Genomic DNA, 277,531 nt, shown 5'->3' with positions numbered 1-277,531 from the left:
CTCCAAGCAGCTCCAGTCTGTTCCTGTGATCCACTTCAATCTTACCTCTATGCAGCTCCAGTCTGTACCTGTGATCCAGTTCACTTTTACCTCTGATCAGCTCCAGTCTGTTCCTGTGATCCAGTTCACTCTTACCTCTATGCAGCTCGTCTGTTCCTGTGATCCAGTTCACTCTTACCTCCAAGCAGCTCCAGTCTGTTCCTGTTATCCAGTTGACTCTTACCTCCAAGCAGCTCCCGTCTGTTCCTAAGTTCCAGTTCACTCTTACCTCCAAGCAGCTCATCTGTTCCTGAGTTCCAGTTCACACTTACCTTCAAGCAGCTCGTCTGTTCCTATGTTCCAGTTCACTCTTACCTCCATGCAGCTCCATTCTGTTCCTGTGATCCAGTTCACTCTTACCTCCATGCAGCTCGTCTGTACCTGAGTTCCAGTTCACTCTTACTTCCAAGCAGCTCCAGTCTGTTCCTGTATTCTACTTCAATCTTACCTCCAAGCAGCTCGTCTGTTCCTGTGATCCAGTTGACTCTTACCTCAAAGCAGCTCCAGTCTGTTCCTGTGATCCAGTTCACTCTTAGCTCCAAGCAGCTCCACTCTGTTCCTGTGTTCCAGTTCACTCTTACCTCCAAGCAGCTCCAGTCTGTCCCTGTGATCCAGTTCACACTTACCTCCTTGCAGCTCCAGCCTGTTCCTGTGATCCAGTTGACCCTTACCTCCATGTAGCTCCATTCTGTTCCTGTGTTCCAGTGCACTCTTACCTCCAAGCAGCTCCAGTCCATTCCTGTGATGCAGTAGACTCTTTCCTCCAAGCAGCTCCAGTCTGTTCCTGTGTTCTACTTCACGCTTACCTCCAAGCAGCTCCAGTCTATTCCTGTGTTCTAGTTCACATTTACCTCCAAGCAGCTCCAGTCCGTTCCTGTGATCCAGTTGACTCTTACCTCCATGCAGCTCCAGTCTGTTCCTGTGATCCAGTTGACCCTTACCTCCATGCAGCTCCTTTCTGTTCCTGTGTTCTAGTTCACCATTACCTCCAAGCAGCTCCAGTCTGTTCCTGTGATCCAGTTCACACTTACCTCCAAGCAGCTCATCTGTTCCTGAGTTCCACTTCAGTCTTACCTCCAAGCAGCTCCAGCCTGTTCCTCTGTTCTACTTCACTCTTACCTCCAAGCAGCTCCTGTCTGTTCCTATGTTCCAGTTCATTCTTACCTCCAAGCAGCTCGTCTGTTCCTGTGATCCAGTTCACTCTTACCTCCATGCAGCTCCAGTCTGTTCCTGTGATCCAGCTGACCCTTACCTCCATGCAGCTCCATTCTGTTCCTCTGTTCTACTTCACTCTTACCTCCAAGCAGCTCCAGTCTGTTCCTGTGATCCAGTTCACTCTTACCTCCAAGCAGCTCCAGTCTGTTCCTGTGATTCAGTTCACTCTTACCTCCATGCAGCTCCAGTCTGTTCCTGTGATCCAGTTGACCCTTACCTCCTTGCAGCTCCAGTCTGTTCCTGTGATCCAGTTCACACTTACCTCTAATCAGCTCCAGTCTGTTCCTGTGTTCCAGTTGACTCTTACCTCCATGCAGCTCCCGTCTGTTCCTGTGATCCAGTTGACACTTACCTCCATGCAGCTCCATTCTGTTCCTGTGTTCTAGTGCACACTTACCTCCAAGCAGCTCGAGTCTGTTCCTGTGATCCAGTTCACACTTACCTCCAAGCAGCTCCAGTCCGTTCCTGTGATGCAGTAGACTCTTACCTCCAAGCAGCTCCAATCTGTTCCTGTGTTCTAGTTCATACTTACCTCCAAGCAGCTTCAGTCTGTTCCTGTGATCCAGTTCACACTTACCTCCAAGCAGCTCCAGTCTGTTCCTGTGTTCCAGTTCACGTACCTCCAAGCAGCTCCAGTCTGTTCCTGTGTTCCAGTTCACTTACCTCCAAGCAGCTCATCTGTTCCTGTGTTCCAGTTCACTTACCTCCAAGCAGCTCCAGTCTGTACCTGTGATCCACTTCACACTTATCTCCAAGCAGCTCGTCCGTTCCTGTGATGCAGTAGACTCTTACCTCCAAGCAGCTTCAATCTGTTCCTGTGTTCTAGTTCATACTTACCTCCAAGCAGCTTCAGTCTGTTCCTGTGATCCAGTTCACACTTACCTCCAAGCAGCTCCAGTCTGTTCCTGTCTTCCAGTTCACTTACCTCCAAGCAGCTCCAGTCTGTTCCTGTGTTCCAGTTCACTTACCTCCAAGCAGCTCGTCTGTTCCTATGTTCCAGTTGACTCTTACCTCCAAGCAGCTCCAGTCTGTTCCTGTGTTCTAGTGCACACTTACCTCCAAGCAGCTCCAGTCTGTTCCTGTGAACCAGTTCACACTTACCTCTAATCAGCTCCAGTCTGTTCCTGTGTTCCAGTTGACTCTTACCTCCATGCAGCTCCCGTCTGTTCCTGTGATCCAGTTGACACTTACCTCCATGCAGCTCCATTCTGTTCCTGTGTTCTAGTGCACACTTACCTCCAAGCAGCTCCAGTCTGTTCCTGTGATCCAGTTCACACTTACCTCCATGCAGCTCCCGTCTGTTCCTGTGATCCAGTTGACACTTACCTCCATGCAGCTCCATTCTGTTCCTGTGTTCTAGTGCACACTTACCTCCAAGCAGCTCCAGTCTGTTCCTGTGATCCAGTTGACACTTACCTCCAAGCAGCTCCAATCTGTTCCTGTGTTCTAGTTCATACTTACCTCCAAGCAGCTTCAGTCTGTTCCTGTGATCCAGTTCACACTTACCTCCAAGCAGCTCCAGTCTGTTCCTGTGTTCCAGTTCACGTACCTCCAAGCAGCTCCAGTCTGTTGCTGTGTTCCAGTTCACTTACCTCCAAGCAGCTCATCTGTTCCTGTGTTCCAGTTCACTTACCTCCAAGCAGCTCCAGTCTGTACCTGTGATCCACTTCACACTTATCTCCAAGCAGCTGCAGTCCGTTCCTGTGATGCAGTAGACTCTTACCTCCAAGCAGCTTCAATCTGTTCCTGTGTTCTAGTTCATACTTACCTCCAAGTAGCTTCAGTCTGTTCCTGTGATCCAGTTCACACTTACCTCCAAGCAGCTCCAGTCTGTTCCTGTCTTCCAGTTCACTTACCTCCAAGCAGCTCCAGTCTGCTCCTGTGTTCCAGTTCACTTACCTCCAAGCAGCTCGTCTGTTCCTATGTTCCAGTTGACTCTTACCTCCAAGCAGCTCCAGTCTGTTCCTGTGTTCTACTTCACTCTTACCTCCAAGCAGCTCCAGTCTGTTCCTGTGTTCTACTTCACTCTTACCTCCATGCAGCTCCAGTCTGTTCCTGTGATCCAGTTGACCCTTACCTCCATGCAGCTCCATTCTGTTCCTGTGTTCCAGTTCACTCTTACCTCCAAGCAGCTCCAGTCTGTTCCTGTGATCCAGTTCACTCTTACCTCCAAGAAGCTGCAGTCTGTTCCTGTGTTCTACTTCACTCTTACCTCCAAGCAGCTCCAGTCTGTTCCTGTGATCCAGTTCACACTTACCTCCAAGCAGCTCCAGTCCGTTCCTGTGATGCAGTAGACTCTTACCTCCAAGCAGCTCCAATCTGTTCCTGTGTTCTAGTTCATACTTACCTCCAAGCAGCTTCAGTCTGTTCCTGTGATCCAGTTCACACTTACCTCCAAGCAGCTCCAGTCTGTTCCTGTGTTCCAGTTCACTTACCTCCAAACAGCTCCTCTGTTCCTGTGTTCCAGTTCACTTACCTCCAAGCAGCTCCAGTCTGTACCTGTGATCCACTTCACACTTACCTCCAAGCAGCTCCAGTCCGTTCCTCTGATGCAGTAGACTCTTACCTCCAAGCAGCTCCAGTCTGTTCCTGTGATCCAGTTGACCCTTACCTCCTTGCAGCTTCAGTCTGTTCCTGTGTTCTAGTTCACACTTACCTCCAAGCAGCTCGTCTGTTCCTGTGTTCCAGTTCACTTACCTCCAAGCAGCTCATCTGTTCCTGAGTTCCAGTTCACTCTTACCTCCAAGCAGCTCCAGTCTGTTCCTGTGATCCAGTTGACTCTTACCTCCAAGCAGCTCCAGTCTGTTTTTGTGTTCTACTTCACTCTTACCTCCAAGCAGCTCCAGTCTGTTCCTGTGTTCTACTTCACTCTTACCTCCAAGCAGCTCCAGTCTGTTCCTGTGATTCAGTTGACTCTTACCTCCATGCAGCTCCAGTCTGTTCCTGTGATCCAGTTGACCCTTACCTCCATGCAGCTCCATTCTGTTCCTGTGTTCTAGTGCACACTTACCTCCAAGCAGGTCCAGTCTGTTCCTGTAATCCAGTTCACACTTACCTCCAAGCAGCTCATCTGTTCCTGAGTTCCACTTCACTCTTACCTCCATGCAGCTCCCGTCTGTTCCTGTGATCCAGTTGACCCTTACCTCCATGCAGCTCCATTCTGTTCCGGTGTTCTAGTTCACACTTTCCTCCAAGCAGCTCCAGTCTGTTCCTCTGATCCAATTCACACTTACCTCCAAGCAGCTCATCTGTTCCTGAGTTCCAGTTCATTCTTACCTCCAAGCAGCTCCAGTCTGTTCCTGTGTTCCAGTTCACTTACCTCCAAGCAGCTCATCTGTTCCTGAGTTATAGTTCACTCTTACCTCCAAGCAGCTCCCGTCTGTTCCTATGTTCCAGTTCACTCTTACCTCCAAGCAGCTCGTCTGTACCTATGTTCCAGTTGACTCTTACCTCCATGCAGCTCCAGTCTGTTCCTGTGATCCAGTTGACCCTTACCTCCATGCAGCTTCAGTCTGTTCCTGTGTTCTAGTTCATACTTACCTCCAAGCAGCTTCAGTCTGTTCCTGTAATCCAGTTCACACCACCAAGCAGCTCCAGTCTGTTCCTGTGATTCAGTTCACTCTTACCTCCATGCAGCTCCAGTCTGTTCCTGTGATCCAGTTGACCCTTACCTCCATGCAGCTCCATTCTGTTCCTGTGTTCCAGTTCACCCTTACCTCCAAGCAGCTCCAGTCTGTTCCTGTGATCCAGTTGACCCTTACCTCCATGCAGCTCCAGTCTGTTCCTGTGATCCAGTTGACCCTTACCTCCATGCAGCTTCAGTCTGTTCCTGTGTTCTAGTTCATACTTACCTCCAAGCAGCTTCAGTCTGTTCCTGTAATCCAGTTCACACCACCAAGCAGCTCCAGTCTGTTCCTGTGATTCAGTTCACTCTTACCTCCATGCAGCTCCAGTCTGTTCCTGTGATTCTACGTTGACCTCTTACCTCCAATGCAGCTCCATTCTGTTCCTGTGTTCCAGTTCACACTTACCTCCAAGCAGCTCCAGTCTGTTCCTGTGATTCAGTTCACTCTTACCTCCATGCAGCTCCAGTCTGTTCCTGTGTTCTACTTCACTCTTACCTCCAAGCAGCTCCAGTCTGTTCCTGTGATCCAGTTCACACTTACCTCCATGCAGCTCATCTGTTCCTGTGATCTAGTTGAGTCTTACCTACACGATGCTCCAGTCTGTTCCTGAGTTCCACTTCACTCTTACCTCCACGTAGCTCGTCTGTTCCTGGCTCCAGTTGACCCTTACCTCTATGCAGCTCCCGTCTGTTCCTATGTTCCAGTTCACTCTTACCTCCAAGCAGCTCCATTCTGTTCCTGTGATCCAGTTGACTCTTACCTCCACGCAGCTCCAGTCCGTTCCTGTGATCCAGTTCACACTTACCTCCAAGCAGCTCCAGTCTGTTCCTGTGATCCAGTTCACTTTACCACCAAGCAGCTCCAGTCTGTTCCCTTGTTCTACTTCACTGTAACCTCCAAGCAGCTCCAGTCTGTTCCTGTGATCAAGTTCACTCTTACCTCCATGCAGCTCATCTGTTCCTGTGATCTAGTTGAGTCTTACCTGCACGATGCTCCAGTCTGTTCCTGAGTTCCACTTCACTCTTACCTCCATGTAGCTCGTCTGTTCCTGGCTTCCAGTTGACCCTTACCTCTATGCAGCTCCCGTCTGTTCCTATGTTCCAGTTCACTCTTACCTCCAAGCAGCTCCAGTCTGTTCCTGAGATCCAGTTCACTCTTACCTCCATGCAGCTCTATTCTGTTCCTGTGATCCAGTTGACTCTTAACTCCACGCAGCTCCAGTCCGTTCCTGTGATCCCCTTCATACTTACCTCCAAGCAGCTCCAGTCCGTTCCTGTGTTCCAGTTCACACTTACCTCCAAGCAGCTCCAGTCAGTTCCTGGGATCCAGTTCACTCTTATCTCCAAGCAGCTCTTCTGCTCCTGAGGTCCGATCCTCCCTTACCTCTATGCAGCTCCTGTCCGTTCCTGGGTTCCAGTTCACTCTTACCTCCATGCAGCTCCAGTCCGTTCCTGTGATCCACTTCACACTTACCTCCCGACAGCTCCAGTCCGTTTCTGTGTTCCACTTCACTCTTACCTCCAGGTAGCTTGTCTGTTCCTGAGTTCCAGTTCACTCTTCCCTCTATGCAGCTCCAATCTGTTCCTGTGATCCAGTTCACTCTTACCTCCAAGCAGCTCCAGTCTGTTCCAGTGATCCAGTTCACTCTTACCTCCAAGCAGCTCCAGTCTGTTCCTGTGATCCAGTTCACTCTTACCTCCAAGCAGCTCCTGTCTGTTCCTATGTTCCAGTTCACTCTTACTTCCAAGCAGCTCCAGTCTGTTCCTGTGTTCCACTTCACTCTTACTTCTATGCAGCTCCAGTCTGTTCCTGTGTTCCACTTCAGTCTTACCTTTGATCAGCTCCAGTCTGTTCCTGTGATCCACTTCACTCTTACCTCTATGCAGCTCCAGTCTGTTCCTGTGATCCAGTTCACTTTTACCTCTGATCACCTCCAGTCTGTTCCTGTGATCCAGTTCACTCTTACCTCTCTGCAGCTCTTCTGTTCCTGTGATCCAGTTCACTCTTACCTCCAAGCAGCTCCAGTCTGTTCCTGTGATCCAGTTCACTCTTACCTCCAAGCAGCTCCCGTCTGTTCCTAAGTTCCAGTTCACTCTTACCTCCAAGCAGCTCATCTGTTCCTGAGTTCCAGTTCACACTTACCTCCAAGCAGCTCCAGTCTGTTCCTATGTTCCAGTTCACTCTTACCTCCATGCAGCTCCATTCTGTTCCTGTGATCCAGTTCACTCTTACCTCCATGCAGCTCCAGTCCGTTCCTGTGATGCAGTTGACTCTTACCTCCAAGCAGCTCCATTCTGTTCCTGTGTTCTAGTGCACACTTACCTCCAAGCAGTTCCATTCTGTTCCTGTGATCCAGTTCACTCTTACCTCCAAGCAGCTCCAGTCTGTTCCTGTGATCCAGTTTACTCTTACCTCCAAGCAGCTCGTCTGTTCCTGTGATCCAGTTGACTCTTACCTCCATGCAGCTCCAGTCCGTTCGAGTTCCAGTTCACTCTTACTTCCAAGCAGCTCCAGTCTGTTCCTGTATACTACTTCACTCTTACCTCCAAGCAGCTCGTCTGTTCCAGTGATCCAGTTGACTCTTACCTCAAAGCAGCTCCAGTCTGTTCCTGTGATCCAGTTCACTCTTACCTCCAAGCAGCTCCAGTCTGTTCCTGTGTTCCAGTTCACTCTTACCTCCAAACAGCTCGTCTGTCCCTGTGATCCAGTTCACACTTACCTCCTTGCAGCTCCAGTCTGTTCCTGTGATCCAGTTGACCCTTACCTCCATGTAGCTCCATTCTGATCCTGTGTTCTACTTCACGCTTACCTCCAAGCAGCTCCAGTCTATTCCTGTGTTCTAGTTCACACTTACCTGCAAGCAGCTCCAGTCCGTTCCTGTGATCCAATTGACTCTTACCTCCATCCAACTCCAGTCTGTTCCTGTGATCCAGTTGACCCTTACCTCCATGCAGCTCCTTTCTGTTCCTGTGTTCTAGTTCACACTTACCTCCAAGCAGCTCATCTGTTCCTGAGTTCCACTTCACTCTTACCTCCAAGCAGCTCCTGTCTGTTCCTATGTTCCAGTTCACTCTTACCTCCAAGCAGCTCCAGTCTGTTCCTGTAATTCAGTTCACTCTTACCTCCATGCAGCTCCAGTCTGTTCCTGTGATCCAGTTCACACTTACCTCTAATCAGCTCCAGTCTGTTCCTGTGTTCCAGTTGACTCTTACCTCCATGCAGCTCCATTCTGTTCCTGTGTTCCAGTTCACTCTTACCTCCAAGCAGCTCCAGTCTGTACCTGTGATCCACTTCACACTTACCTCCAAGCAGCTCCGGTCCGTTCCTGTGATGCAGTAGACTCTTACCTCCAAGCAGCTCCAGTCTGTTCCTGTGATCCAGTTGACTCTTACCTTCAAGCAGCTCCCGTCTGTCCTATGTTCCAGTTCACTCTTACCTCCAAGCAGCTCCAGTCTGTTCCTGTGTTCTACTTCACTCTTACGTCCAAGCAGCTCCAATCTGTTCCTGTGTTCTAGTTCATACTTACCTCCAAGCAGCTTCAGTCTGTTCCTGTGATCCAGTTCACACTTACCTCGAAGCAGCTCCAGTCTGTTCCTGTGTTCTAGTTCACACTTACCTCCAAGCAGCTCCAGTCTGTTCCTGTGTTCCAGTTCACTTACCTCCAAGCAGCTCATCTGTTCCTGAGTTATAGTTCACTCTTACCTCCAAGCAGCTCCAGTCTGTTCCTGTGATCCAGTTGACCCTTACCTCCATGCAGCTTCAGTCTGTTCCTGTGTTCTAGTTCACACTTACCTCCAAGCAGCTTCAGTCTGTTCCTGTGTTCCAGTTCACACTTACCTCCAAGCAGCTCCAGTCTGTTCCTGTGTTCCAGTTCACTTACCTCCAAGCAGCTCATCTGTTCCTGAGTTCCAGTTCACTCTTACCTCCAAGCAGCTCCAGTCTGTTCCTGTGATCCAGTTGACCCTTACCTCCATGCAGCTCCATTCTGTTCCTGTGATCCAGTTCACTCTTACCTCCAAGAAGCTCCAGTCTGTACCTGTGATTCACTTCACACTTACCTCCAAGCAGCTCCAGTCCGTTCCTGTGATGCAGTAGACTCTTACCTCCAAGCAGCTCCAGTCTGTTCCTGTAATCCAGTTGACTCTTACCTTCAAGCAGCTCCCGTCTGTCCTATGTTCCAGTTCGCTCTTACCTCCAAGCAGCTCCAGTCCGTTCCTGTGATCCAATTGACTCTTACCTCCATGCAGCTCCAGTCTGTTCCTGTGATCCAGTTGACCCTTACCTCCATGCAGCTCCATTCTGTTCCTGTGTTCTAGTGCACACTTACCTCCAAGCAGCTCCAGTCTGTTCCTGTGATCCAGTTCACACTTACCTCCAAGCAGCTCCAGTCTGTTCCTGTGTTCCAGTTCACTTACCTCCAAGCAGCTCATCTGTTCCTGAGTTCCACTTCACACTTACCTCCAAGCAGCTCCAGTCTGTTCCTGTGTTCTACTTCACTCTTACCTCCAAGCAGCTCCTGTCTGTTCCTATGTTCCAGTTGACTCTTACCTCCAAGCAGCTCTTGTCTGTTCCTGTGTTCCAGTTGACTCTTACCTCCAAGCAGCTCCAGTCTGTTCCTGTGTTCTAGTTCACACTTACCTCCAAGCAGCTCCAGTCTGTTCCTCTGATCCAGTTCACACTTACCTCCAAGCAGCTCATCTGTTCCTGTGTTCCAGTTCACTTACCTCCAAGCAACTCCAGTCTGTTCCTGTGTTCCAGTTCACTTACCTCCAAGCAGCTCATCTGTTCCTGAGTTATAGTTCACTCTTACCTCCAAGCAGCTCCCGTCTGTTCCTCTGTTCCAGTTCACTTACCTCCAAGCAGCTCGTCTGTTCCTATGTTCCAGTTGACTCTTACCTCCATGCAGCTCCAGTCTGATCCTGTGAACCAGTTGACCCTTACCTCCATGCAGCTTCAGTCTGTTCCTGTTCTAGTTCATACTTACCTCCAAGCAGCTTCAGTCTGTTCCTGTGATCCAGTTCACACTTACCTCCAAGCAGCTCCAGTCTGTTCCTGTGTTCTACTTCACTCTTACCTCCAAGCAGCTCCAGTCTGTTCCTGTGATCCAGTTCACTCTTACCTCCATGCAGCTCCAGTCTGTTCCTGTGATTCAGTTCACTCTTACCTCCATGCAGCTCCAGTCTGTTCCTGTGATCCAGTTGACCCTTACCTCCATGCAGCTCCATTCTGTTCCTGTGTTCCAGTTCACTCTTACCTCCAAGCAGCTCCAGTCTGTTCCTGTGATCCAGTTCACACTTACCTCCAAGCAGCTCCAGTCCGTTCCCGTGATGCAGTAGACTCTTACCTCCAAGCAGCTCCAGTCTGTTCCTGTGATCCAGTTCACACTTACCTCCAAGCAGCTCCAGTCTGTTCCTGTGACTCAGTTCACTCTTACCTCCATGCAGTTCCAGTCTGTTCCTGTGATTCAGTTCACTCTTACCTCCATGCAGCTCCAGTCTGTTCCTGTGATCCAGTTGACCCTTACCTCCATGCAGCTCCAGTCCGTTCCTGTGATGCAGTAGACTCTTACCTCCAAGCAGCTCCAGTCTGTTCCTGTGATCCAGTTCACACTTACCTCCAAGCAGCTCGTCGTGATGCAGTAGACTCTTACCTCCAAGCAGCTCCAGTCTGTTCCTGTGATCCAGTTCACACTTACCTCCAAGCAGCTCCAGTCCGTTCCTGTGATGCAGTAGACTCTTACCTCCAAGCAGCTCCAGTCTGTTCCTGTGATCCAGTTCACACTTACCTCCAAGCAGCTCCAGTCCGTTCCTGTGATGCAGTAGACTCTTACCTCCAAGCAGCTCCAGTCTGTTCCTGTGATCCAGTTCACACTTACCTCCAAGCAGCTCCAGTCCGTTCCTGTGATGCAGTAGACTCTTACCTCCAAGCAGCTCCAGTCTGTTCCTGTGATCCAGTTCACACTTAGCTCCAAGCAGCTCCTGTCCATTCCTGTGATGCAGTAGACTCTTACCTCCAAGCAGCTCCAGTCTGTTCCTGTGTCCCAGTTCACTCTTACCTCCAAGCAGCTCCAGTCTGTTCCTGTGATTCAGTTCACTCTTACCTCCATGCAACTCCCGTCTGTTCCTGTGATCCAGTTGACCCTGGTACATTCCAGAACGCAAACCTAAGAGAATAATACACAATTGAACTCAAATATTATCAAGACAACACATTTCAAGAGGAATTTCCAGGGATAGTGAGTCCAATTATAACAACACCCCGTGGACTTTTGTGGTCCTCCTGACCAGGAGAAACAGCGTAAACTCCAAACATAACCCACCACCCAGTCACACCACAAACATCCACTAACATTCCACACATTACACATACCACCCTGCCCCCTCCCACCCTTTTTTACCCTGAGAGACACCCCCCCATAACTAGCACTATCCAACAGTGGTAAAAAGAAACGTTTACATGCCCTTGCAGAATTCAGTCATCCTTGTAATGTACAATGATCTCAAAGCAAGTCATTTCCAAGAGGGATGATAACCAGCAGTGGTTAAAGTAGATTGAAGGTCTGACGGCAGTTGGTCATAACAAACTGACCAACAAGACTGGTATAGCATATCGTTTTTGAGTTCCAGTTCACTCTTTCCTCTATGCAGCTCCAGTCTGTTCCCGAGTTCCGGTCCACCCTTACCTCTATGAAGCTCCAGTCCGTTCCTGAGTTCCAGTTCAAGCAGCTCCAGTCTGTTCTTGACTTCCAGTTCACTCTTACCTCCACGAAGCTCCAGTCTGTTCCTGGGTTCCAGTTCACTTTTACGTCCACGCAGCTCCAGTCTGTTCCTGAGTTCCAGTTCTCGCTTACCTCCACGCAGCTCCATTCTGTTCCTGAGTTCCAGTTCACCATTACCTCCACGCAGATCCAGTTTGTTCCTGGGTTCCAGATCACTCTTACCTCCAAGCAGCTCCAGTCTATTCCTCGGTTCCACTCTTAACTCCACACAGCTCCAGTCCATTCCTGTGATCCACTTCACACTTACCTCCAGACAGCCCCTTTCCGTTCCTGAGTTTCAGTTCACTCTTACCTCCACGCAGCTCCAGTCTGTTCCTGAGTTCCAGTTCTCGCTTACCTCCAAGCAGCTACAGTCTTCACTCTTACCTCCATGTAGCTCTTCTGTTCCTGGCTTCCAGTTGACTCTTACCTCTATGCAGCTCCCGTCTGTTCCTATGTTCCAGTTCACTCTTACCTCCAAGCAGCTCCAGTCCATTCCTGAGTTCCAGTTCACTCTTACCTCCAAGCAACTCCAGTCCGTTCCTGAGTTCCTGTTCACTTGTACCTCCAAGCAGCTCCAGTCTGTTCCTGTGTTCCAGTTTACTCTTACCTCCAAGCAGCTCCAGTCTGTTTCTGTGTTCCACTCTTACCTCCATACAATTCCAGTCTGTTCTTGAGTTCCAGATCACTCTTACCTCCACGCAGCTCCAGTCTATTCTTGTCTTCCTCTTCACTCTTACCTCCAAGCAGCTCCAGTCTGTTCTTGTGTTCTGGTTCACTCTTACCTCCATGCAGCTCCAGTTTGTTCCTGAGTTCTAGTTCACTCTTATCTCCAAGCAGCTCGTCCATTCCTGACTTCCAGTTCACTCTTACCTCCAAGCAGCTCCAGTTTGTTCTTGTGGTCCTGTTCACTCTTATCTCCACGCAGCTCCAGTCTGTTACAGAGTTCCAGTTTTAAGCCACAGCTGCAGCCACTCCATTCCAGTCGAAGCCTTACTCCAGGTTCTTCATACCATCCTGCACCACTCTGGCAGTGGTGTCCACCATGCTCCAGCTGCAAAAGAGCCCTCACGGTTGTAAGGGGAAGCACCCTAGATCCATTGTTTGGAGAGTTTCTGTGGTTGTAGAGTGTGTTAGAGAACTGGAGGTTAAAATTGCATAGAAAGTCCTTGGGATGTTTTGTTATTGCATATTTGTATATTCAACAGAAGAAATTGCCATGCTGGGTGAGAGCAAGAGTCTAATTAAGCCCAGCATCCTGTTTCCAACAGAGGCCAAACCAGGCCACAAGAACCTGGTAAGTACCGAAACACCAAGAAGATCCCATGCTACTGATGCAATTAATAGCAGTGGCTATTCCCTAATTAAACTTGATTAATGGCAGTTAATGGACTTCTCCAAGAACTTATCCAAACCTTTTTTGAACCCAGCTACACTAACTACACTAACCACATCCTTTAGCAACAAACTCCAGAGCTTAATTGTGTGTTGAGTGAAAAAGAATTTTCTCCGATTAGTCTTAAATGTGTTACTTGCTAACTTCATGGAATGCCCCCTAGTCCTTCTATTATTTGAAAGTGTAAATAACCGAGTCACATCTACTCGTTCAAGACCTCTCATGATCTTAAACACCTCTATCATATCCCCCCTCAGCCGTCTCTTCTCCAAGCTGAAAAGTCCTAACCTCTTCAGCCTTTCCTCATAGGGGAGCTCTTCCATTCCCCTTATCATTTTGGTTGCCCTTCTCTGTGCCTTCTCCATCGCAACTATATCTTTTTTGAGATGCGGCGACCAGAATTGTACACAGTATTCAAGGTGCGGTCTCACCGTGGAGCGATATAGAGGCATTATGACATTTTCCGTTGTATTAACCATTCCCTTCCTAATAATAGTCAATTTGAAAGCAGGGTGCTGTGCTGTTGAGGCAGGTGTGATGTGTCTGTAAATGTGACTTTGGTTGTGCATGAGAAGGTGAGTGTGTGTGAATGTATATGAGAGAGGGGGTGAGGGGGTGTGTATGTATGGGTGGATGGGTAAGGGGGTATGAGCAGGTGATGTGTGTATATATGAGAGGGTAGCGGTGAGAGGTGTACATATGAGAGAGTGGGTGAGCGTGTGTGTATGTATGGGTGGATGGGTGAGGGGGTATGAGTGGGTGGTGTCTGTGTGTATGGAGGGTGGTAGGGGTGATGTGTGTATCTATGAAGGTGGGGTGAGGGTGTATATATGAGAGAGTGGGTGAGGGTGTGTGTATGTATGGGTGGATGGGTGAGGGGGGTATGAGTGGGTGGTGTGTGTGTGGGTATATATGATAGGGTGGTAGGGGTGTGTGTATATATGAGAGAGTGGGGGTGTGTGTATGTATGGGTGGATGGGGTATGAGAGGGTGATGTGTCTGTATGAGACGGTGGTATGTGTATCTATGAGCGGGTGAGGTGGGGGTGTATATATGAGAGTGTGGGAAAGGGTGTGTGTATGTATGGTTGGATGGGTGAGGGGGTATGAGTGGGTGGTGTGTATGTGTATGAGAGGTGGTAGGGGTGATGTGTGTATCTATGAGAGGGTGGGGGTGGGGTGTATATATGAGGGTGTGTGTATGTATGGGTGGATGGGTGAGGGGGTATGAGTGGGTGGTGTGTGTGTGTATCAGGGGGTGGTCGGGGTGGTGTGTTTTGTTTTTTTTTGCAAAATAATTTTTCTTGAGTCAAGGGTTATAAACAACTCGAACAACAAACATCGTTCCACCACAAATCAGCATTTGCTCAGAAGAAAGAAAAACAGTGGTAACAGTGCAAAATCCCCATTTTCTGAATTTGAAATCCAGAATGCCTGTATATATGAGTGGGTGAGGGTGTGTGTATGTATGGGTAGATGGGTGGGGCGGTATGAGTGGGTGGTGTGTGTATGAGAGGGGGTAGGGGTGATGTGTTTATATATGAGAATGTGTTTATATATGAGAATCATGGGCGTATGCATGTATGGGTGTGTGTAGAAAGGGGAGAGTGGGGCAGGGTGAGGTGGGAGATGGGAGACAGCTAGAGATTATAGCTGGGAGAGGGGAGACAGCTAGAGACATGGTTGGGAGAGGGGAGATATTAGAACTAGAGCCTCAAGAGGGTAATAGACAGCTAGAGTAAGCAATACAGAGCATCTGTGTTTGGTTTTTGCTTTTATGTTACACCGCCATAATCTATAGCGGTGTCCCATCTCCCAGCCATAGTCTGTAGCTGTCTCCCCTCTCCCAGCCATAGTCTGTAGCATGGGTGGCTCAAGGCATTTGATGGCAAACATAGAAATACTGTAAATAAATACATATAGGGCTAGGAGAAGGGAAACAGATAGAGTACAGAGGTGATACAGCTAGAGGTGAGGACTAAGAGGATGAGAGAAATTCAGATAGTACAGCCTGGAGTGTGTGAGAGATATTTAGAGACATAGGACTAGCAGGCCAAGAGGTAGCGAGTGAGAGGCTAATCACAAATTTGAAAAAAAATACATTTTTTTTGACTGGAAAATATTGCATTTTCATTTTTCAATACATTTTATATTCAAAGTGTATTAACTGACACAGAAAGTATTGCAGTGCTTTACTTATGGTTACACAATATTTTGCAGTAATTCTATTCCCCAAGACTGAAGCTCAGCTACTTTTCAGATACATGTGTCCTGCTCCCCTGGCCCCCTTCTCCCCCTCCGTCCTGGGGTAATCACATTTAAACTGGAAACCTACATGCACTATTCGCCTAGCCAAAGGGGCGGAGGGATGGCGCATCAATTTACTTAGCCAAATGGCTTTGGCAATTGCCCTCCACAAGCCTAGGGCTATTTCTATAGAGGCGAACAGGCAAACTCTTACCTTCGTCTACTGCTTCATGGTCTTGCTGCCATCATTTCTTGTCCACGTCCTCTCCAAGTCTCGGATGGTTCCAGCCCACTTCTGGCGGGGCTCTGCATGGGAGCGACTGCTCGGGAGCTGGCTGGCCACTGGTCCCCCACTCTGCCCATCTCAGGATGGTTGGCTGTAATTTATTGACTTTCTAGTCACCGAGTAACAACTGTGCATGAAGGGCAGAGACACGCCCTCCACTGTGACATCACCCCACCTGTGCACCATAGCAACATGCATTATGACATCCTGTCTGCCTCATCTACTTCCTGGAGCAAGGTCACTTGATGTCCAGGCAGGGGGAGGAAAGCTTTAGCTCAGAACCCCTTGCCATGCATTTAGGAGGAGTGGGGGGCATTGTCTGTTATGGGCAATAGCAGTAGTACTGAAGGAGAACCTACTGAGCCCTGAACCTGTACATTTACAGTAAAGAGAGTGGGAAGTGCGGGAAGAGGAACACAGCATAGAGGGTGATTCCCCCCCCCCCCCAAGACGTACAATCCAATGAGCTATCCCCGTACAAACCTAGTAGGTTTGCCCAATGCCCGAAGAGAAAAGAGGGCCAAATTAGGAACGGTGCACATGCAAGAGAGCATTCCACAAACTTCCCGCTGGCCCTTAAGCAAGCACTAATTAGATAGCATCCCGCAGTTGCCCTGATTACATGGGTGACAGGTTTGTTCGAGGCCTGCATTTCAGTCCCTACGGCCATTCAAAACGTCTTCCCCCCCAGTCTCTGTTAAGAACATAAGAACATAAGAAATTGCCATGCTGGGTGAGAGGAAGAGTCTAATTAAGCCCAGCATCCTGTTTCCAACAGAGGTCAAACCAGGCCACAAGAACCTGGCAATTACCCAAAAACTAAGAAGAACCCATGCTACTGATGCAATTAATAGCAGTGGCTATTCCATAATTGATTAATAGCCATTAATGGACTTCTCTAAGAACCTATCCAAATCTTTTTTGAACCCAGCTACACTAACTGCACTAACCACATCCTCTGGCAACAAATTCCAGAGCTTTATTGTGCGTTGAGTGAAAAAGAATTTTCTCCAATTAGTCTTAAATGTGCTACTTGCTAACTTCATGGAATGCCCCCTAGTCCTTCTATTATTCGAAAGTGTAAATAACCGAGTCACATCTACTCGTTCAAGACCTCTCATGATCTTAAAGACCTCTATCATATCCCCCCTCAGCCGTCTCTTCTCCAAGCTAAACAGGTTGCCCTTCTCTGTACTTTCTCCATCGCAACTATATCTTTTTTGAGATGTGGCGACCAGAATTGTACACAGTATTCAAGGTGCGGTCTCACCCATGGAGCGATACAGAGGCATTATGACATTTTCCGTTGAAGCTACTATTATGGATACCGATTTGTGCTGTCGGTCTACCCACTCGTTGCTATGTCTGTAGCTAATTGTGTAATGCACACACTTTTTTACCTCATGTTTTAATTTGCTACGTATAGATTACTGCTACGTTAGTGCAGTTAGTGTAGCTGTGTTTAAAAAAGGATTGGATAAGTTCTTGGAAGAGAAGTCCATTACCTGCTAATAAGTTCACTTAGAGAATAGCCACTGCCATTAGCAATGGTTACATGGAATAGACTTAGTTTTTGGGTACTTGCCAGGTTCTTGTGGCCTGGATTGGCCTCTGTTGGAGACAGGATGCTGGGCTTGATGGACCCTTGGTCTGACCCAGTGGAATAGTGCTGATATTTGTCAGCCTTTGGTTCTTCGCTGTGGGTTTTAGGAAGGGCATGCTGGTGCTGCAGCAGAACCTTTCTTGCCAGGAGATGCCCTAGCAGAAGGCCTCAGTATGGAAGGTGAGCTCTTAGCAGTACAATGCTTAGGAGAGGCAGAGAATTAGGCAGGGAGTTCTTCACAAAGTAAATAATATGCTTCTGCCACAGTTATGAAACTATGCAAAATTGTCACAGAATTGCTGTGAAATCTTGAAAAATCTTCCAGATGAAGCCTGGTGACTGACTATACTCGGGGGAATATCATTTTATCTTTATAGCCCAGTTAACCAGCATTCCTGGCTTGTTACAGAATTAATTCCTTGTGTTTAAAATTCAGAACTTTTAAGTGGGAGAGTGGACAGCCTGCTTGCCTTGGATGAGGTGGGGTATGGGGCCTGACCTCTGAGAGTACAGAGAGCAAAATGAGGGGGATAACGGAGTCGCCTGAGAGCTCTCTCTAAGGAGCTTTTCACTCCACACCAGCCTCCAAGCTCCCACAAAGTGCAAATGACTTCTGAAACAGTTCAAGCCAGCTTCTTCGGAAGGTTCTCAGGCCTTCTGTACCTCTCTTAGGGTAACCTGATCAACTTCTCTAACTAAGATTTGGTTTTCAGCTTTTTGTACCCTGCTGTACCTTGAGTTCTGACCTGACCGATCTGAGATCAGTTTGCATTTTGCTTAATTATTCACTCATAGAAGTTCCAAATTTAATTTCGGCCAAGAGTGCTTCTATACTTCCATTCTGGGTGCTTGAGGCACTGCCAATAAGGCACAGTGTGGGGAGCTATAGCAGCTTGGCTTGTTCTGTTTTCCTAACTGGAGGTGTATTAGTGTTTAGGGCCTGGTTTAATATTTGTAGTGTTGTCATTTCATAGGTTGGATTGTTACTGAGTGCATGCCATAATGCAGGTGTAACTTTGTGCGGATTAGTTTATGTACATTATTGCAGATCCTGGGAGGGTGTTAGGTGCTATAGCTCTGTTTCCATTTCTCCAGTTTTGGGGTTTCCATTCCAGTTTCTGTCTCCATATTTCTAATTTGTGATCTTTCTGTACTTAGTGAAGGTCTATTCTATGTGTGTGACCAAGGTGAGGTATTTTACTAGCATGTAGGCATTTGTATCGATCTTATTTCTTGTGTTTTCTAAATAAGACATACATTGATGGTAAATTATTGTCTTTTCATAAGGAGGACACTACTGTGCCTGGTAGAAGAGGGCGTTAGTTTTTACTGAGATGTCACCAGAACCGGAATATCTTTATTGTATGGCGAGTTGTATGGAGCATGTCCTAGTTCTGCTCTGCACCCATTATTGGGGGTCAAGGGGATTCCTGTGGATGCAGATTGTATGTTTACGTTTAGCCTTGTGATGCTCACATGTTCATGCATGTGAGAGCCATCTGTCAGGTGTGTCCTGACCGAAAAAAGGTTGAGAACCACTGTTCTATAGTTTCCAAAAAATGGTTATGTTTGGATGTCTTATTATTTGGGCACTGAATTACAGAGAAAAGGTGGATGCTAGGTTGCACTGAGGCCATCTGTTACTCCAATGTTATTCAAACTGGTGCCATGGAGCATTCCTGCTGCCCCCAAGCTAATTGGATATCTCTAATGGACATCAATGAGACAGATTTGCATACATTGAAGGCAGTACATGCAAATTTCTCATTCACATTCATTAGGGATAGCCTGAAAACCAGTTAGCTTGGGGTGGAGGGACTGAGCCAAGCACCGCTTGGAGCACCATTGTGTTACCCCCTGCCCTTCCTTCTATGATATCAACGTCTCAACGATAAAGCAACCTGCCACAAGTGATAATTTCTGAAATTAGCCAGAACTAGGGATTTAGTGACGGATAACAATTTTTTCTTCTGTCCTGCTATGCTACCCATAATCCCTCTTGAACAGGAGCAGTGTTACAGAAAAACACTATTCTACACATTTGTTCCAGATACAGAGGAATTATTGCTAAAATGTGCTGACAGCTGCAGAAATTTTGCATCTAAAGTCCTTATAGTCTTGAAAAAAAAAAGCATTATCATTTGCCTGGGTACAGAAAAAGAAATGTTTATTGGGGTGCAAGCATATTTTTGTACAAAAACAATAATGCCCTGTGGCCATGTGTGGAAAATTATTTTACGGAGGAAGTTAGCGTGTGGAAGAGTATCGTGCCACGATAGACAGGAATGAAGCAGAGAAAATCACTGGTATTATTAGTGTAATTATTTAATATAAGGCCTATAAAGTCTGAGAATACATATACCATTTTTCTTAGCCTGTCTTTAACCAAAAACTGTAACAAAACAAGTCCTGAGATCAGATATATTGGAGAGCTGCTTCTCAGAAAGGCTAACTGCAGATATCTGAGCCTCCTGGCCACACCTCACTGTTTGTTGCTGATGCAATAATGGAGAGCTGGGGCCTCAGCGAGCACATGGGGAGTGGTCGAGAGAAAGAAACTAGGACCAAGAAAAAATTAACTTAAAGAGCAAGATGAGACTAACTTTGAAATCAGAGAACCAACAGCTCAGAGGAAAAGCTTTTTGGACATTACCAGTGTTAATACAGTGACCCATGAAGCAGGGAAAAGCATTTTGGACATTATCAGTGGTTAATGAAGTGACCAATGAATTGATGCTGATTTTCCAATGCGTTGTCCCGGATTTCCAAAATACGTCACATTGGGAATTGTGAGGAAAGTATTTTGTGTACATATTCTTTAATGCAAACTGTGTTTTGATTGCTTATTCTCAGACTTATAAGTAAGTAAAGCTTCTATACTTGTAATTAAGTGTGATGTGTATTCTGTGACATATAACCTACCACTCACACCCCCCCCCCGCCCCCTACCCCCCCCCCCCCCCCCCCCCCCACACACACATTTTACACCATGGGAGCTGTAAACACTTTGGCAGTGGAAAGGATCATATTAAATCACAAGGGTCCAGTAGTTTCTCATAATCACATTTTTTACCACTTCTCTGAAAAATAACTTTGCTGCCTACAGATTTACCTTTCAGGCACTCCTAGACACCTAGTAGGTTTGCCCACTGCCCAAAGAGAAAAGAGTTGTACACAAGACAGCCAAATCAGGAATGGTGCGCACGCAAGAGAGCATTCCACAAACTGCCCGCTGGCCAAGGAATTTCTCCCCCATGCTTGTAGGCACTGTACAGAAGTCTTCCGCCCTTAAGCAAGCACTTAGAAAATGTCCTCATCCTAATTAGATAGTGTCCTGCAGTTGCCCTGGTTACACGGGTGACAGGTTTGTTCGAGGCCTGCATTTCAGTCCCTACGGCCATTCAAAACGTCTTCCCCCCCAGTCTCTGTTGAAGCTACTATTATGCTGTCGGTGTCCCCGCTTGTTGCTATGTCTGTAGCTAATTGTGTAATGCACACACTTTTTTACCTCGTGTTTTAATTTGCTACGTATAGATTTCTGGCTTGTAATTATCCGTTAAATAGGCACACCCCACTATTTTAAAATGAGTATATATTTTTGCAAATAGCAAGGCCAGTGGAATAGTGCTGATATTTGTCAGCCTTTGGTTCTTCGCTGTGGGTTTTAGGAAGGGCATGCTGGTGCTGCAGTCGAACCTTTCTTGCCAGGAGATGCCCTAGCAGAAAGCCTCAGTATGGAAGGTGAGCTCTTAGCAGTACAATGTTTAGGAGAGGCAGAGAATTAGGCAGGGAGTTCTTCACAAAGTAAATAATATGCTTCTGCCACAGTTATGAAACTATGCAAAATTGTCACAGAATTGCTGTGAAATCTTGAAAAATCTTCCAGATGAAGCCTGGTGACTGACTATACTCGGGGGAATATCATTTTATCTTTATAGCCCAGTTAACCAGCATTCCTGGCTTGTTACAGAATTAATTCCTTGTGTTTAAAATTCAGAACTTTTAAGTGGGAGAGTGGACAGCCTGCTTGCCTTGGATGAGGTGGGGTATGGGGCCTGACCTCTGAGAGTACAGAGAGCAAAATGAGGGGGATAACGGAGTCGCCTGAGAGCTCTCTCTAAGGAGCTTTTCACTCCACTCCAGCCTCCAAGCTCCCACAAAGTGCAAATGACTTCTGAAACAGTTCAAGCCAGCTTCTTCGGAAGGTTCTCAGGCCTTCTGTACCTCTCTTAGGGTAACCTGATCAACTTCTCTACCTAAGATTTGGTTTTCAGCTTTTTGTACCCTGCTGTACTTTGAGTTCTGACCTGACCGATCTGAGATCAGTTTGCATTTTGCTTAATTATTCACTCATAGAAGTTCCAAATTTAATTTCGGCCAAGAGTGCTTCTATACTTCCATGCTGGGTGCTTGAGGCACTGCCAATAAGGCACAGTGTGGGGAGCTATAGCAGCTTGGCTTGTTCTGTTTTCCTAACTGGAGGTGTATTAGTGTTTAGGGCCTGGTTTAATATTTGTAGTGTTGTCATTTCATAGGTTGGATTGTTACTGTCTGAGTGCATGCCATAATGCAGGTGTAACTTTGTGCGGATTAGTTTGTGTACATTATTGCAGATCCTGGGAGGGTGTTAGGTGCTATAGCTCTGTTTCCATTTCTCCAGTTTTGGGGTTTCCATTCCAGTTTCTGTCTCCATATTTCTAATTTGTGATCTTTCTGTACTTAGTGAAGGTCTATTCTATGTGTGTGACCAAGGTGAGGTATTTTACTAGCATGTAGGCATTTGTATCGATCTTATTTCTTGTGTTTTCTAAATAAGACATACATTGATGGTAAATTATTGTCTTTTCATAAGGAGGACACTACTGTGCCTGGTAGAAGAGGGCGTTAGTTTTTACTGAGATGTCACCAGAACCGGAATATCTTTATTGTATGGCGAGTTGTATGGAGCATGTCCTAGTTCTGCTCTGCACCCATTATTGGGGGTCAAGGGGATTCCTGTGGATGCAGATTGTATGTTTACGTTTAGCCTTGTGATGCTCACATGTTCATGCATGTGAGAGCCATCTGTCAGGTGTGTCCTGACCGAAAAAAGGTTGAGAACCACTGTTCTATAGTTTCCAAAAAATGGTTATGTTTGGATGTCTTATTATTTGGGCACTGAATTACAGAGAAAAGGTGGATGCTAGGTTGCACTGAGGCCATCTGTTACTCCAATGTTATTCAAACTGGTGCCATGGAGCATTCCTGCTGCCCCCAAGCTAATTGGATATCTCTAATGGACATCAATGAGCCAGATTTGCATACATTGAAGGCAGTACATGCAAATTTCTCATTCACATTCATTAGGGATAGCCTGAAAACCAGTTAGCTTGGGGTGGAGGAACTGAGCCAAGCACCGCTTGGAGCACCATTGTGTTACCCCCTGCCCTTCCTTCTATGATACCAACGTCTCAACGATAAAGCAACCTGCCACAAGTGATAATTTCTGAAATTAGCCAGAACTAGGGATTTAGTGACGGATAACAATTTTTTCTTCTGCACTGCTATGCTACCCATAATCCCTCTTGAACAGGAGCAGTGTTACAGAAAAACACTATTCTACACATTTGTTCCAGATTCAGAGGAATTATTGCTGAAATGTGCTGACAGCTGCAGAAAGTTTGCATCTAAAGTCCTTATAGTCTTGAAAAAAAAAAGCATTATCATTTGCCTGGGTACAGAAAAAGAAATGTTTATTGGGGTGCAAGCATCTTTTTGTACAAAAAACAATAATGCCCTGTGGCCATGTGTGGGAAATTATTTTACGGAGGAAGTTAGCATGTGGAAGAGTATCGTGCCAAGATAGACAGGAATGAAGCAGAGAAAATCACTGGTATTATTAGTGTAATTATTTAATATAAGGCCTATAAAGTCTGAGAATACATATACCATTTTTCTTAGCCTGTCTTTAACCAAAAACTGTAACAAAACAAGTCCTGAGATCAGATATATTGGAGAGCTGCTTCTCAGAAAGGCTAACTGCAGATATCTGAGCCTCCTGGCCACACCTGTTTGTTGCTGATGCAATAATGGATAGCTGGGACCTCAGCGAGCACATGGGGAGTGGTCGAGAGAAAGAAACTAGGACCAAGAAAAAATTAACTTAAAGAGCAAGATGAGACTAACTTTGAAATCAGAGAACCAACAGCTCGGAGGAAAAGCTTTTTGTACATTACCAGTGGTTAATGAAGTGACCAATGAGTTGTTGCTGATTTTCCAATGTGTTGTCCTGGATTTCCAAAATACATCACATTGGGAATTGTGAGAAAAGTATTTTGTGTACATATTCTTTAATGCAAACTCTGTGTTTTGATTGCTTATCCTCAGACTTATCAGTAAGTAAAGCTTCTATACTTGTAATTAAGTGTGTTATGTATTCTTTGACATATAACCTACCACCAGGGCCGGAGGAAGCAGTAGGCGAGCTAGGCCTGTGCCTAGGGCGCTGTGATTTAGGGGGTGCTGCGGCAGGCGGCAAAATTTTGAAAGGGCAAAAAGTGCCTTTTCAAAATTCTGCCAGCCCCCGCCTCACCGTGCCACCCTCCCAATGCCCCCCTTGTAGTCCAGCGGAGGGTCCGGGAGCGATCTGCCGCTCCCGGGGCCTCGGCTTCCACTAAGCAAAATGGCGCCGGTGGCCTTTAGCCCCTACCATGTGACAGGGGGCGGCAGATCACTCCCAGGCCCTCACCTGGACCACCAGGTATTTTGTAATTTTTCTTTTGGGGGGGGGGGGGGAAGAGTCAGGGCTGTGGCTGGGGGCGGCGTAAGGCTGAAGGCCCTGCCTACCACATACCCTCCCCCTGCACACACACACACATTTTACACCATGGGAGCTGTAAACACTTTGGCAATGGAAAGGATCATATTAAATCACAAGGGACCAGGAGTTTCTCATAATCACATTTTTTACCACTTCTCTGAAAAGTAACTTTGCTGCCTACAGATTTACCTTTCAGGCACTCCTAGGCAAGAGGGAGGGAGTATCTGCCTCCTCCATGCTAGTGGCAATCGTTCTCAAGCACCATCTCAACCTGAGGAGATGGAGCCCTCATCAGGCTTGCCCCTTTAAAGGTGCAGGACCAGGCTGGCACCAATTTGTTTATAATGCTTGTTGTTTCCATCTTACCGAGTTTAGAATTTTATGCATGTTTTTATTGTATCCTGGCCTAAAATGTGGAAGGCACAGACTAGAATTTTATTTTATTTTTTTTAATAACAGTATTCTGAATGCCACCGGCTGTGAGCTCCTACACCTTTAAGGGATGGGGAGGGGAGCAGGTTTCTGATGGGGCACAGCCACTTAAACTCAGCCGTGCTTGTGAGAAAGCACTATCTGGGCCTGCGCCCACCCCGTACAAAAGTTCTGACAGGACATGCTGTGAATGTGCGCACTGTGCCGCGGGAACGCTGTTGGGGGGGGGGGGAGGGGCAGGTTGAGGATGCACAGGATGCTGTGAGAGCAGCGGTACCGTAAACCACTCAGAGCCTTACTGGCTTCGGGGGTGAACCAGTACTCTGTTCTTGGAAGGAACAGCTCTGAATAACTGACGGCTTTAGTACTACTACTAATTTTATTTAGCCTTTCTAGTGGAAACACACAGCAGTAGTACTGCTGGCCTTGCCTTGGGAAGGTGAAGCCTGTTTTCCTCGGTGAGCCCTCCTTACAATAAGCAGGTGCATACGGGAACTCAATAAGATTTGTGTGTGTGTGTGGGGGGGATTTTTAATTAAAAGGGGTCTGTGAGCCTCCATGTTTGGAGCTATGCCCATGAGTTTGGAAAGCAGACTAATAATGATAGTGGAATTTTGAAGGGGGGAAATACGTTTTTGAAGCGCAGTTATAGCAGATTGCTGAGAGCATCGACGGACAGCTGCTAAATAGTGAGCTGTTTGGGCACTTGGGCACTTTTGTCTTAGAAGAGCTCAGATGAGCACTTACAGCACAATATGGGAGTTTAGGTCAAACCTATTATGCATGTCTTACCTCAGCTCAAGGTTTCCAGAGCTTTTTAAATACATAGGTTTCACTTAAACTGTGATTGCTGTATTGGGCCGCTGGAATATGTCATAATAAGGGTGAACAAGCAAGTGGTAAATGATGCCTTTCTGTTGGACTAACTTGAAGCTAATCACAGATTGAACAGGTTAGGCCAATAAAAAGGTATCGCCTGCTGGTTTGGTCCTTATTTCTACTTTGAGCTGCACAGGATGTCTCTCTACACTATACCTTGCAGCTCTGAGGCAGGCTACTTACACGTGCTATGTGATCAGCATAAAATTTGTTTGAATTGCAATGGGAAGTCTTGCTAAGGCTTCATAAAAATGATGCGCTGTAGTGAAGTGAAATTTTGCCCTCTAAAAAGAAGAATAAGAATTCAGGTAACACTTTAATGTGCATGATAATATGGGCACCAGGCTTGGCTCCCCTGCCCCCCAAATGGACGAATGGATTACCTTGGGGCTATTAGGGCCTTTGGGCTGGGGGGGGGGGGGAGGGGGGCACCTTGCTGCACTGGGTCTTTAAATCATGCAGGGGCTGCTCGAGTCCCGATTGGTTGTACCCCAGTGCATCAAGGGAGAAGGGGATGGTCCTGAGGGGCTGGTTAAGGGCGCCCTCCAGCATGGGTGGTGCTTCCCTCCTTCCCGCCCTTTATTAGATTGGTGTGGGTTGTCGCGGCGGGGGTGCGGAATTACCCGAGCCATTGTTGGGGATGTGGGTATTGTTGAAGGATCAGACGACACCACCTACTCCGAGTACTTACATGTGATTGGGTTCGGTCACGTGGTGAGGGTCCCAACCAGTGGCGGTTGCTGCGGGGGGAGGGGGGGTGGTACATCTTGCTGTGGGGAGGCAGATGTACATCGGGGTTGATTGTAATCAAGAGTTTGAGGCTCGGGTGAATTAGTGTGATGATAATAAAGCCACGGCCTTTGATAATTCCAAGCTGTTGCATGGCGTGTTCATTTCATCTGTTGTATTTGTAAAAGGGGCCGGGGTAGGGGAGGCCTAGAATCTCGGTTGCCCATATTATTTGAGTTTGCTTGCTTGAAGTGCTTCTTGGAATTATTTAAGGAACTGCGTCTAGAAATTTAAACAATTCCCAATAGCACTTCAAGCAAGCAAATGTGAATTAAGGTTTTACCTGAATTATTATTGTTAGAGGGCAAAATCTCATTTCACTTCTGTGAAACGATGGGGCTATGGCAGATTTTGTGTTATTTGCAGACAGGCTTCAGGCAGGAGCTGCACTCCGTGCAGTTTAAGTACATACGAGCACCAGCCAAGCTGGAAGCGAGGCCTTTGGATTGGACTATCTTGAAGCTAGTGACAGAGGTAGCAAGTTAGTCAAATACAAAAGGTACAACTTGCTTAATCCTTATTTCTACATATTCCAGTGGACTAATACAGAAATCATAAGGAAAATTTGCTATATTCCTACTTCCAAGAAAACTTTGGAGAGAGATCGGTTATCTGAGAAACCAGAGGACATTTCTTCCAGAGCGACTTTGCTTGTGTCTTTTGTTTGTGCCCTTAGATCGGATCCAGCTTTTTCCTCTCTGCTATAGTATTTAAAGGACAGAAAAACTCTGGCTATTTCCAGCTTTTGCTAAGGTCCCGCCCAGGTGAAGGAGAAAGTTTTTGGACAATGAGGGTGGAAGTGCTGTCTTTGGGGGCCACCTGTGTAATAAGACCCCCTTGAAAGGGTGCTGCAACTTTCAATACCCACACGTTGCTATTTTAGGATCCTGTACAATTGCAACAGTTCATAGATTCCAGCTGATGTATTCCTCCTTTACACTGCTCCAGGCTGATGCAAATTGCTTGTTTTGGACAGTGAATTCTACTTCTAGCAATATTAAAGAGAGGCAAATACTTCTATTGGACTTATGGTCCTACAATCTTCTCTATTTGCTCATAATAGTTGTAATCTAAAGGCGTTAACAAAAGTACATATATTGCATTAACTGGATTCCTCTATTTTAAATATATGCTTGCATGTTACCTATTTTTCTTTTCAAATATGTTTGCATTTTGAATTTGTTTAATTTCAATAAAAACATTAAAAGAAATCATAATTCTGTACAAGGTAGGTGAAATCTTTGTACTTAAAAACTCTGGAAACCATGATCTGAACTAAGTGACATTCTGTTGTAAGTGTTGATCTGACTTTGCCTACCTCAAAACAGCCCACATGATAGAGCAATTCACTATTTAGCAACTGCAGCGCTTTCAAATTACTCAGTTCCCGGAGAGACACCTTTGGCGTTGTAGTACCCGATGCCACCCATTGGAATCAGCACTGCAGGGCCCATAATGCACTAGGATGGGGTGGTCAGAAATCCAGGACTGGCCTCAAATCTTCCTCTTTGTACTTGGTCCCTTGGCAGCGCTGCAGCTGGCAGTCGATGTTCCCAATAATCAACCCTTTCAACAACTTGGATTTTTGTTTCCTTCAAAACTCCACTACCATCATGCACATGCATTTGGAAGGTAGAATAATATTTCCATGCATAGAGGGCTACAGACCTTTTTAAGTCCAAAAACACTAATGTATTATTAGGTTCCAGCATGCACCTGCTTATTTTAAGGAGGGTTCAGCAAGTAAATCCAGCTTCACTGACAGCACCTTTTTTTTTTTTTTTTTTTTTTTTTAAATCAACCCCTCTTCCCTGGCACTGGGCTCTCAGAGCCACAATCGCATGCTCAGCCTTCACAGTCCCACAGCAACTAGAGGCCAGAAGCCCACCAGTTACACGGATATGTGCATTCTGGTATCACCGGCACAAGAACTGAGCACCGGTTCACTTCCAACCCCCGTGCTCAGAGCAGCTTCCAGTCACGTGGGCCCCAGCCCACCTCCAGCGCCTTGGCCCATCTCCAACCTGCATCGGTCAGCTGCCCCAGCCCACTCATTCCCTCCCTCACAGCATGCCAGCAGCTCCGGCTGCGAATTCAGTGTATAGTCCTGAAATAAAAAAGTTTTACCACCTTCACTGTGTTTAATAGTATCACCCTCCAATTATTTTATTTATGCAGACTGTCATTTGAAAACGCAAATCTTGCTTGCTGTCTCTAGCCAGCACCTGTAGCGATACACCATGCCTCAGATAGGAGCAGCCAGCAGGGAGCATGTGCAGCATTAGTGATGGCTGCAGCAGGCTCTCGCCTGCAGGGAGCCTAGGTCTCAGTGTTGGTGCACAGCCATGAGGGGTGCTGTGGGTAGGAGGAAGTTGAAGGATGGGGTAAGGAAGAGGGGTGGACTTTGTGTCTTGGCAGCAGCAACGTGGTGAAAAAGCTCACTGCAGATAAGAAAAACTGCCTATAAATTAAAAAAAAAAAAGTCCCAGTTTGGCCTGAAAACCCACATCTTGCCAACACTGTTTTCTGGGGTCTAGTCCTCCATGATGACGCTTCCCTTTTACCTTCATGGCACGCACTTGTGAGCCATTTTGCAAACAAAATTAATTTTAATGCTGCAAAAGCAAGTCGCCCATATACCAATCAGCCTCATCACTGCACTGACTCCCTGCTCATGGATGTGGCCTCCTTAACTCACCCCTACAGTGCTTCCTCTTATAGACTAGAGGCCCCACTTCTTAGAGCTAGCCTCACTGTTTTAAACACAAAGACCCTACCTGTCTGATTTAGATTGTAAGCTTTAAGGAGTAGGGACTGTCTAGTATATGTCTTTTAATTGCTGCATATAGCTGGTAGCACGATACAAATAACTTTGATTTGTTAACACAGAAATGTCAGATATTAGCAAAGTGCAGTTTGCAGACTTGTCCACCAGGGTGCAGCAGAGGCATCATGGTAACCCTTGCACCCAGATTGCGTAGAACCAGGCTCGCTGCAGCATTTCAAAATTGGGAGTTTTTCCACTTCAGATCTTGGGACAGAGCGAGAAGTCATCTGAAACTGACTCAACAGATAACCATCCCTAATTTCTGACACATGTGGAAATGGTGCCAGATACACTGCTGCAGTTGCTAAAAGAGAAAAAAAGTACAGCAACAAACCCTCAGCACTGAAATGTGCAATTCTACGCTCTGTGATTTTTAAAAATCTTTTCAGCTTCAGTCAAGCATAAAACTTTGAAAACAGTTTTCAGTAGGAATACCTGACAGAGAAACACACAAAAAAAAGGCTGATTAATTAATCATTTGCTTTCTGAAACAGTAATGGGCTCACTGAGGACTAATCTCTTGCAATATGTAGAAAATTAGGACAAAGCCTTCCCTCCTCAGCCAGTCTCTGTCCATTCTCTCTCTGTGCTCTAATACCATAGCCCAGGGCTTCCCAAACCTGTCCCAGGGACCCCCACAGCCAGTTGGGGGTTGTAGGATATCCACAATGAATAGGCAGGAGCTAAAAGGTGCTTTATCACTGTATGCTAATTTATCTCATGTATATTCATTGTGGATATTCTGAAACCCACCTGACTGTAGGGTCCCTTGGACAGGTTTGGGGAGCCCTATCAGACAACACCTGATCTTCAGCTTTAACCTTTGCTCCCTGTTCATTAAATAAAAAGTTCCCAAAAAAAATAAAACCCAAACTAGGACATTTTCCTCTACTGCATTCACCTGGATGAGGTGAGTGGTAGAACTAAGCTGTAGCCTTGTCTGTCTTAAGTTACAAAAAGCACATACTCTCTTCTTCCCTCCCTTACAGTTTGAGCAGCAAGATCTAATGATTCTCCATTCAGTATTTCTTTCTCCAAACACCGACTCTGCTCAGCTCCTGCAGTGGCACTGTCCAGGTCTCCAGACTCCCGGTGATGCTGAGAGATAGAGGGAGCCCGTGGTGCACACGCCCTGCAGGGTGCTGCCTTCTTAATAAACAGGAAACAGGAGGAGGATGCAGAGGAACTGGGAAGAGATAAAGGGATAGAAATAGCTCCCGTATCATCCACACAGGAACTGTACTACTGGTCCTCTCTCACTGTATCAGAGGGGCCTTAGATATCCCTTCCAAGGCTGAGGTTCACCAATTTCAGCCAAAAGCATTCCCAGAGCCCCTCGCCCTCTGCCAAAAAGCACACAGGTGGTTCCTGAACACACAGACTTTCTCTCCACCTTTGGGAAGAGGAGCATATTCTGAGCAGGATCATAACACACATGGTTAAAGCCCAACCGTCAAGGCACAGGGGGAGGCTAGCTTGGTCTTTTTCAAGCCTCACTAAGCTTGGTGGCTGTGGGGAGAAACTACCACCTTAGGAGAGGAATAGGTTAGCAGAGAAGCCAGGGTTCACCTCCTTTTGATCTTGGGCAAATTACTTCAACCGCCACTGGCACAGGTGCACACTTAGGGCCTCCTTCGCAGAATAGGAGACAAGCCTCAGTAAAGCAGGACAGGGAAATAGCTCCAGTGTTTGAGTGTAATCAGCTGTGATGGGGCTAACCAGACAGGAAAAGCATTATACGAATAGAAAGAGAGCCTGCGGGTTGATGTAGGTCTCATAAGAATCACAGTTAAAAATGGAGAAATCTGATAAAGGACCCTCATCTTCTGCACCAGTTGTGTACTTTTTGTAGTATTTATGGCATTGAAGGATTTGGTCACAACTTGAACTTTATTTTAGATTTTTTTTTTTTTTTTATAATGAAATGGCCATCATAGACAGATATGGAGAACAAGACAGGAACAGGGTAAGATGCTACATAAGACATGGGGAGGGGAGAGCAGTGTTGGGTTGCAGATGGGAGTTTAAGGCAGCAGCTACCAAAAGTTGTCAAAGCTTCTAGGAAGACTGAAGAGGCCCTTCTGCTCTTTAGTTGCCATCTTTTACAAGCTGGGGCAGTGGAAGGCCCTCTGAATCTCTACCCTTAAAAGGCTACAGGAGTTTGCAGACTTGGATGGGATCTGGCTTACAACTGCTCCTGTTGATATAAGCAGCACCAAGGGCCACAGGATGAGCAGGCCTCACGCTACCACAGCATGCATGAACAGCAGAGCAAGAGGCTCAGTGGCCAACCATGGGCCAGGAACCACAGACCCAGCAGTAAGGCAAGGATAAGATGGAGGGGGGTGAGAAAGAGGCCCCTCCCTGCACTCAGTTTTTGCCACAATCCATCTTGGTTTCCTAGACTATCTGAAGAGGAAGGAAGGGCTGATTCATTACAGCACCTAAATGGATAATGAGAACGTCTGGGATACAAGTTCTACACCCTAGCTCTGTCACTGCCTGTGTAACCTTGGGCTGAGGTGCTTATCCTTCCTACACCTCACTTCTATTTGTCAGATTGTGTCAATGACTCTGTACATGAGTGCAAGGTGAGTCACTTTATCACCCTGTGCCTCAGTTCTACCCCAAAGCTGGGTACCTCAGGGTGAGATTCTCTGTATCCACACGCACTGTTATGTAAGTGGGTGATAAACAACTTTTCCTACATGGAAGCTGTCAGAGTACAGACCATCCACCTCAGAGCAGCTACTTACTAGAATCTGAAATAAGATGATGCCCTGTTAAGATCCTGTCTGAACCAGAGGCACAGGTATCTCTCTCACCTTGCAGGCAGTCTACAGCCGATTACCAGAATGCAATCTGTCCCTAGCTATCCTATGAGCTTAGGGAGTCATTTCCAAAGCCACATTAGGTCATTTATCAGATAACACAAGGTATCTGAAATACCTTGCATTATTCTGCCTCTGTACATATTATAATGAGCTGATTAGTATGCCAGAGTTGTAGCTAACTTGCCCCTGAGCACATCAGGATGTTAATATGTTCTGCTGATTGCAGGGCTGACCTTGTAAACCCTCCCCACCACTGTCCCAGGGCCACCATCGCTCAATATTGTTGGGTCTTAGGGAAAATACTGTGGCTTCATGAAGTGGCAATGGCAAGTACTGCTAGTTTTGTAAGGCCCACAGTCTCTCCCCTCTGGGAAAGATACTGCAGCTAAATAAATGAAGCCCTAAGTTCCTTCCTAAATGATTTATTAGTAACCTTTACTGATACAAGACAAGGCAGGTAACTAGAGATAAAAGCTTTTTTTTTTTTCTTTCTATTATAGAGAAGTGTAAACAAAACCAACACAGTACAACAACTTTGCCTCTGCTTCCTGAGCACAGAGAAGGCAGCTGCTTTCTTAGTAGAAGCAATGCCTTGTACTCTACCTGTTTACATTTCTATTTTTCTTTTAGGGCACTCCCAGCACCAACAATGTCACCAGCAGGATGAGACCAGAAGCAGGGGGAAAAGGAGAGTAACAGTATGGTGCTAGGTGGCCCCTGCTCTTCCAGCTTTAGTCTGTGCACAGCTCCACTACCAAATGGAAGCAGCTGGTTAAGGCCAGACTGGCACTTTGTGAAGTTAGGGTGCAAGAGTACGCCCTCCACTGGCAAGAGGCAAGCATTGCAGCTAAGGGAAGATACTGCTTGCAGGGAGCTCTCGCGTATCCAGGCAGTACGGCTGCTGGTTCTGCTGCTCTGGGGGAGAAATCCATGCACAGGTTTTAACACTGTGATTCCTGAAGATTGTAAGAGGGGGGGGGGGGGGGGGGAGGACCACTGCAAACCAAAGGCTCCAAGATCTACCCCACCTCCTTTCCCCAATAAAATATAGCAAAAAGGACTCTGCTTCAGCAAAGCCTTGCTGCAGAGTTAAAAACAGCTCACATAGTTCCAGTCTTCTCCAGGGCCTGGCTACCTGACTGCAGATTAACATCCTACAGTTAAGAACACGCAGTGTTAACAGCTATAGGCTGCAGCAGGAGGCCAGGAGCATTTTCTTTAAAAAGTTGTCTATCGCCAGTCTGAAAAGGCTTTATATATTTTAAAAAAAAAAAAAAAAGTGAAAAAAGTTTCCTTCCTTACAACCCCCACAATTTAGCTCTCATTGAAAGAAAATGTCAGATCTGTAAAATGGAGCTCCAAGAGGCTCTCTTATTCCAAGAAAGTCTCCCTCGTCTGATATGGACAATACTACCAAAAAGCAGAGAGGAAAAAAAAAAAGTATAGAGCAGAATTGTATTAACATCTCCCCCCATTAGGCAGCACAACTCTGCATGCTGTTCACCCCTGCCAAAACCTAGTCACAATACAGAGTACCAAACTAGGATATATCTCTCTACCCGACCATTTACAAAACATGTCATACCATTAAAGTTATTGGAATCTTCTGGAAAGGAGTAGCAGACAAGTCAAAGGATGTCACCCAAGCAAGTCCTGTTTTAAACAAAAAAAACAAAAAAAAAACATTCTCCCTGCATAAAGGGACAGTCTATGGTTTGTGGGCTAATCAGACTACAATTCCCTGTATGCTTTGGGATAAGACCAGAACCCGCTCAACTCTCTCCAAAGACCCAAAAAACAAACCTCTCTCTCATCTCAGTCTATTCCTCATTTTCACAACTCCTCTACCAACTTTCCTGGAACCACTGATAACCCAAACCTAATAGCACTTAAGGAGGTCTGGTTGACCAGCTCTTATCCTCCTCAGATTGGGCTGTCAAACCTGTGGCATCCCCTTTTGTAAGCGTGTGCCACATTTTCAACAAGTCAATCCAATCCAGCCTTCTGGAATAGGACATGAAAGAGGCCGGACAGATGTCACACAGATAAGTTTTAAAGTAGGCAAAAGGAAGCCATAGGTAGATTCCACATTGCTGGTTCTATCCAGAGTTCCAGTCATGCTTTAGAAATACAGACACAGAGCGAGGTAACAGAAGAAACAAGAAGATTCTATGAGCTGGGTGTAATAGTGTTAACCTGAAGAGGATCATTTAATGAAAAATGAGGGTATCCAATGCTATCACTATTGACCATCAGAGAAACCTCAATGAAAACAAGTCAGTCATTGTTGCACTGGGATGCGTCGTCATTTCTTCAGCTGCTATACAACTGCATCCAGAAGGAAGGGCAGGAATGTCTGAAGACATGCCATTCCCTTATCACTGAATCCTAAGATTCCTTTGTGCTGGGGAGAGGATGCAGAGGAACTGCAAGGCGTGATCCAGAAATTATCTTAAATACAAGATACACCCAGACACATACACACAATTCCCATGAGACTACCTAAGCATTTTCTATAAACAGCAAGCTTAAATGTACAAAATATCCAGTAGAGATGAAGGTCAAAAGAAAAAAAAAAAAAAAAAGTCAGAATGTGAGATGCACAGGGGAACAATGTGTTCCCTGCCACATCAGTACGGAGCTCATCCTGGGCCAGGCTACCAGCTGAAGATGACACTGGAGCATTGAGATAAATCCATAAAAAGATGAACTCCAGGAGCCCAAGAGAGATGTTGCTGATCTATGGTTAAGAGGACCAGATCACACCGGGTCACAGACAGGAAAACCAGAGCCATAAGTCCAAAGACGCAATGGGAGGAAAGCCAGGATTGGCTGAGCCTGTGCGAGATGGAGCTCTCTGGTCACTTTATAAGCATCAATCCCCAGTAGAAGAGGGAATGTGTTCGATATTTTGTCAGAGACAAACTTCTTGAACCTTTAAAGATGAAATATGGGGGGGGGGGGGGGGGGGGGGGGGGGGGGGGGGGGGGGGGGGGAGTAGGATTTAAGAGTTAATGGAAGTTTTCAAACTCTAGTCTCTTCCAAAATAGGATTCTCCAATTGACCTTGAGGTGTTTAGACTTAAAGGGACTGTCAGTCAGCTAGGAAAGCCCCCCCTGCCCCCCCCCCCCAAAAAAAAAGACAAGCTTATACTGCAGAGAATGAAATATTCCTCAAATAGTGATAAAAGTTCAAAGTGTTGCTCTCCAAATGTCTTTGTGGAGCACATCAAGACTTGTATCTGTCCATAATCTGCAGCACATCATCCAGAATTGAAGGGCCCAAGTCTAGGTCCAATCCAAGCAGAGAGCCCGGTGGGGCAGAGGCAGACTCTACGGGTGGTATACTGCCATCCTGCCTTAGCAGGCCTGGGATTTGGCTCCCCGAGAGAGATCTTTCTAAGGAAGCCGTGGAGGCAGCAGAGAAGGACACACAGGAGGCCACAGGTTCACGGTGCAAGCTGGCAGAGAGTGAGACATCCTCTTGGCTATGGAAGCTAACGCACACAGCCCCCTGAATGGGGGCGTCCTCCAGGTGGAGCCGGGGAGGCTTGGGAGGAGCCTGGTCCGGGCTGAGGGTGCCGCTGAAGACGGGGAGCGACACGGCACTCTTCAGTAAGCTGCAGTAGCCCTCCGGGCTGAGGGTTTCGTTCAGGCTCCCATCAGCACTTTGGAAGGCCAGGCTGCGGGAGAAGCCTGGGAGGAGATCGTACTTCCCCTGCAAGAACGAGAGCTCCCCAAACATATCCCCTTCCCCATCCAGGCCAATGTGGGCGCTGTGACGGAAGTCCCCCAGGGGTGGGCTGATCATGGCCCCCGACAGCACATCCCGCAGCTTGACTTTTTTGCCCCTTTTGGGGGTGGAAGTTTTTAAATAGATGGGGGTTTTTGCCGGCATGTTGAGTCAAGACGAGTCCTTTACTCCAAATCCTTCCCGTGGCCCCTTCAAGCACAACTGTAAAGTCCGGAAAAGCTCTCAAAGGCCTTAAAGGGCTTGGTCTTTCAGCAGGAGCCTGAACCGGTTACCAGGACCGATGGTGAAACGAAAGCTTAAATCTGATGCTGCGTGGTAGTCGCCTCCCCGCGTGCTCATCCTTGAGAAGAGGTAACTCTCTCACCCAGTACTTCAGTTTATAAAATCCTCAGTAGATAAAGAGGGACAGGTATTGCTCTCCACAGACCACGACTTGAATTTAAAGCCTTTTTCCCCAGAACGCTTCTGAAATGAGAGGAAAGGATCCAAGGTTAAGCACATGGCACAGGAAGAGCTCTGACCAAGTCACACTCCCAAAGGAGTTTTGGAGCAGCTTTGTCAATCTTAACTGCATGTTATCCCGAGATTCTGATTCCCAGCTCCTACCTCTCCCCAGGGCTGGAGGAACTGCTAGGCCTGTGCCTAGGGCGCTGAGTGGAAGGGGGCAGAATTTTGAAAGGGCACTTTTTTTTTTTTTTTGACTACCACAGCACCCTGCCTCCCCCCCCCCCCCGCTTGGCACCCTCCCCGACACCCCCCTGGTGGGCCAGCGGAGGGATCTGCTGCTCCTGGGCCCTCGGCTGCCACTAACCAAAATGGCACCGGTGCCTTTTAGCCCCTACCATGTGACAGGGGCCAACCAATGGCACCGGTAGCCCCTGTCACATGGTAAGGGCTGAAGATCACTAGCGCCATTTTGATTAGTGGCAGCAGTGGCCCCGGGAGCGGCAGATCATTCCCAGGCCCCCACTGGACTACCAGGTGAGTTTTCTTTTAGGGGGGCAGCGCAAAACTGAAATTGCCTAGGGTGCCAAATCCCCTTGCACCGGCCCTGCCTCTCCCCATCTAATTCCTATTTTTCATAGGAAATGCAAAAATACCCAGAGAGACGTTTGAATAACCCAGAGTCGAGCAGAAATCTCAGGGCGACATGCAGTTAGGTTGGTAATCAAGTCATCAAAAAGCACAAGAAAGGATTAACAACAGTTCTCACTTATTAAAAAGAAACATGAGATGTTTTATCAGTTCATTTGACTTCCAAAATCACGGTAAAACAGCCATGGATTTGCCTGCAAGGAATGTGTCAGCTTCTAGAAAAGATTTGATTGCCACAGAAAATCATTTAGAATCCATTCAGCACCACCCAACGATTCAGTGACAGATGAAGCACAGGTTTCCTGCCTTCCCCAAAATAAAATGTACCAAAAGTCTAGGATACTATAGATGCACAGAAGCTGTTTGCAGATCAGGACCTCCTGGGTCACTGCAGACTGCACTCTCCAGTTGTCACCCAGGCAGGCTGCTCTCATCTCTGCTGGAGGCAATGCTAGGTAACATTTCCTCTGAGCCTCCCTCCATGCAAGGTATCACAACCCTTTGTCCTGGAGTTTTTTTTCTAAAGAGAATGCCGCATCCACCTTGCAATTTAAAGTTGTTTGCTAGATATTCCCCCCTTCCCCAGCATCGTGCAGAAGCTTTGAGGCGCCTCTGGCTTACATAGAGAAAAGTTACCAGAGTTAGGGCTGAGCTATAGTTTGTTAAAAAGAACAGTCCAGGGATTGCTCCATCTCCACCAGCACAAAGGCCTCCAAAGAGAAAGAGGCAGGGCCGGTTTTCAGGGTGCGCAACCCATGCAGCTGCACAAGGCGCCCTCCCGTGGAAACATTCCCTCTCCTGTGCAGCAGTGCTCTCTGGCCTCAAGTTTAGAGATAACAGCAGTCAATCCCGTAAGGTGGGAGAAGCCACACAGATGCAGAGCAAGGCACCTGTTGAAGAAAGCAGGGAAGGGGTCTTATGGAGCTACACATTGCTGTCAGGGCTCCCCCTCTGTTGAAGCAGCCAGCCCTGGGAGGGAGTGTGTAAGAGTACAGAGATATGCAGGACTAGGTGGGGAGCCGTTGTCGAGGCAGCCTGTAGGTAGGAGCTGAGTCCAGCAGAGACTGGGGAAGCTGCTTCCTGCTGAGCCATTCCAAGTCCTACTTAAATCTGAATTTCAATTAGGCAAGGGGGGCACGGGGACACAAACTACACTCCCCCCACAAGCAAAAATTGGCATAGTAAATAAGTCAAGTCAGCCCTGGATTAACCATAATAATCATATGCAGAGGGCACCACAGATTGTTGAAAGTTTGCATTTTTTCTGTTGCCCCCTAGCTATAAGTAAAAACATTTGCTTACTGCTATTTAGTGTTACAAACTTTCTTTCCTAAAGTAATATAGTTCTGGAGTCTGGCCTGGAAGAAAATGTTTAATCTATTTCACCTTCAGCACTTATGGGAGCTGATGTAATAAGACCCACTGCAAAGGCCACGCTCGTTTTGAGCATGGGTTTTGATCACTGTACACGGCTAAAACTGGTGCCTCCACGGGATGTGTAAAAGAAAAAAAAATTATGCAAATGATTTGTACGCACAAATCTGCAGACACATGATCGCACGTGTGTACACAAGTGCCCGCATCGCTGCCAAAAAGCAAGCGAGCGAAGTCTCCCTTTTCAGCGAAAGTATGACCCTGGAATATATTTCTAATATTTCAAATAACTGTGCTGCAGAAGACGTGGCAAATATTCACACCGCATGCCATGACCTCTGTCACCCTTTGGTGAAGCATCAGCATCAGGAATAGCTGGACACCATCAGAAAGCGTACCACTACCAGAGCTGCACGGACACAACCACATCACACCTATGCAAGCAATGGAAGAAAATGGCACCATAGCCGGCACTGTCACTTAACTCGTGCCCTGACCTTGGAGGTAAAAAAAACCTGTACTAGCATTTCTGTCTTCTAGTGCAGCTCCCTCCCATTGACCATTAGGGAGGAGGAATAGCCTAGTGGTTAGAGCTATGAACCAAGAGACCAGGGTTCGAGTCCTGCTGTCGCTCCTTTTGCCCAAGGTCATGTCACTTTACCCTCCATTGCCTCAGGTACAAGATCGTAAGCCCTCTGGGGTTAGAGAAATACCTATAGTACCTGAATGTAAGCTGATGTGATATCTCAGATCGAATGTCTGTATATAAAAAATAAATTAAATAAATGAGATATTGCCTCCTTTGCATGCAGAAAAACTGCGGGTCTAAGTGCTTTTTTTCCCCCCCATGCACAAAGCCATTACATCCGTGTATAGGGCTTTGCGTGGGAAAACATGTACAAACCCACGGCAGCTTCCACACACACCTTATTACATTGGCCCCATTGAATCTTAATGTCGTCAGTTAAGCAATGGAAGGGCAGAGGCGACGCCATTGTTGGGCTGTGCCTAGGGCATCAGTTGGCTTTAATCTGGCTGAATGAAGTACTGAACCAGCATAAACTCTAAAATGAATCAAGCATCATCATACATAGAAACATAGAAACATAGAAATGACGGCAGAAGAAGACCAAACGGCCCATCCAGTCTGCCCAGCAAGCTTCACATTTTTTTCTCATACTTATCTGTTTCTCTTAGCTCTTTGGTTCTATTTCCCTTCCACCCCCACCATTAATGTAGAGAGCAGTGATGGAGCTGCAACCAAGTGAAATATCAAGCTTGATTAGTTATGGGTAGTAGGGGAAGTAACCGCCGCAATAAGCAAGCTACACACATGCTTATTTGAAAGCAAGCAAGATGGAGGACAGAGTTGTTCACAGAAAGATATTGAACATAAAGGGAAGTGGCACATTGTTTTGGAAAGTCAGGTGCCAGTGATCAAGGTTTTAATACAAATCGCAGACCCAGAGGCACTGTGGCAGGGCCTGACGTGGACATAGTTGCTATCTCAGAGTCTTGTATAATGGAAATCGGGACAGAGACACTATCCAGCCTAAGATCTCTTCAGAAGAGAAAAGCAGCTCTTCATGGACCTGATGTATTAAAGGTTTTCCAACTTTTGCCTATGGGAAATTAGTACATCTGTCCCTATTAGGAACACAATAGCAGCCACTGAAACAGAGGGAGAGGCTAAGTCACCATCCTCATGGTAAAGGGAAAAAAAAATGCTGGAGCGTGTGATCACAGGCTTGTATGGCTATTGAACCAATTTACACATAAAACCACATCTTATCGTCAGGTTAGCATACTGGGACCAGGTTGAAGGCATAAACTAGCCCACAAATGCATATTTGTTTGACAATAGTTTTCTGTACAAGGGCAGTCTGTACCCAGCCAAAGGGGATAAAATCTCAGATGACACGAAGGAAAAAAAAAAAAAAGTGAAATAAGATCCGAGAGGAAAGGCCCTTCCCAGAACTCGTGACATCTGCAGCCCCATGAGATTATGTCAGTGGTGAAGGAGAGATTAGCTGTCCTGAACAAAACAGATCCACTTCCTGCCTCTGGAAAAAAAAAAAAACTCCTGCAGAGCGAGTTTACCCAAAAGAATGCAAAAAACTTTTCCCTCATGGAATCTGAAGCCTAGCACAAGAGAGATAGGGGCTCTCTCCCCATATCACAGCCGTGAGATCCTTCTTCCCCATTCTCTCACGGTCAAAGACTTCAGTGTGAAAATAGGAGGGACCGCAACAAACTGGATAAGAAAAGCAGAGGCAGAGAATGGATCATTAAATCAAAAGCAAGCGTCATTCCTTTAATAAATCGCAATGATTTCTATTTATAGCATAATCAGCCTAGCAAGCTGCACTCCTACATGCCACAGGTTGCCTCCCTCAGCCTGCAAGGCCACGCTACTGAGAAATAATTTGGCATGCGTGTGTAGCACTAGATTACAGTGCTGTAATCCCTCAGAGGTACCACAAACGTTGCAATCTGTGGTACGGATCAGGCCGTGTTCATCTCCAGGCAGATTTGCCCCTATGGCCATGTGAAAGTACGCACTCTCACCCTGTACACATGAGCTGGGAGAGACAAAGAGTGGAGAAAGGTTTTAAGAAAGTTGTGTTTTCAATAATGCCAAGGAGACAAGTATGGCCCTGGACCCTAGTCTCTGTGTGAGGGTTATCATTAACTTCTATCAGAGCTGACCTTTAAACTCAACCAAACTTGATTAGTAATCTCTACCTTAAGTGGGGGGGTGTGAGCCTTTAAGCAATAATTAGTTTTATTAAATTATGGATTTTTTATTTATTTATTTTTTTTAACTACACTAAGTTCTATATCTTAATAGCATTCAGGCCAATTCAGAAAAACGCGCGGGAGAGCTGGTGAGCGCCCGCTCTCCAGGCGCGCGCACGCACAGGCCACTCTCCTGGGCACGCGATTCAGGAGGGTGGCCTATGTGAATTAGGGCCTGCGGTAAGAGGCGGTTATAGGGACACTAGCGCGTCCCTAGCGCCTCCTTTTTGGCAGGAGCGGCAGCTGTCAGCGGGTTTGGAAAATGGACGCCAGCATAATTGAGCATCTGTCTTCCAACCCGATTTTTTTTTTTTTTTTTTTTTACTTTTGGGGCCTCAGACTTGATATTAAGTCGGAGGGTGCACAGAAAAGCAGTTTTTACTGCTTTTCTGTGTACTTCCCTGGCGCCGGCAGAAATTAACGCCAGCCTTTGGGTAGGCGCTAATTTCTGAAAGTAAAATGTGCGGCTTGGCTGCACATTTTACTTTCTGTATCTCGCGGGAATGACTAATAGGGCCATCAACATGCATTTGCATGCTGCGGGCGCTATTAGTTTCGGGGGGGGGGGGGGGGGGGGGGTTGGGACGTGCTATTACCCCTTACTGAATAAGGGGTAAAGCTAGTGCGTCGAAAACGCGAGTCCAAATGCGGGTTACAGTGCGCTCCGCCGGAGCGCACTGTACTGTATCGGCCTGAAAGTAATTTTTCTCTACCACCAGGAACCCCAAAAACCTGCCAACACACGCAGAACCTGCCCTACCACAACATCACTAACACCCAGGACTCACACAGCATCAACCTTAATACAGGGCGTACGGCTCCTGTTGGTTAAAGCCCTTTGCACAATGAGCTCCTCTCCCCACACCCCTGGCTGACCCACCACCCACGTCATCTTTTTCGATTTCTCCAGTTTCCCAGAAGCCCAACATATCTCGTCAGCTGTAGGCTTCTCCTTCACAGCTGATTAGATTTTCAGCACAATTTTTTTTTTTTTTTTAATGAACAGGATCAGCAGCACTTACCTTACTTCAGAGGATACTGCCTGGCCCGGTTAGGATGTGAGGGCACGGCATTTGGATGTAGTTTGAAACCGAAAAACCCTCCCTCCAATCTCTTTCCCCACCCAGTCACCTCTCTGCACATACCAGGCTTGGGAACCTTTGAGTTGTGGTCACCCAGAAAGGAGTCCAAACAGGGCACACATTTTTTTCAACCCGTGCACCCAATGCAATAGTGAATGAGCTGCCGTGCTAAAAAGGAGGCGCTAGGGATGAATTGTGTGTCCCTAGCACGTCCATGGCATCAGGCACCCAGGAGATGTGGCTGTGCGCCAGTTAGGAAAAACGGATGCTCAATTAACGAGCGTCCATTTTCCTAACCCACGCACAGCCACGGGTTAGGAAAACAGAAATTCTTAAATTGAGTTTCCATTTTCTCTAACCTGACCGCTGTCAAGATTTTTGTTTTTCATGCTTCCTATGGTTCTTAGGGGGAACCACAGAAAAAGTAGGATTTTTGGCTTTTTGTGGTAGCTTGGAAGGAACACTTAACACCAGCTTCAGGGCTGGCTTTAAGTTTTGCATGTTAAAAAAAAATGTGCAGTGTGATTTTTTTTTGCATCAGGCATAATTGCTAATAGCCTCATCTACATGTCATTTATATCTGATGAGGGCTATTAGCTATGCTGGTTTGGACACCCTAATCCCATTATTGCATCAGGAGTTTTTCTAGCATGTCCAACCAATCAGAGTCTGAAAGATATAGAAGGGGCTGAGTGAGGCAGAGGCTGAAGCAGACAGAGCAGAGAACAAAAGAGCCACTCTACTCCCTAATCCAGCTCCTCCCTTGGTTTTCCCCCTCTGGTCGGTAGGAGCAGGGAGCTCTTCTAGCAGTGGTGCCTATGGCCCAGGACATACTGGCTGTAGGCCAACTACAGCTGTTCTCCCCAGTTGAGGTCCTGCCTCCCAGAAGCTTCTCTCTAATGCAGAATGAGGTACTTTTTACAACCTGATTTTAGCCATATTAATGGACATCAGGAATGCTCTACAGCAGAATCAATGAGATTTGAGACCTCTGGTAAGACCACGAAACCCAGAGATCAAGCATCTTAATTTTGTTGGAAAATGAAATGAATTTTGCATTTGTCCATTAAAGCCAGAGGCACATGAACACATGAAGGGAAATATGCATTTACCTGACAGGCAAAAGCAATAAGGCTCTGGCACTGGGAGGTACCATAACAGCTACCCAGCAACCCATCATCTCCACCTGCACTCGTCTGCCTGCCACAGCAAGCTGGAGAAAGCCAGAATGAAAGCATTTCCAAGCTTGTGGCCAAGTCAGTTTACCAGCTGTGGCTTCTTTATCAGCACCTGGAGGGGTTCATAGGCTGGCTGCCTTCTGAAAAGGGGGTGGGGAAAGCGGGTCAGATTTCTCAACACCTTTTAAAAAAAAAAAAAAAATTATTTAAAGGGGGACAGAGCCCGAGAATCAGAGCTGATTTACCATGCCTAGGGGCACCTCCTCCATGGGAGGCAGAAAGAGAAAGAAGAAAAGTTAGGTCTTTGGGCAATAACCCCAGCCTTTCCCAGAATGGGTCTGAACTGCAAGGATTCCCTGCCCTCTGGGGTACAGTTTGAAAAGACCCCTGGAGACAGCAGTGGCAGGATAGCCCAGTGTGCACCCAGAGTGGAGCTGCTGCCAGGCCTGTATCTCACAGGAGGGGCTGGGGGTCCCTGCAGGACCTGAGAGTAAAGTTAGGCTCATTCACTGTCCCGCAATTGCTCTCCCAACTGCTGACAGGGGGGGGGGGAGGAAGACAGTCCCTCCCGCCTCCCCTACTGGGGTACTTCCCAGTAAAGAACTGAAAATACCACAGGAGACTCCAGCAAAACAGTATGTAGGGGCTAAAAATGCCAGAGGCTTTTAGGGTGGGCAGCAGACAAGAATAAATAAAGTCACTCGTGCTTGCTGCTGATATAACCAGCAGCATCAGGGTCTTCACAAGTAGTCAGAGCAGAAAGAAATATGCAATTTAAAGATCCCCAAAATAATTCACAGCCCCTGATGGAGGGGAGTCAAGGTCACTGTGCAGTGGCAGACACCAGGTGGCTGGATCTAAGGCCCATGAGTGGCGGGAGCTCCGGTGCGGCCCCCAGGCTAAGGGCTGCCACTGCAGTGAGGGGACCGTCTCCAGAGAGAGTTACCAAGGAAGGCGCACATGGCACCACATCACAGATCCAGCCAAACCCTGGTTCCGGAGCTGGAAGTACAGAGTGAGCAGGGGGAGACTGCCGGCCCCAAAAGACATAAGGTTACAAAAATCAGAGCGTGAGAGAGGCTGGATCAGGTTTTTATATAGACAGCAGGAAGGCGTCCAGTTAATACAAAAGCAAAATCCTAGAATGTCAGAGTTTCAGCCACAAAGGAATTGTTAAAAATGGGTACTTATGAGGGGGGGGGGGGAATGGGGGTGCCCTACAGTCAACATTCAAAAGCTAAGCTTGGGAGAGAGGGTCTGGAGGAGGAAGCGTGAACTCTCCCCACCCTAAGCAGCATTCACAAACAAACAAACAAACAAAAAAAAGTCAGGCAACTCCAGTCTGCCAATCAGACTTATAGGGACAGGGCCGCACCCAGCCCCTCTGCCTTGGCACAGAGTCAGGGAACATTCTTGGGCCATGCGTTTCCCCACATGGGGTTCTGTCTTTTTCTTCTTTTTGCCAAATCTCGTTAAAAAATTAAGAATCAGCATTTAGTAACAGAAACGTTTCAAACATCCCCAACCCCCCCTAAGAAAGTGTGATTTAGAGCACAAAGAGCCACCAGCAAATCTCAGCTACAACTGAACAAGCCCAACAAATAAGCAGCAGCCCAGGGAAAGATCTTATATATCTGGAGTGGCCTTTAAGGTATCCATTAGGACACGAAACTTCCAAACGGAACAGCCATTTTTCTTGGGGCCCTGAACTTTTGAGGTACAACACACCCTTCACCCCTCGAGTCAAGGATGTGCTGTGATCGAGTGTACAAGGAACTCATTTGCTCCCATAATTTGAATTTTATATTCAGTGAATGCTTGGCTCTCTGGTTTCCTGCCAGAACATTTCAACAACTGGAACGGATCTGTTCCAAAACATTTTAGTGGTGGGAGTCCATTACTTGGGGCTTAGCCACTTTTGGGGTGGCCCAGATATGAGGGGGGGGGGGGGGGGGAGAAGAGAAGATAACGAGCTTGAGGCTCATCCAGTCTCTGTTGCAATACAGCATAGCCTATCCGGTCCTCAGCGTTTCTTCTGTTTTTAGCCCATGAATCCTCTTACTGTTTATTCCTAACCCACCCTCTCCCTAAAGAGAAAGTTTTCTGACGTCATTTCTCACTCAAGCCTTACCCAGCCTCAGATCACGACCCCTCGCTCTAGAATTTGAAGTGTCTCCCTCGAGGATCAGAACCTCCACCCTTCTCTAGGGCACACGGTTGGATGAAAACCTAACTTTTAAGGACGTTATAAATCTGCTTCATATCCGGCTATAAATGCAGAAAGAGCATGGCTTACCTCCGAATCCGGAGTGACAGAAGAAGAAATGATAATTCAGAAAACACTTTTTCCCCACGCTGTACCTACGGGCAAGGGGGAAACGTTTTCGTGGAAGATCCCAAATTCAGCAGACACGCGAGCACTAGTTCTATAGCTTCTGACGGGGGCTCTGTATCCAGGGGAATTCCTGAAAATGCAATCGTTTACTTTTGAGTAAAAGAAACCAAAAAAAAAAAATTCCTGATTAGGAGCTCGTTCAAAGAGGCTTTTTTTTTTAATCCCGTGCCTCCAGAGAATAGATTTGGTATTTACGTCGAAGAGTTTGGATTAGTGACAGGTCACTTACCTTGTCCTGGGACCCCCCTCACGTGCGGAGCTGGCTGTACAGATGGGAGCACGCGAGCCCCGCTCGGGCTGAGAGAGAGTAGTGCCCGAATGGGCGTGGCAGGGGAGGAAGAGCATGGAAATCTCCCAGCTCGGAGGGGCGGGCTCTTTCCTTAAGGCAGCAGTACTAGGAAAAAAAAAAAAGGTTTTGTTTGTAGCTCATTATGTTGACAGATACAACTCACAAAAATAATGAAAATATTTTCCACTTCTCATAATCTGATTTGTATTTTCTTTCCATGGAGAGATTAGTGGGGCAGGGTCCGGTTTCTTACAGCTTTACCTAATTATATTAAGTTGTCGCTATCTTTTTTTTTTTTTAATTACTCAATTTGTGTTTTCAAGGATTAGGGTAATTGTCAATTTATCTGACTAGAAATCTGGCGTCTCTCCACTTTTATTGCAGTTGCTTTAGAGCTGTAGCAGGAGAGGACTGGCTTTGTGACTACACCTATTAAAGTGCCCAAATGAACGTTTGTTCACTCAGATGGCTTGCTGGTGTACTATTGGTTTGATTAACACGCCCAATTACGCTGTTTGTTAATTGGTAAGCAGTGTTTACAGAAGGTTAGACGCTTTCTAGAGAGCTTGATTAGCTTTTTGTTTTAGAGAGAGCTGTTAGGCAATCAGAGGAATTTGGGATTGAATGGCGCTCTGAGGGGCAGGTTACTGGCAGGGACAAGAGACCTCAATTGTAATTTGCATCTTCTGACCTTATCACTTTCGTTAAAGTAGTAAAAAATTAAACTTTAATTACTGTATCTTACCAGTGAAGAGATTTCTTTATTCCCTTATCTTCCCTTGCCATGTTTTTCTATCAATCAACTTGCCAGCCTCTACAGAAATACAAGCGCTTAGCAAGAAGAATTCTCATATCAGTCCAATAAACTCTTATCACAGAGAACTTAGTTTTCTCCAGGACGAGTACTAGATTTTTGTAGGACTTCCAAGTGGCCCATGTATAGCTGGCTTGGCTGGTTTTCATGGAAGCCAGTGGCCGGCAAGACCTTGCGGTAATTCTGCCGGTTGTTCTTCTCTCCACAATATAGTCTTGCCCCTGAGCTCTTCTTATCCTCTCCTCCGTTCCCCTGCAAACCTTTCCTGATGGGTTAGAAAAGCAGCGACGAGCCGTGTTTAGGGACTGAGCCAGCACGTGCTCCGCTCCCGGGCCCCGCCTCCGGTAGAGAAATCGTGAGGGGGAGGAGCCACGACAAGGCCTGGGGGCGGAGCACGTGCTGGGTTAGTCTCCTGCCCTCGTGCCGAGCCTCTAGTCCTTAAGAGTAGGCAGCGGGTCTTGTAGAGACGCAAAGCTTTGCAGGGAGGGAATTTGGAGGCGGGAGAGGCAAAGGCTGTCTGGTCAGTCATTTTGTGCATATGTCTTTTCAATGGTGGCAATCGTACCGGTACTACAGCCCCTAAGCTGGCTGTTATGTTGAAGGCATGTTGTAAATTCACATTGAAACGCATGGAAGTGCTGTCAAGAAAATTCAGAACAGTTCCGGCTGGAGTCTTCCACCAGTGGCAACTGCTTGCTTATTTATTTATTTAAAATCATGCCAAAGCAGAGTGTAAAAACAAAAAAAGAAAGTCAAAATTTGGTTCACCATTCCAGTTTCAGCCCAAAAAAGTGAACAGAGGATATTTAAATATTCAGTCACAGAAAGGCCGGAAGCCATTAATCACAGTCCTGCCGAGGGAAACTAGTATCACGGCGCCGTTCAGCTCTATCAGGTCAAAACAGGTTTTTGAGGATTGTTTCCTAACAAACCTGGTCGTTGCTTCAAAATTAACCGTGCAAAAAAACACTGCAATTATTGAAAAAAAAAAAATTTACAAAGCCAAGTTCTGCTGCGGTTCAGTTTTCGTTTAATTTGTATCTGCTTCCCAAAAGTCCCTCTCCGCCATAAACGTGGACCTTCCGCCCCATGAGCCCGTTCTTGTGGGGGGGGGATCCGATTTCGCTAGAGCCATTCACCAGCTGCTCTCCTCATCCACGCTACAGCCCCTAAAGTGAAGGCTGAGTCTTAATTGCACATGGAAACCACATAAGGAAATCCACAGACCGCGTACCAGAAAATCAATTCAGAGTAGCAGCCCGGCCGGAGACTCCAAGAGTAACAATACAGAAAGGGAGGCGCTGACACACAACACAGGATTTCTAACGCTTTCCTTTTCATCGCTATATAGAGATCCGGTTTATGGTTGGGTGGGCCAGGATCCGTTTGGTTTTCAGGAAGGGATTTTTTCCGCCGAGGTTTCCCACAGAGAAACCCACGTCAGATCCGCAGAAGGAGGCCCGGGAGTCAGCAGCCTGCTGTCTCCTGCCTTCTGCGGTAGAGTGGACCCCTTTATTGCTGCTATTTATTGGGTGGCTTAAGTCAGCACCTGAAAAAGTTATAGCAGGTGCACACAAGAAATAAGATGGGCTTACGAACCCTGTATTGTGCTACGCCTTTCTTGTACCCCCGAGACCCTGGGCTCCTCCTCACATCGCCTAAATAATTGCTCGTGATCCCTTCGCTTGCCTTCTTCAGGTCAAGATTGTCCCAGTCTCTGTGCTCAGTCTGAGCCCCTTCTCCCACCTGACATATCTTTCTACCTTGTTTCTCCTCTTTTGCCACCCCTCCTTCTCCAGTTGGCTTTATGAAACATCACTAGTGGGAATACAGCAGAATTTGCTCCTGTCCTGATTTATCTATCATTTGCTGCAATTTCCACTTTTTTTTCACTTTTTGAGCTGCAGCTTTCTTTGTTTAGCAAAAATGTATATTTCAGCAGGCTCCAGTCTGTCTGGCCCCCACAAACTAAGGAGTCTGGAGACTGTCTGTCAGTGGAGAGGAGGGCCGGGATAAGAAAGGGAGGAGAGGAGAGCAGGAGCTGGCGGTGTAGAGCCTACCAGGGATGAAAGATAAAAGCAAATCACTAGCCCCTCCACCTCTGCAGGATTCAAGTTTCTTTCTGCTTATTTTAAGAGTTATTAGGGGTTTAACATTCAGCCCTTAGCTGGATGAACTTATCTGCCTGTCTTGGTCAGGATATTCAGCAGTGCAGGTGCCCCACCTGGCTATATCAATGTTAGCCAGATACGTTTATCTGGCTAATTTTAGGGCTGCTTTCAGGCACTGAGAACATCTCTCCTATGATGAGAGGCTATGTTCTTCAGCTTGGAAAAGAGAGCTGAGAGGGGACATGATATAAGTTTATAAAACGAGTGGGGTGGAACAGGTAAATAAAGGACAGTTATTTACCCTTTCAAATAATGCTAAAATAAGGGGACACTCAAAACAGATCATAGAAAGAACTTTTTCACTCAGCAGACAATCAAGTTGTGGAATCTGTTGCCAGAGGACACGATCAAGTTGATTAGCACAGTGGGTTTTAAAAGAAGTTTGGATAAGTCCATAACATATTAGCTAAGTAGACTAAAGAAAGCTATTGCTATCCCTGGAAGTGAGTAACATGAATTGGATCTTCCTTATGGGATCTGCCAGGTACTTGTGACCTTGATAGACCTTAGTTTGACCCAGCATGGCAATTCTTATGTAAAATTTAAAAAAACGGGGTTTTCCCTAAGTCTCAGCTTAGGAGGAGAAAGTCATTTGAATAAGGACCGCTTAGTTTAGTTTACTTTTAATAGACTTAGTTACAGAAACAAAACATTTCATTATTCAGTCGAAGGTCAGCTATATTGAAATCTCCTCTCAGGGCTGCCTTAAGTGCTCCAGATCCTGGAGGAAGACTTCTGGCCAGATTCTCCCTCCCCCTCACCTTATAGTGACTCAGCCTGAGGTCACATACAGAGCCTGGCATTAGAAGTGAGATACAGGAAGATGTAGTGACTTCGTCTGAGGCCATATTTATTATTTATTTATTTATTTATTTAAGGTTTTTATATACCGGCATTCGAGATCGCAGTCCCATCATGCTGGTTCACATAAACAAGGGTGCATCGTGAAACATAAACTAGAACAGTGGTGCGGAAAATGCAGTTATACACAAGGAGGCCAGTGTAATTAGCTGAGCATTAAAATTGTGCACTGAAATTCAGCCCACAGTTCCCTAACACCATGCTAATGTTTGTAAACTCCCAGTGCAGTAAGCTAATTATGTGCTAATGCCTCGGGAATTAAAAATTGCATGCAAGATGGAAAATGCATGCAGAAAAAAGTATTGGCAAGCAGAAAAGCATGATTTATAAACAAATAAAATGTTTTCTGCACAGAATATACCAATTATAGACCCCTGCACAGGAACACCAGCTTCCTCCCATAAACTAACCTTAGATCTGGAAACTTTACTCCACCTTGGTCTAGGAGTTAAGCTACCAGTGCACCCCTCCACGGGGAGGGGGGGGGGGTGTTAGTAATAGTTAATGCCATCATTAGCATGGATATCTAATCAAGGGCATAACTTCAAACACATTTTCTGTGCGCAATAGTCCATGCTGCATCAGCACTAAAATCAATGTACAAAAAACGTGTGCATGACTGTGGGAGCATCTTATTACCCTGACCTCAGCAGGGCCAGAATTCACATTTCTGGAGATTTGCTTTTCAGCTCCTCCCGATCTCCGCACCTTCTTCCTCAAGCCATATAGAACAGACCAGGAAGCAGGCCGTTTCTCCACCCCTTGCAACTCTTTTCCACTGAAATAGTCACTTTTCCTACTGGTCCAGCCTGCCCTTTGGCATCCCATGATTCTGGCTGTGTTTGGGGAAAGCGCGTCTTGCCGAGTCCTGACTCACACTCCCTGACTCCAGGGAAATCCTCCAGCTCTGTGATGTAAGTTTATGGGAAAGGAAAGCAATAGTAATTTCCTGTCAGTGAGCGAGAAGAGGGAAGAGACAACAGAGGCTGGGTTCAACCATAAAGCAGTAGCCAGCACAAAAAACATAACTTGCCTCTTTCTTCTTATCATTTGTATAGGGCATACCAAGTCATGCAATGAACAGTCCCTACTCCTTGGAGCTTACAGTCTAGGCAAGGTGGAAAGACAAGCCACCCAGCAAAGCAAGTGAAGAGGCTTCGAGCTAAGGCAGCAAGGCCATGGCTGAGAACAATTAAGGTAGATTAAACTAAGGATATTAATGATCATCAACATGGCTATTCAAACAAGCCTTCCCAGACTCAGATTAAACCCATTATTCTCCGACAAACAACCTCCAAGCAACCAACTTACTTTTTACAACCAATTTTCAACCAACCCTAAGCATTACCAATATCCAGAAAACCATTATTTCTGATCTCTACCATCATGTTAAAAACTGCATCTATGCGAACTGAACAATTCATTGTAAATCACTCAGTTCCCTGCTTTGTACCTTACCATTTTGCTGGTTAATATACTATGTTAAAGTTACTATCTTCTCTTCTTCTTGCTCCTAGTTGTACGCCTCCTTGTTTTATTGTAACTGCAACTATTGTATGTTTAGTACATATTATCTCGTTCACTGTTCTGGTTATCACCCCACTGTTTATTGTAAACCGGCATGATGTGATATTCTCACGAATGCCGGTATAGAAAAATCTAAAATAAATAAATAAATAAATCAAATAGGGGAAATGGGTAGGCTATAGGAGGTCTGCAGAATTGTTCCACCCCAGGATCTTATCCTTCAGGCTGGCTTTGTAACCACTTGTGTTACGTATTATTATCTTTCAACAAAAAATGTTGGTTTTATATTTCAATAATGAGGTTTCCCCCCTTCCCCAGCACACATGCTCTTAGGGTCTGACCCACTCACATTTTTTCCCATTCTGTGTCTATGGGGAATAAGAGCTTAGTAAATCAAGCTCTAAATCTTGGGTTTGGGGTTTTTTTTTCTGCAGGATTTATTAAAAGCAAGGAGAAGGATCACTTCCAGAGTACACATGATCTGATGACTTTCAAGGAATAATCTTTTGGATTAATATATGGTTTATGCTTTTACTCTCCTGGAAAATAGATGTGGGGGGGGGGGAGGGGGGCATATCTCCCGACAAAATGTCTTAGCAGCACAAACCTTATTGGTTTGTGAAACAGATGGGATGGATCCTGCCCCCTAAAATGGTCAGGAGGCTGAAGGACTGTCCAAATCCCTCCTCTTAAGTTCCGGCCCCCTCCCTGATTGTCCTCTGACTTCTGTGTCTGTTGCCAATGGATTTCACTGAAAACCTTGGCTGAGGTTTTCCAGTCTAACCCTTCCTCCCCCCCCCCCCTCCTTCCATTCTTAAATATTTTCAAAAACATTTACAGAGAAAATATATTTCCATGGGAAACAAAAATGCATTCTGGAGAAGTCTGAAGCCTTTGCTCCCCAGGGCAACACTGAATTTAGTTGTCAGAGATGGTAAATACAGAATGAAAGATCCCTTGTACTGTGCTGGGAGGCTGTCTGCGATTTGTAAACTTACATTTATACAATGCACCCTGGGATGTCATCGGAATACTGCAGAATAAGCACGCAGGACCAAATTCCGCAGGAACACTCGGCCCTTCCGCACAGTCCCTGCCGTCTCAGGGCAGGATGCATTACAGGAGCACTCGGCCCTTCCGCACAGTCCCTGCCGTCTCAGGGCAGGATGCATTACAGGAGCACTCGGCCCTTCCGCACAGTCCCTGCCGTCTCAGGGCAGGAGGCATTACAGGAGCACTCGGCCCTTCCGCACAGTCCCTGCCGTCTCAGGGCAGGAAGCATTACAGGAGCACTCGGCCCTTCCGCACAGTCCCTGCCGTCTCAGGGCAGGAGGCATTACAGGAGCACTCGGCCCTTCCGCACAGTCCCTGCCGTCTCAGGGCAGGATGCATTACAGGAGCACTCGGCCCTTCCGCACAGTCCCTGCCGTCTCAGGGCAGGAGGCATTACAGGAGCACTCGGCCCTTCCGCACAGTCCCTGCCATCTCAGGGCAGGATGCATTACAGGAGCACTCGGCCCTTCCGCACAGTCCCTGCCGTCTCAGGGCAGGATGCATTACAGGAGCACTCGGTCCTGCATAGTTGCTGCAATTTCACGACGGGCCTGGAAGACAGCAACAGAGAATACGGCCACAAATAAGGACCACAGTCTGCTTTAGGTGCATGCAACCTGCGCAGTCGCACAGGGCGCTGTCACTCAAGGGATGCTGCCGACTGCAGCACTCCAGGGGAGGACTTGGCCTGGCAGGAAAAAAAAGTGTTGATATGGTGAGGCGCCTGCTGCACCAAAATCCCTACGAGACTTAAGAACCTAAATGCCTCTCTCTATGCAGCCCAGCATCCCTCTGCTCTAGCCATGGCTTCGTTGCACTGTCTTGCTATCTTCTGCACATGCCCTGCTGTTTCGGGGCAGGCTGTGTTACCAAAACACTCAGCCCCCCTACAAAGTCCCTGCTGTTTCATAGCAGAAGGACTCTGAATTTCTTTCTCTTCGAGGAACTGAAGATCTCTGATGCTCCCTGATCGCTAAGAGTTTTGAACAATGTGTACTGTGTACGGCCAGCTGGTGGACAGTGGGACTAGATCCTTTACAAATATGAACTTCTTGATACAATACCATGGAGTCTAGCAGCTACAATGTTTTGCTAAAAAAAAATGCTGTCACAGTAAACATAGGAAATGTCAGCAGAAATCCACATCAAGTTTTGTTTTAGGTAGCAACTGCCGCTCCATGCAGGTTACCCCAGTTAACCTAGGTTACCCCTTTTGTTCATTTCCATCCTTTAACCACAAGGGATCCTCTGTGTGTTTGTCCCATTTTTCTGTTCTTATCTTCACCGCCTCTTCTGGGAGAGCATTCCATGCATCCACCACACTATTTCCTGACGCTGCTCATTCATTTGGCTGCAAGAACCCTAGGGAGAGGTATAGTATAGGGGGGCAAGAAACAAGAGCAAGCTGTGCGGGTGATTGTATCTAATGATCTTCAGGTTGTCAGACAGGGGGATTAGGTGAAAATGCTTGGATGCACTGGGAGAGGGAATGGTCAGCAGAAAAAGGGAGGTGCTGTTGCCCCTGTACAGGTCCCTGGTGAGACCTCACTCTTGCCCCGCCCTCCATTTGTCCAGCTAGAAGCTTAAGCCAGCTAAGTGGCAACCGCTGATCCCCGGCAGATATTCAGCCGCTGCCGCTTAAGCCAGATAAGTCGCGCTGCAATATTGCCCTCTGTAAGGAGTGGTCTGTCTCAGCCAGAGAACACAGGCGAACTGTAAGGAGTTCTGAAGAGGAGCGGATTGTTATCCATTCCTGGATGAAGGAGTGAAGGGGAGATGAGTTGCCTGGACCTAGTAGTAGGCTCACTATCATCTCAAGGATTTCCAAGAAGAAGAGGCGCATAAAAGGTGCCCATCAAGTACCGTGAGAGAAGAGAAGGAAGGAGAAGCTTCAGGAGAGGTAGGAGTGACTGGGAATCTTCTGTATGGACTTTGACTAAATTAATCAAAAAGGAGCTATCTCCCATCCATAGGAAGGACGCTTACAAACTGCCCCGATTGATTGGACGGGAGAGACTTTCAATTTATTCATTGGCATGTGAAGTGATTTATTACTGGCAACTGGACTGGAAAGAGAGAAGGTCACAAATCTAAAGACTTTAATTCGTACCATCATATATTGACATGGAACTGGGAAACTGCCGTGCGGCCGCACCCATGCCTACCTTAGAAGGAATGTTGCCGGAGAACCATGCGGATAAAGCATCTGTCACCGTCTGCTGTGAAGGAGTTCGGTCCCCTGCCACTGGGATACTGCAGAAAGGGCCCTGAACCAGTGGCTACCGAGGGACTTCCTGTGTTTATTTCCAGTGACAGAGCCCGACACTGCTGTGGATCTTGTACCCATTGATGCCTATGGGGTTATTAGTAAGCCTTATAGATGGTAATGCTTGGACTATGAAAATGGGGGAGGTAGCGGCTGTTTCATGAAACTGAAGAATGGACAGTGTGATGACCTGGGGGAACAGAGCTCTGGACTGCTGATTCACTCAAGCAGCTCAAGCTCCTGCTGCTTTTCATTCACTGCCCCATCTGCCCAACACAGCCTCCAGTGGCAGAAGGCACTCGGCAGCCTCCCCAGGCCCAGCTCACTCTTTTTAGTGGTAGGTGGAGCCTCCTCAGGGTCCCTGCAATGTCTTTCTTTGCTTCTGCTGACTGCCCCTTTTAAGCTCAGGCCACAGCAGCAACAGAAAAAACCAAAACAAAACATAACAAAACAACAAAAAAACAAACAAAACCAGAAGGCTGAATTGAGCAGGAACAGCTCAGCTCCTGCTTTAACTCTCCTGCTGCCTCGTGCTTGGGCTGTTGGTCCTTTCTGCTTTTGGCCCTCCTTCTAGCTATTGGGCTGTGGCAGCCGCCTCTCTCAATCCTGCCACCTGTGCCAGCTCAGCCCTGGGTATGAGCACCTCAAGGGCATCACCAGGCACCTCTGACCCAGGTAATCCATGGATCAGTTTCTTGTAACTGTTAACACAAAAATTGACCCCTTACCCGCCCCCCCCCCCCCCCCCCCTCACTACCACCACCACCACAAAAAAATCTTACCCTATCCATGAGTACAAAATGTCCAAATGGAGGAGGAAGTGAGAGGGGATAGGCAGTAGCAGCAAAATGTTGCATCCTGCCACCAGGCCAAAAACATTACCTGAGCCAGGACAATACAGAATAGCAACACAACCTGATAATTGTCCTCGTTGTTGTCCTTTTCTATAAATTGAGGATGCCGATTTCCGTTTTTGCGTCCATCGGTTAGCCTAGAGCTGGCCCATCGGGTAATTCCCTTATGGTAAAACAATGGACAATGTGATGACTTAGTGGAACAGACTGATTCACTCAGGGAGTCTGCAAGTGGATAATCCACTTAAACAACTTAATTAACTTTATTATAAGAGCTGGAAGGTTCTACCACCCCCGGGTGAAGTCAGTCTGTCTGCTTGTGTCATCCAAAGAATAACGCTGGATTTGCCCTGTAAAGAGCTCTCTTGGACTGTGCTGCCATGCTGGATTTCCCTGTATATCTGCAAGAAGGATGCGTAATTGGTTGATGTTACTGTTGGTTTCATGTGTAGCTGTTAGTAATGAAAGTGAATAAGAATAACTCATTTTGTGATGAGTGTGTTGTTGGCTAGCAACTTTAAAGGCCAGTGACAGACCCACTATTCCCTCACAATGTAACATCATGCCTCCGGCTAGGCCTGAACCTCCACCCAGGCTTGTCACACCTGATCTTGAAGTCTTTGCCCATGGGTATGTGTGTGTTGGGGGATTGCTCTTTTCTATTTGCCCTTCGATAACAAATTTTGTTTCTTTTTCAGTGATATCTGCTTATAAGCTTGTTCTTGTCATGTTGGAATCTGTACTTGTAGGGCCCTTGGCTCTGGTGGAAATTGCCACTAACCAATGTGCCTCTTTGTGGAGGATTTCAAAGGATGTTATGCAAGGCTAGTTCTTTGGGGTAGTCCTAAAAAAAAGCATTGCACTTTGAAACAACTACCGTAAGACTTTGACCCAGAGACATTTGGGTGATGGGCTCAGCCCAGAGCTGGTGTTAAGTTTTGAGGCATAAGAACATAAGATATGCCATACTGGGTCAGACCAAGGGTCTATCAAGCCCAATATCCTGTTTCCAGCAGTGGCCAATCCAAGTCACAAGTACCTGGCAGGTACCCAAACATTAGATAAATCACAAGCTACTACTGCTTATTAATTACAGTAATATCCAAATCTTTTTTAAACCCAGTTATTTATTTAAAAGCTCTTCTATACCGTCGTTAAATTAGGTAACACTAACTGCTGCAACCACATCCTCTGGCAGTTAATTTCAGAGCTTAACTATGCGCTGAGTGAAAAGAATTTTATTTGATTTGCATTAAATGAGCTACTTGCTAACTTCATGGAGTGCCCCCTGTTTCTTCTATTATCTGAGAGAGTAAATAACCAATTTACATTAACTTGTTCAAGTCCTTTCATGATTTTGTAGGCTTCTATCATATCCCTCTTCAGCCGTCTCTTCTCCAAACTGAACAGCCCTAACGTTTTTAGCCTTTCCTCATAGGGCATCAGTTCCATGCCCTTATCATTCTGGTCACCCTTCTCTGCACTTTCCCCAGTGCAGCTATATCCTCTTTGAGATGCAGGGACCAGAACTGCACACAGTATTCAAGGTGCGGTCTCACCATGGAGTGATAGAGGGGCATTATGACATCCTCTGTTTTAGTTTCCATTCCCTTCCTAATAATTCCTAACATTCTGTTTGCTTTTCTGTCCTCCACAGCACCCTGTATTATCCACTATGCTGCCTAGATCTCTTTCCTTACTTTCCCAAGCCATGCTCAGAAGAGCAAAAAATACAATTTTGTTGTGGTTCCTCCTACTTAATATTGTTACAGTACCAAGCTGCAACAAAAAAACAAAAACCCCCAAAAACACACAACAAAAAAAAAAACTTGACAGCGGTCAGGTTAGGAAAAGGGAAGCTCAATTTATCAGCATCTGCTTTCCTAACCTGTGGCTGTACACGGGTTAGGAAAATGGACGCTCAGAAAATTGAGCGTCCGTTTTCCTCACCTGCGCACAGCCACTTCTCCTGGGTGTTCGATGGCATGGACGTGCTAGGGGCGCACAGATTATCCATTGCGCGGCCCTTATAGCGCGCCAGCTCAGAATATTAGATCGAGGGGATGTGCACGCGTTGAAAAAACGTGCGTCCTTTGCGCGCATGATATTGCGACGGCCCCTGGGTGTGTGACCGCTTCATGCTGAGAGAAATCTAATCAGCCTCCTATTTGCTTATTTGTTGTTGTTGTTTGTTTGTTTGTTTTTTTAATTCTTTGTCCAGACACAGCAAATACAAGAAAACAGTACAGAAGAGGCGTGGGGGTGGGGGGATAGATAGATAGATACATTTTGTTCTCAGCTTGCCAGTCACAGACATATATCTCAGGTTTCGTGGCGTGATCCAGAATGAAAACAGAAGAAACCAGAGATAAATCATCTTCGATGCTGCTTGAACTCTTCTGCCAGATGTTTGTTCGTTTCCACCAGAGCAGTTGCCAGTTTGGCATCGTATTTCCCCAGTTCCCCCTCTGCATGACACTGCGATATTTTCAGGGGTTGCAATATTAATAATTGAGGCTTCCAGGAGTTAAATTGTCGACCTAGCTAGAGGGATCATCTGAAATGTCACCTTTTTAGTGTTGGCAGGAATCAAGGCTCCTCCCTCCCAGGCTAAGCTGGATCTCATATGAAATCATAGCCTGAGGTCCTGTTAACAGATTGAACTCCGGCTTCTACTACGGTAGATTCCAGAAATATTGAATATATATCCAAGGTGGGCTGTTGGGGTGTGCCAGTCATGTGGCCACACAAGGTGCCGTGCTGGCAGGGCGCCCCCGTCCCTGCCCCCTGCTTCTCTTCCCTTTGATGTCTGCAAGCAGAAAGTTCAGGAGCCCTGCGCAGGAGAAAGAAGGCTGCTCTGTCCGTGGTGGCATCTGAAGGAAGGTGAGAAAACGAGGCCGGGCAGGAAAGGGGAAGAGAGCGAGATGCTGGGCACTGTGAGGAAGGAGGGGAGAGATGGGGGTACTCTGTTAGCTCCGCACCCTTTTACCCGCCGGACCTTGCGCCTGTTCTGAAAGTGAGGACACAGGCAGACACTTTCCGTTTGAAACTTGTCACAGGTATGAGGCAAGTTCACTCGCACCTGCTGTTTCTCCAGGTGGAATTTGGGGGGGGGGGGGGGGGAGAATACACGGAAGGTTCTGGAAAATGCCATCTACTTATGCACTTTTCCTTCTCTCAACCTAAACACCCCCCCCCCCCCCCCCCAGGGACGTCTTCTTCTCCCTACACAGCTCGAAGGGAGATTCCTCCGTCATGGGGCCATGCAGCAGGGGACCTGCTGGAGCCCTGAAATCATGAGTCCTAAATTCTGCCACTATGTGATACCATTGCATAATGACTGGGGCTCCCTTTCCACCTAGGGGCTGTGAGCACGGCTTCTGCAGCATCACTTCCCTTGACCAGCCTAGGAAGTCCAAGACCTGACCTAGGAATCAAATCCAGGACCCTCTGCACTGCACCACTCTTCTTGCCATCACTTTTCACATGCCATGTGCAGGAAGTGACATCTTTTTTCTCTTTCTTTCTTATTTTTGACAAATGACTTCATGTCCCTGAATAATGGCCCCTATGAATACCCAAAATAAAAGGGTGATTAAAAAGGGAAGGGGAGATCACGTGTTGCCGTGCTAGGAGCAGGACGTATTTCAGTTCTGCTCTCGGGGCCCGTTCACTATCCATCCCCGTTCACCAGCATCACTTTTGTGCTCTGCTTTTCAGCTTTCTGGCTGCCTTTGGCATCTATTGCGGCACCGTTTTCGCCGGCTGGAGTGCAGTGATGACCACCAAAACCACATGGAAAGACAAGGACAAGCTGAAGCCCGGCGATTCCAAGATGGCGGAGAGAGAAGAGGACTGGCAGCCGCGGGAAATGTTTGTCTTCGTCAGACCTGGTCAAGGCAGCGACTGCAGCCGTGTGGAAGACCCCCGGCCATGAAATTTCATCAAGTTTTCAAAATCTTTGATGATTTTGCAGCCTCCATGGAAGCTGTGTCGTGATGGGTGAGTGGGGGCGGAACAACGTATATTGGACGTGGAGGACGGCGCACGTGGGATGGAAGCTACCCTGCGGGATTTTGCGCCACAAAGGTAGCGAGACTGGATGTTCGGGTAGAGGACCTGGAAAATCGATCCCGCCTTAAAAACCAGAGTCGGTCCTTGATGTGGAGCTTCAAGGCCTTCTTGTGGCCTGGCTAGACTTCTCCTTGGGACCGCTTATTATTGAGAGGGCACATTGCCTGGGCTCGCGCTTGGACACGCAGGAGAGGCCATGAATTGTGATAGCCCGAAATTTGAATTTTCAACACAAAGTGACTATCCCGCAGGCTATCTGTAAGGGTTTGCAGCCAAAGGTGGGAGATCGCAAGGTCCTAATTTTCCAGGACTATTCTGTGAAGTTACTGGGCTTACGCCGGGCCTCTTCTCCCATCTGCTCTCTCTTATTTGCCCGAAAGATTTGCTTTGCTTTATTGTACCCTGCAAAGCTGAGAGTGCATTAGAATGGGCAGACCTTGTTTTTTTCAACGCCCGGCGAAGCCCAGGGTTTTCATGGGGGGAGGGGGGGAGTGTATATGGGACGTGGTTCTGTGGAGCACTGTGTTATACCTAATGGGATTTTCATGGGCACTGGTCGGTTGTGGTTCCCGCGGGGATCTGTTGGTTTAGAGGGGGAGTTCCTATTAGGCTGGAGGGAGGGGTTCCTATTGTGCAGTGAGCTCTGTTTTCTTTGGTACTTTCTGGACATGACTAAGGACGGTTGCCAAGTAGTTTCCTGGAATGTGGGGAGGGGCAAAAGATGTTGCGAGCCTTGGCAAAACTCATGCTCTAGGAAACCCACCTGAGTGGGTTGTGCACAGTAGGTTAGCCAGATGGTGGGTGGGAGATGCCTACTGGGTCTCCTCTGACTCTGAGAAAGCTGATGTGGCTGTCTTGATCCATAAAACACTAACCTTTACCATTCAGGTTCAGATCAAAGACCCTGGGGGCAGGTTTTAAAACTTAGGAGCTCCCTGCAAGGGCAGCCTTTGCTATTATACAATATCTATGACCCTAATGTGTATGATCACGTTTTTTCCAGGGTCTCCTTCGTAACTTACAGTAGGGGGGTATACTTTGGTGGGGGTGATATGAATACCGTCTTTGACCCTGCTCTTGATAAATCGCTCTGCCCAGCTAGAGAGAGAATGGCGAAACATAAAGGGATCCCTTGGCTCTGTGACCGCCTAGATCTCTTGGATGCTTGGAGAACTTTGCATCCTACTGAACGGGACTATATGCATGTCTCTCGAGCTCATGCCATACAATCTAGGATTGATTATCTTTTGGCCTCCCTAGCCCTGTTTTTCTTAGATCACTCAGGCGGTAATTGTCCCCTTGAAAATCTCTGATCATGCTCTCATTTGGGTTGACGTTTACTGGGGAGAGCTGAATAGTAGGGATAGGACAGGGCGCCTTCCTGTACATCTGTATAGAGATCCTGGGTTTAGGGCTTTTCTGCAGAACAAGTGAAAAGACTTTCATGAGAACAAAAAGGAACATGCATCCAACGCTGCTCTTTATTGGGAGACGGCAAAGGTTGTTTTGAAGGGTGAGAACATAGCCTACTTGAGTTGGCATTGGAAAATATTGGATAAACGGCTTTTGCTGTTGGAGAAACAGATGAGGTGGGGCAAACTGCTGTTTGCCGCTTCCCCTACACCGGCCAGTTGGTTGCCTTTTTTTGTCTTCCCAGGTGGCTTTGAATTCTCTGATACATCAGAGGGCCCGAAAGTCTATGTTTTATTATAAATATCAATTGTTTAAATATGGAGATAAATCTGGTAAGCTGCTGGCCTCCTTGGTCAAGCATCGGGAGGGCATTTGTCGCATTGCTGCCCTAAGAAACCCTAAGGGTAGGGTGGTCAGTTCTGCGGCTGATATTTGCACGATATTCCGGGACTTTTCTCAGACTTTGTATGCTGGTGGGCAAAGTGATCTGGAGGCTAGGGGACTTTTTTTTTTTTTTTTGCAATCTTCCCTTGCCTAGATTAACACCCTCTCAACTTGAGGTCTTGAATGTGTTTATAACTCCTATGGCAGTCCAGGTGCAGATTGAGCAGGCCGCTTTATGTTAGGCACCGGGCACTGATGGGTATGGGGGTGAATTTTACAAATTGTTGAAGGAGCACATTGCTTCTGCTTTACAGGCTCTGTTTACTCAATTGATAGCAGTAAAGTAGTTTCCCTATGATATTAATAGGGCCCTGATTGCGGTCCTTCCCAAAAAAAGGAAAGGATTTCGTACTGCCAGAATCTTACAGGCCAATTTCTTTGCTTAACTTTGATCACAAATTTTTAGCAAAAATATTTGCTGACCGTCTTGCTGTACATTTACCTACCCTTATAGCGGCCGTTAAGCGGAGTTTGTGTGAGGGAGACATGCGGCCTTTAATATTCTTAAAGTAATGATTTCTATTTCCCAGAGTTTATGTGCACATATTCCTTCTCTACTCGTTAGTTTTGATGCTGACAGGGGTGTCCCCTCTTGCCTTTGTTATTCCTCCTGGCTCTGGAGTCTTTATTGCGGGCTGTGCAAGTGGAAGATAGGATACATGGGGTCAGGTTTTTAAGATTGTGGCTTTTGCTGATGACCTGTTAGCCCATCTTTCCAGCCTTTAGAAGCGCTGCTAGGAGTAACGTCCACCTATGGCTCCTTTTTGAGCTTCAAACTTAATATGGCAAAGTTGGAGGCTTTGGCATCTGACCCTCAGGTACAATCATTGTGGGGTAACGCATTTCCATTGAAGTGGGCTAATGGTTCTTTTGTTTATTTAGGGATCGTGCTTACTCTGAACTTATCTCACATTTATGATTTGAATGTTATACCATTGTTGAAAGGTATGAAAGATGGGTTTTTATGCTGGAATTCACTGCCACTGTTGAGCTCTGGATGCCTCAGCCATTTCAAAATGATGGTGAGGCCTCGATGTCTTTCTGTTTTACAAGCGAGACATACCATTGATTTCTGTGATGATCTCTAGATTCCTGTGGTGGGGCAAGCAGGTTTGTATTCTTTTTCAACGTTTGTTGGGTGGGTGGAGTGAAGGGGGCATGGGAGTTCCTAATATTGAGCTGTATAATATAGCTTGTGTTCTTCGCCATCTTGGGGACTGGTTGTTTGATATCTCTTTCTATTCTCCCTGGACCTGGGAAACTGGGTGGGTGGCTCCATTGGCATTATGTTTTGTATTGCATACAGAAACCTCTGCCATACCGGCGGCTCTGTGGGCTCATTGGGTTGGGGGGTGGGGGGGGTTGGAGGTTTCTTTGTACTGGATTTCGCCATAATTTCGGAGAATCTATTTTCTTACCTTTGCGTGGTGATGGAGATTTCTCACCGGGGGTCCATAATAAATCCTATTCAGATTGGGAACGTCAGGGGATGGGTCATGTGGCCCAGATAGTGCACTTGAATGGGCGCATTATTTTGTCTCAGGATATAGAATTTCATTTTGGTATGTCGATGGGACAGCGGTTTGCTTATCATCAGTTAAAGCATTATTGGCGGACCCTCTCCAGTGATAATCTCCGGGAGGAATTTAAGGTAGAAATTGAAGACTTTTTTGAAATTGGTGAAAGACCAAAAATGAGTATATTTTGGTTTTATAAAGCTCTTTTGACTTTGTGTGCTTTGCCTGTTCTTGAACCTCTGATAGATCAATGGAGGGCTAAAATTCCTTTGCGGGTGACAGAGAAGCAGATGCCATCTGCTTTTAGTGGTATCCCTACCCTGATAGGGAATGCACAGTTGAGGGAGTTGCAATATAAATTTCTAAGGTGGGCATATCTTCCTCCTACCTGGTTGTTTAAGGCAGCGTTGCTCCCGTCTGATTTATGTCTTAAATGTGCCAATGGTAGGGGAACACTGGGACATTGCTTTTGGTCTTGCCCGGTTGGGCAAGCTTTTTGGGGGAAACTACAGAGGTACTTACAGTGGATATTGCACTCTTCTCTTCCCTTTCTCCTGAAGCCGTGTTATTTGATTGCATAGAGGTTAAACCGGGGGTGGGGAAAGGGGATCACTTTTTTCTTCGCAAGGCGTGGTTGCTGGGGAAAAAGCTATGCCCTCTGCCTGGTGCACTTCGGAAGTTCCGGTGTACTGGGCATGGAGAAATAGTTTACATGTGCTAATGCAAATGGAAAATTTGGACACTACTCGATCCTGTTTTTTGTAAACCAACATGATGTCCACAACTAATGCCGGTATATAAAAATGTTTAAATAAATAAATAAATAAATCTTTCAAGAGAAAACTGAGATTTGTATCAGTATGGGATAAGTATATTCAATCTTTGTCCACAAAGGCTAGGAGTATGGGGCTAAATTATCCCTGAAGGGTGTGGACTGGTTGGGATATATATGTGTAGGGGGGGGTTGTCTCCTTTCTTGTCCAGTTTGCTCCACTGTTACCTATAATTTTGTCTGCTGGAGGGGGTGGGGAGACTGTTTTGGGGGGAGGGGGATATATGAAAAATGTAAGCTGTGATTTCTTCTTTGTTTCTTTATCCTGGTGCGCATAAATGTCACGTGCATCAGATTTGTATTTGTTGTGGCCTGCTTACTATAAAAACTTATAATAAAAAAAACCAAGGGAGGAGGGGGATCAACCTCATATGCACTGGTCCATAAACCTATCCTCATCCTGGACGCTCTGCACTTCTCTAGGCTGAACAAGTCTATTTCATGTGACCAAGCTTGCGTTCTTCCTCTGCCAAGTTAATGATCCACTCTCAGAAAGTGTGACATCCTAAAGAAACCAGCTTGCCTGAGCATTAGCAAAGCCCACTGTGTTATTAAGAAGGCGGGGAGCGAGAGCAAGGCCAGGGCTGGCATTCCAGGGCCCAGAGAGATGAGACCAGAGCTCTAATCAAAAGCACTGTTTACTTCCGGCATTCTTGACATTTTTTGGCCCTTGGAATTTTGCCTATCCACAACTGTTACGATCCGAGGCCTTTGTGTGCCTTTGCATCAGCCTGAGGGAAACTTTCTCCCAGAAGGAAGTTTCCGAGAAGTCAGTGGTGGAATGGATCTTTCTGTTTTTAATCTTTTCTAGGTGCATTTCTCTTGCATGCACACTGCACTTCCAAAATAATGTGCACACATTTGATATTGCGCCCATTTCCTCTCTGCCTCCTGAAAAATGTGTGTGAGACATGTAGTTCTGTGCTTAACATTTTCAGTTTTAGTGCTGGATCAGTGGCAAGCTTCGTGCGCTGCCAGGCAAAGGGCCTGAGATAGGGGGGAGATAGTTTCGGTATTGTTTAACAGCGACACCTAGTGGCCAGACTTAGGGTTCACATAAGCGCTGTTCTGGAGGCCTCCTACCTAATAAATGCTGCTGCTCAAAATCCCCAGTAGTTGCAAATGGAGGCTCATCCTGCAGGATCCCAGCTCTGGTCCCTGACTGAACTGATAGCATAAGGGAGCAGGAGGAAACTGCCAGACCAAAGCAAAAAAAAAAAAAACAAAACAATTTCGAGTTTTGGATTTAACATCTTATCCCAAGCAAGCAAGATACATTTACTTCCAGTTCAGAATGGCCTGAGGCAAGGAAGGAGACATGACGATTATACTGTAAGATCTTTCTTGACTATATAGCTCCTATGAGCTTACATACATCATCTTATTGCATACTTTCATCGTTTCATTTAAAAATGTTTTCTTGTTTTCACAATGTATGACAGGAAACTGTAGAAATACGAGAGAAAAAAATGAACAATGACAAAAGGGGTTTTATGGGGAAACCTGATGCAGATCTTGAAAGGGAGTGGAGGTTAGAGCAGTGAGCTGTGAACGCTACCACTCAGATCCTGCTGACACTCCTTGTGACCTTTGGCAAGACGTCCATACTCCTCTGCCTCAGGGAGTTATTTATTAAGCTGCATTAGGCATTTACAATGCATAATGGGGCCAATGTAATAAGACCGCTCTGAAATCCATGCTGATGTTTCTGCATGGATTTATTTGGGGTGTGTGGAAAAAAACCAGTGGCAGCGCGGGATGTAGTAACAGCCGCATATGCTAATTAGATACATGTAAAAAAATCCGCATACACTATACGCGCCATAACGCGCACAGTAACACATGCTCATGGCCCTATGTAGTAAATCATGAAGACATCCACGCAGAAACCCACGTGGATACCCATCGGCATATGAACACCCGCGATTGATTCTCTGGGCGAAATCCTTTCTTTTTAAAAAATGAATACGTTAGTGGTCCGGAAGTTGATCTGAAGGTGGGTAGAGCAATATTTAACCCCTTCCTGATCAGACTCCGACGGCCGGCGAGAGCGTGAAATGCAGATCGGCAATTCTGCCTCATTGAAAAGCTGCCTTCTCTCTACCCGTTCCGTCCGCTGCTTGGCTGACCCGCAAAAGCATAAAAAAACCTGTCTCATCACCGGTGCTTTCACTTACCTCCTGCCCTGACCCAGGCGCTAAAAACCCGCATTAAAAAAACCCACACTAACCCAATCTCCCTGTTAGCGCAGCTCCCTGCATTGATCATGATTAGACGATCGCTTCCTTTGCATGCCATTAGCATGTACTGGTGCAGAACCTGCCACGGGTTTTTTAACGTGTTTAGGCGTGCGTTTTTCCCAAGCTGATTACGTTATCACATACCTGCATGAGACTAGGGCGAGAAAACCCGCGGCAGCTTTAGCGCTTTATTACATCGACCCCAATGCATGGTATTTTAAATACCGTACATTTATTTAACCCTGAATAACATTGTTGCACTCCTTAGCGTGTGTGACAAGTGCAGGCACCACCTCTGGCATTGGGTCCGGTTATTTCAAGAGGTGTCTGAGCATCATCAATGTTGGGAGGTGGGGGCAGAGCTAGTAACGCAGAGGGGTAGGAAAGCGAACTTCAGTGGGAAAAGAGTACATTTGGAGTAGGGGGGAACATTTATTGGAAGGGGGAGTTGAGTAGGGGAGGGGCATCGCCTCTAGAGGAGGTGGGGTCTTTCACACATTGTGGGGGGGGGGGGGGTGCCCTTTTGTGCTGTGATGTCCCTTTAATAACACGAAAGTCCCAAGTTTAGGGGCTGTTATCATACACTTTTTGGTGTTTTTTACCAGGCAGTAATTTTCCCTGCAGAATTTTACCACAGGGGAAAAAACTGCACAGTTTCCAAAGCTGTGGTACAGAGTATCACAGCTTCGAAAGCCCCCATGCTATTTTACCACGTTAGGGAAAAATACCACGGCTTGGTAAATGTGCCCCTTAGATTGTAAGCACTCTGGGGATAGGGAACCTGAATGTAATCCACTTTGAAGTGTCGTGAAAGATGGAATATAAATAATTTAAACCACCACCTATGGAAGGGACCACATAAGTACTTCCATCTCTCAGCTGTGTGATTTAGAATAGGCATGTGGAGCAGATTCTCCCAGGGGTGGCGAGGAGAGGCTTAAGCAAAAAGTAAGAACAGCATAAAATATATTATTTGCAATAGTAATATTGTAAGAAAATCAGTGCATGCGCATTTACATAACACACTTAGATTCTCATGCTTTATAGGAAACAGAAGCACGTGGCATTATAGAAAACGAAATCTTTTAGCATTGGAAAATTAAGAAAATTAGCTTTTTGTAAGTTATAATAGAAGATCACTACCCTGCCCTGGCCTATATCTCAGTTCAGTTCAAGAAAAATTTCAAAACTCCCATCTAAATTCTGGCCAGAATATTAACATAAATTCTCTGTTTAATCCCATGTGATGGTTGAATTTTTTAGATGGTCTTCTCTGCAATCCAGGTGGGTGATGAAGCAGTTGCAGATATTTGGGGTCCAGTGCTCTACACAGATACAGGATCAACTTGCTTTATGGAGATAAATGTCCAAAATCTCACATAGAAATAATATTCCCTCTCTATTCTAAATAAAATCACAGCAAATCTTCTGAAACTTCATTTTCACTAAAGTTAGATTACTACTAATAGTGTAATCTATTTAGCTAGCTTGAAATAAAACACAAATCAGGAAATATCTAAAAGAACATCAGCTTCTTTTCTCTCACTTCAAAATAACAGAGAACTATCTGTTTTGGTACTAATGGATAAATGCTTTTCTTCAAATAATGACTACAAGAAAACTTCCAGCTACTTAAAACTGCTTTTTTTTTTTTTTATAAACCAAGCAGCCAGCTGGTAGATGCATATAACACCTAACCTCATGGCTCCATCTCTCTATCTCAGTATTTCCCAACTAGTGTGTCTTTACACCTAATCAGGTGTGCTATAGAAAATTCACCACCGTCTTACACTCAGATCCAGACCAGCACCTAGACTCTGCTCTTAGCACCTCACAGCAACAAAAGTCACCAGCGGTGGCTTTTAAGCATGTAGGAACTCCTTTCTGAGGACATGTAGTCATGCATTGCACGCCTCTTTTTCTTAGCTACAGTATGAGTCCTGGGGTGTGGTCATTTATGGGCAGCATGCAGCGCATGGATATCTGGGCCCCTCTTTGTACAACACATACCGTCACACAGCATCCTCCTCCTTTTAATCCTTCCAGCTTCTGTCATATCCCCAAGCAGTGTGAGATGAAAAGAACATGCACTGAGCACCGGATATGACTCACTGAGTGTTGGAAGCAGCAGCAGTGGAGAAGCTCTGGCAAATATCTGTGGCAGCCAAGGTAACAGCCAGCTGCCCGCACCACACAGACTTCTCCCTTCTCCTGCGCTTATTTGTAGAGGAACTAGTCCTTTCTCTCCCTTTGTTTTAAAATCCAACTAACAGACAGAACAGCTAAATCAGACTCTCGAGCAGTATCTCTGCTACTTCTGTAATTTTCACCAGATGAACAGGGCACAGTTACTCCCTGTAGCAAGATTTGCGTAAAATAATTCTTAAGCACCAGCAACTAAAGCCTCCCCATTCTTCGCAAGCTATGGTATCCATCCTCACTTCCACTCAAGGGAGGCTTGGCAGGCCAAGGACCCTGCAACAGCACAGGGGATAAATGCCCCAGCAGAAGCACACGTGCGAGGCCAACATGAATTAGAACAGGCTAAAAAGTTGCAGAAGAAATTTGTGGATAGGCAACTCCAGGAAGCCCCACAGTTAAAGTAGAGGATAAGATCTGGGTCTTTACAAAGCACATAAGGAGCAAGAGACCCTCAAGGAAGCTTGAGCAGAAGTTTATGGGTCCATTTCTGATCCAAGAACCAATAAATCTAGTGGCATTCAGGTTTCAGCTTCCAGCTAACATATGGGTTCTGGTTTTTCATGTGGCCCTTCTGAAGCCCTATAGACCTTCCCAGCAAGATGGCCCTCCTCCTCCATCACATTAAAAAGGCACCACTGTCTGTCACAAAGAAACCTGCACGAAGACTCCTGCCTCTCCTGTCTAGCTGCCAGCCCTCTAGCATCTGTCTTATAGCAGACTTATCCATCACTTGGATATGCAGCACAGCCCACCTGCACTCGGATGCTCAGTTCCTGCTAGAGCTGCTTCCTGCCCCTGTCTCAGCCAGGTCCCACCAGTGAGCCATCAGGGGGAAGTAAGCATGGATAACATTCATGCTGCTCCAGATATCACTGGTGAAATGCATGCTACTCCTGTCTGCCTTGGCCACCTGTGCCTGTATGCAACTAAAGCACTGGTTGTACAGGGTGCAGATAACTTGCCTACTAAATGTAGTCCTGGATGGAGGACCAACAGGTGCAGCCGGCACTTTAAACCCTCATTTTCCACTACCTGCAGGGATTGGTCATCCATTTCCCCAATACACCTCACTGACTGCCTTAAATCAGGTAACATTAAAAGATACTCTACCGTAATCTTGGCTAAAAGTTTAACATCAAAATTAATTAAGGATATAGGCCTATAAGAGTCAGGCTTCAGTGGATCCTTACCAGGTTTAGGAAGGATCATGATAAGGGCTTTGTTAGCACCAGAAGTCCTTAAAAAGGCAGCCCAGGGGAGGACTTATCTGGTCTAGCAACAATTTATAAAATTCGCTAGAGAACTCATCGGGTCCCAAGGCTTGAGAGACTACGTTCCAAATGTCTTCAGGTTTAATATGTGCATTTAAAACAAGAAGTTATTACACAGATACTTTCAGAAGGTTCAAGGAAGAAAGATAATCTCATCATTTCAATATCACAGGGGCCTTCCTTAGATAATTTCATGTAGTATGTATAAAAATATCTGCTAAATCCATATTAGAATTGACTATTACCTGATCTAGCTATGCACTTAGGTAGTTACCAGGAAACTCGCAGGATATTTTAGGGCTGGTATTTTAGTTCAACCATTGTTGAAGACTTGGAGATGATTTTGCAAGCCTCTCTGCTCCCTGTTGCATAATTTACCTTTTTGGGGGTAATTGGGATTTTCCCAAGCAGTGTTTAGGGAATGACATTGCTGTATTTCAATTTTTGGACCCTCAGAGAAAGTTTTTTTTTTTCCAGGAACTGCAAAATAATTTTGAACTGGACCAGAGGGACTTTTATGGTTACTTACACGCTAGACACGTACATTCAGGCGTTAGATGCTTCTGCCCTGAGTTTGCAAAAGTGGCCTGCGCTTCTCCCGATTTTTTATTTATTGGAACCTGACCGTCCTTCCCTCTCTGCTCGTCATAAATTCTTGAGAGAGACAGATTCTTTGATAGATTTTGGGTCATTGTTAAATAAATGGAAACTAGATTTTCATTTGCCTTTAACAGTTAAGCAGTTTTCTCACTGTTTTCCAGTCATTAATGCCATCTCCACTAATATTCTGTTGTGTGAGATGTATTATACATTTTTGGTTTGATTTTATATTTTTCAACCTAGGATCTTTTTTTTTCTTTTTTTTTTATCAATTTGATGCATTTTAAACTTTGTATAAAATGTCAAATCTCAAGTGGGGACTTTGGGGCATTTTTTGGGGCTTGCTCTGTGGTATAAAATACTTTCCTACATGCAGCGGATTTTATGTTTTGATATTCCTTGTAATGCTGCTATCATTTTGTTTTGAGAGTTGTCTTGTTTCTCTCAAATTCAGTAGATTATGGATACAAAAAAATGTTTTTATTTTGCTTGGGAAAAAGACTATTACTGCACTATGGAACTGAATGAAGCATATGGGGGGGGGAGGGTTGAGGGTTAGTGTTAAGATTGTTGTTCCGTATTTTGGGCATGGACATGATGTGTAAAGAACCAAACGTCATTGTGTCTCATACTTTGCTTATTGCTTTAGAAAACCAATAAAATAGATTAAACAAACAAAGAATTTCAAGAAATGGTTTTGCTTCAGCTATGTGGCTGAGGGTGTGAGTGTTTGGGATGGTGTTTTGTTTCTGTGCACAGCGTGCCACCTGGTGGTATAAAATCCAAATAGCATTACAGAAATCTGATTACAGAGCATTTTAAACAAAAGTGTTGCATCTCTATAAAATATAAAAGCAAGTAGGGAAGGCATGCAGAAATATGGTTTCAGGAAAGCTTTCCAACATCAGTTTGTAGAAGGGGTGTGTGTGGTTGTGGGATACGTATGTTTGTTTGTGTGTTGTGTGTGTGGAGGGCAGGGGCGTGGTGGTGGTGTGTTTGGGGGAATAGAGAGTGTGAGTGTATTTGTGAGTTTTATATATGGTTAATGTGTGTGTATGCATGGGTGTAAGGGAAGGAGGATGTGCATGGTGGAGGGTTGTGTGTATTTGGGAGTTTGGGAATATATTGGAGGTAAGGGGTCTGCGTACATGTGTGTGGGCTATAGGCCTATGTGTAGTGTGTGTATTTGGGGAATGGATGGTGTATTTTTGGGTGGGCAGGGGTTATGTGGGTGGAAAGTTTGTTGAGGATGGGGGTTGTGGGTGTTTTTGAGAGTATGTCTGGATGTAGGAAATAGATACGGTTGTCAAAGTGTGTGTGTGTGTGTGTGTGTGAGTGCATGGAGGTGTCTGTCTGGAGGTATGGTGTGTATATGTGTGTGTGTGTGTGTGTGAGTGCATGGAGGTGTCTGTCTGGAGATATGGTGTGCATGTGTGAGTGTGTGTGTGTGTATTTGGGGATCTAAATGTTATTGTGACAGAAACGAGTGGCCTAGCCTCAGGTGTGTTAAATCCAGGCAGCTGAGAGTGGAAAGCCTTCTGCCTATGCTAGTCACCTTCCCTTCTGGTGAAGTCCTCATGTGCGGGTGGCCTGCGAGACAAAGCCACAGTTGTCTGCTTCTTGTTTGACCACGTGATAGCTGCACCTTTGTGAAAGGAAACAGCTCTTCTTGTTCATTTTCTAACTGTTTCCTCCCCACTCTCCCCCCAGCCAGCCAGGTCTGAATGCTCAGTGGCTGGTAACTTCAGTTTTAAGTTCATTGTCCCTTTCAGGTATCTTCCCAGCTTTTTTACTGCTGTCCAGCCCTCCTGAGTTGGATTCGTCGCTCTTCTGCTAAGTAGACTCACAGCATTGGCTGTGCAGGGTCTGGATATTCTTGCAATATAAAGAAGTTTTCCAATTGCTGTCCTGTAATGATTATTACTGGTAAGCCTTTGTGACTTGCACCTCCCTTTTGGAAGCCTGTTTCCATGGATGTGCTAGCTTCAGCAGACTCAGAAAATCCACAAGATCTTTGATCTTTTTTCTTTGGTTCAACAGGTACTGTCCATCTTTGTCCTTTTGTATCTCGATCCCTAGATAGTAACATATTTCCTAGCAGTTTTATTTCCACTTCTTTGTTTAAACAGACCACATCCTGCAATAGCATTGAGGTCATGCATGATGACCTAGTAGGCGGCTGCGGCCTCAAGGGTACACACCTTGATGTCATAGAGGGCTGCCACAGCATTGAGGGCCTGCCACCGCTTCAACCTCAATAGCCATGAGGGTGGCCACGCATGCATCTTGATGGGATCAAGGGTGTCGATAGCACCATGGGTGTCGAGAGCACTGCATCGAGTGCACCAAAGGCACTGTGGTTTCAATGGTGCTGCAGCACCGAGGGTACTGTTGCACTGAGGGCACCGCAGTGTCTATGACAGTGCAGCCTCGATCAATGCATCGGTTTGCGCTGCTACTCCACCACCTCGATGCCAAAGCTGGAGCAACGAGACTCCAGTTCCACCAATGGCACAGAATGCCTCTAGGGCATTGTGGGCAGTCACGCATCTTGATGGCATTGAGGGCATCTCTGCACTTCGACAACATCAAGGGTGACCTCGGTGCACAAAGGTGGGCCTGGTCCCTGACACGGTCCTGACATCTATGCGTCACGAATGGTGCGCTGGTCATAGCTGTGCACAAGCAACTATTATTGGGCTTGGCACCAAGGTGTGGCAGCAAGTTGCTAGCCCAGGCTCCTGCTCACCCTCTCTCTCAAGGAGACTGCACTGCCAAGACTGGCACGCAGGAGGCTTCCAGGGCTCCCGCAGATGGAGACTAGTTCCTTGGGATGCGGGGAGGATTAGCTCTCCTCCCCACAGGAACGGCATGGTACTCAATTTCTGCACTGTCCGAATTTATCAATGCTGATACTTCTGTAAAATGTCATGGAACTCCAGCCCATGTAGTACTCAGGCGAGTCCCCAGGTTCAGCGGCCTACATGGATCAATCAATGGGCTGCATAAATAAGTCTGTTAGCACCGGGGAAAGGGAGAAAAAGGAGACAAAGCAAGGAGAGGACACAGATAACAAAACTGCAGAAGTAGTTTTTCTTTTCTTTTTTTTTTTTTTTTAAATAGTAACAGACTCTGTCAGGCTGCACTGGGGAAAGCCCACCATGCAGCCAGCAGACAGTTGGAAAGAAAAGGAAGAATAAAACTACCTTAAGGAAAGAAAATAGCTGCAGCTTAAAAAAAAAATCACTTACAAGAACTGTGAGAAGAGAGCAAAACTGAATACTGTGAACACACAGCTTGCGCAAGCACCCGGCTTCACAGAAAAAAAGAGACTTGAGGGACTTTGCCTGGGGGGCAGGGTGATGACTACAGCTGCACATGTTCAGTAGGGCATGTTCGAGAGTTCTGGAATCTTTGAGATCAAAGTTCTGTGCCAGGCTCCATCTGATGATGTCATCCTGCTTGTCCTAAGAGAACAGAGGCTTCAAATAGTCAGCAGGGAAAGAAGTGTCAGATAAAGAGGTCTAGGAGAAGGAAATGGGAGTTCCTCCTTGATGGGCTAAAAGAGTCTTCCAAGACAGGATTGAGGCTGGAGGGAACTTCTGAGGAGCCCCTATAATCTGGAGAGGTAGGGGCATTTCTTTGGTTCCTTATGTTTAAAGCCCAGGAATATTCTGACAGAATAATATAAGTAGACACCTTCAATCTACCAATAATGGAACAGTGAGATGCTCAAAAAACATAGTAAAGACCAAATTGGTCCATTCTCTCTGCCCAGTTGATTATTTCATTTTGGGCAGTTGATCACATGTATGCCATCCAACACCAATGTCCTGCCCCACATCTTGAGGCCGATGTAATAAGACCTGTGCTGAAATCTGTGCTTTTTCTGTGACTTTTTTGGCATGTTCTGCAAAAACCAGCAGCAGCGCGGGATGTAATAACAGCCACATATGCTAATTAGATACATGTAAAAAATCCACATACACCATATGTGCCATAACATGCACAGTAACACATGCTCATGGCCCTATGAAGTAAATCGTGAAGACATCCACGCAGAAACTCACATGGATGTTCATTGGCATATGAACACCCGCAATTGATTCTCTGGGCAAAAGTCTTTCTTTTTAAAAAATGAATGTTGGTGGTCCAGAAGTTGATTTGAAGGTGGATAGAGTAATATTTAATCCCTTTAGTCTTTCCTCATAGGGGAACAGCTCCCCTATGAAGAAAGACTAAAGAGGTTAGGACTTTTCAGCTTGGAGAAGAGACAGCTGAGGGGGGATATGATAGAGGTGTTTAAAATCATGAGAGGTCTAGAACGGGTAGATGTGAATCAGTTATTTACTCTTTCGGATAATAGAAAGACTAGGGGGCACTCCATGAAGTTAGCATGTGGCACATTTAAAACTAATTGGAGAAAGTTCTTTTTTACTCAACGCACAAATAAACTCTGGAATTTGTTGCCAGAGGATGTGGTTAGTGCAGTTAGTATAGCTGTGTTTAAAAAAGGATTGGATAAGTTCTTGGAGAAGTCCATTACCTGCTATTAATTAAGTTGACTTAGAAAATAGCCACTGCTATTACTAGCAACGGTAACATGGAATAGATTTAGTTTTTGGGTACTTGCCAGGTTCTTATGGCCTGGATTGGCCACGGAAACAGGATGCAGGGCTTGATGGACCCTTGGTCTGACCCAGTATGGCATGTTCTTATGTTCATGATTGGACTCTCACTGCCGGTGAGAGCGTGAAATTCAGATCGGCAATTCTGCCTCACTGATAAACTGCCTTCTCTGCCCATTCTGTCCGCTGCTTGGCTGACCCACAAAAGTATCAAAAAAACAGGTCTCCTCACCGGCGCTTTCATTTACCTCCTGCCCCGACCCAGGTGCTAAAAACCCACATTAAAAAATTCACACTAAACTGCTAAAGTGGCTCCCTGCATTGCCCATAAATAATCAACTCACTTGCATGCCATTGGCATGCACTCGTGCAGAAAAATCATATGTCTATAAGTGTGTTTGTACGTGCTTTTTTCCCCGTGCACAAAACATTACATACTGGTATAGGGCTTTGCACAGGAAAACGCACGTACAAACCGCAGCAGCTTCAGCGCATCTTATTACATTGGCCCCTTTGTCTTTTATCTGACTTCTGTCCCAACGACATCCAAAATCTGTTAAAAGTGCTGGCCTTCATCATCTCCATGGGTAGGCCTCATCACATTCAATTTTTTATTATTACAAGAACATTACTTAATCCAACACTCAGTTCACCGTCTATGTTTTATTACCAAGTTTTGTAATGCCCCATGGACACTGGTAAGGCTGTTGTCTTAAAAAAAAGAAAAAGAAAAAAATAGCCTCTCCATGATCATTGAGGTTTGGCCTTTACCCATAATTGAAGCCCAATACAGTCATATCAGATGTTTAGGTTGTAATTCCTGCTATGAGCAGGTTACTCCAATGCTTACTTGAAGCCCAGTGCAGACTGCTGTTCTGGGTTGCATGTAATCTCTGCTCTGTGCAGATTACTCCAATGTTTTTTACCATCCTTTTTTTAGGGCTTACAGGCCATATTTTGTATCCTGGTGTTCCAGGGAGTGACTTCAACACTCCCACTGCATAATAGTTTGAGTGGCCCAACTAAGTAACAGGCCCTTAGCTGTGTACCTGGGCAGGCAAAAAACTCCACTATGCTTCATTAAGATCACAATAAAATCCAAAATGGCTCAAACCATCAAGAATTATGAATCTTAAACTGATTCCACTGCAGTGATGTAATAAACAGTCCAGAAACCATTAAAAACAAACAGCACTTTTTTTTAATACAATTGTACACTGTTTTACACAATTACAGAAAAATAACAGGGCTTGACAGAACAATATGTCTGGAAGACGAATAGTGTCATACAAAAAGAAAAATAAAATAAAATTTCATAAAACAATAAAGGCATGCAACATAAGAGGGCTGTAAAAAATACTAGTACAACATATACACATTTGCACCTGGAGCTTCAATATACTTTAGGTATTTATATTTACAACTTTTTTTTTTTAATTTCTTTATTTTTAAATAAAGAATTTTTGTTATTTTTAAGTCTGGCTTGATGAAGAAAAAAATGGTAATGAGCTGTAGATTCCTCCTCACCCCAAAGAAAGCAGGAGGGGATTCTTTCACCTTCAACTCCATACCTTTCTCATACTGAATTGGATTTGATTATACAGATGCACTTCAGGATCCCAGTACTGTTTATTCAGGGCCCCCAACCGGTGGCTTGTCCAGCTTGTAATGCCATCCCTATGACCAAGGTTTGAATTGGGTCCTTGATTATTTTTGCTTTTTTAAAATTTTTATTATAAAATCCATTTTATTTTACAAAATACCACTTAATATACACCACAATAAAAGCAAAAGCCTCATTTAAAGGCTCTTTGTTTTTGTTTAAGTTAAACCAGCTAACTCATCGCATACACCAAAAGATAAATTCATAGCACACTTGAAAGCCTCCAAACAAATACAGCGGGAGATAACATAGCATCAAGTGCATTGATTGCATCAGTGCTGTTGCACTAATGTGAAGAATCAACTGGTGCTATAAATTATTAAGAAGAGAAATCAAAGAGGTTAAAGGTGAACAGATGGCTCTGCTTCATCAGGGACCTACTGAAGCAGTCCTAGTTTTGCTCCAAGGTATACATGGACTTGTAATTCGAATTTCCCTGAGACTAGTAAGAACTACAAATCCATGCATGCAGTATGGGGTAAAATCAGGACTGGCTCAGCCTGTCCTGAAAAAATATGCCCAGTTGGCAACCCTATCAGCCTGTCCCTCATGACATTTGTCACTTTACAACAAATCTTTTATTGTAGGAAACCATTTCCCTCCATCCCTTATAACTTGATTAAGAGATGGTAAAGATTTTCCTACTTTTCTCTGCTGTCTCCCTCTCCGGCATGCAGGTAGCATTGAATAAAAAAACCTTTCAGACTGGAACGGGATCTCCATTTACATTGGCTATTCACAGTGAACTATAGCCATGGCAGAGAAAAGTAGTTATTATGCTATTTGGATTACAGCAATGCGGCGAGTAGGTGAAGTGGGGTCCATAACTTGTCTGACCCCCATGCAGCATATGCACACCCAACTTATGCTGGATCATTCTGTGCTTCATACTGCCATGATCATATTGGCCAGTGACATAAGGCACAGAATGAATACAGCCTTGGCAAGAGCAGCTGTTTTCTCATTGCATTAATCAAGCACATGAAAGGGTGTATCTGAACCAAGTAAACTGAGCTAGGAGTCATGGGGAAGCCTCACTAGCACATTACCCAAAGGCCTAATATTTACATAGCGGCATAAGACATGGCACAGGGGGGTAACTTGTAGAGTAGCAGCTACTACCCTAAAAAAATAGCTTGCTGGGCAGACTGGATGGACCACTAGAGTCTTTCCCTGCTGCCATTTACTGTTACTAAATAGACAATCTCTTATCAAAAACCACAATTTGTGATGGAAGGATAGGACCACGTTAAATCTAGACCTTGCCACTGGTCCACATGTAATGCATCTTCCTTATGGTTTGACTCAGTTCAGTGCTTTTTCGCAAGCAGTTCATAAGTTTAGTTGTCCATTACTAGGGCAGAAGGTAAACAATTTCACCTCCACCATGGCAGGATGGAAGCTAGGCAGATCAACTGGGTTTTCTTCCCTCCAACAACGCTGCTGTGGTTCAGTAGGATGGGTTGACTAGCTGCAGGAAGGATGGAAGGGATTTCAATTTGTAATTGAATCAACCATGAATGGTGCCAAAAACCAGGAGAACACTTATAACTAGAACATTCACTTCCTGGTGCTCAGGCACTACAGAAAAGAATGATATCACAGTTCCACATGGGGCCAGATGTAACTTCAGCATTATTTTACAGGGGGAGGGAACAGAAATTTTATCCTTAATGTAAACTTGGTGGTGGGGGTTTTGCCGATAACTCCAGGTCTCTTAGGATGGGCTGAGACAGTCATGGTTTTGCATGCCCTCCCCCCAGCCTACACATGCATAGAGATACAATTCTGATTTCCCTATGAAAAGCCAAGACTGCAAGTCTATACATGCAATGAGGCTAAAGCCAAGACAGAATCAGATCATTTTAAGCAACATGGTCATAGTGGGGAAAATAATCAAAACTGGGTATCTTGGTGCAAACTTCTTGGGTACTTTTACCCACAGGGTTTGCACCAATATCAAAGCAAAACTACACCAGTAGTTTTATTTTGTTTCTTGCCCAAGGAAAAATTACCTGCAAAGATTTGTTTCTGCTTTCTCAGACAGTAATTTTCACCACAAAACTGCATGCTTAGTTCAATTATCTGCCCTCAGGACTGCTTCTACAGTCCATAGGTAAAAGTGTTGTTTAAAAATGTGTATACTTTTACCTGCAGACAGAGTGGATAATAATCAAAGAGTCCATTTCCATGGGTAAAATTGTTTTTTCTCATTTCCATTTATTTTCTGCCTTTCAGACACTTCAAAGCAGATTACATTTAGGTAGTAAAGGTACCCACAGAAATTCCTTTGATTATTGCACTCCCTGTCTGTCTCAAAAGACTATGCATTACATGAGCCTATTTACATAGGTGCAAGGCGCTAATTTTTTTTTTTTTTTTAATAAATCACCTGTGATTTTTTTTCTGTAAGACAAAGTGTGGACTGTGGCTTGTGTCACTGCTGAGGCTGGTGGGGAGATGTGCTGGTTTTCAGAAGCTGAACCCCCTTGCCATCCCTTCCATGGATTTTCCCTCTTCCGCTTGCCTCCATTAATGTTGCAGCATGCTAACTCAGAAAAGGCTATCACACCACTGGAAATGTCAAGCGGCATCGTTAGAGGAAGGGAGCGAAAGGAAGAGAAAGCCACCACTTCAAGCCAGGCTCTCAAAGGAATCCAATTTCTTTTTCCAGCCAATCCTGGTTTTGTCCCACTCTATGAAGGAACTTGTTAGTTCCTGCTTTTCTTAAAGGAAATCAAAGTTACAAGTCCATGCATGCAATGAGGTAAAACCAAGACTGGATCAGTTTTCCCTGACAAACTGGAGCTAGTTAGCAACCCTAGTGCAGGTGTATCTGTTACACCTCAAAGAAATTTAGAATTGGGAAAAGTCATCTGACCAACAGTTTCAATAAACTATAAATATACACATATATATTTTTCTAACTTGCCTTATTAGTGGCTCTTCAAACTGTTCTGCATATGCTATATCCTACAACCATATGTGTGTGTGTGTGTGTGTGTATGTGTGTATATATATATATATATATATATATATATATATATATAATTATTTTTTTTTAACTTTAGCACTTTAAAATTTCAATCATCTGACTTTTGTCCTCACAATGAATGCAATTGTATTATACAATTTATGCTTTAAAAAGACGACTGACAGGATGGATTTGGCAGGACTGCCTCCACATTCATATAAACTCAGAGATGTAAAAAATAAAAAAAAAGTATTTTTTGCCCACCCACTCCACCCTTATAGCGTGTGCAGTGCAGTGCAATGCGGAAATCTTTCTGCTTAGCTGTGAATAAATCACAGGATGTGGTCCATCTTTTTCTTCCTGGTGGCATTGCTGTATTACCACAAGATATCCAAACAACACAGCCCTGGTCCTTGATGAGATCAGTGCATACTGATAACAGATCACTTAATGTACCAGCTACATAGAGAACATATCCTGACCCTGATATTCTCTTTGCTATGAGCAGCAGTGAATTAAAAAAATAAAATAATGAGGGGAGAGATTAGAAATTTAACCCATGTTGAAACAGAGAACTCCTAAGGTTCTTGTTGCCCTTTGCTCACTCAATAGTCCAGACTCACTTTCACACCTGTGGCCCAGCTGGGATTCTAGGTTTAGAATTTTACATGACTTTTATTCTCTGATCCCATATATTGGGGGAAATTGTGATTGTGGTTTAAGGTTGCGCTTTGCTACCACTGTTTCTACAGAGGGCAAGCGCCCATGAAATATGAAGCAAGCCTCCCCATTCCCGACTCTCAAGTCATGATCTTCAACTAAACCCAATTTAACAAGCCAACATTCAGAAGCTGCAGCTAAGACCCTGGAGACTTCAGGAAATTTGGACAGAGCATACCTGGGTTAAGAGGATTCATTCTGAATGTCTTCCCTTTCTACCATAAATTACATAACCCCCCCCCCCCCCCCACTTGGGCCCCTGTATAAAAACACTGCCACCATACACAGTTGTTTCTCTATGGTAGTTCTATCCATCATTCTAGCAATTTGGCTGGTTTAAAATAGCTCTTCAAATACATAGTGAATCACAACACTAGTTTATTCCCCACCAAATTGTCCACAAAATAAGGACAAAAGCTGGTGAGAGGAAATATTTATAAATATGTCTTCACCCCATCAGTGTTTGTCCTTTATTTATATACAGATACAGCATCCCAATTCAGGGAGAATATCGCAACACAACAGATGTTTGCAGGATTATTCACAAACTTGGAAATAGTCTGTGCAAGCAGGTAACACAAGCTAGAATTTAAGCACAATTGGGCTTTCAAACACACAAATTAAAATAAAACTCTTTTAGGGGGCACAGTAACTTTAAAACTGGGCAAAAAACCCAGGAAATATTCTGTGTGGGCAATCACTGTACACAGACTAATTCTCAAAAAAAAGGGGGGGATGCTCTTGGTGCTAAAAAGTCATTGCAGTGGTCAGCTTTGCAATATTTGATAAACACTGTATCGTCTGCCAAGCTCCAGCAATCCCTACAGAAAGGAGGGGACCAGGACTTTTCTATTTTCCTGCTTGTATTCACATTTTAGAAAACATTTCTGAGAACTAAGAGAAAACCAGCTCTATATAAATAAGCAAATTTCCCAGGAATTTATGGGTCAAATAATCAGTAAATAGTTTTCTATTTTGCTGATCCCTACAAATGCTTTATTTTCAAAATATGATTGTACCCACCTCCCACCTCATTCAGCTTTTCGTCTCCTCTCATGACACTCTTAAGTGACAGATATGCATTTCTGCGCCATTCAATAAATTACTTATTACCTTGTTCTGAGATGGAAAAGCTTTGAATAATGCCAAAATTAGGAAAACCAAAAACTGAGGCACACCAAAGTTCATGGAGGCAGAAAATTACAACATATTTTTTGGGTACAGATGGAAATTCAGCATTAGTTTGCAACAAGCATTACCTGCAGTCAATGAAACTAGAATTGTGCTTCACCATTGCTGTGTGACATTTTAACAGTAGCTTTTCTAGATTAGAAATATACCATGTCACACTGCAAAGCTGAAATAATGTTTTTTTTTGTTTGTTTGTTTTTACCAATAAGACAAGTGGGGTCTCAAACTCCATTCTCTTAAGGCCCATAGACAAGCCTGGCTTTCAGGAAAGCCATAATGAATATATATGACTTATTTGCATACAGTGGCTCTGGTTTATGGTCAAATTTACATATTCTGCCTAGCCTGAAAACCAGAGCCATTTACAATCCTGGAGGAGTGGAGTTCACCACACCGAACCTAACAGAAACTGGCAAGAGCGATTCTGCTATCAAGAACGCAAATCACAATCCAAGATTTTTTTCTTTTTAGTATTTTTTTCTGCTCAGATCAATAGGACTGTGTCCTTTTTTTCTTTTTCTTTTTTTTTTTACAAATTGTATGTACAACACAAAAAGAGAGGTTAGCGGCGGGAAGCTCTGAAAAATAACCTACCCAAATCAAAATTATAAAAAATATTACAAAACGGAAAAAAAGGGTTTGGTTTATCAAGACTGATTTCAGTTCTGTTTGATGTATACATGCTAAAAAGAAGTGCTGGGTAGTCAAAAGTGTCCCCCCCACCTAGAACAAAACAAAAAAAATCCATGAGTTGTTACCACACAAGGACTCTCTGATTATTTTCATTAAAAACAGCTCTTGTCAGATTATAGGTGGGTATAGCACAGACATGGAATTGTGGCTTTATGTACAAGTTATAGGGTTATATAACATGAGCACTAATGGAAGAAGAATTTTTAAAAAAATGTAAGTTTCCAACACTGTATGATTGCTGTTAAATACAACGGGTGCTTTGCAGTTCTTCACTGTCACTGGCAGAATGGAGAGGCCGTGGGATCAAAGCCCTTAAAGACGTCTTTTAAGGAGCCTGCATCCTCTTGGCTGTCCTGGGCAGGGCTGTTGCCCGTGAAAGGGCTGCTGGCTCCAGACTTTGCAGTGCTTTGCTTTACTAGGCCATAGACTGAGGGGACAGGAAGGCTGTGTACTCCTGCCTGTGGTTGCTGCTGCGGTCCAGGCTCCTGGGATGGTGTTGCTGTAGGTGCTGCTGTGGCTGCTGCAGTTGTTTTGGCACGAGGGCGGTTGTAGCTGTTATATCTGTCCGTGGCTGGCTCGGCCTCTGCTTGCTCCAGGGCAGATCTGCGTACAAACAGTGGCTCCTTAGCTTTGCTGCCTTTGGTGCTATCTGTACCCTTAGGCTGAATGTTGCCCCCTTCACCGCAGGGCTCCCGGGGGTCATACAGGCTGATACCACTCAGGACACTGCTCGGGCTGCCGCTTGCTTTGCTGAGTCCACCAGCCGCCAGCAGCCTGGGGTCATAGGGAGCAATTGTGGTGGGAGTGCTCTCAGAGGCAGCTCGGGGGGTCACTGTGTCTGCAGCCCTCTGTAGTCTGGGATCAGCTGGCGCTTTGCGCACTCGAGGGTCACTGGGCTTGTCACTTGGAGTTGGAGTTGCAGCCACAGCTGGTACAGCAGCTGCATTTACAGTCTGTAATATCCGTGACAGCAGTTCCAAATCTGGGATACTAGCACCTCCGGGGGGCTCTGGCTGTTGCACTGTGCCACGCTGCCTCAGTTCAGAAGGTCCACTGGTGGCTGGCTGGTTCAAGCGTGGGTCCAGCAGAGGCAGCGATTGGAGAGCAGCTGGGATTGGGACAGACTCCTGTTTGGGGAGAGGCAGGGGGATGAGATCCTCTGGGCTCCATAGCACCATCCGGGCAAAGCTGGTCTTTTGCAGGATCACATCCTTTTTTATATGGCTGAACTGCTGAAGCTGTGAGCGTGGGTCTCTTAGTAGGACACCTGGCATGGGATCCAGAGGGATGCTGACTGCTTTATCTCGCAGTGCCCGCTCACCCTCCTCCTCCTCGGGAGCTAGCCCAGCTTTCTGACTAGAATGAAGAGTCTCTACCTTGGGTGTGGGAACCTGGCGAGTTAGTCTAGGGTTGTTGGTCCCAGTGTCACCCACGGTGGTGACCATAGAGGCAGTATTGGCTACATCCTGGTTCCGAGCAAGCCGGGGATCTCGTGAGAGGCGTGGGTCCGTGGGCCGACTCCCTGACTTCTGCAGTCGAGGGTCACCGACCCCCTGTGCTCCGGTGGCTATGTTGCTGTTTTGCTCCACTGGATGAGGCTGTGGCTGAGGCCGGCTGACCGTCTGCTGCCTCAGGGTTTTTAGGATAGAGGTCACACTGCTTCCACCCTCATCATCGTCACTTGAATACCAGTTTCCTGTGTCACCTAACAGGGACAATATTTACAGAAAATAAATTGTAAATCCACACCAACATGAGTAAATAAAGCAAGCTCAGTGCATTCTTTTTCACCCAGAACTACTGTATATTAATTGAATTATGTGAGGTATTCTTACAATGGATCAGAGAAGATTCCTCTGTGTGTTTTTAGATACAAGACTCATGAAATCATAACAAGATGTTTTCCTCAACAGATGGGAGCAAATTGTATTGCTAGTTCTCTCCTGTCTATCCCAGCAATGGCAGAGCTCCTCTGCTGTGAGGCATGGACCAATGCTCCTCTTCACAACCCAACACAAACACACCCTGGATTCAGCCAACAGGTGCCTTCCAATCCTTTAACTATTTTCAGGCATATACAGGTGAATCTTAATTTACAAATATTTAATTCCCTAACACTTATTATTTGACACCAGCTTCTTCCAAGACCCAGATGCAATAAGTATGTTACCTGCCCAAATATGGATAATTAAAGTAACAGTACAGGCTCTAACTATTTCCCTGCTGATTATAAGTAAGGTTAGACAGCCACTTGCCTTCCTCATTCTCCTTCTCGTGCTTGCTGTTCTCAGCCAGTTTGCGGGCCCTCTCCTCCTCTTCCTGCTGTTTCTGTTGAATCCTCAGGAAGAGCGCTCGCTGGGCAGAGGGTAAGAAGTCTGGGATGTTGGCTACAGTGGTCTGCATATCCGGGGTACACTCCTCCAACATTGTTTCATCCTCTAAGGGAAGTTCTGGGAACAGCTGAGCTCCAGGAACTTCTTCCATCTCCTCATATTCTCCATAGTCCTCTGCAGTAGGAAATGAAAAAGTCACAAGTCTCCTGAGTTTGTGCAGCTACATGGAGGTGTGGGAATTTAAAATTTGTAACTGGCTATGAGCAATTACTAGATATTATCACAAGACTGGTTCTTTACCAAAGGGCTGTGAATGCTAACTCAGAAGTCTTCTCCACTTTCATCAATCCAAGAATCGGAGCCCAAGCCAAGAATGAAGCCTAGCCTGCCTGCTTGCTTGGCAAATAGAAGGGGGGAGGTTTTCTAAGGATGCACCATTTTTTTCACCCACCTAAAACATTTCCTAAGACCCATCAGCAACATAGAAGCACTACGTGTTTTCCTAAAAATATCACATTCATAGTAATGTAGTAGCATTATGAATGATGGTAAAGACCAAATGGCCCATCTAGTCTGCCCAGCTTCCTTGGCACTCTCATTTCCTCTAAAATTTTTTTTAAAACAGAAAAACATTTCTTAACTCATTTTGTGGGTTCTTTTCTAGTTAAACCATGGATTTCTCCTCAATTTTATTACATCTCTTTCCACCTGCCTGCACATTTGTCACTTGTTTACATTTTGAATGCATTGGTAGCATAAGACCAAAATGTTCAATGACAAACTTTTGCTATATAGGTAAATTCAGCAGTGCAGCCTTACCGCAGAATATCCATTTCAGGTTATTCACATAGGCATATATGCATAAAGCAAGTCTGCTTACCATAAACGGTGTTTTCAGTAGATAGCAGGATGAATTCATCATTACATGTGGGGTGACTTCATTCAGTGGCAATGAATGGACCTCTCTCTTAGCTAGTAGAGCTTTTAGCTCTACTGAGCATGTGTGGGAATTCATGTGCGGGTGTTGCCTCTTGAGCCTCCTTCAGTGGACAACAGAGCTCAGAGGAGCATTTACTGAGTAAGCAACTCAGACTTCACCATGGAGAGCACTGTGAGAACAGGTTACTCAAATCTGCTTATCCTATTTACTGTCAATTCTCAAGAGAATGTCCAGACAGTAGTGGGACATAAAAGTGTGTACTGAACCACGCTTTGCGGATGACCTTGAGCAGTGGTTTTGGAGATAGGTGACAGGCATATCTCAAATCCGATAAGCATGACAGTCTGCAATATGTAGGCTTTCTAGCATGCAGTAGTGCGGAATGTAGTCCTCTATCCTGTTAGACAATGATTACTGGTATGCCAAGTCTATTAGTATTTTAAGATCTAAAAAGCTGTAAAAGTGGCAATGCTGCTGAGTTCTCTTCATAAAGGAGGCTAAGATTCCTTTGCAATCGAAAGAATGAAGGATTATTATTTTTTTTTTTATACATGGGCTGATTATGAATGCTGATTGAAAATGAAAGCTGGTAGAACTTTCTGGAGAAACTTCAGGTGAGTATGAAGCACCGCCCTAAAGTGGAAGAAAGGAAAATTGGTTCTTACCTGCTAATTTTCGTTCCTGTAGTACCACAGATCAGTCCAGACTGCTGGGTTTTCCCTCCCTTCCAGCAGATGGAGACAGAGAAAAACTTTGAGAGCATCCCCTCTTAACCAGGTGCATCACTTATCTCTCCTCAGTATTAGAAATCTCAAAGCAGAAAAACAATGTAGTGCAACCATTCAGCAAGAACAAGCAAGGACAAGAAGGAAAAGAGCAAACCAACTATGTACAAGAAACATTTCTGCGATCAGGATAAGGGGAATGGACCCTGTAGAGCATCTGAAAAAGAATGTTATCAAGACAGTTCGAGCAGACTCCCACAAGAATTGTGTCCACACCCAACGGGCGGGCGTCTGGACTAATCTGTGGTACTACAGGAACGAAAATTAGCAGGTAAGAACCAATTTTCGTTTCCCTGTATGTACCCGGATCAGTCCAGACTGCTGGGATGTACCAAAGCTTCCCTATCTGGGGTGGGACCTCGAGAGTCCCGCTCGAATGACACTGCTTCCGAAACTGTCAACGTTCGGAGCCTGGACATCCAAACGGTAGTGTTTGGCAAAAGTGTGCAGAGACTTCCATGTCACCGCCCTGCAAATTTCTTGCGGCAAAACCAATTGGCACTCTGCCCAGGAAGCAGCCTGCAACTGTATGGAATGCGCTTTCAAACCTGCAGGGACAGAACGCCCCAAGCAAATATAGGCTGAAGTGGTTTAAGTGGTTTAAGTGGTTAAACTACCACTTAAGGGAGAAAGGAAGGAACTGTCCTAAGGAAGATTCCAGAGATCCTTAAAAAAGGTTCCCTGCACAAAAGGGCTTGAAGCTCCGATATCTGCTGAGCTGAGCATATTGCCACCAAAAACACCGTCTTCAGAGTTAAATCCTTTAAGGTGGCTTTCTTTAAGGGCTCAAAAGGAGCTTTGCATAAAACTCTGAGCACCAAGTTAATGCTCCAAGATGGACATACCGGGGGATTCAAGTGTTTCACCCCTCGAAGGAAATGTACCACATCCAGATGTGCTGCGAGCAGAGCTCCATGAATCCTGCCTCTCAGGTATCCCAAAGCCACAATCTGAACCCAGAGGGAATTAAAGGACAATCCTTTGCTGAGACCTTTCTGCAAAAAACCCAGAATCTGCGCCACCGAAGACTGTTGGGGTAGGACTCCCTGCTCGCGATACCAAGATTCAAAAATCTTCCAGACTCGGACGTAAATTAAAGAGGTAGAAGTCTTCCAGGCCCGAAGCAGGGTAGCAATAACATCATCCGGATAGCCCTTCTTTCTTAACTGCTTCCTTTCAAAAACCAGGCCGCTAGACAAAAGCGATCTGCCTGGTTGAAAAATGTAGGGCCCAGATGCAGCAGGTTTGGAAGATGACTCAAATGTAGGGGCCCGTCCACTGCGAGGTTGACTAGGTCAGCGAACCAGGGCCTCCGGGGTCACAAGAATTACCTTCCCTGAACTTCTATCCGCTGGAGGAGCTTGCCTGTCAGAGGCCACAGAGGGAACACATACAGCAGAATGTTGCAAAGCCATGGGAGAACTAGGTCATCGACCCCTTTCGCTCCATGTTCTCATCTGCGACTGAAGAAACTCTGTGGCTTGGCATTTGTTCAAGTTGCCATCAAATCCAGATGTGGAGTGCCCCATCTGTGCGAGATGAGGGTCAACGCTCTCCACGACAGCTCCCACTCTCCTGGGTCTAACCTTTGGTGGCTCAGTAAATCCACTTGCACATTGTCAGTCCCCACTATGTGGGACGCCGCAAGTAAGTCTAGATGCCGCTCCGCCCAGGACATCAGTTGCTCCGCTTCTTGAGCCACCTAACGGCTCTTGGTTCCCCCTTGGCGGTTGATGTAGGCCACCGCCGTTGCATTGTCCGACAGGAACCATACTGCCTGGTTGCACAAGAGTGGAAGAAACTGCCACAACGCCAGTCAAACCTCTCTGGTCTCTAAGCAATCGATGGACCACTGTGCCTCTTCCTCCAACCATAATCCCTGAGCTGACTGGGACTGACACACCGCTCCCCCAACTGGAGAGGCTGGCATCCGTGGTTACCATCACCCATTGAGGCACCTCGAAATCCACACCACGCCAAGTGTTTGTGAATGAGCTACCAACCAAGTCTGGACCTGGTGGATGCTGTGAGCGGTAAGGCCAAATGGAACTTCTCCGACATCAGGTCCCAATGGGATAGCAACACTCTCTGCAAAGGCCTCATATGAGCAAATGCCCACAGAACCAGCTCCAGAGTGGACGCCATGGAGCCCAGGACCTGCAAATAATCCCAGACTGGGCATCAAAGCTGCCAACAGATGTTGAACTTGAGACTGCAACTTCAAGACTCGGTCCTCTGCTAGAAAGCCCTTGCCCATTCGAGTATCGAATCTTGCTCCTAAGAAGTCCAGAACCTGAGAAGAATGAAGATGACTCTTGGCCTGGTTGACAACCCAACCAAGGGACTTCAGACGGAACAACACCTTGTCCACCACAAGCTAGCAGACCACCTCTGAATTTGCACGAATGAGCCAGTTATCTAGGTATGGGTGAATCAACACCCCCTCTCGTCTCAGGGCTGCCGCCACCACAACCATCACCTTGCTGAATGTGTGTGGAGCTATAGCCAGACCGAAAGGGAGAGCGTAAAACTGGAAGTGCTATCCAAGGATCATAAAACAGAGAAACCTCTGATGATCTCTGCGAATCCTTATGTGCAGGTATGCCTCCGTCAGATCTAAAGAAGCCAAAAACTCTCTCCGATGCAGGGCTGCTATGTCCGAGCGCAGGGTCTCCATGCGAAAACGTGGGACTTTGAGGGTCTTGTTCACCTGCTTCAGGTCCAGAATGGGACAGAAGGAGCTTTCCTTCTTCAGTACCACAAAGTAAATGGAATAGTGGCCAGTCCCCAACTCTTCCTGGAGGACAGGAACAATGGCTCCCAGACTGAGTAAGCGCTGGATTGTCTGTTGAACGACCTCTCTCTTGGATGGACAGTCCATAAAGAGGTCCTGCAGAGGCCGAGCAAACTCTAAAGCGTAGCCGTATTCTATGACCCTTAGAACCCACTGGTCCGACGTTATTTTGACCCATTCCTCATGAAAAAGTGCCAGCCAGCTGCCTATCACTGGGATAGAGGAACGGGTTGGCTGTATCTCATTGAGAGGACTTGGATCCGAGGGACCCATGGCTGGCCCCATTTCGGCTTTTACTACATCCACGAAAGGATTGAGACCGGGGTTGGGGCCTTCCCAAGGATTGTCGCTGGCTTACCCCGGAGTCCTGCTCTGGCAGAAACGCCTTTGCCCCCAAAAACAAGAGCGGGAGGGGAGAAAACTTCGAACCCCCTTAGGCTTGTCCTCTAGGAGTTTGTGTACCTTGTTTTTGCCCAGAAATTTGATCAACTGCTCCAAGTTTTCACCAAAAAGAAACTTGCCCTTAAAAGTCATCTCGCTGAGCTGAGCTTTGGAAGACACATCTGCCAACCAGTTGCGAAGCCAGAGAAGTTGCCTTGCCGAGACTGCCGACACCATTGTTCGCGAGGAGGTACGAAGGAGATCATACAGGGTATGCTTCATAGGCCACTGCCACTTCTAAGCGATCGGTCTGTGCTGCCTCCTGAGGAGGAAGATCCCTGGTGCTCAACAGCTGCTGCACCCATCGGAGACTGGCATGAAGCATGAAACTGCTACAGACCGCAGTGCAAATGTTGAGAGCAGACACCTCAAAAATCCTATTGAGATGCACCTCGGGCGGTCCTGACTAGTGAGATAGGCTTTGTGCATTAAGAGCACAAAGTCGGCAGTAAACCCCATTGGGCCCTTAGAACTCCCCCCAAGGGATTGGGCTCCTCCTCTGAAACATCAAGGAACGTGTCCTGAAGCCCCTCAGGACTCAAGTCCGCAGGAGAAAGGTCGGGCAGGAGATTTCCCTTCCCTGCTGCCTTCCGCTCAGCTGCACTAAGGATTCCAAAATAGCCACTGTTCCCGCGCTGAGCATAAACAGATTGGCCTCGAGGTCCATAGCTACAGGCCATTTACCCGCACCGTGAGTCTTGCCTGCCTTCGCCCCAGAGGAACCCTCCCCTCCGGGGAGGGGACGCACACAAAGCCCAGTGCGGGACAATCGCACGCAGGCCTCTCCACAGGCAGAGCATCGGGACCCAGGTGGCATGGTGGCAGGAGCGCGGGGGGGGGGGGGACCGCCACAAAGCAGGAGTGAAAAACAAGGAGCCTGGAACCCGAAATGCAGGCAACCGTTTGTTTGGAGCCCAGCTGTGAAGCGCAATCCATGCCGGGAGACAAAGAGTCTTCTGACGGCGTTCTTCTTTGTTTTAAGAACATAAGAAACTGCCATGTTGGGTCAAGACCAAGGGTCCATCAATCTCGGCATCCTGTTTCCAACAGAGGCTAAACCAGGCCACAAGAACCTGGCAAGTACCCAAACACCAAGAAGATCCCATGCTACTGATGCCAGTAATAGCAGAGGCTATTTTCTTTCTTTTTTTTTTTTGTACCTAACAGTCAAGCACTCCAGACCCACAAAGAGGGGGGTGGGGGAATAGGGGGGAGGGTCAGGACCACCCCTGGTGCCACCAAAAGAAGGGGAGCTAGTTAGGGCCACCGACCCTTGCTCCTGAAAGCCTGCAACCAGGGGGGATGGTCCCTCCAGGATCTGCCAACCCTCTGGGAGGAACCACAGATCATTCTTGTTCTGCTTGAGAACGTTGAAGCTGCTGAGGTTGCTTTTGTAATCTGAGAGATTCTTTTTTTTTTTTTTGGAGGAAAAACTAATTATGGTCAGAGCCACAGGATTTGCACCACCTCCATCTGCTGGAGAAATACTGAGGAGAGATAGGTGATGCACTCAGTTAAGAGGTGATGCACTCAGTTAAGAGTACGCATATAAAGGACTACTTCAAGTTCCCCCAGCCAAAACCACCAAACACATTACGTTAAGAGACCGGGCCCTCTCTACTGCTGGACCAACCTTATGGAACTCCATCCCCCCAGATCTCAGAATGGAACCCAGCCTCTCAACCTTCAAGAAAAGACTCAAGACTTGGCTGTTCAATCAGGCATTTCCTAACACCAACATGATTTAACCCTTAACAATCAAAACCCATCATCTTCAATTTCACTGTTATTTATGTTCTTTTCTTTTTCCTTTGCCAAGTTCTATTATCCCTGTTATATGTAACTGCTTTTCTGCACCATGGTTTAAGTTTTAGTTTAATTGCACTCCTGTTCTATGTGAACCAGCACGATGGGACTATCAGTCTTGAATGCCGGTATATAAAAAACCTAAATAAATAAAATAAATAAATAAATAAATAAGAGGGGATGCTCTCGAAGTTTTTCTCTGTCTCCATCTGCTGGAAGGGAGGCAAAACCCAGCAATCTGGACTGATCCAGGTACATACAGGGAATCATATGTATGGTGAATAGTGAACATATGTTTGCAGTGTACAAACTGTTGAGTTCATGCTAATGGTTTGAAGATGCAGGCAGTGACTCAGGGAACATGGGCCCTCGAGGAGTGAGTACCGGTTTCCTGATAGCACCTGGTAGGGGATCTAGGCATACAATTGATAGGACCTGGTAGGGGATCTAGGCATACAATTGGATGAGAACCTCACGATGAAGAAACACAATAAGCTAATCACATCTGGCTACAGCAAGTTAAGGATTCTACAGCGTCTGAAGCCTTTACTAACTGTTGCGACCGTCAGTCTATGACGGCTTCGCCCCGCCTACCTTTCACTACTTGCGGCTCCTCCCGCTCACCTCGGACGGACTACTGGCTGCCGCGGCGTTTGTCTGCTGTCCTCTCCGGCATCCCCGGACCGGCTTTGGTGCTGCCTCCAAGGTACCTTAGGGCGCGTGCGCTGCCCTCATCTTTATTTCCACGTTGGCGCAAACCTCAGGGGCGTCCCTCTGATATGACGTCACGCTGCCCGGATATTTAAGCCTACAATATTTGCTAGCTCATCGAGTTAGCACCGGAAACTCTACGGATGGGATTCGCTCTCCATACCAAAGCTGCTCTGCCACTCCAGCGCTATCTGGAACTCTTACACCTTTCAGGGTTGCTAACGGGGTACCTGCTCCTCGGGGGCCCCTTTTGCTTCTTTCAGGTGCTATCAGGAAACCGGTACTCACTCCTCGAGGGCCCATGTTCCCTGAGTCACTGCCTGCATCTTCAAACCTTTCTATTTGGAAGACTTCACTAACAGTTTCCATCTGTGAGTACAACTACCATCTATTCCACAGTACTGCTTCACTGGAACCAGGTACTCGCTCCTCCAGGGCCTGCCCTCTGTTCCGGTGCTAGACCTCTCGTCTAGTGCAATTTCAGTTACTGCTACATGAGTACAATACAACGGAGTCTCTCTCCTCTAAGGGATCAGGTACTCGCTCTTCGAGGGCCTGCTCTCCCTGTCTCAGAGCTTCTCCTAATTCTACCTGGGACTCTGAATGCTTCTCATTGTGTACTCATAAAGAAAAATTAGTTTCTTACCTGATAATTTTCATTCCTGTAGTACCTAGGAGGTTATGCCTCCTGTCCAGCAGATAGAGTCAGAGAAAAGCTGAAAAGCACCCCCTAGATATACTGGTGTTCCACCTGCGATCCTTCAGTATAAAGAATATCAAAGCAGAATGAATCATAGAAACATCCACTCCTGCTGAATAGTAAACTCCTTTAACTCAACCAATGACTAGATCAAATAGGCCTAAGGCTCTGAAAACACAAACTTGTCTCCCTATATGAAAATAGAAAACCCTGTATAATTTGCCTGAAACTACGCATCAACACGTATTCCGATACTCTGCAGCTGCAGGAACTGTAAGGAGACAAAGGAACAGAAAGAAATACGAGCGGACTCTCCAGTAGTAAACAGACTTGGGCGGGCTGATCCTAGGTACTACAGGAACGAAAATTATCAGGTAAGAAACTAATTTTCCTTTCCCTGTACGTACCAGGATCAGTCCAGACTGCTGGGATGTACCCGAGCTGCCTTAAATGGGGTGGGACCCAGAGAGTCCCGCTCGAATCACAGTGCTACCAAAAGAATCCGCCGACGGATCACGGATATCCAACCGATAATGTCGAGCGAATGTGTGCAAGGACTTCCAAGTGGCCGCCCTGCAAATCTCTTGAGGAGACACGAACTGACTTTCAGCCCATGATGCCGCCTGAGAACGAAGAGAGTGAGCCTTAAGCCCATCCAGTACAGAACGTCCGCACCCGATGTATGCGGAAGCAATCGTGCTTTTCAACCAGCGGGCAACAGTAGTCTTGGAAGCCTGAAGACCCTTTTTGGGGCCATTCCACAAAACAAATAGATGATCCGACCGTCGAAAATCATTAGTCACCGCCAGGTACCTCAGAAGTGCCTGCCAGACATCCAAACGCGTCAGATCCCGACCTTGAGAAGAGCGAATATCCTCCTCAGAAAAGGCAGGTAATTCCACCGCCTGATTGACATGGAAGGCCAAAACCACCTTAGGCAAGAAAGAAGGCACCGTGCGTAGGGATACCCCGGACTCAGAAAAAGCAAAAAACGGCTCCCTGCACGACAATGCCTGAAGTTCCGAAACGCGAAGCGCTGAAGAAATAGCCACTAGAAATACTGTCTTGAGAGTTAAATCCTTCAAAGTGGCTCTCTTGATAGGTTCAAATGGAGAAGCGCAGAGACCACGGAGAACCAAATTCAAGCTCCAGGATGGACATGGAGCCCTAACAGGGGGACACAAATTCCTAACCCCGCGTAAAAAACGAGCAACGTCCGGGTGGCAGGCAAGAGAAGAACCATCAATCCTGCCCCTCAGACAGCCCAGGGCTGCTACCTGCACGCGAAGTGAACTGTAAGCTAAGCCCTTTTTCAAACCGTCCTGCAAAACGCGAGAATATCCCCCAAAGAGGCCCTCCGTGGTGACAGCTTTAACCTACTGCACCAGGAGTCAAAGACTTCCAAACTCTAGCATAAGCGAGAGACGCTGAGGACTTGCGTGCCCTGAGAAGAGTAGAAATCACCGCTTCCGGGTAACCCTTCTTTCTCAGTTGTCTCCGCTCATAAGTCAAACCGCTAGACAAAAGCGATCCGCCAGATGGAAAGATACTGGGCCTTGACTCAGAAGATTCGGGAGATGACCGAGACGTAATGGACCGTCCACCGCCAGATTAACCAGATCCGCGAACCACGGCCTTCTTGGCCACTCCGGGGCCACTAGAATTACCAGACCCTGGTGAGATTCGATGCGTCTTAACACCTTTCCCACTAGGGGCCATGGGGGAAACACATAAAGGAGGATGCGTGGAGGCCATGGAAGTTCCAGCGCATCCACCCCTTCCGATCCGTGTTCCCTCCTTCGACTGAAGAAACGAGCCGCTTTGGCGTTTCGCAGAGTCGCCATTAAATCCAAGCGCGGGGTTCCCCAACGTCGAGTTATGAGTTGCATCGCCTCGGCCGACAGTTCCCACTCTCCTGGATCCAGGTGTTGTCGACTGAGAAAATCTGCCTGAACATTGTCCACGCCTGCGATGTGTGAGGCCGCAATGCGGGTCAGATTGCGTTCTGCCCAGGCCATTAACAAAGTCGCTTCGGCAGCCACCGAGCGACTTCTTGTGCCTCCTTGCCTGTTTATATACGCCATGGTGGTGGCGTTGTCTGATAGAATTCGCACTGCCAGACGGTGCACCATCAGGAGGAGTTGACGCAAGGCCAGATGAACCGCCCGGGTCTCCAAGCAATTGATGGCCTGCCGGGGGGGACCATCGTCCCTGCACTGCTCGGACTGACAGACCGCCCCCCACCCGGATAGACTGGCATCCGTCGAAACAATGACCCAAGGTGGAGATTCCAAGTACACCCCCTGAAGGAGATGGTCCGGTATTAACCACCAACTGAGATTGGACCATGCCGGCTCCGGCAAGGGCAACAGCATGTTATAGTCCTCCAACTTGGGATCCCAGCGGGAAAGCAGTTCCCCCTGCAAAGGGCACATATGAGCAAAGGCCCAAGGGACCATTTCCAGAGTAGAAGCCATATGCCCAAGTACCTGTAAATAATCCCAGGCCGTAGGCAATGGCAGTTCCAACAGGTTCCACACCTGAGCCATTAAATTGACCATCCGTTGTCGTGGAAGAAACAGTTTGCCCACCGAGGTATCGAATCAGGCTCCCAGAAACTCTAGGTGCTGAGTTGGGGTTAGATGGCTCTTCGTGAAGTTGATCACCCAACCTAGCGCCTGTAGCTGCTCCACCACTGACTGAACCGCTAGCTTGCACAGAGCTTCCAACTTGGCCCTTATGAGCCAATCGTCCAGATAGGGATGCACTAGTATCCCTTGGCGGCGAAGAGAAGCCACGACCACCACCAATACTTTGGTGAAAATTCTGGGGGCTGTCGCCAAACCGAACGGCAGGGCACAAAACTGATAATGGTCCCCCAGAACCATGAACCTCAGAAATCTCTGATGGTGCTCCTGGATTCCAATGTGGCGATACGCGGAGGGGGAGGGGGCCTGAGTGCTAGATGCTGTTCTGCCCAGCTGATTAGATCACGAGCTTCATGAGCCAATGCCCAACTCTTGGTGCCATCTTGTTGGTTGATGTAAGCCTGCCACCAACAGGACTTACTGTATGCTTTTTTTTTTTTTTTTTTTATAAAAGCACTGTCCGACAATACTGTCACCAGCTTCTCCCTTACCAAGGGCAGAAAAGCCTTTAGAGCCAAATGAACAGCTCTCGTCTCTAAGTGACTGATGGAAAATAAGGCTTCCTCCACTGACCACTGGCTCTGTAAGGACTGGTCCTGACACACTGCTCTCCAGCCGGAGAGACTGGCATTGGGTCACTGAGGTCCACTCCTCGTCTCAACTTGTTCGGAAGGAGCCACCATGAGAGACTGGACCTGGCAAACTCCGTAAGCCGAAGTGGAAGCTGAAACTGCTCTGACAACGGATTCCCAGTGCGATAGTAAGGCTGACTGTAGGGGCCTCATATGAGAAAATGCCCATGGAACCAACTCCAAAGTGGAGGACAAAGACCTGAGAACTTGCAAGTAATCCCAGACCTTGGGAATCCACTTCCTTAACAACTCACAAACTTGAACTTACAATTTGGAAATTTGCTCTTTAGTGAGGAATACCTTCCCACCTTGGTATCGAAACGCGCCCCCAGGAATTCCAAAACCTGGAAAGGGAAAAGATGATTCTTGGATAGATTAAATTATCCATCCTAATGACCTCAAGCGCCAGAGGACCAAGTCCACTGCCTCCCAGCAATGAGCTTCTTACTTCACTCGAATCAATCAATCGACCAGATAGGGGTAAACCAAGATGCCGTCCCTCTGGAGGGCAGCAGCCACCACGATCATCACCTTGATGAAGGTCCTGGGTGCCATTGCCAGACCTAAGGGAAGAGCGCAAAACTGAAAATGTTCCCCCAGAACCATGAATCTCAGGTATCTTTGATAATCGTGCCATATTCCTATGTGTAAGTACACTTTGGTCAAATCCAGAGACGCCAAGTACTCGCCCTTGTGTACCGAGGCAATCACCGATCACAGAGTCTCTCTTCGAAAGCGAGGAACCTTTAGAGCCATGTTCACCTTTTTTAAATCAAGGATCGGGCAGAACATGCCCTCCTTCTTGGGAACTATGAAATAAATAGAATAGCGGCCTGTCCCCTGCTCCTCCAGGGGGACATGAACAATGGCTCCCAGCATGCAAAGGCGACAAACTGTCCCGTACTGCCAATTTCTTTTCTTTTAAGTACATGGGGAGACCAAGAACAAATCTCTTATTGGGCGAGCAAATTCTAAAGTGTAACCTTGTACTATCACTGGCCCACTCCTTGTAGAACAGAGCCAACCAGCCCCCCCTATGACTGGCACCGAGGAGTGGACCAGCGTGGCATTATGAGGTGGACTTGGCTCCACCACCACTCTGGGAGGAGCCATCTCTTCCCGGCCTTCGCCCTTGAAAGGACTGGTTCCAGAACGGCTGCCTTCCCAAGGACTGTCAATGGTTGCTACCTGACGCTCTGGTAGACCGAAAATGCCTATTTTCTCTGAAACAGGAACATGAAGGAAAGGACCCTTTTCCCCTTCGGCTTATCTTCAGGCAGTTTATGAACCTTGTTCTCCCCGAGAAGCTTGATCATCTCCTCCAAGTGGCGAATGAAAGGTAATTTCCCCTTGAAAGGCAAGGCTCCCAACTGAGACCTGGATGAGACATCGGCCGCCCAATTCCTCAACTAGAGTCGTCTGTGGACTGAAACCTTCGACATCATTGTCCTAGAAGAGGTCCTAACGAGATCCTATAGCACATCAGTGCCATAGGCCACCACAGCTTCCAGCTGCTCCGCTACTGCATTTCAGATTCAGACAAGGAGCTGTCTGATTGTAACTGTTGAACCCAGCTGCTCGAATGCCAAAAGCAAATACCTCAAATATCTTTTTGAGGTGTATGTCCAACTTCCTATCCTGAAGGTCTTTCAGGGCTGTAGCACCGGCAACTGGAACAGTTGTCTTCTTAGTAACTGCCGAAACTGATGCATCCACCTTTGGGACCTTCAGAAGCTCAGGTGTATCCCTCTGGCAAAGGATACAACTTATCCATGGCTTTGCTGACCTTCAGGCCTGCCACTCCCATAGAAACAACGGCAGAAGAAGACCAAACGGCCCATCCAGTCTGCCCAGCAAGCTTTCACACTTATTTTTCTCATACTTATTTATTTACTTATCTGTTACTCTTGGCCCTTATTAGTAACTTTTTGGTTCTAATTACCTTCCACCCCTGCCATTGATGTAGAGAGCAGTGCTGGAGCTGCATCAAAGTGAAGAATGAAGCTTAATTGGTTAGGGGTAGTAACCGCCGTAATAAGAAAGCTACTCCCATGCTTATTTGTATACCCAGCCTGTGCAATTCAGTTCTTGTTGGTTGTTGTCTGAATATAAATCCTCTTATCTTCTTTCCCCCCTGCCGTTGAAGCAGTGAGCTGGATAAAGTGAAATATCAGGCTTAATTGATTTGGGGTAGTAACCCTGAACACCAACGTGCTGACCGACTGGTAAAAAGGAAAAGACCTTGTTGGACCCCGGTAGCCAGTCATGACAGGGTCCACGTCTTCCAGCCCCGATTCCTCTCGTGGGATCCAGAACCGTGGGAATCAGGGGATCCAGCTCCTCCTTGTGGAACAGCCGTACCACCTTGGGATCATCCCCTTCCACCGCCGGGCTTTTAGTCCATGCCTGATCCAGATTCTGGTCCACCAAACCCATATCTGACCCTGCACCCGCAGATCCTCCTGTTCTTTAGCCTCAGAGGAGGAGTCTGTGGTGGTAGTCAGTGCTGAGGCCCCTGGGACCCTCAGCCCGGTTGGGACTAGGCCTCTTCGCTGGTCTTGAGCGCGCTTAAGCTGCCTGTACTGTTTTAAACCGACCCACGGCTTTCCTAGCTTTATGAGCTTTGTGCAATAGGAGAACAAAGTCAGATGAAAAAGTAGAAGAAGCATCTGAGTCAATCTGGGAAACTTCCTCGCCTCCTGCTTGATTCTCACCAGCCTCTGGACCTCCCCCGGAGGCCCTAACCACTGGAGACAATGAAAGAGGGAAATCCCCCTCCCCCTCCGCGGCTTTCGAGGCAGCTGAAAATGTGGACAAAATGGCCGCCATTCCCGCACTCAGCGGGAGGGGGTCATCCAGACTGCCTCACTGGAGAGAGCCTCCCAGGCTTGCGGCATCCAGCAGAAGTAGCTGTCACCCTCCCCAAGGTGTCCTCTCCCCTGGAGAGCTAAAAGCGGTGCCGTCAAAATGTCATCCACATGAAATGGCTAAGTCAGCATGCTTATCGATGGAAAATTACCTACAGCTGAATATGGACCTCTGTGTTTTACATATTATATTTAAAGCAACAGCATTATCGGGTTCTTTTGTTATTGTTATGGATTTTATTAAAGGTTTTTCAAAGCCTCTACTCCTTTCCATTAAAGATATAAGCAATTGGCGGGGATAAGAGGTCAAAAAGAGCTGGTGATATGCTATTATTCATATAAGTTTATCCAAATAACTTTAGGACCTTTCTATGGCACCAGACCTTCCTAGATAACTTAAAAGGGGTGGACTAGAAATGTTTTAAATAAATAATAGTGATTATTGGTACTATCTGGCTAAGTCAAGTCTGCCCGCAGACCATCTCCAACTTATTCAGCTAAGTTTTTATCCAGATAATGACTTAGCTGGACAAACTATCTGAAAATGGACTTCACTGTGTACAGACTGTGTTTTTGGAGAAGAAGAGAACCAAGAAATAAAGCAGGAAAATGCACCTGGGTTGCCCATCATCTCTGAGTCCATTTCTAGGCCTGGATCTTGGTAGAAATCATCATAGAAGTTCTGTTCTGGGGGACCTGGTGGCATCATTCCTGAGTTCTCTGGATCATCTGGATCGTACGGCATCATTGGGGGGCCTGAGCCCATGGGAGGCCCTTGATTCATTCCAGGGCCCATAGGCATCTCATGAGGCATAGATCCTGGTGGCCCTGGAGATTCGCCAGGGCCAGGGAATCTGGGAGGCGGAGCACCCGGTGGTCTAGGAGGAAGCATACATAAATGAATGAGATTTCAAATAACAAACAGGATCCTGATGCTAACTTTTCCATGATACACATGCTGCCTTTCAAGAAATCCTTGAGTTTATTGTCCAGCATTTTATTGTACAAGTACACTTTCAATCAACAAGGTGGCATCACCATATGTCCTCTGCCAACTATAGGCACAGGAGCAACCCCTACTTTATACCCTCCCACCCTCAAAAGCAGGATGATGCCAATGTAGGAACTTTCCAAAGCTTTTAAATACTTATTTTACCTTGAGAATGAGCCAAAAGAAATTTCAGAAAGTAGCAGTGAAGGACTTTGGTTTTATCTGCTAGCTGACACATACTTTATTGGCAATATTATATCCATGTGTTTAACATTCTCCCAACCATAAAAAAACATGTTTTAAAAGCATATTTATAAGGGAGTTTAGGGTCTTTAGACAACCAATTAATGGAGCTGCATCCATCTTATGAGCTTTCAAAGGTGGTGATTTATATTTCATGGCTTGTGTAAGGATTTGTGCCTATGAGCAAGTGTTAGCCCTACGTCACTTGACCAGCAACATTCCTACACTGGGCTTTATACTGATGATGACTGCCTCATCTACCAGCATCCTTCTCCCTAGCTGTTACTATAAAGGGAAAACTGCTTTCTATATACCTGACGCCCAGCTTGTGTGCCAGATGTGCAGTGGGGCGGACCACGATTTCAAACAGAGACGGGATTTTCTTCTGACATAACTGGTCTTGTAGGTCCTGCTGCTGCTGTGGTGGCAGTGGTACTGGCGTTGGCTGTTGCGGAGGCGGCATGGGTCCAGATGGGGGAGGCAGTGGAAAAGGAGGTGGTGGCGGTGGGAGACCCCCAGGTATTGGGCCACCAGGAACTGGCCCTCCACCAGGAATTGGACAAGCAGGAATTGGACCACCTACAGGAATTGGACCTCCAGGACCAGGACCTGGTCCTGGACCCCCAGGAATTGGACCTCCAGGACCAGGACCCCCATGGATTGGACCACCTGGACCAGGACCCCCAGGACTTGGACCTCCAGGACCAGGACCACCAGGAATCGGACCTCCGGGACCGGGTCCCCCAGGAATTGGACCTCCGGGACCAGGACCCCCAGGAATTGGACCCAGACCCCCAGGAATTGGACCTCCAGGGCCTGGTCTACCATTAGGTGATGTTGGAGCCGGTGGTGGTCCTGGCGGCACAGGGGGCCCCTGTGGTCCTGGGGGCCCAGGAGGATGAGGAGGTGTAGGCAAGAGACCAACTCCAGGAGGTGGTTTGGGTAAAGGATTGATGCCCTGCTTTTTCAGCTCTTCCACGTCTTTTTCATCCTCTGCTCCTGCTTCAGCATCCTCAGCTAACATCTAGTGAAAAGAGAAAAATGTGAAAAATGTGTGACCACTTCAGTTTTATAAACAAGAAATAAATAGTCATTCTCAGTAGACAAGGTAGTTTGCAGTTATACTAGCCTCATGACAACTAGAGTCTCTGGACATGGACAGAACATCCCCTATAATTTTTTTTTATGCACTCACGTATGGATTCTCAAAGCCTTGCCACGTGCGTAACATTACCCACTGTCAACTGCTACTAACTGCTGAGGGATTCAGCTCTATGTCTGCAGCTGATCACAAGAATCTCTGGCTCAGAAAGGCTGACTTAAGGGCTTCTGTATGGAAAAATGTAGCCATAACAGTTCACATCCGAATGAATACAAAGCAAAGTTTCTCACCTGTAAAGGAAAATTGGTTCTTACCTGCTAATTTTCGTTCCTGTAGTACTCCGGATCAGTCCAGATTGCTGGGTTTTGCCTCCCTTCCAGCAGATGGAAACAGAGAGTACCCCCTCTTAAATTGGTGTGTTACCTGCAGCTCCTTAGTATAAATAGAATCCAAGCAAATAATAAACTTTATGGAACAAACGCATATCAAGGGAAGGACCAAGAAGAATTATTAACTCCAACTATATACACTAGAACTATGACACTGGAGTTTTCTGTGTAGGATGATCATAAAAATAAACTCCACACGAGCAGACTTCCTAGAAATTGAAGACTCCCAATGGGCGGGCGTCTGGACTGATCCGTGGTACTACAGGAATGAAAATTAGCAGGTAAGAACCAATTTTCCTTTCCCTGTACATACTTGGATCAGTCTAGACTGCTGGGATGTACCCAAGCTGCCCTACCTGGGGTGGGAATTGGAAAGTCCGGCTCTGGACACTGCCTCCAAAATTAACTACGTCTGCAGCCTGGACGTCCAGACAGTAGTGTCCTGAAAAAGTATGTAGAGATTTCCAGGTCGCCGTCCTACAAATTTCCTGCAGAGAAATCAACTGATTCTCCACCCAGGAAGCTGCCTGTGACCGAGTGGAATGTGCCTTCAAACCTTCCGGAACCACATGTCTACGGCAAATATAAGCGGAAGCAATGGCCTCTTTCAGCCAGCGGCAATAGACGTTTTAGACGCCTTCTGGCTCTTCTTAGGGCCACTCCACAAGAAAAATAAATGATCCAAAAGCCAAAAAGAGCTTGTGACCTCCAAGTACCGCAAAAGGACCCTTCTGACATCCAAGCACCTCAATTCCCAAGTGTGAGTTGGCTCTGTTTCAGCATTAGGAAAGGCTGGTAATTCAACAGATTGATTCAAATGAAAAGCTGAAACCACCTTCGGAAGAAAAGAAGGAACAGTCCTGATAGATTCCCGAATCCGAAATCCGCAAGAAGGGCTCCCAGCAAGAGAGAGCCTGTAACTCTAACACTCTCCTAGTGGAACAGATCGCCACCAAAAACACTGCTTTCAGGGTCAAGTCCTTTTATGACACCTTCCTAAGCGGTTCAAAAGGAGCTTCGTACAAGACTTTAAGGACTAACTTAAGACTCCAGGAAGGACACACTTTACGAACTGGAGGATTTACATGTTTCACTCCGCGAAGGAAACGTACCACGTCGGGATGAGCCGCCAGGGTCGCTCTCTGAACTTTGCCTCTGAGAACTTTGCCACCACCTGAACTCTAATGGAATTAAACGACAAGCCCTTAGTGAAGCCCTTCTGTAAAAAGGCCAGGATTTGTGCCACAGAGGCCTGACGAGGGAGAACTCTCCGCTCCTCACACCAGGATTCGAAATCTTTCCAAACCCAGACATAAGTTAAGGACGTAGATGTCTTGCGAGCCCCAGAGTAGAGATGACGTCCTCCTGGTAACCTTTACTTCTTAGCCGACTCCTTTCAAAAGCCAGGCTGCTAGACAGAAGCGATCCACCTGGTTGAAAAATATAGGATCTTGCTGCAGCACATTCGGAAGATGAACCAGGTGCAGGGGATCGTCCATTGCCAGATTGACCAGGTGTGCAAACCAAGGTCTCCGGGACCACTCTGGAGCTACCAAAATTACCGGACCAGAATGAATCTCTATTCTCCGAAGAATCTTTCCTATGAGAGGCCATAGAGGAAACACATAAAGCAGGACTGTTTTCAGCCACGGGAGGACCAGGGCATCGACCCCTTCCATGCCGTGCTCCCTCCGGCAGCTGAAAAAACGTGGGGCCATCAGGTTCAGAGAGAAATGAGCTGCATGGCCTCGTCTGAGAGCTCCCACTCTCCGGGGTCTAGCCTCTGACTTAGAAAATCCTCCAGCACATCGTCGATTCCCGCTATGTGCAATGCGGCCAGAATGGATAGATTCTACTCCGCCCAGTCCATCAGCTGAGCTGCCTCCGTGGCCACTGGGCAACTCTTGGTCCCGCCACTGCTTTGTCCGATAGGACTCGCACCACCCAGTTGCGCAAAAGTGGGAGGAAACTCTGTAGTGCCAAGCACACTGCTCTCGTCTCGAGACAACTGATCGACCACGCTGCCTCCTCTGGAGACCATTGACCTTGAATCGAATGAGACTGACACACAGCCCCCCATCTGGCGAGCCTGGCATCTGTTGTCACAATCACCCACTGAAGCACCTCGAGATCCACTCCGCGTGCTAAGTGATCTTGCACCAGCCACCAGCTGAGACTGGACCTGGCGGACTCTGTGAGTGGTAAAGGAACTTGAAACTCCTCTGACATAGGGTCCCACCGGGACAACAATGCCCTCTGCAAGGGTCTCACGTGAGCAAATGCACATGGTACCAATTCCAGAGTGGACGCCATAGACCTCAGAACCTGTAAGTAATCCCAGACTCTGAGATTCAGTGTCCCCAGAAGGTGCTGCACTTGAGATCGCAGCTTGGTGGCTCTTTCATCTGGAAGGAAGACCTTGCCGAGCCGGGTATCGAACCGGGCCCCTAAGAAGTCCAGGATCTGAGATGGCTGCAGATGACTCTTGGCCTGGTTGACCACCCATCCCAGGAACTGTAAGCGATGCACTACCGCGGCTACTGCCTGCTTGTAGAGCATGTCTGATTTCGCCTGAATGAGCCAATCATCCAAGTATGGGTGGACTAGAATCCCTTCCTTGCGAAGGGTCACTGCTACCACTACCATTACACTTTGGTGAAAGTACATGGAGCCATCGCCAGGCTGAAAGGAAGAGCACAGAACTGGAAATGCAGTCCCAAGGTCATGAAGCGAAGAAATTTCTGAAGGTCCCAACATATACCTATGTGCACATATGCTTCCATCAGATCCAGAAAAGTGCACCGCTGCGATAACAGAGTGTAATGTTTCCATACCGAAGTGTGGGACCTTGAGGGCACTGTTCCCCTTCTTCAGATCCAGAATGGGACGGAACGACCCTTCCTTCTTCTTCGGCACCACAAAGTAAATGAAGTAATGTCCCGTCCCCCTGGAGGAATGGGAACAATAGACCCCAGGGAGTCCAACCGGTGAATGGTCTGACAGACTATCTGTCATTTCGCTGGAGAACTGCACAGAGAGACCAGAAAGAGGTCTTGGAAAGGGTGAGCAAATTTTAAAGCGTAGCAGTGAGCGATGACACGGAGTACCCACTGGCCTGATGTTATCTTGGCCCATTCCTCGAAGAAAAGGAAGAGTCGTCCCCCGATGATCGGCACTGAGAAACGGGCCGGTCGCCACTCATTGCGAAGATTTAATAGCGAGGGCTCCTTGGCCGGGGCTATCTCGGCCGGTCCTGCGCCCACGAAAAGGACTGCAACCAGGACTGAAATCTCCCCGAGGTCTGTCGCTGGCTTGTGCCCACTGATCTATTCTGGCGAAAATGCCTCTGGCCCCTAAAACAAGAGCGGGCTGGGGGAAAATCCTTAGACCCCCTCGGCCTATCCTCTGGCAACTTGTACACCTTAATCTCACCCCGAGATCTGATTATTTGCTCCAAGTCCTCACCAAAAAGGAACTTCCCCTTGAAAGGGAGCGCACTAAACTGCGCTTTTGAGGAAACGTCCACCGACCAATTGCGCAACCATAAGAGCCTCCTGGCTGATATAGCCAACACCATAGTTCTGGAGGAGGTCTGAAGGAGATCATATAAGGCATCCGCCCCGTAGGCCACTTCCTTTTGAGCCGACTCCTAAGGAGGAAGGTCTCTGGCACTCAAGATCTGTTAAATCCATCTCAGGCCTGCTCTAAGCGCAAGGCTGCTGCAGACAGCTGCTCAGATCCCCAGAGCCAAGACCTCAAATATGCGTTTGAGTTGAACCTCTAGTTTCCTGTCCTGTAGGTCCTTGAGGGCTGTTGCCCTGGCCACCGGAATGGTGGTCCTTTTGGTGACCGCCAAGACCGAAGCATCCACCTTCGGGAGACCTTTGAGTCCTCAGGAGCTCCAAGGTCTCCTCTGGCAAGGGGTACAGTTTATCCATAGCTCTACCCACTCACAGACTCACTTCCGGAGTATTCCACTCCCAGGTCATGAGCTGTTTTATCAACTGAGGAAATAGAAAGGTCTTAGCTGGGCCACGTAATCCCGCCAGGACTGGGTCCACCGAATCCAGACTGGAATCCTCTGAAGGTGCCGCAATTCCCAGCTCTGCCAGGACATGCGGAATAAGAGGACCAAGTTCCTCCCTCTGAAAGAGATGAACGACCCTATGATTGTCGCCATCCAGGGGCGCCTCCTTTTCTGGCTCCTCTCCCATGTCCTCCTCCACTGGAGGCACGGAAGCACCCTTCGTCCATGTCCAAGTCCTGCCCTGTAGGCACCCTGAACAGAGGCCTCCGCGGGAAAAACGTGTGACAGACTCTCCACATGCTTTACAGGCGCTGGAATGGGCATCATCGCTGAAGAAAAAAAATTGCAAAAAAAGTGAAAACAGCTGAGCTATGCAGGGCTGAAGTCGGTCAGCGGAGGCAGCGACTGAACTCTGCATGCTGCCGGAGCTGACCACAGTTCTTAAAAAGTAACAAATACAAGTAACAAATTCAGCCCTGCTTGTACCCTTTTTTTTTTTTTTTAAACTGCTCAGCTAAGCCAGGGGAAAAACACTCCCTGAGAGGGTACTGTTTTACAGTGGACAGCTAGATAATGGGGGAGGGAATGGACCACCAGTATCACCCCAGTTGGTCACCGGGAAAAAGGGGCCTAGGATGGGCAAGCCCCCCCCAGGCTCCCAGCAGAGCAGAGAGACCGAATTGTCTCTGTGAGGGAAAAAAAGGGAGAAAACTTTCAAAGTTCTCTTTTTTTTTTTTTTTTAACAAGAATTTAATACTTGCTTGATCCAGATCAAAAGTAAAGAAAATCCCCTCAGGAAAACTAAGGGAAGAAGAAGGGGAACCGAAGGTTCAGCTGCCTACACCTGCTGGAGACAGATGAATACTGAAGGGGTGTAGGGTAGGCTCTGTCCTGATATAGGATACCCTCACAGTTTTGGTCTGTCTCCACCTGCTGGACAGGAGGCTCAACCCATGGTCTGGACTGATCCGGGTACGTACAGGGAACAGCAGGTTTTGCACCTCCTCCATCTGCTGGAGACAGAGAAATACCGAGGAACTGCAGGTGGCACACCGGGTTAAGAGGTGAAGTTTGCGAAACTTTCTCTGTCTCCATCTGCTGGAAGGGAGGCAAAACCCAGGAGTCTGGACTAATCTGGGTACGTACAGAGAACTCCAAATTTGTAAAGGCCGGAAGCTCCACTGACTGATTTAAGTGGAACACTGAAACTACCTTTGGCAGAAAAGATGGAACCGTCCTCAGAGAGACCTCGGAATCCGAAATCAGCAAAAAGGGTTCTCTACATGCCAGGACTTGAAGCTTAGACACCCTTCTGGCTGAACAAATCGCCACCAAAAAAAACCACCTTCGAAGTCAGATCTTTTATGGTGGCCCTCTTTAGAGGCTCAAATATCACCTCACATATGCCCCTGAGGACCAAATTAAGGCTTCAAGAGAGGCACACCTGACAAACAGGGGGCGCAGATGCTTCGCCCCTCGGAGGAAATGTACCACATCCAGATGCTCAGCTAGGGATGTTCTATGAAACTTGCCTCACAAGCAGCCCAGGGCCGACACCTGCACTCTCAGGGAACTAAAGGACAAACCTTTCAACAGACCTCTCTGCATAAAGGCCATAATCTGTGCCACTGAAGCTCGCTGATGATCAACCCCCTGCTCTGTACACCAAGCCTCAAAACTCTCCAAACCCTGACATATGCCAAGGAAGTAGAAGTCTTATGAGCATGCAACAGAGTAGAAATAGCATCCTCAGGATATTCTTTCCTTAATTGCTTCCTTTCAAAAGCCAAGCCGCTAGACAAAAGTGATCCGCTTGATCTGAAAATACAGGGCCCTGTCGTAGAAGCTTTGTCAGATAACCCAGTCTCAAGGTGCCGTCCACTGCTAGGATTGACCAAATCTGCAAACCAAGGCCTTCGTGGCCACTCCGGAGCCACAAGAATCACTTCTTATATTTTTTTTCAGGTACAGAATTGCAGGTTTTGCACCTCCTCCATCTGCTGGAGACAGAGAAATTCTGAGGAGCTACAGGAGGCACACCGGGTTAAGAGGTGGTGTCTGTGAAACTTTCTCTGTCTCCATCTGCTGGAAGGGAGGCAAAACCCAGGAGTCTGGACTGATCTGGGTACGTACAGGGAACTTCCATCATCAGCTTTAGAGACAGAGAAAGTGTGCAAAAAATGTCTTTTCATTCTAGAAAAAGAAAAATGACAGAAAAATATTTTGGGAATGTCCATGCATGCTCAGAAAGATTCTCTCTAACTTTCTGAGCTCTCTGAGACAGCTTTTCCATCTGAGTCCTTGGATGACATCGCCTACTTGTGTGGCTGACACTTGTCCTAGTTGTCAACAGAGAAACACTTTTTTTCTTTTGTTGATAACTAATTTGAAACACAGAACAGCAATAACTATCCCAAGTAGTGGATATGGCCCAATCAAGAACCACATTAAAAGTCTTGGAGTTATATTAGATGATACACTGTCCTGTCGTCTCCAGATAAAACAAATCATATCTCAAGGTTTTTATAGGCTTCGCTTACTGTCTGACCTTAAAAGTCTGCTTCATGAAGCAGATTTTCTCATTGTACTCCAAGCTTCTATCCTCCCAATCATCGATTACTGAAGTAGTCTATTCTTTGGCCTCCCATACTTTTCCTTGCATCCTCTACAGTTGCTACTAAATTCTGCAGCGTGGTTACTCTCAGGATTAAAAAGAACGGAACACATTACATCTACATTGATTGAGCTTCATAGGCTCTCAATACAGGAGAGAATAAAGTATAAGGTTGCTTTGTTAATTTTCAAACTGTTAAACGATCAGACATGTCATTGGGCAAACTCAATCTTAAAATTTTATCATCCAACAAGAACCCTTCATCACAACGCGACCTACTTGAGATTCCCTCTCCAAAAGTGGTCTGTTTACATACGACCCGTGAATGTGCTTTCTCCGTGGCAGGGCCTACTTTTTGGAATTCGTTACCGATGGATTTGAGACAATTAGATTCAGTTAAGCAATTCAGGAAAGAAGTAAAAACCTTTTTATTTAATTTAGCCTATTTTTAATTTACGATTTTTTAAGCTCATTGCCTTAATTATTATTGCTTTATTTTTACTGATGTATATTTACTTTTATGATTATGATACTTTTATTATAATTGTTATCTGTTGTTCAGTTCTGTTATTGTTTTATCATTATGTATGTTTTTCTTGTTCATCGCCCAGGCCTTATTGTGTTGGACAATTCATAAATTTTAATAAAAGTAAATCTAAATCTGTAATAATGTCAAGCACTGTGCTGATGCCTAATGGATAGTAGCACCCTGTCTCTTTGGCAGTCTGAAAGAAAAAGGATGTAGCCATCTTACATAAACTCAGGTAGCTATCTATTCAGATAAAGTGTCTATTTTTGTTTGCATTTTTCCTACTATGATCCCCACCTTGTCCAGAAGCTCCTTGGTTTCATCCGAGAGAGGCTCATGGGAAAACATGCAGTCATCACCATTGACGCAGTTCCCGGTTGTGTGGAATAGCTTACAGGGAAATTCACGTAAAGAGTGGAGGTTAAAGAGAACAGACTTGTATGGATCAAGAAATGTTATGTAAGCACAAATGTAGTTTTTCTTCTTACAGCTGAGTAGAACAGTACCTCAACCCAAAGAAATGTCACAATCCCACCATTGCCACTGACTGCATCATTCAGCTAACCTGTGCTTTACCCCATCCCTCTCCTTTGTCTAGGCTTATCTTATTCTCTTTAATCCTTTTCAGAGTGTGCACCTAATGACCTCTGAAGTTGGTAAACAATTTTAGGATAGAAAGCCACACAGAGCCAACTTCCTGTCCTAGAAATAGATCATTTAACACCACATACCTACTTTGCTAAGGATCTAGAAAAAATAATTTCCGCTTTTAAGCATTGAAATTTTGCTCTTCTAGAGGTACCCTGGCTTACTGGCCCTTGCTCTTAAATGAACTACAATCCTTATCCTGTACCATGCATGTACAAAAGGTTCTCCCTGCTGCCTACCTTAAAATTGGCTAATACCCTCCCCCCCCTAACATGATAACACTCTCAGCATCTAAAAATAAAATGAATTACTCTGCACTATGATTCTGTTGGCATTATTTCTGCAATAGCCACCCTCTTCCCTTTCCACTCTGCTATGGACATTCAGAATGTCATTGATGCAGCAGCTCCCCATGCACCAGTAGCTGAAATCACAAAAAAAAGGATATCATGCATATATGGGCAGTTCTCAGCTCTGGCACAAAACCCAGTCACATAAAATTTGCAGAGTCCTCTCCTCCGTGGGACTTCAATATCATGGCTGAAATTACAATGATCTCCCTGAAGCAGAAAGGAAACAAAAAGCCAGGTTCCAGCAGGTTTCTGTCAGTATTTTTATGTTCTTGCACACCAACATTCTTATGCATACATACAACCTTGCTTTAGATGAAGTCTGTGAAGAAAAGGGCTTTTGATTTCAAAACTTGTTTTTCTTTTAAGAGATTTAGTGGGGCTTCCAGGGGAAGCACATTGCAATTGTTCAGAGAAATGCCACCTTTCTGCAACAACCATTGATGCCAATGCCCATACATTTTTAACTGAACTACCTTCCACTAATTGCAGCCAATATACTAATATCACTAGTTTTCAAAGATCACAGGTCCACTCTGAAGAAAGTTAAGGACCAGTTGAGGACTATCAAGACTACAAATTCACCAAAAGCAAATTAAAGTTATAAGTATGAAAGAGAAGACCTCTTATGGTCACAAGAGAACATCATCTTGCTCAATTTTCAGAGGCAAGACATATGAAGTAGGAGAGATACAATAAGGTGGTATTGTCGTCTCCTGTAATCCCCTTCTAACTAGTTTATAAAGATGTTTGTCAAGAGGCTGGTATGGAAGAATGTACTGTTCTATCCCTACAAAAAAAAGAAAAACAAAACAATGCTCAATGAGAGCTCTAAAATTCAATTGCAGGGATCTGCAAGAGCTTAAATCACATTCTAAAACTCTCCAAGGTTTGATTTAATTTAAAATAAAATAATTATAAAATAAAACAGGTATATGGAATGCAATATATACTATTGCTAAACAGAAAGTTTCCATGCTTTAAAGAATTATGCTGGGAAACTAGTGTGTTTTGGGTCCCCATCATCAGACTGGCTGAACATTTCCTTACCCAGGTGCACCGGCCTTCCACGAAGTACTTGCAAATCACCTTCCCTTTCTTATCAGAGCGGTGGTGATGTGATCTGTCATGGTCATTCCTTCTGTACATCCCTCCCCCTCCACCATCCTAATGGGAATGGGAAAAGAAAGGAAAAAAAATGAAATTCAGAGGGGGCATGAGTAAGTCAGAGAAGAATAAAATAAACTTTCTCCTAGATAGATAACCTCACTAGTCCTTATCATCCCACCAGTCCGGTACATGCGCATGGGTTTTGTCTCCCTACCAGCAGATGAAGGTAGAGAATAATGGATTTGCTGATGTCACCCCTTATAGGGCAGTGTGCCACCTGCAGCTCCTCGGTATTTCTCTGTCTCCGGCAGATGATAGAAGTGCAATCCTGCAGCTGGAAATCAAGTTTGGACAAATTGCTCCTAGGAAGATGTTTGGTCTTCAACCATTCCTCCCCTGGTAGCAAAGGAATACGCTAGGAAGTGTGAGTGTGTGTGTCGGGTACCTTTTTTTAGCTTGCTTCCCTCCCTCATGTGAGATGGGACTGAAAGCCAGTAGTCTGGTTCATTCTTCTAGGCCCATTTTGGTCAGGTCTCCCAGAGGACCTCTTAGTAGAGATCAGAGCCCTGAGGTTCAAGCTCTGGTAGCCAGATGTTGGATCCTTGCTAAGGGAAATATTCTTAATTTTCTTTCTTTCTTTCTCCTTCTTGGATGATTAAAATTTAAAAAAATTAAAAAAAAAGAAAAAAAGGATAAAGGATAAAGATTGGAGGATGTGAGCAGGGATTTGTTTAATCCAGGGCTATCATGTTCTTTTGGGAAGCTTTGTGTATTAAGAGGTAAGAGAGAAGCTTTGCTCTTTGTGCAGCATGGCTGCTTCCACTGAATGCAGAAAATACTGCAACATGTGTGGCAGCCAGCATGGGACTGTTGGCCTCGAGTGGGTGCCGTGACTACTCAAGAGGAAAGGAGGTTTATTCAAGGGAGCCCTCCTCCAAAGAAATTGGGTACCATGAGTAGCTGAGGTGGCCATTTTGGATTCCAGTGCAAGCAGCAGCATTTGGAAAAGAAAAGCCTCCTGTGAACCATTGGTGTTATCCACCAAGGTGGCGGATCGGCGTCTTCACAAGAGTTAAGGCATGTGGAGCTTCTGTCTGGGGACATGTCTGTCTTCAGCAGCCTCTTTTTCTCCGGTATCTGTGGTGTTTATGCACCAAACATTTTTAAATAAACCAAGCTCCACTCCTTTTCAATCCAGACTGGGTTCTTTCCCCTCAAAAGTCCCTGTACTACCTTCCCAGCCAGAGGGCCAGGTGGGATTCTGAGCCCAAGAGAGAGGTAACCTCTCTACATTCAGATGCAGGTTCTCTTAGGGATCTGGCTGGGGATTTCAGCGAGTCGGAAGGGGATCTTCTAGAAGAGAGGGTGATCCCTTTTGCAGAAGGAGAAAATCCATGTATGGTTTGGCTATTTAAAAGAGAGGAGTTGCTGGCTATGATTACTCAGGCAGTAGCAGAAATTGGTATTAAGTACGACTGGATGGAATCCTCCAATTAAGGAGAAAATATTTTATAGGGTCTTCGAGGTCCTGCCAAAATCTTTCCCTTTCATAGGATGACGACGGCTTTGGTTTCTGTGGTTCTGGTTAAATTTATTTGTATGCCAACCATATATATCCAGGGCAGCACACAACAAACAAACTGTGGAGTGAAAGACTCCAGATGCAGGACTGAAAGTGCGCAGAGCGATGAAAGGAAAATTAGTTCTTACCTGATAATTTTCGTTCTTGTAGTACCACGGATCAGTCCAGACTCCTGAGTTTTGCCTCCCCTCCAGCAGATGGAGACAGAGAAGTTTTGTCAGACTCTGTCCTAAACCCTGAGATGCCACCTACAGTCCATCAGTATTTTAATGTATACAAGCAGAATGATTCAAAACTCTACTTAACTATCTGCTATAACTGGGGTTCAAACCCATAGAAACCAGGCTAACTAACCCAAATGGTAGCAGAGCCCATAACAAGATTGAAAAACATTAATAAAAAAGTTCAAATAATGTAATCACTTATCTGCAGGCAAAGTAACCAAGAACTGAACGAGCAGACTCTCTGTTATCCCTACGCTGAAAAGTGCGGGACTCTGGACTAATCCGTGGTACTACAGGAAAGAAAATTATCAGGTAAGAACTAATTTTCCTTTCCCTGTACGTACCCGGATCAGTCCAGACTCCTGGGATGTACCAGAGCTCTTCTACTCAGGGTGGGACCTTGAGAGTCCCGCTCGGATCACACCTTCACCAAAACTCCCAGAATCTGGAGCTCGCACATCCATCCGGCAATGACGAGTAAAGGTGTGCAGCGATTTCCAAGTGGCTGCTCTACAAATCTCCTGCAGCAAAATCTGTTAGCACTCAGCCCACGAGGCTGCCTGGGAACATGTAGAATGCGTGCGGAGACCCTCCAGGAGAGGACGACCCTGGAGGAGGTAAGCCGATCCAATGGCCTCTTTTAACCAACGGGCTATAGTAGCCCTCGACACCTCAAGACCTCTCCTAGGGCCACTGCAGAGGACAAATAAATGGTCAGACATGCGAAAACTATTTGTAACCTCCAAATAACGCAGCAAGGCTCGTCGGATGTCTAATCTTCGTAACTCAGTGGAATGGGGATCAGAAGGATCCAAACCAGAGAAGGATGGCAGTTCCATAGACTGATTCAAGTGGAAAGAAGAGACCACTTTCGGAAGAAAAGAAGGAACTGTCCGCAAGGAAACTCCCGAATCCTTAATTCTCAAAAAGGGCTCCCTGCAAGACAAAGCTTGAAGTTCCGACACCCTACGAGCCGAAGAAATAGCCACGAGAAATGACACCTTAAAGTAAGATCCTTCAAAGTAGTCCTTTTTATGGGCTCGAATGGCACGTTACACAAAGCTTTAAGAACCAGGTTCAAATTCCACGACAGACAAGGCCTTTTAAGCGGAGGACGCAGATGATTCACCCCTTTAAGAAAATGCGTCATGTCAGGATGTGCGGCCAAAGAAATTCCTCGTAACTTTCCATGGAAACATCCAAGAGCCGCTACCTGCACATGTAGCGAGCTGCAGGACAATCCTTTAGCAAGGCCGGCCTGCAAGAAGGAGAGAATATCCGCCACTACCGCTCGAGTGGGATCTATGCTGTGTTGAATGCACCAGGCCTCAAATATCCCCCACACTAACATAAGCTAGTGATGTAGAAGTCTTTCGCAACCATAAGAGAGTATCACCGCATCTGAGTATCCTTTGCTCTTCAAATGTTGCCTCTCAAAAGCCATGCCGCGAGACAGAAGCGATCTGCCTCATCCAAACAGATGGGCCCCTGATGCAGGAGATTCGGCAACTCTCTGAACCGCAGTGGACCGTCTACCACTAGGTTGACTAGATCCGCAAACCAGGGACACCTCGGTGACTCTGGTGCAATTAGTACCACTTCCCCCGGATGAGTCTCTATTCTTCGAAGCACTCTTCCGATTAAAGGCCAGGGAAGAACCAGGGTATCCACTCTTTCCGCCCCCGTCTCCCGGCGCCAACTGAAGAAATGAGGAGCCTTGGCATTTCAGAACGTGGCCATGAGATCCATGCTTGGCTTGGACCACCCGTCATATATCATCTGGAAAGCTTCTGTGGAGAGTTCCCACTCTCCGGGATCGAGTCGGTGGCAATTGAGAAAGTCGGCTTGAAAGTTGTTTACCCTGGCAATGTGAGAGGCTGCGATACTGACGAGATGATGCTCTGCCCAATGAATCAGGAGCTGAGCTTTCAGTGCCACCGGTTGGCTCTTGATTCCTCCTTGGCGATTGATATAAGCCACCGTTGTTGCATTGTCCAACCGATTTCCTCTGTAGAAGCGGCAGAAAGGCTTGCAACACCAACTTCGCTGCTCTGGTCTCCAGACGGTTGATTGACCAACTGGATTCTTCCAGCAACCAGAGGCCCTGTACCGATTTGTCTTGACAGACTGCTCCCCAACCGGAGAGGCTGGCATCCATGGTCACTACCGTCCAGAGAGGCATTTCCAGGGGCATACCCTGGTTCAAGTGGTCTGAGAGGAGCCACCAGTCGAGATTGGACCGAGCAGAATCCGTAAGGGGAAGGAAAAGGTGGAACTGTTCGGAAACGGGATTCCAACGGGAAAGCAATGCTGACTGTAGAGGTCTCATATGAGCAAAGGCCCATGGCACCAACTCCAGGGTGGAGGTCATGGAACCACAGACCCGCAAGTAATCCCATACTCTTGGAGGATTCTTGGACAACAAGTCTCGAATCTGTCCTTGCAGCTTGACAATGCGGTCCTCAGTGAGAAAGACTCTGCCATGCCGTGTATCGAACAAAGCTCCCAGGAATTCCAAAGACTGTGGAGTCAGGTGGCTTTTGGCGGGGTTGACTACCCAACCAAGAGACTGTAGTAGGTGAAGCACTCTGCTTACCACCGAATGACAGAGCTCCTCCAACTTCGCCCGAAATAGCCAGTCATCCAGATAGGGATGTACAAACAAACCACCTTTTCTCAGGTGTGTCGCCACTACGATCATGATTTTGGTAAAAGTCCTGGGTGCTGTAGCCAGACCGAAGGGAACAGTGCAAAATTGAAAATGATCGCCCAGCACGGAGAACCGCAGGAACGTCTGATGGTCTGGACGGATGCCGATGTGTAAATTCGCTTTGGTGAGATTGAGAGACGCTAGGAACTCGCCTTGTGAACCGAAGCTATGACTGATCACAGAATCTCTATGCGAAATTGTGGAACCCGAAGGCATCTGTTGACTCGCTTCAGGTCCAGTATGGGCCAGTAGGTGCCATCCTTTTTTGGAACTACGAAGTAAATGGCCTTTTCGCCATCCCTTGGCGGGAACTGGAACTATTGCCCCTAGATTGATCAGGCGCCTTACAGTGTCCCTGACCGCCTGACATTTTTCTTCGTAGGAGCAAGGGGAGATTAGAAAGCGATCCCGAAGGTGCCAAGCAAAATCTAAAGCGTAGCCTTGTCTTATTACCATGAGGACCCATTGATCTGATGTTAACTTGGTCCATTCCTCGTAAAACTGAGACAGTCTGCCTCCCACCAGCGGAACGGACCAGCTGCATTTCATTGAGAGGATTTGCCTCCTCCTTCGGACTGAGAGGCCCCGGATCTTCTGAATCTACGGCCACGAAAGGACTGAAACCATGATTGTTGCCTGCCTGCAGGCTGCCTGGAGGAGGACCCCGACAAACAAGAAGCTCGGAATCTGCAATTCCCACGGAAACGAGACCGGGAAGGGAAGGAACCCCTCGATCTAGGCTTATCCTCCGGTAAGCAATGGACCTTGTTTTCTTCAAAGGATTGTATCATATCTTCCAGTTCCTTTCCAAACAGCAATTTGCCCTTAAATGGCAAAGAACCCAACTGAGCCTTAGAGGAGACGTTGGTTGACCAGTTCCTTAACCAACCAACTCGTCGGGCCGAGACAGCTGCCACCATGTAGCGGGCTGATGTCCGAAGCAGGTCATACAAGGTATCAGTGCTGTATGCCACCGCGGCATCCAGGTGTCCTGCCTTAACGGCTTGCTCCTGAGAAAGAGAGGTAATATTCTGCATATATGTTGGACCCAACGAAGCCCTGCACACAAGGAAAAACTGCTGCACATTGCAGCCCGGACTCCCAGCGCAGAAACTTAAAAAATGCGCTTAAGCTGCACCTCAAGCTTATGGTCCTGCAGATCTCGAAGTGCTGTTGCTCCTGTCACCGGGATGGTGGTCTTCTTGGTTACAGCAGACACTGCTGCATCCACCTTAGGCACTTTTAACAGGTCCAATGCCTCCTCGGGCAGGGGATACAGTCTATCCATTGCCTTGCTGACCTTCAGCCCCCAAGTCCAGAGTGTCCCATTCCCAGAACAGCAAATCGGTGACGGACAAATGAAAGGGAAAAGATTTTGTCGGACCCCGAAGACCCACCATGACTGGGTCAATGTTTCCCCAAACGGGAATCTTCCTTAGGTACCTCAATACCTAATTCTTCCAAAACAGCCGGAATGAGCGGGTCCAACTCATCTCTCCTAAAGAGATGGACCACTTTAGGGTCTGGGTTGTTTTTTTTTTTGGGGGGGGGGGGGGGGGGTTATATAAGTAATTAAGACCAGACTGTAGGTTTTGCACCTCCACCATCTGCTGGAGACAGAGAAATACTGACGAACTGTAGGTGCACCTCAGGGTTTAGGACAGAGTCCGCCAAAACTTCTGGCTCCATCTGCTGGAGGGGAGGCAAAATCCAGGAGTCTGGACTGATCCGGGTACGTACAGGGAACAAGCTATACCCTCTTCTTGATGAGGCTATGGAGCAGTTGAAATTTCCTAAGGTGGATGCCTTGGTTTCTGTGTGAGGTGGAAAGACTGGAGGCTTGTCTTGCTTTTATAGCAGATTTTCCTTTATTGTTTAGTTTGAACCTCGGCCGGACAGATGGCGTCTTCTGCCATCAGCCAGGTATTTCCTATGGCTGCATAACTGGTCAGCGGATATATATTCCATGGAAAGGTTAATTAAGTTGCCTTTATGAGGAGACTTCTTTGGGAAAAACTTAGAGAAGTGGTGTAAGACTGTGGGGGAGTCCAAGGCACATAAGCTGCTGGAGAATAAGCCCAAGGGGTCTTCCAGATTTAAGAACGTGAGGTGTTACCAACTGAGTAAAGTACATCCTCTCAGAATGGGCATGCCAGAAACAGAACTCAGGCCTTTCGGACAGACAGAAGGAACTCAAAAGATGGTGGTGTAGGCGGCAGAGAAAGATTCAAGAGTTCACAATGAGATACAGAGAGTTCCTTCCCCAGTTCTTCAAACTGAAGGTCAGCTGACTCAATTTTATGGGAAGTGGACCTGAAATAACTATAGATCCGTGGGTCCTGCCGGTTGTAAGACATGGTTACGCCATAGAGGTTTCACAGCATGTTGGTTGCCCATAAAGGAGGCAGCAAAAGGGTCACTCTGGATTGTCTTCTTCAGTTGGTGGTGGTGGTTCCTATTCCATGGCAGGAGTGGAGACAAGGAAAGTATTCCATTTATTTAGTGATTCCCAAGAAAGCAGGCACATACACACCCATTCTGGACTTGAAGCAGGTGAAAGAAAAATTACTGAGTAATGATCCCTCTAATTTTTTATGGGCTGCATGCACAAAAAAGTTTTCATGTGCAACATAATGTACAAAATTTGTGCACTGTGTTCTTTGAAACACTATTTGTTTTTCTTGTGCATGCTGTTTTCCTGTATGTGCATGCACATATGTGCTCAGCTTACAGGGAACATTTCTACCAAGGTCTCTAGCTGATTGTTAAGTCCTTCTCCATTGTCTAGGAACAAACAAATGGGAGCAGTTACTTACGCCCATGTCCTCATCACAGAAGTCATCTTCATCATTCCCGCCTTTATTTCTATGGCCACCTCGTCCCCTGCCTCTTCCCATTCCCTTGAACCCTCTTCCTCGGGGGCCACGGCCCCGGCCTCGGCCATAACCTTCAGTGAAAGAAAAAAGCAATAGAAAAAAAAATGTGCATTCCTGTTCCTCAAGGGTAACTCGTCAAAATGATCATAAAACATGGACTGGCAACTGCCACATGTATCAACACTATCTGCATCACTCCGCTGCCTGAGTTTTGGCCTCTCGGCTGTACAGCTAAAGCTTGGCAGAGAGAGCTGAGAAAAAAATTGTCCCTTTTATTCATAGTAATTCAGTATTTCTGAATCCAGTCTCAGGGACAAATCTACTTTCTTGAAAGTAGTCCAAACACCCAAATTATCTCTAATCAGCATTGCACTTCAGTGTAACCAGACTAGAAGATTTGGTTATTAGTTTGTTTCATTTTTAACTATCCAGGGCAGAAGATTTTAGCAGTTTTCTATTTCCTAGAGTGCTGTAACTGTAGATTTTCTGTGAGACATCCCTCCAAAGTGGTTGAAAAAACACAGGAGACATCCCTCTGAATCAACTGCCCAGCCTGTAGGAATGTACAACTTGAAAATGAGCTTGCATTTTATCCCACAAATGCAGCCGCCCTAATGTGATATTCTTCTGACATCCCTCACCTCGCCCTCTGCCCTCCTTCGACCTCCTATACTGGTTCAGCTCCTTGGAATAATCGTCATACTCCTCCTCTCCCAGCGGTTCTTCATTTTCCCAGTACTGTGATTAAAACGTGCAGAAGTGATTAATGAGTTGAAGTGAAAGGGCAGAACTTGATTCTTAACACTACCTCTCCCCTACAATGACACAGTTTATTATTAGATTTCCTTATTGCCATTTAAAAGAAACCCACAAGGCTCACAGCCTCTCAAAATATTTTCTACCTATTCAGTGGAGATTTTTCTTCATTTAAATATGGTAATTACACGATAACCTTCAACATATAGCTCACTTAAAGGTAATTAGCAAGCCTGAGCTCAAAGGAGCATTGATGACGGCATGTGTGTATCACCTTTTGGTAATCAGTCTCTAGATTGATATTATATTGGCACACTAAGTGTAGGCTACCAAATGTAGGTGAAGGTAGGTCAAACAGCGAATAACTTACCTCCATCTCTTCATCATATATATCATCTTCCTCATCATGATGTTCTCCTCCCATGGAGCCTCGCCCTCTCCCTCCTCTCCCTCTGCCTCTTCCTCTCACTGGTCCTCTGTTTCCGTGGCCACGATAGTTTTTTCCATGGCCTCGGGAACCTGCTGAATCAAATTTACAATTAACAGACTTCTCACTTTTCCATGAAAAGTATCTTTCTGTACAAAGGAGATATAGGAAAATTGGTTCTTACCTGCTAATTTTCGTTCCTGACAGCTCAGTCCAGACTCATGATTTTTGCCTCCCTTTCAGCAAATGGAGATAGAGAAAGTTTCACTGACACTGCCACATAACATAATGTGCCACCTGCAGGCCTTCAGTATTGATAAGTACCCAAGCCTAGATACCAACGAACACAACCACAAATAATGTGCTCATATCCGCCTGAACGAGCAGTAGGAAGTGGAAACTTATAATGGATAAATCTTTCCAACCTTAAAAACGTGAGGAACTAATCAAAACCTGTGCCATTCTTTAGGCTAATTACAATAACAGATTGAGCGGACTCTCCAATTCTCCCACATCAACTGGGTGGGACTCTGGAATGATCTTTGGTACTATGGAATGAAAATTAGCAGGTAAGAACTGATTTTCTTTTCCCTGTACGTACACAGATCAGTCCAGACTCCTGGGCTGTACCCAAGCTTCCCTAAACAGGATGGGACTGCGAAAGTCCTGCTCAAAGTACACTCGTTTCCAAAGCCCATGGCCTCTGGGGCCTGGATATCCAAACAAAAACGCCTGGCGAAAGAAAGCATGCAATGATTTCCACCGACAACTCTCTTGTGGCGATATCTGTTGACATTCTGCCCAGGACGCCGCCTGAGAACAAGTGAGCCCTTAACCCTACAGGGATAGGACAGATAATCACCAAATCTATAGTTTCCTTCAATCACCACGCTATGGTGGATTTTAAAGCTTTATGACCCTTTTTTGCACCACTCCATAGCACAAAAAGATGGTCAGACAACTGGAAGCTATTAGTGACCTTAAGATACTGCAACAATGACCGCTTTACATCCAAGAGTCGCAACTCTCTCATGTGATGTGCTGTAGCATCCAAATTTGGAAAGGCCGGAAGCTCTACCAATTGACTTAAGTGGAACGACGACACCACCATCAGAAGGAAGGAAGGAAGGAACTGCCTGCAATAAAACTCCAGAATCCATAATTCTCAAAAAAGGATCCCTACATGACAAAGCCTGAAGCTCCGAAATCCTTCTAGCGGAACAAATTGCCACCAAGATAACCCCTTTAAGGTGAGATCTTTCATAGTAGCCCTTTTAAGAGGCTTGAATGGAGCCGCACACATATCCTTAAGGGAGCCTCAAGTTAAGGCTCCAAGAGGGACACAACTTCCATCCACATCCAGATGTGATGGCCTTGAAGACAGCCCAAAGCCACCATCTGAACGCTGTGGGAGTTAAAGGCCAAACCCTTCACCAACCCTCTTTGCAAGAAGGTCAAAATATGCACTACGGATGCCAGAGTAGATTCAACCCCCTGCTCCGCACATCAAGCCTCTAAAGGTCTCCAGACCCTCACATACGCCAAGGTGGTAGAAGTCTTTCTAGCTTGCAACCGAGTGGAAATGATATCCTCAGAATATCCTTTCTCCCTTAAGCGTTTCCTCTCAAAAGCCTAGCTGCGAGACAGAAATGAGTCGCCTCATCTGAAAATATGGGACTCTGGTGCAGAAGCTTTGGTAAGTGAGCGAGCCTCAATGGCCCGTCCACCACTAGATTCATCGGATCTGCAAACCATGGCCACTGAGGCCACTCCGGTGCCTCTAGAATCACGTCTCCTAGATGAATCTCAACACACCACTACATTTTGCTCACCAGCGGCCATGGCGGAAACACGTACAGGAGGATACCCCGTGGCCAAGAAAGAACCAAGGCATCAACCTCTTCTGATCCACATTCCCTTCTGCAATTGAAAAAGCGTGGAGCCTTGGCATTTCGCTGAGTTGCCATTAAGTCCATGTGGGGTCTGCCCCATCTGCAACTGATGAGACGCATTGCTTCCTCCGACAATTCCCATTCTACGGGATCCAGCTGTTGTTGACTGCGAAAATCTGCTTGCACATTGTCTATCCCGGCTATGTGAGAAGCCGCTAGTAATACCAGTTGCTACTCTGCCCAGCGAATTAACTCCTGGGCTTCCTGAGCCACTGTTTGACTTTTTGTACCACCCTTGTGGTTGATGTAAGCCACAGTCATCACACTGTCTTACAAGATCCTTACTGGCCGCCTGCGCAAGAAAGGCATACAGTGCGAACTGCACCATTCTCGTCTCTAAGAGATTGATAGGCCACAATGCTTCCTCAGCTGATCACTGGCCCTGCACCAACTGAGCTTGGCATACAGGTCCCCATCTGGAGAGACTGGCATCGGTGGTAACAACTATCCACTCCGGAACTTCCAAGTCTACTCTGCGACACAATTGATCCTGACCACGTCACCATGAGAGACTGGATCTGGCTAGCTCCATAAGAGGTAGTGAAAGATGAAACTGTTCTGACAACGGGTTCCACTGGGAGAGCAACACCGACTGCAGAAGTCTCATACCATTAAATGCCCAAGGAATCAGTTCCAAAGTGGAAGCCATGGAACCGAGAACCTGCAAGTAACCCCAGGCCCTGGGCACCACTTTCTCTAACAAACTGTGAACTTGCGCCTGCAATTTGCAAATGCATTCCTTAGTGAGAAACACCTTCCCCCAACTTGTATTGAAACATGCCCCCAGGAACTTCAACACCTGAGAAGGGGAAAGATGCCTCTTTGACAGATTTTCTACCCAACCCTGGGATCTCAACTGCTGCAGCATCAACTCCACTGCCTGCCTGCAAAGGACCTCTGACTTTGTTCGAATAAGTCAATTGTCCAGATATGGGTGACCTAGGATGCATTCCTTCCTGAAAGCCACCACCATCACAACTAACACTTTGGTGAAGGTCCTCAGAGCCATCGCCAAACCGAATGGAAGGGCACAAGATTGAAAATGCATCCCTAGGATCAAGAACTGGAGGAATCTCTGATGGTCCGGTCTGATTGCTATGTGCAAGTATGCCTCAGTCAAATCCAGGGAAGCCAAGAACTCTCCCTTATGCACCGCTGCAATGACTGAACGCATAGTCTCCTGTAACGCTTACTCTGATCGGTGGCCTCCAAACTCAGCCTCTCCAGGGTTCAGTCTTGGAGGAGCTTTCCTGGCCACTTGAAAACTCAATTAGAAGTCATGTACAATTTCTCTCTACAAGTCCCCAGGCGGAGTTTGAACTGTCCCAGGCCTAGTTGGAAGGCAGACGCCCTCCCCACTGAGCCAGTGGCCCAACTAGCAAAGGCTGGCTTCAAAAGTTAACCTTAAGTCTCTAGCCTTGTTTTTCAGTCCTCTGTGACATCCACCAGAAAACAAAACTAATCTCAAAACGTTCTCCAAAAGTCAAAGTCTGGCCCAATGGGCCTAACTGCCACCTCCGACCATACCTCTGGGATATCAAACTTGTCCCAAGAGATACAACCACCTGCTTGGCAGTTCTCCTGGTAAAGTATCCTTAAAGTAAGTAAATCCACACAAATAGGAGCTTTTTGTAGGCACAAGCTCACCTTCTTTGTGATCACTGTTGCTGTCCTTCTTCACATGGTAGCGGGAACATCCAGAGTCAAAGTCTCCCAGAGTAACAAGGTAGCAAGGTCCTTCCTCCTCAGTCCCTGGTCCCACCCTCCAGTTGGCCATCCCCCTGTAGCCAGGGATTGGCCTTCTGGAGCTCCACCCTTTATTTCCCACACCTGCGGTTTTTTTCTCGCTATGGTTACAGGGGGAAGGAACCAGTGTGTATCCTTGACTCTGTGTCACCGGGTATTTCTTCCCCCTCTTTCTAGAATCTTTGGTTCCTGAGGCTTTGGCTTACCTTCCCGGGTTGGAACATAGACCCCGTCACATCTCCATCCGAAAACTATGAACTTTGAGAGCTATGTTTACTTTCTTTAAGCCTAAAATGGGGTGAAAATCTCTCTCCTTTAGAACCACGAAATAAATGGAACACCGTCCTGTCCCTTGTTCCTCTAGGGCAGGGGTGGGCAATTCCGGTCCTCGAGGGCTGCAAACCAGTCGGGTTTTCAGGATATCCTTAATGAATATGCATGAGAGAGACCTGCATACACACTGCCTCAGTTGTATGCAAATCTATTTCATGCATATTCATTAGGGGTATCCTGAAAACCCGACTGGTTTGCAGCCCTCGAGGAAAGGACTTGCCCACCCCTGCTCTAGGGGGACGGGAAAAATGGCCCCCAGCATCTGTAGGCGGCTGATGGTTTCCTGCACCACCCGCCTTTTTGCCATGGAAGCGCAAGGGGAGACCATGAATCAGTCCCTTAATGGACAAGCAAATTCTAAAGTGTAACTTTGCCTTATCACACTTAAGACCCACTGATCCAATGTGATCTTCACCCACTCCTCGTAAAAAGGATTCAGTCGACCCCCTATGACTGGAACTCAGGAATGGGCCGGCCTCGCTTCATTGGGTGGACTTGGCTCCACCACCACCCTGGCCAGGGCCATATCTGTTCAGCTTTCGACCTTGAAAGGACTGGTTCCAGGACTGCTGCCTCCCCAAGATCTGCCTCTGGGCTCCTTCTGAAGCCCTATTCTGCCAAAACCTCCTATTCCCTCTGAACTAAGAATGCAGAGGAAAAGATGCTTTTCCCCCTTTTGGCTTATCCTCAGCCAATGTATGTCCTTTATTCTCTCACAGATGTTTTATCAGCTCCTCCAAGTCTTCTCCAAAAAGCAGCTTTCCTTTGAAAGGTAACACTCCTAACTGAGACTTGGATGAAACATCCGCTGCCCAGTTTCTCAACCAAAGAAGTCGCCTGACCAAAACCACCAACATCGTTCTATAAAAAGTCCTAATGAGGTCATATAATGCATCTGCTCCATAGGCCACCACAGCCTCCAGCCGCTCTGCCTCTGATGCAGACATCGATTTATCCGCCTGCAACTGCTGCACCCATCGCAGCCCAGCCCGAAGCATAAAGCTGCTGCACACCACAGTATATATGCTAAGGGTAGACACCTCAAAAATCTTCTTGAGATGGACTTCCAGCTTCCTATCCTGAAGATCCTACAGCACTGCAGAACCAGCCACCAGAATGGTTGTCTTTTTAGTAACCGCTGACACTGAAGCATCCTTTGGAACCCTCAACAGCTCAAGCATGTCTTCAGGCAAGGAATATAATTTATCCATTGCTCTACTAACCTTCAAGCCAGTCTCTGGGTATCCCACTCCCTGACCACTAACTTAACTGACTTATGGAAAGGAAAATCCTTCGCAGGATTTCTTAAGCCGTCCATGACTGGATTCACCTCTTCCTGATCGGATTTCTCTTGCTGAACCTTTATTCCTAACTCCTTAAGGACATAGGAGATCAGGGGTCCCAACTCTTCCCTGTGGAAAAGACGAACCACCTTTGGATCGTCCCACTCAATAGCCAGGGCTTTCCCAGCCCCTCTTCTGGATCCTGTCCTACTGAAGAAAGATCCGCCTCAGGAGGATGTTCTACAGGCAGATCCCCGTCCTCTGAATCCTCAGAGAGTTTGTCCGCAGCGTTCGACTGTGTGGGCATACCAAGGACTCGCCGAACCCTTGTAACCCCAGTAGCCCGTGAAACCCTGGTCCTCTTCCTGGGCTGTAGACCTACTGACCCACCCACCCCCACTCTGCTTAGAACCATGCCTTCCCACGGCTTTCCTGGCCATATAAGCCTTGTGCAACAACAGGACGAAATCTGTTGAGAAGGTTGTGGAACCATTGAATCCTCCCCCAGGAAGTCTTTGTCCTCACCCGACTGAACTCCCCAGGCTCCCCGGTCCCCATGGGGCTCAGATCAGCCAAGGACAGTGGCGGAGGGAGATCCCCTTCAGTCTCTGAAGCAGTCACAAGAGAAGATAAAATAGCTGCCATTCCCGCTCTAATCAGGAAGGGGCCCCGTTGCTTCCCCCCATGCAACCAAGAGCCTCCCAGACTCATGCTGCTTTTCTGATGCCGCCACGATCGTCCCTGAGCTGCCCTCTCCCCCAGAGGGGCAGCGGGAACAAAAGCCAGCCCAAGAGGGCCGCATGTGGTACACTTGCTGCCTCACGGCATGCTCTCAGTCCACCCCTGTCAGGCTTCAGCACCGCTTTCACTCCAAGATAGGGAAAACAAATAATACGAATTCCCCCCCCCACACACATACTTTTTTTTTTTTTTTAATAAACTTTCAGAAAAGACAAAAACTACTTCCCTTTAACTGAAGAGTGGCAGCAGGCTCTGCAAGGCCTCCTGGGGAAGAGGAAACTGGCCCCACCAGATTTTTACCCCCAGCAGATGAAGGACCGAACAATATAAGGGTCCCCAACCCCCTGCTCGTCCATCTCAGAACCAGGAGGGATGGCCACACCAGGACCTGCCAACCTCCTGGGAGGAAATATCCAAGAAATTATCTGTTCCCTTTTTTTTTTTTTTTAAACTAGTTTCCAGACTGCAGGCTTTGTATCTCTACCATCTTCTGGAGACAGAGAAATACTGTGGGACTGCAGATGGCAAACCAGGTTATGTGGCAGTGAAGCAAAACTGTCTCTTGTCTCCATCTGCTGGAAGGGAGCAAACCCCAGGAGTCTGGACTGATTTGGGTACGTACAGGGAACTGTGAACGGCTACTCTGAGTGGCCCTGTTTAATACTTTTAAAACTAAACATTGAAAAGAATGATAGAAGAAAACCAAAAGGAACACAGAGACACAGCTAAAGGAATTCCTTCACAAAATTCAAATATAATCATCAGAATAACTACACCACAAGTCAGCAACTCTGGTCCTAATGAAAATTTTTCATTAACCATGGCAAATGCTGTTCATGCTATTCAGAGAGGACTTTACATGCAAATAGATCTCTAATTCTAGAGATGGTGGAACTCTGCAGTGCTCGCAGGCTAGAACCGACACCCACTATGGGCAAGGCAGGGCAGGAATAATCTGCTTGCTCCTAGAGGTTTGAAAAACAGGACCAGAATTGCAAAATAATCAACATACACAGCTCCATGTTTCAATCTAAGTCTGTATCCAAATCTGTCTCCTGTGCATTCCTTTGTGAGGTAATCTCACCCTCTGGAAAAAGGATATTACCTCTCCCTCTGTTCGTGCCCTCCTTGGCTCTTCTATACTGGTTCAGCTCTTTTGTAAAGTCATCATAGTCTTCTTTCCCCATTTCCTCCTCCTCCTCGCACTCATACTCGCCATACTGGTCCCCCTCATACTCATCATACATGCCATAGCCCTTGTTCTCCATAGATGTGTACCCCTTCTTTGTTAATGAGGTGCTGTGGGGGGGAGGAGGAGGAGGAGGGTATTGCTGGTGGGACTTTGAAAAGAAAGAAACAAATGCTTAAGGTCAGAGTTTTCTATTATATATTAAAAGGAGCAAAAGAGAAGCAAATAAGATGAAAATTAAGCTCACATGACAAGTTGGTTTTCAGTTGACAGGTACACAATTATAAAATGTTTTAACTGAATGGCAGGGTCTGTGGTACTGCAGCAGGAAGGGAAAATGGGCAGCGAGTAGATGGGTCTTGCCATTATATCTATTGTTATATTCTATCAGGCTGATGCAATATAGTGCGCTCAGTTGAGCACACTGCTTAACACGCATTTGGACACGTTTCCAAAACCCCTTATGCAGTGGATTAGCGCGTCCAAAACCTATGTCCTAACCAGCTCGTAGCTAATAGAGCTCGTCACATGTAAATTCATGTTGATGAGGCTATTAGCTATTACCCCCAATGCAAAAAAAATGTATGCTCAACACGCATATTTTTACTCTTGAAAATTAATATCTGCTTTTCTGTTCCTTTTTTCGGTTCCTCTGACTTAATATCGTGGCGATATTAAGTCAGAGGAACAAAAAAAGAAGTAAGGAAAAACAAAATTAAAAACAAAAAAGTCACCAGTGGTCAGGTTAGGAAAACATACATTCAATTAACAAGTATCCATTTTCCTAACCTGCACCGACAGCCACCTCTCCTGGGTGCCCGCTGCCAAGGAGGCACTAGGGGCGCACAATATCCCCTAGTACTTCCTTTTTACCGTGGTAGCCCATTTAAATATTACATTGGGTGCCCCGGAGAGGTGGATCGGCGCACATTAGGAGAGCGGGCACTCAATCACGAGCGTCCGTTTTCCGCATGCCAATATTGCATTGGCCTGTATGTCAGAGACTTCCTCACCTACTGCATGCATCTCAGTGACTGACAATTAATCATTTATTATAAAACAGCAGGAAGAATTTCTGCTCTGCGACTGGATTCTGAGGGTTCTGACCACTATAAATATCCTACAGCATAATGCTAAACACTGTGGGCCGGATTTTAAAAGCCCTGCGCGCGTATTTTGCATAGGCCGCCGGCGCGCGCGTAAGTCCCAGGGCTTCGTAAAAGGGGCGGGAGGGGGCGTGTCCGGGGGGGGTGTCAGTTTGGGGTGGGTCCAGGGGCGTGGCACCAGCCCGGGGGCGTGGTCGAGGCCTCCGGACCAGCCCCCAGGTCGGGTGATGGCGCGCGCAGATTTACACCTGCTTTCGGCAGGCGTAAATCTGCCAACAAAGGTAGGGGGCGGTTTAGATAGGGCCGGAGGGGTGGGTTAGGTAGGGGAAGGGAGGGGAAGGTGAGGGGAGGTGGAAAGAAAGTTCCCTCCGAGGCCGCTCCGATTTTGGAGCGGCCTTGGAGGGAACAGGCAGCGCGCGCCGGGCTCGGTGCGCGCAGGTTGCACAAATGTGCACCCCCTTGCGTGCGCTGACCCCGGATTTTATAAGATATGCGCGGCTATGCGCAAATCTTATAAAATCCAGCGTACTTTTGTTCGCGCCTGGTGCACGAACAAAAGTACGCGCGCGTAAATTTATAAAATCTACCCCTGTATTTTTCGCTCCATAAGATGCACTTTTATGGAGCGAATATAAAAAAATAATAATAATTAACTACAACCCTCCTGACCCCCCAAGACATGGGAGGATGACAGGGGACGACCAACGGCACTGGTAGCACCTGTGACATAGTAAGGGCAAAGGGCCACCGAAGCCATTTTGATTACTGGCAGCCGACGGCCCAAGAGCAGGAGATAGCTCCCAGACCCCCGCTGAACCACCAGGGCCTTTTGGCAAGTCTTGGGGGAGGGGGGGTCAGGAGGGTGGGGGGGTTGTAGTTAATTAAATTTAAAGGGTTGGGGTGGGGTTTTGTTTGTTTTTGTTTTTTCCAGACAAAGAGAACGATAAAAGTTTTCTGATCCGAGGAGTGGACCGAAATGGCCCACCCCAGACCCGAAAACGAAATGGGGACCAAAACAATTGTATGCCCACACCTAATTTGCTCCATAAGACGCACAGACGCCCAGGAACAGAGCTGTTTTAGCCACCCTTTTTTTTTTTTTAATTTTCCCGTCTTATGGAGCAAAAAAATACAGTATTTAATTTTTTTTTTTAATATATAAATTACTGTAGGTTATACAGTGGCTTGCCAATATTTTTGAAGACCAATCACCCTGCTGTACCTTATTGTTTAACTGCACAACTCTGCATACAAGTTTAGTACACCATAAAAACAGAGGAAACAGAGATTTTAAAAATAAGGTGTGCATTTGTCCCAAAAAGACTAATGTGCTTGGGGGAAGAACGTGAAGGTTTAATAAATGCATATTGCACTACAGTTATGTTAATTCATTTTCATTTTTAAAGCCTAGTGCTGATTTAAGTCAATGAAAACGAAATTAGTCCAGGTCCTGTTTAATTAGGATATTGAAAACCATATTAAACTCTGGAATGACTTTTCTACTAAGAGGGTAATTTTAAAAGCCATTTCTGCAAGTAAAACAGTGTTTTAACCACTATAATGGGCTTTTAGAAAGCTGGCCTCCCTGTATGCGAAGAAACTTAGATGCATAGGGGGTCAGTACATGTTTAACTTTTCCCACAGTGAGAAGAGACATTCCGGTGGAGGGAGGCTTACATTTATATGCATACTTTTGAATTTTCAAAAGTGTGTGTATGTGCGTGTACTTTTCCTGGGATAGTTTTCAAAGTGAAAGCACGTGCATACTTTCATTTTTAAAATTGGTTCAAAGTCCATAGGTAAAAGGTGCCCTAGACTCTGCACCAATGCAGGCCATTAGGATATTACCCCCTAAATGCTCTCAGATGGCTCCACCACCACCGCTGGTAAGCCATTCCATGCATTCTCAACTTCCTTTTACCACTGCCCTCTATGTCCATCCCAGGCATGTAAAAATTCTGTCCTGGATTCCATTACCTCTGCTAGTGGCTATTCCAGGCATCCACCACCTTCTTTATAAAGGGTTTTCTCATATTTCCTCTTTCTACACCTTTCACCCTGCAATTTCATATTATCACCCTTTGTCTTTAACATTCCTTTTCTATGGTAATGACCACCTTCCTGTATTAATCACTGCCCACCTTGTTTTACAATACAATTCCAGTATGCACAGTGGAAAAATTCTAATTTAGGTGTAAGCAATAAAGGAAACTGCCAAATTTGGGAAGGTGGCTAAAAGCCCAGGCTAAAGAGCAGTCTGCTCTCACTTGCTTTAGGACTGTGCTCTCCAAAAATCTTAAATCCAGTCATGAATGCGACTCATAATGTAAGGAACAGCCTCCAGGAGTAGTATCAGAATTAAAGAAAGCTTGGGAAGAGCATAGAAGGTCCTTCGCATTGAAGTGAGGGTAATGCCGGAGATCAACTGGGATCTGCAGTACTGCAGGATATAATTTACTGGGCCTGACACTGTATCTGCCATCCATTTCTCTCTTTCTATACAGAATGTGTTTTTTCATCATAGACCAAGCTATTAAGTAAATGCTGGTGTTTTCTGCTACACCATGGTAGGGCAGTTACTCACCGGGGGATAAGGGGGAGGGCTATATTCCCTGTATTTCCGGTGTCCCTTCTCACCAGGGCTGAAGTCAGACTCGTCACTATAATCCGAAAACTCTTCGCTCGAAGATGCGTGACGCTGAAATTAATGATAAGGGCACAGTCAGACACTTTGCTTCAACCGTATGAATACTTTTAACTAATTATTTTGAAGCACAGATGATTGGTAATCTGTAACTAGTTACTGTCAAAGATATATCATAAGACTTTCCAAAGTCCTGTCCACAACCCACTTTCGGCATGAATGACAGACTTAAAGCCACTGCAATTATTCTTAATAGCCAAACTTTCTTTTCTGGCAGATTTAGCTGAGTAAGAACTTGTCTAATCGGGACACTGTGTAGGAAGGGCAAGAAGGCTGGCCCAGCAATAAATTCGGCATTTGTTTTAACCTCTTTGTTAAGGATATCATTAACCATGGATAAAATATCAGCGGGAAAATTCCACTGTGGTTGCAAAAGTTCATAAAGTACAAATGAGAACTGCTAGGACACTATTAAAATATATCTTATAATGCTATAGAAAGACATCAAACACCCAGTCCCACACAATTAGCAAGTGGGAAATAAGGGAAGACATTAAAGGTTATAAAAAATCTAATCTAGATCATGCTTACTTTGTGCTTGGATTTCCGTTTCTTCTTGGCCCTCCTCTTCTCCTTTTCTCTTTCTTTCCTCCGCTTACGCTTCATCCTGCGGTGGGCTTTCTCATCATCCGAATCACTGTGGTGCTTCTCACTTTTCTCCTTCTGGCTCTTTTCTTGTGGTTCTGATGCATCCTGCGGGGCCTCCTCTCCCCCATCATCTTCCAGCTCTCCTTCTTCTAGCTCACCATCCTCCCTGGAGACCAAGATGACCAAGCACATTTTTAATCTTGTAAAATAAAGGCCTTAAGGGAAACACTATGCTCACTACACTGAAGAAAGGGTATGAGGTAGCCCCATTGTGAGAGTTGTTGGCTGACAAAATGACTCTCTAACATAAAAAGTTATTCAAGCCGTTTTGGTGGGATATTTGGAGATTCTGTGAAGATTTCCTTCTGAGCATGATTTTTTGCACTCTTTCCCAATTTCACAGAATTTAGGCCTGTATAAGGGGAGAATGATTAACTGCTATCTGAAAACACTAACTAATATATCAGTTTCTAAGGGTCCAGCATAGCCAACTGTGGAACACAAATCATAGTACTGAGAAGCAAAGATAATTTGTTATTATAAAAATGCTGTTCAAAATTAAATATTCACTAGTGGCTCAGTAACAGTGCTGTGCATTGCCATATGAAGCTCTTGGATTTGATTCTCAGGTCAGACCTTCTGTTCCTTGGACCAGTCAGGGCTGAGGATGTTGCAGTGGCAGGATGCAGTCATAGTCACTGCACAACAGCAACATTTAGTGGCTGGATGTAAGGCCCTTGTTTGCAGAATTCCAGAAGGAGCCCTGATGCATAGCCCCCTGCCAAGGACTGTTGCTGTAATGACTGGGCTAGATGAGTTGGAAAACAATAAGAAAACAAATTTCCTGGGTAGTTATGAATGCTTATGGTGCCAGATCTCAGTCCTCATTCCAACTGAACAGAAACTTGTCTTCCCCCTACCCTCTCCCCCCCCCCCCCCCCCCACACACAAAGTACTCTTAATAATAAAAAATAAATATATAAAGGGCTTTAGCGCTATACCGCAGTGACACATTACTGATCCTGGGAAAGACTAAGCCACCAGTTTTCACATCCGAAAAAGAAAATAAAGCAGAGCTCAGCAAACATGCCTATAGCTCCAATTTATAAGAAAACAAATTGTTTTATATCTAAACTTTGGTATAAACGAAGTCTTATCTTTCATATACATATCTTTGCATTCCAATAATTTAAAAACAGATGTAAAATTCTTCTTGGGTCAAGCTTGAGGCATGTAGACAGATGGCTTTAAAACGATTACTATGAATCTGTATAAATAAGTTTTGGTTGAAGCAGAGTATTTGCAAGAAGGTATGAAGATCTCTGTCTAATAAACCTCCATACAACTCACTAATGCTCTGATATCCAGCCAATGTTGACTAGGGTAGTAGGCTGGAATTTACTGGCATACAAGATACTAGGCCTTACTGCACTAAATACATGCTTAAAACTAAAAACATGCTCCTACAAAAAAAATCATCCTTCCTGTTTGACTGCATTGCTTCACTATTTAATTTTAAAACATGGTTCTGATACTAAGGGCTCCTGCTTCTTTCAGAAAAATGGGAAGGCAGCCGCTACAAGACACAATAAAAACTTCACTTGTTTAATATTTAGATGGCAATTTTCATCGGCACATGTACTAAAGTCTGATACTCCTTTTTACTACAAATTTTAAAAGCAGGTTCAGACCAATAACAAAGTGTGATCAAGAAGCTTCTGGAAGTCAACAAGTCTTTCAATGTCAGAGTGATAGGATCCCTATAGCTCAGGCCAAACATAATATAAACAGCATTATTGTGAATAACTTAGCATTTAAATATATTTGGTCTGATATTCAAAGCACGTTCTGCATTATTTAATCAGGTGAGCAGGACTTATGTAGCTAAGTAGTGGCTACTGAATATGCACCTATGTTCAGTGGCCACTGCGTAGCCTTATAAGTCCAAGTTCAGGAGATGTCTTGAAAGTCAGCAATCTTGCCACCCAAAGGCCTCCAAGAAAGGTCTTTTGCAACTGTAGCACAGAATCTGGCGCTCAGGAGACAGATCTGGGGGACTGGGCACCGAAGGAAGCAGAGGCTGAGGTAGATGGTGCCAGGCTGTCCCTCTTTTGTTTTTGCTGTGTAATTAAAATGGCATTATCTCCAGCCAAAAATTCAACCAGGTCCTCCTCCTGCTGCAGCAGGACAAGCCCTGACCCCTTGTGCTCCCAACACTGAGAAAACTTGCCATATAAGCAGCCCTGTGCCATATAAGCAGCCCTGTGCTTATATAAGCCCTGTGCCATATAAGCAGCCCTGTGCCTCTCTTGGATTCTATAAGAACATAAGAAAATGCCATACTGGCTCAGACCAAGGGTCCATCAAGCCCAGCATCCTGTGGCCAATCCAGGCTATAAGTACCTGGCAAGTACCCAAAAACTAAGTCTCTCCCATGCTACTGATGCTAGTAATAGCAGTGGCTATTTTCTAACTTGATTAATAGCAGGTAATGGACTTCTCCAAGAACTTATCCAAACCTTTTTTTAAACCCAGCTACACTAACCACATCCCCTTGGCAACAAATTCCAGAGTTTAATTGTGCGTTGAGTGAAAAAGAACTTTCTCCGATTAGTTTTAAATGTGCCACATGCTAACTTCATGGAATGCCCCCTAGTCTTTCTATTATCCGAGAGAGTAAATAACTGATTCACATTTACCTGTTCTAGACCTCTCATGATTTTAAACACCTCTATCATATCCCCCCTCAGCCGTCTCTTCTCCAAGCTGAAAAGTCCTAACCTCTTTAGTCTTTCCTCATAGGGGAGCTGTTCCATCCCCTTTATCATTTTGAGATGCGGCGACCAGAATTGTAAACAGTATTCAAGGTGCAGTCTCACCATGGAGCGATACAGAGGCATTATGACATTTTCCATTTTATTCACATTCCCTTTCTAATAATTCCCAACATTCTGTTTGGTTTTTTGACTGCTGCAGCACACTTGAGCCAATGATTTCAATGTATTATCCACTATGACGCCTAGATCTCTTTCTTGGGTGGTAGCTCCTAATATGAAACCTAACATTGTGTAAACTATAGCATGGGTTATTTTCCCTATATGCATCACCTTGCACTTATCCACATTAAAATTTCATCTGCCATTTGGATGCCCAATTTTCCAGTCTCACAAGGTCCTCCTCCTGCAATTTATCCCAATCCGCTTGTGATTTAATTACTCTGAATAATTTTGCATCATCTGCAAATTTGATTACCTCACTCGTCAAATTCCTTTTCAGATCATTTATAAATATAATGAAAAGCACTGGTCCCAGTATAGATCCCTGAGGCACTCCACTGCCCACTCCCCTCCACTGAGAAAATTGTCCATTTAATCCTACTCTCTGTTTCCTGGTTTTTAATCAGTTTGTAATCCAGGAAAGGACATCGCCACCTATCCCTTGACTTTTTACTTTTCCTAGAAGTCTCTCATGAGGAACTTTGTCAAATGCCTTCTGAAAATCCAAGTACACTACATCTACCGATTCACCTTTATCTACATGTTTACTAACCCCTTCAAAAAAGTGAAGCAGATTTGTGAGGCAAGACTTGCCTTGGGTAAAGCTGGGCTGAGTTTGTTCCATTAAACTATGTCTTTCTATATGTTATGTGATTTTGATCTTTAGAACACTTTCCACTATTTTTCAGGGCACTGAAGTCAGGCTAACTGGTCTGTAGTTTCCCAGATTGCCCCTGGAGCCCTTTTTAAATATTGGGGTTACATAAGCCACCTTCCAGTCTTCAGGTACAATGGATGATTTTAATGATAAGTTACACATTTTTACTAATAGATCTGAAATTTCATTTTTAAGATCCTTCAGAACCCTGGGGTGATTCTGATGGCTACTGCAGCTGTTTTGGGAGAGCCCTTACATATGGAGGGGAACAGGACCAAAATCCATACCGGAAGAGGCCGATGTGGAAGATGGGGAAAAGAGGAGAAAAGAAATCAATAGGCCACAGTCCTGGGAGAAGAATTTCAACCTTCAAGGAGGTTGGAACCTCTTATAATCTCAAAAGCTCTGAGGCTACCCGAGTTTATTTCCTCATCCCTTGGACTCTACTGGGATTTTCTAAAGGCTGGTCAGTCAGAAACTCTCTAGATGATGCACCAGTCATGTTTGTATCTACTAGAGACAAAAAAAATACTCACAAGTTTTAGTACTGCATCAGCTCATGTACTGTAAGTAATATCACAGAAAACTTGTAGTTCTCTGTCTCCTCCTGCTGGCAGGAAGGAATCACCCACTTGTCTGAACTGGTATAGCAGGATAAGAATTAGTATTTAACCAGGTAAATGGCTTTGAAAATTGTCCTCATACAGAATAACAATATTCCTTAGCTGCCATCTGCGGGATTAATTGGAAGGATAACAAGAGGGACAGAAGATGCCTCCGATGTGCCAGGGGATGCAGGAAATTACTCCAGTCATGCCAGAGCACACCCTAAAAAGGAAACATGTGGACAAGAAAAAAGCAGGAATGCTAAACAAATATTTTTGTTGAGCATTTACTGAAAGTGGTGTTGGAGAAGGACCACAGAGAGGTGAAGGGGTATTTATGATAGTGATGTAGATGCCACATCATTTACTGAAAGCAAAGCTAAAAGTGGACAAAGCTATGGGATACATCCTAGAATATTAAGGGAGCTCAAAGAAGTTCTGGTGGATTCACTGATGAATCTACCCAATTATCTTGGGAGATGGGAGTCATTCCATAGAACTGAAGAAGAGCAAATATTGTCCCTAAGCCTGAGTGGTAATAGAGAGAAGGTGAGAAATTAGATTGGTTAGTCTTAACACGGTGAGTAAATTAATGGAGACTCTATTAAAGGAAAGATTAGTAAAGTAATTCATTTAATCTCATATATTTAAATGTATAGACCGCTTTTTAGATTATGACATCTAAGCCAAAGCTGGATGCAAGATCCAAGACAGCATAGTTTTACCAAAGGGAGATTGTGTCAGATAAATCTGATTAATTTATTTTATAGGATAACTAGAGAACTAAATCAAGGGATGCACTGGATGTGATCTACTTTGACTGCAGGAAATATTTTTGTCAAGAAATGTATTAAGTTCATCAAATAAAAAAATGTTATCAACCTGTATATTTTTTTTTATTGTCCATTATTTTTCTGTACTGAAGTGAATTAACATGGTAGCCACACTACTTTAACCAGGAAAACTTTTGATTCTCTCCCACATATGAGGTTCATAAATAAATAGAGCAGCTTGGGGATGGGCCCCAAGGTGGTGAACTGGTTAAAAAACTGGTAGAACAGAGAATGACAGTAAATGGAATTCACTCTGAGAAATGATGATCATTGGAATGTCTTAAGGATTTCTCCTGCAGCCGGTTTTGTTTAATAGCTTTGCGAGTGATAAAGCAATGGGATCAGAAGGAAATGTTTGTCACTATGATCTGTAACTATTGTAAGTGGACACCTGAGGGAATAGACAGCATAAGACGTGATCTAAGAAAGTTCAAGGAAAGGTAGAGTGCTTGACAGTTAAGATTCAATATATAAAAAAACATGCAGATTTGGGTTGCAAAAACCCAAAGAAGCTGTACTTGATTGGGGGAAAGGAAATGAGATACTGATATGTACTATCCAGGAGAGAGAGCTTGGGGTGACTGTCTGATAACTTCAAGACAGAGAAACAGTTTGATATGATGGTGGCTAGAGCCAGGGAATTTAAGGGTAACCAAGATAAATAGAAACAAGGACGTGACAGTGTTTTTGTACAATTTATTGGTGATATCTCACCCTGAACACTGTGTCCGGTTCTGGTGAACGTACTGCTAGATAGGAGGTGATCCAGAGAAAGGATGCCAAAAATGGTGCATGGTCTACACCGGGATTGTCCAACTTTTTCACATGAGAAGCCACATTGTTATTTTTCTCTCTCACTGGGTATGGTGAGCAATTTCCAGAAAGATATTAATTAAAATATTTAAAATGCAAAAATATGTACATTTAGTTATATTTTGTTATAAAATATTGTCATTTTCCATAGGGACAAATATGAAAACTGGGCACCCAAAGGCACCTGAAAATACTGGAAGAGTATTGACAGGGGAGGGAGTGGAGGGTCACTCATCCCCTCCACCCGCAAAAAAAATCATTAGACTGTGGAAATCACCCCTGCCCGGAACCCTCCCCTCACCTCAAATGATCTTCATTGGGTGCAGGCATTAACAGCAACAACTTGAAGACAGCACATGACCTGTGAACCAGCAGGCTCACAGGCCCTATGATGGCTCCTCTCTCTTCTCCCACATGGTCTTCGTATCATAAAATCATCTGTGAGGGATGGGGTTACCATAAGAAAATTGGTTCTTACCTGCTAATTTTCATTCCTGTAGTACCACAGATCAGTCCGGACTCCTGGGTTTTGCCTCCCCTGCAGCAGATGGAGACAGAGAAAGTTTTACCGATACTGCCACTTAAGTCAAGGTGCCACTTGCAGTCCCTCAGTATTATTAATCTGTACCCAAGCCAGAAAAGGAGAGTTAAGTAAACCAGGCATACTCCTCCAAAACGAGCAGGGGGAAGAGGATAACTCTAAGAACATTCAATAACAAAACTCCCTTACTCCAAAACATGTGTAGGATCAACAAATCCTGTGCCCTTCAGAGAACATACAGCAAAAAACAGATCGAGTGGACTCTCCCACTACCCTTTGCTAATCAAGGGCAGGACTCTGGACTGACCTGTGGTACTACAGGAACGAAAATTAGCAGGTAAGAACCAATTTTCCTTTCCCTATAGGTACCCAGATCAGTCCAGACACCTGGGATGTACCACCAAAGCTTCCTTAAGTAGGGTGGGACTGGGAGAGTCCTGCTCGCAGCACACTCACACCAAAATTTCCAGCCCCCAGGGCCTGGACATCCAAACAATATTGTGTGGTAAAAGTGTGCAACGACTTCCAAGTAGCCACTCTACAGATCTCCTGAGGAGAGACCAACTGACACTCGGCCCAAGAGGCTGCCTGAGAACGAGTAGAATACGCCCATAGCCCTGCCGGAATCGGGCAACCCCAACAAATATATGCTGAATTAATAGCCTCTTTCAACTACCTCGAAATAGTCGCTTTTGACGCTTTATGCCCTTTCTTGGCACTGCTCCACAACACAAAAAGATGGTCTGACAGGAATGTAGACAGCTGGGTGGCTGGTGGGCATGAGGATCGCCTGGTAACATGTCTACCTGGTGCGAAGGTGGCAGACCTCACACGTCAACTAGATAGGATTTTAGACAGTGCTGGGGAGGAGCCGGCTGTAGTGGTACATGTGGGCACCAACGACATAGGAAAATGTGGGAGGGAAGTTCTGGAAGCCAAATTTAGGCTCTTAGGTAGAAAGCTTAAATCCAGAACCTCCAGGGTAGCATTCTCTGAAATGCTCCCTGTTCCACACGCAGGTCATTAGAGGCAGGTAGAGCTCCAGAGTCACAATGCGTGGATGAGACGATGGTGCAAGGAAGAGGGATTCAGTTTTGTTAGGAACTGGGGAACCTTTTGGGGAAGGGGGAGTCTCTTCCAAAGGGTGAAACCAGACTGCTGGCGCTAACCTTTAAAAAGGAGATAGAGCAGCTTTTAAACTAGAACAAAGGGGAAAGCAGACAGTCAGCTCAGCAGCGCATGGTTCGGAGAGAGGTATCTTCAAAGGATACTAATGATGCATTAGAATTAGGGCATCCCGACAGTGAGGTTCCAATAATAAGAAAAGTAGTCCAAATGCCTGAAACTAAAAACTCACTTGAGCTAAAATATTCTAACTTATCCCTATCAATTAAAAAGCAGAATGAAAATACAAACAAAAAACAAACTTTGAAATGTTTGTATGCTAATGCCAGAAGTCTAAGAAGTAAGATAGGAGAATTAGAATGTATAGCAGTGAATGATGACATAGACTTAATTGGCATCTCAGAGACATGGTGGAAGGAGGGCAACCAATGGGACAGTGCTATACCGGGGTACAAATGATATCGCAATGACAGAGAGGAGCACCCGGGAGGCAGTATGGCTGGTGCTTTATGTCCGGAAAGGCATAGAGTCCAACAGGATAAACATCCTGCATGAGGCTAAATGCACAATTGAATCTTTATTTATTTATTTATTTATTTAACATTTCTTCTATACCGATGGCCGTTTACACATCGCATCGGTTTACAGTGAACACAAAACCATTGGGCAAGGCCCTTACATAGAACAGATAATATATTGAACTAGATTACAAATAATTAAACTGTGGGAGGAAATGGGTAGAAATCCCTTGTGTGTCGGGGAAGAAGGGATTTCTACCTTTATGGGTAGAAATCCCTTGTGTGTCGGGGAAGACTATAGTGATAGGAGTATACTACCGTCCACCTGGTCAAGATGGTGAGACTGACAGTGAAATGCTAAGAGAAATTAGGGAAGCTAACCAAATTGGTAGTGCGGTAATAATGGGAGACTTCAATTACCCCAATATTGACTGGGTAAATGTATCATCGGTACATGCTAGAGATATAAAGTTCCTGGATGGAATAAATGACATTTTTATGGAGCAATTGGTTCAGGAACCAACAAGGGAGGGAGCAATTTTAGATCTAATTCTCAGTGGAGCACAGGATTTGGTAAGAGAGAGGTAACGGTGGTGGGGCCGCTTGGCAATAGTGATCATAATATGATCAAATTTGAATTAATGCGTGGAAGGAGGACAGTAAGCAAATCCACAGCTCTCATGCTAAACTTTCAAAAGTGAAATTTTGATAAAATGAGAAAAAATGTTAGAAAAAAACTGAAAGGAGTAGCTACAAAAGGTACAAAGTGTGCAAGAGGCGTGGTCATTGTTAAAAAATACCATCCTAGAAGCACAGTCCAGATGTATTCCACAGATTAAGAAAGGTGGAAAGAAGGCAAAACGATCACCAGTATGGTTAAAAAGGGAGGTGAAAGAAGCTATTTTAGCCAAAAGATCTTCATTCAAAAATTGGAAGAAGGATCCAACAGAAGAAAATAGGATAATGCATAAGCGTTGGCAAGTTAAATGTAAGATATTGATAAGACAGGCTAAGAGAGAATTTGAAAAGAAGTTGGCCATAGAGGCAAAAACTCACAGTAAAAACTTTTAAAAATATATCCGAAGCAGAAAGCCTGTGAGGGACTCAGTTGGACTGTTAGATGATCGAGGGGTTAAAGGGACACTTAGAGAAGATAAGGCCATCGCGTAAAGATTAAATGATTTCTTTGCTTCGGTGTTTACTGAAGAGGATGCTGGCGAGGTACCCGTACTGGAGAAGGTTTTCATGGGTAATGATTCAGATGGACGGAACCAAATCACGGGTAACCTAGAAGATGTGGTAGACCTGATTGACAAACTGAAGAGTATTAAATCACCTGGACAGGATAGTATACACCCCAGAGTTCTGAAGTAAAAATTTGTAACCTATCATTAAAATCATCCATTGTACCTGAAGACTGGAGGATAGCTAATGTAACCCCAATATTTAAAAAGGGCTCCAGGGGCGATCCGGGAAACTACAGACCGGTTAGCCTGACTTCAGAGCCAGGAAACATAGTGGAAAGTGTTCTAAACATCAAAATCACAGAATATATAGAAAGACATGGTTTAATGGAAAAAAGTCAGCATGGCTTTACCCAAGGCAAGTCTAGTCTCACAAATCTGCTTCACTTTTTTGAAGGAGTTAATAAACATATGGATAAAGGTGAACCGGTAGATTTATTTATAGCTTTTTATACCGGTATTAGTAGTTACATCATACCGGTTTACATCATAACTGCAGGTTGAAATTACATTAAACAGGTGCAGGGTATGGGACTAGAAGGAACAAGAGCAATAGATGTAGTGTGCTTGGATTTTCAGAAGGCATTTGACAAAGTTCCTCATGAGAGGCTTCTAGGAAAAGTAAAAAGTCATGGGATAGGTGGCAATGTCCTTTCATGGATTACAAACTGGTTAAAAAACAGGAAACAGAGAGTAGGATTAAATAGACAATTTTCTCAGTGGAAGGGAGTGGGCAGTGGAGTACCTCAGGAATCTGTATTGGGACCCTTACTTTTCAATATATTTATAAGTGATCTGGAAAGAAATACGATGAGTGAGGTAATCAAATTTGCAGATGATACAAAATTGTTCAGAGTAGTTAAATCACAAGCGGATTGTGATAAATTGCAGGAAGACCTTGTGAGACTGGAAAATTGGGCATCGAAATGGCAGATGAAATTTAATGTGGATAAGTGCAAGGTGATGCATATAGAGAAAAATAACCCATGCTATAGTTACACAATGTTAGGTTCCATATTAGGTGCCACCACCCAAGAAAGAGATCTAGGCGTCATAGTGGATAACACATTGAAATCATCGGTTCAGTGTGCTTTGGCAGTCAAAAAAGCAAACAGAATGTTGGGGAATTATTAGAAAGGGAATGGTGAATAAAACGGAAAATGTCATAATGCCTCTGTATTGCTCCATGGTGAGACCGCACCTTGAATATTGTGTTCAATTCTGGTCGTCGCATTTCAAAAAAGATATAATTGCGATGGAGAAGGTACAGAGAAGGGCAACCAAAATGATAAGGGGAATGGAACAGCTCCCCTATGAGGAAAGACTAAAGAGGTTAGGACTTTTCAGCTTGGAGAAGAGAATGCTGAGGGGGGATATGATAGAGGTGTTTTAAAATCATGAGAGGTCTAGAACGGGTAGATGTGAATCGGTTATTTTCTCTTTCAGATAATAGAAAGACTAGGGGGCACTTCATGAAGTTAGCAAGTAGCACATTTAAGACTAATCAGAGAAAATTCTTTTTCACTCAACGCACAATAAAGCTCTGGAATTTGTTGCCAGAGGATGTGGTTAGTGCAGTTAATGTAGCTGGGTTCAAAAAAGGTTTGGATAAGTTCTTGGAGGAGAAGTCCATTAATGGCTATTAATCAATTATACTTAGGGAATAGCCACTGCTATTAATTGCATCAGTAGCATGGGTTCTTCTTAGTGTTTGGGTAATTGCCAGGTTCTTGTGGCCTGGTTTTGGCCTCTGTTGGAAACAGGATGCTGGACTTGATGGACCCTTGGTCTGACCCAGCATGGCAATTTCTTATGTTCTTATGTCGCATTTTCCGACAAGACCCTCATAGGCCAGCTCCTCACCAAGGGGAGAAACACTAGTAGGGCCAGAAGCACTGCCCCTGTCTCTAGATGACTGATGGACCAGTAAGCTTCCTCCGGAGGCCAGTAGCCTTCCACCGACTGACACTGGCATACCACACCCCAGCCGAAAAGATTGGTATCGGTAGTAACAACCGTCCAGATCAAGATATTGAGATCCACTCTCCGGCTCAACATGTCCCAGCAGAGCCACCACAAGAGACTGGCTCGTACAGACTCTGGTAGAGGGAGAGATAGCTGATAATGCTCCGACAACGGGTCCCAGCGAGACGGTAAGGCCGACTGCAGTGGCCTCGTGAGCAAAGGCCCATGGAATCAACTCCAAGGTAGGAGCCATCAACCCGAGCACTTGTAAATAATCCCAGACCTTGGGAACTCGCTTGTCTAACCATCCTTGAACTTGAGCCTGAAGCTTGGTAATCTGCTCCTCGGTAAGGAACACTTTCCCCGTCTTCGTGTCGAACAGCACCCCCAGGAATTCCAGACCCTGGGAAGGAACCAGATGAGGCTTTGCCAAGTGGACGATCCACTCAAGCAACTGGAGATGCTTGACCACCAAATCCACTGCCCTCTGGCAAAGGGATTCTGACTTCCCTCGAATCAACCAATCGTCCAAATAGGGATAAACCAGAACACCCTCCCTTCAGAGAGCTGCAGCCACTACAACCATCACCTTGGTGAAAATCCTGGGCGCCATAGCCAGGTCAAAGGGGAGAGCACAAAACTGAAAGTGTTCGACCAGAATCATGAACCTCAGGTATCTTTGGTGATCCGATCTGATTCCGATGTTCAGGTAAGCCTTGGTCAAATCCAGAAAGGCCAGATACTCCTCTTTGTGTACCGCCACAATCACAGACCGCAGTGTCTCCATCCAGAACCAAGGAACTTTCAGAACCATGTTTACTATTTTCAAGTCCAGGATTGGGCGGAATATGCCCTCCTTTTTGGGACAATGAAATAGATGAAGTAGCAGCTGGATCTTTGTTCGCCTGGGAGGATGGGGAAAATGGCTCCCAACTGAGACTTTGGCCCTTACTGCACCTTCTCCCAGTATGAGCATGGGGACATCAGAAATTGGTCTCTTAGTGGATGAGCAAACTCTAAAGTGTAACCATGTCTTATCACATTTAGGATCCACTGGTCCAACATGATCTTGGTCCTCCTATCCGTGGGACCGAGGAGTGGACCAGCCTCATTTCATTGGAAAGACTTGGCGCCACTTCCTCCCTGGGAAGAGCCATCTCTGCAGGGTTGACAGCCTCGAAAGGACTGAGACTAGGACTGTTGGCGACTGGAGACTTGTCTCGGAGGCGGACTCGAGGGTCTGGGTCCCCAGAATCTCTAATTCCCTTTGAAGCAAATACGAGAAGACAGGAAGCTCTTGCCCTTTGGCCTGACCTCAGGCAACAAAAGAACTTTATTCTCCCTAGCGACTTGATCGTTTCCTCAAGATCTTTGCCAAAGAGCAATTTTTCCTTAAAAGGCAAAGATTCCAACTGCGCCTTGGAGGAGATATCAGCCGACTAATTCCTTAACCAGAGGAGGCGCTTGGCCAAAACCGCCAACATAATCTTCTGAGAAGAGGTCCTGAAGTGGTCATATAGGGGCGGATTTTAAAAGGATTTACGCGCATAGGCCCGGCGACGTGTGCAAGCCCCGGGACGCGCGTATGTCCTGGGGCTTTGTGAAAGGGGCGGGCTGGGGTGGGACCGAGGCCTCCAGCACAGCGGCCGTGCTGGGGGAATGTGTGTGGCAGCCGGCCGGCAGGCGTAAATAACAAAATAAAGGTGGGAGGGGGGATTTAGGTAGGGCTGAGGGGCAGGTTATTTATTTATTTAAGGGTTTTTATATACTGAGGCACGTTTGGATCATCACCACGGTTTACAATAAAACATAATGCAGCAACGGGCGTTACAAAAAAACATGTGAAAACTAATAAAAAGCAACAGGCTTTACACAGAAATTCATGAATTAACAGGAACTGCATAGAAAAACTTAATAATAATAATTGGTTAGACAGGGGAAGGGAGGGGAAGGTGGGGGGGGGAGAGTGGAAGGAAAGTTCTCTCTGAGGCCGCTCCGATTTCGGAGCGGCCTCGGAGGGAACGGGGAAAGCCATCAGGGCTCCCCTAGGGCTCGGCGCGTGCAAGGTGGACTAGTGTGCAACCCCTTGCGCATGCCGACCCTGTGGCTGTGCGCGCATGTTATAAAATCAGGCGTACATTTGTGCGCACCGGGTAGCGCGCACAAATGTACCCCATGCATGCAGGTTTTAAAATCCGGCCCATAGTGCATCAGCACTGTACGCTACGATGGCCTCCAGCCGTTCCGCCTGGAGAGCTTCAGACTCCGACAAAGACTTGTCACACTGTAGCTGCTGAACCCAGCGAAGACCAGCTCGCAGCATGAAACTGTTTCACATAGTGGCCCGAATACCAAGAGCCAACACCTCAAAAATCTTCTTGAGGTGTACCTCCAGTTTCTTTTCCTGAAGATCCCTTAAGGCTGCTGTGCTGGTGACAGGAATGGTTGTCTTCTTGGTGACGGCAGAAACTGCAGCATCCACTGAGCGCCTCCTCAGACAGTGGATACAATCTGTCCATTGCTCTGGTGATCTTCAAACCGGTGTCCAGAGTATCCCACTCCCGGAATAGGAGAGCACTTATGGAACGGGAAGGTCTTTGCTGGACCCCGGAGTCCAACCATAACCGGGTCCACCGCTCTCAGCTCGGAATCCTGCTGTGGAACCTCAATGCCTAACTCCTTCAACACCACTGGAATAAGTGGCTCAGCTCCTCTTTATGGAATAAACGCACCCCCTTAGGGTCATCACCCTCGAGGGACACGCCCTGCATGAGGGTCTGCTCTGGATTCAGGGCTGAGGCTCCTGGTCCCAACTCCTGGGAATCTGCTCCCTGGGCCCCTTCCTTGTCCGAGGTGGCCGAGGAAGAATCCGTGTCAGCCGAGGGAGCCGAAGTCCTCAGAAACCTCTTGGCGGGCCACCCCGGGGCTTCTCTAACAGGACCTCGGCTTGCAGCCTTCCTGGCCTTATAGGCCTTGTGAAGCAAAAGCACGAAATCGGAGGAAAAAGAAGAGGACGTATCCGATTGAGCCCCGGGGTCCTCATCAGGGCCCCCAGCATCCAGACGATCTCTCCTGAGGCCGGGGGAGGAAAGTCCCTACTCTCAAACGCAGCCTGCATGGCCGAACAAAAATGTGATAACATGGCCACAGTTCCCATGCTGAGTGGGAACGGGTCCTCAGCAGCCTTCCGCGCTGATAGAAGCTTCCCTGACACATGGCGAGCACTGCCTGTGCTGCCCGCATTGCTCCCCAACGATCCCTCCCCTGGGAGGCATCGGGAGCAAAGGCCAGCGTAGAAAAGACGTGTACGTGTGTCCCCACAGATCGAACAGGCCGCACCACGTGGCATCACAAGGGGAGCCCGGGCTGTCCTTGGTGCAAGGGAGAGAGGCAGCAAGGAGCATGAGAAAGGAGGAAACCAACCTTCTATGAGCTGTCCGCCAAAATAAGGGGCAAAGGAAAGAAAGTCGCGCTGCCCCTGTGCCTTTCCGATGGCTCCTACGGTGCCCCAAAGAAAAAAAATAAAACCTCTTTTACTCTTTTTTTTAATTGAATAAAACTTTAAACAAATAGAGAAAGAGGCACGTTCCTGAAATAATTCAGCAGGCTCTGTGAAGAAGCAACAAACTCCGGTGATCCCTCAGGCGAGTGATCCAGAACCCCCGGGTATCAGCCCTGTCCGGCCAAGGATACAAGCAAAACAGGGTCCCCGAGCACCTGCTCGAGAGCCTCAAGCACCAGAAGGGATGGCCCCACCAGGGCCCAACTACCTTCTGGTAGGTGAAGACAGAAAACCTATTTGCCTTTTTTTTTGTTTGTTTTGTTTTAGTCAGAATGCAGGCTTTGCACCTCCACCATCTTCTGGAGACAGAGAAATTCTGAGGGACAGCAGGTGGCACCTCGTCTTAAGTGGCAGCGTCAGTAAAACTTTCTCTGTCTCCATCTGCTGGAGGGGAGGCAAAACCCACAAGTTTGGACTGATCTAGATACGTACAGGGAATGGGCATCCATGCTTTGTGCTGTCTTTTCTTGAAATTGTTACTGCTGCAGGCACTAGGAGGCCTGGACAAAGGTAGAGAGGCATTGTTGTGCCTAAGAAAACTAATGCTGGAGGCAGTTGCCTATATTGCCTATGCCCAAATCCGAGCCTTGCTTGTGTATCTGTATAATTTATTTTCGGGTTTTCTGGATGAAAAAAAATATCAACAAGGAAGGGGATCTCAGAGATGAAGAAGAAAGGAAGAGAGGACCAGGCATGGAAAAGAAAATGGAGAGGGACTGAAGTAACAGGATCATGAGAGGATGTGGAAAAGGAGAAGTGTTTCAGGATCTAGTGGACAGAATTTGAGATAAAGTAAGAGGAATGTGAATTGGAGTGAGAGAGGTGTCCATTCCCTGATGCTCTTTCCCCCTAGATCCCCACTTCCTCTCACACACATATACACACCTCCAGCCATTCCCCTATCTCAACAGGCTATTTGCCACTCTGCCATCTCCACCCCCCAGCATGCTAGCAAATCCCTCTCTCTCCTCCCACACAAGTTTCTTGTTATCATAAAATCGTCTGTGAGGGATGGGGGTTACCATTGGGCATCCATGCTCTGTGCTGTCTTTTCTTGAAGTTGTTACTACTGCAGGCACTAGGAAGCCTGGACAAAGGCCCAGAGGCACTGTTGTGCCTAAGAAAACTAATGCTGGAGGCAGTTGCCTAAACTGCCTATGCCCAAATCCGAGCCTTGCTTGTGTACCTGTATAATTTATTTTTGGGTTTTCTGGATGAAAAAAAATATCAAGAGTGAGAGGATCTCAGAGATGAAAAAGAACGGAAGAGAGAGCCAGGCATGGAAAAGAGAATGGAGAGGGACAGAAGTTAGTCCCTCTCATCTTGCTTGCTACTATTGCTGTCACTGAAGTTCTCAGAAAGCGTAAAGCTGCACAATGCTTGAACTCCCACGTTATATGTCTTGCCGTCTCGCAAGAATTTAGGAGTTTGAGCCCTGCATGGCTCACACTCTGCAAGAGATCCACAATGAAAAGAAACTATCAGCTGTTCAGAGGCCAACAAGAGTCAGTTTTTAGCTTCAATTCCTCTTTGGCAGTGTGACGGGTGGGTCACAAACGAATCATAAACAGGCTGGATTCTAGCCCATGGGCCATATTATGTTGGACAACCCTGGTCTACACCAAAAGACATAGTAGATAAAATTTAAGGAGCTAAATATGTATATCCTAGAGGAGAGGCATTGGAATATAATAAAGACATTTAAATATCTCACAGGTATAAATGATGCAGAAGTAAACTTTTTTCAGTGGCAAAAAAATTCTAGAACAAGAGGTCATGGTATGGTATAACTCTCCAAAAAGGATAAACTCGAAAGAAACAACAAAAAATATTTATTTATGGGAAGGGTGGTGGCTGAATGATACCACCTCCTAGTAGATATGGTGGAGATAAAACAGTAAAAAAAGGAAGGTGAAATCCCGACCATCCATGAATATTCAATGAATGCAATCAAGGCAGGGTAAAAAAAAATGTTTAGAATGTCCACCGATATTTAAATCACATAGCAAAGTTAAATAAATGCTGCTATGATGTGTCAAGAGGACAATCCAATTTTCATCTGAGTAAATGGTCCCCCGACACAGACCGTATTTCGTAAACAAACTGCATTGGGAGGGACCTTATATCAAAACTTTTAAACAGTTCATCAAAGCTTCTGATGTGTCATTCTCACTGGGCAAGCTGTCAGAAAGCTGATTTAAGAGATATTATGCAGTTTTCCTTTGATGAACTTTTAAAAGTTTTGATGTAAGGTCACTCCCTACACATTTTGTTTACAAAACCCGGCCCATGTCGAGGGACTGTTTACCCTCATGAAAATTGGATTGTCCTCTTGTTACATCATAGCGAAGTTAAATAAACGCTGCTATATGATTTAAATACTGGTGGACATTCTAAAAAAATGTTATCCTGCTTTGATTACATTGTTGGAGATAAAATAGCAACAGAATTCAAGAAAGCCTGGTATAAGCACAGTTGTGAAGACACAAATGGAAAGCCAGAAATCAACTGGGCTCTAGTCACTGCATCAGACTAGATGGACCTTATGGTTCTTATCCCTTCTCATAATGTATGTGCCTTATCCTTCTAGGGCCTGCTGCTGGGAGCCAGACACAGCTAATTAAAAATCTTTTTGAATTGCTTCTTTCCTTTGAAGGGGAAAAGGCATCAGGTAACCTACCTTCAATATAAAGTCTCTTTGTGTCATATTTTGCTTTAATTTTTTTAAAATTTAAGCTCTATTATGGCAACACCTTGTTTCAAAAAATCTCCTTCTTCCAAGTACATACTTCAGCAGTCCATGCTATATTGCTGCTTTGCAAGCATCAATGTACCATATGTATTGGAAAGTGGGGTAGAGACAGCATTGTTCTGAAGACAATCAGCACGGCAGCACCCTCCAGATTTCCTTTGTTTCATAATAGTGGGAGTGGATAAGAGGATTTTTAATTTTTATTTTTTTTTTAAGATTAACATCTTTCAAAAAATGAAATCAAAATCTGAATAAAAATACAGAGGGAAGAGGAGGGATACTAATTATGTTTATGGGAATTTAATGCTATCTGAACTTTCTTGAATAAAAAGAAATCCATGTCTTTGTTGGCACTTCTGCTTTAATTGCAGATTGTTCCACTCCCCTGATAGAGCATGCCAGCTGGGCATTACATCGCCACTGTTAATTTGTGTGACTTTAATAGAGCAGCGCTCCCATCTGGTATAAAAAGATCAGGCAAACACCTTGATCTCAAAGTCTCATCAGTAATAAAACAGTAATTAGATAGTTCAGGAAGGCGCTGTGGTGTTCACCATTGCTAAACGGACTACATTACTTTTAAAGCTTATTTCCTTGGTTACGGTAATGTGACCTGATCCACAGGTTCCCAGGTCGAGCTCATATTTTAAATTGTTTTTTATTTACTACAACTTGAATGAAACAATTTAAAAGTGTGTTGCTTAACTGACTGCCAATATCTTAATGATTTTTTTTCCTGCACTATTTATTTATTTATTTATAGTTTTTTTATATACTGCGGCACGTGATGCACATCAACAAGTCACTATAAACAAGTCTGGGTTATGCATGCCCGCCAAATCTCCTACACATTCAGCTCCTAAATGTACTTTCAATATACCTGAGTACAGAACTCAAAAAGATCTTGGACAGCATGTTGTATATTTCAAACACTGGCACCCTTGCTGAGTTCAAAAAACATTTGTTTTAACTATTCAAAACAAACACACTCGGTCCAGTTTTAAAACATTTCGCATTTTGGCTTGGGAGATACCGGTAGTTGATTTGCAGATCTACATAGCCTAACAGCAGCTAAAACCCAAGAATGTGCCCTGAAAAGCAGCATTTCAACCATTAAAATATAAAACCCACTGTAAGGTGGACAAAATCCTGCAACCAAAATTTTAAAATCTGTTGCATATCTGCAGTACAATATATAGCCATATATTTCCATTTAAATAGTGAAAAGTTGCCTTGCTTAGCTATCTCTGCAAATATAATCAAAATTTCATTATAGTGCCTTTAAATGTTACTCCCAGTTTTAGCAGTAGCCCGAAAAGCGTGTTTAACATACTATTTAAAATGTAAATCCATAATAGCATGCTGTATTAACCTGTTCAGATTTTTTCAGTGTATCCATGTTGAATAAACACATTAAACAATGCACCGTTCTGCTTTCTCTCCACCATTTCCACTGCCTGAACTATCTAATTACTCTTTTATTACTGATGAGACTTTGAGATCAAGGTGTTCTGTTCAGAGCTTCCCTAAGCAAATAATAGCTTTTCATCGGTAAGATGAACATGGCTGGTCTGCTTGCACCAGGTGTTTGTACCTGGAGGAGGCATATATATGCAGGAGGGGTTCTCCAATAATACAAAGTCCTTTTTTCAATGGAAACCTTTTAATGACAACATACTTGGTCATTTTGCTTTTTCACTCTATTAATGCAAAAAGATATTCTGAAGCAGCAAGTTGATATCGAAGTAGCAAGAAATTTCTTCATGTACAGAAAACTAGAGATCTTGTAGACAAACCAAGCGTATACAGAGCAACCCATGCCCCCAAAGAGAAGGTTATGAAACAATTTAAAATAAAGTTTTACCCAAATAGCTTCAGAAATTGATTTAAAAATAGATAAACAGTTTCAGTACAGGCTAAATATTAACAAAGAACAATTTCAGACTGACCAAAAAAAAAAAATCCACTACGGTATGCTGTACAGTGCCATGATGATCTAGCGTTGAATTCTTGCCAGGACTTTCCCTTCTCTGTTGGCCAAGTACGATGCAGAAGAAACATTCACAGACTCACTCCCCTCACCACCCTCCTCCCAAATCAAGGAAGAGAGCCTAAATGATACCACCTAGTGGACAGACTCCGATGTTGTTTCATTAGAGGACGCTGTTATTTGTGGCTCCAGCTGAGGACTGCCACTACAATGGCCGAGCTGGTTAGCTTAGAAGGGGTAATAAAAATAGAGAAAAAAAAATCTATAGGTAGTTGTGAATGAAGTTTCAGGATACCATAGCCCAACAGAGGCTGGTTCTGACTGAGCTGCAAGTCCAAAGCAGCAGGTAGAAACTGCCAGGTCAAAAAACAAAACAATACAGATGGTGGAAAAATAAAAGAAATTGACTATGATTTGCCTGAAAATGTTTAAATGGTGAGGCAGTGACAACATAAAATCTGTTGGGAATGAAGCTCAGAAAGTTAATTTCAACAAGATAGGGCCCCAAATTTATCTGGACAAACTTGGCTGCTGTAGGGTATTAAGAAGGCTATAGGGCATCCATGTGATATTTAAAGTCACCATCTCCTTTAGCCTACCTGGCTTATTTTGCATTAATTTGATGAGGGGTGTGGATACTACTGCTGATTGTTTCTATAATGCTACTCTTAAATTAATACATTTGTCACCAGCTTTCAAATCTAATAAAATGATATCACCTATAGCTTATTTGTTGGCTTTATATGCATGTATCCAAGTGGACTAACATGGCAACCGCACCATTTTATTCAAACCTGACTGCCTAACACTAGATACAAAATACAGCATTTGCAGTAAAACCCTCTGTACTTTATTTAACTTGGTTAAGAGTTTCTCATGCTTAAGACTAAAGCTCCAATTATTTGGGTCTCAGGCAAAAAAGTGAGGACAATAGATCCGTCATACTATATTCAATCTTCTTAGCATATAATTTATCAAGTTTTCTAACGAGGCTATATTATTTACCATAGCAAACATACCATAGCAGCTCCAACACAATTTTCACTATCAGATGGGGAACCAAAATGGGACTGAGTTATTTCTGAGCTCAAGTAGCTTGCTTTAAAGAAAGAAGGAACTTGTGAGATTATTGCCCCCAAGCACATGCTGGGACACTGGCTCAGAAGGAAGTGTGATCTCTAATACCATGCTGGGACACTGGGACAGTACTATCCCTGAACACTATGCTGGGTCATCGGGTTGGTACTGGCTTATTATTGAGTACTGTATATGTATTATATTTTGGAGGTCTTCTATCCAAGTCCTGGCTTGCCTGCTTAACTTCTGAAATTTCATAGAATCAGAATCCTGCTAAAAGCTAGTATATGATTGCCCATACAATAAAATTGAATATTCAATAAAACTGAATAAAATATTCAGAACCATCAGCTAAATTATTGGCTCACTGTACAATCTAACTTATATTTCTCATCTAGCCAGTAGGGCATATACAAATTGTACAGCATAGTCACTGCTGTCAAAAGTGAGGGATAAGTGAAATGATCACGGACACTACACTGCACCGAATGAATGAATGAATGAATGAATGAATAAATAAATAAATAAATTAATTAATTAATTAAAGCAAAGAACAGAAAGAGCTTCCAGACACTGGGACAATGGATGCAGTTAAATATAAAATATCATTGGATCCAAAACCTCAGGTTATATTACACATAAAGAAACTGGAAAAGAATTACTTTTGTAAAACTCCTCTGGTGGCTTCCTGACACAAATGCACAGCAAATAAAACTACCACAGATCACTTATGCAACAGGCATGTTTCTGCAATGACAAACCCCTAAGATGGTAGCTCCTAAAATTTGGGATTAAACTCATTAATGAATTGTAAAAGTTTTATAGCTAGGTTGTACGATACTTGACCCAGAAGTTTGTGTGTGTGTATGTGTGAGACGAGGGGGCAAGGGGAGGAGGGTAAGGACAACTGGAACCAAGGCGAGGTGAACTTTGCAAATTATTTTACATTTTCAGTGCTTAAAGCTGTGGAAAAGCTCACTCTGATCTCTATTTGAAGGTATAACATAGTAACATAGTAATGATGGCAAATAAAGACCAGATGGTCCATCCAGTCTGCCCAGCAATTTGCTTATAGTAGAAACTGCCACTCCATGAAGGTCACCCCCATGCATTCTGTTAATAGTAGTAACTGCCATTCCATGCAGGTTACCCCCATACATTGAGTTAAGGGTAGTAACTGCCACTCCGTGCAGGTTACCCCCATGCTTTCTGCTAAGGGTAGTAACTTCCACTACGTGCGGGTCACCCCCATACTGTTAAGGGAAGTAACTGCCGCTCTGTGCAGGTTACCCCCATGCTTTCTGCTAAGGGTAGTAACTGCCACTCCATGCTGGGTATTCCATGCGTTCTGTTAAGGGTAGTAACTGCCACTCCATGCTGGTTACCTCCATGCATTCTGTTAAGGGTAGTAACTGCCACTCCATGCTGGGTACCTCTATGCGTTCTGTTAAGGGTAGTAACTGCCATTCCGTGCAGGTCACCTCCATACTTTCTGTTAAGGGTAGTAACTGCCACTCCGTGCTGGTTACCTCCATGCATTCTGTTAAGGGTAGTAACTGCCACTCCATGCTGGGTATTCCATGCATTCTGTTAAGGGTAGTAACTGCCACTCCATGCTGGTTACCTCCATGCTTTCTGTTAAGGGTAGTAACTGCCACTCCATGCTGGGTACCGCCATGTGTTCTGTTAAGGGTAGTAACTGCCACTCAGTGCAGGTCACCTCCATGCTTTTTGTTAAGGGTAGTAACTGCCACTCCATGCTGGGTACCTCCATGCGTTCTGTTAATGGTAGTAACCGCTGTTACGTGCAGGTTACCTCCATGAAGAAATGTTACACCATCCCTTTTCTTTATGCTTTTAGGGATCAACCGTGTTTGTCCCACATCCTTTTAAATTCATTAACTGTTCTCAGCTTCACCACCTCTTCTGGGAGAGCATTCTAGGCATTGCCCACCCTCTCCATGAAAAGTATTTCCTGATACTGGTTCTGAGTCTTCCCCCCTGGAGTTTCATACCATGACCCTAGTTCTGTTTCCTTTTCAGCAGAAAGGGTTTGAAGTTTATGCATCATTAATACCTATCAGGTATCTGAAGGTCTGTAGCATATCTCACCTTGCACCTCCAGGGTATATGTATTTAGATCCTTCAGCTTCTCGTCGTAGGTCTTCTGAAATAGACCCCCCACAATTTTGGTCATCTTCCCCTGGACTGTTTCCATCGTGTCTCTATCCTTTTTGAGATACAGTCTCCAGAACTGAATACAGTACTCCAGGCAAGGCCTCAACAAAGTTCTGTACAAAGGCATTAAGCACTTCCCTTTTCCTGCTGGTTATTTCTTTCTCTATGCATCCCAACATTTTTCTGGCTTTAGCTACCACCTTGTCACATTTCTTTGCCATCTTCAGATCACCAGACAGAATCACCCCAAGGTCCCTCTCCTGCTCCATGCACAATAGTCTTTTTCTGCACTTCTTGGCAGTGAATCGCAGCTGCTAAATCTTCGACCACTCTACCAAGTTTTCTTAAATCACTTTTCATTCTCTCCAATCCTTCAAGTGTGTCCACTCTGTTACAGATCTTAGTACTTTCCGCAAAAAGGCAAACTTTTCCTTATAACCCCTTCACAATATCACTCACGAAGATATTGAACAGAAGCGGTCCCAACCCCGATCCTAGAGGTACTCCACACCTAGCACCGTTCTCTCAGCATGGATTCCATTTACCATTACACAGTTTCCTGTCAGTCAACCAGTTAGTAATCCACTCCACCAATTTGGCACCCACTCCCAAGCTTCTCATTTTATTCACGAGCCTCCTATGCAGGACAGTATCAAAAGATTTGCTGAAATCCAAGTCAATCACACTGAGCGCACTTCCTTGATCCAGTTCTCTAGTCACCCAACCAAAAACGTCAATCAGATTTGTGTGGGAGGACCATCCCCTGGTGAATCCATGCTGCCTTGGGTCCAGCAACCCACTGGATTGTAAATAGTTCACTATCCTTCCTTGAGCAGAGTCTCCATTAATTTTCCCACCACAGAAGTGACGCCTATAGTTTCCAGCCTCCTCCCTACCACTCTTGTGAAGCGGGATTACAGCTGCTCTTCTCCAATCACTCGACACCACTCCCTTTTCCAGGGATCTATTGAACCGGTCTATCAGCTGTCCCGCCAGCACATTTCTGAGCTACCTCTGTATCCTAGGATGTACCTCATCCGGTACCTTGGCCTTGTCCACTTTCAGATTTCCTAGCTCTTCCCATACATTCTCTTCTATAAACGGGGTTGCATCTACTGCACTCTAAGCCACAGTCTTGTTAACAATGGCCCTTCTCCATGACCTTCTTCTTTAGTGAACACCGAACTGAAGCATTTAATATTTCTGCTATTTCTTCGACTTTCTCCAAACATTGCTCCCCATCACCTTTCAATTTCACTATACCAATACTGGCCTCCCTTCTTTCTTTGATATATCTGAAAAAAATTTTCTATGTTTGTTCTGCAATAGTTCCCCAATTCTTTTGAGGATGAAAATGGTTTGGGAATCGCTGCTGTAAAACCTGTTCCATGTTGTCAACTGAAGTGAGTTACGCTCTGTACTTTGGAGACAAACATATGCTTTATTGTAAGCTACAAGTACAAGAACCAGCATAAAGGAAGTCTGAGCAAATGGTGTGACCAATTCTCCATGTAAGCTCTGACTTATATATCTCTATCCTCTCGCTGATTCTGCACAGATCATGCCTCTTCCTATAAGGCCACTGAATGAATCACCTAGAGAAAAGCATTTAAACTATAGGGGTAATTTTCAAACAGCTGGCTTAGATGCAAAATCTGTGGGCATTGTGTATCCACAAACAACGTACCTAATTTTCAAAAGGAAACTACACATGTAGTTTCCTTTTGAAAAGTTGTCCACAGGTACAAAGGATCCGTGAATGTTGCATCTGCTTTTTCTGCAATCAGATTTTGACTGGAAAATCATGCATGTACATTTGAAAATCCAATCCATATATATTTTTCCCCAACCTCATCTTAAAAAAGACCTCATAAATGACTCCCCTCAATCCAAATAAAAGGACATGTGCCATGGAACCGGTGTGTACTACATTCAAACTGAGTGAAGGCAATTTTCAGAGAGCCAACTTATCTGGGTTAATGGCTCTGAAAATTGACCTCTGCACATTCTGAAAAGCAACATGCACTTCTCATAACACAACTAGTCTCCATCAATACAAGAGAAGAACCATAGAAACTCCTTAACTTCTCCACCTCTTGCATAGAATAAAATGATATGCACCTAACAAAGAACTCATTCTGACTGGCAGTGGGGAGTTACTGCTCTATAAGTCCTGGAGAAAAGCAGAAATCTTTGGTTTTGAGAACTTTACATTGGACCAACAAAAAAGATGTTGGTCCAATAAAATGTACCTCAGCCAAACATAGATTTCAGGCCAAACAAGAACCAAATTTACCCAACTGAAGTGCTTGCATGAGCACTCACAGATCTGAAACTCCTATTTCTAAATAAGGGGTCCAGCCCAACAACCATGGAAGTGTAGCGGAAATGCCTGGTCATGCTATGGACCGCTCCCATAACTGAGAAAATGCATGATAAAAGAGCATGTCTTAAGAGTACACCTTTAACTAAATAAGCCCTGCTGCTTCAAAACGTTCAAAAATTTTGTATGAGTTTCACAGTAGTGGGAAAATGCTTCCTAACTGTGGAGAGCCAATTAGCTCAATTTCCTCCTAAATATGAACGAACTATTATCATGAGAGGATTCAACAACTGGCCTCATAGTTCTACTTCAAGAATTATTTTAACATAGCTAATCCAACTTAAAATGCCTTTGTGTGGATGTTTAGAGCTATATGATACCTCAAATTATTTTTCTCTGTCCTTTAGGAGTTCATGAAGAGCCCAAATGCTTTTTTCCCCTGCACCTAGCTCTCCACATCAAGCTGTATTCCCAATTAGGGTCCTGGTGAAAGCCATGAACCTTTGACCAGGTCATATGCTGGTACACAACCAGCTTTTGGACAATTGAGATGAAATACCTTCCTTTTCCTCTGCTTTTGCTGTTTATGCTGAATTTGTGCTTGCGTTGTATGGTTGACAGTTTCTGATGTTAAACCTTGATCTGTCTGAGCTCTTTAATGGTGGGGCCATAGCAGAAAAAAAGCAGAAAAACAAAACACAAAACTGGACTTGGAAGCAAAACCATGAATATGGTCTACTGCAGGAGTAAGCAATTCTGGTCCCTGAGTGCCACAACAGGTCTGGTTTTAAGGATATCCATAAGGAATATGCATGAAATATATTTGCATTATTATGGAGACAGTGAATGCAATATATATCTTATGCATTGTCATTGTGGATATCCTAAAAATTAGATCTTGGGGCAGCATATAAGGATCAGAATTGCCTACACTTGTTTTAGTGTTTTGGTCTAAATAGATCAAGAAAGAACAAGGACTATATAGCGATTAAGTATTAAAACTTGGAGATGGGATTTCCTGAGCACAAATGAAAATATAGATATCGACAAACCCACACTAAAGGCTGAGAGCAACTGGAAACAGCTCCCCAACAACTTGTAAGCCTATAAGTTCTTGCTCATGTTAAGTATACATGACTAATACTGGTATGGAAGCTACAAGATCATTCATTTCCAGTTTGAAGAAAGCTATTTGTGACCTAGAAATCCAGGCCCCAGACCTTGACAATGTAATGTTCTAATTCTGAATTGCACAGCCCCTTGACCTACTGAGAAACTGACTAGTTTTTATCAATAAATTGAAATATCCAAATAAAATCCAAGGTCAACAACCTATCCCATTAGCCAATACCAACAGCATTACTCAATCCACATTCTAGAAGTCACACTACATGGGGGATTCTAACAAAGAAAGAAAAAGTAGATCTTACAAAAATGTTCATATTTTCTTGAAAGGAGGGATGATGATTTTATCATGTTTCACTCCAGACAACTAACATTGTGAACCAGAGAGGTCAGAGTGTGAGAGCTGAAAACAAAACCTCACTTTTCATGACAAAGTCTATAGACAAAGAAAGCAAACTGGGCCTACTAATTTTCAAGTAATTAAAAAATTAGATGAGCTACAAAGGTAGATAGCATATATAATTTACTTATTCAATTTAAGAAACAAAAATGCCACACTTTGACATCTATATATGCTGCATCTCTGCAACGTCTATAAAATGCTGTGTCGATACTATATTGATCATCCAAGTGCATACATACATCCTTAAAAATGATCCAATTACTGATGAATCCTTAAAATTAAAAAAAAAAAAAAAAAGATTTGCCACAGACAGGTTTCACATTCATACCCTTTTTTCATGACAAATGAAGAAACGCAGATTTCTTTTTTTTTCCTGAACAGAACAGCCACTAGAAAGCATTTAATGCACAGCCTAGAAACTATACAAATGGGACACTAATTACATGCTGCTGTTTAACATGAATTAAGTAAAATGAGGAGTCTCTGAAGCAAACAAAGTAACCAAACTCTCAAGATAATATGCACCAATTATTGGAATGTGTGTTTACTCTGTACAATATGGTGGAGTTTTGTTCACCCAACCATGTGGGAGATCATGTTAAGCGTGGCACAGGAGGCTAACAAATGATCAAGATGTTACCTGGGGTCAGATATTGGGAGTGGGAGGATAGGCAGAGAAGATGCAACTAAGAAAAGTTCATATCAGTTCACCCTAATATCTGCGCTATTAAAAAAATGTAGCTGCAGCTTCAAAATACTGATTTCAAGAGATGTTTAATTTACACATATTACTTTTTGATTGCTATGATCTTTACAGTTATAGACTAAAGAAATGTTACTGGGTTTTAAATTATTTAAATTAATACCAGAAAAAGTAATAAAAGTCCTAATTTCACCAACAATCTACTTGAGCACTGCATCAAACAAATTTGGTTTTAAAGTACTGGATTCCCAGTGTTTGCCAGAATAAAAAATATTTGACTGTAAAATCCATTACAATTATTTACTTTAAACCCCCAATACACCTATACACACTGTTAGCTTTTGAACTATGTTTTTTTTTCAGTCTTTCAAGGATTTTTGATGGTACTTGAAATTTAAAAAACCTACATAAATAGCAATCTACAATCCTTCAACTTACTGGCCTATATAGCTTTTGGTTGTCTTAATGGTAGCTAATTTAGGTAAGGTTCTATTAACAAAAAATGTCAAGAGGGGAAAACCCATTTCACTTAGCAAATTTCTGTATTCACTCATGCAATCAATTATATTTTATCCATACAATTTAAAAAAAATGAGATAACCAATCAACTATTTTAGAGCCTAAATGATGTTGCTGAGGCTGAATTTTTTTTTAATTATCAAGACAAATTATATCATTAAAAAGTGGTTAACTGGGAAACTTGCAATACTTTTTCCCTGTGTAATGCAGGTCAGTCTGACACAATAGCAGGCAAAAAAATAGTCACATGAACTAGAAAATAAACGATTTCCCTGCCATGCTTATTCATTCAATCTAATATGTTACATTTAGCAAAAAAAAAATATATATATAGATAGATAGATATATAAAATTGCAATTAAGAAACAGTTAACTGTAAAGCAGCTAAAATCACATCCTTGGTGTTTTCAAAGTACCAAAAGGTCCAAGGGAGCCCCATTTTCACATATAATTTTTTAAATTAAAAAAAAAAGTAATAAATGTAATTATATCTAACAGGACTGTAGGGAGGGGCATAAAAGGGTTATTTAAAAAAAAAAAAAAGAATTAAAAACAGAGGCGGTTCAAAGGTCAGCCTGACAACGCACATTTCCCCTCCTCCCTCCCCTCAATCACCACCACCTCCACCCTCCCCCACCTCGTCCCTTTCGGGAAAATCCCACATCTTTACAGGTAAAATTTGTATTCAGTAATTTAGCGACTGGGCACAAAATCCGACTGATCACCCTCCAACCTGTCCCCCAATAACAAAATTCAAGTTAAGAAAAGGAACCCAGACTCGGCATGCATGTGAAATCCTTTAAAAGGCCCTTCGTTATGGCGTCTGACTTTAAAAAAAAAAAGGATATATTCCCTCACAGAAAATGATAAACGTAAGGATATTATTTTGCTCTCACGCCTTATATTTTCCTTTTAGATTCCTTGAATACGTGGCGACTTCGGGTTTTTATTTTTACCTTGTTGGTTTTCTAGTACAGTATTTACAAAAATTACCGACCAATTTTATGGGGAGATTTTCATTTGTTACGAGAAGCAAAAAAATAAAAATAAGAGAGAAAGAAAGATTTAACAAGAGAGAAGAATAAAGAGAGATTTGTTCAGGTTACTCGACCTTTCGTCAGGGAGGAAGTTGTTGTTGTGTTCATGGTTTGATGTTGGGGAGGACAGAAGGACATTCGTGCTTTCCACAGCCATTTTCCTCACATTTAAGAAAAAAAAGTTACACTCCAGTCAGGAAAAACAAAAAAATAAAAAACAATCGAATGATGACCAAAAAAAAAAAATAACGAAAAAAATGTTAAGTCGCTTTTACCAATTCAAACCTCGGTTGGCGGTGGTGACTTTTTTGTTGTTGATGTTGGTTTTGTATTTTTTTTTTTTTGGGAAGACGTTGAGAAAATTTGTGGGGATATTTTTTGGTCACTGTATAAACTTTTTCCAGTCCTTGGGGGGTTTAAGGAGATTTTGTTGGCTTTTTGTGTTTTTTGTTTTGTTTTTTTTTAAAGGGAGGAAGGAGTAAGGATAAAATATCAGATTATCTATATAAAAAAGGATAATTTTGCAGCTCGAGAGAAGAAGAAGAAGAGGCAAACCCCGCGCTTTTCCTTGCCGCAGTCAATAATTCACATAAAATGGCGGCCGCCGCTCTCTGAGGCGGGGACGGAAAGGGGGGAGGGGTGGGCCCGGAAGGCGCCAACGTCACAACGGGCCGCGATTGTCCGGCAGTCAGGAGACGTTGAAGGCCGGTTACGTCAGCCTCGGCCTTTTCCGGAACTCGCTTACCACCGTACCACCCTCAATCCGCTGTCCCTCATTGGTCGGAGGATATAATGTCACCTTCGGCTGTTTCCGGCTAAGAAAGAGAAGGCGGGAGAAGCGGGGGTAATGCGTCGCCGAAGGTGACGGCAACCTCGGGCTGCTCCGGAAACTGGGCCTCTCTCCGCATTGGTTGTAATGCTAGCTTGGGGCGGGTCCTGCAGAGTACTTTCGATGATGGTTGCCGGAAGTGATGTTATCTTCGGGCATTTCCGGAAAATGGTTTATGCGCATGTATTTAAGTTGTCTGCACTAGTTGAATTATTAGTGTTACTGTACTACCTATTTCTTTGTTACTCGATCTATGTAGTGCTGTAGAAACACAAATAAGAGATAGTCCAGCGCCATAAAGTTTATAATCTAGTCCTGACAAATAAGATTTTCTGGTAGAAGAAAATGGCAAAAATTCCTACAATATATCATGCTGCAAATGATTCCATCAAGTACCCATAGACACAAGATTAAACATCGCGCAGAAAAGATCAAGGCGACACCGCCGGGAGTGAATGGTTTTCGAAAAAAAGATCACTGCACCAAGATATTTAAAGTAAAATGTAAAACAATCCAAGAACATAAGATTTTACAGTTAAAATGGACAAGACACTTTAGTATTGACCTTGCAACAAGACATTTCTTATCTCATGAGCAAACAAATTATACTGTTACCTAATCACCCGTTCTTTTTCTTTTTTTTTTCTTTCCGTTTTTCTAGGCCTCTGAGATGAGCTACTAGATTAGCTGGCTGGAAGGCAAGGGCTGTTGGGAGTAGGTTGTCGCTAGCTGGACAAACCATTATTTATTTTACTTTATGTTATGTGTTTTGATTATGTTTCGTAAATATTATGTATAGTTAGTTCCTCGCTGAGAATTGTAGATCAGTAGGTTATACATTGTATAAATAATTAAGAATAAACTTACACAGGCACAAAAGTATACATCACAAAAAAAATGATAAAAAGATGTGAGGAAGTAGTTTAAAATCAAATATTGTTTTTGAATTGGTGCCAATATAAGAGTTCCAAAGATCAAGTTTAAAATGTTAAGAACATAAGAAAATGCCATTCTGGGTCAGACCAAGGGTCCATCAAGCCCAGCATCCTGTTTCCAACAGTGGTCAATCCAGGCCATAAGAACCTGGCAAGTACCCAAAAACTAAGTCTATTCCATGTTACCATTGCTAATGGCAGTGGCTATTCTCTAAGTGAACTTAATAGCAGGTAATGGACTTCTCCAAGAACTTATCCAATCCTTTTTTAAACACAGCTATACTAACTGCACTAACCACATCCTCTGGCAACAAATTCCAGAGTTTAATTGTGCGTTGAGTAAAAAAGAACTTTCTCCGATTAGTTTTAAATGTGCCCCATGCTAACTTCATGGAGTGCCCCCTAGTCTTTCTATTATCCGAAAGAGTAAATAACCGATTCACATCTACCCGTTCTAGACCTCTCATGATTATAAACATCTCTATCATATTCCCCATCAGCCGCCTCTTCTCCAAGCTGAAAAGTCCTAACCTCTTTAGTCTTTCCTCATAGGGGAGCTGTTCCATTCCCCTTATCATTTTGGTAGCCCTTCTCTGTACCTTCTCCATCGCAATTATATCTTTTTTGAGATGCGGCGACCAGAATTGTACACAGTATTCAAGGTGCGGTCTCACCGTGGAGCGATACAGAGGTATTATGATATTTTCCGTTTTATTCACCATTCCCTTTCTAATAATTCCCAACATTCTGTTTGCTTTTTTGACTGCCGCAGCACACTGAACCAACTATTTCAATGTGTTATCCACTATGATGCCTAGATCTCTTTCTTGGGTTGTAGCACCTAATATGGAACCCAACATTGTGTAATTATAGCATGGGTTATTTATTAATTTGATGCTGACATTATCACTGTATTGGCTATAAAATTTCAAACATTAAAGTCCCTGGACATGGCCATGCCAGTCGGCTTCTTCAGGAGGGACCCAACTAAGATATTGTAGAACAGCTTCTAGCCGAGTGATATACAAAGAAAGGCAAGGTAATGCTGTATCAGTGATCTTAGGATACTAAAAAGTAAGTTCAGAACAATCCAGGAATGTAAGACATTTGAAGTTAAAATGATCAAACACTGGAACTCATATAAAAAGAACTTAGCAGGGACATGAGTTTTTTAGCTCACAAGCAGAAATAATTGTACTGCCTCTCTGTTACTTTCTTATCACTCTTCTCACATCAAAACCCCCCTTCTCAACATATACACACACCTTTGCCTTCCCCTTCACACTACCATTGCAATGTATTTTATTATTCACTTGTATTTTCTGTCAGTATCATCTGTTACTTTGACCTGCTTATTCTGGTTGGACGAGGGGAGTGTTAACTAGGGGATGTGTATAGAAATTTTTATTTTGCTTTTTTTCTTTTAATTAATTTTTCATTTTGTTTCTTTATTTTGTTTGTTAGAAAGGAAGTAAACACTATAGCAAAAAGTGAAAACCAAAAGGAAAGGTCCCTCCCCACCAAAAAACTCCAGAGCCAGCATTTAAAAATTAACCCCTGGCCTTCCCTTATCCCCAGCCTTATGGACACCATCCTTGGGGTACCGAAGGAAAGGAGCATGAGCAATCCCAGTCACTCCTGCCCGCTGAATCCGCTTCCAAAAATGGTTCTGGCCAGCACCATTGTTTTGTAGGGCTTATGGTCAGACAACAAAATGTTGCTGACCTCGGGCCAATTGGTGCCATTTTGAAATGGACCCAATGGGAATTGCTCCTGCCCCTTCTTGATTACTGGAACCTCACAGATGGAGTAGATGGTGTGGGGTAGGTTTGCTATAGGGGAAGGCCCTTGTGGGAAGGGTATTGTAAATTTTAGTCGGCAGGGCTTGGAGGATTTTAATTTCCAAATTGAAAATAAACAAAAAACCCTGAATTTTGGTGAAATTTCTTTTTGTTTGTTTTGCTTTAAAACAAAATGAAACAAATTTTTTTGTTATGTTTTCATTTCAGTAGAAAACAAATGGGAAAAGAAAAAAACCATAATGTTAATTCTAGACAGCTAGTCCAAAAATCTGTTGAGTTCAATGGAAAGGCATTGTCTTATATATTTTGCTTTGTTGGTTAATCTCTATTTCTGTGCATTCAAGTGGACTAACAGTGCAACCAAACTAATTTATCCATGTATTCTATTGATATCTACACCAACCTCTACCACTCTATGTAAAACTTAACAGCTTTAGAATGCATTACTGTCAACCCCCTCCCCAAAGATTCAAGTGCTAACCTTGAGTCCCTTGAACTCACCTCTCCTAAACAGATTGAACGAATCCTCCAAAAGGCTAAACCCGCCACACATTCATCCGATACAATCCCCACTAAGACTCTTCTTTCCATCCCTGCCACCATTTCAAAACTCCTGACTGACATAATAAACTGCTCTCTCTCACATGGCAAAGTACCCGACCCCCTTAAACATGCAGTAGTCAAACCCCTTCTAAAAAAACCTAACCTCAACCCCAGTATCCCAGCTATCGCCCTATTTCTAATTTGCCTTTCATAGCAAAAATGAGAAAATAGTCAATATCCAGCTTACCGAATTCCTTGAAGAGCACAACACCCTTCACCCGGCTCAATTTGGTTTTCGTAAAGCCCGTAACACTGAAAGCCTCCTTCTTACCCTTTCTGACACTATACTCAAGGGATTGGACTACGGTCAATCATACATACTGGCCCTACTTGACATATCTGCTGCCTTTGACACCGTCAATCATACCATACTCCTCACCCGCCTTGCTGAAATCGGTGCCACTGGTTCTGCGTTGCAATGGTTCTCTTCTTATCTCAACAACAGAAATTACACCGTAAAAATAGCCAATTGCGAATCATCCCACATTCTCCTCACACAGGGCGTCCCGCAGGGCTCCTCCCTCTCTTCCACGCTCTTCAATATCTATCTCCTTTCCCTCTGCTATCTCCTCTCTGATCTTGGCCTAAAGTTCTTCATGTATGCTGACGACATCCAAGTCCTCATCCCGCTTCAAGAATCCCTCCCCAAAACATTACAATTTTGGGATGCTTGCCTTATTTCAATCAACACCCTCCTCTCAAACCTACATCTTGCTTTAAATGTAACAAAAATGGAGCTCCTCACAATCTCCAATCCCCCAGCTCGCTGGCTCCCTGCCTTAAGCAACACCAACCCTCCACTCAACGCATTCACCTGCAATGTGAGAGATCTCGGTGTCTATCTTGAACAACATTTAAATTTCAAATCTCACATCCACAATACCATAAAAACAGGTTTTTTCAAATTGCACATCCTAAAGAAACTTAAACCCCTGCTATATACCCTAGACCTCTGCACAGTCCTACAGGCAACTATCTTAACTAAACTGAACTACTGCAATTCTTTATTTCTGGGTCTCCCTCTCTCTACTATCAAACCTCTCCAACTATTACAGAATGCCATGGCCAGAATTCTCACAAACACACGTAAATCTGATCACATTATCCCTATCCTAAAAGACCTCCACTGGTTACCCATAGCCTCCCGCATAAAAATACAAAACACTCACCATTTTCCACAGTCTATTGTACAATCAAAATCACACTTGGCTCGAGAATGCACCACTTTTCCTATCGTCAACCCGCCCCTCCAGATCCAACCTTGCTGGAACTCTATACACCCCCTCCCTAAAAACTGCTCACCACACCTCAACCAGAGAAAGGGCTTTCTCCGTTGCCGGCCCTTCCCTATGGAACACCCTGCCCATGGCCCTCTGTCTAGAACCTAACCTGTCTAAATTTAAAAAAGGGCTCAAAACCTGGCTCTTTACATTAGCATATCCAGATGTTGACCAAACGTAGCTTGCACTCTAACCCTTTAGCCCACTCACTCTCCCCATCTCCTATCTGCCTCTCCTCTTTCTCCCCATTCTTCCCCCCAAGCAAAGACTCCAAAATACAGTGTTTCTTCCCCCAAGCAAAGACTCCTAAATACTGTGTTATAAGTTCCCCTCCTCCACTCTAAGCTTATCCTACCCAGTCCCTCCCCCCCCCTCCCCCTTTCACTGCCATCAATGGTCTGGTACCTATCAACCCACCTGTACATATGTCTATTGTTAATTTATATTCTTCGAATGTTCCTATCAAATTTCTCTCTTTCCCTATCTTTCCCTCTCTTTTTCTCTCTTTCCCTATCTTTTCCCTATCCTCAATGCCCATTTTTGACTTTACCTCCACCGTAGAAATACAAACCATACTCAAAAAGCTCAAACCCTCTTCCCACCCTGAAGACCTTATACCCTCCAAAGCACTTCTGACCATACCCAATACAATAGTTAAAGCCGTAGCAGATATCATCAACTGCTCGATTGCACACGGATCTGTCCCAGATGCACTCAAACACGCAGTGGTCAGACCCCTCCTTAAGAAACCCTCGCTTGATCCCAAAGATCCTGCCAATTTCCATCCAATCTCCAACCTCCCCTTCATTGCCAAGCTATTGGAAAGAGTTGTTAACTCCCAACTCATGATCTATCTAGAAGACCATCTGATCCTCCACCCATCACAATTTGGTTTCAGGAAACACTTCAACACTGAATCCCTTCTGCTCTCCCTCTCAGACCACCTCCTCCGGGGCATGGGTCAAGGACACAGCTACCTCCTTGCCCTCCTTGACATTTCATCAGACTTCGACACTATTAGCCACCACCATCTACTAACACGCCTTGAGCACATTGGCATCTCTGACCTAGCTCTCTCCTGGTTTAAATCCTTCCTCTCAAACAGAAAGTTCTCCGTTAAAATCGGGAACTCCACATCCACTCCACAACCCCTCCAGCAGGGAGTCCCCCAAGGCTCATCTCTCTCGTCCACCCTCTTCAACATTTACATCACCCCCCTCTGCCAACTCCTCTCTGATCTCAATCTCAAGTTCTACCTTTACGCCGATGATGTTCAGATCATCATCCCCATCCAGAACTCCATCTCCGACGCACTAGAACATTGGGAGAAATGCCTCACAGCTATCAACTCCCTGCTCACTAACCTCCACCTCGCCCTCAATACGAACAAAACTGAACTTCTACTCATCTCCCCTCACGCTTCCCCCTCCCCTCTGCCATCTGATAACACCAAATACCACCTCCTCTCAACACAACCATTTGTGAGGGACCTTGGAGTTCTCCTTGACCACCAGCTAAGCATGAAGAACTACATAAATTCCATTCTCAAAGCCTGTTTTTTCAAACTTAACGTACTTAAAAAACTCAGACCCCTTCTACACACCCAAGACTTCCGTACAGTTATCCAGGCCACCATATCATCCAAATTAGACTACTGTAATGCTCTACTCCTAGGGCTCCCTCACTCTTCCATCAAACCATTACAAATGTTACAACATGCTACAGCGAGACTCATTGCAAACTCTCGTAAATACGACCACATCACACCCATCCTTAGAGACCTACACTGGCTCCCCATAGCCTCTCGTATTATCTACAAAACCCTCACTATAATGCATAAAGCAATTTACACCCACAACTCCAACTGGCTAGACCTCCCTTCCACAGCCACCCAGTCCAATCGACCGACTAGAACAACCAAAAAAGGCGCCCTTGTTGTGCCCTCCCTGAAAACAGCCCATCTCTCCTCTACACGTGACCGCGCACTCTCCATAGCAGGTCCTACTCATTGGAACACACTGCCACCTGATATACGCCTTGAACCATGTATGAACAACTTCAAAAAGAAATTGAAAACATGGTTGTTCAAACAAGCCTACCCAGAATAAAAAGCTTACACCGTTTCCAATAAAAATAGACCACCTTGCGTCTACTCTCTCTTCCTCATACTGAGGAATCATATTTTGTTATCCTCTTCCTCATACTGAGGAACCATATTTTGTTATCCTCTCTCCTCTTCACTCCGAGGATCCACGTTAATGTTACTGTTACTTCTCTTCTATTCTATTTCTTGTTACCCTCCTCCCAGTTTTGATTCCCCTGTTAAAATGTAATTTCCAAACTAAACTAGTTTTTGATGTAAACCGGCATGATGTCCACGACTAATGCCGGTATATAAAAACGTTTAAATAAATAAATAAATAAAAATCCTTCCTACCGCTGTCCTCTCTCCTCTTTCATTGCTGCTCCCCCTTCCCTATCCCTGTTTATTGTATTTCATTCTCTTGTTAATTTGTTACAGTGTAAACCGGCATGATGTTCCGACGAATGGGGTATATAAAAATCAACAAATAAATAAATAAATTACTGTATTGGGATCCAGCTGCTCAGTGATGTGAAGGATATAATGTCCTAGCTTTTAAGCACTGGACAACATTATTAATCTAACTAAATGGATGAATAAGGCTATTTAAAATTATTTTATCCTCTAATTGGTTATATTTGTCTTAACTATTACGTATAATTGCTGTAAAAGGATTACCAAAAATGATAAATGACTATCTTCAAATTATACATTATATCTTTAAGTTACTTAAATATTGCCCAAGGTTCTTATATTCAAGTCATAGTAGAATTATTCTCCAGTGGTTCAGTTTCTTTCTTTTAGTAAGCATTAATTGACAGAGATGAAGGACAAGGACTAAACAATGTATTAAATAAATTGAACTGTTCAGTCTGGGAAAACAAATAAGCATGAGGGTAACTTGCTTGATGCAGCAGTACCCTAAACCAAAAAGCCTGATACTACATTTCTGATGCAACTCCAGCATAAGAACATGCCATACTGGGTCAGACCAAGGGTCCATCAAGCCCAGCATCCTGTTTCCAACAGTGGCCAATCCAGGCCATAAGAACCTGGCAAATACCCAAAAACTAAGTCTATCCCATGTTACCGTTGCTAGTAATAGCGGTGGCTATTTTCTAAGTCAACTTAATTAATAGCAGGTAATGGACTTCTCCTCCAAGAACTTAGCCAATCCTTTTTTAAACACAGCTATACTAACTGCACTAACCACGTCCTCTGGCAACAAATTCCAGAGTTTAATTTTGCATTGAGTGAAAAAGAACTTTCTCCGATTAGTTTTAAATGTGCCCCATGCTAACTTCATGGAGTGCCCCCTAGTCTTTCTATTATCTGAAAGAGTAAATAACTGATTCACAATAACCCATTCTAGACCTCTCATGATTTTAAACACCTCTATCATATCCCACCTCAGCCACCTCTGCTTCAACGGCAGGGGGGAAAGGAAATTAGACTCAAACAGTAACCAACAAGAGCCCTGACCTTGGCGGTCTGAGTGATAACTATGGGAGCTTGCTGGGCAGCCTGGATTGGTCAATAGCTCAAGTTACTTAAACATTCCTATCATAAAAGATGCACATCTGGCTAAACAAGAAAAGAGCCTTCTCCATCGCCTCCCCCAAACTCTGGAACACACTACCTGAAGACCTGAGAACACAGCACAACATAAAAACATTCAAAAAAGACCTAAAAACTTTTTTCTTCCGCAAATTCTTCACCGACCCACTGTCAACTGACCATACCAACCATCAAATGAATTCTCAACTCTAATCTCCAACCAAGCTTGCCTCCCTCCTCATCCAACCTAAGAATAATTATTTGACCTGACTTGTTAATCTCTATATATCCTTATTCTGTTATTATGTTTCAATACTGTTAAGAAAAATGTTCACTTTGTAAACCGTTATGATGGCTCTACCGAATAACGGTATATAAAACTCATCAAATAAATAAATAAATAAATAAGGTCCTTTTCTGTCATCATTTCTATGTTTCTATGGAATAGGGAAGCAAAACTTGCAAATGGCAATACACAAGTTTACAAAATGTTTTAACAAATTAACAATAAGTGAATACATGCTGCTGAGAGAGGTACTATACAAGTTTATGAGCAGGAGGATATACATAGATCAAAGCCAAACATTTGAAATGAAAATCACCCACTTATGTTTAAATGTACTAAGAAAGCAAATACTATAATATACTCATTTTGGATGTGTGAACCTTAAGGTTTTCTGGAAAAGAATTATACAATTCTTAAAATTTATAACATTTCAGCTCTAATAATTTATGCAAATGTATCTGTTTGACAATGTCATTGTTAAGCTTGCACAGATATTACAAAAAAAACTACCCTGTTCTTATGGATAGTTTTTTGATTGCAAAAAGGCTATTTTGAATTGTTGGTTGTCTGAATAGGCCCCTACATTTACACAATGGAAAACTGTTACATAATTTAAGTATGGAATCCTTAATTGCAAAAAAGTCTGAGGAGACAATTTTTTTTAATCCTTGCCGCATAGAGCAAGAAGCAATATTGGGAATTTTTGAGAATAACAAGTCTAAATGATTTGGATAGGTAGATAACCTGGGTAATACATCTAGTACAGGGGCAGGTAATGCCAGTCCTCAAGAGCCACAAACAGGTCTGTTTTTCAGGATATCCACAATGAATATGCATGGAGATATTTGCATACAATGGAGGCAGTGCATGCAAATCTCTCTCATGCATATTCATTGTGGCATATTCATTGTGGCACTTAAAAGACCAGAATTGCTTACTCCTGATCTAGTATATTCTTGTCTAAAGGAGACTGGAGAGAGGTGGGTAACAAAAAAAAATTAAAATGTTGAATAACAATGTTGTGTGTAAAAGGAATAGAGAGAGAGACTGACTTTTTATAAGGTTATCATGGTAATCAACTATACTACTTTAAGAGGGTCAACTAGTAACTCGAGGTGAGGTTTTGGTGATGTTCTAGGGCAGTGATGGCGAACTCCAGTCCTCGAGTGCCACAAACAGGCCAGGTTTTCAGGATATCCACAATGAATATGCATGAGAGAGATTTGCATACTATGGAGGCATTGCATACAGATCTCTCTCATGCATATTCATTGTGGATATCCTGAAAACCTGGCTTGTTTGTGGCACATGCGGACTGGAGTTCGCCATCACTGGTCTAGGGTTTGAGGGCCAGTTTTACATGCACATTTGATGTGATTTGGAATTAGGAAAGGTACACAAAGATGAAATTTCTACAATGTACTCTCGCCCTAGCTTGATAGCTTCCTCGTGCAATTGTATAAATAGTTAACTAATATGTGTGCCACCCTAGAGGCCCAAACTAGGGTTAGGGCCCTAACGTGCATTGCGATTTGAAAAATGACCCAGTAAGTTTGTACCTGAGGCAACAGATGGTAAAGTGACTTGTGCAAGGTTACAAGGAGTGGCAGTGGGATTGGAACCCTCATCTCGCTGGTTCAAAGCCTGCTTTTCTAACCTCTAGGCTACTCCTCTATTAAACTAAAGTATACTGCCATCATCCAATTGTTTACATGACAATACTAAACCATCCTAGTTTTGAGAGTCTCAAATGATGGAGCCTATACCTTGTGCCAAAAAACACTGATTACTCTGCAGAAAAATGAAATAACTGAATACAAAGAATCATCATTACTTATGATTGTTTGGTACAAATGGAGCCTCTGGCTTGCCGGTGTACAATGCATCTTAAGAGATTGAATAAACCTGGTGACTCAGCAGGTAGCCAGATTGGCATAAGCAGGCTGTGAACATACAGAAACAGTGGGTTAATGCTGGCAGTTTTTCACGATGTACCCAGTCACTGACAGAATCTAGGTGGCTGAATGTTTGGGCAGTAGCCTCACTGATTTTGGTGGGTTTTTATTGTTGCAGGGTTTGGGATTGAGATGAAAGTGGCACGGATGTGTTGGATTTGGGTTTGCAAACTTGTATATCCGACTGCACGGAGTGGAGAACCAAAGAGGATGCCAATAAAAGCTGACTTAACTAAGAAGCAATATCTTACAAGCAGTCACACTTCTGTGACATTGAAGACACAGCAGGTCACACTCTATGGCTGATATGGTTTTACTTGTATCACATCATGGCCATTAGTAATAGCTGAAAAGGAGAATACAATTTATTTCATTTTCCAATTCAACATGGTGCCCTTGTCTCTTTGTTGTTACCACTACAACTAACACATATCAGTGATAGTGTGGACAGAGACAGGCAGAGTGAATGGGCTAATTGATTATGGTCTGTGGTTATCTATTGTGTCACTTGTTCTTTTGTTAGCCGTCTGTCTGTAAAAGCTCCAGACAAGCAAATTTCAACAAACAAATCATAATACAGCCGATGAAGAGAACTTAAATTTAATACAGAACAATGCATTGATTTTGACATGAAATTAAAACAACTTACAAATCTATTAAGACAGTCCAATAAAAAGACATCATTTACTTATTTTTCCTTACTTCTACCTATCCAAGTCAACTAACACAACACATGCCTTACTATACTATACTGTATTCAATATGGAATGGAAAAGGAACTTTCAGAATGAAGCTGGTGCAAAAAAGATGATGCGTTTCACGTTAGGAAGCTTAAAGACAACCTCCCAACTCTCCACAGAACACAGGCTAAATGGCGAACGTCTCTACATGTAAGACAGGTGAAAACTAGATTGCAATCTTTCAAGTCAAGCTGTAGGCCATGCCTGTATCACGTGAAGGGAACCTACGCCTCTTCCAGAGCGGCTTCGAGACGGCCAGCGTACTGACGTCAGCGCGGCACGCCGGCTACAGATTCGAACGGCCGTTGTTAGGGGCGGCAAGTGCTGCTAGGCCAGAAGTATGGTGGAGAAGGAAGAGGCGGTGATTAGCGAGGAGGAGGCGGCTCAATATGACCGGCAAATCCGGCTCTGGGGCCTGGAGGCGCAGAAACGGTAACGCAAAAGGGGAAGTGGGAAATGCTAAAATCGCTCGTACTGCTTCGCCGAATCCTTGCTGCTGACTAGCTAGCGTGGCGAGGCGCGGGGCAGGCTGGGGTTAGGAGTCCATGTCGCGCGGAGCAGGCTGGGGTTAGGAGTCCATGTCGCGCGGGGCAGGCTGGGCGTGGGAGTCCTTACTATGGTCACATGTCCGTGTTGGATTATTTTTGCCCTTCTGGGCCATGGAAAAACCATGGTAAAGATTGTAAAATGTGAAATTCCTGAATGAACGTGTGGGGTGGAGGACGTAGTTCTGACCCCAGAACAAATTACTGCCTCTTCACCCTTTCTTCTTGTGTAAAATATTCTGGTCATAAGTCTCTCTTTATAAAGGGTTATTGAGGTTGCTGAGTTATGATTTACAGGCCATAACGCTACCGTTCACTTATTAAAAAATTACTTTGAAATCTAGCTTTCTGTAGGAAAACTGAACTTTATGAGATCTGTATTTCTATTTCTCCACCTCACCACCAATAGCTTTAAATTGTTCACCAAATGTCATTTAGGTTTGTAGAGCAGGAGTAGGTAACCAGAGTGCTACAAAAATTCAATGTCTTGTCAATATATTGACAAAGGAAACGCTTGATTTCCTGCATTTTTTGTTGGATTGTAAACCGATGTGATGATATGTTAAATCGAACACCGGTATATAAAAATAAATAAATACATAAATAGGTCTTTTTTTTTCCAGGATTTCTACAATGAATATGCACGAGTTATATTTACAGACAATAGACACAATGCATATATCATGTGTATTCATTTTTGCTATCCTGAAAACCATAACTGTTTGTGGCACACCAAGACCATAATTGCCTATCCCTGGTACAGAGCAAAGGTGAGCAACAGAGGGCCAGGCCTCCTAGAAGGGGTGTGAATGATTCTGAAGGGAGGTATTTTGGCTGCCCTCTCAGGGAAGAAAAAAATGGCTAACACTAATAAGTCTTGGTGCCATGGAGGGAGTTGCCAGAGCATAGTGACATCATTGTAAGCATGTAAGAAAGTGTGTCAAAAATGGGGGTATCAAAATGAATTGATTACACAAAATCCTCCAATATTCAATGTCTTAGATGTAATCCAAAAACATTTAATTTCCTAGCGTGTAGCAGATGGACTCAGGACCAATGGGTATAGTGTACTCCTGATAGCAGTTGGAGACGGATCAGATTTCAATCTGACGTCAGCCCTAGTACATATACCCCTGCAGGAAGTGCAGCTCTCCAGTATTTTCCGTCTCCATAGCAGTTAGGGACTCTATGCACGCTCGCACAGCATTAGAGTCATTTTAACAAAGAAAACCAAAATAAGAAGAAATCTTACCTCTACAGACGAGCCCCGCTCTCCTGCAGTGACACCGATTGGGTCCCTCCCCCAGTTGAGATTTCCCGAGGTGATTTCCAAATCCCTCGGAGGTAAGCCTCAGTCAGGCGGCCGACCCTCGGTGAGGACCTAGCCCCCGACATTGAGTGAGGCTGAGAGGCAGCTCGAGGAACCGCACAGGTCACCAGCCAGGACCAGTGCCACCGGGTTGATCTGCCCTAGCAGGGCTAGACCCCAGTCAGATCCAAGGGTCCTCCCACGTGGAGACCCTCCGAGGTGGTCGCCGTCACCATTTTGCTCTGTTCACCGCCCTGTCCGCGTTTTGATCCGTGTGCACAAATACCTTGTGTGCACAACGTCGTGCGCCCAGGTACCGAGCGCACAAGTGATGCGCATAGCCATACACTTACTGTGCCAGGCACATAACTTCGACCTGTGCGCACAACAGCGTGCACATCTCCCTGAGCGCACACCAAACCTACGTGCACAACTTCGATGCACACCGGAGCGCACAACTGTATTTTACACGCACAAGCCATGGCACCACTGGAAAATAAACTCAAAGCTCAGGGCCTTTGCCCAGCATGCCACATTAGAGCTGCACAGCATGAGGAGGCCACGGCCCTGTGTATACAGTGCGAAGAGGCTCTAGGGGATCCAACTCATGGCCCTCCCTTGCCGGTACCGGGCTCCAGCCTCTCGAGCAGTACGCCGGACCTAGCATTGCACAGCGGGACCCTCCCTCAAACGGGGCTCCCCAGGGACACTGTGCCCCGTAGTCTAGACCCAGCATCTATTTCCTGGGTGGAATTCTTCAAAGGTCTGCATCTTTTTGTCCTCGTGCAACCGGGGCCTCCTATAATATGGCCACAGGCTCCACCAGAGAACCTCAACATGCCGGGACCCTCTATGCCCAGGGAAGTGATCCCACCGCCCAGAAGCCTCACCTTCGGGGACACAGACAACTCAGATGAGGATTCAGAACCCCTGGAGGAAGGGGAACTCCTTCCGGGGGCAGAGCCCCACCGAACCATGAGACACTTCTTCACCAAGGACGAGCTTCCAGACCTGGTTACACACAGCTTAAATGAGCTTGCTATCCTGGGCACAAGTGCCTCGGGAGAACCTAAGACGAACCCACTATTAGAGGGACTCAGTCAGTCCTCCCGCCATTTCCCACTATTACAAGCCGTCCAGCAACTAATTGACCTGGAATGGGAGGCCCCAGAAACTACATTCAAAGGGGGCCGGACTCTGGCAGCCATGTACCCTCCGGACCCAGCCGCCAAAGATCTTCTGGCATGTCCGAAAGTGGATGCCATGATCTGCGCGGTCTCGAAGCACACTACTATCCCGGTGGAGGGAGGAACAGCACTCAAGGATGCTCAAGACAGATGTCTGGAATCTATCCTCAAACAGTCCTTTGACGTCTCCGCTGTGTCTTTACAGATCACGGCCTGCTGTGCCGTGGTGACACGTGCCTGCTTAGCACAGACTAGGAACAACACTCCTGGGGAGGCCCTGGAACCAGCTGTAATCATTCCTCGCGGACGCCGCTTCTGATCTGGTACGCACAGCAGCTAGAGGAGTGTCATCCGCCATGGCAGCCAGAAGACAAATTTGGCTCCGAAACTGGTCGGCCGACTCATCCTCCAAAACGAGACTCAAGGATGCCTTTCAAGGGAACACTCTTGTTCGGAAGCGAAATAGAGAAACTAGCCAACAAATGGGGCGAGTCCCCACTGCCGCTGCTACCGGAGGACAGGAATAAGAGAAACCAGCGATCCTTCCCCCGAACCTTCAGGGGCAGAGGATCACAGCGCTTCAACCCATATAGAAGCACATATCAAGTGGCCCGCCACGCAGGCTGGAGCCAATCCTTTTGGAACAAGCACAACAAATGAGCCAGCCCGGGCTCCGGCCCCAGCTGCACCCCGCAATGAAAATCAGCCGACCCATCCAAAGGAAGAAGCCATAGAGGGCAGACTTGCCCTATTCTTCCAAAGATGGGTCGAGATAACTTTGGACAAGTGGGTCCTATCCATCATTCAAGAGGGACATTACCTGGATTTCCACCACCTCCCTCTGGACAAGTTTGTGGAATCTTCCTGCCACGACCCTTCCAAGAGGATGGCAGTGGAAGCTACACTGACCAGATTGCTAGCCTTAGAGGCTATAACACCGGTGCCTCCACAGCAAATAAATACTGGACGTTATTCCATCTATTTTATCGTCCCCAAGAAAGAAGGAACGTTCACAACCATCCTGGACCTCAAGGCGGTCAACTGTCACCTGAAGACTCCTCGCTTCCACATGGAAACCCTACGCTCGGTAATAAGGGCGATACAACCGGGAGAGTTCCTTACATCCCTGGATCTGTTGGAAGCCTACCTACACATTCCGATCCATCAAGAGCATCAGCGTTTTCTACGCTTCTCTATCCTGGACCGTCACTACCAGTTCCAGGCAATACCTTTCGGGTTAGCCACTGCACCCCGGACATTCACCTAGATCATAGTGGTGGTGGTGGCAGCAACACTGAGGAAGGAAGGAATCCGCGTGCACCCTTATCTAGATGATTGACTGATCAGAGCGAAATCCCCAGAGGAAAGCCACCAGACAACTAACAGAGTCAAAACTACTGAGAGCCTCGGGTGGGTGGTCAACACAAACAAGAGCTGCCTGCAGCCCTCCCAATCTCTAGAATACTTGGGAGTCCGGTTTGACACCAAACAAGACAAGGTCATCCTGACACAGACAAGGAGATCAAAACTGATGACCCAGTTATGAATCTTGTTGACCGAACTTCGCCCCACAGTATGGGATTATCTACAAGTTCCCGGCCTCATGGCATCCACACTGGAAGTAGTGCCATGGACACGAGCTCACATGAGACACCTACAACGCTCACTATCACGATGGAATCCATTGTCCCAGAACTACACCGTACGGCTTCAGCTCCCGGACAGAGTTCAGGCTCAACTACGATGGTGACTACAAGAAGCCCATCTGAGCCAGGGAACGAGACTATCCTCACCAACCTGGATCCTACTCACCACGAATGCCAGCCTACGAGGATGGGGAGCACACTGCCAGGAGCTAACCGCCCAAGGGCAATGGAACGAAGAAGAGTCAAGATGGAATATCAATCGCCTAGAAGCTCGGGCAGTCGGACTAGCCTGCCTAAGGTTCGTTCACATACTCCGAGACAAAGCGGTCAGAGTAATGTCGGACAATGCCACAACAGTGGCCTACATCAACTGTCAGGGAGGAACCAGAAGCCAACAGATGTCTCTGGAAATAGACCTCCTAATGTCATGGGCGGAAGAGAATCTTCAAGAGATCTCGGCCGTCCACATTGCCGGGAAAGACAACGTTGCTGCGGACTACCTCCAGCAGAGAAAGTCTAGATCCAGGAGAATGGAGGTTGTCGACCACAGCATTCCAATTGATAGTAAACCATTGGGGAACACCAACCGTGGACCTACTGGGAAACCGGTCCAACGCCCAAGTTCCCAGTTTCTTCAGCCGCAGGCAGGAACCTCAGTCCCAGGGAATCGATACCCTGGTACAGACCTGGCCATAGGAGACTCTGTTATATGCCTTCCTGCTGTGGCCCCTATTGGGCGCAGTCATCCACAAGATAGAACACCACAGAGGACCAGTACTTCTAGTGGCCCCGGACTGGCCAAGAAGGCCGTGGTACGCAGACATGCGAAGACTGCTGAGAGGGAGCCCCCTGCCGCTACCTCCACACAGAGACCTGCTCCAACAGGGACCGATCCTCCACGAGGATCCAGCTCAATTCTCGCTTACGGTCTGGCCATTTAGAGGACTCGCCTAAGGAAGAGCAGATACTCGGGGGGGCAGTAATTGACACCCTACTCTGAGCACACAAGTTCTCCATGTCCCTAACATACATAAGGATTTGGAGAGTATTTGAAGCCTGGTGCGAGGACCACGCTCCATCAAAATTCCTGCGATTTTGGAATTCCTGCAGAACGGCCTACAGAAGGGATTGTCTCTCAACTCCATCAAGGTACAGGTGGCCGCATTGTCATACTACGGAACCAAGAGCGAGAGCGGCAGCATAGCCTCTCACCCGGATGTCTCACCCTTTCTGAAAGGAGTCAAGCAATCCGACCAACCCTGACGTGGCCGGTGCCTCTTTGGAATCTCAACCTGGTCCTAGATTTCCTAGCAGGAACCTCCTTCAGACCTCTCCGCGGCCTGTATCTCTGACTATTAACACTGAAGACAGCCTTCCTGCTGGCAGTTTGTTTGGCCCGTCGTGTATCCGAGCTACAAGCACTGTCCTGCCGAGAGCTGTTCCTCAGACTCACCCCGGGAACCATCCAGTTGCACACAGTTCCGTCATTCCTCCCCAAAGTGGTGTCTCACTTCCATCTCGCTATCATCGCCAGATGAGTATAAGAATTCGGAAGAGGCTCGAAGTCTACGCCATCTCAATGTTGGCAGGCTCCTAGTCCGATACCTGGAAAGGTCGGAATCCGTATGAAAGACGGATCATCTATTCGTCCTTCACAGCGGGAAGAAGCAAGGGGAAGCGGCCTCGCGAGCAACCATAGCACACTGGATAAAAGAAGTCATCAAGGCAGCCTACGTGGAAGCAGGCAAGCCACCGCCTTTACAAGTCGAGGCCCATTCTACTAGAGCCCAGGCGTGTCCTGGGCGGAAACCAAGACGCTGTCACCCACCGAGATCTGTTGCGTGGCGACATGGTCCTCCATCCACACCTTCTCCAGGTTTTACCGCCTGGATGTCCAGGCTCGGGAGGACACAGCATTTGCAAGGGCAGTACTAAGTGGGTCACGGGCAGCCTCCCACCCGGTTCGGGAGTAGTTTTTATACATCCCATTGGTCCTGAGTCCATCTGCTACATGCTAGGAAATGGAGAAATTACTTACCTGATAATTTCGTTTTCCTTAGTGTAGACAGATGGACTCAGCATCCCATCCATGGCTGCGTTACTTATGGAATTCTAGGGGGACATCCCTGGGAGCGAGTGATTCATAGGTAAGCCATACTTTCCTTCATCCAGGACACCCAGCCTACCAGGTGTCGACGTTTCTTCGTTGAGGGCACTGGCAGTCTCCAGCTATAGCCAATTCAACCAATTCAAATTAATTAAGTTAACTTGATTAACTTTATACTTGGTTATTCCAATTATTCAGTCATACATATATCCACAATGTTTTTCGAGGAGAATACTGAAGAGCTGCACTTCCTGTAGGGGTATATGTACTAGGGCTGACATCAGATTGAAATCTGATCCGTCTCCAGCTGCTAACAGGAGTACACTATACCCATTGGTCCTGAGTCCATCTGTCTACACTGAGGAAAACGAAATTATCAGGTAAGTAATTTCTCCATTTAAAACCTTCATACTAGGCACTTCTGGTTAAATACCTTCATTTGCCTTATATGTAATAATCCGTGTCCATCAGTCACTATGTATTATTATGCATTTTTTTTTCAAATACTTTTTCTTTTTGTGTTGGGGAGTATCCCTCAGATAAAACATTCTACACTGGAGCTATTCAAAGATTGGAGGGGTCTAGATATTCCCTATTTATATTCAGGGAAAGGGGAATGAGAGGCTAAGCCGTATTAATAACTTCAATGAATGGCTCAAATCCTGGTGTAAGGAACAAAGTTTTGGATTTATTGGGGGCTGGGGCCGTGTATGGAACAATAAAAAGCTATATGTCAAAGATGGCTTACATCTGTGGCAGGAAAAAGGATCCTAAGAGAGAAATTCAAATCCTATGTCATAAGGCATTTAAACTAGAAGCTGGGGGTGGCAAAAAAATTTAGAATGTCACCCCCAAATACAAATGCAATGGAAAAGGGTGAAGTGGATAACAAAACTCAACTAAATAAGTCACAAACAGGCCGATTCAGTAAAATGCGCGGGAGAGCCGGTGCTCCGAGGCGAGCGCCCACTCTCCTGGGCGCGCGATTCAGTATGCAAATGAGGGTCCGCGCTAATAAGAAGTGGGTTTGACAGCCGACGCTCAATTTTACTGGCATTGGTTGTCGAACTCGCTGACAGCCACCGGTTCAGGAAAACGGACGCTGGCAAAATTGAGCGTCCGTTTTCCAACCCGCGGGCAGATTTTTTTTTTTTAAGATTTATTTTTGGGGCCTCCGACTTAATATCGCTATGATATTAAGTCGGAGGGTGTACAGAAAAAGCAGTTTTTTCTGCTTTTCTGTACACTTTCCCGGTGCCGGCCGAAATTAACGCCTGCCTGCTTGGCTGCACATTTTACTTTCTGTATCACGCTGGACTAACTAATAGGCTCATCAACATGCATTACTGTATAAGGGGTAATAATAGCGCGTCGAAAATGCAAGTCCAAACGGGGGCTAATGGTGCGCTCGGCCTGAGCACACCGTACTGAGTCGACCTGAGTCCAAGAAAAGCAGTAACCTGAACGAGAAAAGCTGGAAAGCTATGAGCACACATGCTCATGGTTTGGGCAATAAAATCCCAGATCAGCCAGCCCTAATGGTAGAGGCAGACTTGGATGTTGCTGTCATGGAGTCGTGGTTCACGGAATCTCATGATTGGGATACGGCAGTACCGGGCTATAACTTATTAAGGAAGGACAGAGAGGACAGGAAAGGGGGAGGAGTGGCTCTTTATGTCAGAAACAATATCCAAGCATATGAGCTGCAAAGAAGATGGGGCAAAGAAAGAAGCACTATGGGCCGACCTAAAAAAAAAAGATGATGGGGCATCCATTTTTATTGGAGTGGTTTACAGGCATCCAAGTCAAATGGAAGTGCTTGACAGAGATCTGGTTGAAGACATCCAGAAGATGGGAAAGAAGGGAGAAGTGGTGATTGTTGGAGATTTTAATCTGCCGAATATAGACTGGAGAATCCCTTCTGCAGAATCTAACAAAAGTAGAGAGATAGTGGATGCCCTGCAAGGGGCTCTGTTTAAATAAATGGTAATGGAACCCAAGAGGGAGGGAGCTATATTTGATTTAGTGCTCACCAATGGAGATAATGTCTCTAATGGCCAGGTGGGTGCCCACCTCAGCACCAGTGATCATCAAACGGTATGGTTTCGTATCACAAATAGGATATGGAGAAGAAGCACAAAGACCCAAGTTTTGCTGTTCTAAAACACAGACTTTGATGAAATGGGGAGGTACCTGGAGGAAGAACTAAAAGGCTGGGCGAACAAGAGAGATGTGGAACAATGGACCAACCTAAAAGGAGCAATTACAAAGGCAACTAATCTATATGTTAGAAGAAAAGTATAGAAAAACAAAAGAAAAATGAAACCTATCTGGTTCTCAAAGGAGGTGGCTGATTAAAAAAACACAAAACCAAACTAAAAGAACAGCATTCAAGAAATATAAAGGATCCCAAAGGGAGGAGCACAAGGAAGAATATCTGGTGGAACTGAGGGAGATAAAGAAAGTAATCAAGACTGCAAAAAGTCAAGCGGAAGAAAGGATTGCCAAAGAGGTAAAGCGAGATGACAAAACATTTTTCAGATACATCAGAGAGAGGAGAAAAGTCCAAAGTGGTATAGTGAAATTGAAAGGTGAAAAGGATTAATGTGTGGAGAGATATGAAGAAATGGCAGAAATATTAAACGAATACTTCAGTTCGGTGTTCACTAAAGGGGATCCTGGAGAAGGACCATCGCTAGATAACAAGAAACTGGAGGGGAGTGGAGTAGATGTAACTCTGTTTACAGAAGAGAATGTATGGAAAGAGCTAAGAAAATTAAAAGTTGACAAAGCCATGGGGCCTGATGAGGTTCATCCCAGGATACTGAGGAAGCTCAGAGATGTGCTGGCGGGTCCGCTGCATGACCTGTTCAATAGATCCCTAGAAACGGGAGTTGTGCCGAGTGATTGGAGAAGAGCGGTGGTGGTCCCGCTTCACAAGAGTGGGAGCAGAGAGGAGGCTGGAAACTAAAGGACTGTTAGCCTCACCTCGGTGGTAGGAAAAGTTAATGGAGTTACTGCTGAAAGAAAGAATAGTGAACCATCTACAATCGGAAGAATTGCTGGACCAGAGGCAGCCTGGATTCACCAGGGGAAGGTCCTGTCACACAAATCTGATTGACTTTTTTGATTGGGTGACTAGGGAATTAGATCGAGGAAGAGCGCTTGATGTCATCTACTTGGATTTCAGCAAAGCTTTTAATACGGTCCCACACAGGAGGCTTGTGAATAAAATGAGAAGCTTAGGAGTGAGTGCCGAGGTGGTGGCTTGGATTGCAAACTGGTTGACGGACAGAAGGCAATGTGTGATGGTAAATGGAACTTACTCTGAAGAGAGAGCGGTGTTAAGCGGAGTGCCGCAAGGATCGGTGTTGGGACCGGTCCAGTTCAATATCTTTGTGAGCGATATTGTGGACAGGATAGAAGGTAAGGTTTGTCTTTTTGCGGATGATACTAAGATCTGCAACAGAATGGACACGCCGGAAGGAGTGGAGAGAATGAGACGGGATTTAAGGAAGCTGGAAGAGTGGTCGAAGATATGGCAGCTGAGATTCAATGCCAAGAAGTACAGAGTCATGCATATGGGATGTGGAAATCCGAAAGAACTGTATTTGATGGGGGGGTGAAGGGCTGATGTGCACGGAGCAGGAGAGAGACCTTGGGGTGATAGTGTCTAATGATCTGAAGTTGGCGAAACAATGTGAGAAGGCGATAGCTAAAGCCAGAAGAATGCTGGGCTGCATAGAGAGAGGAATATCTAGTAAGAGAATTGAAGTGATGATCCCCTTGTACATGGCCTTGGTGAGACCTCACCTGGAATACTGTGTTCAGTTCTGTACACCGTATCTCCAAAGGGACAGAGACAGGATGGAGGCGGTCCAGAGAAGGGTGACCAAAAAGGTGGATGATCTTCATAAAATGACTTATGAGGAGAGATTGAAGAATCTAAATATGTACACCCTGGAGCAGATCATTAAAGGTTGTAATGATCCATGGTAAACAACAAACCTTTTCGGAAAAAACTCAGTAGAACAAGGGGTCACGATTTGAAGCTCCAGGGAGGAAGACTCAGAACCAATGTCAGGAAGTATTTCTTCACGGAGAGGGTGGTGGATGCCTGGAATGTCCTTCTGGAGGAAGTGGTGAAGACTAAAACTGTGAAGGATTTCAAAGGGGCATGGGATAAACACTGTGGATCCATGAAGGCTAGAGAATGGGAATGAAGAGAAGAGCCATGGGGGTGGAGTACTGGCTGCTACTAAGCCTTCGCAACTACAACATTGCTCTCTGCTTCAACGGCAAGAGGAAATGTGGAAAAGAGGATTTGCATTCAGATAACAACAAACAAGGACTGAACTTCACAATCTGGGTAAACAAATAAGCGTGGGGTAGCTTGCTTATTACGGCAGTTACTACCCTAAACCAATTAAGCCTGAAAAATCACTTTGAATACATATACAGCACTGCTCTTTGCTTCAACGGTAGGGGGAAATGTGGAAAAAAAGGATTTACATTCAGAAAACATCCAACAAGGCATTGATCTGTGTAGTCTGGGTAACCAAGCATCGGGGTAACTTGCTTGATGCAGCGGTTACAACCCTTAACCATCAAGCCTTATGCTCACCTTTGATGCAACTCCAACATTACTCTCTGCATCAATGACAGGGGATGGCAGGAAATTTGAATCAAACAGTTACCAATAAGGGTGGTTGATGAAACAGATAAGAACGGGAAAATAAGTGTGGGAGCTTGCTGGGCAGACTGAATGGGCCGATTGGCCTTTTTTCTGCCGTCATTTCTAAGTTTCTGTTTCTATTTAGCTGCATGGTTGATTGGGATTGGGTTAGTAAGGATTCTTTGGTTTATGCTTGGTGGGATCTCAGGATCATAGTCCTATCTTCCTGCTGGAATACCCACCAACATCCTCAATTTTGGCTAAGGAAGGCAGAGCTAGTCCAGTTTTGTCCATACACTTAGGATTTGGTCATTGGTATATATGCGTCTCAGGATAGACCTGGGTGATTTCTCTCCCATTTCTTCTCTTTCAAACAATTCTCAGCTGTCTCCAGTTACTTTTTCTCCAGATTCCAAGGGTTTGGAAAAATGTGGGCTAAAGGTTTTAAGTTTTATTTGAAGGGGAGACTTTAAAATCTTTTGAGGACCTTCTGAGAGAATTCTGTATTTCATCACATACCCAATTTATTTTGTACCTCCAGCTACATAGGGATATATTTCATAATAGAGGGCCTGGATGTATTAAGGAGCAAAAATGGTTTTGAAAAAAATATTTTCAATCTCATTTCTCAACTTTATTTACATGATCAGTTAGATGATACCAGAGACTAGAAATTTGTTAATCAAAAAATGGAATTCTGCTTTTTCCTTAGACCTAGATGTGAATGACTGGCATGCTATTTGATGTTTGATTCATAAGCTTACATGTCTCATGCACGGTACAGAGTCATGCTGGCTACAATCGGTGGCACATGGTTCACCCAATCTGGAAGAGAAAGCAATGGCAGTAGCAGGGGATGGGTTTAAGAAGGAGTGATAATGCTAGGTATGGTGACATGCTGGTGGCAGAAGAATGAGTGATGGCAGCGGGGACACAGGTACAAGTGGATGTGCGGGACTGCGGCTTGGGTTTGTGTATGGTTCTCGAAAGTTTGGTAAACATGCAGTGAATCTTTAGATATTGCTTTCATCATTAGATGACCCTTTCTTACAGTCTGCTGATTTTTTTAGTTCTAAGAAAAAGCTTCTGGAATTTGCTTTTTTTGGTGCTTTTACCTTTCGTCTCTTTTTTTTTCTTTCCTCTTTTGAGAAGTAGAGCTGAAGTAGCCATGACACATGGATGATATCTAACAATGTCAAACGGACCCAGCTTTCTAGCTCAGTAGTTTTCAGTATTGAGCAAGAGTTGTTATGTACTTGCTGCTTCATGAGCCCCTCTGCCTTTATTTTTTTGGCTCAAGCTTCTGCATGAATGTGTACCCACTTTCTCTCTTGTATTTTTTTGTATCCTTTTCATTTTTCTGAAGTTCTTGCCTTGCGGCCTCAGCAGCCTCTCAGAAGCACTTTTCTGTGTTACACCAAAAAAAAAAAAGAATAATGTCCAGTTCCAAGAAAGCCACTTACATTGGCTTCAGGGACAGCGTCTGTGGCCAAAAGATGTGCGTCGCAACAGCCAAGGCATTTGTTACCGATGCCTTGGTCCCGACCATGATTCAACCAACTGCTACGACTATGGGTTGTATGTCACTGAGGACACAAAGGAACAGGGCTTGGAAGATGTGTGCAGCTTTGCAGGTCAGTTAAAAGTCAGTCTCTTCCATGCCAAGTCGAGCAGAAGCTCCTCGGGCAAAACTCCTCCAGCTGTGGCTTGGGATCTGCTGTAGTTCATGGTTCAAGTAAGGCACAGAAGTGTTGAGTGTCAACGTTTTCCCATCCTTGCAGGGCCCGTTAATGCAAAAGAAAAAGAAGTCCCACTCTTAGAGCCAACAGTGCTCTCGGCATAAGTCACCACCAAAACAGGCATCGATCTACCACTGGCCCACGGGACTGGCAACACAGTTTTCAGAGCCATCAACGCAATCGGTGCGCAGATCCCCAGCACCGTTGACGCATTTGAGGAACATGGATGCATGAGCAAGTGTTGGGAGGACAAGGAGGAGACTCCTTCCAGTTGCCTTCCTCTCGGCTGGTGCCTTTGTCTTTGTCTCTTCTCCTTGGTCCTGACCTGGGGCCTACTGGAACTGCTTTTTTCTGTAGTCTCTTTTTTTCAGTAAGTGCTCCGCTGCAACCCTCAGCTTGGGAATCTCTATGTGCCATGGCTAATTCAGCTCTTCTTGTCAACAGAGAACATAAGAAAGAACAGGATGAATTAGCCATAATACTCGCCTGCCTCCCTGAAGAGTTGACTATCTAGCTAAAGCTAAGTTCTGCAATCAACTAAGGGACTTATGAGGCAGTGTGGGTGCAAAAACTCCTTGCATGCTCATTTAGTAAAAGCTCTACTGAGCTAGAGAGATGGGTCCATTTGGTGCTATCGTATGACATCACCCTGTGTCATGGCTAATTCATCCTGCTGTATGGGAAATCCATTTATGATAAGCAAACTTGCTTTTTTTTTTTTTTCCTTTCTTCAAGAGTCTCACTTTAAATTTGCACTCACAACGCTAACAGTTAATGAGTATTAAGAGTGTGCCCTATGTATCTTACATCATTATTGCATGGGAGCATCTGCGGTGCTGCTCTGTGCTCAGATTTATAATCCTTTTAATCGCACAGGTTGGGTTTTAAGTCCTGATTTCTGGAAGCTTTAGGCAGAGTGAGACTGCCGTAGTATAGTGAACCTCACCTCTGGGCCAGTTTTGCACGCTGACGAGTTCTTCTTGACTTGTATTTTGTTTTAGGCTTCGTGCCTCACGAGTTCTACTGGTTGGCATGAGAGGCTTGGGAGCAGAGGTAGCTAAAAACCTCATCTTGGCAGGAGTTAAAGGACTGACCATGCTGGATCATCAACAGGTGAGAAACTTTGCCAATAACAGACTTTCATGGTGTCCCGGTATGAGGCACCTCGCAGATATGGTAGCCAGTTTTCTTATTCAGCTAGGGTTTATCCTCCTTTGGTAATAATTGTGTTGCACGACTAAGGATTTACCAATGCTTTGTGAAGCATTTTTCAAAAATTTCCCAAAATCTTTTGCCATAGGAATTTAATGCAAACAGAATTTGGCAAAAGTCTTTTTTTTTTTTCTTTTACAAAAAACTCATTGATGTAACTTATAAGGAAACGGGGAAAAAAAACAGAATGGTGGTGAAATGTTGCACAAAGGAATTCAAGATCAGTTGGTAAATGTTATAGTTTGTGTGAGGTTTTGTGGCCAACAACTGAAGCAGAAAGGGGGGCCAATTTTCAGGAACGAGGGACCCGATGTAATCGGGCGAGGATGGCTGCAATGGCGGCGCAAGGTTCTGCGTGCAGTTTTGCTTGTAGAAGTTTATTGTGGATGCAGCGTGGAGCCTTACGCCCAAAAGCGTGTGCCCAAATTGGTGCTCCTCCATGCAGATCCCAAGCTGATGAGGCATTCACTGTTGCTCCCTGATGTACAGAGGTGCAGAGCCGGGAACACTGGAAACTGAACTCCCTGGTCAAGAGGTGGGTGAAGGTTTCTGGGCCTGAACCCGGAGTTCGTGGTGTAGGGGTCCTGCACACATGACGTATGTTTTATGTGCATAACTTTTCTGAGCCAGGCTTATGTTCCTAACTTGTGTGTACAGTGTAGGAGCATAATTTATGGGTTCTGCGCACCATTTTTATGCATCCAAATCATGTTTACGCTCTAACATGGTTGGTGCGCAGAAACCCTATTTTGTGTGAATAAATCCTATTTCCTAAGCATAAAACATGGTTTGTGTGCATTTAAACATAATTTATGTGCGTTATTCTTATTTTTTCTTTTTAGGTTTATGCACTTTTTGACTCCCAATGCACTTAATTTGAATTTAGGATTTCTATTCTGCTTTTTCATTTGTAGCTCAAGGCGAGTTATATTCAGGTACAGCAGGTATTTCCCTATCCCCAGAGTACTTAAGTCTAAGCTTGTACCTGAAGTGATGGAGGGAGAAGTGACTTGCCCAGGATTAGAAGGGAAGCAGTGGCCAGATTTGAACCCTGGCTTCCCCAGTTCTCAGCCCATTGCTCTACTCCTTCACTCTATACTGTTAGCTTACTGTTTTTTGTTTTTTTTTGTTTTTAAGAAAATGTGCCCTGATATAGAGCACACAGACTTCACTCCTGTGTTTTTATCTCCAGCCCGGAGGGAGGCTCGGGGCATGGTCCATTTCCTTGTTTGGAATGCTTTGGCTGTGTACTTTATTATTAACTTGTCCACATGATGGCGCTGTTGATTAAAAGTAGCTCAAACTATACCTCATCTTTCTTGCAGATTTAGGGACTGCTTCTGTAACAGCACGCTTAAGAAGGTTGGCAAATAAGCTACACCAAGTTTGAAAGCGAGCTTATGCATCTGTGTTTGCTTTGAAAGCTATCCCAGCAAAACTACCTACACGCAGTTACACCTGCTAATTTCTGTACAGGAAGACTTATACATGTAGTTCTGAAAATCCAAAAGTACAAGTGTAAAATCCAAATCCTTCTCCAGCTCCACTCCCAGGAGTACCCCTGCCTAGGCCAGGTAAACTTGTGCTCATATAGGATAGATGCAAGCTATGTTTACCCAGCTATCAGGTGGACAATTTTATAACGAGTCCCATGGAAATGCCTTTTGAACAAGACCCTTTTTAAAGAGCAATTTTCAAAGTCATTTGCCCAGATAAACTGGCCACCTATGTGCGATCTTTCATAGTTCATGTACTTTTAGGGGGGGGGGGGGGGGGAAGGAAAATGGCACATGGTCTTCTCAATTTTGAAATGTGCATGCACTATTTTATTCCTGCGTGGCGGCCTGCACAAGTAGGTGCAAAGTTTGTGGGTCCCTTTGTATGCAAATGATTGATGCTAGCTAACTTGAGAAGCTAGCCTGGTTTTTGCTTTAAACTTGCGCATATAAGCCCAAATTTTAAAAAGCTCACTCGCGTAAAATCCAGGGGATACATGCATGGCCAGGCCATTCGTGCACCGACGCATTTTAGAAACTGCCCGGACACGTGCGTATCTCCTGGTATACACAGAAATGCCGGGCCATCAAAAAGGGGGGACAGGGACTGGGCGGGGGCCGAACAGGATAGCTGCCATTAGGCCCTGTCCCGGGAAAGTGCGCGCCAGCAGCTGGCCAATGCGCCAATGTTACTTCTGCTCGGAAGGAGCAGTAAGTAATAAAAAAAAAATAAAAAAATTTGGGCTAGCTAGGTAGGGGTCGGGGAGGAGAGGGGAAATGGTAGGAATTGGAGCGAACTGGGAAAACCCTACTCACGTCGCCTCGCATTTATTTTTTTAAATCCCCCCCCCCCCCCATTGCACGCAGGAGAGGCCACCCGCCTGCACATGCACGCATGGACATTAAAATCCGGTGTGCACGTGCGAGTGAATCGTACATGCGCATATTTTCGAAAATCAACCCCATACTTTGTAGCTAGGTGGCAGATTAATAATTGTCCCCAGTTTGCAGGGACTGTGGGGATAAGTTTAACTTGTCCCTCTGGGCAGGGGGCAAGTTAAGCCAATGTGAAAGTTTGAGATTGCAGATTTCATTTATACAAGTTGTACTCTATGCTTTTAATAACTTTCTATATTGCATTTGTTCAGTTTGCTGGGTAAAACCAGAGGCGTAGACACAATTACTGCATAATAATACAATCTCACAGCATGCTCCGTCTTGCCAGATGATTAACCATAGGATGGACCTCTTTTCATCGTATGTGATATCTAGCAAGAGAAAAAAAAAACACAGTTGTAGATTCATGATCCAGTTCTTCTATGCAGGAAATTTAGCATAAGGTGGACTGTAATGCAGTTATGGTCTTCAAGATGAAAATATGATGTTGGCAGGCTAACAGATGTATTATACCACAGGGAGGAAAAAATGAGAGCTTTTATGTACCCTTATTGCTGTGATTTTGAAACCTGCAGGTTTCTCAGGAAGATACTAGAGCTCAGTTCCTGATCCCTGTAGGCTCTGTGAATCAAAATCGGGCTGAGGCTTCCCTGGCACGTGCTCAGAACCTGAACCCCATGGTGGAGGTTAGAGTGGACACCCAGGACATCATCGACAAGGACGATGCATTCTTCACTCAGTTTGATGCTGTAAGTGGTGCAAAGCTCATACAAAACAGCAGGCCATGGGCTTCACAGAGGTGTGGCCCAAGTCCTGCAACCCTGCTGACTTGTATTCTGAGCAGAGTGGGGATTAAATAACCTGTTGTAAGCCGCATGGTGAGCAAAGGAGGTGTAAACATTGACCCACTCAAACTAGTATAGCATACAATGGGGATCATAAAGCTGCCTTGTCATTGGCCAGCAGCTCACAGTACATTGACTGCTATGGAGATTATGGACACCCAGTCTCATGATTCTTGACCAGTCATGATGCTTGTGTCCAGCGACTGGCTTAGACAAATGTTTCTTTGGCACAGTGGGAGAGAGAGAAGGCAGTCTGTATCCTAGTAGTCTTTCCCTAAGTTGATTCTAGGGGAGGTTCAATGGTTAGCAAGTGTCAGATTGGTACTGCGTGCACCAGGTCATAAGAACATAAGATGTACCATATTGAGTTAGACCAAGGGTCCAGCAAGCCCAGTATCCTGTCTCCAACAGTGGCCAATCCAAGTCGCAAGCACCTGGTATGTATCCAAACATTTAAATAGATCTCAAGCTACTATTCCTTATTAATTAATAGCAGTTTATAGATATTTCCTCTAGGAACTTATCCAAACCTTTTATAAACCCAGTTACGCTAACTGCCGTAACCACATCCTCTGGCAATGAATTCCAAGGCTTAACTATTTGCTGAGTCTGATTAGCTTAGGTGGTTGTTTATATCTCACGATTCTAGAACATAAGAAATTGCCATACTGAGTCAGACCAAGGGTCCTTCAAGCCCAGCATCCTGTTTCCAACAGTGGCTAAACCCGGCTACAAGAACCTGGCAAGTGCCCAAACACTAAGAAGATCCCATGCCACTGATGCCAGTATTAGCAGAGGCCATTCCCTGAGACAACTTGATTAATAGCTGTTAATGGATTTCTCCTCCAAGAACTTATCCAAACCTTTTTAAACCCAGCTACACAAACTGCACTAACCGCATCCTCTGGCAACAAATTGCAGAGCTTAACTGTGCGTTGAGTGAAAAAGAACTTTCTCCAATTAGTCTTAAATGTGCTAATTGCTAACTTCATGGCGTGCCCCCTAGTCCTTCTGTTATCAGAAAGTGTAAATAACCAACTTACATCTACCCGTTCTAGACCTCTCATGATTTTGAAGACCTCTATCATATCCCCCCTCAGTCATCTCTTCTCCAAGCTGAACAGCCCTAACCTCTTCAGCCTTTCCTCATAGGGGAGCTGTTCTATCCCGTTTATCATTTTGGTCGCCATTCTCCGTATCTTCTCCAGTGCAACTATATAATTTTGAGATGCAGTGAACAGAACTGTACACAGTACTCAAGGTGCAGTCTCACCATTGAGCGCTATAGAGGCATTATGACATTTTCCGTTTTATTAACCATTCCCTTTCTAATAATTCCTAACATTCTGTTTGCTTTTTTGACTGCTGCAGCACAGTGAGCTTAAGATTTCAATGTATTATCCACTATGATGCCTAGATCCTTTTTCCTGGGTGGTAGCTCCTAATATGGAACCTAACATCGTGTAACTACAGCAAGGGTTATTTTTCCCTATATGCATCACCTTGCACTTGTCCACATTAAATTTCATCTGCCATTTGAATGCCCAATCTTCTAGTCTCATAAGGTCCTCCTGCAATTTTCATACACCGTGATACATAAACCAGTAAAACCCAGGGAGGAGAAGAACCTACCCTCAAGAAATTCCACCAAAAACCTGCTGTTGACCACTGAAGCTTTTAGAGTTAAGATGCCAGCACTATTAGCAGCCCCTACCCTCTCCCTGGCTTCTTCCTCCTCCTGTCTTTCCTTCCGGTCTCTGCAGTGATAGTGGCTTCATTTCATCAGCTGCCTGGCAAGGGATTGCCCGGGGCTGCAGCAGTGACAACTTGTCCTTACAAAGCCGTTAAGGCTCCTCACAGTTAGAAAGTTTGTAAGTGAGATTCTTGAGAGCTGATGAGGAGGATTAGCTGAATGCTTGGGTGCTGGTGATTTTCTCAAATGACAGAAAGAAACGTCAGCTTCCTTGTCTTAACAAAAGTCCATGTTAGTTGCTGCAAAAGGCAAGGCATTGCCTTCATCTTATTTTTTTAAGTCCCTGAGCAGGTTAAAAATTCAGCTTCCCTAAACTCGGTCAATTAGGGTGAGTTCCTTTTTAAATTTGTCAGCCCAGGAGGAAGTGTGTAAAGATAGGAAGTTGAGGGATTTCATGCCAAGATATCATTTATATGTCCCATGGCCTTGGAAAGTGCATGAATAACTGTGTTGAGGTGCAGACACCCACAGATCGAAAGCAATTGGCAATGAGCAGTGAATACATGAGGGGCAGTGGATAAAGCTCAAAGGTTTCTGTAATTTGGGGCTCTCCAGTGCGGGCAATCCCTTGGCAAATGGACAGCCATTGTATGCTAGAAACCCCCAGTGTGACTTTTTTTTTTTTGTTTCAACTTGTCACAGTTCTCTTGTAGATGTCATAAACAGCCAACCTTATGACATCCCTCACAACCGATTCCAGAGGAGGGGATGGGGGGGTGTACTCGGTGCTCACATTCTGTCTCCACTGGGGAGAATGCAGGTTCCCCACACTCACATCTGGCCTTCTCGGTCCTGTTGCAGCGAAGGCTCTTTGATGCGTGTGGGCCGTTCGTTTCCAAATCTGCTGATCTTCTGCATTGTGAGATCAGTTCAGTTGAACTGCCAGCCCGCAAATTTTGAAAATGCTTGCAGTTTCATTCCCACGGTTGACCATGGGGTTGGGGGATGCTGCAGAGGCAGCACTCAAATCCTAGTCAGCATGCCATGGTGACACCTAGTGCCTGGACTTGAGGTCCACATTTCTCACTGGGTTTTGGGTGATTTTCTCAGTTTTGTCATTTGAGTGCCGAACTATTGTATGAATATTATTAAGAGAACAACAGAGACTTCAGCTTAGTTTCCAGTTCTATTATACTTTTGCTGTTGTAAAGTTAGATTATTTGTATTTCTGTATTAATTTTTTTAAAGTAGCTGATTTAACCTCTGAAAAGATTTTTTATTTTTTTGTAAATCTGCACCTGGTTAAATAAGAAAAGGAGAAGAAAATAGCCAGTCAGTTAAGGAAGGAGACTTGGGAATAATAGTAGCAGCAGAGAAGAGGATTAGAATGGGAAATTTGTCTTACAAGTGAAAGGGTTGGGGGATCCTGGCACATCTTTCAGGTTTCTTATGGCTTCTTTTCCACATGCAACAAACCCACCCGTCCCATCTCCTGATGTACCGTTTGCCCCTTCTAGGTGTGTTTGACCTGCTGTTCCCGAGACGTTCTGGTGAAGGTTGATCACATCTGTCACAAGCACGGCATCAAGTTCTTCGCGGGTGACGTGTTTGGCTACCACGGCTACACATTTGCCAACCTGGGAGATCACGAGTTTGTTGAGTAAGTGAGTGCGCGTCTATCAGTTTCCAGACTTTCAGTCAATCAAGTAAGCTGACAGCACTTTGCAATTCTATGGTCTTGGAAAGAGTGGAGGCTGCAACCAGTTCATGGAATGGAACTCTGCAGTGTGTTTGGTTTTTTTTTGGGGGGGGGGGGGGGGGGCCCTTCTTTTTTGGATGTCTGATTTGAAATTATGCTAACTATTTATGACCTACTGCAGACAGATCATTTAAATTGGCTTTTGAATTTAAACTTCATTTAAATCTCTTTAGGGAAAAGATGAAAGTTAGCAAAGTGAGTCAAGGGCTAGAAGATGGACCAGAGGCCAAAAAAGCAAAACTTGATTCTACTGAGACCACAATGGTGAAAAAGGTATGTCTTTAAAAAGTGTACATGTTTTTGGGTGTGCAGTTGTCTGTCAGTACCTGACCAGTATGAATTTTAACTTGCCTGAATGGATGTCTTGTTTACACACATCCTAGTAATTAACTATATGTAGGTCACATAACATATTTACATGTGACTGAAGTTGAGCACCTCCTAGTGGAAAGCCAGGGAACAGCATCATAAGCAATGTTGGTCTGCAGCAAATCTCTGCATCCTATAGCTATAGGGGCAAGCTATGATGCTTGGCCTACATATGGGGGTAGAAGGGGAGTGGAAGTTATAGGAGCTGATGATGAAATCTTTGTAGGCAATCTGTGATGGATCCCAGAGGAGTGTGGGATGGGAAGAAGTATGGGGAGAGGCTGTCCATGATAGTTCCTAATAAAAACCAGATAAGTAGGACAAACAGAGGCACACCAGGACTTGAGCTGAAATTGTTAATGCTCAGAGGCATAGGATCATTCTGATCTTGACCCAATGCTCCACAACACACCCAAGACATTCAAATTAACTAGCAAAGTGTATCTCTGTTGTGGCCTCCTACCTAATTAATGCTTTTTTTTCCTGGTAGATTAGCTCATTCTTCCCTTGTCCGCTCATGTTTTCAAAAGACTCTAGGTAACACTAGGATTTTATTAATTGATTCTGAAGCTGTAAATTACCTATCAAGTCTCAGGAAAACAGCAAAATGCCTTGTCCCGGCATGACCTGGAACTCGTCATTAATCGTGTTCACCTTCCAAGACATTCTTTTTTTGCATTGTGATATTTAATTTTTGACTGGCATTAAGATTTATTGACCTCTGTATACAATATGCTCAGGTTTAAAGAAGCAACATGTGAAGTTCGCCATCGTGGTGGTGGTTTCTTCCAGCTACTTTCTTTTTGTTCACTGCAAAATGGTGGGTGATCAAGAAACTACCAGGAAATCTTGGATCTTTATCTGACAAATAGCAAGATTGAGCTTGCTGTGCTCTGGGGGTTGTGTTTTTGTTGTTGTTGTTGTTTAAACTCTGGTGCAGTTTGGAAATACATAGCAAACATGGCCTCACAAAAGGAGAATTCTTTCCTTGTGCTCTTGCAACCATTGACCCCCCACCTTCAATGGTTGGCACTGGCTAGACCCGATTATGTCTGCTGATGCGCACATGATCACTGCTGAATGGAAAAGACTGCTCTTGACGCTGCCTGTATGAGTACTACTGAGAGGAGGCGGCTGCTCTCCAGGGCATGGAAGGCTTGGAGTTGGATACAGTAGATGAGATGGCAGCAGATAAGGACTGATTGGCTCATCCAGTCTGCCCGGTTTTTCTAGTTTTGGTCGTGAAGATACTGGATCCTTTCATGGCTATGATAGCTTTTTATTAAACTGGTGTGACTCCCTCCAAAGCCGACTGTGAACATGAGCTTTCAAGGCCAGATAGGTTTCTTCAGATGTTGGGGAAGGGCAGATCAAACATCTCTGAGCCCCCTGTAACTTCAGATTTGCAGTGCTTGGCACGTGCGTCATTATCTCAAGACATGAGATCTAATTAGTGAGAACAGACTTGGCTGGGTTCCAAAGTCCCTTGGGTTAAACAAGGACTTGCATTAACAAACTGAAACTAGAGAGAAAGTGAGCTCACTCATGTTTAGATTCCCATGGATGGCCGTTGTGCACAGGGAGTGAAGCACAGGCAAGTTAGCAGTCTTAGCTCCCATAGCCAAAATGGACATCTGCTGGTAGAAGTACTTTAATTGTAAAATTTCAGTCTAATACTATACCCCAGATTTGCCTCTTGCTGATTCTGGGCTCAGTCGGGCCCCTTGGCTCCTCATAAGCAAGCAGAAATGGATGCTAGACACAGGCACATTTCCCCTATGTTTCCTCAGGAACATGCACTGCTCATGGTGCCCTCTTGTTGCAGCATGAGAGCATACAACCAAATATTTTAAAATGTACCTTTCAATATCGACTGAAGCACAGCTGGTCACCCTGAATGAACTTAACTCATCACATAGCCCAAGTTATGGCCGATTGTTTGTTTGGAGGCCTTGACAGGGCCTGATGTTCTGCATTGTTGGCAGTTCCTAACTGTGATTAATCTCCAGCCCCCTGTCTCTCATTATGTGTGTTGGCCTCTAGGCCGTGGCTATCATTCTGAGTCTGTATTCTGATGTTCGCACTGCCTGTCTTGCTGGTGAAGGACTCCTAGGGAAGAATAGGTAGAGGAAGCTTCGGTTTTGCAGACTGTATCCGTAGCATGTTAAGCTTTCAGTGCCGGGATCCGGCTGTCTCACTAGCCAGCATTAAGCACGCATCGCCATGTTACTAGGTTACGAATCAGTTGTTTAATGGAAGAAAAATCCCAGGGGGCAGTGGGTCACCATCTCCAGAGGTAATGTGCCTTCAGATGACAGGGATAGCAGGGAGGTCGGTCTGTCCAGTCATTCAGAGTGAAACCATCACTCCTGAAGACAAAGCATGACTCGGGGTTGAGAGGGATTGTCCTTATCTTGGGGGTTGGGAGGGGGTCTAGAGACCCAAGCAGCAGGATATAGCTGCTCATATTTATTTTTTAATAATCTTTTTATTAAGTTACACGTATAGACAGCAAAGTTGTACAAACAAGTATCCAAGATCAAAACAACTCGCATCAAAAAAGAACCTTGTATCTGTAATAGCTCATCGTATTTAAAGGTTCTCTTACCTCAGAATGGCAAAAAAGAGCTTGAGATGGAAAGACACCACCAGAAACCACATTTTAAAATGCCATTGTAGCTGATATCCTTGCTGGTAATTTATCAGAATTGGGACAGGTTTGAAAAAATGTTTTTTCCCTGTATGTACCCAGATCAATCCAGACTCCCGGGTTTTGCCTCCCTTCCAGCAAATGGAGACAAAGTTTCGTAGGCGCCACCTGCATCTCTTCAGTATTTCTCTGTCTCCAGCAGATGGAGGTGGTGCAAAATTTATATATATATATATATATAGAAGAGAGATTCCTTCCAGGGGGTGGCAGGTCCTCCCTGGTAGTAGGTTACGGACGAGCAGGGGTTGGAAATCCTAAATTGCTCTCTTTTTTGTGGTCTGGCTCCCACCCCTTCAGCAAGTATTGTGAGAAGCCTCTTCCCCCTTCTTCAGGGAAGTAATCTTTACTCTTTTTCTTAAAGTTAAAAAAAAAAAAAAAGGAGGATAAGGGTCATGAAAGCAGTGGCTGGTTTTTGCTGCTCACCCCGTTGCTGGAGGCAGGGCGCTCAGGCATTATCATTATTGTGGCTCCTGATCCCGCTTGCTGTTGACGGCACTTGCCTTGCAGACAGTGTGGTACTGGGCCATGCCTCGCATGAGCCGTTGCTCTGCCTGTGGGAAGCAATCTTTGTGGCTCTACAGGGCCGGCCAATCCTCCTGCTGCCTCTCCGGTGCGAAGGGTTCTTTGCGGAGTGCTGTAGTGGCATCGATCAAGCAGTGTGGCCCTGGCAGGGTGCCAGCTGCTCCGGAAGACTAGCTGATCCACTCCAGCTAAGTGCAAGAATGGTGGCCATCTTGAAAACTTTCAAGGCTGCTGAGGAGAGAGTGGCAAGGGGAGGGGATCTCCCGCCAGCCCTGACGAGGCCTGAGAGGCCCTAAAGAAGCAGTCCGGGGAAGATCCTGATCCCTTGGAGGGGGTGTTTGGGGGATCCTTCTTGGTTTTTCCCCAGATTTTGTGCTTTTATTGCACAAAGCTTATCTGGCCGGTAAGTCCAAGAGGAATTGCTCCCCCGGGCGTAGGTTTACTGAGGGACCACCCAGATAGTGCTCAGGCAGTTGGAGATGCTGCAAAGCCACAAGGATCTGGAAAATCAGAGGTCCAGTGGTGCGGGGTACCACAGATGACCTTTTCTCGGAGGAGTCTGACCATGGGGTGCCCTCAGGGGGGATGGTCCCAGTCCCCCCCCCCCCCCTTTCAGTGGTCAGGATCAAGAGGAGGGGGACGATCCTAAGGTTGTTTGCCTATTTCAGAGAGAAGAGCTGGGCCCTACATGTCCTGGCGGAGTTGGGATTAGCTGTTCCACAGGAGGAGTCAGAACAGGATACAGTAGATCTGGTCATGGCAGGTTTACGGGGCCCGGCCAGGACTTTTCCTTTCCATAAGATGGTTAAGCAATTGATGGTCAGGGAGTGGGATACTCCTGAGACAGGTCTTAAAATTAGTAGGGCTATGGACAAGCTTTATCCCTTGCCGGAGGAGACTCTGGAACTCTTGAGGGTGCCAAAGGTGGATGCTTCCATGTCGGCAGTCACAAAGAGAACCACCATCCCAATAGTCTGCACGCTGGCTCTGAAAGATCTCCAGGATAGGACATTTGAGGTGCACCTCAAGAAGATTTTTGAGGTTTCTGCCCTGGGTATCTGAGCTGTAGTGTGCAGCAGTTTATGCATCAAACAAGCCTGAGACACGTACAGCAGTTAGTGCTGGAGATCTCTCACTCCAGGAATCTGAGCTGGCAGAATGATTAGAGGCAGCAGTGGCTTATGGGGCCGTCGCCTTATATGATCTGCTTCGTATCTCTTCTAGGACGATGGTGCCTGTGGTCTCAGTTAGGAGGCTCTTATGGTTGCGAAACTGGTCAGCGGATGTTTCGTCGAAGGCTCAGCTTAGTGTGCTCCCCTTTAAGGGCAAGCTCCTTTTTGAAGAAGACTTGGAACAGCTGATAAAGCAGCTTGGTGATAATAAGGTGAACAAACTACCGATTTTCTGCCGGTTCGCTCTTGCTTTCAGGGTCAAAGATGTTTCCGTCAGAGCAGGGCTCCGGGTGCAGGCCAGGGACAAACCTTGGGGAGGTCTCAGTCCTTTCATAGCTGCAGGGTGAACCGAGACTGTTCTGGCCAAGGGCCTAGCGGAAACAAATCCACACAGTGAGGTGAGGCTGACCCACTCCTCTGTCCCAGTCGTCGGGGGGCAGTTGACTTTTTTTTTTTTTTTTTTTTTACGAGGAGCGGTTCAAGATCAAGTCGGACCAGTGGGTTCTAAGTGTGATCAGATGAGGCTATGCTTTAGAATTTCTTTGGTCTCTAAGAACCCTATTCATGGTATCTTCCTGCATTTCGCCAACAAAGAAACTGATAGTTCAGGAGACCATTCAAAGACTGAGAATGCTGGTGGCCATTGTTCCCATCCCCCAGGAGGACTGGGAGATGGGACGTATTCCATTTATTTTGTGGTGACAAAGAAGGAAGGAACCTTCCGTTCAATTCTGCACTTGAAGGCAACATGGCTCTCAAAGTTCCACATTTCCGGATGGAAACTCCCAGGTCTGGCAAGGCATTGCGCAGTGGGGGGGGAGTTCTTGGCTTCCCTGGATCTTACAGAAGCATATCTGCACATCAATATCCGCCGGGATCATCAGAGATACCTCAGATTCATGATTCTCGGAAAAACATTTTCAGTTTTGCGCTCTTCCATTTGGTCTAGCCACTGCTCCGAAGACTTTCACCAAAGTGACGATGGTGGAATTGGCAGCCCTCAGAAAGGAGAGGGTGCTGGTTCATCCATTTCTGGACGACTGGCTCAACAGAGCGAAGCTGGAGGAATTTTGCAGACAGGCGGTGGAAGTGGTCTTGCACCGCTTGAAATCCTTGGGCTAGATCGTGAACCTGGCCAAGAGCCACCTTTTTTTCCTTCACAGGTTCTGGAGTTCTTGGGCACACGCTTCGATATCCGTGAGGGCAAGGTCTTTCTCATGGAGGAGTGGATCATTAAGCTGCAGGCACAAGTTCGGAACCTGTTGGACAGCAGAGTGCCCAGGGTTTAGGATTACTTGCAAGTCCTTGGTTCCATGGCCTCGACCTTAGAGCTCATCCCGTGGGCATTTGCTCATATGAGACCTCTACAGAAAGTGTTGCTATCCTGGTGGGATCCAACGTCAGAGCAGTTTAATCTCCCACGGCCGCTTACAGAGTTCACCAAGTCCAGTCTTGGCTGGTGGCTTGGCTGGGACCATTTGGGGCATGGGGTGGACCTCGAGGTGCCTTAATGGATGGTAGTGACTACCAATGCCAGTCTCACCGGTTGGGGGGCTGTGTGTTTCCTCCATGGCTGCTGGTGGGCAAGGTTGTAAGGAGGATAGAGATCCATCCAGGAAAGGTGATTCTTGTGACTCCAGAGTGGCCGTGAAGGCCTTGGTTTGTGGATCTGGTCAACCTAGTGGTGGATGGCCCCCTGAGGCTGGGTCATCTTCGGCAGGGCCCTGTATTTTCAGATCAAGCGGATCGCTTTTGTCTAGTAGCTTGGCTTTTAAAAGTAGGCAATTAAGGAAGAAAGGATATCCAGAGGATGTTATTTCTATTCTGCTGCAAGCTCGCAAGACCTCTATTTCCAGGTTTGGAGAGTCTTCAAGTCTTGGTGTATGGAACAGGGGATTATTCCTTGGTGAGCATCAGTGGCACAGATTCTGGCTTTTTTACAAAGAGGCCTAACAAAAGGTTTATCCTTTAGTTCCCTGAGATGCAAGTGTCTGCTTTGGGCTGCTTGCGGGGCAAGATTCATGGCGCAACTCTGGCGGTACATCTGGATGTGGTGAGTTTTCTTCGCAGAGCGAAGCATTTGCACCCCCTTGTTCGTAAGGTGCGCCCTTCTTGGAGTCTTAATTTGGTCCTCAAGAGGCATGTGTGAGGTGCCATTTGAGCCTCTCAAGAAGGCCACCATAAAAGATCTGACTTTGAAGGTGGTTTTTTTGGTGGTGATTTGCTCAGCCAGAAAGGTGTGTGAGCTTCAAGCCCTGGCATGCAAGGAACCTTTTTTTGCGGATTTCGGATTCCAGAGTCTCTCTGAGGACGGTTCTGTCTTTTCTGTTGAAGGTAGTTTCAGCGTTCCACTTAACTCAGTCAGTGGAACTTCCAGACTTTACAAATCTGGAGATTGTTGCGCCTCATTCAAGGGAATTGAGACGTCTGGATATCAGAAGGGCCTTGTTGCGGTATCCTGAAGTCACTAACTGTTTCAGGCTGTTGGATCACCTTTTTGTGCTATGGAGTGGTGCAAAAAAAGAGTTAAAAAGCGTCAAAGGCCACTATAATGCGTTGGTTGAAGGAGGCTGTTGGTTCCGCGTATATCTGTTGCGGTCATCTTGTCCCGGAGGGGTTAAGAGCTCATTCTACCAGTTCGCAGGAGGCCTCCTGGGCAGAGTGCCGATTGGTTTTGCTGCAAGAGATTTGCAGGGCGGCTATTTGGAAGTCTTTACATACATTTTGCCAGACACTAGTGATTGGACTTCCAGGCTCCAGACGTCGACAATTTTGGTAGAAGTGTTCTTCGAGCGGGACTCTGTCCCACCCAGGTTAGGGAAGCTTTGGTACATCACAGGAATTTAGACTGATCTGGGTATGTACAGGGAAAGGAAAATTGATTCTTACCTGCTAATTTTCATTCTTGTATTACCACAGATCAGTCCAGAGTCCCGCCCGGTGGTAGAGGAGTTTGAGTCCATTCGATCTGGCTTCTTTAGTAGTTTTTATTAAATCTTAAGAATGGCACAGGTTTCTCATTAGTCCTTTTAAGACGTATTCTAAATTTAATTATAGTTGTTAATTACAAATGTCCTTGTTCCAGGGGATATAGTAGAGTTAATTGGTTAGAAATCTTTTTGGTTAAGTATTTTTTGCTTGGGTACTGATTAATACTGAAGAGATGCAGGTGGCCCACTGGGTTAGGAGGCAGTGCATACAAAACTTTCTCTGACTCCATCTGCTGGAAGGGAGGCAAAACCCAGGACTCTGGACTGATCTGTGGTACTACAGGAACAAAAATTAGCAGGTAAGAACCAATTTCCTTTGTTTCTTTTTCTGGGCCCTTGTTGGATCTTTTTTTCTTTTTTAAACTTGTATTTAAATAAAACCACCTGCTGTACATTAAACAGCATGTAACACCTTGTACGTACAAAGTGCAAGGTGTTCCATGCTGTTTATTGTTCACAGTTTACAGACAAGGGAATTAAGCATGTTTAGCTAACTCTATCAGAATTATCCTTAAAATAGGATAAAGATTGCAAATCTTTTTGTGCACATTTAAATTGTTCCGCAGGGAATGGATCCTTTCAGTAATTGCAGTATCATGGACTTGTGCTGTCTCAACATTAAACACAGGCTTGTCTTGCCACCACAGGGCAGTAGAGTACCTGGCAGCATATAATAACTGAGACACACGCTTTTTACTGTAAGGTGTTGGACCAAAAGGCCAACTCGGCTCTCTGGGTCCCTTGAGGATGAAACTGAGTTCAGTCTCAAATCTTACTAATAAGTTTGAACAAAGCAACAAGACCCCCCCCCCCGTGTGATACATACCATATTCCCTGTGCTCGGAGGTGGACTGAAGTTAGCGAGAGAAAAAGATGGATGCCTGCATGGCTGATGCAGGACCTTGATCAACATTTCAGAGCGCTTCGAATCTATGAAGATCTTGTGTGCCTGTGTCCATATATTATGTCCGTTGTGCACATCCAGATTCAGTTTCTAGTTCCCATTTTCTACTTGGAAATAAACTTTACAGATACAGAACTAGATTGACCAGAAGAGAGCCAGCTCTTGTACAATATAGCTGTCAGCTGAGGAGGGGGGAGGGTAGAGCTAGGCAAGCTGAACACTTTCTGAAAGGGCTTTAATTCATTGGGCAAGCCTAGGTCAAAGCAGTCTGAAGCTGCAAAAAAGCAGTGTGGTATCTCGTTAGGGAAATCAGGTTTAGCAGATCTCTAAATGTCTTGAGCTCATTTAGTCCCCACAGCTGCTCTACATACCACAAACCCAGCTGGCGCCAATTCCTAAAAGGACTCCCTTCTTCTTTTAAAGTCAAAAGGGGAATACTAGGTGAAATGCATTAAACCACTCTCTGGATCTGTGCTGGTACTGAGACTAGTCTCATCCTCGCTAAGAAATGAAATTGGCATTAATTTGCTTAGCTAAGACCCGCGAGCCTTTTTTTTTTTTTTTTTCAGGATAGCCAGATCAAATGTAACGAACAAGCAGGCCTAGATGAATTGTATTATCCTGAAAACCCACCCCTGCCCCAAAAGGCTGGCATTGGCTGGCTTCTATTCTCAGAGTCTTGCTTTGACACCCTCCCCCCCCCCCCCCAAAGCACTGAAACATTCTTTCCCTCCTCTTATTCTCTGGACAGAGAGTGATGTTCTGTTCGCTTCGGGAGGCTCTGGAGCTGGACTGGAGCAGCGAGCAGGCGAAGACAACCCTGAAGCGCACGCCGGCGGATTACTTCCTGTTTCAAGGTAAGCGAGCCATGTCTGGCCTTCAGTGAGCGCTGGCACGCACCAGATGAGTGAGTAAACACGTCTGCTCCCAGGCAGTACATTTCAGCCCTGGATCAAATCTCCCTCCACGCAGCGAGTACCCTGCTGGCTGTGATGACCTTCTTATTGTCCCTACATAAGAATTATCCAAAGATGCGCACAAGCCTTCAAAAACCCCCCTGACTCCCTGGATCAACTGCGGCCTTCAATAGCTTCTTTTGATTTGAGCCGGTAACGAAGGCGATAGGAGCTGGGTGTCACACGCAGGCAGCTCCAGGACTGCCAGGTTTCTGAAGTGACTTTTGAATCGTTGAACTACCAGCCCTGTTATCTCAGCTCTCTGGTTATCTTATTCTTGTGTGTTCTTGGACCTGATGGCATCACTTTGATTTTTCTCTTTTTTTTTTTTTTTCTCCAGCTCTCATGGTTTTGTGGGCTTTTCTTGGCCAGTTGACACTTTTTAAGATAGCAGCAGGTATAAATAGCAGCAGACAGTGCTTCCTGCTCTGCTCTTTCCATTGTCTCTAGCCAGCCAGCTGTGACTGTTCCTCTCACCCTACTGCTTGCTAAGAAAGCTCGAGGCCCCTCAAGTCCCCTTCCCCTGTCCGCTGGCTAAACAGCTTATTTTGGTATTTAGGGGGAGAACTTTCAAAGCCACCGCCAGGCATAAAACCCTGTTGTATGTGCGTAAACAGTTGTACTAAAATAGTCCGGGCCTCAGTGTGCATAACCCGGGCCACGCATGCTTTTATACAAACCCGGGGAAGCCGGAGTAAGCACCTACATACAGACACTTTTTTTTTTTATTTTAAAAAGTATGCACTTAAGTACACTTATGTCCTCTGAAGAGGAGGTGTAACTTCACACGACTGAACGTCTGTGAAAATTGTGCTGTGAATGTGCACGAAGGTTTTGCTTTAAAAATACTCGGTAAAGTCTGCGTGTACGATGTAGTCTCGGACTTTACCTCCATGTGGGCGGCTTGAAAATTGCCTTCAAACTAATGAACTAAACCTAGGGTGCTGCACAACAAATGACATATCTGTTCTATGGGTCCCTCTCCCAGAGAGCTTAGAGTTTTATGTGAGACCCTGAGAGAGAGAGGAACAGGATTCAAGCCTTGCTCTCCTGGTCCCCCGCTGCTATTCTAATCGCTAGGCCACCTGCTCGGCACCATTCAGCTCGGGTTTCTTATTAACATTCAGATCTTGTTTCCCTAGCTGGGACGGTGCCGAAATATTGGGCCTGCCAGACGTTGTTTAGCAGAATGCAGCAGTGCCCAAGTCTTGTCCTGCAGTTCAGTGGCAGTTTGAAACACAAGGGTATTGTGGTTGCCGTGTTAGTCCGTTTGGGTATGTGGAATTGAGAATCGATAAACAAGTCTATAAGTGAAACCTTTATATTGGACTAACCTCGCTCGATACGGCACCTACAGTCTGTTTGTTTGTCCTTCATTCCACAGAAGGGAGTTGAATGTGTTGAGATTTTGGGAATCTTCTCCTCCTTTCTTAAATCTGTGCTTGTGTGTGTTTTTGTTTGTTTGATTGTTGTGGGAAAAGGTCTGCAGACATGACTGCCAAGCATGCTAAGTAGATAAAGATGCAAAAATATTTGTAAACTGCAGTGCTCTGCTGAGCCTCCTAGGAGGGCAATGTTTTAGTGATAACCAAATATTATCAATAAGTATGATCAGAAACATTTTCTAGAATAGGATACATCTGGCATCTCTCTGTGTCTAATAGTTGTGCTGGATTTGAGGTTTCAGAGTGTGGCTTATTCTTTGTCTGTTTGATGTTTTTGCATTGGATTCCATTTGAAGTGTATTCTGGGAAGATGGACCAGAAATCTAAATAAATAAAATCAGATAATAGAAATCCACTGGCCTCAAAAAGTGACCTGACCACCCGTTTTCTCAGCAGGTGGCTAACAGACTAGCAGATTTGAAAGTTGTGTGTTGTGTTTTTTTTTTTTTTTTATTGCCGAAGATGCATGGAGCTCTCCTAGGAGGCTCAGCAGAGCACTGCAGTCTAGCCCTGACTGGCATATGCCAAGCCTGATGGAAGATACTGAAGGTAGCTGTGCTGGCAATTGTCTGAGAAAGCTTTAGAGAGACCAACTGGTTCATATTTGTCATAACGTTGCCCTTCTATAGGCAAATCAGATGCCATCTCTATAGCTACTGGCTCTGTTCCATCCTCTCGCTAGTGATGAGGGAGCTGGTGCCTCTGGGAGGCACCCAGCAATTTGTAACCTCACTGCTCTGCTTTTGTCACCCCTAAACTGGCCTCCCAACTGATGCTGTTGGGGGCTTGCTTAGGAGCTGCAATAAAACTAAGAGCCCCCACCTCCCAAACAACACGGATTTTGCAATCTCCTGAAAGGCCTCAGCTTTTCAGCCAAAGCTGAGAAATTGCAGTGACTATCAGAAACAATCCCTGACCTGTAGCCTCCGTTCTGGCACACTTGTGAGTTTTTGTGAGCTTGGCATTCTTCTTCTCTTTTTTTTTTTTTTTTTTTTACTTTATTTAAAATGTATTTATATAAAAATTTTATATACACTTATCCAGATTTCTAAGTGGTTTACAATAAAACAATTATAATCAGTAAACATACATATTTTTTAAACATAATTAAAATAACGTTAAAACAAACATAAAATCAGAAAAACCATAAAGACAATACAAAAATCATAGTATGCTCATAGCTGTTTCAGAGCCTTACCATGACTATTACTGCTGTTTTGGGTTTTTTTTAAATAACTTTACTTATTGGAATCACATGCAACAAAACAGATAAATATAAGAAACACCATCTTCGGCATGGTAATACAACAGAGTTGAAATAAATAAATAAATAAATGCAGACTGGTCACATGTCCAATTTAACCTGTTTTCTATTTCTTTATTTGTTTTGCCTCCCTCCTTACACACTCACTGCTATCCCAAAATGCATCCCACACTCGCCCCCTGCACACACTCCTGTCAAAACCTATCATCCAGTATGCGCTTCCATCCCAAACCATATAATTACAAGGTCTTATGCACTTTCTTCCACAGCTGAAGGTAACTTTTGAGTTTTATTGCCTGCCGTGGATTACCAATATCCACAACCTTCCTTTCTTCATATAAAGCACTTTGCGCCATTAGCTGAGTCCAGACTAGGAATATCAGCCCCTTTCCAGGTTAATAAAACAACCATTTTGTGCCAGCAGTACAGATATATAATTAAGAATTTGAGCTCTCCACGTTGCAGTCTCACTCCTTAATTCAGTAAATGTAAATACAAAAGTTTCCCAAAGCAATCAACAGTCCATTCAATGAAATGACCTACTTTTCCCCAATATTCCTTCATCCTGTTGCAGCCAGTGAGCATATGACATAATGACCCATTTTAAGCATATATTGTGATCCCACACCTTCATTTTCATTCCCCGCACTCTGGTCAGATAACTTCTGTGAAGGAACTTGAATTGTTTCCCTCAAATTTACAACTGATAAATGTTCACAGACAAGTGAAAATGCTTGGGATATGTCTCCATCATCCAAAGGAACACCAAGATCCATGCTCCATTCAGCAACCAGTGTGGCAACTTTATAAACTGATGCATGGAGGAGGTCCACACAGATACTCTATTAAACTTAGGAACAGTGTCGGAAAAAGCATCCTCCACATCGGAAAAAGCCGGGGGTCTCTCCTGCCCTCCACTAAGGCTGAAACAATAATGCTTAGTTTGCAGATATGCCAAAAAAAAATGACTTATGTGGTAGATCCCAAGTTTTTTTGCAGAGCTTCAAATGAGAGCATGGTCCCAGAGTCTGCATCAAAAAATTGGCCGATTCCCTCCAGTCAGAAAAAACCCCAAGAATTCATTCCCACAGGGAAACTTTTTTGTTCCCCGTCAGGGGCAAGAAGGGTGAAACTTGCACTGGCTTGTCCTGCAAACCAGCCACCACCTCCAGGCTCTCTGAAAATCCCTAAAACAAAAAGAGACAGTGGACCACTAGCTGATCCATGCAGTACATTTATAGGATTATAGGGCAAACACTCTTCCTTTAATAGACCTTCTGGATCAAATTTAGAACCCTGCGACACCCAATCTGGCACATGAACCGCTACGTTATAGATACAAAGGTCGGGTAGCACCAGCCCTCCTCTAGCTCTTTTACCATTCCAAATGAAGGCTGTCTGAGATTGAAACCTGTATATATGCATGTGTTCTTATTTATTTTTCTTCTGGTAACGAATTGATTTTGGCTCTGCTGCTAGTGCTACTGAAATTTCGGACAGATAAGGGAAGAGACCCTTTGCCCGTGGCTTACGGCGAGGACAGCGAGCTGCTGCTGCAGATCAGAGATAAGGAGATGGAATTGATGGGCGTCAGCCCTGACCTGCTCCCTGATGACTTTGCCAGGTAGAATTTGTTCGTATTGCCAAAAGTAATTTATTCTGTGGTAGAGATGAAGGAGACTTGTTATCTTTGCTCCTACCCATTCAGTTTTCATCAGAGAGTCATCGTGCACTGCCCCCAGAATTCCTAGTAGTGTTTTGTTTTGGGTTTTTATTTTCCTCCAACGTCCTGATTCCATGTCCTGTATAAAGCAGAAATTTAAATCCAACAGCAGATAAGGACCAAGAGGCCCATCTAGTCTGCCCCACTTGCTTCTGGTGCATTGCTTTAGGCTCCAGTTTATCTCAATTCCTCTAAACTCCTTGACAATTCAGGATAACAGTGAGATCACTTGTGCCTCCATTAGGGGTTCACCTGTCTTGGATGCTGAGGAAATGAGTCGATAGGATTTCTACAACCAAGATGACTTATTGTCCTTGTGGCCGGTAGTCGTTTGACAAGATTCTGGCAATAGTTTGAAATCACAGTTTGGTATTTATGTGCAGGCTGATGATGCAAAGGGCCGAACACCTGACCTAGGCACAACCACCTAAAAGGTGAATTTCCTAGCATGTAGCCAGATGGACTCAGGACCAGTGGGTTATGCTCCCCTGCCAGCAGATGGAGACTGAGTCAGATTTCAAGGCTGACATCACCCTACACCCCTGCAGTGACTTCAGCCCTCCAGTTTTCTCTGTCTCCAGCAGTTGTTGGACATACCTCTCCCAGTGGGAATTGCTGTACATTTTGGAAGGAGAAATTCTACATTTAAACGAGTAGAAAATAGAACCCTGCTCTCATGCGGTGATACCTAAAGATCCCTCCCTCAGTTGAGAATTCCTGAGGCGATGTCCTAGGTCCCTCAGAGGCGTGCCTTGGTCCAGTAACTGGTTCCCGGTGTGGACTTGCTGCTTGTGCAGCCGAAAGGCAGCAGGTGCAGAAGCCAAGTGTGGTGGTGATGGCTAAAGCTCTCTGCCCCCACAGCTGGAGATTGTCTCTGTACTCAGCCGATAAGCGCTAAGTCCAGGTAGTTTAAAAAAAAAAAAAAAAATCTTCCTTCTGGTCAGGGACTATTAGATAGGTTTCATTAAGACTTCATCTGGTCTCTGTGCTCGGTGCATCGTACCACCATCATTCCGGATCCTGTTGGGGTAAAGGGAAGTAGGCTTCCAAGCAGGATGAGTGCCCCCCCCCCCCCCCCCCCCCCCGGAGGGAGCTAGGCCCCGCTTTAGGCTTGGTCGGCACATCGCAAGGTAGGTCGCGACAGCATCATCTTGCACGCAACTTTGTGCGTGCCGTATTGCCCTCCATAGAACGTTGGTATGCGTAGGCCATGATCTCAGTGCATGCGCCGCACTCATACGTACGCGCACAACCTACTGACAGGCTGATTCAGTAAAAGTCGCGGGAGAGCGCCCGCTCTCCTATGCGCGCGATTCAGTATTTAAATGAGGGTCCGCAGTAAAAAAAAAAAAAAAAAAAAAAAAGGCGCTAGGGACACCAGCGCGTCCCTAGCGCCTCTTTTTTGACAAGAGCGGTGGCTGTCAGCGAGTTTGACAGCCGACGCTCAATTTTGCCTGCGTCTGTTCTCAAACCCGCTGACAGCCATGGGTTCGGAAACCGGACGCCGGCAAAATTGAGCGTCCGGTTTTCAAGCCGCGGGCTGATTTTAAATTTTTTATTTTTTAAAATTATTTTTTACTTTTGGGACCTCCGACTTAATATCGCCATATTAAGTCGGAGGGTGTACAGAAAAGCAGTTTTTATTGCTTTTCTGTACACTTTCCCGGCACTGAGAGAAATTAACGCCTACCTTTGGGTAGGCGCTAATTTCTGAAAGTAAAATGTGCGGTTTGGCTGCACATTTTACTTACTGAATCGCGCGGGAATAACTGATAGGGCCATCAACATGCATTTGCATGTTGCGGGCGCTATTAGTTTCGGGGGGGGGGGGGGGGGGGGGGGTTGGACGTGTGTTTTCGACCCCTTACTGAATAAGGGGTAAAGCTAGCGCATCGAAAACACGTGAGTGCACCTCGCCGCATCCCACGTAGGCACTCAAAATAGATGCGTATACATTTTTAAACGTGTGGAAGCAGGAAAGCCATTACCTTCTCAGGTTAAAGCTCATTCCACTAGGTCTCAGGCGGTCCCGTGGGCGCTGTCTTCCGTTGATATCTGCCGAGCAGCAACGTGGTCCTTTCTCCAGGTTCTGTCGCCTGGACGTACAGGCCCGAGAGGCGGTGTTAACCAGACTGCGCGGGGAGCCTCCCGCCCCGATCGGGAGTAGCTTTTGAACATCCCATTGGTCCTGAGTCCATCTGGCTACTTACCTGATAATTTCGTTTTCCTTAGTGTAGACAGATTGACTCAGCATCCCGCCCTCGGCTGCCCAAGAACAGCACCACGGGTCCTCCCGTGGAGTGGTCCTCGAATCCAAGAGGTCATGGGCAAGTGTTCATCCAGTCCCTAGATTAGGGCACCTATATTTTCACCAGGGTTCAGTGTTTATAATCGGTTGAGTACAGTTTTGATCATATTTTTAATCAAGCTTTTCAACTAGTAGGTAGGTCCACAGTGGCTTTTGAAGAGAATACTGGAGGGCCGAGGTCACTGCAGGGGGTGTTTATGCAGAGTGACGTCAGCTTTGAAATCTGACTCCATCTCTATCTGCTGGCAGGGGAGCATAACCCTTTGGTCCTGAGTCCATCTATCTACACTAAGGAAAACAAAATTATCAGGTAAGTAATTTCTCCAATTTCAGCCAAACTTGAGAACCTAAGGCTTTTATTTAGGGAGCGGAAGCCAAACATTTGCCTAACCTTAGGTGCCCAGTGCTGAAAATCAGCTCTAGGCACCTAACTTGTGTCTTCTGAACTGATCTCACTTTTTAGGTCCCTAAATTTAGGCACTCAGCCCTAGTCAGCCTTCAAAGGTGCTAATTTAGGGACCTAAATTCTTTGAAAACTGAGTCCCTTCACTTTAAATAAGCTCTGAGTTGTGACTTGTATTGATGTAAGATTTTGTAACAGCTGCCTAGTTTATTTTAAATTTTAACTGACTTATCCTAGTTTTATATTTGAGATGAGGGGTTTCTAAATGTTTTATTCCTCTTCAGCCAGCCAGACCAAATGAGTTCTGCTCACCAACCAACAGATGGACACTGAGATCAACAGGTTCACTTATGTCACTTGTTATCAAATTGCTGTAATTTTTTCAAACACATTACTGCAGTTTGATCGATGATTATATTCTTAGTACATCAAGAGGAAAGCATTGTGCAGCCCTAGTACTATATGATGGTCACTTTATAATGAATCTAATATTGCTATAGTGTTCTTTTTTTTTCCTTGAATACTTGTTTTATAAGTGGATTCATATTATATATAGTATTCTGTCTCCAGCATATCCTGTGCTCTGAGCTCGAGGCCTCCTTAGGCTGGATAAGAGAAATCCAAACTGAAGGGGAGCTCCTGAGGTGAAAGGCTTATACCCCCTCCCTCAGTTGAACATTGCCCTGGTCTTCCACTATTTCTGGAGAAGCTTTGGACTAGGTCTGTAACTGGATTTTCCTCCCCCCCCCCCCCCCCCCCTCCCACCTCCTCAACCATTCTCACCCTTCTCCTTTGTTCCTACTTAGGGAATTTTCTCCCTCTCACAAGCAGAAAAAATTAAAAACAAAAAAAAAAAAACAAAAAAAGGATCTTTTCTCTGGCTTTGCTCTGTTTGATAGGATAACGTTTAAAAAAAAAAAAAAAAAAAGTAGTGAGGAGTGGTGTTCGGTGGCACTCTTGCGTCAATCTTCTGGCTGCATCGGCAAGTTTCTTGGGTTTGCAGCGCGCAAGAGGTCAGTGGAACACAAGAAAAGAGCTGAGCTTTGCAGCTGCAGAGTGTGGCATCTTCAAGCTGGGGGAGCCTTTAAACTGTGCAGAGGAAGGAGGGTTCGAGCAGGGCAGCAGTCTCCCTGCTCCGGGGGGCAGGGGGTAAAGCTGTGCATCAGTGGGGCCAGCCGTCCAAGCAGTTCCTGCCAGCGGAATCGTGGCTGAGAGAATAGAACCTCTCTGGTGCAGAGAGCTGATTCTTTTTCTTCGATCAACCAGATGGGGGCTGGCTCTTTTTTAAAGGCACAGCACCTTCCTCCTCAGTTTTTGAAGCTGCTTATGCTGCCTGGGCTTCAGTATCGAAAGAGGTTTTTTTTAAATGCTTGTACCAGGTATGCCTCATGAGTCTGAGTTTGGTCCCAGGATCCACTCCAGTGATTTCTTCTCCTCTGAGTGTCTGGAGGAACCAGGGAGGAAGAGATTCAGAAAAGAGAAGGATGTAGAGATGGATGATTACAAATTCTCCAAATCTGAGGATTCCCTCAATAATTTTAAGGCTCCCAAGGGATGGTGTTAGCGAGGAGATTTATCCTCATAATGTGAAGGATAGCTCTTCTGTGTGCAGCTGTTTCACAAGGAAGAACGTTCCTTTTTCAGTCCTTGCAGGATTTAGAGAAGTGCATGAATTTCATCAGTTTTGGAAGTACGCACATACCTCTTTGACTTTATAGTACGTGTGAAAAAATGCATAGTAAGCGTGTATTTTTAGTAATGAGTTAGGCACTTATTTTACATTTTTTCGTATGTAACATAAAGTTCATGAGGTATGCGCCTACCACCGAAACGAATGAAACAAATGCACATCCCTAGCAGGTTTTAGAAATTGCCGAGGACAAGAAAGAAGAGAGTTCTAGCTCTGCTGAAGATTCCATTAAGACCAGTATCAGAAAGCCTTCTAGATCTTTTCCTCTGCATAAAGCAGTAAAGAAGCTTACTGATCTCGAATGAATATCCCCAGAGGCCAATATTAAAGGAGGGTGCTCCTTGGCTAAATTCTACCCATTGGTTTCACAGAAGGAAAAGCTGACATTTCCCAGGGTAGTCTGCTGGTTTGCTCAGTTACCAAGTGGACTACCATACCTGTAGAAGGGGGGGGGGGGGGCACTGCTGTCAAGGATGCGCAGGGCAGGAGAATAGAATCAGTTTAAAGCAAGCTTTTGAGACTTCCAATATGGTGTTTCAGATAGCTGCTTGCATCTGTTACAGCAGGTTCAGGAAGGAACCCTAGAAGGAAGTGGTTCAAGCATAGAGAAAGCCTATCGATTGGAACCTGGAGCGAGCTTTCTGGTCGATGCCTCCTTTGACTTAGTGTGCACTACCACTAGAAGTATGGCTTCCATTATGGCAGCTAAGAGGTTGCTGTTGACGGACTCAATTTCTAAAACTAATTTGACAAAGCTTTCCTTTAAAGGGAGTCTTTTTGTTTGGTTGGTTTTTTGGGGTTTTTTTTTTTTTTTAGAAGATCTTGAGAAGATGGCAAAGGTTTGGGGAGATGGCCAGGTGCAAAAGCCTAGGAGTGCTTCATGTCCAGTGCAGGTCTGGAATAGATTTTAAGATTCCAAGAAGTATAAATAGGAGAGACCCTCAAGTGGTTGGAGATCTAGGTTGTATAGTACATTTCAGTCTTTTCATTCATCCAAAAAGTGCAATAAAGATGGAATCCTCTGGGATGCCAGAATCCTCCCATGGTTCCCAATAAAGTTTATAATAATTCAAGATAGGCAGACATCTGTCACGTTTTTATCAGAGATGGGTCCAAATTACCTCGGATCAGTGGGTCTTGAGAGAGTGTGGAATGGATATGTATTGCAGTTTTCCCCATCCTATTTTAGATGCCTTTTTGGTTTCCCCTTGTTGGTCCATCACAAAGAGAGAGATAGTAAGAACGACACTCGATTTGGCTTAAGAACATAAGAAATTGCCATGCTGGGTCAGACCAAGGGTCCATCAAGCCCAGCATCCTGTTTCCAACAGAGGTCAAACCAGGCCACAAGAACCTGGAAAATACCCAAACACCAAGAAGATCCCATACTACTGATGCAATTAATAGCAGAGGCTATTCCCTAAGTAAACTTGACTAATAGCAGTTAATGGACTTCTCCTCCAAGAACTTATCCAAACCTTTTTTGAACCCAGCTGCACTAACCACATCCTCGGGCAACAAATTCCAGAGCTTAATTGTACTTCTTTCCATAGAGACAGTAGTTCCTGTTTTGAGAGATCAATGGGGTCAGGGCCAGTATTCAATTTACTTTGTGGTTCTCAAGAAGGAAGGGGCCTTTTGCCCTATGCTGGATCTAAAACATGTCAGCAAGTCTTTGAGGGTGTCAGATGGAAACCTTAAAGTTGGTCATAGTGGTATTGTGATAAGGGGAATTCCTGACCTCTTTGGATCTTTAGGAGGCATATTTGCACATTCCAATAAGAGAATATCATCAGAGATTGCTTCGCAATGCTAAGAGGCCATTTTCAGTTTCAGGCGCTGCCTTTTGCATTGGCCAAAGGCCCAAGGACCTTTACGAAAGTAATGGTATTCCTTCTCTGCAATGCAGAAAATGAATTTTGGTTTGCCTGTATCTAAACGATTTGTTGAATAGCGTGAGATAATTTCAAGAAGACTATATGGCAACCAGGAGCAAAGGTGATCAACATGTTGCAGGAATTGGACTGAGTGATGAACTTCTCCAACAGCAGTTTGCTCCCCTCTCCGATTCTGGAGTATCTGGAAGCTCTGATTGACATAAAGTTGGGTCATGTCCGTTTGATATGGGAAAGAATTCAGAAACTCCAATAGCAGGTTCATTCTTTAATGACATTCAGGACTCTGCCAGTATGCAGTTATCTTCAACTTTCAAGTTCCATGGCAGCAGCATTCTTATATCTGGTCCCATGTGTGAGAGTGCACATATGACCTCTTCAGAAAGAGTTGTTGACCGGGTGGAATCCTTAATTGCGAGACTACTCGGTCAGGCTCCATCTTCCAGAACAGGTGAAGATGAGTTTGCAGTGGTGGCTGGATTCAAGGAATTTAGAGAAGGGAATAGTCTTCGGAAAGATGGAAAGGAAGTTGTAAAACTAGGGGTCACGATATGAAATTCGAAGGGGAAAGACTCAGGAATAATGTCAGGAAATATTTCTTCACGGAAAGGGTGGTGGGTGCATGGAATGCCCTTCCAGAAGAGGTGGTGAAAATGAAATTCGAAAGAGCATGGAACAAACATAAAGGACCCCTACTGGCTAGAGAACAGAAATGAAGAAATGGGGTAACTTCTGTTTCACCTAAAGTTTACATTTCTGCTTGGGGGGTAACCTGCATAGAGCAGCAATCACTACCATTAATAGGAGGATTGAGAGTAACCTGTATGGGATGGCAGTTACTACTGCCCTTGATAAAAGCATGGGGTAACCTGCACCAAGCGGCATTTATTACTTAAAAAAACAAACAAACAAAAAAAAACTTGGCAGACTAGATGGACCATTTTGGTCTTTGTGCTATCATTTACTATGTTACACAGGGACTCTGCTTCTTCACAAAGATCCAGATCAATTTTGTCTTATGGCCTGGCCCTTGAGAAAGCTCATTTGACAAAAAAAAAGGGCTATTCCTAGGATGTGGTGAATGCCCTCCTTCTCTGGCATATGTGAAGACTTGGTGAATCTTTGATGCATGGATAGACATAAAGTACCCAGAGGCACCTCAGTTCCCTGCATTCTAGAATTTTCGCAAGAAGGTTTGGCTAAGGGGGTTAGCTCTGAATTCTCTGAAAGTGCAGGTGGCAGCTATCGCTTACTACGGGGGTCAGATATCAGAATGTGTCTCGTTTCCTTAAGAGTTAAACAGATTAGACTTCTGGTGAGAGATCCCATTCTTTCTTGACATCTGAATTTAGTGTTGTCTTTCTTGGCGGGTTCTCCTTTTGAGCCCATCAGAAAGACTTCCCTGAAACTTCTAACACTAAAGATGGTATCTGGTTGGCTAGGAGAATCGCAGGTGCTCTCTCATAGGGGACCCATTTTTTATGTTTACTGAAGGATGTGGTTAAAATTCATACAGTACTGTCCTTTCTTTGAAAAGTGGTGTTGGCCTTTCATCTTAACTAAGTAGTATGTTTGCCACTAAAGAGGAGTAGTATCAATTTCATTGTTCGGATGTGAGAAGAATTCTATTATGGTATCTGAAAATTACAAATGCCGTCAGGAAGTCCAATCATCTTTTAGTTTTACTCAGTGGTTCGAAGAAGGGGAGAGGCAGTAACCAAAGCTTTTTTGGCATGTTGGATAAAAGAGGTAATTTCCCTGGCCTACATTGATAAAGATGTTACCTAAAAAGGTCAGAGTGCATTCCCCAAGAGTCCAAGTGGCAGTGCAGGCACAACTTTGCTTATTTTTTTCAAGAAGATTGTTAAAACATCAACAAGGTCCTCTTTACATTCTTTTTCTAAGCATTATCAATTAGATTTGCAGGCCAGGGAGGAGGCTGCTATTCCCTTGGAAGTCTCGCAAGCAGGTTTAGCAGTATCCCGCCTATGTTAGCTTGGCTATATCCCATTTATCTGGACTGGTCTGGCTGGAGAAAGAAGAAGAAGAAGAAACTTATTCTTACTTGATAATATCCTTCCCTTGAGTCCATCCAGATGAATCCAGAACCCTCTCTGTTCTATTGAGCATTTCATTTCAGTAATTGCTATATAAGAGGTTTAAGATCAGTACAGTAAAAAGGCAAGTGGTACTCTTGAGATAGTAAATAGTTTAATCTTTTCTGTTTGTTTCCTGGAAGGGGAATAGAATTTTTGTAATTTAGTTTGTTATAGGTAATACTTGGCAGGCATGGGAGCTTATAAGGGATCTGTTGCTCTCTGCCTCCATCTGCTGGCTGGTGGGCATAATACATTTGTCTGGACTGGTCTGGCTGGACTCAAGGAAAGGAAATTATCAGGTAAGAGTACATTTCTCCTTATTGACATTCCTTTTTTTATTCTTAGCTTCTGAATTGATTATTTCTATGTATCACTATTGTTTACCTTTTGTGGTGTGATTGTTGCATTAGTACTTACTTTATTACTATAAATCTTTATGGTTATTTTAACCTGCCTTGAACTTATATTGGAAAGGCAGACAAATTTAAAAAAATTATAAGACACTTGCTGACACTAAAAAAAAAAACCTGCTTCCCAGATTGTGACACTGATAAATTTGGAGTTTAAACCAGCTCAAAGTGATCCTACCCTGTTTGTATCACCTGAAACCAATTTGGTAAAAGCAATTTGAGCTCGGTATTGAAAACCAGTTTTAAGTGCTCCCTAATAAATCAGGTCACAGGCCTCAGCTGGCAAAGGGATTGTGCCCAGCGTGGAGGCCTTGGCATGGAATTGGTTCCTGAAAGGTCAAGTCGGTCAGGTAAAAGGGCAGGGAACATGGCTCGCTCCCCTCGGCACAAGGTGCCAGATATTAATGAGAGGCAGAAGCATTGAGCACGCTCTGTACCGGCAGGCCTCAGTAGGCCCAGGTCAGTCTGCATACAGACTGTTGTGTAACTCGTGGGCAGGTGTGTGACACGCTGACATGAAAGGCTCCCAGGTGTCAGCAGGTTTCTCACTGGGGCCAGAACTGGGACTTTCCAAACCATATTCAGCAGCTTGGTCTGGAATCTTTCCTTAAATCCAAATATGAAGTTTTTAACTTTTTTTGGGGGGGGGGTTTGGGCCAACTTTGAGCAAATTGGATTAAAGATCCAAGAGGGGAAAAACAGATTTTGATGTCTGTTGCCAGTTAAAGCAGACAGTCATTACAGTCCTTTTATTTTTTGTCCTGCATTTTATTTCATTCTCCAGGAAATATTTGGGGGGGGGGGGGGTAGGGAGCAGGAGGGATTTGTGAAAGTTACCTTTGCTTTGGAAAGATGGCATTGTGATTTGAGTGTGCTACTGTGCTGATCATCATCAGAACATGGTGTAGGCATTGTATAAAATGTGAATACAGCATGGACATATGAGGAGTCGGACTGAAGGAAAGAGTTTTTCAATTTAAGGTCTGGCCATAATTAAAACAAAACTAAACAAAAAAAACACAAAAGAAGATTTCAGAATGAGAAAGACATTTAGGTCTAAATATCTCCCAAAAAAGTATCCCAAACCCACAGTCCCCCCTTCTTTATTTAATAGTACACTGTCATTTCTTACTGTTCTTTAAAAATGTTTTTGGTTTGTGGGTTGTTTTTTTTCCAGTTTCTGCTTTTCAGAAATGGCTCCAGTGTGTGCAGTCGTCGGGGGTGTGCTGGCACAGGAAATTGTGAAGGTAAAATCCTTTTCCTCCTGCGTCGTTTGTTCTGTAATGTTCTATAAAAATAAAAGCCACTGTAGTCTACAAGGTGCGCGCAGGACGGAGCACTCGGCCCTTCACCATAATCGCTGCAGAGCAGAGATGTTCCAGGGTTGCTGCCAGTTCGAGAACAGCAAACACTTAATAAGGGGAACGTCCTTTCACCCCCTCCGCACCCCATAAAACCTTGAGCTGCAGCTGTCGTCTCTTATTTCTCAAGGCCTTGATCCCCCACTGACCCTCATCGGGCTTCCCAGCCACGATGCTGCTTTTTCAGCTGCTACCTGTGCAGGCTATCCCATCCGATGTAGGAAATCACCATCGAATGATGACCAGGGACCTGGTTCGATTACATTACTCCCTGAGTCTCTGCTCTTCTTTCTTCCATCCTTGCATTTCTATCCCCCTTGCATCTCTGCTCCCCTCCCCTCTCTTCCTATCTCTGCCTCGTGTCTGCTCTTTTCTATCACAACACCCCCCCCCCCCCCCTAGCTCTTTCTGTCTGAGGCTTCCACCTGCCTTGCTGCTCCGGTGCAGGACCAAGCTGTTTAAGTAGATAGGCTGGCGCTCAAGCTCTGAAAACTCAGGGATTACAATGTGGGATGGAGGGGGGTGGTGGGGGAGGAAGAGACTCAGCTGGTATATTGAGGACTCTGCCTTCTGGATCTTCAGTGAAGCAACTTCAGTGGCTCAGAAACATTGGTGGAGCTGAGCCCATCTTAACTATTGCTGGAGCAGAGTCTTCATCCTCACTTTGAGTCTTAAGCACTGCTAGGCAGGGATGTCGGGGCCTGCTGGGTTCCTCCTGTTTTTTCAGTTGAATGATAAAGCATTCCTGCCAAAGAAAATCAGAGCCAATGTTTTAGATCAGAAGCACATCTACGATAGGCGCAGGGGGGATGTTCCAGGTCTTGCATATCTTTCCTTGAAACACAGGTGTTTATGGTAGGGCGAGGTCTCCAGGCCCTTCCAGTCTTTGCCCATTTCACCATTACAAAAGCGCAGACCCGGCTTGAACTTTACTGTCCGTCACATCCTCTGTCCATGAAGAGTGTCATTTTCAAATATCCTGCATAACGTAGGCAGCAAATACATGCATGAGCTATACCAGTTATCAAAGCGGGCTTGTGTGCATGCTATTTGGGATGCACAGAATTTCCCAGAAAATGGAAACGCAGATATTTTAATTTTATAAAATGTGCATATAAATCTGAACACCCCCCCCCCTCCAACTCCACCCCCTCAGGAATTCAGTTTTGTGAAAGGCCACTTCTGTGCATAAAACGCCATTTTCCATCCAGAAGTTCCTTTGAAACTTTTCCCCCAAATTACTGCAGCATTTGGCATTCCCTTTTGCCTGTTGCAGAGCAAATAATGTTTGCACACAGGGCCTCCAAGTGTCACTGAATCCTGGCCCATGAATCCTAGAAGCCACTACTTGATGGAAACTAGAAAAAAAAATCAGCTTTGTGGTGCCTCTTGGCCTCTTAATCCGTGCCATTCTGGTCTGGGATTAGAAGAGCTCTTAAACTGTAAATCTCCTAGTCCTTCTTTTCAGTACTTTTCTGAGTGGCTCATATAGTTCTGGAAATACCCAGGCCTTGGAACCCATAATCAGTAAAACCTCGAGCATAGCCAGAAGAAACTGTGTTGGATTGATTTATACTTTGCTTTGGCAGTAATTCCTGGTTTGGTATAACTGAGAAATGTGCGGCATGCCCAGTGCCATACCAATTTACAATAGTGTTCAGATTTTTAATGTACGCCTGTCAGAAGCTACCATTTAGGGAAGAAAGACACGGCCTTGTTTGGAATTTTTGTCCCCACCACCTCAACTGCACTGATGATCTAAACACATCATCTGCACTTCATCCTTTGGCCAGAATTGGGAAAATTTGCCAGTGCTGGTGAGGAAAGCAGGAGGTCGCCTTGCCCAACACTAACACTGCCTCCGATTTTCTCATTAACAGCTCTGAGTAAGATGATAGAATTAGATTCAAGGGGGAAAAGTGGTGATCTGGAGTCTTAAGGTGACTTTCTTATTAGGGATCAGGAAGGAAATTTTTTGGAATTAGTTACAGGTAGTGGTGTGTTGTTTTTCTTTTTTTTTTTTTTTTTTTTTTTATCTCCCCCTTGGATTACCAGGAGAGAGGCAGTCTGGTGACGGTTTAGACTCCATGGAGCTCTGGTCATGCAGCCTAACTGACCATTTAATGCTTTTTGTGTGTGCATTTAACATACTATATGAACATAGCCCTGTAAAATTTCCACTCAATCTTGAAAGCATCTGTTCAAATACAGTCTCTGGTAGAATCTTGAAATTATCCGGTCTTCTCTTTAATGTCCAGTGATTGGGGTGTACACAACCTAGCTACACAGAAAAATTCATCATTTTAATTACAACTAAATGGTAAGATTAGAGGTTTTAAGTTCTTTAAATTAAATTAAATTTTTCCTAGCATGTAGCCAGATGAACTCAGGACCAATGGGTTATGCTCCCCTGCCAGCACATGGAGATGGAATCAGGTTGCAAAGCTGACATCACCGAACATATACCTCTCCAGTATTCTCCGTCTCTAGCAGATGGTGGACGTACCTCTCCATATGGAGATTGCTATACTTTTTGGAAGGAGAAAGTCTACATTCTAAATTGAAGGAACTTTAGCCCCACTCTCCTGCGGTGATACCTAAAGGTCTCTCCCCCAGTTGAGAATTCCTGAGGTGATTTTTAGAGATCCCTCAGAGGTGTGCCTTGGTCCGGTAGCCAGTTCCCAGCATGGACTTTGCTGTTTAGCAGCTGAAAGGCAAAGGATGCAGGAAGCCGAGTGTGGCGGTGATGGCCAAAGCCCTCTTCCGCTGCAGCCCATCTCTGTATTCAGCCAGTAAGCGCAGAGCCCAGGTAAGTTTAAAAAAAAAAAAAAAAAAGTAAGATTTACCTTCTGGTTCAGAGACGATTAGAGGGAGCTTCGGTAGGATTCCCCTCAGTCTCTGAGCTCAGTGTGCCATACCGACATCATTCCTGCTTCCATTAGGGGTAAGGGGAATTGGGCTTCCAAGCAGGTTGAGCAGCCCCTGGTGGGCTAGGCCTTGCTGTAGACTTGATTAGCACACCACATGGTAGCCTACAATGGCGCCATTATGTGCGTCATATTGCCCTCCATAGGACGTCAGTGCATGCAGTGCGTGTAACATCTGGCACGTCCCTACGTGCACATCTTTTAAAGCACATGATACAGGAAGAGCTGTGCACATGGGCTGTGCATGTGCCTCACCGCACCCCGCCCGGACACTCGCAATTTGTACGTATCCATTTTTAAGCATGAGCTGAGAAAAAGCATACAACTACCACTGCCAATGGTGCCGCCAGCCAAGAAACCTAAGGGCCTTGCTCTCTCTGCAATGCTTGCCATATTAGAGCCTCACAGGCTGACCTGGACTCCAATTTATGTCGGCACTGTAAGGAAGCTCAAGGAGAATTGGCCTCCTCAGACTTTGCTAAGCCAGGCTCCTTCCCTTCAGATGACAGCTTGGTCACTGCCTTAAGTGGAAGTACACTGGACCTCAATATCCCCTTGACTGGGTCATCCGCGGGAGAGGGAAATTCAACTGGTCCCACCCCAGTGCCTCCTGGATTAGGCATGGACCCAGCTGCCTTTTCCTGACTGAATTTTTACCAGGGGCTACAAGCCTTCGTATAGGTGCAGTCTACTGTCTCACTTGCCCCTATCTGGACGTTTGTCAGTGCAGAATGTTTATTGTTGAGTGCTTGCCTGTCCATCCACCCATTTGTTAGAGTGCTGCAACCACTGTATTCATTAGCCTAAAAATTGGTATGGTATTTGTCCACTGGAAGTTGTGAGGGGCAATCACGAGTTTGGTCCAGTTTTGTGACTACCTGAATCCCAAACGGTAACTCTCTTTAACTTTTAGTGTCAGGTTGTACCTTCTCTGGTTCACTGACTAATCCGCATATTACTACGGTCTGTGCTGTTTTCATGACTTGTCTGTCAGTGTGATGTTTGCATGGGGCTCTGCAGATCTGTGTTGGTGCTATATTCATGCTTTATGAGTATCAGTGCAGCACCTTCCTTACATTACTTAAAATGATGGAAGTGGCTAAGTAGCATCTTTCTGAAAATGTAAACGCTATAATCTTTGTGGATAAAAAGGAAAATCTTTAGTGATCTTGATTTAATTCTGCAAAAAAATCTGACACAAGAGGGGCTTTTCTTAAATGTGAGTATTAAAGGCATGATTTCTAGGTGTCCAGACTCTCTTTGGGAGGGAAGGTTTGTAAGTACCCTGATGAAAGCCAGCATTTGTAATGCTGCCTCCCACTCCCACATCTTTAGAAAAGCCTAAACCAAAACTCTTAAAGACAGTGTTCCCTGTGCCAAATTTTTCAAGATTCTGCAGCAATCTGTGACAAATTTGCATAATTTTAAATGTATTTGCATATTACTGTCGATTTGTATTATACTTTATAAAAATGAAGTCCTTGTCTGACATTTGTGTCCAGTTAATTTAAGAGGTTCTTTATTAGAGGAAAAGTTGCTGGAGGGGAAGGGATCTGGAAATGGGGAGAGAGGGGATCTCAAACGACAGAATCTCAGACAGGAACATTAAAGGGATGAGGGACAGAGGAGGACAAAGAGCCAGCATGAGAAAAGGGAGAGGGAATGAGAGGGGATGTGGGGTCAGGAGCAGAAGGAATGATCTACTTGCACCATTTTGCCTGCCATCAGTTCTCTTACTCATACCCCACACCCTTTCTTCAAACACGGTTCTCCAGTCTCCTCACTCCCTAACCCCGCTGTATATCCTCCAATCCTCTCCCGCACTCCCTTTCCTCCAATCACCTCTGCATGTCTCACTCACACTCCCTCAGATCCTTTCACTCATCCCGCACCTCTCACAATCTCCCCACCACCCCTCAGATCCCTTCATTCCCTTTATCCCCTCTCTCTTCCACCCCAACAGAAAAAAAAAGTCACCTAGGGATTTTTTTCACTGTAGGTTGCGCTTTCAGTTAACTCTCTACAGATCATCAATAAAAGTTATTTTAAAAAGTAAAGGGAAGCTGGACTCCACCTGCTGGGAAGACAGTGATTCTTGTCAACCTAACCCATTGGAGAGGGGAGTGGGCAAAAAAGTCTATGAGGATCCCTCCCACCCCTCTGCAAAGTGGGACGCATGGAGGACGAGAGCACCAGTGCCAGTTTGCCTGCATCTTCTTCCTCTACTTTTAACAGCAAGGTTGTGTTTCCTCATGTTTAAAAGCAACAGCTGGGCCCGGCTGGCAGAGGAAGAAGACATGGCCAAAGTGCTGCCATTGCTCTCTTCCTTGATGCTGCCTGATCGGCAGAGGGGTGTGAGATTGGCTGGGGGAGGGGGTTAATGGTATCACAGCTGCTTTCTTTTGCTCAATCCAGCTCGGCCCCCTTTCTCCCACAGCAATTCTGTACCAACTGGCCTAGCTCTGGATTTTGCGGCCCTTCCTCCAGCCACAGATTCATGGGAGACTGGGGGCCCCTGCCTAAAGTGAGCACAGACAGCCAGCCTGCAGCTGCGGCACCCCACGCACCATCTCGCCCTCCTTTGTCTCACTTGCGTTTTTTGCTTGCAGGCCTTGTCACAGAGAGACCCTCCTCACAACAACTTCTTCTTCTTCAACGGCATTAAAGGGAGCGGGGTGGTGGACTGCCTGGGCTCCGAGTGAGAGGGCAACCCTCCCAAGCCCTGGCCGGGATAGGAAGAGGGAGTTCAAGTCTCCATGCACAAAGGAGTGGGCTGGACGATGGCTGACATCCGCTTCAGAACTGCTGCTAGTGAAAATGTTTTCGCCTTCTTATCCCACCATCACTGTAGAGTAGCAAAGAAAGGGAAAGCTCGGGCTGTGTTCTGGTGATGGAGTAATGGAACTGTTTTGAACGGAGCCGATCTGAGCTGAGTGGGAACAGCTGCTGGCACTGCTCAGGAATCTCCTCTTTGAGCATGAGATTTTGGTTTATTCAGTATTCGTAGATGGCAGTTCCGCAGGGGTAAAATCTCGTGGGCATTTTCTAGCTGTAGAAGCCTGCTGGCTCTCCTGCCACTGATATGTGCTTAAAAGAAAAAAAAGAAGGTAGTGGTAGTCATCCTCTCCGTGTCAAAAGGTTTGTGACCTGTGGCTCATCCTGTCTTTTGTCTTTTTGACTCCTGCTGTTGGGATTGCCACTTAATTATCTGCAAGCAGGGCATTAGTTACTTAAATCAACAGTTCTTTGTTTACCTTGAAATATGAGCCTGTTCCATAATTTCTCTTCTTTCCTCTGTTCTTATTCCTGGTTCACCTTTCTTTTTGGTTGGAAATTAATATTTTTCAAAATCTTGTTTAAAAAGTTGTCAAGCTCCAATTAAATTTTTACAGCAGTATGTGTCATATATGTGATCTTTGTCTGCCAAGCAGCCGTGGCCTCTCTAAATTGGTTTTGGGGCATTAATGGAGTGGCTAGTTAATAACTTACCACTGCAGAATTATCACCAGCCAGTTTAGCATAAGGGATGGTCCTTACACCTTATTATCTTTCAGCAGTAAGCAGAGTTTGACTGCTGTAATTACAAAAAATGAATACATAAAAAATAAAGGTGTGACAATTAACTTTGGGGCAGCAGCTCCCCAAACTCTCCTGCTTGGCCCTCTTAATCATCTCAGAGGATCAACCATTTAATGTAAAATCTGTGTGAAATACAACTCCACATTATATTTTCCCACTGCTCTGATGTGTGTGAAAATATTTTACGAACTTCTGTTTGGACAGGTCTTTGATTGTGGATTCGAGTTGCTGGTTCATTTTACACTCCCCACATCTGCAAGTTTTTGGGATTTAAATGGCTGGTCGATCCCATTCTGCATTTTACCTCTGTGCATGCAAGGACTTTTTGTTCTGACTTTTCCAGAGAAAAGTAGGAGCGATAAGTCCTATGCATAGATTGAGGTAAAACCAGAACAGGATAATTTCCTTCTTTCTGCTAAAGGGAAGACTGGCACTTTCTACCTTGTTCCCAATAAAATCACATCCAAGATGCTTTAACCCCACATCAGAAGGAAATCCTTCTGTGGAAAATGACTTTCTTGTATTATTTAGTGAACATTTTTGGAAGCAGCTTGAAGCAGATGAAGGAAGAGCTGATTGTCGTCATGTTCAGTACATGTATGCATAAAACATAGGTAGTATTGGCACAAAATGACCAATTGCCTTACTATCTCTTTCCTGACTACTATTTATTTTAAATTCCACTTTTCACAGCACTTCAAAGCGGATTACATTCAGGTACTGTAGGTATTTCCTTATCCCCAGAGGGCTTACAATCTAACAGGCCGATACAGTACAGTGCGCTCCGACGTTTGGACGACGCGTTTTTGACGCGCTAGCATTACCCCTTATTCAGTAAGGGGTCGAAAATGCGCATCCAACACCCCCCCCCCAAAACTAATAACTCCCGCAACATACAAATGCATGTTGATGGCCCTATTAGGTATTCCCGCACAATTCAGTAAGTAAAACGTGCAGCCAAGCCGCACATTTTACTTTCAGAAATTAGCGCCTACCCAAAGGCTGGCGTTAATTTCTTTCTGTGCACCCTCCGACTTGATATCATGGCAATATTAAGTCGGAGGTCCCAAAAGTTTAAAATAATAAAAAATTTAAAAAAAAAGTTTAAATCAGCCTGCGGCTCGTGAGTTGAAAACTGATGCTCAATTTTGCTGGCATCCAGTTTCCGAACCCTTGGATGTCAGCGGGTTTGAGAACTGATGCCGGCAAAATTGAGCGTCTGCTGACAGCCGCTGCTCCTGTCCAAAAAGAGGTGTCCCTAGTCCCTCTTTTTACCCCGGGTGCTCGTCCACGCTGTATCTGTCTGTAAGTTTGTACCGGAGGCAATGGAAGGTAAAGTAACGTGCCCAAGGTCACAAGGAGCGACAGCAGGACTCAAACCCTGGTCTCCTGGTTTGTAACCCACTGCTCTAATCACTAGGCTACTCCTCCAATCCTATCCTCCAATACTAAGAATATATCTCAGGGGCTGACCATAAAGGGTCACCTCTTGTAGGATATCTCTCTTCTTCCTCTTCATCCAGTCAGACCAGTCCAGACAAGTGGCTCATGGTCACTGACCATCAAATAACGACAAAGATCAACAGGCTCACTGATGCCACTCCTTCTGTGCATCCGTGCTGACTCCAGCCAATGGCAGGCAAGCATCCTGTGTTGTGGATTGGAGCCTGGTAGGCTGAAAAGGAACTTGGGGCACCAGAGGTGAAAGACTAGCCCTTACTGTCGCAGTGGAGCAGGGTCCTTGCTATAGATTGAAGGATTAAAAAAATAAAAAAATAATAAATATATATATATATATATATATATATATATATATATGTATATATATATATATATATTGAGGGTTGAGTTGAAAGCCTGGTGCTCTCTCCCACTGTTGAGCAATTCAGGACCTGGAGACTTCCAGGGAGGGCCTTGATGGGGATTTCTCTTCCCCCCTCCCCTTCCCCTGCCTCCCCCTTTTCCTCTCCTTGTCATCCCTATTTATTTCTAGGTCCTCTGCTATTTGTTACTCTGTCTTTTACCTCTTTAGCGCTGTTGCTCAGCAACAATAAAGTTTAAAAAAAAACAAAACAAAGATGTTTGGCTGATGCTGCTTTAGAAACAGCGGCGGGGACATGAGCTTGCAGGAGCCTGGATAGGCTGTGATTGTGTGAGTTGCCTGAAATTGATCAGTTTCAGCAGGGGCTGCGTGGTGCAGGACTAAAATGGTGCCGGTGGCTGAGCACCGCACAGAGGGTGCCTGTACTCTGGAAGACACAGGCAGGGAGTGCTTCACTGCTATGCAGCCCGGGGGGGGGGGGGGGGAGGGCAGTTCTGTAGCCACAAATTTATGCCAGCAAGGGGGTCCAGAGTTAGCAGTGCTGTAAAGGAACATCCTACCCCAGGACCCCTGGTTTCTCAAGAAGCTCCAGTGGCCGTGTCACAACCATGGAGCAGTGAATTGCGGCCCGCTGTGAGTGCAAATAGGGCAACAGCTGTTACTACTTCAGCTTCTCCTGCCGTGGAACTTTCCTCTTTCCCCTGGGCTCTTACTTCCCAGGAGTTTGCAAAGGGCTTGCAGGTGTTTTGTATGGGGCAGGGAGCTGCTCCTTGGGTGGCCTTTGCTCCCCTTTTGCCCTTAAAGCTTTTGAGCCAGGAAGGGGGAGAACAGGATGCTGGAGGAGGAGGATTTGTCTGCATCAGGGGACTCCCTTGAAGGCTTTATAGGTTGCCTTGGAAATAGTGATGAGGATTTGGAAGAAGGTGAGGTTCCTCCAGAGAGGGGAAACGGTGCTTCCATGTCATGCCTCTTTCATAAAGAGGAGTTGACATCTTTGATTTCTCAGTCTCTGCGTATGTTACATATATTGCGGAAGAGAAGAAGGAAGAAACCCCCTCTTCCAAGGAAGATGCAATTATGGTCAGCATAATGAAATCTTAGAGGTTTTTAACTCTTCATCAGGTGGTGCAAGATTTGGAGTGGATTGTTCCTGTGGCTAATTTTAAGGTGGCTGCTCCTTGGCCAAGCTGTACCATTTGGATCTTCAAGTTAAGAAGAGATTTTGCTTTCCCAGATTCGATGCCTTAGTCTGCTCAGTCACTAAGAGAACCACTGTTCCTGTTGAGGGTGGTGCTGCTGCTCTTAAGGATTCTCAGGACAGGAAAATTGAATCTGTACTTAAGCAGTCCTGTGAGGCTGTTAGCATGGCACATCAGATCTGGGCATGCTGTTGCATTGTAGCAAGGGCTGGTTTATGGTTTGCACAGAATATTCAGGAGGAATTAGTAAAGGATTCCTCACAGTTGAAACCTGGAGCAGTTTATTTAGCAAACATCTGATCTGATTTGGTCCACTCCTTTGCTAGGATTATAGCGTCCATAGTAGCTGCTAGAAGGCTTCTCAGGATGCACAACGGGTCAGCAGACTCCATCTCTAACATGACAAAGCTACCTTAAAGGAATTGGAGAAGATGACGAAGGACTGGGAGAACTCCAAGGCACTGAGTCTCCCGGAGGACAATCCTAAGGCTCTGTCTCAAAAGTTTTCATCCTGCAGTAGGTGTTGGGATTCTAGGAGGTTCAGAGACAAATGGAATTCTTCTAGTCAGTTCTAGGACTTTCCAGATACCAAGCCTTTCATTCTAAGAAAGGAGGTCCACCAGAACTGCACAATGAGGGCTCTGGTTCCAAAGAAAGGTGGCCATTTTATCAGAGCTTCAGTGGCAGATTGGATTAAGGAGGTGATCATAGCACTATATGTTGATTCCAGTACACCTTTACGTAAGCAGCTAAGGGCTTATTCCAAGAGAGCTCAGACTACTAATTCGGCCAGGCTGAGACTGATATCTTCTTTAGAGATTTCTAAGGCAGCACCTTGTCTTCTTTACATATCTTTGTGAAGCTTTACCACTTACCTGTCAAAGTTAGAAAAGAGGCCTCTTTCAACTTTGCTGTTTTGTATTCGGCTTGGCCAGTGTCCCATCCTATTCGGGAATAGTGTGGGTACATCCCAGTTGGCTGAAGTTGTCTGCCTGGATGAAGAAGAAGGTGAAATTACTTCTCTTATGATGATTTCCTTTCCTTGAATCCAGTTAGACCAGGCCAGGACCCTCCTGATGCTGCCATACTTTATTCTATTCTCTCCAATACTGAAGGAAGAAAATGTGGAGAGTGGTTAGGTGAAAGAGCTTGCATTCTTGTGCTGTGTGGTAGGTGAGTGGTTCCCTATCTTTATATTACAAAGCTTTCTTTCTTATCTACTTCCTGGTTCTTCTGGAAGTCCTTAAAAAAATATATTTGGCTGTTGTATGGTTAGTTGGTTGAAAATGACGTTATCTATCCTTAGCTTGTTACAGAAATACCGGCTGACTGGTATTAGCTCAGATGCATATTTGGAGTGACAGCTACTGCGAGGTGACCATAACCCACTTGTCTAAATTGGTCTGACTGTACTCTAGGAAAAGAAATTATCAGGTAAAAAATAATTTCACCTTCTCCAAGACGCTGTTTGTCTTCCTCCTTTTGGGTATACATGATCTCTTCCTATATCACATACTCCCATGTCTAACTGCAATAATCTAAATAGCCACCACTACGAGCATGGCTGTTGCCTGAACATCTGGTCTTCTTGGATTCTGTGCCCTCTCCCGATGTTACTATGCTACCATCAACCAACTGCACTGACCTTGTAGACCCAAGGCGTGCATAGCTGACTGCATGAGCATGTATATTAGAACTTCCAATTCTTACTGCCCTTGCAGCCTGCCAGACCGATCTAACTGTAGGATTGCCTACGGTTTCCATTAGGACTTCTACCATTGTCTTTGTATAGCCGCTTGGGAAGGCTTTGTCTGACTTGGTAAATAACTTTCCTCAGTACACCATGGTTTATTCAAGATCAAACAGTGTCATGCTTCCTTTAATGGAGTGCCCAGTCGGCAAGCCTTGCCTTTCTGCTCTCTTCTTTCCTTCTCTTATTTAAAAGTGCACATATTCCAGGCAGGCATGACTGTTTATACATTTCCTTAATCCTAGTGGCAGGAGCCATGCTACTTCAGTGAGTGACAGAGTAGCAAATGAACAAGTCTTGGGCCTGCTTTGCCTGATCTGGGACTGACCTGAATAATTTGCAATGAGCCGGCTCCTGGGCTCCCCTCCCTGTGGCAGTCTGTCCCTTCCACCAGCACCCCACCCACCAGTGGTAGTCTGTCCCTCAGCTTAAATATGTTTCTGATAAATTCTCGATTGTGGAATCCTCTTTGTTGCAGGATGTATGATTGACAGTTGCAGAAGCCCTTGCTTGAGTGTTTTCCTACAGTGCACAGGGTGCTGGGTATTTTTGGATTGGTTTGTTTTTTTCATTTTGGGGTTTAAGGTGAGACTCTGCAGCCCTTTCTGCCATAAAGTGAGGGATTGATTTTGGGTAGAATGCAGCAGCAGGAGAGCAAACAATCTCGACTTGAATGGTAACTACTAGAAGTTGTGAATTAGTTGACACTAATAAAAAAATATTTTATTATTCCAAGGAGTCCCAGCAATCCAGCTTAAAAAAAAAAAAAAAAGGATCTCTTTTTGCACTATACATAAGGTAACAATATAGTTTCATTTCCTGATTCTCTCGCCCTCTTGCATGCATGGAGATGTAGTCCTGTTTTTTTTTTGGGGGGGGGGGGGGGGGTTGTTTTTTTTTTTTAAAGGGAAATCAAACTTACATTGCCAAGCCTACAATGGGATAAACTTAGGACTAATTCAGTTTGCCCTCTTGGATATGGAACTACACAGTTGCTGCTCTCCCTATACCCTCTAATTATAATCCTGTTTTTATGCAGAGGATTCAAGACAAAAAGTTAAAAATACAGGCCTGGCTCACTCTGACCTGGAGCTGCCTAGCAATCTTAGCTTGAGAAATAGGGACAGGCACCAACCACTCAGGACCTCCTATCCTAATGGCCATGGGATCTTTTACTTGCTAGGAGCCTGTCTGGTGGAATTTGAAATTTCTTTGGGGTATGTGGTAAGTATGATGATATCTTTTTTTAGCATGCTGATTCAGGAAATATTGAGAGGCCCTAAAAGTTACTGCTAGGTAACAGTAATTGCCAACAGTTAATGCTGTTGGTATTGCTGGGTATTCAGCTCAAGTGACAGGTGCTTAGCAAGGGATGTTGCGCCAGTGACTTTATTATTTTTTTCTTGGCAAATGTACTTGCCCAGAGCCCTGCAGCAGAAGCCAGAAAGGGCCCCAGTCACATTCCCAAGCGTGACTGCTTTGAAGAAGGGCTGTCTTCTGACCACACTACTTCTAGCTGTAAGGCTGGAGACGGCTGCGGGCTCACTTGCTGCCGTTGATTTATTTTTTTTAATAGAAATTCAGAGTTAATCTTAGAAGGATTTGGTTTACTGCTGGCACCATGGTTTCTGGAGGAGACAGCAGGGATGAGTCTCTTTGCCAAGAGCCACAGTTAATCCAAGTCTGAACCAATGTGGACAGCAATGATTTGGGTGAGGCTTGGCCTGTGCTTACCCGGGCCTGTACTCTTGATCCGGAAGCCATTGCGCTGCTGTCCAGGCTCCACCACTGCTTAAAAAGACCATAAGCCACCACGAAAACCTCCAGTTCCCTTGTAGGTGGTACTAAAAGGTAGTTCACTTGTGGTCTTGGCAGACTGGGCTAGAAAAGTTGTAATTTCAAGAACTTTGAATCTATAAATAAACCGAGTTCCCTGGGGTAATTAGTCTCCATCCACAACCCCTTTTAAACTTTAAAATAACATGGCAAGCTGCTCTGCTGATGCAAGACAGTACAGTACTCATGTAAGAAAGATTTGGCAATGCTGTGTGATCCTTCTGGGTCAGTAAGAAATGTAAATTCACTTACTACGTCCAGTGCTCTATTTTGAAGGGCATTACCCTGCACTAACTACAAGGATCCTAGTTGTAGCTGAGGGTAGACATTGCTTCAGGGTGAATCAATGCAGACTATGGGAGTGGCACAAAAGATATAGGGCGAGGGGGGGTCCACCCCATTAACTGCATAGGAATGAATAATTTGTATCAGCAACCCTGCAACTAGAACAGCAAAGAATTAAAGGTAAGGGTTCCCTCAAAGAACAATTACATACACTACAGCCTGAATCCCTAATTATACACATTGCAGAATTTACATTACAGTTCAGTTTTGCAGTGATATTGTGGCCAATGGCCATGCATCTCCCTTACATAAATTACAGACTTCAAAGCACACAGAGGCCGCTGGATCGTGCATTAACCCTTGAGTTAACTCCTGATGTAGTAAGCAAATTATATGCCAATATATCAGGACATTTTAAAATGGACATGAAGACATGTGCTTTAAAAATGAGGAAAAAGCTCTGCTAGTGCATCTTTTTGACATGGGCCAGGAGTTCTGAAAAATGGTAATAAAGTAAAAAGCACCCCAACTTTATATTACCATTTATAACTTCAAAACTTGGAGACTGTCTTGTCTAGCCCAAGCCTCCATCAGCAGAAACAGTCTGCCATGGGAGCAAAGAGTCCTCAAACCACCCCACACTTCCTTATCCTGTAGACTGCTGCCTCCTTGGAAGATAGAAGATTTTGGGGGGGGGGGTGTAACCTGTCAGGGATAGGGGCCTCTCTGGTTCTGGGGCAGTCCTAGACTTGGGTACCTCAGTGATTAGCCTAGGAACTTTAACTCCTAGGTCAAAGGTGGAATAAAGTTAACATCAGCCCCAGCAAAGCAAGTTAAGTGCAGTGGATGCAGGAGACCTGAAGCCAGGGTCCCCAGCTGCAAGACATCCAAGTCAAGGTGGACCATGCTAGCATAACCTTATACACTAACACTACCCCAGAACTGAGTTAACTTTACCCCACCTCTAATGCAGGAGTGATTTTTTGTTTAAATATCCCCTCCTCGCAATGGGGATAACTAATCCCTTCATTTAAATAAGATTAGCATAGAGCTGTGCTAATCTCAGTGTACATTTTTACTTGTTTTGAGTGCTAACAATCTTATTGAACTGAGAATAGAGTTTAGTGCCCCTTATTACATCAGCCTCACAGTGTATGTTAGGGTTGAGTGTACTAAGTGGACCCAGGGACAACCAGAGGCTTCAGGTCTGAGCACACGCCTTCAAACACCACGGACTAACATTTAACCATCTCTCCCCAAAACAAAACCCATTTGGTTCTAGCTGGGAGCGGTATGCCTGTTTTGGAAAATTGAAGCAGGGTTTGTTTGGGTTTTTTTTTTTTTTAATTATTACAACAAATCCAGTGGCCTTTAAGGGGGAGAAAAACCCTTAAGGTTAACTAGAGCAGGAAAGCTGCCTGTCAGTAATGGCACTAATTAAAACCAGAGCCCTACAAGTGTGTGTTAGAAGTATCATTTGGACAGGATTCCCAGTTCGGTTGAGAGGGTTTCTCAGACCCTGTGCTTTGGCTTCTGGTTTCTTTTTGGTAAGAGCAGAAAATTCCCTTCCCAACAGGGTCTTTTCATGCTGTTTACTGAGGGGGAGGAGGTGGTATTCTACTTTAAAACTTGGGATAAAAGAGGATCGTGCAAAAGAAAAACCATGCAGTTTGCTTGCATGATGCTTAATGTTTTCTGCAATTTCAAGAAGGGGAAATGAATCTACAAAAAAAGAAAAAAAAAATCCCTTGGATAAACTTTCAACAGCTAATAAGCTCCCAGACCACCTATAACACTGCAGGTGGAAGGGAGCACCCTATGCCAATAACAGAGAAAGAGACATGGAAGGAATAACTTAATCAGCAATCAGAGAGAAAGTGGGGAGTTTTGCCCATTGCTCCCAGGGAAGAGGGTCTTCTGGCAGCACTTTAGGACTGAAAAGGAAAGGAGCTGCAAGGATAGATCCGTTGGGCAATCAATGCTTCGCTCATAACAGTAGGTGTACACCTGCCTCATTGCAGGACGCACCTGCCCACAGGAGCTTAAAAAGCAGGGACTGTTCAGCCAGTCCCACCATGCAATTGGCTGAGGAAGCTGCCATGCCTGAAAACCAGACACTGCATGTCTGGAGCTTGTTGGCCTAAGATAACTTTGCGTCTTGGGTTACTGAGGACACTGCCTCTCCCCCAGTAAAACACTTTTGTGTTTTATTGTGCAAGATGGTTAAGAGTAGACAATAGAGACCCACCCCCCAAGAGAAAAAAAAAAAAAAAAAAGCAGGGCTGCTTTTACACAAATGAACAGAGAAATACAACCAAGAAAGGAAGGTTAGAGACAATAGGAACAGGACATGGGTGGAGCCTGATAAACTGGATTGGAGAAGTAGTCTAATGGTAAGAGTAGTTGGCTGAAACTAGGGAATTTAGGGTTCAAGTCCTACAGACGCTCCTTGTGACATTGGGCAAATCAGTTCATCCTCCCTAGCCTAAGGTACATATGCACAGGCCTACGCAATAAGACGCGCTTTAAAACAGGTACTCATATTGAGTGCCTGTTTTCCTAATGCACACACAGCCACTTCTCCTGGGTGCCCCAATCCTATATTTTAATGAGCTGCTGCCTTAAAAAGGCCATGCTAGGGAAGAATTACACGTCCCTAGTGCTCAAATGGATTGGGCACCCGGGAAACATGGCTGTGGGCCCACAATTGCAATGGGCGCTAAATACCAGCATCTGTTTCATCCTGCTTCAGGTTGATTTCCGGTCGCCAAATATACATGCACAATAGCAAGGGGGGAAAATCGGCCTGGAGCGCATCTATTGTGTGTGTATATTGTGCATCCAGAATTTTTTTTCTTCATTTGAGCCGTTACATTATATCTTTATTCTTAAATAGTACAAGCAATAGGTGTTTAAGAATAAAAGGTAGGAAGCACACAGGACACTTTTTAAAATTTCTCGAGCCCTTGCGGATTGATTTAATAGCAGCTCCAGGGCTGGAGTTAAATTTGCAGTGTTAAAAAGTGTGCATTGGGCACCCAGTGATTTTCTGCATTGGATGTAATTCTACATGGAATTTACATGTGATGAGCGCTATCGGCTGCATGTAATTCTACATGGAATTTACATGTGATGAGCGCTATCGGCTGCACAGTGTTTGGGTGCATGTTTTGGGTGCTCTAATCTCATTTCATCGGGTGCTAGTCTAGCATGTCCAAAACACACGTCCGCACATAAACCCGTGTGAACACTTTATTGCATCATCCCTAAGATTGTAAGCCCTTTGTAGATAGGGAAATACTTACAGTACCTGAATGTAATCTGCTTTGAAGTGCCTGAAAAGCAGAATACAAATCAAATAAACTTGTACCTTAGAAAAGGATCAGCTCTACTTTTACTGATTTTCTTGCTCTCAGTTTTCATGTAGGCATACTAGCACAACACTATCTAGTATCAAAAAGTTGATTCAAGCCTCTCTCAGCAACCCACATAAAGGATGTTTGGAAAGAAGACGGACTGGGTTAAGACACTGAATGCCTTCTCCACATCTAGAAGTTTTTATGCATTCCTGCTGCCAAATTATAAAGTCATCAACCGCAGAGGTGACTGTGTGCCTCTGCAGTATTAACCCGTAAGGCATGGTAGGATCCTGTTCTGAAGGGGCTATGATTCTGTTGCTCCTCCTGCTGGCTGGGGCACAGGCAGCGACTGGAGCAAGAGGGTGACCCCGGTCACTGTGCCACAGCAATGCCTAAAGGCCCTGGCTATTTAGGATTCATGATTGTAGAGTTCTGGAAGGCACCATGTTGTGTGGCCCTGGCTGAGGACTGTTGTAATGACTAACAGGCCGATACAGTACAGTAGTTTTGCTCTGTCTCCATCTGCTGGTGCGGAGTCACAACCCAGGTGTCTGGACTGATCCGGGTACGTACAGGGAACCCGCGCTTGGATGCGTTTGACGCGCTAGCTTAACCCCTTATTCAGTAAGGGGTAATAGCGCGTCGAAAATGCACTTCCAACTCCCCCGAACCTAATAGCGCCTGCAACATGCAAATGCATGTTGATGGCCCTATTAGTTATTCCTGCGCAATTCAGAAAGCAAAATGTGCAGCCAAGCCGCACATTTTACTTTCAGAAATTAGCGCCTACCCAAAGGCTGGCGTTAATTTCTCCGGGCACCGGAAAAGTGCACAGAAAAACAGTTTTTACTGCTTTTCTGTGCACCCTCCGACTTAATATCATGGCGATATTAAGTTGGAGGTCCCGAAAGTTAAAAAAAAGTTTTAAAAAATTCTGAAAAATCGGCCCGCGGGTTGAAAAACGGACGCTCAATTTTGCTGGCGTCCGGTTTCCGAACCCGTGGCTGTCAGCGGGTTTGAGAACCGAGGCCGGCAAAATTGAGCGTCGGCTGTCAAACCCGCTGACAGCTGCCGGCCCTAATTTGAACACAGAATCGCCCGCTCTCCTGCGACTTTTACTGTATCGGCCCATTAGTTAGAGGAGGTGGGAGAGGACAGAAAACAGAGGGAGAATCCCCAGGTTGTGACTGAAGTCTCCTCGGGCCAGGACAGCAGCCTGTTTCAGTTGGAGCAGGAGGAATCATGCCCATCCCTTCGCCTGCAAAAGAAAGGGGCTACTTAAATTCCAAACTAACAAGGCAAACAGGTGATGCTCCCGTTTTAAGCACAGAGAAGTGCAAGTTCCTTTCTAAAAGCAGCAGTAAAAGACAGGCCCAATGTTCTGAAATCCAGTTTTATTGAAAAGGAGCTATACAAAAAAAAAAAAAAGTACAAAAAAAATCAAATATGTACAGAAAATTTATGTACAAAATGTATGTACAATACAGAATTATACAGCTTAAACACACAAGGCTGCTCCCCTTCTTCACCCCAGCCTGAGTACTTTATCCTGACCCAGACTTAGGAAACAATTCCCACAAGGGTCCAGCCCCTGCCAAGCAATCAATAACTCATCACTGCTTCCGCCAGGGAGTAGGGGGTGGCGCAAAGCACTGGGGCTCTTTGTGCAGTGAACCAGCGCCAGCCTGAAGCAACAAATACAGTTTCTATCTCACCCGCACCCCGCCTTTCTAGTGCACTCAAACCATTTAGGAGCAGAAGCCACTCCTTTTTGTCCCCCCCTTGATCAATTTCTGCAGTTAAAAAAAAAAAAAAAAGTTGCAGACTGCTACAAACCACATCACAGGAGAACATCTTTGCTGAACAGATCCTGGTAGGAGAGACAGAGAAGGCAAGCCATTATCGCTTTTACTAAGATTTTTCTGTTGTCCCTCAAAAAAAAAAAAAAAATAATAATAATTTTTCACTTGATCTTATGGTTTCTGCTCTGCAGCAAAACACTAAACCTTGGATGAGTTTTTGGTTTTTTTTTTTTTTTTTTTTTTTAAAGGAAAGGACACGCCTTGGGCTTTCAAATCCATATTCTCTCTGCAGTACCGAGCATGTCATTTAGAAAGATGGAATTGGAGGGAGGATGTCACACTTAACCAGAAAACCGTATAGATCGGAGCTGGCGTGCACACCAATATCACCCAAAGACGGACAACGTGGTTTACAGAGTGACTTTCGCACACGGGGGGGGGGGGGGGGGGGGGGGGGGTCATTAAAACTGGCTTATTCGGTCAGCAGCTGTATCCTGCATTTCCCAAATTCATCGCAACACTATCCAAGCAGTAACCAATAACCTACAAAAAACTAGGCGGCCCTGCCTATGATATCACCTCGTTTGCTCATTGCCCCAGACAAAACTGAACTCAGAATCTATTAACCTTATGCTCGCCTCAGGCAGTTCATTTCATTTCAGCTCCAATCCAGCTTGATTTAGTTCATTTCCCCTCATCGCTCTAATAGGTTTTAACTCATCAGTTTAGGCCTTCTTCATTTACAAAATTTGGCTACTTGCCCAAAAAAAAAAAAAATAAAAAAAAATTGGAAGTCTTAAGAGGTTTAAAACCTTTTCATTATTTTTCCCTTTGCTGCAGTATCTCCCAATTCCAGGACTAGGCTTGTCTAGTAAAAAAAAAAAACACCCCAAAAATAACAAAAACTGCAATAAATTATCAAGACAGTGTGGCATGTTCCCCTGTGTCAATCCACCACTCTTTAATAAAAGATAATAAAAGGTTCTAATAATTACACTGCAGACTTCCAGGAGATAAGAGATTTCAGCTGGTTTGTTTGTTTTTTTTTCTTTGTTGGCTTTTGTTTGCCTTCCTCACTGACATTTTAAACCTTTTTAATCATTATTAATTTATTTCATACCCCTGACCTAACAGCCTGCTTCGTTCCTCCCCCGCCCGAGGACTGGTTCAGCAAGTCAATCCTGTACCCATCAGTGGCAGAATGGGAAGCCCGTAGATATAGCATAGCTTAAATGGACCATGTTTTGGTCCGGGCGAAACCAAAATGCTGCATCTTATGATCTCACTTACAACTGGCAATAGTGAATCTACTGAGGTATGACGAGTTGGATTATAGGCGAAAGGAGCCCCCTAGGAGGAAGCTTCCCTTCCCAGCCAGTGCCCTTAGTGCCGGGCAGCCCTTGTGCATGGACTATGGCTCTTAGTGAAAACAGCAGGGAAGGATGGCGACCGGCCTCGGAAATCACAAGCCAACCGCAATGTCTCCATATCCAGCCCAGCACATCGGATTTGTCTTTTTTTTTTCTCCCTGTTCCAGTTGTTGCTCGCTCCTGTCCAGCATGGATGACAGCGTCAAGAATCCTGTTCTGTCCCATAGCACCAACCACACGCTACCTCCAGTGACTTGGAGGAGTCTTAGTTTAGTCTGACTGCTGTTGGGATCCACTTATTGCGCAATGTCCACCCGAGGGTCCCAGAAAACAGCCAGTGCCTCCGAGAGGACGTCATACAGGTACTGCCACCAGGGATCCCATCGCCGCTCGCCTGCTGCCGGTCTCTGGGGAGAAACACAGTAAAGGGTGACACAGAGCCTCCTCTCTTTTCCATGTATCATGAAGTTTCATTAAAAAAATAAATAAAAAATCAGAGCATGTGTTAATATGCACGTTGCACTGAATTAAAACATTTTAGAGCCCTCGTCTTCTAAATTTCTTTAAGCAGTTAACACCCTAAAGCCAACCATCTTTGCCAGCAGTGACATCGGGTGCATGAGCGCGATGTCATAATAGCACCCCAAAAAGTCTTACCCGTGATTTGTCTTCTAATCTCCAGAGGGATGATTTTAAAGCATGGGAGATGCCCAACAGCTTTAAGAAAAACAAAATCCAAGCCATAGTTCTGTATGACGCATCCCCCATCTCTGCTCAGAGAAGTAAGCGAGATAGCACGCAAGCCCAATGACTAGAAAAACCAGCTTTGCAACTTTAGCTTGAGGTGTACTTGGGGATAGACAATGCTGAGTCTCATATGGCGTGACTAAAAAAAAACACACACTCACACGTGTGTGTACGTATAGACAGATACACAAATATATGCCCAGCAGCCTTTGAACAGAATGATTTGCCCACATTCTACAGTACCACCTAAATCTCCCTCCCATGACTTCTATGGAAGGTTTCTGCTGAGTGATTTGTATTTTTATAGAAACATCTTAATATTAAAACAAAAAAAATACCGCTTTAAAAATAAAAGGAAAGACATTTTTTTAAAGCCCCCTAGCCCCTTAAGTGTTTTGATATAACAATGGTGAACAAGGATATTCTAAATATCCTTCATTGTAAGGCTCGGGAGCCAGTGGTGGCTCCCATCCACCCTAAGTGCAACGTCCTGACTTTTCCCCAATACATGCTCTCCCCCCACCCCTTCCAAACAGCTGCTCTGTTTTCTTCCAGCCCTGCAGGGCTCTGTAAATTTGAGGTGCACGGTGTTCAAACTCCCACACTATTCTTTTGAGAAGGGCAACAGAACAGCCGAGAGGCAGCACTGGTCGTGAAGGTGGGGAGAGGGGCTTAAAAAAAAAATATGGGGAAAGAGTTGGCTTGGAGGGGATGATGTAGCTGACTGGTGGGAGTGGGGAACAGTGTGTTAGGGAGAAATGCTGGGGAAAGAGGACATATTAAGGGAGACAGGATGGGGGAGTGGGTGTGTGTGCGCATCAAGGGCTGAATGGGAGAGATTATTGGGGGAGGGGGGGCGGGGGTAAGCAGACTGTTTTAGTTATATGAAATCACAGTTGAGCAACTAGGCTGGCTGAATCAATGAAGGGGGATTCTCTTCACCTCCTTTTCCAGAAGCACCAACCACTGTCTGGCAATGGTCATTGCTCTCACATTTAATTTTTTTTTTTTTTGTCAAAGAAGCCCTCACTTGAAAATGAATGAAGTGGGTGTTAGCCCATGTACAGAGTCTTACCGCATGTGTGTTAGTGGTGCCACAAGAGTTAAACACTAATACACATGCAAATTATTTTTAAAATATATAATTACATTGCCATGGACCATCTAATGTTGAAAAGTCAAGATGACAATACCAAGCAGAATAGTGACACAGCAGCATGTAGACATGCTGCTTCCAAACACACTGAAAGGGGGAACAAGGTGGCAGCTACTTTCATGCCAACACCTTAAGTCAGGATATTATTTGCAAGGCACTTATGTGTTTGCAAGGGGAGAGTCTCCTCATTGGGGAATATAAGGGTCTCAGGGGGCATTACAGGGAATCCCAATAGGCACATAAACCCCCATTTCACCACAATCCCACTTTAATGCTGATTAGCGCAGGGCAACAGAGCCTGCTACAGATATGCTGTGCACGCCAATGGTTGCCCTCAGCTTAGCCCAGCACAGGAGGAAGACTAGGAAAGCAAGAAATGTTTTGAAGGATAAGCACACATACTTGTAGCCTAGACAGTAAAATTCTAGATCTGTAAACCTGAATGGCAAAAGCAGATTTGGATATTGTTGCTGTCACACAAACTTGGTTAAATTAGTATCATGGCTGGGATAGAGCCATATCTGATCAGCAAGGACTGGGACAGGGGGAAGGAGCACTTAAGGTCTCTCTGGAATGGCAGGGGCTGGGGATGCTGCAGAGAGAAGGGAGCCATAGTCGATACTTAGTGGCCAGATTTAGAGCCCATGGTTTGCAGGGTTTCAGGAGGCGGTCTGGTGCGTGGCCCCCTGCCAAGAGCTGTTGCTCAATGGGCAGAGTAAAGTAAACTGGGAGGGGATTATTAAATAGGGTGAAAACTCCCCAGGTAGTTGCCAACAAAGGTTCATGGTGCCAAAGCCTAGCCCTAGCTCTGGAAGCCCAAAAAAGCTGCAGGGGAAAAGTAAAAAATAAATAAATATTAAGGCATCTGAAATGCAGAGGGCTGAAGGCAGGGGAGATACAGGGAAGAGAGGGTACATGCTTTGGGTTATCTTGAAAAGGTATACTGCCTATACTGGATTACAGATTGCGAGGCAATGCAGATGAAATTTAAATGTGGAAAAGTGCAAAGTGATGCAAGTGCTGAAAAAAAAAGTACGAAAAGCAGAATATAAAAATAAATTAAAAAAAAAAAACAACAACAAATGTAGTGAAAAATAGTCCCAACTACAGGTTTCCTTATTAGGAATCACCATCCAGGAAAAAAAGGACCTTGAAGACTTTGTGGACAATACATTGACCTCCTCAGTTCAGTGTGTGGTTGTGAAAAATAAATAAATAAATACATAGAATGTTAGGAATTCTTGGAAAAGAATGGAGAATAAAACAGAGAATATCCTAATGCCTCTGTAACAAACTATGGTGCGATGGAACTTGAGTATTGTGTGCATTTCTGGTCACCCCATCTCAAAAAGTCTTGGCAAAAGGAGAGAAGGGTGAGAAAAATAATAAAGGGGATGAAATGGCTCTCCTGTGAGGAGGGCTCTTCAGCTTGGAAGAGAGACGGATTAGGGGAGATATGAGAAGTTTATAAAATCATGAGTGGGGTGGAATGAGTAAATAAAGGACAGTTATTTACCCTTTCAAATAATACTAAAACAAGGGGACACGCCATGACACTTAACCAGCAGATTCAAAACAAATCATAGAAAGTACTTTTTCCACTTGGGGCACAATCAATCTGTAGAATTTGGTGCCAAAGGCCATGGTCAAGGTGACTAACATAGCAGGGTTTAAAAGATGTTTGGACGAGTTCCTGGGGGGAAAAAGTCCATAACACATTATTAGCCAAGTAGACTAAGAAAAGCTACTGCTATCTCTGGGAGTAAGAGGAAATAGATCTACTTTATGAGACCTGCCAAGTACTTACGACTTGGATTGGCCACCTTCAAAAGACAGAATGCTGGGCTTGATGGATCTTGGGCTGATCTAGCACGGCACTTTTTATGTTCTTATGAGTGGATGTACAGACCTCAAAGAGCACAAGACAAATGAATTGGATGGAGATCTAATCGATGCATAGGTGCCAGCTCTGTGGGTGCTCGAGCATCCCCAGTGTTGTCTCCTGAACTCCTGTGGAATGGGAGCTGAGGGACCGTGGAGGAGGGCAGTAAGAAAGTGGTGCTGTTTCCCTGCTACTGCTCTCATCTCCCCCCCCCCGACCAATGGGCTGCAGGGGAACCACAGAGCAGCAATGTAGGATAGGTGGGATTCCTATCCTTATTATTTATTATTATTTATTATTTATTATTATTTATTATTTAGTACCTTATTATCAAAACCCAACCTCTAGCCTATATTAGGCACCGCTCATGTTAATTATGTTATTACCCCCATATATCTTAATTATGTTATTACCCCCATATATCTTAATCCAAGTTAATTCGACCTGTTCATTGTAAGACATTTACTTGTCATTGTTGTTATTGTTTAAAATGTAAACCGAATTGATCAATAATTTTGTTATTGGAAAGTCGGTATAGAAAAATGCTAAATAAATAAATTCCTGAGTGCAGTGGGGATGGGGAAGGGCTGTGGAAGAAGAGTATTTATTTTATTTGTTTTTTTATATACCGACATTCAACATATGTCATCACATTGGTTTACATAACCCAGAATTGAAGAAGAAAAGGTTACATTGTAATAAACAGTGGAAAGGAGATAGTCAAAACAGTAGAGGGAGAATTAATTAACAAGTAAGGGAAATGAAAGTATGATTTGCAAATATTAAGTAGAGTAGTGATGATGATTCTTCTTATGAATGTTGGATATGCTTTCAATTTTTTTTTTTAAATGTTTGTTATGATGGCTCAATTCTTCGTTCAGTGGGGAGGGTGTTCCATAAAAGTGGCCCGGCCAATGAGAAAGTGCGTTCTCTTGTTGAGTTGAGGCGGGTTAATTTTGGGGAGATAGTTGCAAGGAGACCAGTGTCAGTGGAGCGCAGATTTCTCTTTGGGACTTTGAAATGAAGTACCGTATCCATCCATTTTGTCTCGTTGTTATATAAGGCTTTATGGATAAGGGATAAAGTTTTACACTGAATTCTGTAAGTAACTGGCAGCCAATGCAGTTCTTTGAGACTTGGGGTGATCTGATCTGATCTTCTGCTGAAGACTCAGGATGTAAGGGTTAAGAGGGGACATGGGCTGTGATAAGGAATTAAGGTAATTTGACATTCCTTTGTTATATCCCAGGTGACAGTGGTTATCTCTGGTGTTTCCAAACTGAGGGCAGGAACCACCACATCCAAGGACCTGGGGAGATGCTGGCTGCTGAGCTGCCAGGGCTAAAGACATGCAGGCAGCAGACTGTCTTATGTGAACTCTGCAGGCAGACGTCTGGTTCTGGCCTGCAATCTATTGGATTTTTTGCATGCCTGACTACTTTCCCAGATATTGTTGCCTGTCTTCCTCTTTCTGCGAGCTCTTGTAGTTTATGAACACTAACCTTTTCAGCTACTTTGGACAACTACAGAAGCCTTTGTTTCCTCTTTCCTTTATTTAAATTTCCTAACAAAAAGGTTAGATACCCTTATATCATCTCTTTTAGTTTTGCCACTGCTCTTCTACTTCCCTTACATTTTCCCATCCAGATAACAAATCCTTGAGGTACCCCCCCCCCCCCCCCCCCCCCCCATTTTAACAAACTTAGGCCCTGATTTACTAAGCTTTTTTCTCTTAGGCACAGACTTGGAGAAAAACCTTAGTAAGTCAGGCCCTTAGTTTTCCTGAAGTGTAACTCCCTCGCTTTGGAATGGACCTGCAACTTCTGCCCTCTAACACTGAACCACAGTATCCAGTGATCACTGGATCCCAGATGATCGTCCACTACATCATTGGGTCGCACCTCTCCTCTAGGGTATACATAATTAAATCCTTCAGTCCAGACCCCACACCATTTTGGTTGCCCTCTCTATCCAGAACTGAAAGATAGTACTCCAGGTGAGGTACAGGGGCATTATCACCTCCTTTTCCCCCGCTAGTTATGCCTATCTGGCCCCAGACACATCGCTTTAGTACTTTTAGATCATCTCTCTTGGTCCATGCGTAGCAGTCTTTCCCTCCCTCCCCCATCACATATAGATCCTTTGCATTTCTGCACCCCAAATGAGGTGGTTATGGGAACTCTAAAGCTAAAGAAGTTGTGCAGACTAGGTAGGCCGTACAATCTTTTCCTGCTGTCATGTTTCTGAAATGCATGACTCCACTTCTTCACACTGAATCTTAGATGCTAAGCCTGGAACAGTGGAGACACCCAGCCCCCGAGAAAGGAGACAGAACAACAAGAGATCTAAAAGCTTGAGTGGTTGCATCCTAAACAGCTAAGATTCCATGCATTTGGGGTGTCAAAAATCTGAGGAAGGGTATCTAATGGGTATGAGATACTGAGGTGCATTAAGCAGGAGAATGACCTTAGCCTTGGTGAAATCATTTTTGAGGAGATCAATATTGTGAAACATGAGACTGGGGTGGCTAGAGCCAGAGGGATGCTAGCATGTACAGGGAGCAGCATAACCAGTGGGGGGGGAGGGAGAGAGAGAGAGAGAATGACCCGCTACACAGGTAATTGGGGGGAGACCTCATCTGCAGTGCTGTGTCCAATTCTGGACACCGTACTTTCAAAATGATGTAGACAGTGGAGGTGGTTCCAGAGAACGGCTACGAAAACAATGCAAGGCCTGCAGCAAAAGCCCTTTGAGATGAGACTTAAGGAGCCGAATAAATATACCCGAGAGGAGAGGAGAGAAGCGAGATAGGACAGAGACATTAAAACGCTTCAAAAAAGGTACAAATAATGCATAAGCCGGCCAGCCTTTTTCAGAGCTAAAGAATTCCAGAACAAGAGGTCATATTTATAACCCATCTCTCCCAATAAAGCTACAGGAAGCAACATGAGAAAGTGTTTCCATGGCACGGGTAGAAAGGGGAGGCCAAAACAGTAACAGAATTGCAGAAGGCCTGGGCTAAGCACAAAAGGAGCCCTAGTTATGAAGGAATAAAGGAGAATTTAAACAGGAATGTGTTTCAACTCCAGCCCCCCCCCCCCCCCTTCCCAGACTTTCCCTCATCTGACCTGAGCAGGAGCTATCCCCAATCGCTCCTGCCCTGCCAGCACTGCCTCTGGGTCACTTGGTGCCTTTTTGAAATGCGGCACCAGAGGGCCAGGAGCAACTGGAGATCACTCCAGGCTATGGGGGGGGGGGGGGGGGGGTAAGACGAGGAGGAGTCTGGAGGGGCAAAGGGAGGTTTAATCAGGTAATGTGGGTTTGGGCTTTAATGCATGCTATTGTAAAACAGTGCTCACTAAAATGAAAGCCAAAATAAAAACCTGAAATGAGCCTCCTACTTCCCACCAACAAAACAAAAGATGAACAAAAACCCTGTGAACATCCCTAAAATGTAGACTTCAACTGGGACCTACAGCCATGCAACAGGAATTAAACCGAACAGACTAGATGGGCTTTGGGTGTCTTACTGCCATCATTCTCTGCTTCTTCCCCCTCCACCTCGCCTACTTCCCTTTTCCTCCCTCCTCGCCCCCTAATGCATGGGCAGAAGGACTGGAGAGGGCACAAGGAGGAAGCTCTTCCCAGGGCTGCTCTTTGGATCTCCTGAGAAGAGTGAAGTGAATGAACCACAGGAGGATGCAGAGGCAGCAGCACAGAGAAGCAGGGTAGACAGCAGGCCTTACACAGTGAGAGAGAGGGAGAAGGTAAGGGGGGGGGGAAAGGAAGGAGTAAGCAATGCATTTCTTGGGGGGGGGGGGGGCGTACGTACGTGCTCCTTTTCACTGGCAACACCTATGCAAGCTCAAAAGCAGGAGCACAGGGAGGGCTTTATTTGTTACAGGTCTAAATTGTCACGGCGCTCATGGGCCAATGGAATAAGATCCGTGGTGAAGTCGGCACTAATCTTCTGCGCTATTTTTTTTTTTTTTTTTTTTTTTTTTGAGTACGTGGCAAAAACAGACACCTCCACAGAATGTACTAAAGGGACAATGTGAAAATGAGATACACGCAGAAAAGCCACGCAAAACAAATATCCGGGCAGATGTGTGTGCTAAAACGCACGCCGAGGGCCCTACGCAATAAACCGCACATAAACCAGCATTAATGTGGTGAATCGTAATTGATTTCCGGTCGAAAGCCTTTAAGTGAGTTAGCAATATCTAACCCCTTCATGATCCGTCACCAACTGCACGGGAGCTATAATGGTGGATGCCGGTGAGCGGGGGAAAACGCAGTGGAGGTGTGGAAGGGGCTACAAAAGCGTCCAGCATTTCTGACATATGCCTGTTCCCTCTCTCTGACCTTTCTTCAGGATTCTGCCCTCGATTTCCAGACAGAAGCTTACACTTAACTCCTGCCCTGGCTTGGGCGTAAAAAAATACCTGCCCTGACATCAGTGCGGCTCTCTGCATTGCCCATGAATAGTTAATTGCCTCCTTTGCATGGCATTAGCATGGACTTGCGCTGAACCACCCGCAGCTTTTCGAGCAGCTTTGTGCATGTGGTTTTTTTTCCCCCACGCTAACCGCGCTAAGACACACACGTACAAAAGATTAGCGTGGGAAAACGCGTGCAAAAACCCACAGCAGGTCTACCGCAGCTTATTACATTGGCTCATTACCCCCCCCCCCCCCCCCCCAGTGCAGTACAGTATAGAAGTATTTCCACAAAAAGGAATTACAGCGAACAGCAGAAATAAACAAAACAAAAAAACCAGAACAGTTACGACGACACTGAAGTCAACAACACTGGAGGAACTTGAGCTTGTGAGCTGCCAAACCCGCCCTGCCGGCAGAGTGTGGGAGCCGCTCTGGACAGGACCTGTTGTTTGCTCAGAGACGAGCGGAGGCCACGAGAGCGCTGCCAGGGGCCGGGCACGCGAGCAGCCGAGCTGAGTCATGCGATTATTAATAGCACATGATATATATACCCAGACAGAGGAGGAGAGACGAGCAGAGCAGAGCAGAGCGCCGCCGTTCCCAGCCCAAACCTTCAGCTGAAATCGGACTTAAAGCTACCAGAGGAATCTTGAGAAATCCTACATTTTCCATCCTTTTTTCCCTTGGTTACCCCCCCCCCCCTAGAATCTAGTTTCGGATCGCTGTCCCTCCCACCAATCATAGGGTGGGCGGAGGGAAAGACGTTTTAGCGGTACCAGAAGCTCCTCGTCCGTATCCTGCTTTACATTTTGCAGAATTTTACTGGAAGATCCCCAAAGTGCCACAGAAAATGTTAAGTGCGGTTTCCACCAAACGTGTCTAACCTGGCGTGGAGAAAAGCAAGCTGTGGCATTGCACACCCCCCCCCCCCCCCCCCCAACCCAACCCTGTCTGCATCTCTGCCTCAGCAGGTGCCTGCTCCCTGCTGCTTAGGGAAGAAATCCGCAGCCCTGCCAGCAGCACATTGGGAACTCCACTCCCTGTATTTCCAGTCATTAAATTTACAAGGCTTCAAACCTAGCCAGTCCCTGGGAACTATTCAATGCAAGCAGACAAAAAGTCCCTTTCAGCTCTTGCCACTGCTCCAGCCTCCCACCTCGATCTCCATCCAACAAATATGACTTTGGCAGCTGGAGTTCCCTTGGAGAGATGCCGTATTTATTTCACCCAGGGCTCTACACACTAAATGGCACATAATTGCACTGTGGGAGGGAGCCTGAAGTAATTTTAAGGAGATAAGCAGTGGGGGAGTGAAGGCAGGAGGCTCACCCAGAGAAAATGCCCCAGGGCTTAGAGGGAGCTGCAAAGATGCTACACCCCCCCCCCCCCCCCCCCAGAAGGACCAGAACAAGCGAAACCCAAGACCAGAGGAGAACTGGCCTCAGGCTCTCTTGTTAAGAATGTTTTACCATAAATAATCTTGATTTATGACAAGAGATGACAGGACTCTCTTAAGGGCTGCGTTGCCTTTTACTGGCCCAGATATTGCTGCGGGACGGCTTTCCTGCCAGAGGGTGGCTGGGAAAAAAAAAAAACAACCCCAAAACACAAGTACTTCCTTATCTTTGGGGGAAAAAAAAAAAAAAAGTCAGAGGAGCCGATGCAATAACCGTGCGCAGAAAACGGGCGCTCAGCGTCGAGCGCCCAGCCACCTCTCCTGGGCACGCGAGATCCAATATTTAAATAAGGGATCGCGCTAAAAAGGAGGCGCTAGGGACAAATGTGCGTCCCTAGCGCCTCCTCCGCATCGGGTGCACAGGCGAGGTGGCTGTCGAGCGGGTTGGGAAAACGGACGCTCAATCTACGAGCGTCCGTTTTCTCCCACTCCTGGCATAGACACGCACAAGATATGTGGCCTGTACCGTGTTATCTTGTGCGTGCATTGGGCATCCAGAATGGTTTCCCCCCCCCCAAGAACTTTTTATTTTAAAATAAATGTGCTTTATTTGGTTCCTCCTACTTAGGATCGCAAAGATACTTTCAGGAGGAGTCACAGAAAGCAGAGTTTTTCTTCTTTAATTTTTCAACGCGCCCTTGAGAGCGGCGGCATATCTTTACGCCAGTCCCGGGCTGGCAGAAAATTTGCTGCGTTGCAAGGGCACGTTGGCCGCGCGGAAAATGTATTGGATCGCGGGGATTAGCCAATAGCCTCGTCTCCATGAATTTACATGTGATGAGCGCTATTGGCCGGGCGGCGATTTGGACGTAGCATTTTGGACGCACTAATCCCCGTACTGGATCAGGGGTTGCGGACGCGCATCCAGTCGGGGGTTAAGCCTGTGCGGCGGTTAACGCACGGTATTGCATCAGCCCCTTCGCATGGTGCAAGGGAAGGCATCGCAAAACCTGAAAAGGACCCACAAGGCTAGCAGCCCTCCTGATTATTAAAGGAAATGTTAATATATATTTTCATAACCATACAGACATATAGATATATCCTTACCCGGTGCCTACTGAAATATGCTTTGAATGCTTCTGCTGGAAAAGCATAAGATAAATACACACACACAAATATGTATTTTACATCGTATCATTTAATCGAATCCAACCCACACTGTGCTAGCCGAGAACTTGGCTTCTTCCAATATTGCCTCAGGAAGCTGCTACTGTGTTAGCCAGAGGATGTGACTGCAGAGGCAGAGCTCACCCAGGGACATCCAAAGCCAAGTTAGCATTAGGCGCAGCATCATGTTAAAAGCAACACCACCACCACCACCACCCTCCAAGGACAATTTTTAAAGCTGTTTAAGCCAAGTTAAACAAGATGAACATGTCTAGGATTGCCCCGGCTTGGTAAAACACACACTTGGGGCTTCCGCAATGCTTGTGCTGTACCCGGACTGTGACCAAACTATCCTGGCACCTTGTTTAGGTGGGAGGAGGAAAAAAAAAAACAAACCACACACACAACACAAAAACAAAAAACAATAAATGATTAGCCAAGTGGACAGGGGGGAGAGAGGGAATCCCGGCGCTTATCCCTGGGAAGGGAACAAGAAGTGGATCTGCTCTTTGAGATCGGGCGGGTACTTGTGACCCGGATTGGCCAGCGCTGGAGACAGGATGCCGGGCTTGATGGACCTTCGGTCTGACCCAGAATGCCGCATCTTCTTATGTCCATGACCCTTACACAGGCGCGCACGACATTACATCCTCCCTGGCTGCCCTCACTCAATAAAAAAAAGATGCAAAGGCCTCAGGCGTGTTTAGCTGGCGGACTGGACGTCCACGTTCAGAGAGAAGCTGCCCATGGCAAACAGCACCCATCTACTTTGGAGCTACATAGGCTCTATAAAATCAAGCAACGGCAGAAAAAAAAACTTCAACCGTTGATTTATTTTCCTTAGAATAATTAATGGGAAAAAAGGACATTTACCGAAAAAACATGCACAAGAAAGACAACACACAAAATAAAAAAAAAAAAAAAAAAAAGAGTCCTGAAACCTAGAAAGCCTCTGTCCCAAACTTTACCACATAAAAACAAGATGCTTCTTTAAGGCGAAAAGCATTGGCAAACACCTAGTGTCAGCACAGCGGAGGCTGCACAAGCCACAGGATTGGGAGAAAGGATATTTACAGGGTGAAAACCTCGTTCTAGGGAGGAGATTTCAATGGAGAGGGCACCGTTCCCATGCGAGACAAATCCATGTGGCCACAACGGCCCCTGACCCCGAGAGCTTACAGATGTTGTAAGCCTGAGGCCACCTAGAGAGAGCCTCTTCCCACCAGCCTGGCCATTTTAAGGGAAAAAAAAAAAAAAAGAAGAAGGAGTCCCCTCCAGCTAACTGTTGCTGAGCGAACGTAATTCTCTCCGCCCCACAGCCGGCACCACGCCAAATCTTGTTCTTACCTCAAAAAAAAAAAAAAAAAAAAAGATTTTGCTAAAAATAAAACCTTCTCAAACAATGGGATGCACCGAAGAGAACGTCAGAGCTGTAGGTTTCCCCCCTCTGCGCCGCACATCAGGATCGTCAAATCAATATATGATCTCATCGCCTAAAGGTTTCCACTTAATAAAGAGCTCGCAATGGGAAAAGCCAAACAGAGGCGCACTCAAAGCTACTGCTGCAAGAGGCAGGAGCAACCTCAGAAACTATTTCATCAGGGAAAGGGTGGTGGATGCAGGGAATGGCCTCCTTGAGGGGGGGGGGGGGGGAGGGTGGAGGTGGAAGCAAAAAAAAGAAAAAAACCCCTAAGATTTCAAGAATGCCTGGAGCAAACACAGAGGACCCCTTCAGAGCCCTGCCTAACCTGGAGCTTAGCTGGAGACAGGGCCAGACTATTGGCACAGCTTGAATAAACAAGCCCCTTATCGCAATCAAAACACCATTAACTCAGCCTTTATTACCTGAAGGCTGCAGAAAGGAAAGGGGGGGGACTATAGCTGCTCCTTCTCCTCCCCTGTGAAAGGACATTAACCCTTTGCAGCTTTGCCTGTGGCTCATCCTCTGCTTTATCTAGGGGTGAATTGTTACCAGAAAACAGAGAGGCAGGGAGAGCTTTCAGCTCAAAAGGGAAGCTCCCTCAGCCACAATACATGACATACCCCGCGCCCCCATGCAGACAGTGACCACAGGTATCCACTACTCAAAGGTGATGTAAATACGTAACCATTTTTCACAATTATTTAAATAGCTGATACAGCTAAGACTGCTCGGTATTTTATGCCCCTTCAATTGGTTCCCTCCACCAGTGGCTTTAGGAGTTGTAGGACGCTATCCTGGCTCCAGTGAGGATTTGAGCCCATCAACATAGGCCTTTTAGAGAGGTGCCCGAAAACCCTCTGCTCCACCCTGTCTCTTTCCCCCCTCTACACTCAAACCCTGGCCCAGAAGTGGGTAAAGGAGAGCGAAGAGGGAGAGAGTGTTTTTGCTTTTTTACCACCTTCGGATGGAGCGGCTCTTCACCCAAATGAATGCTGAAAAATCACAGAGCATTTTGCCACAGGGGGCAGTCAAGGATGCGATACTAAACTACAGATCTAGACAAGACAGGCCCAAGATCTGTGTGCGTGAGGATGTGGTCAGATTCAGGGACTCGTCACACGGGGCCATAATCATGATGCAAGAGCCAGAGTGGAAGGGGAGCATGCAGTGAAAGCTTGAATTGCCACTCCATGCTAACACAAGGAATTCATTTTCCGAATAGCACGGAGGTAACCTATGTTCTCTGGCAAGGAGGCAAACCATACAAATGGATCCAAGAGAAATTTAATTTAAAGAAAAGTCAGCCACAGTTAACATACCCATCAGGAAGGTCACTATAAAAGACGAAAACTGAAAGGGAGTGAACGCCTTAGTTTCTTATACACTTTCTCCAAGCACCCGCTGCTCGCCGCTGTCACAGATGGCAAGCTGGGCAAGATGGACCTTCGTTCTGACCCAGTGTGGCACCTCTTTAAGAGTTTGTTTTACATCCCCCCCCCCCCATGTAGCTGACTTGGCTAAAATCCACAGCTACAAGGCACTTAGGACACTATGCGCTGACAAACGCCATTGCTACTCACCCTCTGCCGAAACATTTCTTCCATCTCGTCACCGATAACCCTCAGCTGGGCGGCAATGGCGCCTGCGGCCTGCTCGTCCAGCAGCAGGGGCTCTGCCAGGATTCTCCCATTTGCCGTGACGCCCTCCATGGCCCGGGCCGCAGGGTTCACGCCCATGCGGTCCTCTCTTCCAGACTCCTCCGCCTCCATGGACCCGGGATCTGCAGCAGGAAACAAGACCAAAAGCAGATTGTGGAGCTTTGTACAAGTAAAGATAACGGTACATGCGAGCTCTGGAGACCGTGCAGGGTCCCTCATTCAGACACAGAAGAGAACAGCTGTTATACACACACACACACAGAGGAGGAAATAAAAGGCCAATAAACCAAATAAATTATAAGGCAATATCTTTTTATTGGGCTAACATATTTCTTGACTAGCCTTTGGGAGCCAACACACCCTTCATCACACTCACACAAAATGAGCAAGTTAATTGGATTAATTTACTACATATCTTGACTACTTTATACAGGAGGAAGAGAGGGGAAAGGAAATAGCAGTTTAATTTGTGGCCAAAATGAACACCACGACAAGAACACAAAAAAAAAACAACCGCAAAGATGCTTGTATCTCAACCCTAATTAAATTGCATTTCCTTAACAGTGTCACCCTCCCAAATTCTGAATGCAGTCCAGAGTTTTCTCATGCAACATGGACAGGACCAGAGAGGTGCTGGGACAGAAGCCGGAAAAACCGGCAGCAGGCACCGGAGAGCAAAGGGAAATCAGCCAGTCCCTAGTTTTTGTCCTCGCTGCCTGCAGGGATCTGTAGTCCCTGCTTCTCTTACAGACACTGGAACACCAGAAACATGATGGGGGCCTAACTGTGTCTAGATAACACGAGGACAGGCCAGCTGGCAATATCCCCCACCCCAGCATGGACGCGGCTGGCAGCACCGATCAAATATAAAATGGAAAGGGAGCATGGGGGGGGGGGGGGGGAACCAGGACGACAACAACGACATGCCTGGGCATGTCCCATCCCACCCCTGAGCTGGAGACACACACTGCCACCCATCCAAACAACTCCGCATGTTCTAAGCAACAACTCTTAACCACAATCTCTGTACAGGACCTGCTTCCCACTGCCACATGCATCCCTGAAAGCCCACAGGTCACAAGCTAACGAGTATCCTCAGTAAAAAGAAAAAAAAAAAGTATCTGTGTAGAGATATAGATATACATACACACACACACACACACCCCAGCTGCCCAGGCGGTTTGGGACAGAGTCAGCACTGCAAAAAGAAACCGGAGGAGATCAGAGGGACACAGTCTATCCTACAACCCAGTTTACAAGAGAGAACGGAGCCAGAGGGGTTAGGGGATCCATATTTATTCATTCTTGGGGTGGACATGTTGAGAGAGGCCGTCACAGCACTCGTCCGTCTCCCTGCGAGCTCGGAACAGTACTCGGTAGCCTATTCAGACCCTTTGGCCAGTGGTTACACATGCTCTCCAAGGGCCCGAGTCACCTCAGAATGGGAAAATAGCCTTAGCGGATAGGATTCTTTTTTTAATTTTTTTTTATTTTTAACGGAGAGTTCCTGATTTATATTTCATTCTACAGAGTTGCCAGCATTGGAAAAACAGCCTCCCCCCCCCCCCCCAGTGACCGTCTGGGGAGCTCCTAGGCCTGACTGGGGAGATGGCAGTAGCAACAAACTATGAAGACGTTCAGACCGAGGACTGGGCCAGGCCCCACGGTAGCACTGCCCCCTTTTGGTTCCAGACAAGAGGAGGCAGGGGCCTGGGAGCCGAACACGTGGCCGGCTTGGTCCGAAGGCTTTCACAGCTTGCTGCTGCCCGTCGGCCACCTCCATGGTTGGTCGTAGATCAGCCCCTGCTTCAGGAGAAAAGGATCCTTAGAAAGAGGGAAGAGCAGTGGGGCACAGAGAAGAGGGCGAGGTGCTGTGGGGAGCGGAGTATGGTTTGCTCCCAAAGAGAATGGCAGTCAGCGGAATACCAGCCATGTTTAAAGGTCCCACAGGCCACCAGCTTTCCTTCTTCCAAACCTGGCTAGCTTGCCAGCTGGCAACACTAACGTTATGTGCATGAAGGTTTTGCAATACTGAGTCACTCCTACCATTACAAACTTAAGTGCACCAGGAGTGGGGGCTCCACTGTGCTGATGGTCATCAGAAGCCCGGTGCAAGAGTCAAACTGATGCACAAAGCATGAAGACAATAGGGACAGCTGACGAGTGAACTGGGAGGAGGGAGATTTTTTGAAAACAGAGTGGTGCAGATATATTAAACACCCACATCTTTTATAAAAAAACGTGCAAACATATATTAGGACCAAAAGCAAATAAAAGAGACCAAGAAAAGAGGACATAAGATTATTAATCTTATCACTACTTAATCTTGCGCGCAATTTTAATGTAAAGCCTGTTGCTATTTTTGTTCCTGTGACCTCTATTTTAATGTAAAGCTCATTGCTAATTTATTGTTACCTGGAAACCAATGTGATATTCCACAATGAATGTCGGTCCACAAAAACTTTAAATTAAATTAATTAATTATGCCTGCTGCTTATAGTAGTGGAATTATCAGATACCATCCCGTATTTAATAGATGCTACAAGAATTTAAAAAAAAAAAAAAAAAAAAAGTTATTTCAGGCAGTATCCAGAGAGCCCTCACCCTCTTCCTTGCCACAGCAGAGCTGGCTCCACGCTTGCCCTGTACCTCTCCGATAACCATAAACATAGATTTTATCCACTGCCATCAGAACAAAAAAAAATATGTACAGTAACTCTCTCTATTCTGTGTCACCAAGGATAAGATGGTTCCATTCTAAAAGAAGCTTCCCCTCCTACGCTGGACCCTAATTCCCTACCTCCTGAAAAAAAACAAAACAAAAACAAAAAAAAACAAACAATCTTGCTCTGTTTGATTTGTTGCCTCCTTCCCCTTCTCCCCCTAAAATGTAGGAGCAAAGCTGAAAAAAAATACCTTGCTCTTATCTGAAGCTAGTGCTCCCCCCCCCCACCTCTTCCCTCCCCTTGTCTGAAGATGACACCCAGGCCCTCTGCTCCTTGTGGTCTGGTGCCTTATCTGGATCTGACTCCTCCAGTTTAGGAGCACCAACCAGCCTCTGATAAAGACCCTGTGCCCTGCTGCTGCTGTGTTGCCACTGCCCTGTTTTAGAGTGGACCGGGGAGGAGAGGGGTGCGTTGGTGGGAGAAGTGGGGCAGAAAGACAGAGGACACGGCCGGCCCCCAGCAAGGGCTGCAGTCATATTTTTAAGTGTCCATAACCAATAGAAACCCCATGCACTCCAGATCTGGAAGTTATCCTTACATATAGTAATCCGCAACCTGTTATATAACCCCAATTCAATCTGGCTCTGTTCACTATTGAGACTATATAAACCAAACAGACAACTTAGATCAATAAACAAATGCATGTTGGAAATACCCACAGTAAAAGTTGCAAGCTTAGCTCTAACCAGAAAACGAGCATTTTCAATTGCAGGCCCTACACTGTGGAACTCTATCCCGGAGTATATTCGCCTAACAGAAAATCGTAATGATTTCAAAAAAGCTCTGAAAACTTACTTATTCACCTGTGCCTATAACATAACAAAATGAACATAACAACTCTGTTTTCAAACCCTTAAGCATTATGGAATATACAGCTGTAAATGAATGTAAACTTTGTAATTTTATAGTATTTTTATTGTATGTCAAATATTATGTGTGTTTTATGATGTAAACTGCTAAGATGGATAGATACCTACCCCTAGTGCGGTATATAAAAACTTTTAAATAAATAAATATAGTACATTACACATTAAGAAAGAAAAAGAACAGTTTTTCCAAAGTTTGAATTTTTGAAAGTTTTTACATATCTATGGAAGATGTTTTCCAGGGAAGGGAATCTCCTTCTCCAAGGCTGCTCTTCAGTTGACTGTGCTTTACATGCATTAGTTTGCATGGGGGATGGGCATCGGGGGGAGGGCACAGAAAGAGGAAGGAGTTTCTGATGACTATCAACACAGCGGCATCATCCCCCCCCCCCCCCCCAAGATAAACAGTAATGGAAGAACCTAAGCAGAGTGTTTTTTTTGGTTTTTTTTTAATCTTTATAAAAATACCAAAAACATTTAAAAAAAGTTTAAAAACATGACTGTTTCACAGAGCCTATGATGAGCAGGGCCAGGAAGAAACCCAGTAACAAGTCAAGAATGTTTGTATGAATTTTGAGTTATTTTTTTTATCTTGTATTTTATTTTAGCATATTTTATTTCTACTTGTTTTTATGCTTAGCTAATTTTACAATGGCTTACTTTTATACTGTATAATTATTTTTTAAGTTCTATTTTATTTGTTCATGTAAACTGCTGTGTTGGTACTTTCCAAACGGCGGTACATAAAAAAATCTATTAAATAAATAAATAAGTAGATCTTCAGGCAGCAAAGTGCACCCAAAAACATTGATGGCAACCATAGTGACCATGCTTGTTTATGAAACACCTCCTCCTCTGCTTGAGACCCAGCAGAGTCCACACACGGCACCAGGACTTGACCACCGCCTCACCCAGCGCAAGTTTGGAGCAATGATCTCACGATGCTTGTCCTCCCGAGCACCAGCGAGAATCACAGCCACCCAATAAGATAATATCAATTCTCTCGTCTCAACCAGAAAACAAACCCGAGGCTCTCATTATTTCTAAGTTTAAACAAGAGGCGGAAGTTTTGAATCCCCCCCATCCCTGATAAAATATCAGAAAGGGAGAACCTTTATTTTTTATTTTTTTTCGCTCCCTCTGTGTTCCCATCCCAGGAAACCGCATTGCCCCGATACCGTACAGCAGATTATGGAGAGCTTGAGCAGCCTCCCCATAACATACGAGAGCCTTTCTACCAAACCTCAGGAAAAACGGGAAGGGTTCAAAAAATCTGGACAAGAAAAAAAAAAAAAAAAAAAGAGCAAGAGCCAGTCACAGGCTGGGAAGGCCGGTGGTAAAGCCCTTACCAGTGATGGTGGTGCCTCTGCTTCTGTTGCTCGCCGAGAGGCCGCAGGATGCTGTGGAGGCAGCGTGGTGGGCCTCCTGGCCACAGCAGACAGCAGAGTGTTGCAGGGGAGAGGCCCTGTGCTGAGCCGCTGCCCACTGGGTGAAGTCCGAAGCGCTGGGCCCGCAGCTGACAAAGGGCAGGGCGCACGGGGTGCTGGAAACGGCATCCACGGGGATGCAGGCGGTGCCTTCGCCTCGCGTGCTCTCGATGGGTGCTGCCGGCGAAAGCCCCTCTTGCAGTGGTCTTGCCATAACTATCTGTGGTCTCTAACATAGGAAAAATTAAACAGGCAGATGTTAACTTGATAGAAGGAGCCCGCAGAGGGAAACCTGGAGCCTCTTAGCTTCATGACAACCTTCCTCAAGATTTAACTTATGCTTGGGGGGGGGGGGGGGGGTATAAACTGAATACACCCCTTTGGCCCCTGCTTGTTCATTTCTCACTGCTGATCGTGCCTGGCATTGTTAAGTTTCCCTTGGCAGAGGAAGAGCTGCTCCAGCTCCCACCTCATTAGCTGGCAGGAGAGGGGTGAGCGTGTGCGTTAGACCAGAACTTCTCCCTTAGTTCATCCACCAAGCAGCAAATGCGATGGGCTTAAGTCACCGTAAACTGTCTCCCCTTTCCACCCCAAAAACAAGACTCCTTTTATCTACAGTTTTGGGACCTGGGCTAGAAAGAGCACAAGGTACAAGAAGCCTTCCACTGGACCAGTGGGCCACACAAGATGACCTGTGCTGGGGATTCTCCACCTGACTCTCTGCAAAAATAGTGACTGGAAGGCACACTGATTTTTGTTATTTATTTATATTGCAATTTTGGCACTTCAAAGTGCATTACATTCAGGCAGCATGTCCCCCTGTCCCGTCCCCCCCCCTCTATCCTGTGCCTCTTCCCTTCCCCCACCCTCCCAATCCCATCCGAACACTCAAAACATGCACAGTGAAAAGTGATGCGGCAAAGCCATTCCTAAGTTACAGGAAGCCAAATTATTTTTTGCAGGCTGATCCAGTAAGTCAATGTATAAAAAGCAGAAAAAAAAAATGTCCTGTATCTCCAGGATCCTGCTGCCTAACCACTGGCCATGTTCCCAGGGATGAGAACATACCCAGGTTCTCACCTGTGCAGCTAATAAAGTAATAATGTCCAGTATCCATCATGTTTAGTTACAGCAAATTAGCTAACAGGCTTAGAAGGCCCAGATTCTGTCAGTGCTTTCTAACTCAGACTTTTACAACAGCTCTCATTCACATGGCATCCCAATGGGTTTTACAATTTTAATCCACCAGGCACATGCATGCAGCCTTCTCTGGTACAGAGCAGGCTGCCAGCTTTTGCTGCCTGATCTGTACTAGTTTCCGAGACAGAAGGGGGAGGGAAAATACTGTTATTATCCTTGTCCAATGACAACTGGGTAAAGGGAGGCACAGGGAGATAAAGTGACTCATCCCCAAGGCCACACAAGGACAGCCCGTAGCACAGGCGGCACTAAAACTGAGATGCAGGGCGTTATATTGACTTGTCCTGAAGTCACACGCAGACAACGCTGGCATTAGAACTCTTTGGCTCTCCTGGCTTTTAACCGCTGAACTACATGCCTTGCTCCAACCACCAAACCACACGCCTTGCCTCTCTTCCCACTGATCTTGCAAAATACAACCACTATCAAACACCACCCTGCCCCCTCCCAGAATTATTTGGGCCCGGGAGCTACAGGACTTGGGATTTTTCACCAGTGGGGAAAGCAAGATTGTCATTAAACAATAAAAACAGGACCGAAGAAAACGTAAAGAAAAACACATATGAGAGACTTCAGATGGCAGGTATGAACTAAATGCAGCAGAGAAAAAAAAATGTCCCCGTAGTCATAAATCAACAGATTTAATGACGTATTTACAGGCAAGAAAAACTGCAAACAAGGAGCTATGATCTTAAATGTTTTGTAAACTGAAATGAGTGGAAATACTTTCGACACCCGGTGGTGCCTCTTGTGCCTGCAATGCCGGCAAGTGGCCACTGGGGGTCAGGGCAGAGCACATCGTGCCAATGTTTGTAAACATAGCCCCGGGGCTGCAACAGCGACAGACCTGAGCCCTTAAAGTATGCAACTTTCAGAGAGCTTTGCAGTATTATTATTAAGAGCAATCATAATAATAACTTTTACACTGTCCCGTCAGTATTTCCCTTCATCGGCGAGCAGCCAAACCCTTTTAAACTCATTTTTTAAAGGCCGAGATCATTTAATATAACGCTACGCTAAAAGAAAACAAGGGATCAATTAAGGCGTGTGACAAATATCCAGATAAGTCTCTCTGCTACAAAGCAAGAGGGGGGAAACGTTTTAAAAGAAACAACTGACATTAAGCTAAGCTGCAAAACTTGATCTGCGGTATTAACAATAGTTTATTAAGCCTACAAATGACTCACTATAGCGAAGATGAAAACGGATTTATTTGCATTCCTAGTCTCAGAAACACTCTTATTTGTTTAAGACCAAGTAAATCAGCAGGAACAGTTGTGTACACGCTCGCAGAGAGTCGCCCACAACCTCCAGTGCCATGCACGGACGCACAGTTTATACTTCTGTCACGCCAGCCTTAGATACCTGTCCTTCCCCAAGACGGACGGCTCCCCCCAACACTGCATTTTAAGCCGCTCCCTTGCACGTTTTTCCATTTTTCGTACACGTTTTGTACTTCCCCACTCTCTTGCACTTTTTCTGACTCTTGCACTTGTTTTGCACTTTTCTTCTCCGGCATCTGTCGATTGCACCGCCCTCTCTCCCCCGGGGCAGGCAGTGACTCTCGTTAGCACGTGAACATGTGTCGGTATTTTACCTCTCGGACTGGCAATGCATGGGTCCTGGCCCGGCCCGGCCCGCGCGCTCTCAATCCCGGCTCTGCGCGCGCTTCCCTCTCGCTCCTCACGCGTCCAGACACAAACACTGCCGGCGTCGACTTCGCCACGCCCACCGCCATGCAAATCACGTGATGTCACACTCCCCGCCCCCTGTCCTGACAAGTTCGGACTTGTCCCTCCTTCTCCTCCAGCTGTATCTTAAGCCCTGCCCCTCCCTTCCCCTAAGTGTAAGTCCCACCCGCTCGGACTTTCCCTGCTTTTATGCAACCTCCCTTCCCCCTGCTTTGTGCGGCCGGAGCTGAACTTCAAAGGTCATCAGATGGTCCCCTCCCCCTCTTTCACCCCTCCCCCCGATGATGTGAATTTGTAAGTACAGCTCCAATCACGCAATGTAGGTACAGCAGAAGCGGGACGGGGAGTTATGGGGAGACGGTACCCAAGTTGGTCCTGGCAAGAAAAAAATTCAGTGGACCAGCTGGTTGCCAATTGACCCAGCTGAACCAAAAGAGGCTGATCTAATCAGGGCTTTACCCCCGGTGCCTCTGATTTATGGAAGAAAAGCAGAGCCTACCAGACTCTGAATACATGGGAGGGGGAGGGGTACAGCCAGAACTGAATCTGCCTGTCCTGCCAAAATGGAGCCAGTAGGTAAAGAGAAGAATTTAGGCTCCTATCATTCCACCCCCACCCTCACCAGCTACATTCTGGTACCTGGCGAGCTGATCGTCCAAATATATCCCATAATGCACTGGGACGTGAGCCGAAATACAAGAGCACTCCCTTCCCGGATTGTGGAGATGGTTTGGCTTCTCTGCAGGAATTTCATTTTGTGTGGGGGAGGGGTTTTTCCAGCACACTTTATTTGTGTATACAGGGCAGTTTAAAGTATAAGAACATGAATTTCAAAAGGTTTTTATTACATCCTCTTTTTGGGTTCTGGGGTGATAGACAGAAACGTGATTATGACAGCAGACAAGGAGAGTAAAGCCCCTCCAGTCTGCCCATTTTACTTCCTGTTACTATTCCATAGAATCCTATTGATCTCTGGCTTTCACATCACTTCTTCATGGCTAAAGATCCTCTGTGAATTGTGTTATATCTGACAAAGTGGATTCTTATCCTTTATATCTGTTAGTCTATGGGTCATTTTGAGCCTGGGTTCAATAAGAAGAAAGGTTTAGGGGATCATACTATGTCTGAGTGTGTTCTGGTGTGTGTCTTTGGGTGCCATGGAATAAGGCAGTTTACTGATATATTTTCTTTTGCAGCCTGGTCACACACACACACACCCCCATCTCGAGAAAAGGTACAGAGAAGGGTAACCAAAATGGTTAAGGGGTTGGAACAGCTCCCTTCTGAAGAAAGACTGAGCAGGAGGAGAGATCATTGGGGGGGGGGGGATATATGACTGAGGTCTACAAAATTATGAGTGTAGACCGGGCAAATAGGGAAGGGCTATTTATCTATTTATCCTTTCAAATAACACTTGAACTAGGGGACGCGCCTTTAAGCTAACAGGAAACAGGTTTAAAACCAAATGGGAGACAGTATTTTTTTCACTTAACATACAAGCTATAGAATTAGTTGCTGTAGGATGTGGTCAAGGCAAGTAGCATAGCTGGGTTTAAAAAGGATTTAGACGAGTTCCTGGAAGAAAAGTCCGTAAATATTTATTTTAACTAGGTGGCCCAGGAAGACTTACCACTTAGGGAGTAGGCAGCAGGAAACTGAATCTACTTTTAGGGGCTGGCCGCTGTTGGAGGCAGGATGCTGGGCTCGATAGACCTTTGGTCTGACCCAGCATGGTAGGTCATACGTTCTTCGTAAGGTGCGCTTAGCAGAGCGCACAGTTTTAGCTGCTGTCGGGCGCATGCTTATTGTAGACAAAATGAACTCCCAAAATGTGCATGCAAAACTGTGCATCCTGCTTAGCCCCCCTCACATGGAAATCCCATGCTAAGGAAGGCATTAGCTGTTACCCTGGTCCAAGGCAGAGAGGTGCACTGGCTGAAAGCCTGTTTTCTTAACACTGGAAATGTTACTCCTGGTCTGAGATGATGTGAAGTTTCTAGGGCTAGTGTCAGTCTATGGGCAGAAGCTGAAGTTCTGATGCTGGGACCTGTAGCTGGGATTTATTTGCAGAAAACATGGCTTTTGCATACAAAGCATGCTTTCTGCTCATAAATATGACTTATGTGCACAGACCAATATTGGTCTTGCCTTAAATATATTGAAGACTACTAGGTATGGAAAAGGTCTCCCTGATGCTACTTTGTCTCCTATAGCCATAGAGGGATGCTTCTTGCCATCAGTGTTCGATGTTTGGCACCCGGGTGTTTTGATGGACGCCGATTGACCATGCATTCACATATATGTTTACCCCTTGTTCCATGTAAACCGATTTGATGTGACACCCGTCATGAAGGTCGGTATATAAAAGAATTAAATAAATAAATAAAAATAAATATATGGTGCGTAGCGCAGGCCTAATTTTATACTCTGAAATTACTAAAACCTTTGAAGTATATGCTGCCTCCTGACATGTTTAGGACTGTGCTTCAGTCACTTGTATTAGGCCAGTTGGACTATTGCCTTGACCTGTATGTAGGCCCTGCTCTCTAGATTATTCCGAGCGTACCAACTCCTGCAGCGTGCGGCGGCACATGCTCTAACCGGGCTGCGAAGAAGCGGCAGCGTTGCACCCGTGCGCGGAGACCTCCGTTGGTTACCAGTTAAGCATCCGTTGACGTTTCAGCTGTTAGCAGTGATTCATGAAGTTTTCAGAGCCGATCCTGTGTGTGCGCAGCTAGAGTCGGGCTCAGGCGCTTATGCACTTGATGAGTCACAGCCACCTGCAGGAGCCGGGCCCTTCGGGATTACAAATGTCGGATGACAAGGGCTGGGGCTTTCTCATATACCGCCCCAGTTTCATGGAATTCTCCGACCGCGCAGAGGAGGCTCGAGGAGGACATGAAGGCGTTTAGAAAGCAGTTACAGGCCCTCTTTTTTTTTTTTTTTTTTAAGGGAGGCATCTGGGTGAAGGTCCAGTTTGTAATGTTGATATAATTGCTTTTTTAAGAAATGTTTGTTTTAATGATGTGTTATTTTGGTTTAATGTTTTTAGGAGTGTAAATCTGCACTTCGTGCCGAACACCTTTTTGTTGAAAGTTGTGACTATAAGACTACTTTAATAATTAGACAACGTTTTCTGTGCTGAGAGCATTTTTGTGTGTGTATTTTGTGCACACAAAACAAGCAGAAATCATGTTTTATGTGCACAAACCATGATTTCTGCGCTCATAAATCTTGTCCAAGAGATTCCCCCTTCCCCACACTTAGAGTTAAAATATGAGCGCCACCTATGCTGGGTGCACATTTTAAAACCCCCATGCAATAGCCTTTGACACCTGAGTTTACCCCCTTAATGATCTCACTAGTAGTAAAAGCCTGTCCAAGGAGGAAGGAATATGCTGTAAAGTGTAGGAAGTGCATAATTGAGGTGTGTGATAGTAGAATCACATTCCCATCCCCTCTTATTCCCCCTTGATCCCCTCACTCACCCTGGTTCCCTTCCCTTCCCTTCCCCTCCCCACAAACTCCTTCCGCGCACTGGTTTCTCCTCTCAGTCTCCTCACTCTGGTTCCCCGCAGGAACCCCTCACCCCAGTTTACCCCCCTTCCTAACCCCCCCATCCTATGGATCCTTCCCATCCCGTTCACTCACTCTCCCATTTCCCCTGGTTCACTCACTCCCACCCTCCCCGATTCCTGTTCGGTTTATTCTCTTCCTCTCACCCCGGTTCACTCCCTGCCCTCCCCCAGACCCCCCCCCCCCCCCACCCTCATCAGCTCCTATTGGCCAAACGGGAGGAGGAAGAGAACGGTGGCCTTGCATTGTCTCTGGCCCGTGTCCTCCCTCCCCACTGCCAGGACCCAAGCGTCGTCGTGCTTTGAACCACGTGGAGGCCCTGGCAGGAGAGGAGGGAGGATGCGCCAGAGGCACGGCAAAGTCATTGTTCTCTTCCTCCTCCTGTTTGGCCCACAGGAGGAGGGGAGGGGGGAAAGAGTAGATTACACTGTCTGCTCCCACTAATATGTCGTCTCTGGGGGTGAGTGGGTGACTGAGCAGGAGAGGGTAAATGCGCCATCCATTGCCACCAATATTTTCTCTTGTGGAGTGAGCTCAAAAACCATACAGTGAGAGAGATGGGCGGAGCTGGAGAGTACAGGGAGGGAGGGGCGGAGCTTAATTTGTATACCGGTGATGCAGTCACTGTGCAGCTTTCCTCTACTTGCGCACTATTTGTACCTTTGAATTATTAGAATGGCTCTGTCATATTTCCCAACCCCTTCCATATACATATATTTAGGTCCTTAAATCTCATCTCATAGGGCTTTTGCTGCAGACCCTGCACCATTTTCATAGCCCTTCTTGGCATCGCTTCCACTTCTAAGAATATCCTTCCTCTTTTGGGTTTGATCTTAGGTCTTATTTTACCATGATAAACATTTCTTATATTTCCAGGCTTATGGGGAATGACAGGTGTTCACCTTTTATTCCATCCGCACCCTCTGTTTGTGAAAATATTTCCAGTATTAAAAAATATTTGGCCAACCAAAAACTGGTGCAAAAAAATCACCACTAGACATTTGCCCCAATTCTTAAATTTGTAATATGAAACTTTTTTTTTTTAATATGATAACTTTGCAATCGGTTTCCTACAACGTTGGTGCCATTGTAGGAAATGAGCATCCAATTCCGGCTGCAAGGAGAACAGCCCAGTATATGGAGCTGGCAGGGGAGAGGGGAGTCACTGCCTGCAGGACAATGACACGAAGAACTGAGATTCCCAGGTTGCGGTCCGCATAGAAACATACAGGCCAATGCAATACCGTGCGCTAGCCGCTGCGCACAGCTTAACATGTGATTGGGCGCGTGTTTTGGATGCGCGTCCATGACCCCTGATCCAGTTACAGGGATTGGCGCATCCAAAACTCACATCCAAATCACCGCCTAGCTAACAGTGCTCATCACATGGAAATTCACGTAGATGAGGCTATTAGCTAATCCCCGCGATCCAATACATTTTCCACGCAGCCAATGCGCCCTTACAATGCGGCAAATTTTACGCCAGCCCAGGGCGGGTGTGAAGGTATGCCGCGCTCAAGGGTGCAGTGAAAAAAAAAAGAAAAATCCTGCTTTCTGTGATTCTTCCTAATAGTATCAAAGCGATACTAAGTAGGAGGAACCACATAAAGCAGTATTTATTGAAAAAAAAATAAAAAAATTCTGGACGTCCAATAAACACACAAGATACCCAATCCAGGCCATGAATCTTGTGCGTGTATATGCGGGTAACTTGTAGACTGAGCGTCCATTTTCCCAACCCGCATGACAGCCACCTCTCCTATGCGGAGGAGGCGCTAGGGACGCACATTTGTCCCTAGCGCCTCCTTTTTAGCGCGACCCCTTATTTAAATATTGGATTGCGTGCCCAGGAGAGGTGGCTGGGCGCGCGTTAGGAGAGCGGGCACTCAGCGCTGAGTGCCTGTTTTCTGCGCACAGTTATTGCATCGGCCTGATAATGTATTACAAAGAGAAAAGGAACACAGTAGCTTCCCGTCACTGCAAGCCTGAGAATGTGCATTAGCCGGAGATCATCTGGTATGGTGAGGTTTTGCTTGGGCTCTGGAAAAACTGTGATGGACGTGCCATATGCTGAAGGCAACTCGAGGAGCGTAAGGAAATGGTGGGTTTCACTCAGTAAAGTCTATGCCAGGGCATGTTCTGTGATAGGGACTTCCCCTACCATAAACACCACAGCAGTGCACGAATGTTTCTGTAGCCTCCTTTCTTGGTGCCAAAACCTCAGCTTAAAGGCACCTGCATTTGATAAACGGGTGCCTTCTGTTTCCCAGGCTCTTAAATCCATTGTATTTAATTTTTTTTTAAACAAGTCTTCTTCTCACTCATCTGTTCATTAACATTTTAGGATCAAATGTCTGAAGAAGGGAGCCTGTGCGCTCGTGCACATCGCCGGATAATTCCTAGGTCCGTTCAGTGCGAGCTCTCTTGGCCTCGCAGGGACTGCAGGAGTCAAACATGCCCCTGATGCAGGTGCTGCAGTGCATGGTATGTGCTCTCTGCAAAGGAGAATATGTGTGAAATGTGAACGCTGGGTTCTCTCCGATGATAATAAAAGGGACGCTCCCTGTTTTGTTTCCACTGTGATTTGATGCCACCCAAAAGAATAAAAAAAATGGGTGGGTTGTATCAAGGTTTGTGACAGTGTTATCAGTCCCAAAGGATAATAATTTTAATGGATTCATCAATTCATGTACTCTACTTAAAAAAAAAAATAAATTCAAAGACTTCTGCCCATCCCTCTACAGATTCCTGTAAAAATGATTTCACTACATTCTGGATGTTCAAAAAAAAATAGATATCCTGAGAAAATCCGAAAGCCTGCAAATCCAGCAAAGCCTGCCACTGCCTCTTATCATGTCACCAGTGCCTCCTCTTGTTATCAAAGGAAAACCTGGCCTGCTACACCTTGGAAGTCTTGAAGTATTTTCTGGCCCTAATTATCCCTAAAAGCATTCTGCATAATCATTATAATAACAATAGTAATAAGATGAAGAAAGCAACATCAATGTACACAGCACTGTACGGGTGCAAGGTGCTGTAAAACAATAGACGAGTTTCACAAAAAAAAAAAAAAATCCATAAATTATGATGCAATCAGATGGGAGCTGCACTGTGGATACTCTTAGCCGTGGCTAAGTCGCTTAGCAGCTTTTGCCTCTGCTAGGTTGGCAACAGCCTGGGCCAATGACAGACCAGGACCAGAGATGTAGCTATGAATAATTCCACTCCGTGCATCGGAGGGCAGATGAGCACAGCTGGGCTGAGGCGGCACCATGGAAACCAAATCCAGACTTTGCAAAGTGGGGACTTTCCTGCTCCTTGTGTCCTGAGCGATGGGGGCAGGTCGCCTGGAGTGTGTTCTATGGCTCGGAAAGGGGGTTGGGTGGGAAGGCTTGTGTCCTTTTCTGATGGCTGCATTCTTACAGCCAGCCATCTGCTCAGTTTTCTAATTAGAATCACCTTTTCTTATCATTATTATTGTCTCCCGCTGTGATACAGTGTATCACCTGGTCCAGCCTTTTTTTTTTTAACTTCCCTATTGTGATGTCATCAGTGCATTGTTATCTGATGATGTCACAATGCAGAAGATTTGTTTGCTCCAGCACAATGTCTTCTTTTCCTGGGGTGAATCTGCCTGCCCCAAGACACCATTGCCTGGGTACCATTTTGTCCAGAAATTGCCCTGCCTGTAGTTTTTTTTTTATCATTTCCTTTCCAAAATTACTGGGAGATTAAATTTGCCATTTCAGAATTGTGCTGTTTTGGGCCCTAATTTTATCCGATTCTTTAAATCCATCCCACAGGGGCACATTTACAAATGAGCTAGAAGGTCATAAGCAACTCTTCTGGTTTTTGCCTCCTTCCATAATCAGGGCCTGCCCCTTCTCTATGCGCGCCTGAAAACCAATTGAAAGGTAGGAGCATACAGTACTAGAAGCAAACCACTAATTAGTTCCAGGCGCACACCTTATGTGACAAAATAAAAAGCTTTCAAATGAAGCAGCTTGAGTGTTGGACCTGAAAGGATACAGAATTTCTGTAGCAGTCATCAGTGCTTTCAGAGTTACAGAAAACAGGAAAATGTGAATGTGAATTAACCTGATAGGACCTTTTATTTGGCCACTTAAAGCTGAACTGTTCTTTGCAGGGGGAGCAATGAGAGGGAGATTAGACTGAGTTGGGTCATTAAAACACACACACCTCTAGAGGTTTGTGGACAATACTGGGAGCAGGAGTCCATGATAGCCCTGATAAATCCCCCTGTGTGCCCTATTCTCATGTCAATGTGAGGTGTATGGGCCCAGGCCCACTATGATTATAGCAACAGCTGTGTCTGATGGCTCAGTCCTCATCCTTATGATCCAAGCAAGTGGCAAGCAGGATGATTGCTTTCCTTGTGATAAGTCCATGGGGACGACGGCGAGGTGTGAGTGTGAATGCGCTTCAGGTGTGTGATTTGTGGCTCAGATGCACTGAATATTTCAGGTTTGTGGAATGTGATTACAGGTGTATAGACGCTGTGTCAGATATCTGGATACGGCCTAGGTAGAAGGAATGTGGTTCATGGGTACCAAGCATGGTTTAAGTGTGGCGGAACTTGAAGTGGGGGAGGGTTGCTTGGATGGGGGATTGGTACCTTGCACTCTGAAGGAACAAAGGGAATGTTAGAAACAAAGAATAAATGTATAATTTTAAAAAATAATAAATAACTCTATACATTACTAAAGGCTACTTAAAAATAAAGATATCTCTTTTTAAAAAATGCCTGTATTCATAAAAATACAAACATAAAAAGATGTCTTAATAAAAACTCAGCATAATCATTGTTTCGACGAAATGCCTGCCTCAGGGGTACATACAGTAAAATTGTAATGATGCTGGTCCACTGTGAGGATGGGCTACAGAAACAAGCAGAGTGGAAGTCATCAAAAAAACCCCCCCAAAAACCTCATATGGGGAGACTCAAGATGGTGCCGGGGGAAGATGCTCGTTGAGAATGCTACCGGAGTTTCTTGTTTCCTTAAGCCATTTCAGCATTCTTAATGCTTAAATAACAGGGAAGACTTCAGGGTGCTCTCCCAACTCATCCGCAGAGTCCCTTTTGTGCGCCAAAGGAGCTTCTCGTCACTTCTTCTGCATCGCAGCTTGCCTTCGTTGCCGCTGCATCTGAGGGAACAGTGCACTGGCTTGAAGCCAGCTGTGACATCTGACTCAGCCCTGATGATAGGATTACCCCCCCCCCCCCCCTCCGGCCCGATGTGCTTGATGGTGACGCCGCCGCCTGTCATTGCAATTCTGGGTGAGGAACACCTGGATGCAGACGAGGGGGGCCAGCAGCATCTGTCCACAGCGCAATAGAGGTCATCCGAGGAGGCGGTGCCAGAGCTCTGCAGGCTACTGGGAGCATTGGAGAGGCCCTGATTATGGTAGAAGCTCAGGTTGCAGCCTCTGGTTTGGGTTCTGCTTTACCTAATTCCTCTCCTACAATTTTGGATAATACCTGGACAGTGCTTTCATCCATAGAGCAGTCCATAACTTCTCTTACTTCTTGAGTCTGCCCAGTCTGAGAAGATAAAATCTTTGGAAACTGACTTGGTAACAATGTTGTTGGTTCAAAATATTTTGATGCAAGATAATGTTGTTATACATCGCAAGTCAGGAGTGCCTAGAAAATTCTGCAGTTTCCTCAAATTCTTGGGTTGTCTCAATCTGCCCTTCCTTTAAGGTCTACCACCTTTCAGGTGTCATAGAAGGTGGGGGCCCTGGTCAAGCTGTATTAAGCCCTGATGGGGTCTCCTTGGACATGTCTTCTGTTTTAGAGACACACACATCCACCTTATTAGTGGACATTTTTCCTCATGCTTATGGTTTTATATATAAATGAAAAAAGGTTTTTTAAAAACCCTCATTTTTATTCTTTTATATATTCTTTTGATGATTCTATTTTGCCTTTTCAAGGTTAGAGTAAATAAGAAATCAGTGAAAAAAATTACTTTTCCACTGATTTTTCTCCTGCGTGTTATATCAAAGTCATTTTTCCACTGACATCTTTTGTTATAACATTGAAATTGCCCGGCAAAATAAAATAAAAACTGAAAACGAAGGTCCCTAATGGTTTGGAATGGTTCACACATATAGATATTCAGTAGATATATTTTTTCCTTGGGTTCCCAGCCTTGTGACACTTATTCTGCTTTCCTTGTGAGAGTTTCAAGTGTTGGGTCCTTGGTAAGGTCCTTTGGCAAGGTAGGTCAGAAATGCTTCTTATTGGTAATTTGCTATCTATATATTTTTTATTTCATCTTATGTATTTTTCATGATACTGTTGTTTTTTATTTAAATAATTCTTATTGGTTATGAAACCACAGGGATTTTATACTATTTTCTTAAGGACATACGGTTCTCGTCCTCTTTACTAATGTAAAGTTGGCTCATCTCATATCTGTTGTATATTTCTTCTCTGTTGCCTTGTTTACTATATGAAGTATATTATATAACTTCCCTTCCATTGATAAGGGTTGCTTTCTATGCACCATCTATATCTTTCATGTATTTAAATCTCTATTACACGCCCTATCTCTCCTTTCCTCCAGCATTAGGTATATAGGTCCTCAGGGGCTTTTGGCACCAACCCTACAGCATTTTGGTTGCTTTTCCCTGGCCCCTCTCTTGCTCCTCTCTATGCGTTCCGAGAGCCTGATGTAGTAAGACGTGAGTGAAGAATGTGCATTGACCTTCAGCAGATGTTTTTCTTTACTCCCAAGCTAAAATTAAAAAAAAAAAAAAAAGTTAATTCCCAAAGAAGTAAGCTAATGGCAAGCTAATGTGTCGAGAGTTTAAAAAAGTGTACTTAACCCAAAAATGTGCATACAAAACCTGTTTTCTGCACATAAATACCGAGCACAGGACCCCAGCCCCACAATGGCCCCAGAAACTTAATGATGCCTGACCAGGAGTTAAAAATGGCGTTGTAATTCTCATGCCCCTATGAATGGCAGACCCGTGTTCCCTGGATCAGCCTGTTCGGGCTGACCAGAGTGAGGTGGTGACTCCAGTCATGCCGCTGCTTGCTGCTCGGTCGCTGGCAGCCTGGGAGGGTGGCACCAGGCTCTTCCACGGCCGGTAGTCTGGTGGGGATGCAGCGGCAGAGGCGCGTTCGCTGGAAGCACCATGTCGGTCCTTCGACTTGGCTGCCCACCCCCTCCTACACCCCAGCTGTGTCAGGCCCACAAAACAAGGGTGGCTCTTCTATCACATGCAACTCTTGCCCTGATGTCCTGGTACGCTGTCCCTGAGTTGTGGCCTCGGTGCACTGCGCCCTCTTAGGATTATAGGCTACCAGCTCCGTTCCCTCTGCGGCACCCAGAATTCACCGCTGAAGCACTGAATCTGTGCCTCTCTTGAGTCCTCAGTCAGCCCTGGCTCTGTTGAGCCTTGCCCTGCATGTGAGCCGTTTCCTCACCCAGTTTAACCACAGAGCAGCAGCGGGAGACTCTGAGCTTTGCAGGAGAGGAAACGCAGCACGGGAGAGAGATCTGAGCATGCCATCGCTATTCTTTTCGGGGGGGGGGGGGGGGGGGGGGGGGTGATCCCACTTTAACGCCAGCTAATGCTGAAGGTGCCAGAGCAGGGGATGACATCACCCCTGCTCTGGTTTCACGGCAGAGTAACAGTTCCAATAATCAATTCCAAAATACAGATCAACCCAATTAACATGCAGCATTTCATGGTCATGACTCGGGCTTTGTGGCGCTGCATCACAACTGACGATTTTTCTTTCACATTCTTTCACTGTGTAGCCTTTCTCCTCACTTTGTCTCTCATCAGCGAGTCATTGTGCATGGACTGTCTTCTTACTGCTGCCCATCTGGCTCTCATCAAGAGCCCACCTTTCCCATTCTCTCATTTTTATCCCCTTCCGGCCTGGTTCCTCTGGGGGAGGCCTAAGGCATGGAAGGCGGATAGGTGCACCTGCCATGATGCTCTCCGCGCCAGCAAATGCATGACGGAGCACACTGGTAGCATGGCCTGTGCTGAACTGGGCCTGCTTCGACAACAGAGCAGATCGCATCTTCAAATGGATTTCCCTAAAACCAAAACCATAACTGGCACTCTTTTCTTCTGTTGCTTGTTTTTAAAGTTTTCACAGTCCTCCATGGCAGACAAATTCCAGTTCTCCTCTTATGGAGTGAAGGACTTAATGTGACACTGGTTGCGGGGAAAAGGATTGTACATTTGTTATTTATTTATTTTTTTATCTGCAGACCAAACCAATCAAAACATCAACCTTTAGCATCATTTTGGAAAACTGAGGTTTGATTTATTCTGCATCCCTGCTCAGTAACGTGACTGAGATATGGATAGTTGGCATGCAGGATTACTGCACGGTGACAACAGAGCACAAAGCTCAAGATGTGTTCTTAGCAAGGGCAGGCAAGGGGCTCTATTCCATCGTGAGAGGTGCAGCCAGTCCAGGACCTGCAAAAGCTGCTGTTGTACCTTTTAATTCCTGAAAGCCTGCCTTTAACCAGTGAAAATGAATCCATGTTTATCCTGCAAGCCCTGAGCTCATTATCGGGCGCTATTCAGAATTATTTTTAGCTGGACTCTCCCTAGTCCCGGTGAGTCACACTAGCTGGGTAGCCCTTGATTCTGTGGACAGATGCACTCTCTCATCACGAGGTGTCAGAGAGATCTGTTTACAGAGAGTGACTTTCGCGCTTGTTTCTTATGACTGTGTTAAACAGAAGAAGTCATAGTCACCAGCATTCCCCAGGTAATAATTACTTTGCCAGTTCCTGCTAGGTGGGGTCACCAGCTGGCTCCAGGTCAGCAGGGATGGGGCCAAGCCAGTCCTGGTTTTACTCCACTGTATCAATGGACCTGTAAACCCTACTTGTTCCAGAGCAGCAGTCCTTAAATTTGGTCCTTGGGGACAACCCAATTGCGGTTTCTGGATTTCCCCCCATGAATATGCATATTTGCATATAGCAGAGGCAATGCATGCAAATAGATCTCATGCATATTCATGGAGGAAATCCTGAAAATCCGACTGGGTTGTGGCTCTCGAGGACCAAGTGTGGGGACCCTTGCTGTAGTGGAGAAACTGAAGCTGCATGTGCATAGATGTGCCGGGGGGGGGGGGGGGGGGGGGGGGGGGGGGGGTTTGTTTAAACTCAGGGCTGGCTCAGTTTCCCACTGATGAACTGGGGCTGTCTGACGGTCCTGCTAGCCCTAGTCATGATGGCACAAGCACAATTGCACTCAATGCACGGGATGTGATTAAAAATCTGTGCAGCGAATTGGAGGTGGGGCGCTCACTGAGGCATCCAGAACCCTCCACACTTCCCATGATCTAAGTGCAGTGAATACATATTATAGCTAAGGGCCCTGGATGCCGGGAGCATTCGCTGCACTTCTCCGCCCGTGGCAGAAGCCTGCAGCGACTCGGCTCATAAGAGATTAATTTAAGAATAGAAATCAAAATAATTGATTCTGTCCGCCTGGAATACCTCATTGTCATGAGATCTTTCCGATTAAGTATTTCCTGATTCATATTAAAGCAGCAAATCGAGCCATTCCACACCTCCCCTCCTTTTTTTATTTTAGCGTTTGCAGTATGTGAAAATTCTTGCTTAGCTAGTCCCGCCATGAGAAATCTAGCGAAATAAAAAGGGGGTGCTGCTATACTGATCATCATCAGGACAACCCCTGCCCCTGATGCAGGAGTCACACTGATGACCACAAGGCAATTACGAGGAAATGATCGGAGAGAAAAAAAAACTGGGGGTCGTGGGGAGTGGGGGGTCATGCGGGTCAGCCCACACCTCCAATTCGCTGTACATTATTTTTAACCACATTCTATGCATTGAGTGCAATTTGGCTTGTGCCATCATGCCTAGGGCTACCAGGACTGTCGGACAGCTCCAGTGATAGACCTGAGCTTTGGAATAAGATCAAAAGAGAGCTCGGTGATAAACATTGTATTTACTATTCCTTTTGATTTTCATCCCTCCCTGATTTTGATTTATTGTTTATTTTTTTAAATTGCATTCGAATCTGCCATAACATCCCCCACCAAGCTTATTACATGTATCGCTGCTGGTGTGTACAGAGTACTGTAGAAAGGGATCCAAGCAGTGATCAGGGCAGTCACTGGACGAAGCAGCGTCCTGGGCAAAGAGATGCTTTCGGTGCCCTCTTCCATTTCAGGCGCGTGGACTGGCAGACTGAGCCAAAAGGCCGGCTTGCTTCCCTCCATCCAACCTCCAAACTCAGGGGGTTTGCCCTTCTTTCCCACCCCTTGACAATGATAATGTACTGCCCCACAGGGCGCAGGGAGGTTAAGTAACTTGCTGAAGGTCATGCAGCAAGCGGTAGGATTAGAACCCGGGTCTTCTGCTCTCAGAGGCTCTGCGTTGGGTTACTGTTCACAGCATGGCCCTACAGGAATGAAAACACAAAAGTTTATTGAGGCTATGACCCCACTGAGCCAGTGAGCAGTGAAAGCTTATTCATGGCCCAGCAGAGGCCGAGCTGTGGCTTCATTCAGTATTGTTTCCTGGGTAGTGAATGATGCCTCATGTCAGAGCTAAAGCACAGAGCAGGTACTCATTTGAAACAAGGTGAAAAAAAAAGAAAAGTTCATGCAGTGGCTCAAACACAAAATTATGAAGGTGTTTTGTTTCTGAGGGGATACTGGTGTTTTAAAGCTCCTGCGAGCTCATCCTCCTTGGGCGTCCTCACTTTTATAAATTAAGCCAATTGGGGAGGGAGTGGGGGGAGGTTGCTGGTATTCTGTTGATCATCATTAGAAACTCCCAAATCTCATGCAGACAGATGCATGCAAAACATGAATACAGCACAAACAGCTGAAGAGGCAATCTTGGTGAGAACCCCCTGCATGCCACGGTCTGATGTGTGTAAAGCATGAACACAGCATGGACAGGTGCGGCACAGACAGCCAAGGAGCAGGTCTTCGTTTAGATCCCCTGTGCGGGGTGAATGTGTAAAACATGAATACAGCACAAACAGCTGAAGAGCAGATCTTCATCAGGCATCATCACAATGATACAGCATGAATACAGCATGGACAGCTGAAGAGTGGGACTTTCTGTTTAAAATAGAGGGTGTGCCCATAATAAAAGCATTTTATCTAATATCCACCCTCTACCTCCACAAAATAGAGATAGTAAAATTGTGTGAATTACAAAATATTAGGGCAGATTTAGGAAAAAAAAAAAGGAAGTAACAGAAGCAAGAGACTTTGCTATTTCTTTTATTTAAAAAAAAAACAACAACTCCGAAAACAAGCTGATGAAGATTAAGATATCTTCTCTGCCCTTTCTTCTAATTGCTTGTTTTGGCTGTGCACTGTTTTGTGACACAGGACTGGCCCTCTTTATCTTGATCCTTTCCACGCGCTCGCATTCTTGTACATCATGTCACTAGGAAGGTGTTTAAACTACAAATTAAGCAGCCTGGGTTTCCTGCCCCAGCCAAGCCTGGGACGTGTGCTTCTGTTTTAAAATGTGTTACCTCATCCCCCAAAACAATGGGTGGCCGCCAGAGTGCAAGAATGCAATAAGCTGAAACCTGTTACATCATCCCCAAAACCTCAGCCGGTCCCACATGCGCCTGCCTGTCACCAGCAGCTCGTGTTTTGGGGTGTGGGATGGGGGGGGGGGGGGGGGGGGGAGAGAGAGGGGGGGAGTCTAGTGAACGCAGATGGGAGAACGTCTGGGCTCTGGCTCAGCCTCTGACCCAGGCCTGAAGCTGTGCTTAGGCAATATAGGCAGCTGCCTACGGCACCAAATTTTGAAGGGGCCAGGCTCACGCTGGTGGGGTGGGTGAGGTCCCAGCAGCGCACTCGGCAGCAAGCAAGATCAGCATGGGGCCCGCACTGATCTTTATTGCCTCCTGCCACCTGAAGAGAGGGGAGGGGAGAGGACCTGGAATGAGGCTATAGACGTTGTGGAGAACTGTGCAGGGCAAGGACCCTTAATAAGGGGGACACCCTGCAGGGATAACCACTCTTCCCACAAAGGGCCCCTTTGGGGGTCAAAGTTCTAAATCCGGCTCTTCACTTTCGGGCCAATACAGTAAAGTCCGCGGGAGAGCGGGCAAATGCCCACTCTCCCGGCACATGCACAGGCCACGCTCCTGTGCACGCGATTCAGTATTCAAATTAGGGCCGGTGGTAAAAATAGGTCAAAAGAGGCGCTAGGGACACTAGCGCGTCCCTAGCGCCTCTTTTTGGACAGGAGCGGCAGCTGTCAGCGGGTTTGACAGCCGACGCTCAATTTTGTCGGCGCCAGTTCTCAAACCTGCTGACAGCCACGGGTTCGGAAACCAGACGCCTGCAAAATTGAGCGTCCGGTTTTCAACCCGTGAGCCGCGGGCCGACTTCAAATTTTTTTTTTTTAAACTTTTTGTAACTTTCGGGACCTCCAACTTAATATCGCCATGATATTAAGTCGGAGGGTGCACAGAAAAGCAGTCTTTACTGCTTTTCTATGCACTTTCCCGGTGCCCGGAGAAATTAGCGCCTACCTTTGGGCAGGCGCTAATTTCTGAAAGTAAAATGTGCGGCTTGGCTGCACATTTTCCTTTCTGAATTGCGCGGGAATACCTAATAGGGCCATCAACATGCATTTGCATGTTGCAGGTGCTATTAGGTTCGGGGGGGTTGGACGCGTTTTTTCGACCCCTTACTGAATAAGGGGTAACGCTAGCGCATCGAAAATGCGTGTCCAATCGCGGGTTAACAGTGCACTCCACCGGAGCGCACTGTACTGTATCGGCCTGTATATGACTGCAGGGAGAGAAGTCCATAAATTGCTATTAACAAAAGGGAATAACCACTGCTTGTTGCCATAGCATGGGATCTATTTAATGCTTGGGTACTTGCCAGGTGCTTGTGACTTGCATTGGCCACTGCTAGAGACAGGATACTGGGCTTGATGGACCCATGGTCTGACTCAGTATGGCATATCTTATGTTCTTATTTCATGATAAATTAGCAATCAGACCGCATTGGAGCAGAGATAGTCAGGGATTTTTTACCCCCTGTTTTATATCCCTGCCCACATCACCAAGCCCAGTCATTTATTTTATTTAATTTATTTAGCAACTTTTTTATACCGACATTCGTGGGTACATCATATCGGTTTACAAGGAACTAAGAGAAATACAGCGAACGGGGGGGAGGGGAGCAGTAACAACAAGATGGGGGATTAACAAGGCAAAAGGCATAATGAGTAGATGGTTCAATGGACGCAAATAATATGCCAGCGACAGTCCTCAGCAAGGGGGTCCTGCGTCAGGACTCCTTCCAGAACCCTGCAGTCACGGGTCTCTAGTTCACTGGAGCGGTGTCGCTGCAGTGCGACACCGCTCCAGTGATGGCTGGACTCCCTCCCCACCCCCCACTGCCTCCAGGGTCTGTGAGTGCTGCCTCCACAGCGCTGGCCAACCCAGGTCCCTCTGCATGGTGGTGCCCAGAGCTGCCACCGAGCCAGCAGGCTGCAGCCCACACGCTGAGAGTTTAAAGTACCTGAAAAAGCCCTGGCTTGTCCAAATAAAGCAATACCTCCAGTCACTCAGTGCCAGGATTTTATTCACACCTTGCTTCTGATTGCCTGCCTGACTTTTTGCAGTGTATACGTGATAACACAAAGCAGATACAAGTAGCCCCCCCCCCCCCCCCCCCCCCGGCATCACCAGCTTTCCTCTGGCGGCAGCATCCGAGGCTGTGATTCCAGAGCTGTTCCTCTGCTGGAATCGGTGGGTCTGACTGGAATTCAAAGCCCACCCCCCTATGGTAGCCACTAAGGACACGTCCTTCGCCTGGAGTGACACGGCCTGGGGAGACTGTGAGTTTCTAGACAGAGCTCAGATCCATCCGCCCACACAACTGAGAGCTAGCGCACACCACAAACACACTGCCAGAAGCCCAACACCAAACAGAAGGGCATTCTTCCTTTTGTCTCCCCTTTGTTTTCCATACAGGGTCCACCAACCACTAACTTCTTTCTCGCAAACAGTATTTATTTTTCTATCGCTCCCCGGCACGGAACATCCCGTCATCCCAACCCTCCCTGCCTGACCTGCCGGCAGGCGCGCTGGCTGCCCTTCTTGAAGTTCACGCACAAAATAACAGTTTTTTGTTTTGTTTTTTATGTTTTTACTACTAACCGAGCCGCCGGATCTCCCAGTCTGGGAGAGGGACTGCGCCTTCTTCCTCTGTCGGAGGGGCATGTGCTTGCTTTTTCCCTGGTTTGTAACTGTAGCTGATGTCCGTCAGTGCGGGCCCGGTCTGCCTTCTAGGGTCTGACGGAGCCCTGCTCAGCCACCAGCATCAGGAGCTAAGGTGGGGGACGCAGAGGGCATGGGTGAGGAATGGTAGGAGCGGGGCTGCTGGGTGATGTTAGGAGTAGGGACATTTTATTTTATTTATTTATTTGGCTTCCTTACCCGCCCTTTTGACCACAGAATTCACCCGAAGGCAGGGTACAACGTACTGGAATAGCAGCGTGCAATCAAAGGTCATTAGCAGCGAGACAAATCAAATGGTCCATGGCAAGGACAAAACTTTTAAACAAATCAACAGTAATGACTAAGCTCCAAGGGTATCACAGCAGAATGCTAGTAATGAACTCAAACACACACACCCCAAACCACCTTATCAAAACAACCAGTTGTAGCAGCAGGTTCCAGGCACCAGAGGTGATGCCAGGCGGTTTCCCGCCCTCGGTTCGGCAGCTTTCCTGGGGCTGGCAGTGAAGGCCTGATTTATGTGCTTCCTGAAATGGGAGGAGTCATGTATTTGTCCGGGCTCTTCTGGGTGGGGGTTCCATAGGGCAGGGGCTGCTCCCTTCTTGGCACGATTGCCAGTATTAGTCCTGATTTCTTTCGTGGATGGAGTTGTTATGGAGCATCCAAGTGAGGATCTTGATGGTCTGGAGAGTGTGTATAAGGACAGTCTTTCTTTCTAGTGGATAGGACCATCAGAGCCTTGAATATCAGCTCTCGAAAGCTAGTCAAGAAATGCATTAGCTAACTTAGGGCCTCATTTTCTAAAGTATCGCAGGCCTGCGATACTTTAGAAGATGAGGGGCCGGAAACGGGGGGGCGGGCCTGCGCTAGCCGGCAGCGATCGCACCGTCGTGGTGCGATCGCTGCCGGTTTCACACCCAATAGCCCCACCATAGGAGGTGTAGCTATTGGGAATGAAATAGGCAGCGAAAAGGCACCTACCTTTTCGCTGTCCGCGGCGTCGGCGCAGAGTCGGCCCCGGT

The 277,531-nt window shown here is 45.5% G+C and overlaps 4 protein-coding genes and 1 long non-coding RNA gene across 13 annotated transcripts; 2 read left to right on the top strand and 3 right to left on the bottom strand.

The window, feature by feature from the left end:
- Positions 1-27,836: 27,836 nt before the first annotated feature.
- On the bottom strand, positions 27,837-46,762 carry LOC115100905 (cdc42 effector protein 2-like). Of its 3 annotated transcripts, XM_029619971.1 has the most exons (4): positions 46,439-46,762; positions 45,634-45,798; positions 45,306-45,474; positions 27,837-35,946 (listed from the first exon to the last, which is right to left on the bottom strand). In XM_029619971.1, exon 4 carries the CDS (start codon positions 35,623-35,625, stop codon positions 34,957-34,959), a length of 669 nt encoding a protein of 222 aa, XP_029475831.1. In that variant the 5' UTR covers positions 35,626-35,946; positions 45,306-45,474; positions 45,634-45,798; positions 46,439-46,762; the 3' UTR covers positions 27,837-34,956. The 3 variants fall into 3 exon arrangements, with proteins under 3 accessions (XP_029475831.1, XP_029475833.1, XP_029475832.1); XM_029619973.1 differs by lacking the exon at positions 45,306-45,474; XM_029619972.1 differs by lacking the exon at positions 46,439-46,762 and having other exon boundaries at positions 45,634-45,809.
- An 11,145-nt stretch (positions 46,763-57,907) lies between these two features.
- SAE1 (SUMO1 activating enzyme subunit 1) lies at positions 57,908-237,271 on the top strand. 3 transcript variants are annotated; one of them, XM_029619943.1, is made up of 9 exons: positions 57,908-58,122; positions 185,825-185,936; positions 189,004-189,177; positions 192,484-192,626; positions 192,899-192,998; positions 202,144-202,249; positions 206,537-206,681; positions 216,763-216,832; positions 222,483-223,270. In XM_029619943.1, the coding sequence occupies exons 2-9, from the start codon at positions 185,856-185,858 to the stop codon at positions 222,573-222,575; spliced, it is 912 nt and encodes a 303-aa protein (XP_029475803.1). In that variant the 5' UTR covers positions 57,908-58,122; positions 185,825-185,855; the 3' UTR covers positions 222,576-223,270. The 3 variants fall into 3 exon arrangements, with proteins under 3 accessions (XP_029475803.1, XP_029475802.1, XP_029475801.1); XM_029619942.1 differs by lacking the exons at positions 57,908-58,122; positions 222,483-223,270 and adding exons at positions 171,879-172,047; positions 237,043-237,271; XM_029619941.1 differs by lacking the exon at positions 57,908-58,122 and adding an exon at positions 171,880-172,047.
- On the bottom strand, positions 80,179-160,264 carry ZC3H4 (zinc finger CCCH-type containing 4). 4 transcript variants are annotated; one of them, XM_029619936.1, is made up of 15 exons: positions 159,821-160,264; positions 159,620-159,706; positions 130,522-130,744; positions 129,871-129,984; positions 126,097-126,331; positions 118,880-119,031; positions 118,395-118,491; positions 117,694-117,824; positions 110,302-110,418; positions 109,350-109,461; positions 108,551-108,660; positions 99,907-100,616; positions 98,974-99,236; positions 83,957-84,208; positions 81,977-83,406 (listed from the first exon to the last, which is right to left on the bottom strand). In XM_029619936.1, the coding sequence occupies exons 2-15, from the start codon at positions 159,700-159,702 to the stop codon at positions 81,977-81,979; spliced, it is 4,029 nt and encodes a 1,342-aa protein (XP_029475796.1). In that variant the 5' UTR covers positions 159,703-159,706; positions 159,821-160,264. The 4 variants fall into 4 exon arrangements, with proteins under 4 accessions (XP_029475797.1, XP_029475796.1, XP_029475799.1 ...); XM_029619937.1 differs by having other exon boundaries at positions 80,179-83,406; positions 159,620-160,263; XM_029619939.1 differs by having other exon boundaries at positions 118,880-119,028; positions 159,620-160,263.
- LOC115100891 lies at positions 235,711-258,761 on the bottom strand. 2 transcript variants are annotated; one of them, XM_029619944.1, is made up of 4 exons: positions 258,563-258,761; positions 255,688-255,994; positions 250,669-250,868; positions 235,711-237,282 (listed from the first exon to the last, which is right to left on the bottom strand). In XM_029619944.1, the coding sequence occupies exons 1-4, from the start codon at positions 258,701-258,703 to the stop codon at positions 237,172-237,174; spliced, it is 759 nt and encodes a 252-aa protein (XP_029475804.1). In that variant the 5' UTR covers positions 258,704-258,761; the 3' UTR covers positions 235,711-237,171. The 2 variants fall into 2 exon arrangements, with proteins under 2 accessions (XP_029475804.1, XP_029475805.1); XM_029619945.1 differs by lacking the exon at positions 258,563-258,761 and adding an exon at positions 258,331-258,479.
- A 50-nt stretch (positions 258,762-258,811) lies between these two features.
- On the top strand, positions 258,812-265,682 carry LOC115073214. The gene is made up of 3 exons (XR_003851949.1): positions 258,812-258,950; positions 260,870-261,009; positions 264,577-265,682. It is a non-coding gene; the product is annotated as an uncharacterized LOC115073214 (long non-coding RNA).
- Positions 265,683-277,531: the final 11,849 nt, after the last annotated feature.

Source organism: Rhinatrema bivittatum, chromosome 11, assembly GCF_901001135.1.
Source record: "Rhinatrema bivittatum chromosome 11, aRhiBiv1.1, whole genome shotgun sequence".
Lineage (NCBI taxonomy): Eukaryota > Metazoa > Chordata > Amphibia > Gymnophiona > Rhinatrematidae > Rhinatrema > Rhinatrema bivittatum.
This window is presented reverse-complemented; position numbering and strand designations above follow the sequence as displayed.

What these genes read in the sequence shown, in the direction of transcription:
- SAE1 (XM_029619941.1), top strand. Translation starts at nt 171,956, where the DNA reads ATGGTGGAGAAGGAAGAGGCGGTGATTAGCGAGGAGGAGGCGGCTCAA. An exon ending in GGCCTGGAGGCGCAGAAACG is followed by an intron (nt 172,048 to 185,824) that starts GTAACGCAAAAG and finishes ATTTTGTTTTAG; the next exon opens with GCTTCGTGCCTCACGAGTTC. An exon ending in TGGCACAGGAAATTGTGAAG is followed by an intron (nt 216,833 to 222,482) that starts GTAAAATCCTTT and finishes TTTTGCTTGCAG; the next exon opens with GCCTTGTCACAGAGAGACCC.
- LOC115100891 (XM_029619944.1), bottom strand. Translation starts at nt 258,703, where the DNA reads ATGGCGGTGGGCGTGGCGAAGTCGACGCCGGCAGTGTTTGTGTCTGGA. An exon ending in CAGAGGCACCACCATCACTG is followed by an intron (nt 250,869 to 255,687) that starts GTAAGGGCTTTA and finishes TTCCTGCTGCAG; the next exon opens with ATCCCGGGTCCATGGAGGCG. An exon ending in AAGAAATGTTTCGGCAGAGG is followed by an intron (nt 237,283 to 250,668) that starts GTGAGTAGCAAT and finishes GTTTCTCCCCAG; the next exon opens with AGACCGGCAGCAGGCGAGCG.
- LOC115100905 (XM_029619971.1), bottom strand. Translation starts at nt 35,625, where the DNA reads ATGCCGGCAAAAACCCCCATCTATTTAAAAACTTCCACCCCCAAAAGG.
- ZC3H4 (XM_029619936.1), bottom strand. Translation starts at nt 159,702, where the DNA reads ATGGCTGTGGAAAGCACGAATGTCCTTCTGTCCTCCCCAACATCAAAC. An exon ending in TATATGATGAAGAGATGGAG is followed by an intron (nt 118,492 to 118,879) that starts GTAAGTTATTCG and finishes TTTTAATCACAG; the next exon opens with TACTGGGAAAATGAAGAACC. An exon ending in GAAGGAGGGCAGAGGGCGAG is followed by an intron (nt 117,825 to 118,394) that starts GTGAGGGATGTC and finishes CTTTCACTGAAG; the next exon opens with GTTATGGCCGAGGCCGGGGC.